The 244,226-nt window shown below is 47.2% G+C and overlaps 2 protein-coding genes and 1 long non-coding RNA gene across 9 annotated transcripts; 1 reads left to right on the top strand and 2 right to left on the bottom strand.

Annotated features, from left to right (window-relative positions):
- Nucleotides 1–5,912: 5,912 nt before the first annotated feature.
- ASPHD2 (aspartate beta-hydroxylase domain containing 2) lies at nt 5,913–18,583 on the bottom strand. Of its 2 annotated transcripts, XM_082699890.1 has the most exons (5): nt 18,374–18,552; nt 15,802–15,995; nt 13,380–14,484; nt 8,314–8,427; nt 5,913–7,771 (listed from the first exon to the last, which is right to left on the bottom strand). In XM_082699890.1, the coding sequence occupies exons 3-5, from the start codon at nt 14,185–14,187 to the stop codon at nt 7,662–7,664; spliced, it is 1,032 nt and encodes a 343-aa protein (XP_082556016.1). In that variant the 5' UTR covers nt 14,188–14,484; nt 15,802–15,995; nt 18,374–18,552; the 3' UTR covers nt 5,913–7,661. The 2 variants fall into 2 exon arrangements, with proteins under 2 accessions (XP_082556016.1, XP_082556015.1); XM_082699889.1 differs by lacking the exon at nt 15,802–15,995 and having other exon boundaries at nt 18,374–18,583.
- Nucleotides 18,584–50,499: 31,916 nt separating this feature from the next.
- On the bottom strand, nt 50,500–233,505 carry SEZ6L (seizure related 6 homolog like). Of its 5 annotated transcripts, none has more exons than XM_082699029.1 (17): nt 232,798–233,505; nt 118,693–119,409; nt 117,496–117,629; nt 115,071–115,263; nt 112,881–113,066; nt 108,604–108,769; nt 106,399–106,565; nt 105,800–105,994; nt 103,965–104,103; nt 80,719–80,915; nt 74,924–75,118; nt 71,913–72,104; nt 64,669–64,863; nt 59,416–59,448; nt 57,230–57,338; nt 54,895–54,997; nt 50,500–53,628 (listed from the first exon to the last, which is right to left on the bottom strand). In XM_082699029.1, exons 1-17 carry the CDS (start codon nt 232,889–232,891, stop codon nt 53,599–53,601), a joined length of 3,045 nt encoding a protein of 1,014 aa, XP_082555155.1. In that variant the 5' UTR covers nt 232,892–233,505; the 3' UTR covers nt 50,500–53,598. The 5 variants fall into 5 exon arrangements, with proteins under 5 accessions (XP_082555155.1, XP_082555154.1, XP_082555153.1 ...); XM_082699028.1 differs by having other exon boundaries at nt 57,230–57,341; XM_082699027.1 differs by having other exon boundaries at nt 57,230–57,344.
- Nucleotides 231,969–240,833, top strand: LOC309848038. Of its 2 annotated transcripts, none has more exons than XR_014302802.1 (3): nt 231,969–232,720; nt 237,945–238,104; nt 240,226–240,833. It is a non-coding gene; the product is annotated as an uncharacterized lncRNA (long non-coding RNA). The 2 variants fall into 2 exon arrangements; XR_014302803.1 differs by having other exon boundaries at nt 231,970–232,720; nt 240,252–240,833.
- The last annotated feature ends 3,393 nt before the right edge of the window (nt 240,834–244,226 follow it).

A 244,226-nucleotide genomic window follows, 5' to 3' on the forward strand; every position in this document is an offset into this window, starting at 1 on the left:
CACAGGCATGCGAGGGAGCCTACTTCCTCCAGCCCTGGTCAAGCCTTCAGATGAGTGCAGCCTTATGACAACCTGAACCAGGACTGTCAAACCAAGTTGCTTCTGAATTCCCATTATGTGACATAATCAGTGCGTGTGGTTCTGAGCCACCGTTTGGGGGTCATTTGTTACACAGTAAGAGCTCATTAAGACACTTGCGTGTGAATATCCCATCCACCAAACTAGGTTCCTTACAACTTTGGCACAGGGGACCCTTGAGCCAAATGCTAGACGAAGCTGCAGGCTCGGATCCCAGCTACTCCTTTCCCACTGGAGAGAGCAGTACTGGACAACAGCAAGATACTCTGAGTGCTCCCTCCGCTTTCTTCCTACAGCTTCCCGAGCCTGACATTAATGGCCAGCTTGGTTCCCCCTTCCTCTCCTCTGGGCACTGCCCTGGCCTCTCTTCTTATTCCAGCCTCGCAGGTGCCTCCATGCAGGTCGCCCTTCTCTGAAAGTAAACAACCAAATGGCCCCAAGCCCCCAGTCTTCCCGGCCCCACCCCAGCTTGCTTCTTGGGGAGGCCCACAGTGAGGTGCATGAAAACCCACAAAGCTTTCCGCTGGAGTTTGAGGAAACGCAGGCGGAGCTGGGGGATGAGCGGCAGTGTGGGGGAAGCTGAGACCGTCCCTCTGGACGCAGATTTCCTCAGTCCTAGGTTACATGTCCAAGAGCTGGGGGGTCACCTGGAGAGTGGCCTCCCCTGGTGTGCATTTCCACTGTTCCCGAAGCCTTGAACACCTCCCTGTCATCAGCCCAGCACTGGGCTCTCCCTGGGCGGCTTCGGCACATTGCCCTCTGGCTCCAACTTGCCTTCAGCCAGTGTCCCCCAGCACCAGAGCAGAGAAGACAGCTGCATACATTCATTTGTGCTGTGAACCTTCTGCTCTCCACCAAGATGGGACTTTAGCTCATCAACCCGGATTAATTCAGAAAAGCTGGAGTCCATAAACAGGCACAGGCATACCCCTTCCCTCTGCTTCTCTGGTCCCGTTTACTTTCTGCCATGGAGCTCAGCTCCATGACCTCAGTGGCAGCCTTGACACTGACCAGGGCCCAGAGGCCGCTGGAAGCACACTGCTCAACCCTCTGTCTTCCTGTTCAGTACTGCAGAAGTTCTGGTGGCTGTGAGGACGTCATTTCCTGACAGTCCCAGGCCCATATTCTGAAAATTAGCATCTGGACTCTGGGCTCCCCAGAGCAGGGACCCTCCTGCTAGTGTGAGCCCCATACCCCGGGCTGATGTGCCCCCAGGGAGGTGGCATTTGCAGGACAGACCCTTCCCTACCTTGGTTTACAGGTGACACCAGAGTGCCCCCATTCCCCCGGAAAACAGCCTCATGCCAGCAGGGAACATGGGATGGGGAGGAGGGTAAAGTTCTGTTTTGGGTCAGTCCATGCTGGCTTCAGGATCAAGTTCCCCTGGTGTGATTAATAGTGGCATTCAGACTGCTTCTGGGAAAGGGCCTCTGGTCCCTGGGCAGGGCGGTGGGATGGTGCTTTGAGCCTAATCAAGCTGCCTAGCGAGGCTGGAGAGGAGCATCCAGGCTCTCTGGGTCTTGTCACATTGACAGCAGTAGCACGTGGAGCCTGGCGGCCGCTCCACAATCTCTCAAGTGTTAATCCCATGGTGGTCCTCTCCGAAGTGGCTGACATGCCCTTCACACCCCCACCAATACCACTTTCCTAACACCCCACCCTGCAGTGAGTGGGGGGCCCCCAAAAGTACCACCTCCTCATTCCTGGCTGCTGTATTACCTCAGAAGCTAAAGATCCTGCTGGTGTGATTAAGAATCTGGAGGTGCATGGGGTGCCTGGGTAGCTCAGTTGGTTGAGTGGCTGCCTTTGGCTCACATCATGATCCTGGAGTCCTGGGATCAAGACCCACATCAGGCTCTCTGCTCAGCGGGGAGTCTACTTCTGCCTCTGACCTCTACCCTCTGTGCTCTCTCTCTCACTCTCTCTCTGATAAATGAATAAAATCTTAAAAAAAAAAAAAAAACCTGGAGATGCAGAGAATATTCTGGAATACCCCAGTGCCATCACAAGCCTGCTTAACAGAGAGGCAGAGGAAAATGACTCCTGTTGAGAGGAGGTGAGGCAGAGATGAGTGACACAGCCACAAGCCAGGGCCACCAGATGCCTAAGGAAGTGAGGGACGGATTCTGGCCTCGGGATAGCACCCACAGGAGACCAACACGCTCGCCTTGCAAGTGATTTGTGTGTCCTGGCAATTCCAAGCCCCTGGTGTCTGGACAGTGCGGTGCCACAGAGCACAGATGGGGCCCCACCACCTCCGCCACCCCCACCAAGAAGCTCTGCATGCTTACAGGGGTGCTGGGAATTTATCCTGGGCAGAGGAGAGCTTTGAAGCAGGGGAGTGACTGGATCGGACTCTCATGAGAAAGGTCACTGGCTCTTGAACAGATGAGAAGCAGGGTGATGGGAGGGGGAGTCCCTGTCCCCCCCAACCCCTGGGAACATCGTGAGGAGACTGGGGAGGACAGGGTGTACAATCAACACTTGTCAGCTGGTTGGAGGAGAAAAAAGATACTCTGGATCTTTTCTCAAGGTGTTTGTTGAATCTGGGAAGCTTAAGGTAAAGGTTCTCAGGGCTTTGTGAGACTGAAAAAGGACGTTTCCTCTCTGTTTACCTTTAACAAGTAAATTGGCTATCCTTCTGGGAATAAAATCCACAGTGCTCATGAATCGTGTTAGAGCCCAGAGGCCACTCCCTGAGTGCCCGTGTGTGTGTGCGTGTGTGTGTGTGCGCACGCGCAAGCGTGCACGCACGTGTTCCAAGCAGAGTGCCCCGGGGCAGGGCTGGAGGCCTGGATGTTGAAACCCCATGAGGCTCCCTAGGCAGGGGGGAGGGGGAGACAAGCAGCCCCACCTCCCATGCGCAGGCGAAAAGGCACTGTGTGTGTCTTCCCTCCAACCAGCCCTCAGGGGCTTCTGTGGGCCCTGGGCTCAGATCACATCTCTCTGACTTGCTGGGGCTCAGGGACTTGACTTCTTGGAACTTGGGTGTCTTCTCTGACATGGAGAGGAAAAGGTAATTATGTAAAGGCATGGCGTATTGTGGGGGCTCCCAGAACGTGGGGTTCGATGAATGTCCCAAGAGGACAAATGGCCTCTCCAAGAGGTCCCTGTGCCAGCCCTGGAGGTCTGAACGTGTGACTGGAGGTCAAGAGGCTGCCAGACAGCGTGCTTGGGGCCTGGCCTCTCATTCCAGCCTGGCCTCCAGCTGGCCACGTGGCTTTGGCCACAGGGACTGTTGCCATGAGCTAACTTTTTCTGCGTTACATGCACACAGCTGTCTCTGCTTCCCCCAGTGTGGGCCCCAAGGACTCATGGGATACTAATATAGGCAGAAGAATTTTCTAGAATGCACAGAGTTCTCTGTACCCAGGGGAGAAAGCACTCTCACCTTGGGTTTGGGGTGTCTAATGCATCAGACATGGGGAAATGTGGGAAAGGGTAGGTGATCAGAAGTTAGGACTGACGTGTGTGCCTGGGAAGGAGGCAGAAAGTAAATCCATCTCTGTGTGTGTTGCCGCCTGCCACCTAATGTTACAATCTGCTTGAGTATTTCCACTGCCATCTGTCAGCAGCCTGAAAATATATGGCCTTATTCTGTCCTGTCCCCTGTGTTTACATCTGGTTAGCAAGATTTAGCAGGGAGGTGTATCTTAGGGGGAAGTTGCTGGCAGCAGGGCCCAATGGTCCTCACAAATAGCATTTTGTACTGAGCCTTTGCTTTGATTACTTAACATTTAAAAAATATGTATGGAGCACTTCCTATCCACCCAGATTGTGACATACTGTTATCTTACTCAAAGCCCCCTTTAAGCCTGTGAAGGTGGGCATTTAGCCCATTTTATAGATGAACCTCACCGAGTGGGTCAGGACTTTTTGGTGGGAAGGACAGCAACTGCAGCTCAAATTTGGCTTCAGAATAAAAAGGGAGTTTATTGGCTTGTGGAAGTGGTAAGTCCGGTGGTAGCGCTGGTTCCAGGCAAAGCTAGATTAGGGACTCTGGTGACCTCCACACGGTGGCACCTGCTTTCCTCTGTGGATTTCACTGTCAGATTTTCTTAGATCCCCACCTCTACTGCATGAAAAGTAACTTTTTTTTCTCAATGATCTTAGCCAAAGGACAGGATTCTGTCAGCAGCCCTGACCTAATTCCCGAGTGCCGAAGAGTTTGGAAGGCTCTGATTGGTCAGGTCTGGATGGTGAACCCAGCCCTGCAGTTGGGGCAGACCAGATCCAAGAAACCCAAGAACTAAGAATGGGGATGCTACATCTTGCAAGGGGCTCAGCAGGGTACTGTCGGAGAATGTTACAAATAGTGGTTGTTCACTAGAGACCCAGGTTAGAAGTGGCCTGGGTGTCACACAGGAACACTGTCCAGACTTTAACCTGGAGCTGGCTGGTTTCAAAGGCCTTGTCATTCTTAATGGGCATTGACTCTTGTTTCCATTAAAATCAGGGCAGGAAACGAGTTAAAACAAATACGGAGATCTGGGTTCCACCCCTAGAACAAAGAAATGAGATGCTTTGGGGCGGGGGTGGGGGTGATGTGGGCATCACTATTTCTCAGAACACCCCAGGTGATTGTATTGTGCAAAGTCAAGAACCAGTGGATTAGATCACCTTTCCCCTCCCTGGCTATACGAAGCTATACACCGTAGGCCATTCAACATTACAAGTGTAACCTGGAATCCAGACAATCTGGGTGAGTGCAGTGGTAGGGGGTAGGGATAAGGAGCAGGTGCCTGGGAGTCCTAGGACATGACCTTGTGCGGTCTGGGCTTGAAGGTGGTTTGGGCTGTGTCAGGATGGAAGCAGGGCTTCTCATCTGAAGCTGGGCGGGCACGATGGCTCCCCTTTTTCACCTTGAGCACCCTTAGCTGTAACGCGTAAATTATTTTAGCAATTGCCTAGTTGGCAATGCACACTTCAGGAGAGCGAGAAACATCTCAGCCCCGGGCAAGTGGTGCTCCTCCCTTCTGCTTGTTGAGAGAGCCCAGCCAGGACTGTAGCTGGAAGCAAGCTTGCTGGGAAAACACCAGGCAGCCTGGCTGCTCCCCGAGCCCCAGGCCACCCGCATCACCTACCTCTTTTTTTTTTTTTTTTTAATATTTTATTTATTGACAGAGAGAGAGAGATCACAAGTAGGCAGAGAGGCAAGCAGAGAGAGAGGAGGAAGCAGGCTCTCTGCTGAGAAGAGAGCCTGATGCGGGGCTTGATCCCAGGACCCTGAGACCATGACCTGAGCCGAAGGCAGAGGCTTAACCCACTGAGCCACCCAGGCGCCCCACCTACCTCTTTTTAAAAGGAAAAATGTCAACTAAGGGACTTGCTTCGGAATTCCCCTGTACTGAGGCGGTGGGAAGGGGCCACTGGCTCCCCAGGCCACCTCCACCACTGATCAGAGGTGTTGATCTGCCTCTTTCTTACCTGTCCTGCCTCTCACCTGTCCCCCTGCACCTGCTCAGAACCACTATGGCAGAAAGGGGACCTCACTGCTGCTGTAGGGATGAGGCCATATCTGCAGCGGAGCACAGCGACGCTCCCAGAGGCTCCGTGACTTGCCCAAGGTTGGGCGGAAGCCAGCTCCTGGCACGGAGTCCTGAGTACCCCCCAACCCCTACCTTTCCTTGTTCTCTGCCTCGAGTGCCACTTAGAGTTCCATGGATCTGCTCCTGTTAGCCCACACCCATAACTGGAGAGCTGTGTTTTTGTCTCACTCACCATAGACAGTGGTGCCTGTGGGGCCCCACCCATCTCTGCGACGTGATCCAAACTCCTAGTGACTCCTGCCAAGTGCCCTCTTTTCCCCAACAGACCACTTTCACAGTTCACTCTGGTTTTCAGCAAGGTCCTTTATTTATCTCCTGTTCCCCAAGCACGGCACATGAGCTCCGGTGGCCGGTTACCCGTGTGGGCTGTGGACTTTGTAAACGGAGAGCAGTCAGTATGTATAGAAATCATGCACCTTGGTGATTCTTTGACAAGATACTTAATGAGTAAAAAGATTTCACGTATGTTGGAAACTGCTGCCCTGTCCGGCATTCCACTCACTGAAAAAGATCCATTGACTCCAATGGAAACAGGTTTTCTTTGCTCCCTTGCCAGTCACTGCCTAGGGCATCTCGGCCCAGGGTCACGTCTGACGGCCATTACTCCCGGAAGCTGCTGGTTCTGTTCCGAGAGAACCCTGGACCTGTACGGGTGACCAGCTGTACACCGCCCACTGTATACATTAAACACTGCCCATGATACATGATTCGAAAAAGGCATCTCTAGGACAGCTGAAGGCTACTCTTGCACACCTCGGTTCACAGGAGAATGTTTCTAGAATTTGTGCCCCCAGCTGGCCATATCCTTCACAGGAAACCAAAAAGCCAGCTCCACCGCTGTGGGTCTTTTGGGTTCGTAGGTCTCCACAAAGGCCCCGCTCACACCCCCTGGCTTAGGTCATCGTCACCCGGCATGCGCCCCTGCACAGAGACGAAGACATGGGGCCGACCCCTCCACTGTCTCAGAGTCCAGCACTTGGAACACTTATGTACAGACAAATAAATGGAAAATCATAGGCAACAGAACTCCAAAGCAAAACAGACACGTTTTTGGTCAGATCGACAATTCCAGTTTTGCCAGAGGAAGGTGCTGCTGGAATGTCACTGGAGGAGCACACAGTCTCACGCTGCCATAGTCCCTATCAGCCAAACGGCTGGTCTGAACGTTCATTGCCGCGGACTTGAAGCGGCTGCGCGGGGAGTGTTCCCGGCCCCATTTGGCAGGAGGGCTCCTGTGGGCAGTGAGGTAAGCGGATCACACATTCGGCAGCTGATCCGTGGGAGCTCCGACTTGGCTCTTGAGGACACCAGCCTCAGCTTGGAAGGAAAGCCGTGTTTACACAGGAGCCTCCAGTCCCACCAGCCAGATGCTCCCCGCTGTCGGGGACCTGAAGGGGTTTGGGAGTGAGGGGGGGCGACGGTGACAAGTCTGTTCAGGCCCAGCCGTGCATGCCGCCCCGACTAGGCCCGCCCTGCCCGTGAAGCCAGCCGGGTGTGGGAACTGCAGACTGTCCCCCTGCCCCGGTGGCTGAAGGGTCCCCTGTGTGACCGTGACGGCAACAGAGGCCAAGGTCTCTAACACTGGTTTGCAGTTTTTGTTTTGTTCGTTTTTCTTTCAGATGACCACAAGGAGTTTTTACGTGACTACATTCAGACAGATAACCACTTGGTTACTCTATTCCAGAGCACTGAAAAAACCAGGTACGTGACATGGCACAGACAACAGTCACACCGAAGGCACAGAGCCCCCAGTCACAGAGCAAAGTAACACGCTATTAGGCAGAAAGGAATCTCAGAAGCAAATGACTGAAAGGAAAAAAAGAAAAATCTAAGGCGATACAAGCTGAAAATTTCCCATTTACAATAACCAAAGGAAAGAGGGAGCCCACGTGATCTCAAAACCCCAAATAAGAACTTTCTGGTGAGGCAGGACTCAGAGCGTGGATTCACAGCACGGGTTGGGGCTGGACCGTACCCCAGTCTGCCCGGGCTGACCCGCGGCCATTGTCGCCGACTCCAGCACGGAAAAGGTTCTCATCGACCCGGAGCAAAGATGAAATCCAGGGCCTGACGTTCAGCTGCTGCCACATTGGGGTGCCACAAATCCACCATGAAAACCACCCGTGGGCCATCCTCTGCTGAACCTGGGAGGGGGTGTGAGAGAAGAGAGGTTCAAACCGTTCCAGAGCCAGGACCCATGCAGTGCTGGACCCCCAGAGTGAGCTTCCGGGCAGGGCCCATCCTGTCCCTTGGCTTGCACTGGAAGATCGCCTCCTCTCCGAACAGGAATGTTAGCACGGTTTCCTGAGGTTCTGGGTGGAGCGTGTGAAAGGAGAGGGGCAGAGGACGGAAGGAGTGAGTGAGGGCTAGCTGGAGCACAGAGGACTTTTTGGCCGGTGGAACCGTTCCCGTATGATCCTGTCAGGGTGGATCCGTGTCACTGCGCATTTGTCAAAACCCACAGAACACACAGCAACAAGAGTGAACCCGAAGGAGACTGGAGTTCAATTAATAATAACCTGTCACTCTATGTGTCGCTTGCAACAAATGTACCACACTAAAGTAAGATGGTAATGGAAGGGGCAATGGGGGGGGGCTTATATACTGTGCTCAGTTTTTCTGGAAACCTAACTGGGCTGAGAAATACAGCCTATAACTTAAAGAAAAGAGAAAGGCAGCCGCTCACCTTCATGGAATGCAGTGTGCAGGAAAGAGTCATCGAAGAGCAGGCAGCGTCCTTCTGCCCAACACTGGGGCTCCCCCCCGACCACCAGTTCACAGCCACTTGGGGTTTTGAGACCTTTGAGGGAAAAGCAGAGAAAAGAGAATGAAGGCAGGTGGGATGGGGGGATGGGCTGTTTTGGTACAAATTGTCAACTTTTGAAGTGTCCTGGCCTTCTGCCTCACCCCTCAGAGCCCTGTCTGGGGTGGGAGGTGCTTTGGCAGAGGAAATACAGGCTGTGGACCCCAACCGTCACCGAGCTCCCTGGAAAACCACATTCCTCCATTGGCTTCATCTGTTCTGGGTCATGGGTCACTCTGTCAAGTCTTGTGCTGCACTTTTGAGATCCCTGAAGCCCATCTGTGGGACCTCCTATTCTCCCAACCCCCATTTATTGAGGAAGACCAGGTTTATAACCCGCCTGGCTCAGTAAACTGTGTTTATTAGACCCCAATCTCTAGGACTCTTTTGGTTAAGATGAAACCAGGCCCTCCTCTTTGGGTTCCAAGCTTTAAATCCATGTCGGGGCCTGAGGATGGCATGTTCTTAGTCTAAGCTCCTCTGGTCGCCCTCCGTGACACTGAAGGTCACCCCTAAGGCCATGCCTGAGCTCCATGGGGAAAGAGGCCCACATCTTTGTAAGCCTCTATACATTCACAATGGCGAGCACATGAGGTGCCAAGCAGGGGTGCATAACCGTAGGGAGCGGGCCTAGCTGAAATGCTGTGTGCCCACTTTCACGTCCCCGCCTCCCACCCTAGGATCCGAGGAAACACCCGGGCCCTGTCACTGCCTGGACGTCTGTAAATGAAGGCACCACCACAGCCGTGGAACAGAGTCCCGAGGGGCTGGATGGGCCCCACAGCTCTCTCAGGAAGGATGCATCAGGAGGAAGCAGGGTCCTGCCAGAGGGGATGTGATCGTGGTGGTCTTGTTCGTCTTGGGGGACTACGGGCACAACCGTGAGGCAGGACCAGTCGGCCCTGCCCACCACACACCCCAGCTGACACCTTAGGATGAACATAAAAGAGAGTTCTTGCTAACAAAGCATTTTAATACGCCCCTTGAACCGGAAGCACGTGTGCAGGAGGAAGTCACAGAGGCCACACGGAGGAGCGGCAAGAACAGAAGACTTGGGGTTCGAGGGCCAGCTCTGACCCTTCACTGCCGCGGGACTCTGTGCAAGTCACTTCACCTCTCTGAGCCTATAAAGGGGGAACAGCAGCGTGCTTACCTGAGGGGCTATATGGCCACTGTCCTTGCCACAGGGAACATACAAACTGCCTGAGTGCAAGTCTGGGCTAAATCAGCATTTTTGACATCCCTTCAGCCCCTCTCCGGACGGAGCTGCTGAGATTCAGAGAAATGACGTGACCTGCCAGAAGTCTGCTATTCAGTCCTGGTGGGGACATGAGGTTTAAATCCAAACCACAGAATGGGCTCTAATGACACTGGACAGTATTTCAGCAGTGGTGGCACTAAAGTGCTTGTCCATTCTTGTAGTAAAGGCTTCCACTGTCAATCTCACTGAATCAGGCGAGAAGGGCCTTCCAACTCTGGAATCATCATCTCCCATCTCCTGCTACTGGTAACAACTGCTGGGGAGGGCGGTGGGGTTTAGGGCTGTGACCGGCCCGGAGGAGAGAACCCTCACTGACTGGACGAGGCCATTAGGACTTGATGGTTCTCTGCAGGGACCCTCCACCCTAGGGCTTCAGAAAGCAGCTCTCCTTTCTCTGGGCCACTAAATGATTCATCACCATGCACCACAGCACAGCAGAAAAATGGTCTGGCCTGCTGGCTTGACAGCCCCCTGCTTACTTTCTTCTGCCTTCCCCTTCATCATGCCCTGGCCTTCCAGTGCCCCCCACTCCATTCCTGCCTACTGCCCCCAAACCAGCTTGGTTGGCAGAGATGATCAATACTGTCCCAGAGAGAGTGATCAGGGGGCTCTTGGGGATGGAGCTAGACCCCACGTGCTCTGGCTGAGGGCTTGCTCTTTGTCCCTACCGACCATCCAACGAGGCAGGTCAAGGCTGCAAAAAGGGCTCAGCGCCCCCTCCCCCGACTTCAGGACACTGGAGGCTGGCACTCCGGGGAGCAAGGCAAACACAAGCTGATCTGCCAATTCCACCCAGCTAGTCGGCCCAGAAATCCAACACCATGCACGTGAAAAGGCAATGAGAGTCTAACTGTGCTTCTTGAGCAAGAATTTGCTGAATATGCTCGTGCATTTTCATCTGCCCTTTCCTGAGGGTTGGCCGTGTGGAAGGGCATCTGCCTCCCCAGTCAACGTGCCTTGTGAACGTCAGAGGTCACTTGCTGGAGGTCTGTGGCCATGTGGTCAGGACGTCCCAGCCCCACAGGCAGAGCTGTCCCACGGGTCTGGGGTCCAGACCAAGGGACGCCACCCCTAGAGCTAGCTCAGAGAGGTCTTTGGTGAATGAATGGACTGGGGGGAATGCACAGCCGTGGCCGGGCTTTCAGGTGTCTGTGGGGTCAGCTCCACGAGTCACAGCTCAGAGGGCAGGCAGCCAAAGGGGACAAAGGCTGGCAGTTCCAGAGCAGGGCTCAGAAATAGAGGGTGTCTCCTGCACTCCAGCCAGGTATTCTGGCCAAGGTGTGGTCACCAGGGACGTACCAGGTTCGCTCCCTCTCTGGCAACACCCAAGGTCGCAGGGATCGAACCCACCTTTGTTTCATTCCGTGGTGGATTCAAACGTGTGCATGACCGTGGAAAGGAGGAAATGCTGAGCAAATCTAACCAGGGAGCTTGCCCCGGCCTCAGGGAAGCGGCCACAGTCCAGCGGGACTCCTTCCAGGAGAACATGACACGGCCCAGTTTTTCTGGTGGCAAGAACTAGTAGGGTTGAGAAGGGAACGACAGGTCGTACGGAAGGCCTGTGGGGGTGTGGTTTACACTCACACACGCACCACGCAGGTGCACGACAGGCATTTGTGCACAGAAGGCAAAGCCTTGCTCTTCTGCCCCCCACCCTGCTGCCCTTGCCACTGAACACACCTGCCTGGAATTCTACCTCAGTCCACAGGCGCCCTTCCTGCGGGTCACTCTGAAGCTTTTGAAAAACAGCCAAAGAAAACCTTTGAAGAAAGCACAGTACTGTTCCCCATGGCCCCAGTCTCCATCTCAAAGCTGGGCATGGGGGGGCTCCTGCATGGCTCGCTCCCACCCAACCTGTCTGACCTCGGCCCCCCTTCCCCCGAGCCCTCAGCCACGTCTGGGGCTCAGGGGGAAGACTCCTCTGCTCCATCCTAGCGGGATGGAATGTGAGATCTGAGTGTGCCCTGGAGTCCTGTATGGTGACCTTACTGAGACCACTCAGATGGCCACCTTGCCCCCTTGATTAATCAGAGTGCCCTTTGCCTGACTGCCCTTTACTTGCCCGTAGTCTCCACATGCATCTTCTCATCCTCCAGAGAGCCCCCAGGCATAAACTGTCACCCTTGTGCGAGGCTCAGAGTTTCGGGGTCCCAGCCAAGATCACTCGGCAGCTGGGGCCGACAGAGCTGAGTCCGGGGGTGCTTGCTTCCGAAGCCTGATGGTTTCCCACTGTTTCCTGAGGGCCCAGGTTTTAGGGATCCTTTCTTAGACTGCCCAGCACAGGTTTCATTCCAGGGGACTAGCTACCCCCTCTCTCCCGGCCAAGCAGCCACAGAAAATACCACTTTATTTAACCCTGTCAGTGGTCCTGAAGTAAGCACTACTTCCCATTTTACAGATGAGGAAACTGAGGCACGGAGAGACTCCGTTCCTTGCCCAGAGTCCCAGAGCTGACCACGGAGCCAGGCTCCCTCTTCTGGCCCCTCTGCCCTGTCCTGCCTCTGCTCTGTAAACACTCAGAGTATCAACTGCTCGAATCTAGCTGTCTTTCAAAGTGGCAAAGCCCTCTGTCCACGTCCCATTCTGCTCAGGCTCCCTGCATGGGGCAGGGGAAGCAGAGGGCTCTGGGGAAAGCGGGGCTGGAGAGCCCAGGAGGCTGCCCTGTGGTTTGTCTATAGAACAGCATGAGGCCCCCCGCTCCAGCCCTGACTGGGGCTCCTCCACGTGGGCTTTTTCATCCTCTGTTCCGAAGCTAAGGCAGCTAGCGCTGAGAATTTCCTGAAGCCGACCTTACCCGGGCTCTGGGCGTGCCCCACAGTCTGGGATGCTAACTGGGGGTACCAACCTATTATCATGAGTCACTAGGAACAAGGCATTCGGGGGAGCGAACATCCCTGTGTGCTGAGCTATGGCGAAGCCCCCCTCACGGGTGAGTAAGCACTGCATGTCCGGCTCCATGCGCATAAACGCTTCATGACACGTGTTCTCAGCGGACCCTCCAAGTACCTCCATGGGAAGGAGCTCTTGACCTCTTCTCTCTATGTGAGGACATGGGAGGTGCAGGGAGGCAAAGTGACTTGCCGCAGCTGACACAGCCAGCAGCCTCTGGGGCCAGGACGCAAACATGGCCAAGCTGACTTCAACCCCATTCTTAGGGCCACTGTCGCGCATGGTACCAACTGCCCTCAAACCTGAATGAACTCGGCACTAACACCACGCACGCATGCCCCATCGACTTGGGAGGCACGAGGGCATGTTGTGTAGCAGCCCAGGCATCAGGATGAACCTGTGACGGTTACAACAGCCTCTGGGCTCTTGAGCTGTGCTGCCTGATATGGTAGCCACAGCCACGGGTGCCTCGCTAAGTGTAGACAGAACTCTGTCCCCTGCTGGCACCAGCTGCATTTCAAGCGCTCAGCGGTCACATGGTACTAGTGGCTACTGTACTGGGATGGTGCAGATAGAGGCCGTTCCCACCACTGCAGAGAGCTCCCCTGGACAGACCTTCTGTCAGATCCTACTGCTCGCAAGTTCCTTTTCTGACTCAATCTCTGCGGTCAAAACTCTGCACATAATGCATCGACCTTTGACAGATGTGCCCTGTGGAGTGCAGACAGGCATGATTCTGGTGGCCCAGGGTGGCTGTGTCGGGCAGGCTGTGCCCTGAGCCCCCGCCCCCACGACCTACCTAAGTGGCACCGGATGCGGATGTTGGTGGGGCCATAGTGCTCCGTGATCACAGTCCCCGGGCTCAGCACGGAGATGCACGCGTTCCCAAAAACATTGTTCCCAATACAGGTCCGAAGGCTTCCAAGCAAGCGGTACGTCCGTGGGCACTTCCTGCAGTTCCTGGGAACACAAACCCCCTGATTGACCAAGTAAAAGGTGACCCACTCCCCACTGGGAGTGCTGTTCATTTTCCATCCTTGCGGGAGGCTGCAGTTTGAGAAGGCTTTGTACAGGGTCTCAAACTCGCACAGGATGGTCTGGAAGTTGCGCTCCAGCAGCTCCACGTCGTGCTTCTGGGCGTCCCGTGGGAAGTAGGGTGTGGTGGGAAGATCGGGCAGGAAGAAGACCTCGGGCTTCTGGATGGAGGGCCGGCTGCTGAGGTAGCGGCCCTGCTCGCGGATACCCTTGTGGATGCGGCCCATGCCGGACCAGGAGTAGCGCTTGGCGTACTCCTGCAGGTTGTAGTACAGCTTCTGGTTGAGGCCCTCGTTGTGGGCGCAGCGCACGCACTCAGGTGACTGGCAGTATGCGTAGCCGTTCTGCAGCCCGGCGGCATCTGTGCCCTGCATCAGGGAGTTGACGGTTGCGTAGGGCCGGGGCGGCTCGCGACCCACGTGGTAACAGTACCACACGAACAGGACTAGCAGGCAGGCCACGCTGACCACAGCCGTGGTGTCGCAGTCCCGTACCGACTGGATGCCCGTGGCGATGCAGTCCCGCAGGCCGTCCAGCGACCAGTTCCAGGCCACCAGCCACTCAAGCGACATCTTGGGGGAGCTGACGTTGGGGGCAGGGGGCAGGGTGAAGCAAGGTCAGACAGTCAGTCCTCAGAGGTCCCAAGGGCACCCGCACCCTGCAGCTTAACATTAGGGGGAAGGGGTGGCTGGGGCCAGGGGAGGCATGGCTGCCATCACGGTTCCTCGGATCCTGCCAAGTGTGGCATTGACCCACATCTGGGCTCACCACTCCGCTCCCTGCAAAAAAGTCACTGCAAGCTGGGTGGAAGGAGCCGCTTTTGGTCAGGCCAGCAAGTGGGATCAGTCACCGTGAAACGATTTTCGAACCTGACAAGAGAAAAAAAAAGTAAACCAGCATAAATTTTTATACCTGGATATATCCTCAACTGAAATGTAAAATCACAGATCCTTCTGGAAGGTCCCTGTGGGTAGGGGACACACTTCTCAATCTTGTGTGTTCTCTCCCCATTTTGCCACACCCCCCCACCCCCCAATTTCCCAAGAGGCCAACGGTGCATAATTTGCAACCAGTACTAACGATTACCCAAGGCCCATCTACTCTGTGTCATTTGTAGGGGGTGCGATCAGCCCCATTTTACAGGTGGGGAAACTGTGGTCCTGAGAGATTATATACCTCACCCAAGTTCATGTGGCCAGGGCAGACACACACTCCCCGGAGGGCTGCATGATGATGTCTAGTCATGGTAGGCATTTCATAAATACTTGTTCTCCTTAAGTCTCTGTACCTTTACAGAGAGATCTGGATTCAAAAGCATCTTAAAAATGGCAAAGGAAGGGGGCACCTGGGTGGTTCAGCTCAGGTCATGATCCCTGGGTCCTGGGATCCAGGCCACATCAGGTTCACTGCTCAGTGGGAGGCCTGTTTCTCCCTCTCTCACTCCCTCTGCTTGTGTTCCCTCTCTTGCTGCCTCTGTCAAACAAATAAATAAAATCTTTTATAAAAAAAAAAATTGGCAAAGGAGGGGCACATGGCTGGCTTAGTCAGTGGGGTGCGCAACCCTCGATCTCGGGGTCAAGAGCTCGAGCCCCATGTTGAATACAGAAATGACTTAAAATAAATAAAAGATTCCTAAAAATGGCAAAGGAACCACAAAACTGCACGGTCCCCATTTTACTTTCTCTCTTATGGTGCTTCATCATTCTTGCTTAATCTCTCTTGCCCTGCTGACAAAGGCTGGGTTGCACTCAAGCTGGAAGGAGGGGTGGGCTCTTGGGTCATGGGTCACCCCCACAGCTGACACTGGGCCTTTCTGTCTAGCCAGTCCAGAGACTACTCCCTGGTCTCACCCGCAGGTTAGGAGAGGAAGTGATGGGGGAGAATGGAAACAGAAGTCCTCTCAGGTCTCTTGTCTCCGGAACAGACAGGAGCACTCTGCCAAGTAGCCCGCCAGTGGTTGGGGCCAGCGTCTGGCACGCCGTTTACCCTAATAACCTAAAAGTAAGATCAGAGCCCGGCAGTCACGGTGCCCGTGTCTACAAAAGCCTGGCCGTGTTTCCCAGCTGAGAGATGCTGTGTCCAGCCTGCTTTTTCCAGAACAGCCAGATCTACAATCTCCCACAAGCCTAATACATTCCCTCGGTGCAAGGGGCCGAGTAATTCACAAAAGTCGTTTTGTGTACTACCTTCTCTCTTGGGAACTGAAGGCAACTGAAAAACTGGGGAAGCTGTCCCCTTTCCTTTCTGTGGGGACATTTGGCTGGAAAATTCTTGCGAGATGGCAGAGAGGCCAAGAACCCAGACTGGAGGTGGGCTGGACTGTGGGCAGGACACTTCCCTCTCGGTTCCTTCATCTCTAAGACTGGGCCATGCTCATCTCCTGGGATGGAGGAAAGTGACAACAGATATAAAACACTTAGGATGTCACAACGAAAATTTAGTATGTGCTTAGACATGTGGCAGCCCGTGTTGGTCAGCCAACAAAACCAAGCCAGGGCATTGGGGACAGGTATCTTGGGATGAGGGACCCTAAAAGCAAATTCTGGACACTCTCGCTGCCACGTATCTGAGCTGACTTTTATTTATCTCCAGACTGGCAAGACTAAAAATGAAAGAGAAACCTTAGGTGCTCATTCACTGCCTGCCTGCATCTTCCCAGCTTAGGTTGAATTAAGAATCATTTGACTATCATGTTTAGCAAGTCAAAAACGCACATGCTAAATATTCATGGCCGTTTTTATGTTTCTAGGAAAAATACAAGAGTGGGGAGGCTAGCAGCTCAATTTTTTTTTTCTCACACGTTCTCAATTTCTTCACAGATCTGGGCCCCACTGGATGGAAACAGACCATTTGGTGCCCCTGGTTCTCTCTAGCCATACCGTAACTGGCACATGTTCCCTTGAAAGGGGAAGGGAAAGAAAATCTGGGATGATTCTCCCATGTTTTGTTTGCAAGCCTGTCTCCCAACCAGAACTCCAGGATTCCTGAAATTCAGTGTGAAACTGTCATCTGCGTGAAAAACAAGCACTTTTACTAAAAGGATTTCCCCCCTCCCTGAGCTCAACTTCTAATTGGAACTTTTAAACTCAGTCTCTCAGGAGAAGAGGTTTCTCTTCGTTGAGAAGTGAGATGGTGATAATTTAGCAAACACCTGTTAAGTGTCAGTCCCCATCAGCTCTGCTAATTGCTTAACTCCAGCACAATGAAAACCTGGAACACAGGGCGGATGAAGAACAGATCTCTTCATTGGACACCCCTGGAGCTCACCAGCCTCCTGGGGGAAGCCTCATTCTAGTCAACACCAGCCATGAGCGCTCCCTAGCCTGAACTATAAACAAAAGGCAGCAAAAGATCCTGATGCCCTGAGCCCAGCTTCAGATCCTGTTCTCATAACCAGCACGGAGAGCCAAAGTTAGGACTTTTCTTACCTGCCACTTCCTTTTAGTCAAAAGACACTGGCAGGCCCCTGAGCCCAGAGGTGAGTTTAAAAGCTCACGGCTGAAATGTGACACTAAAAAATCCTTTACATTTGCAGGGTGACTGGCAGCTTATTAAGTACTGATTCCAACATACAACACTCAGGGCACCCAGTGACAACCACGAAGGCGCCAGTGGAAATCCACGAAGGCATGGATTCTCTCCCCCTGTCCGGTTCTTGGCTCAGGGACCACAGTAATGTCCGGTTTCCTTCACATATCTCATCATTTGCATCTGCTTCATGTCTGTCCTCCTTAGGGACAGGGACCTGTCACTGCAGTTCTGCCCTTTAATAACTCCAATCGTAAAGGTCAGTCAGCCCTGGAGAATGCATGGCCAATTGGTCAGCAAGTCCAATGAAATATACCTTTTGATACGATGAACATATGGGGGATAGACTCAGCTCTAACTTGGCTAATGGGGTTCACCTTACAATCCAAGAAGCTGCCCAGTGCTAAAGAGCTTTTGGTCTTTCTCAGGGTGCGGCCAGGCTGCCCTAGAAGTACCCCCAAAGAGCAGGGCAAAGCAGGGCAAGGGGTATGATGCAGGTCACCCTCCCCACCCAGGACCCTGGGAACTGTCTTGGAACCAGCCTTCCCCCTTGGGCAACTGGAGACTTCTCTTCCTCACTTTCTGGGCCAGCTTTTTCAGCATCCGCCCACTCTGGAGAGTGGGGGAAAGGTGGGGGCAGCGGATGGGTTAACACAGATGGTGACCACCAGGAGGTCAGGGGAGGAGGGGGATGGGACCACGGAAAAGTGCATATTGACAGGAAAAGTGGGCAATCGGCTGAAGACTGGGGAAGGTGGCTTATGGTGATAGCTTATGGGACAGGGGAGGAGGGTCACCACGAGAAATATGGGAAGTGGGTGACGCTCAGGGTTGGGGGAAGGGGGAGAGATGGGAAGGAAAGGGAGCAGGGAGGAGGGTCATGGGGCGCCGCGGTGGGCACCGCGATGGGGCAGGGGCTACGAGGAGGGTGCTGCCCGCCGCCAACACAGCCCCGGCGGCGGCGCTCTGCACGTAGCGAGTGCCGGGCGGCGGGGCCCCTTGGCCGGGCCGGGATGCGGGGCACGGGGCGCGGGGCACGGGGGGGGGGAGCGCCGGCGTTCCCAAGCATCCCCAGCGGCCGCGCCGCCGCCAGCCGTGGGGACCGCGGGCCTGCAGCCGTCCGGCCCCCGCCTCCTCCCCCTCTCCCCGGGGGTGGGGTGGTGGCGGCCCGGCCGCGCCGTCTTCCCCCCCACCCCCCGCGCCCGGCAGCCCCCCGGAGACGCCGCTTACCTGCGCGCCGGCGCGCGAGCGGCGGGGGCGGATGCTGGGGCCGGGGGGGACGCCGCCGCCCGAGGGCGCGGACGCGCAGACGCCCCCTGCCCGCGCCGCGGGGCCACCGCCCGGCCCACGCCGCGGGAGCCCGAGCTGGAGCCGAGCCGGTGCCCCCACCGGTGCCGACGCCGCTCTGCGCTCCGCGGGGCCGCGCGGACCACAACTCCCACAATGCCGCGCGCGGCTGGCCGGCTGGAGGAGGGGGCGCGGGCGGCGGGCGGGGCGGGGCTGGCGTGGGGGCGGGGCGGGGCTCGGACCCCCGGCGCGCACGGCGCGGGGCCGCTGGGGAGGCTTTAAGGGAGTGGCGGTGGCGGAGACCCCGGGACGCTCTGCCCGGCGGGGCCGGGGGTGGAGTGCGCAGGCGGAGCGCGCGGGCGGGCGGGCGTTCATTCATTCGCTCTGCGTTCCTCCCTCTGTGCCCCTTCTGCTCCCCCGCCCCCGGTCTCTGTCCCCGCTCCGGCTCTCCCTCCTACAACTTCCTCCTTGCATTCTCTTTCACTTTCCTTCCCTCTTCTTTCCTCCCTCACTTTCTCGGGCCCTGAAACCCCTCTTCCCTTTATTTATAGATTCACAGCGCACTTAAATGGCCGCTCCGGCACTTGGAATGAAACTGTAAATCAGACAGGATCCCTAATGTCACGAAAAACTACTTGGTTCAGTAGGAGCGACTGTTGGGCAGCCTCCCTGTGCCTGGCCCTGTGCTCTTTGGGGAGCGGGGCACATGCGGGCCCTGCCCACAGGGAGCCACAGTCTGGCCTGGAGTCGAGGGTGCCCAAGTAATCACGCAGGTAAAGGCACCCTCACCTGGCTCCGCAGAGTAGTAGAAAGGGACAGGGCAGGGTGAGCCGAGTGGAGCAAGAGGGCATGTGATGGGGTGGAGGCCCCCCACCGGGGCCTCTGTAAGGAAGTGATGTTGGAGCTAAGGCCTGTGGGAAACAGATAAGCTAACAGCGGTCATAGGATGTACATGTTAAGGGCTCCGGGGCTCCATGCATGGGCGGGTTCTGGGAACTCAGGAGTAGGATGGCTGGCGCAGGATCCATGTGTTCGTCCCCAAATTGACTTGTTGCTATCCCAGCATCTACTTTGCCCCTGTCCCAGAACCTACTTCAATCATGTCTCAGAATCCACCTCTCACACCTGTCCTAGAACCCACCTGGTCCCTGACCTAAGAACTCAACCTCCACCATGTCCCAGAATTGTCCCTGCAGTGGAACCCACGTCTAAGGTGGCTCAGAATCCCCATCTGCGGTGGCCCAGAGCCCACCTCCACCATGACTTAAAATCCACTAGTCCTTACTCCAAAGGAGGAAGAACTCCCCCCGCCCCTTATTCTGCTAAAATAACCAAAATGCATGCATTGGGAAACAAAAAATGCATCCAGATTTGTTCAAACTGTGGGTAATCAACACAGTGATCCGATTTAGAAACAATAAACAAGATGTCTCTTTTCATTGCCAGCCTCCTGGTGGTTGAACCTGGGGAGGACTGAGAAGGTGGAAGGGCAATTGGTCCCTCTCAGGTTCAGGAAGTTGCTCAAACTCAGACTTCTCCGAAGGTGCTTATACAGTCAGAGCATCACACTGACAGGGTTGAGAAGGAAAACATTCTTCATATAGTTGTAAATGTGTGTTCCATTCCTGGATCATGCCATCTGTAGTGCATTACAAATTAATATTGTCTATAAATCCTGTCATTATCTTTGACCAGCGCAATTATACTACTCTGTGTTTGTTAAGAGTATTTACTGGTTCCATGGCGATATTACCCCTTTACACATTTTGCTAACCCTGCTTGCCACTTCTGCCGGTGGGAGACACTGGGATGGGGGGCGAGTTCTCCCAGAAAATGCGTATCCAGGCTTTCTTCCAGAGGGGGCTTTGGGATGAGAGCTCCAAATAAATTGTCATTGCACTAATGGAGGAGCCAAGATAAGGGCCAAGTGAGTCTAAATTGCCTGCCTCCTGCTTGGCTGCCACTGGCGCCCTCCTCCTCCCGCTGTCTCCTCACGGCAGGCCTCCCCGACCCACTCTGAAGCTGCACAACCTATCATTATGCTATCTCATCCACTCGTGGAGTCCACCCAACTCCCTCCGGCTGCAGATGGAGTCACTGGGGGTCCAGAGAGAAAACATGCCTTGCTCAATCAAGGTCACAGCAAGTCAGTAAAGGAATAAGAAAATGCTTGCTTGGTGCATTAGATCAGTGAGTATGGTCTCTTTAGAGAGAAATTTTATTTGTCAAAATGACAACAAATGTATATATCTTAAAAACAAACAATGTCACTACTCTATATCCATCCTAGAGAAATGCTAGAATCGATAAAGGAATAGAGATGTTTTTATATTGTATAATCCTGTGCAACAGTGTAAAAGGAAGAGCTTGATATATATGTGATGTTGTAAAGCTCCTAGGGGTGCCTGCCTGGCTGGCTCAGTCAGGAGAGCGTGGGACTTTTGATCACAAGGTTGTGAGTTTGAGCCCCACGTTGGGTGTAGAGAGTGCCTAAAAAAATAGAATCTTAAATATATATACATATATATATATATATATATATATATATTTACATATATACATATATAAACTTCATAAATATATGTAAAAGTAATAGAGCAAAAAATCAGAGTTATGCTTGTAGTCTGACTTCCTCTGCATAGCACATACACACAACACAAAATGTTACTCTGTAGTTTCTGTGGATATATATGTATATTTATAAAAAAGCAGGAGAAAAGGATTAGAAGAATACACTAGTATCTTTTTAAAAGTTAAAATATTACAATGTTGGCAAATGCAACGAATATCCCTCAGAGGACACACACCGAATTCATGAGTTGTAACTTCAGGGGCCATTAGGAAGGAAAAAGAAATTAGGCACAGTGGACAGAAGGAATCCAGCATTTTCTGGAATATTGTAATTTGACTCAGTATTTTAAAAACAATTTCTTTATTTTTTTTTAAGATTTTATTTATTTATTTGTCAGAGAGAGAGAGCGCACACAAACACAAGCAGGGGGAGCAGCAGGCAGAGGGAGAAGCGGGCTACTTCCTAAGCAGGGAACCTGATGCGGGGCTCTCGATCCAAAGACCCGGGATTGTGACCTGAGCTGAAGGCAGAGGCTTCATCAATCGACTGAGCCACCTAGGCGCCCCATTTTTAAAAGGATTTAGATACTCCTGGAATAAAATGCAAAAAGGACAAATCAGTTGCTAGGAGTACCGCTCTCCTTTATCCCTCAACTACCCGGTTCCCTATCCTTGAGATAATCATTAAAACCAGTTTCTCATGCATCCTTCCAGGAAAATGCGTGTTTGCAAATACCGTGCAGAAATATTTTAACTTTTGAAAATGAAATATTAGTATGCTATTAGTGATATTAAAAAAACATTTTTAAAGTAAAATTCAAAATTACATTAAAAAGTATTTTTTGAGAATTAAGAATTGCTCAACATGAGAAAAATCCTTTTTTTTAAAAAAAGATTTTATTTGTTTATTTGACAGAGAGAGTGAGAGAACATAAGCATGGGGAACAGCAGAGGGAGGGGGAGAAGCCGGCTCCCCGCTGAGTAGGGAGCCAGATTCGGAACTCTATCCCAGGACCCTAAGATCATGATCTGAGCAGAAGGCAGACACCCAACCATCTGAGCCACCCAAGCACCCGAGAAAAGTCTTTTGATAGAATTCACCACATTAACAAATTAAAGTCAAAGCACTACATAATGTTTCAGTAGATGCAGAAAAAGCAAAATTCAACATCCTTTCATGATTAAAGACTCATGGCAAAATAGGAAGAGAAGGGAATTCCATCAATCTGATAAAAGAGCATTTATGAATAATTTACAACCATCATTATAGTTGATACTAGAGACTGAATGCTTTCCCTCAAAGATCAGAGCTGAGACAAAGATGCTCGTCTTTGCCATTCCTATCCAACATCATATTGGATTTTCTACCAATGGAATAAGGCAAGAAAAAGAAATAGGAAGCATTTGAAAGAGTAATGGAAAAAATTCTCCATAATACCAACAAAACTGAAAAGACTTCAGGAAAGAATTGAACTAAAATGGGAAAGATGAAAAAAGTTGAAATAAAAAGTATTGAGAGGCAGGGTACAAATTGTGAATGATAACAATGTATGCAAAATTCATGGATATGAAGAGACAACATCACGAAGAGGTCAGATTCCCCTAATAATCTATAAAATTTAAACAATTTTTAGTGAAAATCTCAGTATTTTTAGTGCAACCAGATAAATTGGTCATAAAATTTATATAGAAAGACAGAGCCAAGAAAGCTAAAGACAAAATGAAACTACTTAATAAAAACTGTGTAAAGGGTATAAGCCGGCAATGCACACAAGAGGAAACACAATGGCTGATAAACACAGGGAAAGGTGCCTTTCACCACACTGCTCATCAGGGGAATAAAGAATAAAACCATAGAGATGCCATTTTGCATTCATCTTGTGGGCAGAAATTAAAAAGTCAATTGATGCCAAGTGTCAGTGAGTCTGTGGAATCCTAGGTACTCTTGCACACTACTGATGAGTATGAATCTACACAACTCTAGCCATCTTTAATAAAGTAGAAGGTGTGCACACACACACCCAATCCTGCCATCCCACTTCCTGGTCTTTGCTCTAGGGCTCTGGTTTTCAAACTGGGGGTCTCATTGATTGTTCCAAAAATAAAGTAAGTCATGACCACAAGTTAAGATAATGAAGCAGAATAAATTACAATAGAAATTATGAGATTATTTAAGTTTATTTCTCCCCCCCAAACACAGTGAGCTCTATGCCCAGGGTGGGGTTTGAACTCACGACCCTGAGATCAAGAGTCCCATGCTCCACCAACTAAGCCAGCCAGGTGCCCCAGGAGAGTATTTATGAATGTATCTTACACTTTCTGTTTGTCGGCATGTGTGCATTGCACGGGGTCCTGCTGTACAATGTGTACTTGGTGGCAGTCAGGTAAGTTTGAGAGTCTTTGTCCTAGAGAAGTTCTCAGAGTGGGACAAGAATATATATAGCGACATGTGCAAAACTGGAGCCAACAAACACTCAAAGAGGAAAATGCACACAAAAATTCAAACAAAGCAATATGAGACAGAAGTTATAGCATGAGCCAGGACTAAATGTACCGAGATGGGTAAATCTCCAAAATATAATATTGAGCTGGAAAAGGGAACCGTAGATTGATACACGAAGTATAATATTGTTATAAAGTGTGAACTCATATAAACAACACAGTATGCTGGTGAGGGACTATTGTATGTGTATATAAGATAGAACTATATGCTATACTACATATGCATGCATATGTACATGTATACATTTGGGGAAATACATTAATGTGTATTAATAAATGCATTAATACTAAAATCTTGCATGGTGATCATTAATACAACTTCAAGATAGTAATTATTTGGGGGAAGGGAGTGGAATGAAGGAGGAGCACATTGTACTATCTCATTCCTTTATAAAAACCAAAGGAATAAAGCAAAACATTAGGATTTGGTAAAGGTGAGTGGTCAGTATCTGAATGTGTGTCCTCTTATTCTCTAGGAATGTTTGCAATATGACACAATTGTAAATTATAAAAAGGCAATTAAAATTAATTAATTAATTAATTAGAGAGAGAGAGCAGGGGGGCGAGCAGAGGGAGAGGGACAAGCAGACTCCACACTGAACGCAGAGCCTGATGCAGGGCTTGATCTCACGACCTTGAGATCATGACCTGAGCTGAAATCAAGACTTGGACACTTAATGAACTGAGCCACCCAGGCACCCCAAAAGACAGTATGGGGAGGTTAGACAAACCAGTTTTAAACATTTGGGTTGTGGGTTTCCAACATGACTTGAGCTGTTTGAAGACGTTCAAGAACAGCTAACTGTGCTCCAACTCCATGGCTCCCAGTAGTAGTGTATTCCGGGAAAGCCAGAGAGCGGATGGGGAGAGGCAAAAGGAAGACACCTAGTTCACCCTTCAGGACATGGAGGGGGAAGAGAAGAAGGAGGGGCAGAAGAGAGTGGGGTGATATGCACATTCTCAGATGTTCTCTGTTGTTGCCTTCTAAGCAGATTGCCTTTTATTAGCTTTATATATTGCCCTTCTGTCTTAGGGTAATAGAAGATCCTAAGACTGGGTTTGTAAGCCCCTGCCCTGCGCGACCCCCAATAAAAGTTGGGGGTCTTTGCTTTGGGAAAGATCAGGATAAGCCTGAGCCAGAAATTCTATGGAGTAAGTTTATAAATTTACATAGATTTGTCACACTGAGTGATGAGCTTTGTTTGGTTAGCATATACAATGAGTGATTCCATCTGTCCAGAAAGCCAAACCACGCTCGCATGTTGTCAAATGCTGAATGTATTCCGGGAACAAATCTAAATCACCTTGAGCTGATCCAGTAAAGGGCTGCTAACATCTATTTAGTCTTGGAGCAGACATGCTTACTGTGCAAATAGGTAGAAACCGACATGAGCCTGCTGCTTGTGAGGCCTAGGAGATCTTGCTTCATAGAGTGGAAAAAACGAATTAATTAAAACGTCTTCCCCAAACCATCACCTGTTTCTAACCCTGCTTTCCACTGGGTCACCTTGAACTTGATCTGGCTCTTGACCTTCCTCTGCAGTCCACACTCTCTGGAAGCCTCAGAATATCTTTGGCTGGGCGTGGAAGGTCGGTGTGAGAACTGAGAATTCTCAGTGACGGAAAAACAGGCATGAGAAGCAAGGCCAGGTCCCTAAGATCTATGAGAATCAGCCCTCTACAAATCCTGGAATACATTTCAGCCACTAAATGAATTAAAATGTGTCATGACAACATGCTTCATGTCCCACCTCCAAGAGCCTTCCTTGGTGGTAAGAGACTGTGATCATATAGGTCTTCATTTTTCCACCAGTTGAGGTTATTAAATTATTGAGCAACAGGTACACCATGCCAACCACCATCAAAATGGATGCGGGCTAGGGATGCCTGGGTGGCTCTGTCTGTTAAGCATCCGGCTCTTGGTTTTGGCTCAGGTCACCTTCCCAGGGTCCTGGGATCTGGCTCTGTGTCGGGCTCCATGCCCAGCGCAGTCTTCATCTCCCTCTCCCTCTGCTCCTCCTCCCGTGTACTCTCTCTCTCTCTTTCTCAAAAGTACATAAATAAAATCTTAAAAAAAAAAAAAAGAATGAATGTGAACTACAAAATAGACAGGACCCTATCAATGAATACTGATCCACATCATATCAAGTGGTCTTGAAATCTAATCTGCATGAAATTTCATGGAGACTGTATCTTAGCCTCAGAGCGGATATACCTTGAAGCTCCCGGGTAAAATGCAGAAACTTCCTCTCATTTCGAACCCACTGTTTTTACATTCCCCAGGGACAGAAGGTGTACTGCTTGCAACTACTTCTAAACTCTGAGAAGTCAACTGGGAAGACTATTTATTGAGCATGTATTGTTGAACATATCCTATGTGTTATGCTCACAGAGTATACGGCCGTGAGGGAGTACAGACAGCTTCTGCATTAAATCCAGCACAAGAAGGGGTTCAGTGTGGCTTTCATGAGCCTTTTAAAATTGTCAGTATCTTGGGGCACATGGGTGGCTCAGTGGGTTAAGCCTCTGCCTTTGGCTCAGGTCATGGTCTCAGGGTCCTGGGATCGAGTCCCGCGTCGGGCTCTCTGCTCAGCGGGGAGCCTGCTTCCCTTCCTCTCTCTCTGCCTGCCTCTCTGCCTACTTGTGATCTCTCTCTGTCAAATAAATAAATAAAATCTTTAAAAAAAAAATAAAATTGTCAATATCTAAAGCTTAGAAGACACCATGGAAAATGCTGGTTGACCAGCTTCTCTTGAAAAGTGGAGATATCCGATCTGCAAACCAGCAAATTGGCTGGCAGGTGGTTTGCTATTGTCCGCACCCACTCCCTATTGTTTCCCAGCACCAAGGATGACTGTGACTTGCAACTGTGTCTAAAAAAGTAAGGAGATATTTCTCTGCTTCTGTGTCTCTGTCAAAAGTGGGGAAACAAAAGCCAGACCAGGAGGCCTGAATGGTTTATATTAGCCTTGGCCACGTGCTTCGTTTATGTTACCTGACATGTTCGGTAGGTGCTCCCAGAGCACAGTGATGCCAAAATATGAAAAAATTTAAAAAATGGAAATGTATGTCTGCCTCAGGGAACTTGCAGGAGGGAGGTTAAACTTGACAACTGTGAGAATCCTCCCCTCCTGCCCCTCCCCTACACTGAAGCCCTGAAAGCAGGTGGAGGGAAGGAAGGAACAGTGAGTACAAAGTTGGGTGAACAAGTTTCGCAGGCTTGGGAGAAGGTAAGAAGCCCACCTGGCTGGGGCAGAGGAAGAGGGAGCATGGCGGCAGAGGATAGGTTTGGAGAGCAGGTTCAGGTGTCTTCAGCCCTGGGAAGGAGCTTGAATTTTGTTCTAAGAGCTCGACACTGATACGGCAAAGGCCCATGATCAAGGCTCAGCTGTCCACGGTCCCGGTGCTGGCAGATGGGGGAGGTAGCAACAGCAGGGGAGGAGACAGGGAGGCAGGGCTTGCTTTCACCTAAATGATTAATTCACTCAGGTGCCCACAAGGCAGCGAGGGGGATCATTGGAGAGGGTTTTAATAAAGGGGTTGGGCCAAGTTTAAGGTGATCTCAAGGAGTATGCAGCACTCAGGGCTAGTAACAGGAGAAGCTGTTACCTGCCTAGGCTTGAAGGGGTAAGGAAGAGAGGGGTTCCCGGAATCTGGAGGTAGAGGTATTATTTAGAGGAGGTCTGTTCCCTCTCCTAAAAGACATAGACTAGGGGACCCCACAAAGAGGAAGCTGGGAATTCACCCTCCGCCTGCCTTTCTATCGCCCACTGGGGCTTCCCTTGGGACCTACCCAACTGGATGCCCAAGGAGAGGGAGCCCATTGATGGGGACCGTGCGGGCTAGCTTCCCTAGAGGCAGGAACAGGGAGGAGAAAGCCAGAGAGCGGATGGGGAGAGGCAAAAGGAAGACACGTAGTTCACCCTTCAGGACACGGAAAAAGAGAATCGCGTCCCTGCTTGGATTAGGGACCACGCACACATGTGGTGTCTACTGACAGTGGCTGTCATCCGACTCCACCACCTTCAGGGCAGAATAACCTCCTGGTTTCAAGGAAGCCCAGAGATCAAAGCAAGGAAAAAACTTCAGGATCTGGTTTTGCAGATAAGCCGTTCAGATACCGACTCAGAACTGCCAAGATGGAGCAGGCGGCACCTTGGATTGGTCGGGAGTCCCTTGAGAGATGTCCCTGCTCTGTTATTACTGGAATTTGCAACTCCTGTAAAAAGCTGACGGGGGCATGACTCACCGAGTTAAAATCCAAACCACTGCCTCCACAGCTCACCATCCTGTCCCCCGAGTCTCCTCCCTCTTTCCGCAGCTGCAGCCAGAGAGGCATTTGCTCCCTCCAGGGAGGGGCCCCGGGTCCTGGCCGGGCCAGCTGCTTCTCCACACTGCAGGTAGCCAGAGTTTCCTGGATTCCAGGGACACAAAAGTATGTCTGGAAGAGACCAGAGAGTCTAAGCGTTCTTGCGGCAGGGCATGTTCCTAGAGGGAGAAGGTGAGTGCCACCAAGCAGCACCTGGAAATCACCTGGATTGCTGTTACAAGCTCTGGCATCGTAAAGGAATTTAAGATAGCTTCAGGATGCAAAAGTCTTTTTTGCATTTCTCATTAATTAATTTGGTTCTATGCATCTGGGAATTTGCGACAGTCTGAACCAGATGCATTAGGGTTTAGTTTACCCTTTTTTTTTCTTTTTCTTTTTGCAAGCTTCCTTTTTACTGTATTTTTGTCTGCATTTTCCCATTGCTTTATACCTGTCTAAGGTGGTCATTTATCACCCCTGCCAGATTCTATCTAGCTGATGCGACAGTGGCGTGGTAGGGTGGTCAGGTCGCAACGTGATTGTCACAAACTCAACTCGCTGGTTGACACATACCCCCTACCTAGAACTGAAAGGCTGTGTACTCACTCAGAGCTCCTCTGAGTCTTTAACTGGCAAAGCCTTCTTGATTTCTCTTAACCTGAGATGCACTGTTCAGATTTTTTTTTTTTCTTTACAAACTCTCATTTCACTTGGAGGAAGAAAACAAGGAGCCTTAGATTCAGATCTAGGTTTGAATCCCAGCTCCATCCATCACTGGCCAGGTGGTCCTAGACATGAGCTACTCTGTGAGCCTCAGTTGTCCATCTGTGAAAATGGGCTTACTACCTACTTCACAATATTGTTGTAAGGATTAAATGGGATCACATAGGCAAATCACTAATATTAGAGGTGATCACAAATATTCATTTCCTCCAGTCCCCAGCCTCCTTCTGTACCAAAGCATACACATTTTAACCCTTTTCATCCAAGCTGCCAACTTGAGAATCTTTGCTTAACCATGAGAGGGGTTAGCACGATCATGAAGTTCATTGCTGTTCATGGAGTTTGCCATTCTTGTGGCTCCCTTCCCCCAGCCATCCTGGAACCTTAGCCGGTTTTGTGATATGGAGTGGGATGTTGGAAGTGGTATGTCGATTTGGGAAGGTGAACATTCAGAGCAAAAAACTAGAAGTGCAGGGGGGGTGTGTTGCCAGAGGGTCATAGAATATGAGGACATAGGGCGGTCTGGGGGGGCCAGGAAGGGGTGTGAAAATTGTAAAAAACTGCTGAGAATGGCCAAGAAGCAACCCTAATGAGGCTGGGCATGGGATGTTGGAGACATCTGCCTGGCATATGGCAATCCTCGGTGAGTATTAGGGAAGGAATGAATTTGGAGGATAAGGAAGGCAGTCTGGGGGATGGGCAAAGCAGCAGGGAATTTCAGGGGCTTGGAAGGATTGGATTTCTGCTCAGATGTCAATTATCAGAGAGGTCCCCCTTGACCTTGGATGTGCAACCGCATTCCATCAGTCCTCTTGAGAACCTCTGCCGCCTACCTTCCCAATGGTGCACCTCACCAGGATGCACATTAATTGTTTATTTATCTGTTTATCGTTGGTCTCCCCGTCTAGAAAGGCGGGGACTTTGTCTCCTTTGTAGTCCCCTGCATCCCTGGTGCTTAGAACAGAGCTTCGCACACAGTAAGAATCAGTAAATATATTTGAATAAATAATTGAACACAAGAGGGTGATTCCACAGATTGGTAGGGATGGAAGGGCTCGGGAGAAAGACTTGCAGTGGTTCTCAGATTTAGGATGCCTCAGCATCACCAGGGGCTGGGTCAAAATGCAGACTGTCTGGCCTTGGTCCTGACTAGGTGAATCAGAGTCTCAGGGTGGAACCTAGGGTTCTGCCTTTACCAGGAACTTGGGTGGTGCTGGTGCAGAGGTTTTGGCTTCCACTCTGAGAAACACTGGCCTTACCTTATAGAACCTGATGGGTCGCCTCAATCTTTTTGCTTCTGGAATGGACCTCTCCTCTTTGAATCACTTTGTAATTTCCAAACCCCCTATTTATCAGCTTTTCCCAACTTTATGTATCACCTTGGTGAAGCCCACTGAGAATAACTTGATGAAAGCTAGGAGAGGATGTTCTCCCAACTGTTCCAGCCCAAGATGGTACCCCTGGGCTCCCAAATACTTTTTGATTGTTTGCACACTATGCAAAGGCTAAATTTTTACCTGTAGCCTTTTACTGTATTTAATAATATCTAGTCCCTTAATTCTTTTTTTAATGGGAAATCAGATGACTTATATGTGTCTTATTCTTTTTTTTTTTAAAGCTTTTATTTATTTATTTGAGAGAGAGAGAGCGAGAGAGAGAGAGCACACAGCACAGGGGAGTAGCAGAGAGAGAGGAAGAAGCAGGCTCCAAGCTGAGCAGGGAGACCCACGTGGAGCTTAATCCCAGGACACTGAGATCAGCACCTGAGCTGAAGGCAGACCCTTAACTGCCTGGGCCCCGAGGTACGCCTCGTTTCTTAGTTCTAAGCGATGTGTTCAGAGTGCCCATTTTAGAGAGTGACCTTGGGAGACAGGGATTGCAACTTGGACCTCCCATCTTTCCTTACTGCCAGCTTATCCAAGAGATGTTCCACGAATGCTTTTAAACCACGGACCAATTCATAGCCACAGCTGGGCACTGAAACCATGTTTGGAATGTGAACATAACAATGATGGCAATAATAGTAACGGCTTGTTCCATAGGTAGCCTCCAAGTTTCCTCTTTTCCAGAAGCACAGTGAGTTGGTGTAAGGAAAGAGGAATTTTCCTATTGTCACATAACTTCCCCCCCTTTCTCTTCCCTCCTTTTTGGCTTGCTTTCCTGTCCCACAAAAACATTCATTGAGTCTCAAGAAGTATCTGCCCTCAGTATGAATGTTTAATTTAGGTGGACTTTTCAGGGAAAGTGAAGGAGTCGGGGGTCTGACATTTCCACTCACCTCACATTTAAATCATCAGTTGGCCAGACAGATGGCTCTTGTCCTCTGACTTTGTGGAAATGTTATGTAATGCCTGTGCTCATCCCTGATGAGAGATCAGTGGTGAAAAATGAAAATTAGAACCACCACACCTGGCTCTTGGGTATTGCTGTGGTGGAGTGTGTGTGTGTGTGTGTGTGTGTATGTGGCAGGAAAGAGTCTTGTCTTTATAAAAAGGCTTTTGACTCCCCAGCCCCAAACCAAAAACTTTTCCTGCCTTCCAGTTTCTGTTCCCAGCCTTCTCCCAGAGCTCCTGTTCTGATCACTAGAAGCCAACGTTGATCCCTTCCACTCCTGAGTGCTTTGCCTATCCAATAGACTCTGCCTCACCGATCTGTCCCACAGCCTCTCTTTCCCACTGTCTTTGCTGCTAGTGATTCTGAGCCCCGCCATTCCCATCGGGATCTCCCAATCCCCCATTCAAGCTATACATCAACCACAGTTAAAGCTTCTAAAGCAACCTCTTGGTTTCGAAAGCTCCCAAATCTCTCACAGAAAAGACATGTAGACTCATCAGCTTGGTTGCCAAGACCTTCCAAAAGAGAGCCCCAAACTACCCGGCCAAGTGTATCCCCTATACATTGGCATTTTCCTGCCTCTCTGCATCCAGGAATGCCTTCTTTGGCATCTTATGTCTGTGGAAATTTTGTTCACTATTTTATATCTCATAAAGTAACCATAATGGGGCCTCGGATTTAGCAAATCCTTATTGAGTGCTCTAGGCATGGTGCTAGGTATTGAAGATTACAGAAATGGGTTCCTTGACTGGAGAGGAGAGTGATGGGGGTTGGGTCATTGAGTAAACCCGAGGGCTTCAACAATGCAGATTTCTGTAGAAGGACAGAGAAGGGGTGTCTGGCTCAGACCTGTTGGTGGGGCAGGGATAGTGGGGAACTAGGGAAGTTGATGCAGAAGAAATAGTATTTGGGGAGGGGTCAGGTAAAGATTAGAGGATGGGGATAAGCCCACGAAGGAAGCAAAAGGAATGAATGTTCGGGGACCATGGAGAGGCACAGCCAGTTGCTTGGTCACATGGAATATCTCTGGACAGGCTGCAGAGAAACACTGAGCCTCAGCCCCGTTCACTGAAGAGAAAGAGAGAGAGAGAGAGAGAGAGGCTCTTGATACTCGTTGGCCCAAGCTGACCCATGGGGCAAGTCTGCACACTCACCCAGCCCTTTTGGGAAGCTGCTGGGGAGGCCAGATCCCAGGCCCTGTGAAGCAGGGCTTTATCCAAGTTTAAATGTGATGGGAGGAGCGGAGTCTGCAGGAGTCTGTTATGGTTGTGGACCTGAGGGCTACAGCTGCCAGAAATCCTGCCATGCCAAGTTGGATGGAGATTATGCCTGATCCCAACCTCACTCTGAAAGAGTCAAGGAAGCCAGCACCGAGGCATTGGAGGCTTTGGCTGTGGCAGTGTTGGCTGGGCTTTCCAAGAGGTAGAACATCGATTGTGACTGATACAATCCACCCTCTTGAACTTTTCAGCTATACTTATGCCTTATCATGATGTCTGGCTTCCATGCTATGCTATCTGGCCTCCATTTTTGGAAAACAAGTCTAATATTTGTAGGGTGGATTTAAAGAGGGCAAGTTCAGGAGCAGAGAGGTTAACTAGTAGCCTACTGCAAAGTCTTTGCAAGAGACGACAAGCATATCAACTAGGACAGTGGTGGTGGCAATGGAGAGGAGAAAAAAGCTCAATAAGAATTTGGAAGATGGGGGCACCTGGGTGGCTCAGTGGGTTAAGCCTCTGCCTTCGGCTCGGGTCATGATCCCAGGGTCCTGGGATCGAGCCCCACGTCGGGCTCTCTGCGCTGCAGGGAGCCTGCTTCCTCCTCTCTCTCTGCCTGCCTCTCTGCCTACTTGTGATCTCTGTCAGATAAATAAAGAAAAAAATCTTAAAAAAAAAAAAAAGAATTTGGAAGATGAAATGAACGAGATTTTGGTGATTGATGATTCCTGGGATGCTAGCAACTGAATTATGTTCCCCCCAAATACAGTGGAAACTTTAAGCTCCCCCAAGATAGTGTTTGGACACCAGGCCTTTGGGAGGCAATTAGATTTAAATGAGGTCACAAAGGTGGGACTCTCACAACAGGATTAGTGCCCTTCTATGAAGAGACACCAGAGAGCTTGCTGTCTCTCTTTCTTTTTCTCTCTGCTACGTGAGAACAGACCAAGAAAGCATCCATCTACAAGTCATGAAGAGGGCTTTCACCGGGACCCAGCCACGCCGGTGTCCTGATCTCAGACCTCTAGACTCCAGAACCAGCAGAAAATGCATTCCTGCTGTTTAAGCTACCCGCCTATGGCATTTGCCTGAGCTGACTGATCTAGCGGGCTTGGGGGAGAAAAAAGAGTCAAAGTGGCTTCTGGATTTCTACTTGAGTAACTGGAAGGACAAAAGGTAACTCCAATGTGTGAAGTGGAAAAGCTAGAAGTTTCCCACTAATGATTTGAATCAGAAGTAAAAGCGGGAGGAGAGAGCAGCACCTGGCCGGCTCAGTCCGGAGACTGTGAGACTATTAATTTCAACTTTGTGAGTTCAAGCCCCACGTTGGGTGTAGAGTTTACTTAAAACACAAAATCTTTAAAACAAAACAAAACACCAAGAGGATAAGGCCACACGTCTAATAGCCCAGACAAAAGTCAAAGGTCAGAATAGGAAGATGTGGCTGACAAGTTTTTTTTTTAATCATAATAGAGGGATTTTTAAAAATTCCAGTTTCTCAAATTATTTTTTGAACTTTTTTTTCCTTTTTTTTTTAATACATCGAGTATCTTCTCCGGGAGTTTAAAAGAAAATTTCGTCTTATGGCACGCCAATCTCACAGGTGTTAAAGGAAGACATTATCTTTTGTTCCGCATTACCGCCTCACAGAGTAGATTGAAAAAAATAGATATATAATCATCCGAGCTGAGAAGCTCTTTTTTAGCTCTGAGAGTAGGAGGCAGATCGGCATGCAAGAGATTCTGGGTTCATTTAGCAAGTGTCTTAAGAGTCCTATTGCTGTATTGTCCTGTCAAGATTGAAACTGTAAACCCCAAGTAGGCTCGTGGCCGCAACAAAATCGGGTCTGAAGTCAGGAGCCTTTGGGGCCATGCATACGCTTTCCCCCATATCTGCCTTGAGCTTATTTTTAAATGGACAGATTCTAGACAGTCTTTGGGGATCCACATATGGTGTCAAGCCGTTTTCACAGTCACGGCTCTTCCTTTGTCTTCTTTGCAAAGTTGTGCTATTGTTTCTCTTTCAGATCAGGTCTCAGAAAAATATACTGCAGGGAGAGTTTTGGACATCTTGACTTGAAATTTCCAGCGGCTCTCTCAGTAACTGCTTTTGTGTTTCCATGGAAACCAGCAGTGTTTTGAAGAGGCGGTGACAGGCTCGGTGCCTACCAGCTACCGTGGGGAGCACGTGTCAGTCTATGGGTGGAAGTCAAGGACAAAATTACCCCACCTGCTGAGGTTCTCTCTGACCTGGTCAACTTCACCTTCTAGAGAAAGGGAAGTAAAACCGGGCAGATGAAATCATTTTCAACATGCGCCGTCCCTCACCCCCCACCCCCCGCCTTCTGGGCCTGCCTAGCCAACTCATTCCCACTTGTCTTCAGCGGTCCCACTTTCAAGCCACCAGATGCGGTGGCTGCTGTGTGTGAACGTGTGATCACAGGGCGAGAACGAGCCTGCTCTGGCAAGGGGAGTTTATGTGCCCACCAGTTGGCGTTTCCTTCCTTGTGGAATTCATTCCTGGGAGCCCTGGCTTGTCTTGCTACGGAATCTCAGGTTGGGGTAGTTCTTTAAGAATTCATGAGGTTCACATACTGGTCTGTGGGGGTGAGAGCCGGGCATACATTTTTCACAACCCTGAGATTCTGCTAGATTTGGGGAGACATTCCCAGCAGGTGTGTGACCCACCTGCTAAAGTCTGATTACTGGTGGACTGGGGATGGGGGGCTGGCAGAGGAAAGCGGTGTGGACCCTCCTCTCCAGTTCCCTAAGGAGCTGGGGGTGGCGTAGTTTAAAAAAAAAAAAAAAAGAAAAGTAATCCTCTGTGAGATTCCACAAAAGACCTTGCTACTCCTACAGATGCAAATGGAGAAACCTGTGTTTATTTGGTCTGGATTTTACCTGCCATTTGGCCGCAAAAGAAAGACCTTTGTTTGTCTTGTTGTATACTCTGGCCTCGGAATCTGCAGTAGATGCCACGTGTCCTCATGGCCTTTACCACTTCTCCACACCTGTGTCCCTTGCCCTGGGGAATTTCTCCGGAGAGCCCCATCTGTTGGCGCAGGTGACAGGCTAGCCATGGCCGGGAGTTCACGCCCTCTGAGAGCAGTCCTAGCCCGATGACTGATGGGAGCTGAGGAGGAATTCTGTCTCAGCTCTTTCCCTGCTTGGCATGCACAGACTAAGGTGTGTGTCTACACTGGCTCCCGGGGTTCCCAGGTGGAAGAGAATGCCATTACACAAGCTATGCCCTTGTCTACTGTTCCTTTTATGGACAGCCTCCCTTTCCCTGCCTCATTTCCCTACTTACCTGTGGATATTTCCTGCATTGGTATTTTATATGTTTATTTTCATTCTATTTTCCTAAAATTTTTAAAATCAGGGTAAAATTCACATACTAACATAAAATTAACCACTTTATTTCATTAAAAACATTTTTTCTTAAGTAGGTTCCGTGCCCAGTGTGGAGCCCAACATGGGACTTGAACTCATGACCCTGAGCTCACGACATGAGCTGAGAACATGAGTCAGATGCTTAACTGACTGAGCCATGCAGGCGCCCCTGAAATTAACCATTTTGAAGTGAGTGATTCCACGGCACTTAATGCATTTGCTGTGTTGCATGACCCCATCTCTATCCAAATCCAAACCATTCTCATCAGTCCTAAAGAAAAGCCTACACCCATGAAGCAATTACTCTTCTTCCCCCTCTCTTAGCCCCTGGAAACTGCCAGTCTGCTTCCTGTCTCCATGGATTTGCCTATTCTGGATATTTCCATAAACAGAATAATCTAATATGGTACCTTTTGTGTTTGGCTTCTTTCACTTGGGATCATGTTTTCTAGGTTTATTCACTTTTTAGCCTGTGTCAGGACTTCATTCTCTTTCATGGCTGAGTAATAGTCCATGGTATGGGTATAACACAGTTTATTTAGCCATTTATCTATCAATAGACATTTGGGTTGTTTCCACCTTTTGGCTATTGTAAATAGTGCTGCTATGAACAGCCACATACAAGGATCTGTTTAATCTCCTGATTCCAATTCATCTGGGTGTATACCTAAGGGGGATTTACTATAGCCTATGAAGATTCACTATTTAGCTTTAAAGAATTGCCCAGTTGTTCCCTCTTCGGTTTTATGAGGGTTCTGGTTTCCCCACATCCTCGCCAACACTTACGATTTTCTGGGCTTTTAAACTCTGTTTATCCTTGCGGGAGTGAAGTAGTTGCTCATTAAGTGTCTTTTTCATGTGCTTATACCCACCATTTTTTTTTTAATTGGGAAAAATTTCAAAGACATTGAAAAGATGAAAAAAAGGGAAAAAGAACACAGAATGCCTATCTGTCATCGGTTTAGAGTCAATGTCTTTGATTCGTCTGAATAGTTCCTGGTGATATCACTGAACTTGTTTTTCTGTCTTGGGAATTTTCTGTGAACTGAAGTTCTATCTAGAGGCTTGAATAGAGTGTGGTGAAACGTGTCTACTTAGCATCTTTAGTATTATTATTTTAGATTTTGTTTATTTATTTGTCATAGAGAGAGAGCACGCACACAAGCAAGGGGAGGGGCAGGCAGAGGGAGAGGGAGAAGCAGGCTCCCACAGAGCAAGAAGCCAGATGGGGGACTCGATCCCAGAACCCTGAGATCATGACCTGAGCTGAAGGCAGACCCTTCATGACTGAGCTACCCAGGCACCCCAACTTAGCATCTTTAATAATAACAGGACACTAGAGTATGGGCGCTTACTAGGGGCCCCTGGTTTCATGCAAATACTCTCACCAAATCTCAGAATGACCCTGAGTGGAGGAGGCAGCAATGGTTTCTGCCTGCCCAGAACCCACAGACCTCTCTTCTGGTGGCAATACTCTGATTTTTCTCTCAGAAATGTCCCTCACTCTATTGGTCCACCTGGTTAGGTGCTGAGTGCTGAGTGCAATCTGTCACACCTGAGAGACTCCTGACTCTACAACCAGGTTTGCAGTGTTCTGCAACCAGGTTCTACAACCAGGGTTGGTTCTACAACCAGGGTTGCAGTGATTGGCCAGGGAGAGGCTTGTGATCCAGGTGGGGCCAATGAGAATCAGCCCCCAAGCTGCAGTAGTTCAGGGAATAGAAGGTTGCCTCTTTAATTGTAGGACTCCCTGTTCTTTTATGCACGCTAAAGACTGTGCTGCCAAGTAATTGCGAAAGGGCACCATTTGTAAGATACATCTTGATTTCAGACATGTTCAAGTGTGAAAAGAAAAAAATGCCTAGATTGTTGCCATCTTGCCCTCCCTGGAGAAGAGCCTAAGGGGTTGGCCGGGTTCTGGAGGAGAGTTGCTGACTCTCCACGCATGGTTGCCTCTCCTCTAGTGGCCAAGAAACAGTCACTGGGAGGCTGCTGGCTGGAGTTCTGGATGCTTCTGCAATAGACCAAGCCTCCCCAAAGCCTTGCTGAAAATGGTCTCTATTTGCATACTCATTCGCGAGTGTCTTTCCTGACAACCGGGGTCTTCTGCTTCCCTGACTTTGCGGGCACTGCACAGACTCCATTCCGCAGAAGAGGACAGCAGAATAAGGGCCTACTCCGTTCCCAGAGGCTGGTCTGTGATGGATGACACATTCCCTTGGGGACTAAGGTGGTGGTCAGTGTACCCTGAGGGAGGTCACCGGAACCACCATCCCATAAAGACCTCCAGGCTCAGGAATCTATTTGAAGGGTGACCATGTAGCTGTGTGACATTGGACCGGTTAGCCAGCCTTTCTGGGCTTCAGCTTCCTTATCAATAGTGGTTTGTTATTTTCAGAGTTGCTGGGAGGATTAAGTGAGATCATCTCTGCAGAGGTCATTGCAACACCAGGCACAATGTGAGGGCTCCAGGCTTGTTAGGGGTCTCCTGCCCAAGGTCATCCAGCCCTTACTTAGGCAGCCAGCCTTGATTCAGGGGACAGTCTGGCTCCTCTGCTGTGTTCTTAGCACCTCTCCAGGCTCTTTTCACAACCTTCCCCTGCTCTCCCACCCCTTGTCTCGTCACTCTCTTCAACTCTGGGCTTAATTGTGACAAAAGAGGGATTTGTGGCAAATGGCTCAGCAGGATTAGGAGGCAATTGCTGGGCACATCTGCTGCTCATGTTGACAGACTCCAGAAAACAAAATTGTCACCAGCACTAGCTCCCCACTCCCCCCTTACGGTGGTGGGGGAGCAACTGGAGGACCTCAGAGGCCTGCGCACACCCACAGGGCCATGTGTGTTTTAAAAGCACAAAGCTTAGGAATGAGGCTTTCTTTGGAGGTGCTGCATTTCCCTGAGAGTGTACTTCTGCTCTTTTTGTTGGAATCTCAAAGGTCAAAAGATTTTTTAACAGAGATGGACGCAGAAAAATCCAGCCACGAGAATGTGCATGGTAGGTTTCAAGGCAACTTACAACGTGAGCAGCCTGTCAACTGGGTGCCTGCAAGAGGAAACTGGCGCGGGGGTGCTCCGGTGGGGGCGGGATGCAGAGACCGGGAGAGAGACAGAGAGATAGAGACAGAGGGAAACAGAGACACAGAAACTGGGAGGAGAGGCAGTAAGAAAGGAGACCCAGAAACACAGCAAAAGGTGCGGAGAGAAACATAAAGACAAAGAAAGACAAGGAGAGACAGAACCGGAAGGACAGAGAGAAAGAGAAGACAGAGGAAAGGAAGACCAAGAAAGAATAAAGAACAGAACGGAAACAAAGGTGAAGAAATTAAAGGTGATGAGGACAGAGCCCCCCAGGGGATTGTCCTTTGATCGATGCCCAGCACAGAGTAGGGATTAAAATATTTGTTGACTTTAAAGAGAAAAAAAAGAGAGATCTGAGAACACAGAGGGGAAGAAATATGAAGGATGACTTGAGAATAGGCAGACAGGAGGGAGAAAGAGGCAAAAGGAAGAAAGAAAGGAGGCAGGGAGGAAGGGAGAGGGGTCTTCCATGGAGTCTGGCACTAGCACTGCCACCGGAACTTGTCTCCTGCATCAGTTATCCCCCCCCCCCCTACTCCGCTACACCCTGCCCGCAGGCTGAAGGTCGAGTGAGAGCAGTAATTCCTTGCCTCTGCAAGCCCAGGGCCCACGCTGACTTAGAGGCTTATGGATCTGGTTATGGGCAGCTTTCCTCCCACCAGTTTCTGCCCCAAAGGAGACCCCTCTTCTAGGCCCTCAATGCTTTTTCATAGGACATGACTTTGGATAGACTGTGAGAGATACCTATAGCCAGAAATGGGCATATCATTTGCAGGGCAAAATGAAAACACAGGTGCCTTTGTTAAAAATTATTAAAACTGTCAGGATGGTGGCTGTAGAGTATTAAGCCAAGCATGGGCTCTTCCAAGCACAAGGCACCCACCATCCTCATTTAGATACTGCTCAGTGAGCCAGAGAGGTGGAACCCTCAGTCCTCAGGGATGGTGAGAGGCGATGACGCTATAATGGGCTTCTCTGTTAATTTCATTCATCTGTTCATTCATTCAACCAGACAGAGGAGTTATTACCAGCCCCATTTTACAGATAGGAAGCCAAGGCAACTGGCCAGGGTTCCAGGGCTGTTAAGTGGTAGAACCTGGTCTGCTTGCCTAGAACCCTTGCTCTTGACCATCAGGCCATTCCTATTCTGTCCCTCTTCTAAATGAAACAGGAGACAGAAAGTCTCCTCCAAAGTACAGGAGAAAGGAAAAGGCTCACTGGGTTGGGGAGGAGCATCTGCTTCAGGGCTCCTTCTAGTGAGCAGGAAGAGCCATTGAATTGAAAGTGTAGGAGGGCTGTTTCACATAAACATTGGAGTTTCTGCACATCGAGGGGATAGGCAGAATTAGCAGGAAACAAGAAATCGTGTCCCCCAAAGCAAGCCTGCTTATGCCCTGGGAACACAGGCAAACATTTAGCATCTGATGAGTAATCACAGCATCTACCTCTCAGTTTCAAGAAACAGAAACCCAGCTCAGATTGGCTTCATGATTTGGTTTATGTGACTGCAAAGCAAAAGGTAGTAGTAGGTCTGAATTTTGACCCAGTTGGATGCCAGAAGCCCAACACCACAGGAATCTGTGTTTTGCCGTTACTGGGCTTTGGTTCCCTCCCCTCCCCACCTCTCTTCAAGATTTTATTTTTAAGTAATCGCTACACCCAACATGGGGCTCAAACTTACAACCCCAAGATCAGGAGTCCCATGCGCTGTGGACTGAGCCACCAGGCATCCCTCGATCTTATTTTCATTTACAGACTCATCCCCCGCGACTATAAGGTGGCTTTGGCAGGTGGAGGCACACCTGCCTAGCAGCCTGGCAACTCCCGCAGAGCAGGCCAGTTTCCTATTGGCCCAGAGTGGTTCACGTGACCATCTCTAGCACATGATGGAATCTGATTGGCCAGACTATGGTCAGGGGCTCATAGCACCGGAAAGTGAGATCCTCCATTGGGGCACATGGACTGATGGAGAGCCCTCTTTTGCTGGTTTCCCAAAAGAAAACTGGGGAACCATTACTAAGAGAAGAGGGCCTGGATTTTCTTTACAACCAACATGTGGAGTGCCTGGCATCTGAAAGGGTCCCTCCTTTTGGAAAATGTTGGGGGTCTAGGCCAAAACGTACCAGAGTCTTCCTAAAGAGACATGCAATTGCTTGGCTAGGCTAGGTTATTGGAATGAAAGTCCAGCTCTTTCAACGTAATTTGGTGAAATCATTTCATTTTGATTGATTTATTTATGTAAGCTCCAAGCCCACTGTGGGGCTTGAACTTGCAACCCTGAGGCCAAGAGTTGCATGCTTCACTGACTGAGCCAGCTGGGTGCCCCTGGTGAAATCATCTTAATTATATAAACCTCTCAGAGAATTCTCCAGTAGAAAGTAGTTGAAAGTCAGGAAGGAGGGACCGTAGGAGGGAGAGGGGTGGAACTGGGGAGGCAGAGTGAGGCTTAAAATATCCATTGTAAAGATGTGCAGGTAGAAAAAGTCTCCCTCCGGGTGGGATCCTCGAGCACCCTTGGTTCGCACTTGACTGCTAAGAAAAGAGGGATTCGAGAGCCAGTGGTAAAGCCTTTCGAGATAAATAAGCACAATGGTTCCCTACAGATTGTCCTATATTCCTTTCAGCTTCTTGTTACAACAGACTGCTGGGGTAAACAACCTTGTACAAAAATGCTTACCTCGGTGCCTTGTATTTCTGTGGGATAAATGGAATAAATTTTGATGGGCTATTCAGCTTTAGAGAAAAAAAAAAAAAAAAAGAATGAACCGGAGCTTTGTGTAATGACCTGGTGAGATGTCTGGAATAGATATGTCCTCTCTCCCTCTCCGCCTAGAAAGAGACACAGGTATAAATAGAGAGAGAGCTATATGGAGATAGATATACATAGATACAGGGATAGAGATATAAATATAGGGTTGGAGATGGAAATGCAGATAAATACATATCAAGTGGTGATGGTGAGGGGGCGCAAGGTGCATAATGATTTCTTTTAAGGCTAACAAAACCCCTCTCCTGTGTTTTTATGAGTAGAGGGGATGGTGTGGAAGGCTAGTGTCCAAAGTGTAGACAGTGATGTTTCAAGGGCGTGGACCTCCCAGGGCTTGAGCAAGGTTATTAGCTGGCTTACTAGCCCAGGATGGTGTTTGAATTGTTACCATCTGCACAGGACATTTCATACACGCCTCTATTTCACATGCACTCAAGCAAAAGCGGGCACCTGGGTGGCTCAGTTAAGCATCTGCCTTTGGCTCAGGTCTGCCTTTGGTCGTGATCCTGGAGTCCTGGGATCGAGCCCTGCATTTGGCTCCCTGCTCCATTTCTCCTTCTCCCTCTGCCTTTTCCCCAGCTCATGCACTCTCTCTCTCTCAAGTAAGTAAATAAAATCTTTTTTTTTTTAAATCAAAAATGTTACAAGGGAAATAAGTCGGTCACATCTGAGAACAACCTGGAGGACTCCACTCTACCCTTCCCACTACTCCAGACTGCTAGAAAGATTGAGAACCAAGGAAGTTGTGGCAGGTTGGGGGACTGGGAAATGAAAAGGTACACATTGCTTTTATTTAAGGAGGTAAGGTTGGTAGATAAAACACTCAGTTCAATTTGAATTTCACATAAAGGAGGAATACATTTTAGCAGAAGGCATATGAAAGCCTTGGGACAGCAGTGGGTACAGAGGATTGAAAGAAGTTTCCCTGGGTGCAGTGCCTCGTAATATGCCTCCCACTCAGCCCCTGTGAGAGAACATCAGTGCAATTACGATTTAAAAAAAATCTTTTGTGGCTTGGCCTGGTACTGTGGTTGAGGGAGACGCTGTATGAGCCCTGGGTCCAAGGGTGTGTGCCGTCAGTCACACTCTTGGCTTGAATTTTTGTTGTGGCCAAGGATGAGGTAACAATGATGCTGGTTTCTTTTTCTCTGGCCAGGATGAAGGGCAGCCTGCTCATTTTTGGTATCGAATTCTGTTGTATCAGTCGGTTGAGCATCTGCCTTCGACTCATGTCGTGATGCCGGAGTCCTGGGATTGAGTCCTACAATTGGCTCCCTGCTTAGAGGGTAGTCTGCTTCTCTCTCTGCCCCTCCACCTGCTTGTGCTCCCTCTGTCTCTCATTATCTCTCTCTCAAATAAGCAAAATCTTAAAAATAAAAAAAAGAATGCCTTTCATCAGATGATTTTGTCCAAAGAAAATACACCTTGTGAGCGAATGAAGGGTGACTGTTAGCTTTAGGATGCTGGAGGCCTTCGAGTACGCCTTGCTGAGGCTGCCATCTGGTGGTTCAAAGCAATCTAGCAGGCCAGGCACACTGACCACTCCTTGGAGAAGCTTCTCTGTTGGTTGACCGCCCTTCCTTCAACAAATGCTTGAGCGGCTGTTCACACTGTGTCGGGCAACAATATTGCAAGCGGTAGAAATGGCAAGCTTCCAGAATGGTTGTTTCTTAATTTGGTGCAAATATAGGTCTCTGAAATATTGAAGCCATGAAATTCATATTGAAACCAGTTTTTCTATCTTAGTCTGTCTTTTAGTGCAAAGGACTAGGAAATCTTGGACAGAGTCATAACAAGGGGGAAGAGAGAGGAGAAGGAGGAGGAGGAGAAGGGAAGGTGAGAAATTTGGAATGGGAGGTAGGAAAGGCATAAGATCTGAGAAGTTGGTAGAACTTTCTAGAAAGTGGCATCCATATCTTATCTTTGGTCTCAGGCCCCACTTTTTTTTTTTTTTTAAGATTTTATTTATTTATTTGAGAGAGAGGGTGAGAGAAAAAGAGAGAGAGAGAGAGCTATATCACAAGCAGTGGGGAGGGGTAAAGAGAGAAGCCGACTCCCCGCTGAGCAGGGAGCCCAATTCAGGGCTCGATCCCAGGACCCTGGGATCATGACCTGAGTCTAAGGCAGATGCTTAACTGACTGAGCCACCCAACTGCCCTTTTGGTTCCACTTTGATGAACTATTTTCTCTGTTTATACAGTTTCAGAGCATCTAGACACCATTACTTGTATTTCACAATTTATGGAGCTGGTTTCATTAACTAAGTTTTATGCTTGTGTCAGGTAGTAGGATGTTGGCAGCATCCATCGGAGGCCAGGGGTTTCTGCCCCCTTCCCCTATTCTTACTGTGTTGCTTTTGTTCTTATGCTGGATGGACATTTCTACTGCAAAATGACCATGGGAGTCATGGAGCATCACGACTGGGTTTAAGGTGTGAGGAAGGGGGGCTGGTGCCGCAGAAGCTGGTCTGTCTTTTTTTTTTTTTTTAAGAATTTATTTATTTATTTGACAGAGAGAAATCACAAGTAGATGGAGAGGCAGGCAGAGAGAGAGAGAGGGAAGCAGGCTCCCTGTTGAGCAGAGAGCCTGATGCGGGACTTGATCCCAGGACCCTGAGATCATGACTTGAGCCAAAGGCAGCGGCTTAACCCACTGAGCCACCCAGGCGCCCCTGGTCTGTCTTTTTTATCAGGAAAGGAGTTCCTTAGAGCATTTAAACACACACACACACACACACACACACACACACACACACACACACAAACACACAGCCCAAACCAACTTCTGCCAAGGCTCATTGATCAAAAGGGGCTAGAAGATCAACACTAGCAGCAAAGGAGGATGGGAAGATGATCAACAGATTGATCTTAATTGAAACTGTCCATGACCCATTGTTGGAGGATGGGTTCATTGTTGCTCTGAGCAAAACTGGGGTTCTTTTAGCAGAGACAGGGAAACCGATGTTGTCTGGGTTCCTTTCAGTGCTTGCCGCAACATCCTATCACATGCCAGACAGTCAGCAACATCCCGGGGCACTCCACAGCGAGGTAGCAAGTCTCCTCCACCTCCAACCCAATAAGCTGTTAATCAAGGATTGAGCCAAAATCCAAACCCAGAGTTCAGCTCTTAGCCACTACAGAACCCAGACAAACACCTCTTGGGATAAAAGCCAAACAAAGTAGAGTCCCTTTCCTCAGGGCATCCATAGGCTGAAAGAGCCCGCTTTGGTTCTGGGTGCCCTGGGAGGGAGGCAGCACTGTGGGGGCTGGGCTTCCATCCTTCCGGCCCTGGACCTCCATCGGAAGCCACACCTCCTAAGCCCCATTTCCTTGGTCCCGGCTGTGGGACTTAGGCAAGGGATGACCTCCCTGAGCCTCAGATGCCACATCTATGAAAGGAGAATAATAATAGAATCCTCACTCGAGGGAATGAATGAGATACTACAGTGCATCGGGTAACTGGGAAATTCTGAAACTATTCTAAAATGAGAAATGTATTTAAAATGTAGAAAATAAAACAGAAAGAACTAGCAAGTGGCCAGCCAATGCCAGCTACTATTGTTATTATTACTATTACTAGTATTTGTATTATTTCTGTATTATCTCGGCAGGGATTCCCTTGGTCATTTCTTTCTGGTTCTGCCTCCTGGCCCAGGGCTGTCCATCCCGCTGTGGGTCTGAAGCGTCTCTGCTAGTGAGGGTGGCTTCTGATCTCCAGGGAGGCTCTGTGTCTCCATCATTGTCTTCAATCTGTAGGGCAGTCAGCCCTGGGGAAAATGAATCTTGGTTCTGAAGTCGCCTTGGATATACTGTGACCTTTCTGTCTTCCTTCTTTCTGCCTGTCCTTCCTTGGGATCTCCATTCCAGAACGGAATGAGTGGCAGGTCCGTGAGCGACAGCCCCCTTCCAGTCCTTCCTGCCACCCCACACCCACTAAAGAAGCTTCTCCTGGGGCACCTTTCAAAAGCACACCCCTCTGTTTTATCATGGAAATGATGGAACACTTCGGGGAAGGGGCACTGGGACAACCATCAGGATGCTTCCCCATGACCTGCCTTCTCCATTGCTGTGAGTTGTCCTGAAGAGAAATGGCTCCAATCCTTGACGGAAGCCCAGCCCCCACAGTGCTGCCTCCCTCCCAGGGCACCCAGAACCAAAATCTTGGATCAGACCCCTCAGGTGGCCACCAGAGGGAGCACTAAACACAGAAGTCCAGTTGAGTCTTCCTTCTGCCTGCCTTGGAGATCTGCCCTGATCTGGCTTCCCAGGTCCTCTCCTGTCTTCAGCCCCCCCACAGCTGCACGGGCCATGCATCAAAGGGGCCAAGCTTTCATCGTCCTCCCTCCATGTGCTCCCTCTGCCTTGAAGCTTTTGCTAAACCTTCTTTTACTCCTCCATTCATCCTTTATTTTTTAAAAAATATTTTATTTATTTTAGAGAGAGAGCTAGCATGTAGGGGAAAGGGCAGAGGGGGAAGGAGAGGAAGAGGGGAAGAACCCCAAGCAGATTCCACGATAAACACGGAACCTGCTGTGGGCTTCGATCCCATGACCCCGAGATCATGACCTGAGCCGAAACCAAGAGTTGATCCTTCAACCAACTGAGCCACCCAGGCTCGCCTCTATTTATCCTTTAGATCTTAATTTAAAATCACCCCCTTGCCCACTTGGCCCCAATCACAAGTCCACCGGGAATATCCCTGTCCTTTTCATTCTTGGCATGTATCACTGCTCGTGTTCATATATTAATTTGTGTGGCTCGTCCATCCGGGTCTACCTTCCCTCTAGATTAGAAGGTCCAGGCGGGCAGGGATCATGTCCTAGTCTCCCCTGGCCGGAGACTGGTCACAGCAAAAATGAAGCGGGAGCTCGTCTGCAGTTACAAGCACGGCATCCTAGCAAACACCTGCAGAGCCCTTGTTAGGCACAGGAACTGGTCCGAGTCCTTCATGTATATTAACTCAATTCACTTTCAACAGCAGCCCCGTTGTCTTCATTTCATGGATGGGGGAGCGGGAGCACGAGGGGTCTCCACCACTTGCTCAAGGTCACACGGCTAGCAAGCATCAGAGGCTGCCTATGAACCCAGCCTCTTTGGCTCCAGAATTAGTGGACTCACCCGTCAGACCACACTGGCTTTCCTAGGATGGGTGCTTGCTCTCCCTCTCTCATCCTCTATGGAATATATATGGTAAACTTCTAGCAAGTCTTTCAACAATCTTATAATTGTTACTACAGCTCTCCCCACAAAGAGGACAGTCCTGCTGCGTTTCAGGTGTGTCTACAGCTCATGCAAAAAGGTCGACTGGCTAATCAAATCAGAATGTGACTCTGGTACAGTAAAGATACAATAGAATGGGAACAATTGATTCATCAGATTCTAATGTATGAGTTTTCTCTATATTTTTATTTATTTTATTTTTTAAAAAGGCTTTATTTATTTATTTGACAGAGAGAGATCACAAGTAGACAGAGAGGCAGGCAGGGAGAGAGAGGAGGAAGCAGGCTCCCTGCCAAGCAGAGAGCCCGATGTGGGACTTGATCCCAGAACCTGGATATCATGACCCGAGCCGAAGGTGGAGGCTTAACTCACTGAGCCACCCAGGCGCCCCTTCTCTCTATTTTTTAAAAAAGATTTTATTTATGTATTTGACACAGAGAGAGAGACAGAGCACAAATAGGCAAAGCGGCAGGCAGAGGGAGAGGGAGAAGCAGGTTTCCCACTGAACAGGGAGCCTGATGCCGGACTAGATCTCAGGACCCTGGGATCATGACCTGAGCCGAAGGCAGACGTTTAACTGCCTGAGCCACCCAGGTGCCCTGAGTTTTCTCTACTTGTTAAAATATTATCGTATCAATTATGATTCTTTTGAGCTTCAGTTTGAACAAACCCACTGCCGGGGAGACGTCAGCAGTTAAACTGAACAGATGATGTGGTGTTTGGAGTTTTAGAAGGACGTTCTTTTGAAGGGCACGTGGGATAGCAGGTGTTTCTATTTCCTACAGGGACTGCTTTCTTGGGGACGGAGGGTTGCCTCCAGCTCTCCTGTCCTGCTCCCAGACTCTGGCATGACCCACAAATTCCATGAAGATCCCATGGGCTGTATTTGAGGAGTGGGCACCAAATGGCTTTGTGGCTGGAGTTTCTTGGGATTCTTACCACAGCCACGTGCAGCCATTATTATTATTAATATTATTATTATTTAAACCAGTTGTTTGTCTCCTCATTCCTGCTCTGGTGGCTTTGCTCACATTCTGCCTGCCAGGGGTCCTCCCCCACCCCGCCTACTCTCAAATATTAAAACAGATGTGAACCTCTTCCATCCGAGGAAGGGCTCATCTCCTTCTGGAATTCCATTAATTTGGGTATTTTTGTAGTCCCTATTTTGGATTTTTTTAAGAAACTATGTTTATTTTAGCTTAACCAGCTTGTTCTCACTGTTAGGGTAGAAGCAACGATCCTTTGTACCTTTACGGTGTTTTTTTTTGTTTTTAACTTCCCCTCTTTTATTTATTTATTTATTTATTTAAGAAAGGGTCAGGGAGGGAGGAGCTGAGGGAGAGGGAAGGAGAGAGACAGAGGGCGAATCCTAAGCAGGCCTCCTGCCCAGGGTGGAGCCTGATATCGGGCTCAATCTCAAAACCCAGAGACCACGACCAGAGCTGAACTCAAGAGTCTGATGCTTAACCGACTGAGCCACCCAGGTGCCTCACTCATCCTTACAGCATCACTGGAAGGGAAACACAGCACTTGCTGATTTTTGAATGACTACATAGGATTCTGAGCCACTTGTGGGAGTTAGTCACCATCAGGCTCCAGATGGAGATTTGTACGTGTTGTTTTTTCCTGATCTCTCACAACCAATACAGTTACAAAACATAGTTGACTTTTCCTCTCTTTTTTGGGTGCTCGGTATTTTGTAGCATTTCAGGTCAGAGGCAAGACAGGTGATGGATAGAACTGTCTTCTTTCCCTTATTCCTCACCTTTTGACCCTCTACTCTGTAACTAGTGAGCAGGTTGAACTCAAAGGCTTCAGGGACAGCAATGCTGGACCCACATTTTGGTCAGATTGTCTTCTTTTGGCTCTGTTAATCTATTTCCCACCAGGATCTTTCTACTTTGGAAAAAGGAATGTGGAAGCCATTTTGGAGCTGAGAAATGGGTGGAAGCTGGAGGGGTTTTGAACTGCATCCTAGGGAAAGCCTACATTGCCTCCAAAAAGATGTGATTTAAGCTACAGATGGTCGAGGTAATTCTCATGAGGCCTCCGGAAGACACGAGGAACATGTTCTTGGAAACTGGAATGAAGGTGATCCTTGTGTTAAAGTGGCATAAAACTTGTCCGAACTGTGTTCTAGCATTTTCTAGGAAGGTACATCTCGGGAGCAACGCAAATGATCTTTAGCTGCGAAGATTTCAGAGCAAAGTGTTGGAGGAGAGGTTTGATTCCTCCTGAGCCTTGCGGTGCAAATGCACAAGGAGAGCGATGGATGGAAGAAGGATTGCTAAGCAAACAGGAGTGGGAATTTGAAGCTTTGGCAAATTCTCAGCTTTATTCACATTGCAAAGTGAGAAAGCTTGATCTGAAGGGAAGAGAAGGGGTGTGGCTGAACATCGGGGCTGATGAAGAGATCCTGGGTGAGACTCATGAATGACCCAGCCATCTCTGTGGGAGCCAGGAATACAGACAGGATGACACCAAATGGGACAGAGGAAATGGGAGAGAGTGAAGGCGGGGCTGTGGCATTTCTTGGATCCTACAGGATCTGACCACACAGCTACTCAGCTGTGGAGCTGCTGTTCTTCAAGGAGAGGGAAGAAGGATCTTGGAGGTGATTAAGAGGTCATGACAGCTGTTCCTCCCACCACTGGTCCAGGGACAAGGCTGTTTCAAAGGCTGGGGCTGTGTCTCTGGTTTCTGCCAGAATGACCCCACCCAGTGCCTCAGGGGATGGCACGGACCCCACTGCTCCCCAAATCCTTGGGGGTCATGCTCTCATCCCTGTGGGCCTGCAAGGCCGGTCACTGAATGACAAAGGATTATTCTAGAGCCTTTAAATCTAATGGAATTTGCCTTGCTAGATTTTGGATTTACTTGGGATCCAGCATCCCATTCTTCCCTCTGAAGTTTCCTTTTTGGAAAGGGAATGTCCATCCTATGCTTGTCCCATCACTGTGTGGAAGGACATAATGTGTTTAGTTTCATAGCTTACAGCTGGAGGAGAATTTGCCTTGGGATGACCCATGGCTGGTTTCAATGATATTTGTTATTTTTTCCAAGATTTATTTATTTATGTTAGAGAGAGAGAGAGAGAGAGAGAAAGAGAGAGAGTGCAAGCAGGGGAGGGGCAGAGGGAGAGAATTCCAAGCAGACTCCGCATTGAGCAGGGAGCCTGAAGTGGAGCTTGATCCCACAACCCTGAGATTATGACCTGAGCCCAAACCAAGAGTTGGACACTTAACCAACTGAGCCACCCAGGTGCACCTCAAGGATATTTAGGGAGACTTTGGACTTTTGATTTTATACCTGATGCTGGAATGAGTTAAGACTTTGGGGGTGTTGGGATGGAATGAGTCCATTTTGCATAAAAGAAGGACATGAATTTTGGGCGGCCAGAGGTGGAATGCTATGGGCTGAATTATGTCCCACCCCTAATTCATATATTGGAGTCCTAATCCCCATTGTGACTGTGTTTGGAGACAGGGCTTATAGGTGCTAATTAAGGGGAAATGAAGACATAAGAGCCTGAGTCCCATAGGAGTATGGCCTTAAAAGTAGAGGACAGAGGGAGAAGACCATCCACAGGCTAGGAGGAGAGCTTTCACCAGGAACTGAATGGCCACCCTGAACCTGGACTTCCAGCCTCCAAAACGGTGAGAAATAGCCCTGTGTTGTTTGAGCGTCCCGTCTTTGTCATGACGGCCTGAGCCGGGCGGAGGACAGCGGTGTGCCTGATGATGGCAGCTTTCTTGTCGTGTGCTGAACATTCCCTTGCTCCCCTCCCCCACCCCCACCAAGATGTTCCTGGAACCATTTTCAAGTTGGCAGCCTGTCTTGTCAATGAAAGCATCAGCCGATGTTACCCCAACCCAATCCCCAGACACCAGAAACAGTCCTCCCGGCCTTGATGCCATCCTGGAGTGTCTTTGCAACAAAAACCCCACAGCTTTGCCTCTTTTTCATTTGTTTTATTAGCATCAATATATACAAAGTGGAAAATGACTTAACTTCATTATTGTAGCTTAGAAAGTTTGTTCTGCTTTTTATTCTGTTTGGGGATAAAATGAAAATGAAAACGTCCCAGGAGAAAGCCTACCTTTGAGGGTGTTGAACAACTCCATGACATCTGACCTCACATGACTGCCCCCTTCCCGCTGTGACTTCTCAAGGGCATAGGAAAGTCATACCCTTTGGATTTACACCCCAAGAAATGTCATTTGTGCCCGAGGCTCATGCTCAGCCTAAATCTACCCATCTATTTGCCAACTCACTCCTGCTTATACAACCCGCCCTTATTATGTCTCCGCTTTACTTCCTGCTGGGCAGTTTGTCAGTTTCCAAAGCGATCAGCCTGAGTTACCAGAGGCTTTCCAAGGAGCTGGCTTCAAAAGATCATATTTAAAGCAGGTCTATGGAACTAAGGAGGGATGGCCCTCAAGTTGCGACCAGCATACTTATGTCGGCTTAATAATTCTACGCCCCCCCCCCCAAAAAAAGCAAAAAGACGAGCTCCAAGCTGAAGAGGATCGAGTGTGTGCATTTTTAAAGCACAGGGCGGTAGCTGACAGATACAGCTTATATGACTTAGCATGTAATACACACCATCACATGCATTCTTTGAAGCTCGAGATCTCTGTAAACGTATTTCCCCACTGTTTTAAAAAGAAAGAGTGGCTTGTAGGAAGGTTTGGTTGGCTCTCGAGTTGCTCAAGGTTGCATCCTGTTCAAAAATATTTAATCCCAAGGGCTTTTGACATTGATCTTATAAAAACAGACACGTATGAGCTGAAATGAGGTGCCCAGTACATTTTTGGCACGAATATTGTGTTTTTACCTTTACATATTACAAATACACATTCAGATATTCTAAAAAGAAAAACAGATGCCAACCTGTCTTTTCAATCACACTGTACATTACCAAGCTCACAGGATCCATCTTTAGGTGAAAATAAACTTTCAAAACATGGTCATAGGTGCTGTACTACGAAGACAAAACTAAGACATCAGTATCCCGAAACAAACAAACAAACAAACAAACAAACAAAACCTTTTCTATTCCTCCAACATCCAATCAGGACTCTTGGCCTGTGGCCTGGCCACTTTTAGGGAACACGGTTAGAATCAAGATTTCATATTCTGTCTGTCTTGACAAAAGGTGGATGTTTAGTTTGCACGTATCCAGAGTATGTTCTAAAATTAAATATCATTAATAGAGTTCTTCCTTCCAGATGACCCAGGGTTAGGGTTAGAGTAAGCATCAAATGGAAGTAAAAGCAAGGACTGGATTCTGCTTTAAAAAAAAAAAAAGTTTACTATTATTTGCATTGTTGGACCTTCTCCAAATACGATATTGCTTACTAATGGTCTGGAATGAGTCTACTCTTTTTTTTTTTTTTTTTTTTTTTTGCATAAAATGGGGTGGGTTTTGGGTGGCTGGAAAGCAGCCTTTCATTATCTCTTGCATGCCTTAAGGAGTATATAAGCAGGATTCTTTTCTGGCAGAAGGAAAGAACTGGGCCTCAGCTCCCCCAAGACTGAAGCCCAAGCTTCTAGCCAAGAGGAGACCATGTGTTTGTCAAAACCAGCCGCCCTACCCTGCTCCAGGGCTGCCCAGATGAGCTACCAAAATACGGACTCCCAGCCATTTTCTCAACAGCATGGCAGCCAGGAAGGGTTTCTTGTGTCAGGAAACCAGCTGATATAAAACATTTCTAGTGAGCGTGGGTGGGTGCCAAAGTGGGCACCCCAAGCACCAAGCCTGTTCCTCCGTGAGCCACCGGCCATCACCAGGGAGGTGATGGACCCCAGGGAGGCAAATCGACTTTACACATGCTATCCCTTCCTTGCGTCCTCAGCCACTGCTTTTTCTTTGCACCTGTATTATAGAATCTTTTTCCATGGTCACAGCCTGCGTACCCCCCTCCAACATCTGGGCAGAGATTTGGAGCGGAACAAAACAGTTTTTTGTTTTTTTTCCCTCGTAGGACCCTCACTTCTGAAATACTGGATTGCAAGTATATTCTGGCCCCTTTTGGAGAAACGGTGCATCTGAGTTGCCCTTCTTTGGAGGCCTCAGGGGTTTCAGTATTCCCGGAAATCAAACCGAGCCCATCTCTGGATTTCAGGACCTGGCATCGCCACAATTGTAACCCTTGTAACACCCCACCCCCCCACAATTGTAACCCTTGTAATTATGTGGCTGAAGCTTCCCAAAGGGTCCTAGATCACAGCTTGGGGTGGGGGTGGTGCTGCTGAACGAAAGGATTGGTTCTGGCACTCGTAGCATATGTTCCCTTCCCTTTCATTACTGGTGGAGTGTCAGAGGAAAGGACATTTTACTGACTCGATGTTCCCCCCACACCCACCTCGCACTCCATCTGAATTCTCAAATCTGTCATCCACTCTGCAATGTTTTCTGATTCTGCCAGCATCCAGGGAGGCCAGGCTGGCAGATGAAAATGCTCATGGTCACGCCGTGGGCGCCTTCAGGAGGATCATGGGAAGGAGAGGAGGTGGCGAGACCTTCTAGAAGCTGATAGAACATTTGGAAGAGCAGACTGGGATTTGTTTTGGAGCAGATCTATAACCTGAAGTCCGACCCAAGTTAATCCACCAAGAGATACCTTTCCCACCTAATCCTGAGACCGGGATTTGTCCTAAAAGCACCATGGGCATGGATCCCCAAATGCGTGCCATCTGATGCAGCCAGAGCAGCATGGCCACCGCTGATGGAGAAACCCAGCTGCTTTTTTTTTTTTTCCCTCCCGCCTTTGCTGCCATGTTGGTTATTTTTCAGGTCACCCCCCTGACTTTGGAAAGGAGATTGTCACGTGGATTTGGCCGCAGCTGTGACACCTCCAACCACACCAATTTCGACTTTAAATATAATAAATACAGTGAAGAAAACAGTGAATCTTCAAGAAAAAGTCTAAAGAAAAGACGGACAACATTCTGGGGTTTCAATCAAATGCCACGTGGTCTCTGGATGAATTTCTCGAGGAGGTTATAGTTGAGTTCTGATTTGTGAGCTCTCTTCTCAGGCATAGCTCTCCTTAAATGGAAACTTCATATTCCCTGGTTTCCTGCAAGAGAAGGAAGCACAGATCGGGGAAACTGCTGGGGGACGGGTCCATGGGCAGAGCGTGCCCTGAGAGCTTTTCGTCCTAGCCAAGGAGGTGAGGAACGGGGAGAGCAGAGCCGACTCAGCCGGCCAACCACCCACCTCTCCCAGCTGTGTGAGTGAGCACGGCTGAGCCAGGATGACCGCCCAGTGGCTGCTAGCTGAAAACACTGCCCCACAGACTGATGAGCAAATTAACATCACTTGCCTTGAGCTACTGAGCTTTGAGATTATTTGTTACTTGGCTTTATCATAGTCCTGGGGAGCAGATACACTCTATTAATAAGTATTGATACGATCTAGTTTCTGAAGTGCTCTTTCTTTGTTTTGTTATCAGCTTGACCTTCTTCTAGGATTTGGAAACAAGGTCTATAGAATGTGAAATAACCTATGACCTCTTCTTGGCAGAGCTATATGGAAAATGACCCCAACATGTGGGTGGCAACCACTCTGGTTTCTCCAATATTTATCAAGTGCATGTAATATACTCCAGGCTTCTGAGGCAGAAGAACTGGGAGGTTTAGGAAGTCAGAGGCTTGGCCCCAGAAAAGGTCATTGTCACATGCTTTCACGGATGTCTACTGTGTCTGCTGGGTCAACACAGATAAGCAAGTGCGTCTGTGGTAGATGGGAGTGTGGTGGGAAGGCTCCAAGCTGGGTCCCCTCACCTCCTGGTGGTCACGTTCTTACATGATCCCCTTTCCATAAGTGTGGGCAGGACTTGTGATTTGCTTCTAACCCATAGAACATAGTGAAAGTGCTAGGATGTCTTGGCCATATGTCATAGTGCCCTGACCAAATTTTTCACAGTCTCTAAAAATGATTTTCCACAATCAAGATACCCATTGGTATCTATTTGATTGTTTGAGGTTCAAGGGAGGCAGGATAATTAATGCAACAGTCTGAATTTGTATCTAAGCTGCAGGCTGTGCTTTTGGCTGTGTGCAAGCTTGGCCCAATCATTTGTTCGTCTCTCTGACCCTCAGGATCGTCATTGGTTCATCAGAGATAACTGCAGAGTGTACAACAGAGTTGCAGGGACTCGGGCAGCTTACGCATTTAAGGGGCCCAGCTCGTGGTACATATTTTTCTTCTTATTACCAAGCTCCATCTCCTTGGAAGGATTATAAGCTCATTAATGGCTGGACCGGGTCTGTTGGATTCACGACTGTGTCCCTAGTACCCAACACAAAGTCTGCCACCTAAAAGAGAAGAGAGACCAACTCACTCCTGTCTCGTAAATGGGGTTGTCAAACTCAGTTTCCACGGTGATCTGGCTGTAGGGGTGGGAGTACATCAGAGGCAGGCGGAGGTTGGAGTAATAACGACACCTGGAGAAGGGACAGCAAAGGAGAGAGGAGTTACTCCCAATAGTGGAGAAGAACAGCCGGCTGGGCCCCCATCCAGGGTCTCTCACGATGAGAATCCAAGTGGGTGAATGCTGAAATCATAACTGCTCTCAGCTTGTAAGCTGGTCACTGACAACAAAGCCTCGGTACTTTCCCTTACTGGGGAGGGCCGGAGCTCAGCTGGTTTTCCGCTGTAAGGTGATTAGAGCTCCTCTTTCATGCAGGGTGACAACAGCAACAACGAGCATTTACTGAGCACCTACTATATGCCATGTTGCCTCAGAGCAACCTTCTTTACCTATTTAAAAAGTGGTTCTTCTAGGGGTGCCTGGGTGGCTCAGTGGGTTAAACGTCTGCCTTCAGCTCAGGGCATGATCTCAAGGTCCTGGGATGGATTATCGATTATTATCGATAATAATAATAATTGATGGGCTCTCTGCTCAGTGGGGAGTCTGCCTCTCCCCACCCCGCTTCTCTCCCTACTTGTGCTCTCCCTCTCTGTCAAATAAATAAATAAAATCTTTTAAAAAGAGTGATTCTTCTATTACTACACACTATCTCTTTCCTTTCTTGTGTTCATCACGGCGTGTTATAGTTCGTGTATTTCTTCTCTCCCCCTTCAACCCTGTGGGCTCCACAGAAACAGAAAAAAATGATATTGGGCAGATCCCTGCCTCAGGGCCTTGACACGTGCTGTATATGTGCCCGGAATCCTCCTCTTCCAGATATTTGCATAGGTTACTCATTATTGCTTTCAAGTCCTTACTCCAACTGTCATGTCTCAGTTGGAAGTCCTAAAGTGCGATCACCACCTCCACCCTAGCTCCTTTTCACTCCCTTTCCACCTTTCTTCTCTCCCTGCATTTATCACCTCCTAATGTACACAGTTAGCCCTTGAACAACACAGGTTTGAACTGCCTGGGTCGACTTAGATGTGGATTTTTTTGATAAATATAGTACAGTCCTGCAAGTGTATCTTCTTTTCCTTAGGATTTTTTCCTTCTTTTTTTTTTTTTTGTTTTTAAGATTTTATTTATTTATTAGAAAGAGAGCACAAGTGGGGGGCAAGAGGCAGAGGAAGAGGGAGAATCAGGCTCCCTGCTGAGCCAAATGCAGATGCTTAACTGACTAAGCCACCCAGGGAACCCTCCCCCACACTTATGATTTTCTTAGTAATATTTTCTTTTCTCTAGCTCTTGTAGGAATATGGTATTAGGGGTGCCTAAATGGCCCAGTCATCTGAGTGTCCAACTCTTGATTTCAGCGTGGGTCATGATCTCAGGGTCAAGAGATCAAGCCCCACATCAGGTTCTGCCCTGGGCGTGGGGTCTGCTGGGGATTCTCTCACTTCCTCTCCCTCTCCCAGCCCTCATCTCCCATGTTCATACTCTCCCTCTCTCTCTCTCTCAAACAAACAAACAAACAAACAAACAAACAAACCCCCCCCCAAAAACCCCAAAACAGAACGCGGTATATGTTAATTGGTGGTTTATGTTATCAGTAAAGCTTCTGGTCAACAGTAGGCTATTGGTAGTTAGGTTTTCAGGGAGTCCCAAGGTATATATGCAGATTTTTGACTCATGGGGTGTCAGCACCCCTCACCCTCTTCACGTTGTTCAAGGGTCAACTGTATATACTTTCCTTGCTGTCTTCCTCCCATTAGAGCCTGGGCCCCACATACCAAAGATCTCCTTCTGTTTTGTCCACAGTGATGTTCCTAGATCTGCCCCCTGCCCCCAAACTGCCCAGCTCACAGTAGGTGCTCCATAGTTGTGAATTTGAAGGAATTCGTGAATATCCTCGCCATGGCTAAATATCTTCCTTCCTCATTGCAGGCAAGTTCTAGGATCCTCAACACACAGGACAATGTCTGGTACGTATTAGATAGTCAGCATATGTTTGTGGCCTAAATGAACGAATGAATGAATGAGTGCATTATGGGATCAGTGTCTGTGTGTCTATCTCTCCTGCTAAACCACAGCCTCTTAAGCTCAGGGTAGTGCCTGCTTATTTGCTGCTGCGTGGTCAGCCCTCTTGTCTCAGAGGGGTGGGAGGGGCTGAGCAGGTGTATTTCTCCCAGAGCTGAGTTGAATGACATCATCTCCAAGCACCCAAATGCCACCAGCGACGAGCTACTGATGGAGACCCTGTCCCCCAGTGCGCTGGTCCTTGAGTGGATGGCAGTCCCCCACGCCCTGTCCCGAAGCCCCCTACCTGGTGATGTAAATGTAGGCTCCTCCCAGCAGTAAGGAGATGATGAGCACTGGGATGAAGATAGCCAGCGCCATATTTCCCCCTTCCAGCGATGTCTCGGCTGCCGCTTCTGCTACTAAACACACAAGCCAGTGAAGCCCTCGGGTCTCACCACTCTCAGCCCCCCCGGGCACCTGGGTGCCAGGTGTGAGCCTGCCTTCCCAGTTCTGCACTCATTCAAAGAGCTGGCATCGCAGACCCTGAGCCGTTGGACCACCATCCCCAGGGGAAGAAGAGGCAGAAAGTAGAGCAAATAGGACTGGTTCTTTGCAAGGAAGGCCAGACCCATCCTTGGGTGGGGAGCTCATGGGGCTACCCAGAAGAATGACACTCTTTTAACCCCTGGTCATACCATGTCCACTTTGGGGGGGGGGATGGGTGGCTGCATTTGAAATCTGGTTAAAATCCAATTCAGGAGAAATCTGGAGTAAATCTCTTACGTGCTAACTGGGAAGGCAGATTTGCTCGACATTCCATGGGAAAGGGGAGCTTCTTGCGCCCAGACTGACAGGCGCCTCCCATGGCTGCTCTATCAGACCGTCCAGGAGAGGGCGCTGGGCAGCTGGGCCTGTTCTCAGTCTTACACTCCGGACCCCATGACACCCCAACTTCTAAGACCCAGTTTTGATTCTCAGAGGTCACGGTTGCACCCTCTTGGCCTCACTTGCCCCCCACCCCCACTGGTTTGTGGCAACTGTAAGGACTACGATGGCTATGGTGGGGGCCAGGGGCGTGTTCTCTGCACAGCCTGAAGGGAGACCCCACATCTCCGGACACCCGTCCTCAGGTTTTCGCTGCCACTTCTCCCCGGCCGCGACCCTCAGAGCTCGGCTGTACGCCAATCTATAATCCATTAACCGCCACTCCAGGGAGTCTGAAAAAATCGATGCTAACACCCATGACAGATGCATGAGCACAAAACATTACACAGACGCTCATAATCTCCGAGCAACCCAGGCCTCTGAGATGCTCTCATGGTTCATTGGTTGCGGAAAGGCAACGAAGGGGTGGCCTGAATGGAGGCTAACGACACGGAATGCCCTCTCTGTTCCCTGCAGAGTGACTCCCACACAGTCCACCTCTGCACTTAACACTTGAGCCGGACTCTGCCTGTTGGGATTAAAATGTCATCTGCCGCGAGGGACAGCAACTAATGACCCGTAATTCTCATAGGCCCATAGCCCCACATTCCAAGTGAATGATTTATTGTCAGAAAGCTAAGTGGTTCCAAAAACAATGATAAAAATGGCTTAATTGGTTATAACTTTTTTAAAAATAAAAATAACACGATATATACATACATATATATATGCACACACCTTATGACACCACAGCCCCAGTGAGTGGTTTGGTACTCAAATGAATGGAGGTCCTACAGAATGTAGACTGTTTTATGTGTGGGAGGGATTGTAAGGGAAGGGAACCACAAAATGAAAACCCAAACAAAATCCTAGCTAGCATTTACTATCTGTTCCCCATTAATAAATCTCACTTGGGAGGCACCTGGATGGCTCAGTGGGTTAAGCCTCTGCCTTCAGCTCAGGTAGTGATCTCAGGGTCCTGGGATCGAGCCCCACATCTGGCTTTCTGCTCAGCAGGGAGCCTGCTTACCCCTCTCTCTCTGCCTGCCTCTCTGCCTACTTGTGATCTGTCTCTGTCAAATAAATAAATAAAATCTTTAAAAAAAAACTCACTTGGTAATTCCTAAGAGGAGAAGAATAGAAAACAAGGAGGATACAGGGATAGATAATTTGAGGAAAATGGACCCCAGAGCATGCCCCATGCAGACAAGGGAGTGCTCGGCATGGAAGGCGAGGCATCATTGGATTTACTTTCCCCAAACAGCACTGTGGGTGCAAATTCAAATGGTTGGGTTGTGCCTCACTCAGGCATGTGGACCCTCAGATTTTCTTACCTCAAGAACAGAACTGATGAGAAATCCCTTTCAGGTCATAGTTAGGACTCTAGGCTGCAAACAATGGTTTGTGTCTTTTACAATGTCCTATTTTTGAAATGACCTTCAGCAGTGTGAAGATGGAATTTCTGCTTATTTTTTTAAGCACCTGGAGGAGGACATGCAAGGACCTGCCCTTGTTTTCTGTTATTAGCTTGATTTATTGGATTTTTTTTTTCATTATGGAACTCACCTTCTAATGCGTGTTCAAAGCTGTCTTGATTAACTGAAAGGGAAATTGGAAGCATTGGTTAATGTCGAGTGAATTCACTCTGCATAAAATGAAGCCAAAAATTTGGGAGCAAAAGCCTGTGCCAAGCTTTGCTGAAGTTAGTGCTCCGCTTTGATTTATCTTGGGCTCCTGGAATTAGAGGAAATGCCTGGACACATTTCTTTCCTAGGTTCCTGAGAGATCATGACATAGATATGAAAGAAACAAGGACAACAGTACTGCCTGTGATTAATTACGAAAACACTCACCGTATGTCAGATACCTTGCCAAGAGCTTTCTGTATGTATTTGCTCATTTACTCCCACACCAATCTCACTGCGTGGATACTATCATCATCCCCATTTTATGGATGAACAACAGAGGTTCAGAGAAGTGAAGCAATTTCTCTGATCTCACACAGCTTCCGAGGAATGAAGGCAGTCTTTAAACCCAGACTGCTTGATTTCTCCAGCCTCTGCTCTTACTTATGTCATGGTTCTGCTTGTTTTTCATTGTTCCCTATGTAGGACAAAGGCTGATGAACAGTGAGGCTTAAGATAAAGCCCTACATCCAAAATCCAGCCAGAGCTGAAACTGTTTTCCTGCTTTGAAATACATGTTTGTATGAACCTCTCTGATTTCACTTCTATTCGATATTTATGTGAATATTATTCTTATTCCCTGCAAAACAATTTCCATTCTCTACCATAGACTAGAACTCCCTAGAATTCACTCATTTCCCCCTAGTCCCCATAAAACTTCTCCAGAAGTTCAAGATGATAGGGACTGGCATTCCCAGGTTTTGGCACCAAAGACCTCATGGTAGTTGAGCACCAAAATATACCCACATGGATGGGTTTAAAAGAAGCAAACCCCAGAGCGAAGGGCTTAGATAAACAGACAACATTATACAGGGATGGCTGGGGATGGCCACCAAAGGCTTAGCTGTATTCACGCCCTAATACTGAAACTTCCTAATTTGTGCCTCATCAAAGTCACTCTTGGACGTTGGTCGTTACCATGTGATGCCAACAGAAGCAGTTGAAAAGCTAGCTTCCTAACAAACTGACTGCAGGTTATTTCTGGAGCTACAGCACCATTAGGAAAATGGAAAGACTGAGACAGACATACACTTTCTGCCCCAGACGTGGGCAGGACTTGGGTTGGGTGTGTCTGGGAGTGCAGGGACTCCTACTGTATCTCAGAGCTGGGAGGAGGCCTTGAATTCATGTCCCTGGGAGTGTGGTCACACATTAAAATGCAGCCTCCTGGGCCACGTCTTTTCCTTTTATTTTCCACAAAGGGAAACCAAGTTCAGGGACGGAGGGTGGCTTGCTCAAGGTCATGCAGGTGGTCCACAGCCCAGCCAGGAGGAAGCCCAGGGATTCTGAGGCCCAGGTGGCCTTACATTGGCGCTCAGTCACTTCACCAACTCTAGAACACAAAGCCACACATCCCACTTTTTCTGGGAACAGGAGGTGATTTGTCATAACCTTACAGAGTCGTGGGGTCTCAGGAGTGGAAACAGAGGGGAGAGAAAGATAGAAGCATCCCCCAAGATCCTCTCATGCCAGAAACTCTGTCATGCCTGAGGAAGAAAGGGAGGGGCAGGGGGCCACTCACCTGCTGGGCCTTCAAGGGCTTGCCTATCTCAGGGATGCAAAACTGAGTACCTTTTATCTTTTCTTGCATTTTTGTCATGTATTTTCGGATGGTAGTTCTATCTTCCCATCAGATGGGCAACGTCAAAAAACAAAAGAAAACAAAACAAAACAAAACAAAACCCTGATAATATCTAGTGCTGGCAAGGATGTGGGAAAAGGACATTATCACACATTACTGGAGGGAGAGGTGAAACACTACAGTGGCAGAAAAGAATCTGGCAAGATCCACAAAGTGTCAGCATCCACAGAACTTTGCCCACGCCATCAATCCCCCTTGAAGGAATCTGTCCTATTTCATGAGAAACGCCAGCACCCAAAGATTCATGAGCAAGCCGAATTCTGGGCAAAAAGAGACAAAACAAACAAGAAACCAGAAAAAAACTGGGAGACCCACGCACAGAGGAAGGACTGAATGCATCAGGAGACATCACAGTGTACAAAGCCACATGGCAATTAAAAGATAAGACAGGGCTCTATTTTTTCTTTTTTCCCTCTTGACAGATGTGTGTGATAAATGGGGGAATGGAAAACACAAAGTACGTATGGTATGAGGGATTTTTTTACTTGGCAACACACGAACACTCCCTGCCCACTCTTTGCAGTGTGTCTCTTTGTGTCCAGGAAACTGGGGAGACTGGACTTTCACTGGTGATCAGTACCAGCTTCCCCAGCGAACGAATGGAAGGGATGGAGAAAGGAAGGGAAAAACCGTTAATGCTTCATTGGCAACTTTGGTTTCTTCTATTTCTTGCATGAGATACTTTTGTAGCATATCCAAAACGGAACATACACAATCAGGGGGCAGATTACACGGAGAGTCAAAAACGGTCCTTCCATGGGGTTCTTACTTAGATTTTTTTTTTTTTTAAGATTTTATTTACTTATTTGACAGAGACAGCGAGAGAGGGAGCACACAAGCAAGGAGGAGTGGAAGAGGGAGAAGCAGGCTTCGCGCTGAGCAGGGAGTTGCTCTATCCCTGGACCCTGGGATTATGACCTGAGCCAAAGGCAGATGCTTATTGATTGAGCCACCCAGGCGCCCTCCTTAATTAGATTTCTTAAAAACAAACCCTATTAATTTCCTTCCACACAGAACACTTACCAACAATACCAGATCAACTCCTATGAATGTCCCTGTAGCAGTTAGAAGGTTTATAGACAATCTTTCCCCCAGGAAAACATCCCAGTGTTTCCCTCGACAAAGTGGATTTCTTGTGTCATCAAAAAGAAGTCAAGCACAGGGCTAGACTTTGTCAAAAATTATGGCAAAGAAGAGGAGGGAGGCAGTTGTCTTAAATCTCAGTTGCTGATCTCTTACTTTTTTTCTGCATTTCAATGGGATCTCTTGCCCTCTTATTAAGAACTGCTTCTATAAGGTCTTGGCTCTCACAGGATAGGCTCTGGCTTGATTCCAGGTGAGAATATGCAGCATCTCTAGGCCAGTGTTTCCCACACTTGCCTGAGGATAAGACTCACCGCTGCTGCTAGTGACCCTGGGCCCTGGTTCCTGCCCTAGGCCCAGTGACTTAGCATTTCCCCTTCAGGCATCTGTTTATATTCGTATCTTATGTTCAGAAACCATTGCCTTAAGTGTCTCAGATTCAAAGTGCATTGGAGCAACCAAGAGCTTGTTAAAATGCATATTACGGGGTCCTACCCCTCAGTGATTTGAATTTTGTAGAGCTGGAGTAGCAAATTCAAGAACGTGTTTCTCATAAGCAGGCTAGGTGATTTGAATGCTGAATGGGGGGTTGGAAGCCACCAGACTCACAGCCTTGAAGTCCACCCACCAGGCAGCTCACTGGGGAAGAGGCGGGGCTTCACAATCAGGAGATGTGGGTTCAAATCCCGGATTTGTCTTGTAATAGCTGTGTGTCTTTGGGAAAGTCACTTAACTTCTCTGAGCCTCTCTTTTTGTAACCGTACCATGGGTAAGAAGCCTCATCTATCTTAGAGTGTAGTCCCGAGGTTTAAATGAGGCCATTCAGGAAAAAAAAGTAAAAACATTAAAAAAAAATAGGTAAGGGTGCCTGGGTAGCTCAGTTGGTTAGGCAATTGCCTTCAGCTTGGGACATGATCCCTGGGTTCCGGGGTTGAGTCCTGCAATGGGCTCCCAGCTCTGCTTCTCCCTCTGACCCTCTCCCCATTCCTGCTCTCTTGCTGCCTCTCAAATAAACAGATAAAATCTTAAACAAAATAAAAAAAGAGATAAATTTCATATAACATAGGATTAATCAGTTTAAAGTGTGCTATTTGGTGGCATTTAGCACATTCACGATTTGGGGGAGCTACCACCTCTCTCTAGTTTGAGAACATTCTCATCAGCCCTAAAAGGCAACTTTGTACCAACTAAGTAGTTACTCTTCTCTCTCCACCCCAGTTCTGAGAGCCACCAATCTGCTTCCCTTCTCTATGGGTTTACCGATTTGAGATATTTCATATAAATGGAATCATAGGGTATGTAATCTTTTGTGTCTGGCTTCTTTCCCTTAGCATCATGTTTTCAAGGTCCATTCAGGCTGTGACAGGTGTCAGCCCTCCATTCTTCTTCATGGCTGAATAATATTCCACTATGGCTTGGCCACATTTTATTTGTTTGTTCCCCAGTAGATGGACATTAGGGTAGTTCCCATTTCTTGTGAGCAATGCTACTAGGAATATTCATGTACAAGGAAGTACTTGTTTGCAATTATTTTGTACATCTACCTAGGAGTAGAGATGCTGGTTGGGAAAACATTTGTAAGGCTTAATTAAGGCTGAAGTTCATCATAAAGCATCTGGGGATCTATTGAAGTTATGGGCTCCCAAGTAGAAATGTAAAACTCCATGATGCCTCTGTCCCTGCTGGGGAAAGAATTCAGAGCTTTCTGTCTCATTCTCAAAGGGGCATTAATGCCATAAAAGGCCAAGATCAGATTTAGGATATTGTTATTAATTGTATACCTCAAAGACTCCGATAAACAAATCCAAATCTCACTGGCTTTGTCAAAATTTAATTTTGGTGATGAGTGTTTACTGATTTTAAAACAAGTTTTCCCTCTTCACCATCTCTGGGATGGGGGTGTCTTGCAACCAATGGCATGTTAATTTGCTGCCACCAGGTGGCGCTCATAATGCCTGTGTGTGCGCCTTCGCCCATCACACCATCGTCAGCGTGTGGGGAGGGTGAGAGCGGCCGGGGAGACCACCCCAGGGGCAACCGGGGAGCCCTCGTAACCCCTGGGAACCAAGTGGTCGTGAAAACGGGATGCAGGAGGCAGGGAAAGCTTAAGCCGCGTAACCGAAGCAGGAGTTCAAAGCAGAATGGCTCTCCTTCATGATAAAAAATCTAAGCTCAAAACGGAGCTGTTAGTAAGTAGAGATGAAAATGCTAAGCCAGGAGAAGGCATTGTGCCAGCGTTTCATTGGCAGCACTTTTTTCTTTCTTTATTGGTGCAGAAAATAATGGCGATATCTTAGATGTCAGGAAATACAGTAGCTGGACTTTTGAGAGTGAATTGAGATTCATCGCAAGAAGCCAGACTGGACATCTCCTGCTCCCGGTCCCTGCGTGGTGAGTAGGTTTCTGTACCTTTACAAACGGGTAGGGGCCCATTCCAGTGGGATGGCTGTCCCAGGATGCATCGAATGGTCACTTCGCCCATGAGCTCAAAGCCTTCGTAGCACATGAAGGTGAGGGACTCTCCCGGCAGGTAGAGCCGCTTGTACAGGATCTGGTAGCCGTTTTCGGGCAAGCCAGGGTTGTCACATGCCAGGGACTCCTCGGCTGAAATGCAAGCCCGAAAGAGCTCTGATGAGATCATGCAAGTTCCAGGGGACTCCCACTCACAGGCTGCCTGGTCTGGCTTTCGCCACCCTCGCCAGTACCTTTCACCAGCATGGTCTCTCCGCATTTCCCTCACCTCCAATGTTTTTCCATTCCCCAAACTCACCTCCCCATCTCCTGCCCCTGGCCACCTATTATGCATGAGCACCATTGTACGTCCCAGGATGTGGAATCTGGCTTGAAATCTGGGTTCTACTACATGCTCGCTGTGTGACATCCAGCAAGGGCCACAGCCTCTCTGAGCCTCGATTTCTCTTATCAGTAAAATGGGAATACTCTCACAGAGGTTTGGAAGATTAAATAAGGTCATGAATATAAGGTGTTTAGCATATTCTTGGCAGGTCATAGGTGCTCAGTCAATGATGGATGGCTGTGTTGTCATGTTATGAAATGTTCTTCCTCCTCACCTTTCACCTTACCTGCCCACTCAGCTTGGATAAGTCTGATCTTTCAGTACTCAGTCCTCATTTCTCCACTTCCAAGGAGACTTTCCTGGGGCCCTCTATCCCTAATAGAGTCACTAATCTTCCTAGTTCTTCCTCTACCCCAGCACTGAACACTTTGCATTGTATTTAATTATTTAATATCACTTCTCCTCACTGGAGATGAACCTGTTAGGGTGTGCTTGAAGCTCAGGGCCTGCTCTATAAGGACTCTCATATATGATCCTATGCTATACAGTAGGAGCATCATAAATGATGCCTGGCAGCTTAAGACATACTAGAGAATTGAACCCATCCCTGATTTAACCTATTCCAGGCTCTGGACTCTAAGTTTCTTGCTTATTACATAAATGGACTGGTCAAGACCCCATCTTCAGCTGAAATGTGGCTGGGTGATGACATTCCCCTCCAAGGATGTACCCACACTTTGAAATAAGACCATCAAAGGCAGATTTTCTCAACCTTAGATGCTATTGACATTTTGGGATGGGTAATTCCTTGTGATAGGGCCATCTCTACCTTGTAGGATGTGGAGCCACTAGATCCTGACCTCTATCCACTTGTTCCTTGTTGTGACAACCAAACATGTCTCTAGGAATTGCCACTGACACATGTCTCCTGGGAGCAGAGTCACCCTGGCTGAGAATCACTGATCTTGGCTCTTCAACAATTCCGTGTGAACTCATTCTGTTCTTTCTCAGGAATACAACTGAGATGGGCTGGCAGTTTTGGAAACAGTCACAAACCCACCCTCATTTCTATATTCCTCCCATTTCTCCCCTCTCCTTAACTATAGGGGAAAAATGTACATTTTTGGGGAACACATTGGAACAAAATGTGAAAATCAGGTTCCCCAGGTATTGCTATGAATGGTTCGTAAAATACCCCACAAATAGCAAAGCACCAAATCTGTGTGATCATTAGTAACCAATGGTACCCAAGCCCTCGCTGTGGGCCACACACATGGTTACCAGCATCTGTATTTATGGTTGGCACGATCATCCTTTTTGATGAGGATGCTGGCTTGTTCAAAGTCGTTCAACCGGCAAGTGATGGACCTGGCGGGTTTGAAATCTGGTGCATTGAATGCCTCTGGGGTAGTGGAGATAGGAGGGGCCCTTCCTGTGCCAAGTCCCCTGGGCTGTCATGAATTCCTGAGCTATTGAGCATCATAAATGATGAGCTATTGCTTTCTCAGAGACAGGAATTTCTAAGAGAAATGGGGCACCCAAATGGAAGCCGGCATGGGAGTCAAGGTGAGGCCTCTGGGGATGATGCATCAGTGGAAACTTTTACTATGGCCTTGGTCTGGCCACACGGGCTCTGCCCCGGTCAGGAGATCCCCGTGTCTCCTATTTGTGGTGTTCCGAGGGCAGGGCGTGAAGAGCCAGAGCCTCCTGGGAATCCCTAAGCATCTCCCTGGGGAACTGCCCATAAAACCCTCACTGAATTTGTAGGCTCTTCATTACTTTTGGTGGTGTGGTTTTTATTTTCTGGATGGGAGCTTTGGGAGTCAGGTACCATCAAAGAAGGGAAGTTGCAACAAAGACTGCATTTAGTACTGCCAACAACATCAATGGCAGTAATAGTAGCAAGGAGTGTCGTTTCTTGAGCCTGCAAAAACCCACCTGGTAAGTGAATTATGTATTTGAGTCTATGAACAGGTAAAGAGATCATTTCAATAAACTGCTGCAAGTGCTGTGGTCAATGCAACTGTAGCAGCCATGGGAGCTTACGGGAAGAGAAACATGACCTAGCCTAGGCAGTCAGGGAGGCCTTCCTGGAGGAGGTTTTGCCGAGGAGTCATTGTTATTTCTTTCACAGACCTGGCTCTCCTCCTACCATCTCCAATAGCCCCAGACTCCCTGAGAATCTGGATCACGTCTGTTTAGACACAGCTGTATTTTTAGGGCTTTTGGACCACAGTCCCCAAACTGTGCTCTGAGGCACCCCAGGGTGCCAACACAAACAGCACCCCTGTGTGATTTTTCAAAACTTGGAGGAGACAAAGGAACATCTCCCAGATCCATGTGAATGGTGCCAACATTAGACAGAGCTACATTTCTTTTGATGATGCCCTGTCTTTGCAAAGCTGGGTTTTCTTCAGTGAGTGCACTAAAAAGCAAGAGCTCTGAGAAAATCACTGTGGAACAGAATGAAGGTGGCAGAGTCCAGTTGCCAAAGTCTGAGAAGTTTGTCAGAGCCCAAGAGACATCCACACCCCTGTAGCTGTGATTCTAGTTATTTAAGAATGCAATAAAAGTCATGGGGCACCTGGGGGCTCAGTCAGTTAAGCATCTGACTCTTGGTTTCAGCTCAGGTCATGACCTTGGGATCGAGGCTCACATCGGGCTCCCTGCTCAGTGGGGAGTCGGCTTGAAATTCTTTCCCTCTGCTCTCTCTCTTTCTCAAATAAATAAATAAAACCTTTAAACAATGCAATCAAAATCAAATCCTGTAATACGAGCATAACTTTTTCAAACGGCTACTAAGTTGTCAAGATAGAGCTACTTATTAAGTTGTTTGGAGCTAATTACTTAGCAGATAGAACTGTTAGGTATTTCAGACTAGGATATTTATCAAAATAATTCCTGAGACGCCAAGGGTACTATGAGGGGAGAAAGTCTGGACATGCCTGTGTCTGCATTCGGAGGCACTTTTTTTTTTTTTTAAGATTTTATTTATTTATTTGACAGAGAGAAATCACAAGTAGATGGAGAGGCAGGCAGAGAGAGAGAGAGAGGGAAGCAGGCTCCCCGCCGAGCAGAGAGCCCGATGCGGGACTTGATCCCAGGACCCTGAGACCATGACCTGAGCCGAAGGCAGTGGCCCAACCCACTGAGCCACCCAGGTGCCCCCGGAGGCACTTTTTGAATTATTGCATGGGTCACTTCCAACTGCCCTATCTGGTAGGGAGCAGCAATCCCTTTTCACAGCTGAGGGTTTTGAGGCCCAGAGAGGGCAAGCTACTTGCCCAAGGTCACCCAGCAGAGTTGGGCAGGCGGGTGTTTGGCTGTGAATTCCAGACACTTCCTTCTCCCCATGCTTGACCCGTCAGTTCTTGGAGGACTCAAAAGACATGGTTTGGAGTCCCTGCTGGACCAAACAATGGCCTTGGACAGGCCACCAGGAACAAAAACTATACACATTCAGAGCTTTACAACTGGCTCTGTCTGCTGCCTGAGCTTGTTGGTGGAAGATCGTTGTCAGGGGTAAAGCACCAGAGCTTTGCTCAGAAGCCGGGATTGCAGAGTGCTAAGGTGGGAAAATGCTGCTTTGGGTCTTAGTCAGTCTTCATTTGGAAGCCTGGCTTCTCCCCTTCCCTGGAAGCACCTCAGGAAAGCGGCTTACCCTCTCTGGGCCTCCTTTGCCTGTTTTTAAGTGAACACAGGTACCACCCATACAGTTTCATGAGTGTTCAGTGCACTAACGCTGGGGACGGGCTTGGCAAGGTGATGGGCAGAGGAGACATGTGAAAGCTGTAGATGTCTGACAAACTCATCCTTAGAAACACCCTCAGAACCCAGATACAGCCTGTCTCTCTCGCCAACCCCCCCCACAGCCCCCACTGCCAGAATTGACCATCCTCTTGCCTCCCATCTCCTGCCAGTCTCGCTTGCTGGTAATGAGGCTGGAAGCACGTGCCGGGCTGCTGTTTGGGCTTCTGGGAGGATCGCGTGTCTCCTGACACCCAGCCTGGCTCGTGACTCATTAGCGCGGGTGTCAGGGAAGCCGTCACAACTGAGATTCCAGGGGAAGGCAGCCTCAGAGGGAGGGAGGCTTGTGTCTCCAAAACCCAGCAGCCAGCACAGCCTAGAGGGACTTCGGAGGCTGTGCCTCGTTAGGGACGTGACTTCTTTCCTTCCTCCCTTCCCTCCCTTTCTTCCCTCCCTCCCTTTCTTCCTTCCTTTCTCTCTTTCTTTCTTAAATGATACCTCCACCTTTCAGTCCTTTTAAATAAGCTTTTATTTTTAACTTTTCATCTCTGGGTCTCTGCAGCTGGACCGGCTCAAGCGGCTGCTGATTCCCCTCACAGTCTCCTGGAGGGAATGGGAACTGCAGGGGTGTTCTGGGCTGCCTTAGCGATGTGCATCTGACGGGGCGGTGGGGGGGGGGCGCTTTGAATAACCGAATGCACTGTATCACAGCTCCGGAGGCTGGAAGTCCCAGGTCAAGGTGGCCTTCAAGGACCACACTCCCTCCGTCCGAGACCTAAGGGGAAGGATCCATCCTTGCTTCCTCCTAGCTTCCAGGGGTAGATGGCAATCCTTGGTGTTCCTAGACTTGCAAGCACAGAATGGCTTCTCCCTGGGTCTCCATGTTCAAATGTTCCTCCTCTTATGAGGACCCCGGTCACTGGGTTGGTGCCCAACCTAATCCTGTAGGGCCTTGCGTTAACTTGGTTACATCTGCGAAGACCGTTGTTCCAAAAAAAGTCCCCATTACAGTACTGGGGTTAGGATTTCAACATCTCCTCTTGGGAGATACAGATCTCCCTGTAATGTCCTGGGCAATTGGTCCAAAGGTCTGGGGATTGGGAGGGGATGTGCTTGTGGGTGAGGAGTTTGAGCCATAGGCTACAATTTTGCTGGGACATCCTTGCATGGCTTTGTCCCCAGTCACTCACGATGAAATATGTTGGGGCAAGGCTGATGGAAAGGGCCATGGGGTCCAAGACCAGAATCTCAGCTCTGCTCATGAAAAAGTGGTGTGATCTTAATCACATGTCCCTGTGAATCTCAGCCACCTTTAAACAAACCATACATGCATGCATGCACACAGAGGGAGAAAGAGAACCAGGCTCCCTGCTGAGCAGGGAGCCCAGTTCAGGGTTCGAACCCAGGACCCTGGGATCATAACCTGAGCCGAAGCCAGACTCTTAACCAACTTAGTCATCACGGCGTCCCAGCAATGTGTTTTACACATTCAACAAACAGTAACTATTGTTATCTCTTTTCCCTTCTGAGCTTTGGTTTTCTGAGTATATTTGTACACACACACACACACACACACACACAGACACTCTACACACATACATGCACTTACATTCACAAATGCATACAATCTGCTTAGTATGATGTCTTACACAATCAATAATTAACGACCATTATCTGTAAAAGGGAGCAGATGTGTCTTACGTCTGAATCATACTGTATTTTACCTCCGAGATGTCCTTAGGTCTGAAACTCTAGGACCTGGACTAAAGAGGCAGATGGAGACCCATGGTATGAAGTCCAAGGTTCCTCGTTGCAGGGAAACCCAGAATAAGAAAGTCCCCTTTTGCTGTGCAGAAGCTTTTAATTTTGATGTAGCCCTACCAGTAGCTTCTGGAACTTGAGCTGACTGAACCCTTAATAGAGCTGCTCATAACATGCTCGTATAAAATATTAGCGCAGCTGACGGTTTCTCAAGTCCACATTGTGTGAGGCTTTGCTCCTTCTGCGTCATCTCCTTATTCCTCTGAGCCATGGTTCTGATCTCTGGCTGCCCATCGAAACCCTGGGGGTGGGGTGGGGGAGCTTTGAAAAACCTCACTGCTTGAGCTACGCCCCAGACCAGGAGCATCAGAAACTCCAGCGAGTTTTAAAACGTCCCGAGTGATCCCGCGCACATTCAGACTAAGCACCCCTGAACCACTGCTCTCTACGCCCGCTCCCTGGCATGAATATTAATTCTTCCCTTGTCAGAGTGTCTGTGGAAGACTTTTCCTTTTTGACTCTTTATGAGTAAGAAAGCCCCAAAGGCTTTTCTTAACCAAACATCTGTGTTAGTGACTTCACATAGTTAAGAGCAAACAAGAGTTTAAATCCACCAATTTCATGTCCTGTGGATGGCTTGATTGTTGGGCAGAGTCAGGTAGCTCTGGGTTTGGCCGTGGCCTCCACTATTAATGGGCTGTGTGACCTGGGGCAATGATTTCACTACCTGAACCTTAGTATCCTCTTTTTTTTTTTTTTTTTTTTTAAATTAACGTATAGTGTATTATTTGCTTCAGGGGTACAGGTCTGTGAATCATCAGTCTTACACAATTCACAGCACTCACCATAGCACATACCTCCCCAATGTCCATCACCCAGCCACCCCATCCCTCCCCCTCCTCCCAGCAACCCTCAGTTTGTTTCCTGAGATGAGGAGTCTCTTCTAGTTTGTCTCCCTCCTAGGTCCCTTCTTGTTTCATTTTTCCCTCCCTTCCCTCCAGGATCCCCAGCCCTGTCTCTCAAATTCTTCATATCAGAAAGATCATATGATAATTGTCTTTCTCTGATGACTTATTTTGCTTAGCATAACACCCTCTAGTATCCTCTTCTTGCAACAGAGACAACAGTGCCTTGCTCACAAGGCAGAAGGGAGGGGCATTTGGTAAAGGACTTAGCCTAGTGCCCAATACATGTACCATAAATGTTCTAGTACATATGCCTTTGATCTGGACAGTAATAACAGTAAGCCCTCTCAAATGGTGGAATGCCTCCTCCTAGCATCCCAGTCCTCCGCCAGGATAAGAGGCAGCAAGTCCCCGTCTGCATCAAGCCAACAGATAGGACTCACAGACGCAGTGGGGCAGGCGTGACGTCCAGATGGGTGTGCCAGTCTCGCGGCTGTAGCAGGTCAGAAGAGAGCTCCCTTCCAGCACAAAACCTGGATTGCATGTGTATTGGATGGTGGTGCCCACCAGCAGCACAGGATCTGAAATTAAGCGGGTCGAGTGGTCCACTTCCCCAGGGTCAGTGCAGTACATAACTATGGATGAAATCAGACCAAGAGGGCGTTAGGATCCTTGATGATCACAGGTTTGCTGAGAACTACAGAATGATCTGGAAAGTTTCCCAACTTGGTTCTTCTCCTGTTTGGAAGCTGCGTCTGAGTTCATCACTCATTGAAGGTGGCTGGAGAAGAGGACGGGATGAAAGAGACCTGAATTTAATTCCACATATAGGAAGTAGCCCAAAGAAATGTTTGCATCTGGACCCAAAGACCTATGTACAAGGTTGTTCACTGCACAATTATTTGTAATGGTAAAAAACAAAACAGCAGCAACAACAACAACAACAACAACAACAACAAAACAGGAAAAAAAAGAATGCAGGGGAAGAATTAAATATGGGACAGCTGTTCTATGAAATTCTGAGCACCCACTGAAGACAGCAAAGTGAGGGGGACCTTCCCTGCTTTCTTTGTGGTACCTGAATCTAGTAAAACAGCATCCATTACTTTTCAATTAAAAAATCAATGCACATAAAGGGAAAACAGTAAGCCAATTAAAATTAAGCCAATTAAAAAAAGAATGAAGTATGCCACATGTGTGATATGAAAAAGTATCTGGGTTTCTGAGTTGAGAAAACAGCAGTGGTAAAATATTCTTACCTATGGCTGTTTCTGTATGAGTATCTCTATGTCTTTATATGCACAATTCGCACATACACATCGATGTGTGTATGTGTAACACACGATGCATTGCAGCAACACAGAATAAGCTTTTAAGAGTGGTGTCATTTCCGGAGAGGAAGATCATGAGGGATTTTCACGCTGTACTTCCTAATTTTACTGCTGCTTGAGTTCTGTAAGTAAACACCTGCGGCTTGTGTCATGGGAAGATATGTTTATGTACATCTTTTGACGTCAAGAGTGTCGTTGAATGAATCACTGGAATGAATGAATGAAAGGCATTGGTGACCCCCTGGGATTTCTGAGGGAGACCCCACTGGCCTCAGGATGTTCTGCTCTTCTTATTCCACTGGAAGAGAAGCCACTGAGGCAGGTTGATGGGTCTCTGTCTTAGATGCACAGCGACAGGTAACCAGCACGGGAACATAAACGCTGATATCCAGAAGGGGCCCAGTGCAAATTCACTTGCTCTAATTTGGGTCTTTTCCTGGCAAAGAGTGAAGCAGCTGAAGAGTTTCCCAGAGAGAGCTAGTTTATGTCCCCTCCAAGCTTTTAAAACTCATTACCGCAATGTATATCATCATTATTATTTTAAACACTTTAAAAATCACCATCATCATTATTCTTTTATTTACTTATTTTTTAAAGTAGGCTCTATGTTCAGCCTGGAGCCCAACAAGGGGCTTGAACTCACGATCCTGAGATCATGACCTGAGCTCAGATCAAGAGTTGGATGCTTAACCGACTGAGCCATCCAGGGGTCCCTCAAAAGATCATGATTATTAAAAATTTTGAAAAATCATTATTATTCAAAAGGTTTAAAAATCTTTCTTCAAAAAATTTAAAAGCCATTCTCATTCAAAAAATTTCAAAAGTCATTATTCGAAATATTTAAAAACCATTATTGTTCAAAAATTTAAAAGTCATTATGAAGACACGTATGTTTAAAACATTTTATAAGTAATGATGGGGCTCAGTTGGGTGAGCGCCTGACTTTTGGTTTCGACTCAGGTCGTGATCTCAGGGTAGTGAGATTGAACCCCACATCGGGCTCCGTGCTCCGTGTAGAGTCAGTGCTCAGTCTGTTTGCCCCTCTCCCTGTGTTCCTCCTGCTTGCACTCTCTTTCTCTCTATCTCTCTAAAATAAATAAATACAATCTTGGGGGGGAACAAAAAAGAAATGATGGTGTAGATCATGTTAATGCGTCTGCGATGGGTCTCACCACCCCATGGTGCTTCTCATTGTTGGTTTTTTTAAATTTTCCATCATTATAAACACACACACACACACACACATGAACATACACCACATCCTGTTATGGAACAAGCAGATGTTTTTGTAGCCAATTTTGAGGATTTTTCTTTTTCATGTTTCACCAATTATAATTAATTTTCTTTGCCATTGGAATATTTGTGACAGGGATTGACTATAACCCCCCCCCCCTTCCCCAATACCCTCTTTCTCTGCTGACACTTAATATTTCTTATCGTGCAGCCTGTCACTTGAGGCAGGCCAAGCAGGTCTGCCAAAATCCCCAAGGAGTCCCAGCAAGACAGATGCAGAATGGAGGCTTGCGTAGGAGGAGGTAGGAAGCAAATGGTTAGCAGGAAGAGGCCAGCCTCAAATTTAGCTCCTCTCCCACCTCTGCTAAGATTCAGTATAGAAACCAGAAGCACCTCCTTTTTCTGACACTGTTCAAGACACCAGATGGAGCTATAATGGGTGGTACCTGGTCTGCACGCCTGCGAGCAGCAGGCAGAAGGTGCCGGGAGGCTGGGATCCATACTCTCTGGGGGAAGCCGGTTACTTGTGATAGGGGTTTCTAACTAGGGCCCCAAAGTCCAACTTGGATTGGTCTTGAGTGGTAACTACGGGTGTTTCAATGATGAATTTGAATGATCTTTTCACACAGGCTTCACCGCATTCCCTATTGTCTCTCCCTCTGCCTAGTTCCCTCCTTAACATTAGCCGCCAGGCTTCTGGAGGCCCCTGAGTCTGACATCCCTGACCTAGAACTCCAAGAGGACATTTGTGAGCAGCTCCAACCAGCTGGTGGAATAGGAGGGAGGCCAGATTCTACATGAAGGGATTCCGTTGCATCTACATGAAAAATACTCCAAGGGAGGGATTTATCACCTGCTGACCCAGAAGAAGAAAACAAGATGACTCTTACTTTTCTCACAAAATGGGGGGTCGCTGCTCCAGCTGAGGTCCCACTGGCAGGTGAGGGTGTCGCTCCCCACTATGTCGTAGCCTGGGTCACACTGGTAGGTGATTCTGGCTCCTCTCACAAGCTCTGTGTGAGAAGTGGTTTTCCAGCCGTTCTGGATCTCTGGCAAGTCTGAGCAGGAATCATTCCTTGACACCTCTTTAAAACAAAAACATTGTCATTAGATGAGTGGGGGGGCCTTTCTGTGTGGGGTTCCCTTTACAGATGTCAGGGGAAGGAGCAAACAGAATAAAAACTCTCCAGAAATAAGTGACACACTTTGAAATCCCTTAAAGCCCAAGAGCTCTGATGTATGAGATTTTAGGATGAGCTCTTCCTGTGGGCCTCTGAACTTACCAGGTTTGGTCTGACAACATCAGTGCAGGATTTGGGGAGACACAGAATCCCAACCCTGCCACTTACTAGCACTGTGTCTTGGGGGACAAACCCTTCTCTCTGTCTCAGGTCCTCACCTGTCATGACGCCAACCCCACCCTGTTATTCTTCCTGGAATTCACATTCTCGTGTACTCCCTGCAAAGGGGCCAATGTATGCATATACACAATGAACAGGCTATTGAAGGAGCGATGGTGTGTGGCTCTGGAGGCCAGGCCGTAAGAGACATTGAGAGGCTCTCCTCTTGCTTTCTGGAGAGAGCAACTGCCACACTGTGAGGCTGTTCAGGCAGCCCTCTGGAGCAATCCACATGGAGAGAATCCAAGACCTCTTGCCAACAGCTGGCATTGACTTGTGAGCCACATGAGGAAGCCATTTTGGAAACAGAGGCTCCAGCCCCAGTCAAGCCCTCGAATGAACTCAACCCTGGCTGACATCATGACTGCAGAGTCATCATGACAAATGCGAAGTCAAAACCATCTGGCATGAGATCCTGAATTCCGGACCCACAGAAAGTGTGTGATCATAAATGTGCCTTGCAGGGCACCTGGTTGACTCAGTCGGTTAGGTGTCTGTCTTCAGCTGAGGTCATGATCTCTAAGTCCTGGGATCGAACCCCAAGTCAGGCTCCCTGCTCAGCGGCGAGTCTGCTTCTCCCTCTCCCCTGTCCCTCCGCCCTACCCCCCGCCTCTGCTCATGCGCTCTCTCTCCCAAATAAATAAATAAATAAAATCTTTAAAAAATGTGTGTTGCTAATTTGGGGGGGATATTTTGTTATGCAGCAATGGTAGCTAACACACTCAGCCTCATCCTAAGAATGTCTGAAAATTCATGGGTTTGATGAATTTGTAATATATGGTTTTGTGATACAGATTTAGACAAACACTCAATTGCTGAAATAAAAATAATTATTGGTGCATTCCTTAAATCATTTTGCATAACATCAGTGAACATTAACCACACTCCAAAATAAGTTACACACAGCTCAGTATCACAGATTGGAATAATCCTGCCTTCCTTCTTGCAAATCCTCATTACTAAGGAAACAATGCAAAGCCCACTATTACTATTCTTGCATCCAAGTGCCCACTGCACAGATTTTGAGAAGAGAGCTAATTAGGCTGTATAATTAATCTGCAGTTCTTATATGCTTCTGGGGAAAGCCAAGCACTTTCCCTGTCTACAGGAAAGTCATTCTGAGAAACAAGCAACGGCTTTTCCTGGGATTTCATCATGATTTTATTTGGGGAATGGAGATCTCAGGGGTGTCTACAAGAATAAGGGGAGAGGGAAATGGCTTCTGGAATTGCTTCATGGGGAAAAGGGACCTCTATTTTTAGGCCTTTGAAAAATCAGCCAAGCCCTGGATTTAGGACACGGCTGCAAATGCTCAAACTGTGGTTGAAAAGAGGAGAAACAGGGGTAGATACTGGGTATGGGGTCTGTCTTGTGCCAAATGCTTTGCTACTGAGAAAGGTCTGCTGGTCTGATTTTTCAGTCTGAGCCAGCGTGGTGACATTCTCCCGTGGGACCTCCCATCTCCTCTGTGACATTCCTCACATTCCTGATGATCGATTCGGGGACACCAGGACTCAGATCTTGGCCCTACTGTTTACTAATTCAGTGGCTTTGCCCGAGTTAGACAGCCTTCCTGTTCTTCAGCTCCTAGACTCTACCCTCAGAGACTCTGATTCAGGAGTCCGTGTGTTTAGCTAGCACCCTGGATGGAGGTTCTGGCATCATTGCCCTCGTGGGCCCTTAACTTTGTGAAGAATGAGAGAACTGGCCTAGGAGTTGGAGGACTTCCTTTCTGGTCATTGTTTTAGAAGCTGTGTGACTCCAGTCATGTTGATAAACATCTCTGAACCTCATTGTCCTCAGTCGTAGAACTGAGACAAGAGTCATGACCCTGTCTATCGCTGAGGGTAATGTGAAAACTAATTAATGTGCACTATATGACACTTAGGTGAGTTCTACACGGATTCATTCATTTGTTCAACTAACATTTTGTAAGAACTTACTGTATGTCAGGCCGTAGGAATATGGGGATCTGAAGTCATGTTCCCAGTCTCATGGTCAAGATTAGCACCACGGTCCAACTTTTGGGTAAAAAAACATACCTAAATGCACTGAGTACGTGCCACCATTTGCCAGTCTCATGGTCAAGATCGGCAACCTGGTCTAACTCTTGGGCAAAAGAAATACTCAAATGCACTGAGTACATGCTGCCATTTACTGGTCTTCTGCTCATGGCAGACATCATCCTAGGTACCACTGTCATTTGATTGGAGTTGACCTACAATATGGAGCTTACTTATTATCCTAGGATTAGAGAATAAGTACACGTGACTAATATCTCTTTGAAAAACACTGCTTACTCAGCTCTGCTTTTTTATTTCCTTGCCTCTATGCCCTTGGCCACAGACACTGATGAGGAGAATGGTTCTTTCCTTCTGTCTAGGTAAAGCAGAATTATGAAAGGTCAGAATGAGGTAATCCCAGAATGTTCCTGTGGAACGTTTACCAGCAGTCCTAATAGATTAGTCTTGGCCATGTTGCAGAGCTAGGTGCTGGCCTTGAGATCATTTTAGGAGCTTCTGAAATCTCCAGATGACCATAAAACCCCCGAACCTTCTATGTGATCCCTCTTCTCAATGAGAATTGCATCTACGTCTGGTTAGATCTAGACCTGGGATAGCAACTACCTCTCCCATGCCACAGCAGACATCACTGGTCAATCATGTCACTCTCCCTCCACAGACCTCAGGTGTGGACTCTTCAGAATTCTTTTCAACATGGTCTTCAACATGGATAGTCACAAGGAATTGATTGGCATCAGAATTAAATACAGAAGCCCACCTGCCTTCCCTGTGAAATTGAGTGTGTGTTTCTTTGACAGAAATAAGGCTATGTATCCCTGAAACCCTGAAACCACCTCCCCCACTTTCACCAGCCAGAGAAATAAAGGCAGGGAGAGTGGTCCATTCATGCCTGGCTCCTGGTGCCTAGTTCAGGGGCTGGCACATGTGCAGAGACTCTTGTGGACAAAACTCTGTAGAAAGTGGAGATAATGCATTTTTAAAATGAAAGAAAATAATATATGGAAGAGTTCCTGCTAATTTCAAATGGTCACACAAATCTTAACTTTCAGCTTCAATGAAGAGGAACCCCTTCTCTTCATGACAGCACCACACTGAACGTTGGCCAGATTTCCGGGTTAACCTAGGGTGGCCTTGGATAGGGTCAGATTTCCACCACTGAGCTGAATGGGGTTTCAGAAGACTGACTTGGACACCGGAGGAGACAAATAAAAAAAAGCTATGACCTCATTTCCCAACTGGGGAGTGGGGGGCAGGGGAATGAGGAGTAGAGAAGTTTAAGGAGAGAGACTGAAGCCAAGTCACTAAAAACTCTCCCTCCAAAGGCAGCTGAGTCTGGATGGTGCCTCACCTGGGCAGCCAGCACAAGCCGTCCCCCAGTGTCCAGAGCCCTGCCCAGTAAAGAGTGGGCAACCCACAGAAAGCAGCAGCAGTAGCACTCTGAAAACACTTAGCAGCACAATCAAGGGGGAAAAGGCCTCCAAGAAACCTGAAAAAGATCAACACTTGTGTCTGTCCCTCTGAGAGGTGTAGGCAGAGTGGGCAGGGATGAGAAACATCTAAGAGCTAGAAACAAACACACAAAAAAAGGCAGGGGACTTATTTTCAGATGCATCTGGCTCTTTGAGATAGCCCAAGGTCAGAGAGGGGGCTTGTGTTTTAGAGGCAAGAGGTGGGACACAGAGAATACTTCATAATAGAGATGGATGGGCAAATCTTCAAGCCGGGGGGAAGAAGGAGTCACAGACGGAGAATCTGGCCCAAACCAGATGGTTTTTGATGGTGGGCGTGATAGTGGGGAGACTTGGCAAAATGACACCCCCTCATTTCCCCCTTTTCCATCCTGGAAATCAAGATGTCTGCCTCGTTCCTGGGCAACTCAAGCAAGTTCTCGGATTGCTGTGTGAATCCTGCCCATTGAAATGCTCAGCGTGTAAAGATCCACCATCCTGGATGCCAAGAGGTGAGGTCTTAAGTACCCCCTTGTGTCTCCCAAGTTCTCTGCTGTTGCCAAGAATATCAGAGAAACACTAAGAACTGGGGGACCCAGGAAGCCCGGGTATGAGCCTCAGTGTCTGGCCCTGAGAAGCAAGACCTTTATCCTCGGTGGCCCAAGGCTTCTTCTGCTGTGACGTGACAGGATTGGAGCAGAAGCTCTGTCAGTTCAAATTCTTTCTGGGGCTGAGATTAGTGGAACTTCACAGCCATCCCTGGACTGCTGGCAGCAGAAGAAGTTGGGTGGTGGTGGGGTGTGGGGGTAGGGAGAGAAGGAGTTCTGTTTGGGCCATGTTAAATCTGAAATGCTGGTTAGACATGCAAGAAGGTAGCTAGCAGGGAGTTAGGTGGAAAGTTCATGGAAGAGGTCAAGGTTGGAAGTACAAATTAGGGGCAATAGAACACAGAGAGGCATCGCATTGAACCTCGGGACTGGATGACAGTGTATGGGGGATGAGTCTGGATGGACAGAGGACAGGGCTCAGTGTGGTGCTTGAGACCCTCCAGTGTTCTGAGGAGGGTGACAGAGCCAGCAATGAAGAAGAGGGGGTCACAGATGAGGAGTGAGGAGAGAAGGCTGTGGATGGAAGAAAATAGTAAGAAGAGGTGTTGGATGGCCAAGTGTAAACTTGGCTTGAACTTTATAGCAGCTTTTTTTGGGTTTTGTTTCTGCTTTAATGTGAGAGTGAGAGGAATGGTCTGGAAACCCCATTGAAGAGCAAGGAAGATACTTCTTGCCTCTCCGGGTCTTATAGTATAGGGGGTGGGAGAGAATGCATGGTCTCCCTTGGATGGGGCTGCAGAGGAAGAAGAGCCCTTAGGGAGAGCCCAGCTTCTGGTCAGGCAAGATGGTGGTGATGCTGTTTTGAGAAGTTGCAAATGCAGGAGAGTGTGCTGATGGTTTAGGATCCCTGCTGACTACAACGGAAACACCACGAATCTGAAAGTCACGAGGCATCATCTACTAGGTCCTGATATTGAGCCTCTGGAGCAGCTATCAGTTTTTTCCATTTTACAGATGACCAAAAGGAAGCGCAGAGAGGTCAAGTGACTTGCCTTAGATCACACAACCATTGACAGCAATACTAAAACTCAAACCCTGTTGTTTCCAACCTGAGAGCCCAAATGCCTAAAAGCTACACATATTTACTGTGCCAATATATTAAAAGATCCATGTAACACAGAACCCCCCAAAAAACATATCCAGAAGAAACCATCTAAACACTCACACACTCATGCACACACAAAAGGACTAGAGGAGACACTTACCTATGTAGTTCATGATAAATCCCTGGCCCTTCCCAAAGATGAGGCCAGCGGGGTCTGAGTGGAACTGGATAGTTAAGTCCGGTGTGGATGAGTACAGCTTCTGGGGACCACTGTTCCCAAGATACTGCCCCAAGATGTGAGGCATGACCTCATCGCCGTCATAGATAGTCAGGATGTCACTGTTGCTCAGGTTCAGGCTAGAGGAACAGGGCAGACAGAAGAGGAGGGGCCTTGTGAGACACAGTTATGGACATTTGACAAGCCTTTGATTTATTTTTTTCAGGCAACATACTCAGCGGCAAGCTCCAGACTAGGTAGGAACTGGGGGTGAGGTAGGCAGAGACCACAGGGGTGAGCAGGACAGGCTGATCTTGCCCGCGAGCACGCATGGTGCCTGGGTTTGGGGAGGGACTCACACGGGAGATGGTTCCCTGCAAGGAGCTCATCGCACAGTGGAATGCTGAGTTGTAAGAGACCTGCGTTCAGTGCCCGGGAAGCTGAGCGCCGGGCTCTGGCTATCTGCCGGGGCTGTGGCGTGGGTTTTCCATTCTCAGAAGCAGAACAAGTCGACTGCCTCCTAATTAGAACCTGCATCTCCATGTTGGGTGAAATGAGCCTTCCAATCATTATGTGGCAAAGTCCTCAAAATCAGACCTGGTATCTGTGATGTTCAGGGGATGGGGCAGAGGGCGGGACGGAGGCACTTTATTCCTGAAAGAGGCTCAAGCCTGGAATCAGTATTCATAGTGTGAATGCGGGAATGCAGGCAAGGACCTTGACACTAAACAACAGGATGGCAATACATAGTTAATAATCCAGAAAGTGCTTCTGTGTGCAGCGGACATATGTGTGATGGAAGGTGTGCTGGATAAAAATGGATCTCTGATTGAAAGAATGCTAGGTACATCAGCATTGGTTGCGGACAGGTAGTAACTCATGCCTCTTTTTCCTCCCAGTCTCCTCCTTAGCTTCTTTCTTACATCTCACTTTTTCTTGTGTCCATCTCCCTAATATTTTTGAACACCTATCTGCCAAGCTTGGGTCAGGGGACATAAGAGTCACAGAGCAGTAGTGGATTTAAACTAGGAAACCAGGGACTGTGGTGGCAGTCATGATCCAGGTAAGTGCAGAGAGAGGAGACTGGGTAGCATCCTGGAGGCTTCCCTGGAGGAGGTGATTGATGCTTGTTTCGGATCATCAGGAAAGTTTAGAGGACTATAAGGTTGATAAGCAGGGGATGGTGAGAAGGCAAAGCACAGGTAGAAGGAGTTAGGGAATGAGATCATGGCTCCTGAAGGAATTTGCCCAGTGGTCAGTGTTCTCTAGCTGTGGCTATAGACACAGAAGCCTGGAGGGCTGTAGCGGACAGACAGTGCCTGAAGAGAGGGGCATTCCAGGAAATGGTCCCCAGCAAAGTTCCTAGAAATGGATGCAGAGTACAGATAGCCCTCCCTCCTGACAGCATCACCCAGCACCCAAGGGCAGTATTCCTCTTCCACAGTCTGGGAGGCTGGAGGAGGGGTGGAAACCGCCCAAGCCAGTGCTTCCTTCTGGTAGTAAGAACAAAGCAACAGAAAGACAAGGAACCTTTGTGGAAGGGTGGCTCCCACAGGGCAGGGGATGAATTGTATTCACAGTGATGTCCTCCCCAGCACCTCTCACATTCCTCCTGTAAGGTCATCCCAAGGGCCAGCTTAGGGAGATTCCAATTGCCCCCAAGACCGCCATCAGCTTCCCTTGCACCACCCCCAAAACACTCTCTCGTAACAAAAGCTGTCCATGTGTGGCTTCCAGACAGAGCTGTAGAGTCATACCCTCTGCCAGTTTCCAGCGAGGGCTCCAGCCTATAAACCCTATTGCGCTGAAATTCTGAAGTTGCAACCTTCCCTTGCATGCCATTGGTGCTCCATAAATGCTTGGATATGAAAGAGCCTGCCAGAGAGTCTCTTTGATAGCAGAAACGGTGTGGTTGATGCCAGCTCTTGACCTGTGTTAGGGAAGAGCCTCTTAACTCTGAGAACTGTGAAAACATCAGTGGTTCACGAAAGCGCTGGATTAGGCTAGTGTGAAACATGGTAGATCGCCAATATTTATTCCTTAAACTGACTTCACAGCTGATATACTGTTAACAGTGAGTTCCAGAGAGTCTGCAACTTGGCTTTCCTCTATCACTCATTTCAATGATCTAAGTGTGGCAGAAGCATCTTCAAGGGGGCAAATACATTTCATTTGAAAATGCTAGCATGGTTCTTTGTGCTTTGTAAAGCAGGAAGCGGCAGAGTGCACTGCCTTGGAAAGCAGTATGCTTTGGTTAGTTTCTTGGCTCTGATACTTGCACGGAGGGCACCAGTTTCTCTGAAGTTCCTAGACTGTGAGTTTCCAGTCTATGTCATGGGCTGCCGGAGTGAGGTAAGGCATCCCAGAAATCTGGGATCAAACATCAAATGCACTGACAGCACCTGAAAAAATGCGGTCAAGTAATTTGAATGTGGCATCCTGTCACCGTGTCATTATGAATGTCACCATCATCACCAACATCTCCACTCCACCACCACTAAGCCACACTTGTTATGACCATCATCCTCACCAGCATCACTGTCATCATGGTCGCCAAGATCATGCTCCCTTTAGACAAATGTTTACCCCAAATGACATCAGATGACTTCCATTTGTGGTTTGCAACAGGGGTGGTTTTGTCCCCCAGGAGACAATGAGCAATGTCTAGAGATGCAGTTTTCCCAACTCGGTGGGGGGAGTGCCACTGGGGAGGCGATGACAGGGGTACTGTTAAACATCCGACATGACACAAGGTAGCCTCCCACAACCAAGAATTATCTTGTCGAAAATGTCAATTGCGCTAAGGTTGAGAAACATTAACTTATGTGAATGCCTTTTGTAAACTGTGTGCAACAGACCATTCATTGCAACATCTATTGTCCTGGGATTTCAGCAGAAGTCCCCTAAGCTAAGAATAAGCAAAGAGCATAAGAAGAAAGAAAGCATTCCTACTTTTTAAAAAAAGCTGTTGACTGAAATTGGGTCCTCCAAGAAGCTGAGCTGAGCAAAGAGGAGTGTCTCTTGGCATCTGGCAGATCTGGAAGGCCACCCCAGGCAGCATGGTGAGTAAGAGAGAGAGGATGAAACAAAAGAGCCAATGCGTAGTCATTGGTGGTAGACTTCCACTGCGGGCACTGGGCTCAATTCTGCAGGAATGGTGTAGAACATGCCTTGGGGGAGAGGGAACTGGGAATTTAGCTTCCACCTCCATCCCTCATTGGCTCTGAGGGGTACCAAGCCCTCAGAACTTCTGGGCTTCTCATGAGGTGCTTGCAGTAGGAAGGCATGGTGGGAACACAGTGACAGGTGCAGCAGGGCTCAGATAGGGCCCTGGGGACACCTGTTACCACATCAATGCATCTCTTTCAGTCTAAACCCATTCTCCCCTATCTCTAGCTTGCAGAAGGCAGAGAATTTATTGGGTCATGGAGGAGGCACGTAGGAAGGAGTGACCCAGAGACAGCATCACTTGGGAGGAGGAATGGGGGGAGAGGAAAAGTGTATTGCCCTCCCCTTAAGCCAGGTAAGGAGGGCTTCGAGGTCACTCTTGGTGGTATAGCAGGTGTCTCTGAGGTTTGGGGAACAGTGACTGCTTTTGATGCTCCCCAAGAGAAGAGTAATGACAAAAGTCAGTCCAGACATGTCTGCCTGCTTTGGGGCAGAGCCAAGAGAGAAAGAAGCATTGGAAGTCAGTTGCCTATTGTTGATAAGAATGGAGAGAATATTCACATTTTCTGGGACCAGATATGGACTTTGAAGACAGGAGCCACTATGGGTCTCCTTAAAAGTCTTCCCCATCCTGAAAGGATGATGGGGTCCAGCAGGAGGGAAAGCCAAGAGCAGCCAGATTCAGGAGGCTTTGTCTTCATCAAGTTCCCCATAACAGAGGAAACCCCCGGCATTCTGTATCTTCCATAGCAGAATGAGGCTGTCCGGTCAGGCTCTTTTTATTAGAAGGAAGCCCCTTCCCACCCCGCCCCATCCCACTGCAGAATTCCCAGCCCCAGGAGCCCTGTGGTGGGGGCAGGAAGTTTGAAAATGAATGGGGTTCAGGTGTTTTATGATGAGTAGACTAAGCCACACTTGTTATGACCAGAAGACCTAAAAAAATTGAAGCTTCTACCCTGAGAAGTGCCAAAAAACAAACACACAAACAAAGACCCCCCCCCCCCAAACAAAACAAAACAAAACAAAACAAATCCCAAACAAACCATGAATGAAGGAACAGTGTAAGAATAAGATTATCCTCTGCCGAATCCTTCTGGATCCACCTTTCTGATGGATGGGTTCCACCAATATATGCGAATCCTGCCCACCTCGAAAGACAAGCGTGCATTTCACCTGCTGTCCAGCCTATCTATACACCAGGGGCATCCAGGGTCCCTCTGCTGGACCATCCTCAGCAGCTGAGGTGAAAATGCAGACTTAGCAGCCCAGAGACTGGCCTGGGGCAGAGCAGGGGATTTCTACTGAGGACCTGAGTGATGTGTCAGCCAGAGACCATCCAGGGAGGTGCTGAGAAATCAGGATGTCAGCATGACTCCAGGACAAATGAGAGGAGGAGAGGTGCCCGCAGGTAGGCGGGTTCGATGGGACTGGAGTTTTTCTAGCAGGTGCCCCTCAGGGAAGATGCCACAGGGCCAGCCCTTGACTGCTCCAGCCCCTCTCTGCTGCCAGAGGGCAAGGCTTTCCTGGAGGTCCTACCAGGAGACCTCAGCTTCTGGGTCTCCTTCTCGCCCTGTTTCCTCAGCTGCCGCCTTTAGGTTCTCTCCATCCTTTTTCAGTTGAACTGTGGGACACCACCTCCTTGCCTGGCCCCAGTCCCTCTCCTCAGCAGCCAGATGAGTCTTTCCAAAACATAAATCTGGCCCCTGCATGGAGCAGATGAATGGAGAAACAAAATGCGGTGTATCCCTACAATGGCTATCGTTCAGCGGTGAATAGGAACAAAGCACGGACCTATGCTATATCAGGCGTGAACCTGACTTCCCGCCGAGTGAAAGAATCCTATCACAGAAGGCCCCAAGGTGCATGATTGCACTGTGAAGAAATGTCCAAAATAGGTAAAGTCATAGAGACAGAAAGCAGCTTGGTGGTTTCCAAGGACTGGGAGGAAGAGTCTGGGAGGAATGGAGACTGCTGGCTTAACAGGAGTGGGGTGTGTTTTGGGGAGGATGAGAGTGCTTTAAAACCAGACGGGGTGTTGATTGCACAATACTGTGAGGGTACTAAGTGCCACTGAGCTGTAGAAGTTAAATTGGTTAAGGGCACATTATACAAATTTTCAATTACAAAGACATTGCCCCTCATCTCAGGGTTAAGTGCAAACTTTTGGCCCTAGCTTCAGGGTTTCCCCTGTACCTATTAGCTGCATCCCCTTATCGCCCCACAGTTTCATTCCTCACTATCCCTTTCAACCCCGGTATTTTACACTCCAGCCAGAATCAATGATCCGTCAGTCTCTCCAAGGTATGCGGAAGCACCTGCAAGGCTTTCCACTATTGTCCCCTCTAGCCTGAATCCTAATTTAGCCTTGCTGCTGTAGACCTGGGTAACTCCTGCCCCCTCATCCCCATCATGGTCTTTTGTGATTTACTCCTGCACAGAGCCCCCATTGCCCCATCTGAGTCTAGGCTAGGGGCCCCTTCTGTGCTCACCCCTCCTAGGGAGCTCAGCACTCGGCACTCCAATGGTCTGGGGCATCCGCACCAGACCAGAAGCTCCCTGAAGCAGGGGCAGGTCTGTTCAGCTCCCTGCTCTCTGGATCCCCAGCTTGACACCATGCTGAGCATGTGTTGGATGAATCAGCATCAGCCCAGGGCAGGTGTCTGGAGCTGAGCCTCAGTTGGCACCCAGGGTGGGCTGTAGCTCTGATCCCATCTCTGCCTGGAATCTTGATCCCAAATGGACTTACTTGTATCAATCGTGGGAGGGGAACCCCTCTTGTTTTGGCTGCTTTCAACACTTGCCTCCATGGGTTAACTGGGAAGTTCTATATGATTGAAGCTGCCCCAAATGATTTCTGCTCCACCAACTCCCATGGCCCTGATTGCCTGCCCCCTCCTTTCTTTCCTGATCGTTGCCAGAATCAAGCTTGGCCCCATGACACCGCTACATTGCCTGATAAGCCACTCCAATGCCAGCCCATGACCTTGACTGGCTACGGTGTAGCTCCTTCTCCCTCCCCACTTTGACCCTGCTCCAGGCATAATCTGGAGCCCCTTCCAGGGTCTGAGCAGCCATCTGTGGGCACACTATCCAATGCTCCCACTTCTGGTATCCTCTGCCACCTCCTCCTTGTTTCTGGGCCAGATCTCTGAGAAAGATCTCCCAAGATCCTCAGTTAGCTTTTGAATAACAACAGAGTCTTAAGCACTCAAGCAACAACTTACACTCTAAGACTTAGGCTCATGCCCATTTTCTAGATCAGGAAACTGAGGCTCAACTGGGAGAAACAACTTGCCCAAGGTCACAAAAGAATCAGGTCCAGGACTCTAACCTGAGGTGTGTTGGATGCCAAAGCCTGAGATGGGAACCACTATTTTACATGATGTCCCGTGAAAGCCACATGTACATGTCTCCAAAAAGTGACGAAGGAACGCCTGGGTGGCTCAGTCGGTTGAGCATGGGACTCTTGATTTTGGCTCAGGTCACAATCTCAGGGTTGGGGGTTTGAGCCCAGCATCTGACTCTGCTCTCAGCGGGGAGCCCGCTTGCGGTTCGTTCCCTCCCTCGGCCCTTTCCCACTAAGTAAAGAAATAAAATATTAAAAAAAAAAAGTGTGACTCGCGCCAGTCAGAAAGTGTGAAAAACATTACAAACAGAATCTGCAGTATGAGGAGGCCCCACTTCATGGCCCCCGGCCTCCCGCTGTGCCTTACGCTCTCATGGCAACATCACTAAAGTCCACTCCATCAGACTCGTCATTTCAACTGTGGTTTCCCTGCCAAGGTAATATTTCTTCTTTACAGATCCCTGTGTTGAAAGACTGTCTCCTGGGCACCTGGGTGGCTCAGTGGGTTAAGCTGCTGCCTTCGGCTCAGGTCATGATCTCAGGGTCCTGAGATCGAGGCCCGCATCGGGCTCTCTGCTCAGCAGGAGCCTGCTTCCCTCTCTCTCTGCCTGCCTCTGTCTGCTTGTGATCTCTCTCTGTCAAATAAATAAATAAAATCTTTAAAAAAAAAAAAAAGACTGTCTCCTAAACATTTTACATTTCCTGGTAACAAATCTGCCTCGTTTTCTTGTCATTATTGATGGTGTATAATTGAGTATGTAATAAAACCAGCGTTAAACTGATGGCTTTAGTCTTGGGGGGGGCACTTTCTTTTGGTAGACAGAAAGTTTCTGCTACATTTTTTAGTATACTTCAAAAGAATCTGGGCACCCCGTGGCTCGGTTGATGGAACATGTGACTCTTGATCCCGGGTTTGTGAGTTCAAGCCTCACATTGGGTACAGAGATGACTTAAAAGTAAAATCTTGAAAAAAAAAACAAAAAAGAAGAGTCTGGGAAGGGTGCATAAGAAACTCTAGTCACCGTGGTTGCCTCTAGGGAGGGGCACAGGAGAGGAGGTTGTTGGCTGTGGAAACGAGGGAAACGTAATTTTCACAGTAGATTCTTCTGTACTTTTTGGCTTTTGAATCGTGTGAATATATTACCTCTTCAGAAAGGATAAATATAGCTCAAGAGATCCCCATTATTGTTTTCAGTAGGGTCTAGAGAGCCAAAGAGCTTAGGGTAGGATACAAATTTGATTCTGACACAGATTAGCAAACCCTTCTGGGCGGAGTCTTTCTTTTCATGGCCAGCAGAGGGCAGTGTGTGCCTAAGCATGGTGTACGCTGCCATTCGGGGGCTGCAGGTGCCCCCAAGGGGGAAGGTGGTAGGTGATCTTTGTAACTGCAGTTAATATTCTACAGAGGATGTAGAAAGAAATGATGAGCAAGCCACCTTGCTTTTCTTTATTCCTGTTTAAACAAATGGCTGACCCTTGCTTAGAAATCTTGCCTTTAAAAGGCTTTCCCCAGGGGCGTTCACGAGATGATTTTAGCTAGACAAACGTATTTGAAAATGTCTAATGGTTATGTATTTATTTAAATGTGAATTAGAAAATATATATAAATATACGGTCTGCACATCAAACTTCTAATTTCATGGACATTATTTTGCTTAGAGTAAGCCAAGTAAGAAAGCAAGCCAATTTATATGCAGTTTAAGGGGAAAAAAAATCAGAAGTCACCGGTGATAGAACAGGGCTGTGGAAAAAGCAAAATGAAGCCCACAGAATCAAGTCCAGTTTCTTAGCCTTCCTGGACTCCCGAGGGCCCACTGTGGGGGCCCCAGCCCGCTTCTGGTGTCTCCAACGTCTTCCTACACCAGACCCCTTGCAACTCCTAGACCTGCTCAGCATGTGCTGGTCCCTTCATCTGGAATAAAGGGGTCTCACCTCTCTGCTTGACAACATTTTATGAATCCCACGAGTTCCCTAGGTTCTCGCCACCCCACCCTGCATTTACAGCCATATGATAATGAGCCAAGTTTTCCATAAGGCTTCCGGCATGCCAGGAGCTCTACCAAGCACTTCACACACCACTTCTATCCTCAGACAAAGCCTGTAAGTACTACTATCTTCACCCATGTCACAGAGAAGCAAACTGAGGCACCCAGCAGTGGAGAAAATACTGCAGCTGGAACAGCGGGTCGTACAGAACAGCCAGAGTCCAAACCTATGGCAGAACCTGCCAGCTCTCACAACGGATTGCTCAAACTCCCTGAAACCACATGCTCTTTTATTTTCTTTTAAGGTTTTATTTATTTATTTGAGAGAGAAAGGGAGTGAGCAAGAGAGAAACAAGCAGATTCCCTGCGAACAGGGAACTGGATGCGGGGCTTGATTCCAGGACACTGGGATCATCACCTGAGCTGAAAGCAGATGCTTAACCGACTGAGCCACACAGCCACCCCCTCTCCATGCCTCTGCCGTATCCCCGGAGCCCAGCACAGGGCTTGGAGCAGGTGAGGTAAGTGTCATTTATGTGGATGAATTATGGTGACTTTTTCCTCCATTTTCCAGATAGGCAAACTGAGGCTCAGAGAGTTTAAGTGACTTTAAGAAGACATTGTGTTGCAATTAAGACAGGACCTCCATGGGACTGCAGAGATGCTAGTTAAATAAACCATAGGATTTAAATAAGGGGGTAGAGAGAGACCCCAGTACCCATAAATGCAGGGTTAGGTGCATTAAAATTTCTAAAAAGAACTGTTCAGAGTTCCTTTGTGTCCATTTCTCATCAGATCCCCTCAACCACAAAGCTATGTCATGAGTCCCATTTTACAGAGGAGTAAATGGAGTTTTGAAAGGCTCGGGTCCCAAGGCCTCTGAGCTCCTTCATGATGCTGCACGACCAGACTGACAGGCCTCAGCACTGTGGAGTTTCTGAGGATCCCTGTGGCCCAGTGCTCGTTTGGTTTCAATTAAATTTGATAAAATGGCAGAAAGAACAAGAAACCATGCCAGCTCCAGGGAGGACATAAAAAACCAATCTTTCTGCCTCCCTGAAAGGACACCTGAATGCATTAAAAAATGCACAGTTTTCTTATTGCCTTTTTTTGGTGCTTCCTCTCTCCCAAGACATTCACCAAGGCGTCCATCGAGGTCAGGTTTAGGACCCAGGCTTGGCCGGTGGGTCTCAGTTCTGGCTGCACATAACAGTCTCTGGGGAGATTTAAACCATCCACATGGTGGTTAGGCTGCACCTCCAGATCACTCAGACCCTCGGCATCTCGGGAGGTGGGCCCCAGGGTCAATGTCTCTCAAAATTCTCCAAGAGGCTGCACCAGCAGCCAGGACCCAAAGGGACTGCTATGCTGTGGTTTCAGTGTGGAGGAGCCTCAGACTCTGTTCTCCACCACCTTCCCTCTCTTCTCTGGTTTCTCCCCATCTCCACCAATTCCCCCTTTCCTCCCCAAAGAGAAAGAGAAGAATGAGACTCCTGTGCTGGACATGCTTTTCCTCTGCGACCACTCCTGGACTGAGCTGCTTCTCATTTCCACATCGTTGGCTGGGTGGCCCATCTCTGAATGCTGCACACAAAGCTTTGTCAAGGTCAATGACAAGACAATTCACACCCAGCCTCCTGAACCCGGAGAAAACCCACCAGCTCCTGGCTGTTTCATCTACGAAAAAAGTCAGTCCTTAACAAGCTTGGTGATCTTGCTCCATCTTGAGAGACAGAGCCAAGAGAATGGGCTCTGGTTCAAACCCTCGAAGTGCTGATTTCTAGCTGTGTGACCCGAGAAAGTGGCTTAACCTCCCGAGCTTCAGTGTCCTCCCCTGTAAGATGGGGATAATACAGTGGAGAGCAGTAAAGGAGGCCATGAGGGCCAGGAATTTGATTGAAAGGCCATCTTTGGCCTTTAAATGAATATTTGTAATGAATGATACAGTCCTGCAAAGGGATGAGGGAGAGAGGTAGGCTAGTGTGGCAGCAAAGCCCCGGTATCAGGAGATCGCTCCTAGAGCCACCCTCTCTGCGACTTCTCTGCTCTGTGACTATGGATGAGTCTCTTACCCAACCTGGGCCTCAGTTTCCCCAGGTGACAATCTCAGAATCCATGAACCGTAAAAAAAAAATATATATATTAACAATGGCCACGATCTCCTCGTGCCTCACGCTTTCATTTTGTTCGGAAGGCTGGACCCAACATTCCCCCCTTCCCCTTTCAGCAGCAAGAAGGCATCACAGTAGGGTTCAGGGACAGGTCTCAGACATAGGTTGGTGAAGCTTGGGCTTTTGGGGACCTAAGTGGGACCACGGACAGATCTGTGGCCCTGCCATGACTTTCCTGTGTGGAGATACCCACACCTCTTCCTCTTTCTGGATAGGAGTTTCTCCAAATATATGAAATTAGTGGGTGGGCTGTGAGGTCTTCTCCATTAGGACCTCTAAATCAGGGCCCAAGTGGTGACCCTGAGAGACCACCATTAAAGCATAATTAAAGCATAATTAGGGGTGGACTGCAATTTCTGGTGTGTGTGTTCATGTGTTTGAATGTGTGTTTGTCGTGTGTGTGTTTCTGTGTGTGTGTTTCTGTGTGGTGTGTATGTGTGGTGTGTGCATGGTACATGTGTGTAGAGTGTACATGGCATGTCTGTGGCATCTGTATGGTGTGTGTGATATGTATGTGGTGTGTGTGTGTGGTGTGTATATAGTGTGTGTGTATATGTGGTGTGTGTGTGCTGTGTGTGGTGTGTGTATGGTGTGTATATAGTGTGCAATGTGTATATGGTGTAAGTGGCATGTGTGTGGCATCTGTATGGTGTATGTGGTATGTATGTGGTATATGTGTGGTGTGTGTACAGTGTGTGTGTATATGTGGCGTGTGTGGTGTGTGTGTGGTGTGTGGGATGTGTGTGTGGTGTATGTGAATGTATATGGTGTATGTGTGCGTGGTGTATGGTGGTATATAGTATGCAGTGTGTATATGGTGTGTGTGATGTGTGTGGTGGGTGTGTGTGCAGTGTGTATGTAGTGTGTGTGGTTTGTGTATGGTGTGTACAGTGTGTGCACAGTGTGTATATGGTATGTGTGGTGTGTGTGTGGTGTGCGTTGTGTGTGTGAGTGTGTATGGTGTGTGTGTGGTGTGTGGGATGTGTATGTGGTATCTGTGTGTGTATGGTGTATGTGGTGTGTGTGGTGTATGCTGTGCAGTGTGTGTGTGCTTATAGTGTATGTGTGTGTGGTGTGCATGTTATGACACGCACATGAAGTGTGTGGTATACGCACTCAGGGCTGGCAGATGCCCGTGCACATGCGCACACACTCACACACAGACACACGGGTGGTAGGGGCCCGTGCTCTGCGTGGCCGGAGGAAGATGTTACCGAGCTATCCCAGCAGGAACTGACAGCTGCTGGACGTGTCCCTGTCATTCCGAATCCCTATCCCAGCACACACACAGAAGGCGTCACTCGCGGAGCCAGTGGTGGCCTGGCTGGGCTGTCACAGTGCCCCACGGAAGCCAGTGCAGGCGGGGGGGCGCGTGGGCCGTGCGCAGGAAGCCTCCTCCAAGACAAAACCCCGAGGGCTCACCTGAGCTCTCCTGGGAGGTGCCAGGCGGGCATCCAGTGGCTTCCCCTCGGCCATGGCCATCGGGGGACCATGGTCATGGCCACCGGCTGCACACACTGTCCATACTGCAGCACTGACCGTGCCACTGGCCCGCTCAGAACTCTCAAGGGCTGCCGGCTGCTGTCAGGATCATGTTGCTTCCATGCCGAGAAGGGGTGTGGCCCAACGGGCTCAGCGTCAGACAGCCCGGTCCCAACTCTGGAACCCCACGCCCAGCTGGCCAGCCTCCAAGAGCCCCTCTGAGCATCTCTGTCTTCCTCGGTGACATGGGGGACCTCATTGCTTGGACTCCTTGGTTGCTCTGAGATTTAAGTAAGCTGACCCAGGGACCCTGCCCACAGAGAGCCTGGCTTGAGGTAAGGGCTTGATCCGTGGAAGTTGTTATCGCCAGGCCTCAGGCCTTCGGTGATCTAGTGCCATAAGCAGCCCCACCGTGCGCCATCAATAAACCCCACGGAACAGTAAGTGTGCAAGGCCACCGCATGTCAGGGCTTCATAAAACAAGTGGCTGCATTCCCCAGGGTGTCAGATTTAATTGTATGCAAATGCCCTGAGCTCCTAGGCGTGCACCGGCAAGGCGCTCGGCCCAGCTCAGGACGGGGTGCGGGTCCACTCCCACAGCTTCTCTCACCAACACCAGGGCTGCGAAGAGTATGGAGGGGCTGAGGGGAAGGACACAGGCAGGTGGTGGGAAATGCCACCACTGACCATGTTCATCCCCGGAGAGGGGGAGCAATCAGGTGGACGCCTGCCTGGGTAGCACTTTTCCATGAACCCTCTTGATACCTCAATGTCACACCAAATGCCAAGCTCAGGGTCCATTAATCCTTATGAGTGCATGGGGGTGTGTGTGTGTTTGCATAACAGAGTTCAGTGTGTGTACCTGCCAGGAGAAAGGATTCACCATGATTATCCCCATCAGAGCTGCCAATTATGTCATTCACTGTGTGTAATGTACCAGCTTCTTGCCAAGGGTTTCAGCCTCTCAGTCTCAAAAAAGTGGGTACCATTATGATCCTCATTTTAAAGAATTTAGAGATTCTCTGAATTCTCTGAATTTTCAGAGATTCTCTGAATTTAGAGATTCAGAGAAGTAGAATGGCTTTTCCAAAGTCACACAGCCAGTAAGTGGAAGAGCGGGGACATGAACCCAAGAGTTCCTACCACAACCAAAGGCCTTTTCCTCTCTCCCACATGTTGGAGGCGTCATTTAGAGAATGAAACATTCTCAGAGCCTTCTAAATTCCAGGTACCTTGGGGCTGAGCCTGGGTGGCTCAGTTGGTTCAGCATCTGCCTTCAGCTCAGGTCATGATCCTGGGGTCCTGGGATCAATCCCTGTGTTGGGCTCCCTGCTTGTGGGGAGCCTGTTTCTCCCTCTCCTCCACACTCATGCCTCCCCCCTCCCTCCCACCCTCCCTCAAATAAATAAATAAAATCTTAAAAAAAAATAAATTCTAGGTACCAGGAGCTAAGTGCCAATCATATCTCCTTCACTTCCTAGGGGTGGGATCATAGGCCAGTTTCTCACCTCTCTGAGCTTTGGATTCCTTCTGTAAAATGGGGATGGTGAGGGCCACCCATAGGGCTGCTGTGCACAGTGATGTCATTAGGGGCTTTGAAAGAGGAACTGGGAGACCTGAGGTCTGACCCCCACTCTTCCCTGGCAGAGGCGGCTTGAGTGCAAACATGATTTCAAAGCTCTGTCCCTCCCTGTGTTCATGCTCTTTGCAGCAAGGCTTCAAGGCACCTGCTGTCAAGAGGTGGAGTGTTTCTCCACCCTCTGATGTGGGCTGACCCTTGCTCTGTGACTTGCCATAGCCAATTCCTAGGCTCAAGAGGTCTTGCATTCTGCTTCTCACCTTCTTGGAACCTGGGCTAACCACCAGGGGAAGAAGCCTGAGCTAGCTGTTGCAGGAAGGAGCAGGGGGCAGAGAAGCAATCCCTAGGCCTGCCCAGCCCTCTGCTGGCCAACCCACCCCAAACGCATAGGAAAGACAAGCCACAATTTACAGAACCACCTACCCAACCCATCATTGCTCGGAGATGCCCACAAAAGCCAGGCAAAAATAGAACCGCCTTGCTGACCTGTATACTCGTAAGATATGATACAAGCTTGCTGTTTGATGCTGCTGAGTTTGGGGGTCATTTGTTAGGCAGCAATAGCTGACTGACAGAGTAACCTTGGGACAGACTCTTCCCATTTCCAGGCCTCAGTTTCTTTATCTGCAACAGGATGGGATTTGGGCTCTGGGAACTTGGCTGTTCTTGGATTACTTACAACTTTTGGCCCTGAGGAAATCCCATCTCCCTCCACTAATGGACTGAAGGTTTTTATTTCTACTGGGGCCATTGCTCCCATGCTTTCTGCTGGACATCTGTGCTCCTGGGGTCAATGCTGCCCTTGACTGCTGACCCTTCTTTCTTGCCTGGATCTCAAGCTGAATTCTCGCAGCCCAAAGCAGCAACATCCCTATTTTAAGGACTGTAGTATCTGGATAAGGCACTTAATTTTTAGGGCTCGGAATTAACTTAGCACAGTACAGGTTGGCAGTAGCTGAAGAGAAATATTCCATGGCTATCAATCATACGGTTACTGGGCTTTGTTATTAGGTCCTTTTATTTTCTGGTTAGAGAACCGTGTTGGGCCCATAAACAGGGAGAGATTTGGGGCTTGGCTCTGGAGCAGAGTCAGAGAAAGCAAGCTGGATGGAGCAGGGTGACACTTTTTTCTTCCAGAGATATATGGTTGCAATAGGTCCCCAGAAATGGGGGTGGGTAGGGTGGGGGAAGCACCTCTCTGAGCCTCAGTTTCTTCTTCTGTAAGATGGGGCAAGGCATTTCTCCCTTATGGAGCACTCATTACTATTTACTGTGGGGTTATAACACTGGCTTTGGTCAAGGAGATTTGAGTTCAAGTACCCATTCCACCCCTCCCCAGCCGTGTCCTCAAGGAATTTTATCTCTCTCAGCCTTTGTTCCCTTATCAGTAAAAAAGGGATGACCATGGGGCACTTAGATGGCTCAGTCAGTTAAGCATCTGCCTTTGACTCAGGTCATGATCTCAGGGTCCTGTGATGGAGCCATGTGTTGGGCTCCCTGCTCAGCAGGAAGTCAGCTTGTCTATGTGCCCCTCCCCCAGCTCATACTCTCCCTTTCAAATAAATAAATAAAATCTTTAGAAAAAAAAAAAAAGTGGGGGGTGCTTGAGTGACTCAGTTAAGCAGCTGCCTTCAGCTCAGGTCATGATCCCAGAGCCCTGGGATTGAGCCCCTCATAGGGTTCCCTGCTCAGTAGGGAGCCTGCTTCTCCCTCTCCTTCTGCCACTCTCCCTGCTCATTCTTTCTTTCTCTTTCACTGTCTCTTTCACTCCTAAATAAATGAAATCTTGAAAGAAAGAAAGAAAGAAAGAAAGAAAGAAAGAAAGGAAGGAAGGATGGGGAAACCTCAGTGACATCACATAGCTGTCCTGGTAGGAGTGAAATGATTTAATATGGGGAAACAGGCAATTGGCTGGGTGAGTGTAAGACATTTTTCATATGGTGTCATCATCAATGAAATGATGCATGCCAAATACTGAGCACAAAATGTGGCACAGAGTAAGGGATGAAAGTGGGGTTGACTGTGGTTATTTGCTGAGTTTGTGTCAGAAGCTCATCATCTCATGCAACAGATGTCTGTTGAGCATCTTCTGTGTGCCAGGCGGGGAATAGCCACCTGCCATCACCTGACCGAGGCCACGGAGCTAGTGGGGGTAACAGAGACCCGATTTAAATGTACCCCTTTTGGACTCTAGCAGCTGTTCTGTCTCCCTGTCATGTGGCACTTTCAGGACTGTGACTGACTACTGTGCTCAGCATCTGCAGCCACGCTTAAGTTGTTTCTCAGGTCCCAGCTCTGACTTGCTGTGTGACGCTAGGCAGGTGACTTCCCCTCTCAGCTCTTCCATTCTACAATGGTTTCACCAATAAATACTCAATTCTTTTATTTTCCTTTCTATGCTTTATCTTGAGAGAGAGAGGGAGAAGGAGGAAGAAAAAGAGAGATTTCAGAAATTCTTAAGGTTTTAAAAGGCTCCTGCTCAGTGGTGTTTTAGGTAAGACGATGGAGCTGAGAGGTACATAGTGGGTTGGGGAATAGGCATTTGGAGTATGAAGGAGGTTTAGCCTGGGGGGGGTCCTGACTTGTTTTATGATTACACTCCCTCTTCCCCCCTCTAATTCCAATAATGCAAGGCAGACATTTCTAATTAATGATGCAATTCTGGGCATCCACTTGGGTCTAACGGTCCCTATTGTCACGGCTTGAGTGCCCTGCTCCCAGAGGATTCCTCCTGGAATGCCCTTCCTCCATTCCAGCGTGGCCACTGACACTCTTCAAGATTTGGCTTGGAGGTCACCTTCTCTGTGACAAAGAGCTAATGGGGCGTCCTGCTCCCTGCCTCCCCCTCACCCCTCCAGCCATACCACCTAGCCTGCATCTGGCCAAGACTGTCTTTTTATGGCATTACTTCCCTTCCTGAACTTTGAGTTTCTGGAGGTCCGGAAACCTCCCTGGTGCATCACGGAGACATAAGTCTGGTCCCCGGAAAGCCTGTTCAAGTCCCTAAAAATGGAGGCTATGGTGTGTTTGTGAACACTGGCTCAGTCCTCTGTTAGCCGTGTGACCCCAGAAAGCCACTTAACAAGTTCTCTATCATTTGCAAACCCAGGGTGTGGCGACCATCTATCTCATAAGGTCATACTATCTCATAAGGATTCCTGGTAATCAGAGTCTCTGTTGATGAATTTGCCAGCGACGAGTAGGACCCCACGCTCCCTGCTTTGCATACATTCTCTCTAATGCAGGTAACTTCCCTTCTGTAAGGCTCTCTACTCCTGTACCTCTAATTTATGCCTTTACGATCGCTGTATAATAATGCGTCCTAACGTTCATCGTGCTCTCTATGGCTCATTGGCTTCAAGCATGCAGCTGTGTGTGGGGGGGTCTGGCACACAGTAGGCCCTTCACAGATGCTGGCCCAATGGAGTAGAGAGGTGAGTGCCCATGGCACCAACAGACCCGCCCCATAAAAGAGGCAGAGAAAAGTCCCGTCCCGCCTGCCGCGCGTGGTTTACGTGGTTTACGTCCTCATGACTCAGCGGACTGTGCTCAACACCTACTAGGGGCCACCTACCCCGCTCAGCCAATGGCGCAAACTCCTTCTCTCTCACCAAAGCGATAAGTAACAATTGCAAGCACTTAGGCGGTGTGAGGGGCCCTGAGGACAGAATTATTTTTACTATCAAACTCAAATTGGTTTACTAAAACTGTCAGCGGAAACCAAGCAAGATAAATTAAACCCAGCAGCTCTCGGGCCTCACGTAACCGGGGTTGGTGAGATGCTATTTTCACTCCCTCCGTGGGAGGAAGGGGGTGCCAGGTCCAGATGCCACGCTGCCAGGCGCGTGCCAGAGTTTGCCGGGGAGAGCCCGAGGCGGCTGACCGCAGGACTCGGCTCCCCTCTGCAAAGCTTTAATCCCCTTTAACGGCTTAAAGCCCTTCCCCTGCTGCCCAGTTTGGGCGAGTGCAGACTTTCGACAGTGGCCTTCAAGGCCCCGCCTGATTCTGTCACCACCAGTAGGTCCCTCCTCATGGATGCCAGCCTCTTCCGCGTCCCTGAGCTCCAGATACACGGGGCTTCCTGTGGCTCCTTTCAAGGGCTGGTGGGGATTAGATGCCCGAGACACCCGGTTTCCTTCAAAGCCAAATGTACAACTAGGCCCGCGTCCAGACAGGGCTGTTTGCTGAGAAAGATGCTGCTTTCCCTGGAAAGCTTTCCTTCGCATCGTCTACCAGGCTCCCCCTCCTCACTCCGGGCTTCGAGGGCCTCTGTATTGGCTGCTATGTGCGCCATGCCCCCTAGCCCAGGGCCACACCCTTCCTGCTCCCTGCCCGGCCCAGTGGGAGCCGCCCGCCCCTCTGCAGCGGACACTCAAGAAATTCATGTAGAATCACACAGAACTTGCTCAATGAGAAAAATGACAGCATATCCATGATGACTGAAGCTGGACTGAATTGATTTTGATGTTGCTTCAAGACCTAAGGTGTTGGGATGATGCTGGCTGTGTGCCCATGTGGAAGGAGCCTCCCTCACAGCCCCCACTCAGAGCCCCACTGTCTGTGGTCCCACCATCACCTTCTGCTTGGCATAGCATCTGATCACCCAGAAGGACGGTCCAGCTTCCGCACACCCCACCCCACTTGGTCCCCAAACTCTACTGGTGGATTTGGCCACCACGGAGTTGGGGGTCCTCAGAAAACTCACTCTAGATTCTGTTTCTAAGTCTATGATGGCAAATCCTTTGATGCTATCATTCTATTAAACCTTCTTTTGGGGGTTTTCCCACTATTTTACTTGATAGCTTGTAACCAAAATCTTATTTCTTAACATTGCTGGTCATGTAATAAATGTAGACTTAGCAATAAAAGAAGGCCACATCTTGATGGTCTTTCCATATTTTTCCGAACTTTTCTCCCCTTCTTGTGCATTGGAGGCAGCTGGACATGAACTGGGGATCACATTCTGGCTTTGAAACCTCATGGCTGTATGGCCATGATAAGATGTCTTGACTTCATGGACCCTTATTTTATTGAGCACCTACTATGGGGCCAGGCCTTGGATCTACATACTAGTAGAGAATCAAATAGGAAAACAAATCCCTCTATTCTCATGGATGTGACATTGTTGGTGTAGGGGTGACAGGTTCAAAAATTTAACAATATGTGGTACGGTGGGTGGTACAAGGTGCTACCGGGAAATGGGAAGCAAGGTAAGACTATCAAGAATGACAAAGATGCTGGGGCACGTGGCTGGTTAAGTCAGTGGAGCATGTGACTCTTGATCTCAGGGCTTGTGAGTTTGGGCCTCATGTTGGGTGTCGAGGTTGCTGAAAAATAAAATCTTAAAAAAAAAAAAAGAATGAGAGAGAGGCTGATTTAGATCAGGGTATTGGGGGACATCTTAGTCCTCTGAGTAATTTGGGGGCAGAGACCTGCAAGAACTAGGGAGTGAGCTATGCAGGATATTCAGGGAAGAGCATCCTGGGGTTGGAGGAGGTAAGAAGAGACAGCCAGTGCAAAGGCCCTGGGTTATGTTTGTGGCACAACAAGGAGGACAGTGTGGCCAAATGGAGAGAACGAGGAGTGGAAAGCAGTGAAACACAAGACATGATGAGGGATAGGTCACATGGGATCTTTTGTAAGAACTCTGGATTTTGCTCTAGGTAAAAGCTAGAACTACTGTAGGCTTTGAAGCAGTGTGGTGAGACCTGCCTTGGGTTTTAACAGGATCACTTAGGGTGGTGGGTTACAAATAGCTCCAAAGGGGACAAAAGCAGGAGCAGTGAGACCAGGCAGGATGCTTCTGGAACAATCTTGGGAAGAGACATGGGCCATGATGGCAGTGGTGGGGAGGACACACACTTAGACTCTGGGCATCTTCTGGCTCTTGAAGTTTCTTGAATTCTAGAATCAGGAGGAGGTACTGAGGACTCGGCAGACAGGGAGTGTGAGAAAGAGAAGAACCCAATTCACAGTGAGTGTGCTGGGACCCACAGCTCACTCTGGCTCAGGAGTCAGTTGTTAAATGTCCGGGCATCTAGTGATCCTGTTGGCACTGTGTTAGTAGCTTGAAATGGGCCATGGTGGGAGTATTTATGCTGCAGAAATCAACAAATGCCATGAATCAGGGTGTTTCTCCCCACCCTGCTGCCAAGAAAGCCAGTTGTTGGACACGCACCCATTCTACTAGTCTAGAACAATCCTGAGTCTTTTTGTCCTGAGCAGCTGGCAGAAGGGGACTCCTTCCTGAGATGGGCTGGTGGGGTGAAATGGGTTTGCAGAAGGGAAATCAGGGGCTTAACTTCAGGTACCCTCTGTTCAGGAGGCCTTTTAGGCAACCAACTAAAGAGGTCAGTAGGCAGGGAATACGAGTTGAATAGAGTAGCTGTATTACCCCCACAGGACTACTCTGCGGAGGGAATAAATCTGTGTCTGTAAAAGCACTTTGCAAACAGGAAACACTCAGTGATGAAAATCGCTCTCTATATCATGGCAATGAGAAAGAACCTTTATCCCCTTCTAGACCAAGGCTTACAAACATGTGGCCCCTCGAGTTTGGACCCAAACAGCAGACACAATATTTTTTTGGGGGGGGGGGTTCAAGGCATTATTCTAAAAAAAAAAAAAAAAAGCAAATTTAAATGATTTGATGGGGGGATGCACTACCCCCTCCATCCCAGATCCCTCCCCTCCACATCACCCCACGCTGGCCCCAGTTCCCACTGTCCCTTACTCCCCTGGCCCTCCGTGAGTCTGAGTCTGCACTCTCTTAGTTCAAGGCAGCCCACTGCTTCACAGAGGAGGAACGTGAAGCCCAAAGAGGCTTGGTGCCGGATCTGGGCTGCTCAGGGATCCTTGGCATGGCACAGAGGAGGGAAGTAGAGCCTCCTCTCTCCCCAGCAACCCTCAGCCCTCATACCTGGGGTTGCCAGGATGATCAGAAGAGAGAACGTCTTCCCCCCATCCTGACAAGGGGTCCCTTCCTGATGCATGTGCCAGTGGCTGCCCAGCTTTGAGGAACCTAACTGCTCAGGACCGACGGTTCCATTGCGTGTTCTGCCATGCAAATAAACCCCCATCTAGTGTCAAGCAGAAGGTTAATTGAGTATTTGATGCCTAGAGAGAGTGAAAGCAAAGGCTCCCGTTTTCTTGTTTCCTCATCCAGCCCTGTGTCACCAAGGGGAGACATGGGCCATTTTCAGTGAAGCAGAACCATGCTCTGGGGGGCATGCGGCAAGAAGAAGGTCACAGAGTGCAGCAGAAGTGGGGAGCACAGACAATTTCTGGGAGCATGGGGCTGGGAGGACCTGCAAGAGAAGCTAGGATACCAGGAGTTGGTTTCTCCTTCTCCTGGCTGAAGATTGAAGTGGCTTGCTGGGGGCTTCTGGTGGAGAGGGGCTCATAAGCCAGGCCCATGTGATCATATTTACCATGAGGGCGGTAGGGAGCCACAGAAATCTTCCTAGAGGGAACAGCTTTAGAAAGGAGTGTTCTATTTGAAGCTTCACCTAAGAAGATGTCAGGTCTTGGACCCTTTCCCTCCATAAACCCTACCTAATCTCCATGCCCCAGCCACCTTAAACTTCTTTGAAGTCACTAAGCAGGCCACCCTCTCTCTCATTTCCAGGCTTTGCACATTCCGTTCTCACTGTCTGAGACACACCTCCCTTCCACTCATCATTGACTATATTCTCTTTCATCCCAGATAAGAAGTCCCTTCCTCCTTGAAGCCCTCCTTGATTTCACTCAGGCATCGTCCCTATCACTGCTTTCACCACACCGCATATAGTTTTATGTCTGCCTCACCCATTACACAGTGAGGACATAGATGGTTCTTTTTTTCTCACAACTGGACCACCAGAAACTAGCTTAGTGCTTGCACACAGTTGGCACATATGTATATATATTTTTTCCCTCAGAGCTAATAGAGATCATCCAACCAGCTCTGCTCCAATATAAACTTCACTGCCCAAGGGACAGCTGCCAGAGCCTTTCCAGTGCCTACGTCTGGGCTTGGCTCATAGTAGACAACTTAGATACTACATCTTGAGTAGTTGAATCTTGAATGAGTGCTTCATACCAGACTCTAGAAGTCAGAGGTGAGAGCAGAAGGAAAAAGTGAGCACCCACCAACGAGTGAGTTAGGGTAGGAATGAGCAAGGGATGCTTACAAGCTACCTCCAGCAGCCACAAAACATTGATATTCCAAGAGCTTCATCACCGATGAACAAAACCCAAACCAGAAAGAAGCCCAAAGGAAACAGCTGGGGAGAGATGGGGATGCGATTCTGACCCAGGTTGGCCTGGCCCCAAGTCCCGCAAGGGGCAACTGGAAAAGGTCTGTGAATCTTCGATTCATCTAGAGCAGAAGATCCTGGGACAGCCTCCAAGGACACCTCCCTAGGATCTAAGGGACAACTTCAAAATTTTAGCATAATTTTGCAGAAAACTCCTCTCTTGCAAGGCTCCTCTGCAGAGCAAGGCAGCCTGGGTCTTGCTTCCCAGCCCACTGGGTTTCTACTTCAGGCTAGAGGGGAATAACACCCTCCCCCACTCCCCAGGCCCTGGCTGCTTCCAGAGAAACCCTTCAGAACTTGGCATTCCCCCCCCTGCCCTCCACCGTCCAAGGCACAGTGTCTGGGTCTGCCTGGAAGCCTTTTCTTCTGCTTCTCTAGACATGACCATCTGTCTCTGTCTGCTTCTCCTCATCCCTGGGGATTTCAGCAGAGGGACAGTTCTGGATAGAGCATCTCATAGACACCCCCACTGAGTACAGCAAACAGCCACACAGACATGTAACACCATCCATTACAGCAGTTCATGCAGCATTGGTCTCCTGAGTGCCTACTCTGTGGCAAGCTCTATGTTAGATCCCAGGTGAGAGATAAATCAGAGAAAGCTCTGACTATAAGGACCTTCAGGTCTAGTTGAGAGGACAGATAAGAAAACAACCTGCTACAATATAGACGGCACATGTTATACTTCGCCCCTCTTCCCGACCACACTGGCTGTTCAGTCCTTTGTAAATACTGTACTTGCCACAGGGCCTTTGCATATTCTGTTCCTTTCAGATGTATTTACAGTAACACACTCGTTAGTTCCGAGTTTTAGCATCAGATCCTCAGGGAAGGCTTTTCTGACCTTCCTCTTTATATCACATCCCCACTATAGGATCTCATGGCACCATTCATGTATTCTTACATTGCTCACCAAATTTACGGTGTGCCATTGTGGGTGCATTTCTGCCTTTAATGTCTGCTTCCTTTGAAGACAGAATGTCTGGAGGCTAGGGACCCTGTCTCTGTGTGTGATGCTGTCGTTTCTCCCACTGCTGGGACTCCAGCTCTTTGCACACAGTCCCTGACAACTAGCTGATGCTTCATTAACACTGGCTCAAAGCAGGAGCTATCTGTTCCCCAGTTGGGCTGGACTGGAGGCCCCCCATCAGAAACACTCACAACTGGATATCTAAGAAGATCCGTTTCTCCTCCCCTACGTGAATCTTCCAGATACAATCTTCACCTTCCACATATGGCTCTGGCCAGTTTGGGGACAGCACCACCCCGGCCACGGCAGAGAGTTCCCCACCACACATGGCTGCAGAAGAGAGATACAAGCAGACAGAGACAGACGCATGTTATTCATACAGAAGCCAGTAGGGCATAGCGGTTAAGAGCTCGAGCTATGAAGTCAGACAGTCACAGCTCGCCATGTACCCAGAACAGGTGTCTGCCCCTCAGGCAGTCCGTGCATGTGTTTAGGATGACTAAGTTAGGGCAGGCTGCCTGCCTCCTTTAGCTGATGGTTGATGAAGGTGGGGCTAAGGGCGCTGTGCTTCTTTCAGGATCAAGGACAGAGCTCAACGTTCTGGGTGATTCCGCAGCAGCCTTATTCTTGGGCAGGGTGAGTAGTGGCTAACAGATGCTACATTCCATTCAGTGGATCTGGGTTTGAGCCTTGCCTCTGCCCCCACAGACTCAATGACAAGGCATGCAACTTTTTGGAGTTGCAGTTCCCTCCCTCCATAAAGCTCCAATAAGCTATAGTAACGCCACTGCTCACTGGCTCCACTGGGTTATTCTGGAGCTTGATTGAGCTCATGGGGGTTAAATACAGCCAAACACCTGACCCAAGGTAAAGGCTCAATACTTCTAAGTTAACATTACTGCCAGAGAGCCCAGCTCTGAGCTGGAAGTAGAGATGTGGCTGTGCCTGGAGCCTGGCTCTTTAAATTCCACTCTCTTTACCACTTTGGAAAGTTCTCAATGTGGCAGAGGCCAGAGCACCAATAAATTCCGCTCTGTTAAACCAGCACATTTAATACAGGGATCAATCCCTCACCACGATGAAGCTGTGATTTCATGCCAACCGCCATCCAGGCAGCGGCGGCCAGGAGCCAGGGCTCTCTTCATTACGCCACATGCTCCAAGTGCAGCCAGGCTCAAGGGGGCTCTGCGGCCTTGAATATGGGAAGAGAGACAAGGCAAGGCAAGGCAGTGGGATCTCGTGGAGATGAGAGTTCTGCCCAGCCAATGTTGTCCAGAGGGGCTCAGAACACAGGTCTCTGAGAACAGAGAGACCTGAGTTTCATTTCTACCTGTACCAGTTACCCTCTCTCCCCAGCAGCAGAAGTGGGGAGCACTTCTGAAAAACAATCTGAGGGGTTTGAAGTGGCGAGGGTGTGGGAGGTTGGGGTACCAGGTGGTGGGTATTATAGAGGGCATGGATTGCACAGAGCACTGGGTGTGGTGAAAAAATAATGAATACTGTTTTTCTGAAAAAAAAAAAAAAGAAAAAAAAAAAAGAAATATCACTTCACAGCTTCAGGTTTCTCACCTGTACATGGGTTCAGTACTATGTGCCTCACAGGGTCATAGTGAGGATTAAATCAGATAATGCAAATGCAGCCCTTGGTACCTGTTATTAATATCATTATCATTATTAATTAAACTCAGGGATGCCATGTTGGTTGGGTTGGTTGTGCACTGCACAAAAGTACATAGAAAGGGGGTATAGAGGAGCTGAAATCTATGCAGAGATCTTTTTACTAAGTTACGCACTATGGGGTCTGTGCTTGGACAAAAGGGCACCTTTAAAAATTTATCAATTTTGTAATTTTTCTCAAGGACAAGCAGCAAATCTGACCCAAAAGATATGAGCCCTGGAAAGGGTTCTAATGCTAAAATTGGTATGTAAATTGATCATATACTTCTAGACTGCACCTTCGGTCTTTTCATCTGAGGGGGTGGAGGTCCCTGTGTCACCTCGGAAAGAAGGCAGTGGGGCCACTCACCTCTGCACAAGGGCTCTGTGTCATTCCAGTACGGGTCCCGCACATTGATGCACTCAATAATGGCTGGACCCTGCTCCAGAGAGTGGCCAGGGTCGCACATGAACTCCACGATGGTCCCGATGTTGTAGGTTGGGTCGGATGTGGTGAAATTCCCATTTTGAATGTAGGGCTCATAACAGTGGCCTTTCTCAAAGGCTAGGGTGGGGATACAAAAGAGGGCTTTCAGTGCAGATGAGGCAGGGGCTCCTCATAGTGCTGGATCTCAGAAGATGGGACCCCTCCTGCTGTTTAGGGAAACTCCAAGGAAAATGGACACCAGCTCCCATGTTTCAATTCCAGCTGATCTGCGTAGGGCTCCCGGACCATTCACTTTGCTTTTTGGGACTCAATATTTTCTTCTCTAAAATGGGAATATAAACCCCTGCCCTCCCAACCCTGCAGAGTCTAACTTTGGAAGTCAAAGAGTCAGTCTGACCATTGGGTCTCCCTTGCCCTTAGCACATCAGATTTCTAGCTCCCAGGACCCAGCCCAGCTCTGTCATGCTTCTTCCTCACCCACGCCATCCCCTAGTATGGTGGAGGACCCCAGAGACCCTCACCCTCGAACCGGATGTTGAAAGCTGAGGCTGCTCGCGCCTGGTCAGATGTGAACTCAATGCGGATGCTGTTGCCCTCACTCAGCAGACCCTCAAAGGGGACATTCTCAGTTTGGAGGGAGTCATAGAGAAGAGCAGACTTGTTGATCAGGCCACTGTAGACCATCATCCTGGTGGGAGGAGCAGGGTGGGAAGAGGATAGGAGGATAGCTACACACCATGGCAACAGGAGGTATGTGCAATGAGCACCCCCTCTGGAGCCTCATTTCCAGACACAGATCCCGACTTTACCCCCTGACTTGTCTGGACAAGCTGCTCCACCTTATGCGACCTGTTTCCTTTTTTGTAGAATGCTTGTCCTAGACTCATGGATGGATTCTGAAATCACAGGAAAAATGATGTGTGTGATATAATGAACCAGACTAATTAATGTATACTAATTACTATTACTAATTGAGAAAAAGAGATCAATAAGCTGAAAGAGTGGTAGTCAGACAGCCAGAATCCCAAAGCTATAACCTTCCGAGCTGTGTGACTTTGGACATGGACACTTCACATCACTGAGCCTCTGTTTCTTCATCTGTAAAATGGATGCAATCACACCCATCCACATCAGCGTGTAAGATTTAGAAGCCATGTGCGTAACGTGCCCAGGAATGGGTAGGTATATGAGCCAAGTTTATTAAGCATTTGACTCCTAACAGGCTCTGTTTTTTATTCTAATATCCTAAAAGCCCTGTGTGCGGAATCAGGAGTCCTGATTTTTACTTCCCAATTCTCCACCAATTGGGTGTACGTAGGTCTCAGCACATCTTGGGCCTCAGTTTCCATAGCCGTGAAAGGAAGGATTATAACATCTCTCTTACCTATCTTGCAGGTTGAGAATATGACAGGATCAAGTGCCCTGACAAAGAAAATATGCTACACAAAACGTTGGTAATCATTTTTACTGTTATTAAACCATTTGATACTTGACACTTTGCTAGTCTTGGTATTTTTAAAGGAATTATGTAAAACTAGGGAGATAAATAGTATACAAATTAGACAAACTCCTTTTATGGAGTCATAAACAGGCATTTTTAATCCTGTGAGGTGTGTGTGTGTGTGTGTGTGTGCGCGCACGTCTGTGTTTACTTGGACTCATAAAAAGGGTTTCTCTTACGCTGCCTAGATGAATTTCTAATGTTACTAAAATGCATAAATGTTGAAGCACTAGTTTGTCCATTTTGCCATGTGTCCACTGTGGTTAGGATGACAAGGGCCTGGATTGCCAGTCAGCTCAACCAGCTCAAAGGGTGGTGGGCAGTGCTGGGGAGATAGTGTGTCCAGGAGTATCTCTCATCCAATGATGGCTGGGCAAGGGGGTCATGGCAAGTAAATACACCAGCTCCCTCATGCCTCCAAAAGGATCATGCTGAGGCATGTTTAATACAGTATCCCAGAGGCTCCCAGTAGATAGAGCCCCAGCTGCCCCCACAGTCACCTGCTCATCAACACACACACTGTGTTGACTCCTTTCCCTTCCCTGCCCACTGTCCCATGCCTCTACTACTGCTTTCCAGGTTTAGCTGCCAAATGAGTGACCTTCCCTAACATCATTGTCCCCATGTCCATTTCCAAGGGAACACAACCAAAGGCAACAAGTCTAAACAGCTAAGGTCTTACTTTTCTAGAACATTCAAGAATATTCTAGATAAAGTCATAGAATAAGAAAGCTTTAAGATTCTAGATTCCATAGATATAACTTAGAGTTTACAGACATGCTTTTTGTTAAGTATTGCCTTGTAACTTCTCCCTAGCTCCTTCCTGTGTACAACTATAGTGTTTCCACATCAATTTCCTATCAAACCGGAAACCATGTCTTGCTACTTCTCTCCAGTTCTCCATGGAGCTTAGTATGTGACTGGGTGCAGAGCAGGTGCTCAGCGAGTACTCCCTCATTGATAACTGCAAAAAAGGATGTGCAGGAGAAATAGGCCTCTTCCCCTATCCTGATGTATGCCCTGGGGCAAGTTGCTTTCCCTCTGTATGTCCAAGTTTCCTTACCTGTAAAAGGAGGAGGTCGAAGATGGTGTCTAATATCCTTGCCAACCTCCCCAGCCTTTCCTTTCTCGACCTTCATGAGCCATTTCAAGACTCTAGATCCCTCACCACATTCCAACACTCTGGGAAGGAAGGAGGCTGCTGGGTAAGCCCTCAGAGGCTTACCTGTCCTTCTCATGCAATGACAGCCTCTCAAAGTGCAGGTGTAGCTTCTGGCCCTCTGGAGCTTCAATTGTCCACACGCAGAACTGGCTCCCGTTGGTGTTTCCTGGGTAACTTGGGGAGAGGACCCGGCCAATGGTGGCGTTGTGTACAGCCCCTCCACAAGGGGCTGGGGGCAGAAAATAGGAGGGGATGACCATGAGAGGAGAGCAGAGAGGGACAGAGAGAGAGAGAGAGAGAGAGAGAGAGACATCCTCACCCCTACCCCTTAGTGGGAGGCAACATGATGGGAAGAGGGAGACACAGTAAAAGGCTTCTTGACTTGGACAAGATTCATCCTGCTTGGTAGGAAACCTCATCCCACACCTGGACCTTTGTGTGCCTCATGTTAAGGAACAACTGTGATTTAAGGATTCTTCCATGGTGCTGGCTGTGCCTGAATTCTTCACTATAAGATGGTAATCAAGGATGTAAATAGGCAGTCCACAAAAGAAGACATATGCTTTTAGTATTTAGTAAGCACTAAAAATGCAGACACACTCATAACAAAAGAAAGGCAAACGTAGATTGCTTTCTATTTTCATCCACCTGATTGGTCAAGGTAAAAAGCAGCCATAACTTGCCAATGGGAAAGGTGGCGGGAAATGGGCAGTCTCACTCATAACTGGTTAGAATGCAAATTGCTATGACCTTTCAGGAGAGCAATTTGGAGAAAAATCTAGAAAGTATGTTCCCAAACTCTGACCTAGTCATTAAAGTTCTGGGAATTTATGCTAAAAGGAAGATCTGGAAATTTTCACCAGGATTTATGAATGAATGTGTTCACTGCTGATGTGCTTCTAAGCAAAAAACGAGAAGCCACACACATATCCACTCACAGCTCTTCGGTAAAATAAATGCACTCCATTTACATGCTATTAAAAATCATGTTCTTAGGGGCACCTGGGGGGCTCAGTGGGTTAAGGCCTCTGCCTTCAGCTCAGGTCATGATCCCGGGGTTCTGGGATCGAGGCCTGCATAGGGCTCTCTGCTCAGCGGGGAGCCTGCTTCCCCCCTCTCTCTGCTTGCCTGTCTGCCTACTTGTGATCTCTGTCAAATAAATAAATAAAAATCTTAAAAAAAATCATGTTCTTAAAGAATATTTGGGAATATAGAATAATGCTTCATATATTTTAAGTGGGAAAAAAAAACAAGTTACAAAATGGTATGTCTACCTTACCTACTTCAATGAGCTATTTGCAAAAATCTATTGAGACCATAAATATGAAAGTAATTTGCTCCTATCTCTACAATTTTGAATTTCTTGTTTTTTTAAACCAGAATATATATTAGTTTTATCATAAAAATCTAACAAAGAAATATTAAAAAATAATTTGTGAACTGGAGGGAGATAGATAAACATGAAGTAGTTTGTTTCTTATTTTTAGGAGACACTTGGGTCTCATTAAATGTTTGTTGAATGACTGCATGACCAATAAGGACTTGCAGTAGGCGAAAAGGTAGATAGCTCTCTGCTCTGCTCCGGAGTGTGCTGATTTACACCAAAGACATTGCCCAGAAGCCCCTTCCCCACCCTGCTACCCCCACCACCTATATGCCTTTCAGCACCATGGACAGAGGTGTGTGGGTGTTTTTTTGGGGTGTGTGTGGGCACGTGCACAAGTCTGTCTGGGTCTCTGTGCATATGTCTGTCTCTCTCTCTCCCGACTGCCTTCCTGTCCTAAAGTGGAGGTTTAAACCCCACCTGTGCCACTCAACCTTCTGTGGATCTAGAACAAGTCACGGAAACTGTACCTCAAGTTCACTCTCAATGGGTGATACTGATTCCACCCTGCGTATAAGGCTATGGTGAGAAGTCAATGAAATGATGCACACAGAGGACCTGGCACTGTCCCTGGCACAGAATAGGTGCTCAAAATATAGCCAGCATTGTTGTCCTATGGCTCAGGAGCTGAGGAGACGGAGGACACAGACCCTGGTGGGGGGCACCGGCCATCTGTCCTCCCCAAGCTGCTGCTATTCTGTTGCCTCTCTGCTCCCCTTCCCTGCCTTATTAAGCCAACTGATGGCTCTGTTTGGCTTCAATTTGCCAGCCGCGGCTCTCCATCCATCTTTCTTAGCACAAATTGAGGCTTAATTCCTCTCTGATTTCACACATAGATAAAAATTAACGTGGGAGAGGCACAGAGCCCAACTGCCCTATGGTTTGGATAATTCCCTTTTGTTAAAAAGCAAAGAAGAAAAATTCCAAAGGGCCTTGGGGAAACAATACTGCAACAATCAAATCTCAGAATGTGTCAGCAGGCCCCATTTGCTTTCAGATTCCCCTGACTCTGAATGCCTGAAAGAAAGGAATAATTTATTATTATTCCCAGTATGCTCTTTTTCGTGGCTCAGGCCCTGGCACATAGTAGGTGCTCAGTTATTACAGGCGGCCTGTGCTTTCCTGACCACCACCGGAACTTCTGAGAATCTAAAATGGTTTTTCTCTCTTGATAGCTGAGGATAGACAAGGCTATGCCTAACAGTACAGGGTCACCCTGAGCCCCTTGATCCATAATGTGCATGCAAATCACACAAGGGCATGCTAAAATGGAGATTTTGATTCAGCTGGTCTTGTAGGAGGCCCAGAACTATGTGTCTGTAGTCCTCTTGCTGGTCTATAGACCATCCGTGCTTTGAGAAAAACAGCTCAGAGGAGAAGGGCTCTGAACTCATTTCAATTACTGTCTGTTGACTTTGGGCAAGTGACTTCACCTCCCTGAGCCTCTGTTTCCTCATCTGTAATGTGGAGGTAATGGCTGTCATGATGCTGCATTACTACATGAACATTTACGGCAGCCCTGGCAGTGTTTCAGTATCTACGGACTGGGTTCAAAGTGTGGCAGCAGGCATACCCAAAGTACAGCCACAGAAGAAAATAGATAAATTACACTTTGTCAGCATGAAAAGCTTTTCTGCATTAGAGCACAATAGCAAGAAGTGAAAAAACATGGGTCACCTGGGTGGTGCAGTCGGTTAAGCACCTGATTCTTGGTTTCAGCTCAGGGCATGATCTCAGGGTCCTGGGATCAAGCCCTGAGTGGAGCCGGGCTCCACATTCAGTGGGGAGTCTGCTTGTGGATTCTCTTTCTCCCTCTCCTTCTTCCCCTCCCCCCTGCTCTCTCTTTCTCTCAAATAAATAAGTAAATTAAAAAAAAAGAAGTAAAAAAGCAACCCACAGGGAGGGACAAAATATTTGCCAATCATATCCCTGACACGGATCTAATATTCAGAATATATGAAGGACAACAACAAAAAGACAAATAACAAAATTAAAAAAAACAAACAAACAGGCAAAGGATTTGAACAGACATCTCTCTAAGAAGATCTACAAATGGCCAAGAGGCATAGGAAAGCCACTCAGTATTGTTAGCCATCAGGGAAATGCAAATCAAAGCCACAATGAGAAAGCTTCCTGCCCACCAGGGTGGCTAAAATCATAAAAAGAAAACGTGTAACATAAGAAGTGCTGGCTAGGATGTGGAGAAAGAGGAACTCTCACACACAGTCAGGTGTGAAAGACAAACAGTGCAGCCTCTGCAGAAAATAGCTTGACAATTCCTTAAAAAGTTAACCAGAGAATTACCATAGGACCCAGGAGAAAAGAAAACATATGTCTACACAAAGATTGATATATAGATGTTCACAGCAGCGTTATTCATCATTGCCAAAGTGGGAAAAACTCCAGCATCCACCAATGAATACACCAATAAAACAGGGGAGAGTCACACACAGACATATGTTTCAGCCATGAAAAGGAACAAGGTACTGACCCACATTGCGACATGGGTCAACCTCAAACACATGATCCTGGGCAAAAGAAGCCAGTTGGAAAAGACCATGTATTGTAGGATCCCCTTTATATGAAATGTCCAGAAGAGGAAATCCATTGACACAGAAAGCATGTTGTTGGCTGTTAAGGTTTATGAGGGGAGGGGAAATTAGGGAGCGGGTGCCAATGGGTACAAGGTTTCCTTTTGGGAGCGATGGAGATGTTCTAGAAGTACAAAGTGGTGATGGTTGCACAAAGTTTCAGATCTGCTAAATGTGGCTAATGGTAAATTCTAGGTGATGTGTGCTTTTCCACAGACTAAAGATTTCAGTGGCTATGGTTGTCCAAGTTGGGGGCAGTCTCTTGCTCTGGGCTGGGCGCCTATCCCTAAGGTCAGTCTAATGCCCTGGGGTTGGTGTCTCACCTCTGAGGGAACTATCTCCGGTCTGGAGAGGGGGGAGCGTACCTGAACAGATGGGCTCCTGGCTGCTCCAGTGGGGCTTGGAGGCATTCATGCAAGTCAGCGTCTTGGCGCCCTGGAGCTCATAGCCCAGGTGGCAGTGGAAGTGGGCCGCCCCACCCGGGTGCAGGTCCATCACCGTGACATCCCCGAAGTCGGGCCGGCGAGGAAAATTGCAGCTCAGCATGAAGGCTGGGAGAAATGCAAAGGCAGATGGTCATCCCTTAGGAGCCGGGACAGGAAGAACGTGACCCACATACCAGGAGCCAATTTGTGCTGAGGAGAAAAGATAAGGCCCCTAGGGGCTCCAGAGCACTGGGTGGGGGCAGTATGTGTGTATTTTTGGAACTCTCATTGATCATAGGGTGAGGAGACCGCCAGATTGACACTTTTTCTGGGATCCAAGGTCCCCACCTTGTCTAATCAGAAATCACAGGTTTGGGGTGAAAAATAAGTTCCCACACCTCATGTGAACATCTCTTCCTGTGGATGTAGAGCTGCCTTCTCCTTGGGGAAAGGAGGGGCCGTGGGGCTCAGGTGGGTTTTGTCCTACCAGCACAAACAATTCTGGTGTTTGTTAAAAATGAGCACAAGCTTGGACCAGAACTCGAATAAGCAGCTCTTCAGGAAATGCCAAAGGATAGGACAGCTTGAAAATAACCATCCTGGCCCACACAGGCCTGGCCTGTGGAGGAGACCAATGTGAGTTTACATTCTTCCTCCATCCCTTAGAAACTGTGTGACCTTGAGAAAGGGACAGAGTGCCCCGAACTTGGTTCTCCTCATCTTGCCAGGGGAGTTGGCAATTGTCCCTGCCTCACCAGTGGCAGTAAGGATTAACTAGGAAACACCGAGGAAGAGCCTCCGTAGTCCAACATCTAGCTGGGGGCAGTAGAAGGCTCTAGAGGACTGTGCTGAGCTCCTTGATTCTCCTAAGAGGATGTGAAAACCTTCCTAACTGCTCCTTTTGGCTGTATGGTCTGACCACTCCCACTGCATGAGGTGTCGATGATCTCAGAACTCACTGGGAGGATTACATCCAACCCAAGGGCTCTACAAACTATTTCTTTGCCCCCATTCAGTAATGAACAAGACAACAGGGGGAGTCTTGGTCTTGGAAAGTGGTGATGAGGCAGGTATTCCCATAGACACGCATTCCCCTGTTTCAGAAATATCCGAGGGCAAAGTTTCAACAGAACTGTTTTTCCTGATGTTCATTCAGTTTGATGCCCAGGTAGAGGGTGCCCAAATATCCAGATGTGTGAGGGCAGACCCTACTCTCCACGCAGGTATCTGGCAAGGGCATAGAGGAGCTTCTGGTTCAGGGAAGTAACCTGAGGTCACGGGAAGGTCTCCAGAGGTAGAGAAAGGGGTTGAGAGCGAGAGAGAGGGTGCCGGCCAGAGGGAAGGAAGAGCGGAGGGAGGGAAAGAAAAGAGGGAGAGAAGGAAAGGATGAAGAGACAAGAAAAGAGGGAGGGGCCAAGAAGGAGGAAGGAAGGCAGGGAAAGAGAAGAGCAAGAGGAACAGAAAGCAAGAGGGGAGCCTCAGAGTCAGACAAAAAGGAAAGAAATCATCGCAGAAGAAAAGAGAGAGTCGGACCTCTGTGGGTTGGCCCTGGGAGTTGAGGCTTTTTATCCATGGACTTCCCTGAGGATTCATTTAGGAGATTCAGGAACTGTGGATCTATCTGAATGAGAAAAAGTGGCTTGCTGGTTTCCTATTTATCTTTAACTGAACAGTGGTATTTTCTTCAATCATGTAGATAAGCAACAGACTATGACCTATTTGTAGAACGTATGACTTCGTCACCAAAAGAAATACAGATATTTTCATATCATGGTAGATATCTTGACATATTTCTTATGATCCTCAGTACTTTGAAATTACAGTAATTACCAGAGCTGCTGGGGGAGATTATTATTTAATGTGTTAATAAAGAAGCACATGGATTATGACATTGCAGATTAAAATAATATTTTGACAACTGTAATTCAACCTGACTGGTTTCCTTCTTAGTCATGTAAGGTTTTATTTTACGCTTTCAAAAACATGGTTCTGAGAAGGGGTCCAGAGGTTTTAACAACCTGATGGAGGGATCCCTGGCACAAAAAGTTGGAGAATCCTTGGCTCCAGAGGGAAACTGAGGCAAACATCTACCCCCCCCCCCCACCACCATTAGCCTAGATGCGAGCTTACCCTGATAGTGCAGCTGGAAGGTTCCAAGGACATCGTCCTGGAAGGTCCGGAAGTAGACAGAGATGGTGTTGGTGGGACTTCGGATAACCTGTCCCTCTACCAGGAGAGTCTGGTTGGCCAGGACAGTCAAGGTGGGACCGTCCACCCCGCGGATGGAGAGCAGCTCACCGTCAGACAGGTTCACGCTCTTCACCTGCAGACAGACAGGGCCGGATGGAGAGAAACTCTGAGTTGTGCTTGAGACAGGGCCCTTGCAGCTGCCAGAGGACCCCAGACAATGCCAACACAGCAGCCCGCAGTCAGCCCCAAGTCAAGAGGACAGACAGGCCCCCTGGAAACATCTGGAGCCCTGGAAATATCTAGGTTCCCCTTATGAGGGACCAGACTGAAGCCAAGGTATAGGGCAAAGGTACTGCAAAAATCTGTAAGTGTCCATGGATGAGTCCTGTGAGAGAGCTTCCTCCATGCCGGCAGCTGAGGTAAGTTCTCCTGGGGATGGAGAGGGGAGGGCAAGAGCTTGATCCGCTGGTTCCTGAAGCCCAGACTCCAGGAGGGCAGAATAAGGCATTCCACCAGAATGCAAGCTCCATGAATGAAGGTGTTTTTGCCCCCGCCCCCCCATTTGTTCCTTGTCCCTAGTGCCCAGAAGAGTGCTTGGCACATAACAGGTGCTCAATAAATATTTATGTGGATTGAATTCATTCTTCCCCTTTCTGCATGAACTGGTAAGAGGGAGTGGGGTGCTCATTTCTAGGGCATTCTCAGGGCCACCCTCATGTGCTATAAAACAGCGGCTCTAACTCCATCAAGTATGCAAAGAACTACATACTTGATTTCCAAGTCCACTTTCCAGGTTTGGAGGAGAAAGAGGAGAGATACTTTAGTTGTACACAAAGACACTAAACAAATGGAGTGTGGCTGTGGGGGGGGGGGACCTTTAGTCAGATCCCAGTGCCCAATTTGGATTTTGATGCCTCTCCTAGGGGGCCTGGGATCCTAGGCCCTTTGCCTCTCAACAAAGCAGGGCTGGCCTCACCTACGAACCCTTCCTCTTGCAGATCATACATCTTACTCTTTTTTTCTTTTTGACAAACTCCTATTCATTCCCCAAAGCTTTACTAAAATTTCCCTTCTCTGTGAGACCTTCCCTGACTACCAAAGGGCTTTCCCATGCCTCCACTGGGATGTTACAACATCCCCTATAAGCACCCACTGAACACCTTTTCAAATGGCATTCTAATGTCTTCTAAGTATGTCTGTATCAATCATAGGACAGTGAACTCCTTTAGGGGAGGTACTGCATTAGTTTGCACACTCCCATATTCCCTAGAGTAAATAGCCATGATTGGTACCCAGTAGGTACTCAGTGAAGGAATTATGTGCCTGGTAAAGAGCCCCATGCAGTGTTTGACACCAAGTGGAAGGAAATGGACCATGGAGTGCCACATTCAGATGGACTGCAACTTTCCTCCAGCTCATTTTAATTCCATGAACATTTAGGAAGTATCTATTATGTGCCACACACTGTGCTAAGCTCTGGGGACTGCAAAGACCACAGCTCCTGGTGCTGAGGTGCTTAATTTTTATTCTTTCCATGAAAGTCTGAAAAACTTCCTTAAAATAAAGTTCTGGTTAGGTGACAACCAACCCAGCTAAAAAACTTTTGATGGTTTGTTATTGTTCATTAGAAAAAGGTATACATCCAGACCTCCAAACTTAGCCTGGGAGGGTCTGCCACCATGACTTGGTACCAGCTTTCTTTTTCTGTCCTCTCCTGTGAGGCAGTGAACTGGACAGTTCCCCACTCCCAGACACCCCTCCTTGTTCCATTTTTTAAAAATTGGGGGGTCAATTGGGGAAGGTCAGGAACTAGGATGAGGATAATTGGTAACATACACTGAGCTAGGCTCTCTGGATGAATGGTCTGTGCATTGTCATATTTGTACCATCCTGAGTATCTGTAAAATAGTAGTATTATCATCTCTATTTTACTAATGGAGAGACCAAGGCTCAGAGAGGTAAGATCCCTTGCCCAGAGTCACACAGCTTTCACTGGTAGAGCTGGGACTTAAATCCAGATGTTTGAGCACTATGCCACTCTCCTTTTCCATTCTTAGCTTACAGGCAAAAAAGTTTTGATACAAGGATATAATGTGTTTGATATAGGGTATAAGAGAACTTTCCTTCTGAGTATAATAACTCACAATTTATTAACAGTTCCCCCTCCTCCATGTATGCCTATTTCAGCTGTGCATTGAATCGGGAACTCCTATTCATTCAACAAAGCCCAGCTCAAATTGCCCTGCTTAAGGCAAAGAAGGAACCAAGGCAGTTAGGATGATAACAGTAAGCCTGAGTCAGACAACCCTCCAGAGACTTCCTGCTGGAAGAGGCAGGCACTGTCCAGGCAACTTTCTACAATTACCTGGAGCTCCACACCGTAGCCAGTGTAGACCGTCACGTTGTACGTACACTCCAGGAAGCCGCTGAGGGGCAGTGGTGGATAGTCACTGGAGTCAATGTACCCTTCGGGATCAGAGAAGCTCACACTGCAGGGAGCTGGAGGAAGGACTTTCATTAGGACACGAAGGACAGTTCAGATAGATGTCATGTCTCAGATGGGCTGCAGGGTGGCTCTGGGCTTCTGGGGCACCAGCATTTTTCTTTCCCGCTCCCTCCCACTGCTGCTAATCCTCCTTCAGTCCCCAGAATCAACATGATAATCCAAACTGTGGTAGCTGACACAGGCTGACTGCTTACTTCATTCCACTAGGCACAATCCTAACCACTGTACCGGCCCGACCCCATTCACCCTTGTAGGACCTGAAATTTCATCCCCATTTTAGAGATACGTAAACCGAAGCTCAGAGAGGGGTGGTGTCTGGGTCAACCTCACACAGAGAGCAGGATTCAAATCCAGAACTTATACTTTCTAAAGAGAGGCCATAATGCACTTGTCCCAAATCTACCTATGATCGACTGTTGGTGTCTGTCTTCTCTGTTTGAAAACAGAAAAGAAGATAGAAGACTGGGACACAGACGTGCATTTTATCAAGTCTGGAGAAGTAAATGCAACTGTCAAAGTAAAAGCACTCTGAGGGGCATCTGTGAGCACAGTGGTTGGGTGTCAGACTCTTGGTTTTGGCTTCAGTGGTGGTCTTGGAGTCCTGAGATCAAGACCCACATCAGTCTTCATTGTCAGTGAGGAATCAGCTTAAGATTCTGTCTCTCTCTCTGCCCTCCCCTCATGTGTGCTCTCTCTCAATAAATAAATAAATCTTAAAAAAAAAAAAGACTGAAAAGTCAAGGGCCTTCAGCAGGTTAAAGGATTCTATTCCAAGTTGAAAAAGGTTTGAATCCCACTCTTTAGCTGCGTGGCCTTGGGCAAACTGCTTGATGTCTCTGAGTCTCAGTTGTCTCATCTTTAAAATGGGGATAGTAATTCTGAGCCACGAGGTCAAGCTCAAGTCAGTGCTCAACAGGTGATAAGTGATGGTGGGACATGGGTCTCCCTGGCTCCCCTCCCGGGAGAGTGGGTGCGCAGAGTGGGTGCCTCCTGGTTGCGCAGAGTGGGTGCCTCCTGGTTGCAGCAGGAGGGCTTGAGGGTCTGCGGGCTGCTTACCGGGGGCCTGCTCAGTTGTGATGACCGTGGTGGTGATGATGGTGGATGTCGTGGTCTCCTGGCTCTCCTCTGAGGCTGACCCGGTCAGTTCATTCTCACCTTTGTCCATCAAGGTTATGGGACTGGCATCTTCGGGGGGAGCCTCAGGGGCGTCATCAGGCACCGCAGACTCCCCAGGGTCTGGCCTCTGGGGGAGGGTGTGGGCCACATAGGACTGTGAGGTGAAGGGGGAGATCTGCAGGGGTGCGGGTGTCGTGGGGACTGCACCTGCTTTCTGGTCCAGCCAGAGGGGCTCCTCGGAGGCAGCGGGCTCAGGGTCTCCCGGGGGGCGGGGCTTCTCAGTGGCGGAGGAAGAGAGGATGCCCAGGCCCAAGGAGGCAGGGGAGGACACTGTCCTCTGAACCGCTGCCGTGGAGGTGACTTTGGGCCGCAGCTGTTTCCTGGCAGAGTTCACCTGCTTGAGCGAAGGCAGCTTCTTCCCGGAGGGGAGGGTGTGCTTGGTGGCGGTCTCCTCCGGCAGCCTCGTGGAGAGGGCGGCTGAGGGGGCTTCCCCTTCCAGCCCTGGCTCTCGAAGATCTTCCCCCGACTGCACTGGATTCAGAGGGGCAGTAGTCACTCTCTCTTCAAGGCTCTCTTTGTTCAGACTGCTGCTCCCCAGAGCTCTGGAGGGTAGAAGGGAAGCACCCGAAGGGCCAATGTCTGCTTCCTGGGATGCATCTGTGGAAGAGGAGGAAAAACACCTGTTAGCTTGGGGCTGAGGGTGGAGGGTAGGTCCTCCACCTCCTGAACTGTGGGCCTAGGGTGGGCCTAACTTGCCAAGATGCCAGGACAAATATGGGAACTGCCTCCTTCCCTCTCTCCTGACCGTCTCTCCCTCTCCCTTTCTTTCTGTTTCATGCTCCCTTCTTTTCTTCCTTTTGCTGACCATACATACCATTGATCCTGCTAGGCCCCAGCTAAGCATTAGGGTTACAGAAACTAAGGGCACAAGTGTCTCATGTACCAGTTGTTTATGTAATGAAAGGGGTAATAGGAAAGGAGAAAAAATCATATTTGGTATGATAGATGCTTAGAAAGAGAGAAGCTCAGCATGCTAACAGGGCACAGAGAACAGTCCTCTAACTCAATCTGTGGGGCAGGACCACCATGTACAGTTGGGCAGGTTGTTTACTACACAAGCACATCACCCAAGGGATGAGTGGGGGTTGTAACAAGCCCACACTCCTTTCCAAGCTGTGTGCCCTGGCTCAGGGCTGTATTGTCCTAGGGTTGAGGGGGAGGCACTTTTTCTTTTCTTTCTTTCTGTTTCTTTTTTATTTTTTCTAAATAATTAAACTTGACCTTGTGGGAGACCCAGAAAGATTTGAAAATTCAGAATCATGAGATAGGTTCAGAACAGAGGGTTGCAGGAAGAGTGTGGAGCAAGAAGGAGAGCACAATAGAGGAATATGAGGGGAAGCAGATGGAGGGTGACTGGAGAGAAAGCCAGTGAGTCAGGGTGGTTGCCAGGCCAGGCCTTGGTGGGCACTCTATATCCTGCTAAGTGTGATTTATTTTTGCCTTGAATGTAAAACCACCTAGTAAATTTAAACAAGGGCTGGTCCTGGCAACTGTTTGGCAGACTCATGCCTGAGATCGCCTGCATTTAGTTGAGACCCACTTCCGTCAGTTGCAAGTTGGCATGTGGCTTTGACCTTCCTGAGCCTCAGTTTCCCCAGTTGTAAAGCAGGGTTATTGCACCCTGTTTCCTGGGTGCAATGGGTTGATGTGGGTAAAGCATACCTCTACCTATAGGTAGGTGCCTCACCCACAGTGAGTGCCTAGCACGCGCCAGCTGCTGTCACTGTCTTTACTATTGTCATTGTATCCGCACCCTTCTGTGGGAAGCCAGAGTGGTCAGAGCATCCCCAATGATGATCTTGAGATAGAGAGGAATTACATCGTGGGATAGAAGCCCTGGGACTGATAGCTGTCCTTGTCGATTTTCTGCAGACAGACACTCACTCAGCCGCAGTCTCTGGGCCCTTTGGCACTGTCATTTAAATTTATTTCTGCCGCTGTCGGAAAGGCTCATTTACTTTCATGGAGTCGGCGGCAGTGGCTTAATCTATATAGACTGCAACAGTTTGCAACTGGCATCGACAAATGTTCCTGTTGTGTCCCATTGATCACCAGCCGGCGTGCATTCCAGGCTCCCGGTCGCGCCAGGGCAGGAACCCGTCTGGGAGAGGACAGGGCACATGCATGACCCGAGGGCAGATCAAGGGCAGTTAGGGGCCAACCAAGCAGGTTTCCTGGTCCAAGGTGGGAAGCATCAAGGCTTTAGAATTGGATCCGGATTCAAATCCTGCCTTCCACAGTCCCCCAGCTGCATCAGACTGGGCAAATCCACGAAGCCTCTTGTGCATAACAGAGCCACCCCATCTACCTCACAGAATTAGATCAGACATGGGTCTGCTCAAGAGCTGTGCTTTTTGTGAGCACTGTCACTTTTGTTAAATGATTAATGCTGACCATCTCTGTAGACTGTGCAGTGAGAAAAAAGGGAAGGGGCCAAAAGAGAGGAAGGAGGGTGAGGGGTCAGGACACGTGGCTCCTGAGCACCAGCTGTGTTACAGTGCACAAAGCTTGGATGCCCCTGGGATTGAGGGACCCAGATGGTGCTCCAACCTTGACCACTGCTCCCTAGCATAACCGTGTGGGTTTCATGTTCTCTCTCTCCATCTTCTCTGTCTGGATCAGGTGGGCAGCCAGACTAGGTCACTCTAGTCAGGTCTTCCAGCTTAGACTGTGTTGATCTGGGGCGTGATCAGGTAATTGACAATTATTCTTCAAGCCCTTTGCTAATCTTGCTAGAGAGGGCAGAGTGAGTGGTTCGATCCTGACACTGCTTGTGAGTTTTGTGGGGTCCGGTGGCTGTATTAGCTTCTGCCAGTCCTTTTACAAAAATGTCCCCTTGATTACAAGTGAGGGAGGGGAAGGAGCAATGACAAAGGACATAAGGCTCATCGGCGTGCCCTTGGCCATAATAATAGCGATATTTATGACGTTTTATTTTTGATTGCTTTACTGAGTGCTGGGTATGTATCAGGCATCTGCTAAACACTTTTTTTTTAACCCATTACCTAATTTTATTGTTTCTCAAGGGAAAAATTATTCCTGTTGTACAGATGAGCAAAGTGAGGCTGTGGGACACTAAATTAACTTCCAAGGTCACACAAACCCATAAAACTGTGTTTTCAACCTCCATTTTCCTGATGCCAAAGACCATGCTAGCAGCTCTGTTAAATATCATGAGGTACTGTTATCACTGACAGCCTGTCCTTCTCAGCAGGAAGCAGGGGCCCCCTCAGACCTCCATTGTTTCGCTTCCCTGCTGGGTGGGCTATAGTGTTTTTTAAATCTCCCAAATGATACCCTTCACCCCTCCCTGGATTCCTCGTTAAAATACACATTTGTCACTCTCCCCTGTCAGACCCCTGACATCTGAATCTCCAGGGGTAGAGCTTGAAAGTGGGGGGCTGTTAAAGCCCCTGGGGTGACTCTTATCACCAGACTGATCAGAAGAGCTCCTTCTGGAACCTGTAATCTTGCCTTTCTACTCCTTGTTGGTTTTGCCTTCAAGTTGTTGTAAGTTGCAGGCTGCAGGAACCCAGGTGTAGATCTGGGCCACAGGTGTTGACACTTTCAAGGCCTGTGACCTCCCCTGGCCACCCCAGCCCGTCTAGATCCAACACAGCCCACAAGAGAAGGAGGGAATGCAAGAGAAAGGAGTCCATGATCAGCCTCCTCCCCACAGCCCCTGAGCCCAGCTCTGGGTTCCCCACGGTTACATGGGTGTTAACCATAGTGGCACTTCAGTCTTATAGGAAGTAGATCTGGCTGTACTGAGTCAGCTTTTTCCCACTGAAGACCTAACTGTCAAGGGGAGTTGCAGATCCACGAGGTAAATTTCCCTCCCCGCCACGATGTTGCCTCCTCCTCAGGATTCACCCGTGGGATCTTGGTGGCTGGCTCCAAACTCAAGGCCATGTTCAAGACAGATGAGAGTCTGTCTGTCGTCTGCAGTGTTTGCCACTGGAGGCCTCTTTCTCAGCCAGGATGCTGGCCATGCAAAACCAGATCCCAGCCGGAATGAGTCAGAGTGGGATTCCAGGGCCTTCGAGATCCAGAGACATAGGAGGCTTTTCCCAGGGGCTCAATGACCACCGGATTAAACGAACTCTTCTTTCTCAGAGCACTTACAATGTTCAGTCATCCTAGTCACATATGGGTGATTCTGCCTTTATCATGTGCATTCAATGCCCCAGTGTTGCCCATCAATTAATGAGTGACATTTCTCTGCTGGTTGATACTAGGACAAGAAAGTCAATGCTCTACGCACTTCCGGAAGACAGACCTACACCAATAACCAAACACGGATATCCAATGGAAGAGATGGGGCTCAAATTAAATACAGAGAGAGGCTGCTCTCCCTTCTCCAGACCGCATGCTGAAGACGACTGAGCGTTTGTTCTACCATCAAAGGTGAGGAGGAAGCACCTTTCCCTTTTTCCCTCTCTCACTTTGGTGGGAGAGATGGGGAGAGTAGACTGGGAAGCATCCCATTAAAGTCGGAAATGCACCATGCGCTCTGAAACTGCGGATTTGAATCGGAGCCGCTCGGCGGCAGCAGAGTGACTGATGACAGCCCATCCCCACGTGGACACACAGGGAAGGAGTGGGAAGCCCAGGAAGCCACAGCTGGGGAGTGCTTCTGCTGTAATGTGCAGTGAGAAGAGCAAGACGTAAAATTCTATGATGTGTATGAAAACAACGGGACCAACCACCTAAAACAAATTACGATGCAGAGCTGGTGTTTTGGTGGACTTTGTTTTACTGTAAGCTATATCAGACCTCATTTATTTTAATTTTTGAAGTTAATTTAAAAGTTTTTTAAACTAACATCCACTGTTCTCTTTGTTTCAGGTGTACCACATATTGATCTAACAAGTCTATACCTTCCTCGGGGCTCATCACGATATGGAGTCTCTATCTGTAATGTTGTTACCATATATATATTTAAGGGGGGGGCAGAAGGAGAGGGAGAGAGAATCTTTTTTTTAAACCTATTTGAGAAAAAGAGAGAGAAAGAGCACAAGGGGTAGGGAGGGGCAGGGAGAGAGGGAGAAGCAGACTCCCCATTAAGCAGGGAGCCTGATGCGGGACTCAATCCCGGGAACCTGAGATCATGACCAGAGCAGAAGGCAGGCATTTAACTGACTGAGCCACCCGGGTGCCCCTAGAGAAAGGATCTTTACCAGGCTCCATGCCTAGCTCAGGGCCCAGGATCTCATGTCCCTGAGATCATGACCTGAGCTGAATTCTCAACCCACCCCCCCTCAGGTGCCCCTACAACATTACTCTAAGAATGGCTCCAACAATGTGGCCCTGGCTTCCTCTGGATGGCATGGGTTTTCTTCCTTCTACTTTTTGGTGTTTTCCAAAATGTGTATAATAAATATTTAATACTGCCTTAAGTGAAAAAAAAAAATTACAGAACGAGCTGGGTTTAACTGTTGCCTTTAGTACCTAGTGATGGAAAGGCCAAGAGAACACACAGACACATTTGCTATCACAGAAGTACCTCATTCATTGAGTCATGGAACTCCTCTGGGTCTTCCAGTAGGGATGACGATAATTTTTCCCTCATCAAACTGTTCACGGGGAGGACTTTTAGGAGGCAGGCCTGGCTGGCGCTTCAGTGGGTGTATTTTTTTTGGTAAAAGGGGACTACGAAACTGTTGCTTCCTAGTCTAATCCTTATTAATAATGCTCCATTCAGTTGGTGGTTTCTCCTGCTTTTGCCCTCCTCAAGAAGAAATTGCCCAACAGGGACAAAGTCAATAATGAAATATTGCATCTTCAAGATTGGTGGTTACAAACTGCCCAGAAAGTGAACTTGAGGTTCAGAGAAGGGGAATGGGCTGCCAGGGTCACATGGCATGTTGGTAGCAAGAAGGAGTCCAGGCTATTTGAGGCTTGAAAAATCACACTGGAACACATCAAGTGCAGTCAGAAACAAAGCTAGGATCATCTGGATTGCCCCGAAGAACATTGGTTAGTCCTGTGCCTTTTGCATCTTTCTTTGTTGGGGGACAAGGGGCTACGCTGTGCACTGTAGGACATGCATAGAACAGCATCCCTGGCTTCCAGCCATTCGGTGCCAGGAGCAACATGCCTCCCCCCACTGCACTACCACCCCCTGGGAAAATCATGAGTGATTTCAGACATTGCCAAATGTCCCACCAGCAGAGACAAAATCGCCTCTGATCGATGACCACTGGCACTGCCCTTAGCACTGAGAAGACCTTCCCTCCCATTCGGGAGCTCATCAGCTTTGTTTTACTTGTATTACTTGCATTGACTTTTAGGTTGGAGAAGATCTTAGCCTAATTCCCATTTTATAGATTAAGGAAATTGAATTGAGTGAGGGCTGAGTTTCTTTCTCCCACTCACATTTGATCATTCATTTATACATTCATTCATTAATTCATTCATGCATTCGATGAGCACCTAGTATGTTCCAATGCTGGACTAGCCAACAGGCACTGGCACCCAGAGGTCCACCTTGGATAATAAACTGTTGGAACATTTTGGCTACAACCCATTCCTTGCAGCCAGGGAAGACCCAGTTTACTCTATCCTGCAGTATGAGGACCCTCGGGTAGACTTACAGGGCCATTCCCACCTGGGCTTGGCACAGACTTTCTGGGGCAGAAAGGGCAGAGGTGGGGGAGGTGTGCTTGAGGGCAGTGGATTTTCATCTTCTGCCACAGGGGCAGCCCTGTACCTGTGTGTCCGTGTGGACAATGCGGATAGCAAATGGTGAGTTACACTCCAGAAAGCATATTGCCTGCTGTCATTGCATTCTCTCTATGTCATTCTGTCACACTGGCATTTCCCATTTTATAGATTAAAAAAAAATCAACACATGGAGAGAGGATGTGACTTGTCTCAGATCATGGAGCAAACTGGGGTAAATTTGGATACTTTCTGACATTGTTTCCTGTGCTCGTTCCTCTTTCCACACCCTCAAATATTTTTTTCCCTTTAAAATAATTTTAAAAATTTAAGAATTCCTGAAAGGTATGGAATCAGAAGTGTTTAGTACTGCCCCTCCCCTGCCCTGTCCACTAATCCTGCCTTCTAAAGGGAATCAGTGTTGGTAGGGTTTTGTTTAATCTCCCAAGAAAATGTACTGATATAAAAATAATAAGGGTTTTTTTTTTAACTTTAAAAAGTGTGTTAGCACATTGGGGGTGTGGGGGTGAGGTCAGAATTGCTTGTGTTCCAGGAGAAGGAACAAGATGGCAGAGGAAGAGCACACCTAAATTTCCTTTGGTCCCAGGAGTTCATCTAGATAGCTATCAAACCATTCTGATGGTACAAACTCAACAGGAGATTGAAGAGAAGAGCAGAAATTCTAGGAACAGAAAAGCGACCACTTTCTGGAAGGTAGGTCGTGCAGAGAAGTGAATCTGAGGCAACACATGGGAAGACAGACCGTGGGGAGAAGGGGCCTGCTCCTGGCAAGTGATGGAGCTGTGGAGCATGAATCGGAACTTTTAGAAGTCTGTTCTGTGGAGGGTTTTTGCTCCAGAGGCTAAATGGGGGTGGAGCCCTCACAGGGACAGTGTGTTCTCAGGACTCACAACATTGCAGAAAGACTGGGGGTTCCTGAGGGCAGCAGAGCTCCCAGGTATCAGAGTAGGAAAGCCGGTTGCAGAGATGGAGCCAAGCACTGGGCTCTCAGCTTGGGGTTACCTTAAACCATGATCTGAGGCACAGTCAGGCTGCTGCTCTTTGAGCAGGGACACCACAAGTGGAAGATCTGAGGAGACTCACCTTCCTTCTCTGGGAGGAGCAGCGTGGGAATGCGTGGTAGGAATCTGGGTTTGGAGACTCTAAACGGAGCTGTGTGCCAGAGATAGAAATGCTATCACAGGCTGGGTGAGCTCAGAGCACAGCCAGAGGCCAGGGAGACAGGAATGATTGAGTGCTTTTCTCTGAGGGTGCAGTGAGGAGTGGGACCACTAGTCCTTGGCTCCTATGGGGCCAGAGATTGGGAAGCTGCCATTTTCATTCCCCTCCTCCAGATTTCTATGGAAAGCATTCAGGGAACAAAAGCTCCAGAGAGTAAACCTGAGCAGATTACTTAGCCAGGCCCATGGCAAGGGTGATGCAATTCCACCTCGGGCAAAGACATTTGAGAATCACTACAACAGGCCCCTTTCCCAGAAAATCAGCAAGAACATCCAGCCAAGACCAAGTTCACTGATCAATGAGAACTGCAGAACTCCAGAGCTTGGGGAATACAGCACCTAGAATTCATGGCTTTTCCCCCATGATCCTTTAGTCTTTCAAAGTTAAATTTTTTTAATTTTATTTTTTCTTATTCTATTAAAAAAAAGTTCATTTCCTATTTTAACTTTTTAAAACTATTTTCTCTTATCAATCCCTTTTTAAGAATTATGTTTTAATTTTCATTGTTATAGTCATATTCTATCCCTTCATTGTATTAACCCTATTATTTCTATACATATAGGTTTTTATTTCTTTAAAATTTTGGGAGACAGTTTCTTCTAACAGACCAAAATACACCCCAAATCAGTCAATATATATATATATATATATATATATATTCTTTTTTTGTTCTTCTCTCTCTCTCTTTCTCCTTTCTTCTCCCCCCAGTTTTGAATTTCTTCCAATTTGGTTAGTGTATATTTTTCTGGGGTCATTAATACCCATTTTGTATTTTGTTCTCTCATTGATCTATTCTCATCTGGATAAAATGACAACGTGGAAAAACTCACCCCCCCCCCCAAATAAGAGGAAATACCCATGGTTAGGGACCTAATCAAAAGGACATTAGTAAGATGTCAGAACTTGAGTTCAGAATGATGTTTATCAAGGAGCTAGCTGGACTTGAAAAAAGCATGGAAGAAATGAGAGAATCCCTTTCTGGAGAAATAAAATCCCCTTCTGGAGAAATAAAAGAACTAAAATCTAAACAAATTGAAATTTAAAAAGCTATTAATGAGGTGCTATAAAAAATGGAGATTCTTACTGCTAAGATAAATGAGGCAGAAGAGAGAATTAGTGATATAGAAGACCAAATGATGGAGAATAAAGAAGCTGAAGAAAAAGAGAGATAAACAACTACTGAACCATGAGGGGAGAATTTGAGAGATAAGTGATACCATAAAACGAAACAATATTAGGATAATTGGGATCTAAAAAGAAGAAGAAAGAGATGGAGGGGCAGAAGGTCTATTGGAACAAATTATAGTAAAGAATTTCCTTAATTTGGAGAAGGAAATAATCATCAAAATCTAGGAGGCACAGAGAACTCCCCTCAAAAATCAATAAAAATAGGTCAATACCCTATCATCTAATAGTAAAACTTACAAGTCTCAGTGACAAAGAGAAAATCCTGAAAGCATCTTGGGACAAGAGGTCTGTAACATACAATGGTAGAAATATTAGATTGGCAGAAGACCTATCCACAGAGACCTGGCAGGCCAGAAAGGCTGGCATGATATATTCAGACCACTAAACAAGAAAAATATGCAGCCAAGAATACTATATCCAGCCAGGTTGTCATTGAAAATAGAAGGAGAAATAAGTTTCCAGAACAAACAAAAACTAAAAGAATTTGCAAACACCAAACCAGCTCTGCTGGAAATATTGAAAGGGGTCCTCTAAGCAAAGAGAAAGATTAAAATAACAGACCAAAAAGGAACAGAGATAATATATAGTAACAATCACTTTTCAGACAACACAATGGCACTAAAATCATATCTTTCAATAGTTACCCTAAATGTAAATGGGCTAAATGCCCCAATCAAGAGACACAGGGTATCAGAATAGATAAAATACCAAGACCCATCAATATGCTGTCTGCAAGAAACTCATTTTAGACCCAAAGACACCTCCGGATTTAAAGGGAAAAGGTGAAAAACAACTTACCATGCTAACGGACATCAAAAGAAAGCTGGGATGGCAATGCTTATATCAGATCAATCAGATTTTAAGCCAAAGACTATAATAAGAGATGAGGAAGGACACTATATCATACTCAAAGGGTCTGTCCAACAAGAAGACCTAACAATTTTAAATATCTATGCTCCTAACATGGGAGCAGCTAACTGTATAAACCAATTAATAACAAAATCAAAGAAATATATTGACAATAATAAAATAACAATAGGGGACTTTAACACTCCCCTCACTGAAATGGACAGATCATCTAAGCAAAAGATCAACAAGGAAATAAAGGCTTAAAATGACACATTGGACCAGATGGACATCACAGATAATTCAGAACATTCCATCCCAAAGCAGCAGAATACACATTCTTCTCCAGTGCACATGCAACATTCTCCAGAATAGATCACATCCTGGGTTGCAAATCAGGTCTCAACTGGTATCAAAAGTTTGGGACCATTCCCTGCATATTGTCAGACCATGATGCTTCAAAACCAGAACTCAACCACAAGAGGAAAGTTGGAAAGAACTCAAATACATGGAGGCTAAAGAGCATTCTTCTAAAGAATCAATGTGTCAACCAGGAAATTAAAGAAGAATTTAAAAAAATTCATGGAAACAAATGAAAATGAAAACACAACTGTTCAAAATCTTTGGGACACAGGAAAGGCAGTCCTGAGAGGAAAATATATAGCAATACAAGTCTTTTTCAAAAAACAAGAAAGGGTGTCAAGTATACAACCTAACACCACACCTAATGGAGCTGGAGAAAGAACAACAAAGAAAGCCTAAACCCAGTAGGAGAAGATAAGTAATAAAGATCAGAGCGGCAATCAATGAAATAGAAACCAAAAGACCAGTAGAACAAATCAACTAAACTAGGAGCTGGTTCATTGAAAGAATGAATAAAATTGATAAACCTCAGCCAGATTTATCAAAAAGAGAAGAGAAAGGACCTAAATTAATAAAATCATGAGTGAAAGAAGAGAGATCACAACCAACACCAAGAAATACAAACAATGATAGGAACATATTATTAGAAACTATACACCAGCAAATTTGACAATCTGGAAGAAATAGGTGCATTCCTAGAGACATATAAACTACCAAAACTGAACCAGGAAGAAATAGAAAACCTGAGTGGACCCATAACCAGTAAGGAGATTGAAGCTGTCATCAAAAATCTCCCAAAAAACAAGAGCCCAGGGCCAGACGGCTTCCCAAGGAGAATTCTACCAAACATTTAAGGAAGAATTAATACTTATTCTCAAAAATGTTCCAAAAAATAGAAATGGAAGGAAAAGTTCCAAACTCATTTTATAAGGCTAGCATTCCCTTGATCCTAAAACCAGACAAAGGCCCCAATCAAAAAGGAGAATTACAGACCAATATCCCTGATGAACACAGGTGGAAAAATTCTCACCAAAATATTAGCCAATAGGATCCAACAGTACATTAAAAGGATTATTCACCACGACCAAGTGGGATTTATTCCAGGGCTGCAAGGTTGGTTCAACATCTGCAAATCAATCAATGTGGTACAATACATTAATAAAAGAAAGAACAAGAACCATATGATACTCTCAATAGATGCTGAGAAAGCAATTGACAAAGTACAGCATCCTTTCTTGATCAAAATCCTCCACAGTATAGTGATACAGGGTAAATATCAAAATAGCATCCTTTTTTTTTTTTTTAAAGAAATGGAACAAATAATCCTAAAATTTATATGGAACCAGAAAAGACCCCAAATAGCCAGAGGAATGCCAAAAAAGCAAACTGAAGATGGTGGATCACAATTCCAGATTTTAAGCTCTATTACAAAGCTATAATCATCAAGACAGTATGGTACTGGGACAAAAACAGACATATAGATCAATGAAACAGAATAGAGAGCCTAGAAATGGACCCTCAAATCTATGGTCAACTAATCTTCAACAAAGCAGGAAAGAATGTCCAATGGAAAAAAAGACAGTCTCTTCAGCAAATGGTGTTGGGAAAATTGGACAGCCACTTGCAGAAGAATGAAAATGGACCATTTCCTTAAGCCACATGCAATAATAGACTCAAAATGGATAAAAGACCTCAATATGAGACAGAATCCATCAAAATCCCTGTGGAGAACACAGGCAGCAACCTCTTCAACTTCAGCTGCAGCAACGTCTTCCTAAAAACATTGCCAAAGGCAAGGGAAGCAAAAGCAAAAATAAACTATTGGGACTTCATCAAGATCAAAAGCTTTTGCACAACAAAGGAAACAGTCAACAAAACCAAAAGACAACTGACAGAGTGGGAGAAGATATTTGCAAATGACATATCAGGTAAAGGGCTGGTATCCAAAATCTATAAAGAACTCATCAAACTCAACACCCAAAGGACAAATAACCCAATCAAGAAATGGACAGAAGACAGGAACAGACATTTCTGCAAAGAAGACATCTAAGTGGCCAACAGACACATGAAAAAGTATTCAACCTCGGTCAGCATCAGAGAAATAAAAATCAAAACCACATGAGATACCACTTCACATCAGTCAGAATGGCTAAAATTAACAAGTCAGGAAATGACAGATGTTGGCGAGGATGTGGAGAAAGGGAACCCTCCTACATTGTGGTAGAATGAAAGCTGGTACAGCCACTCTGGAAAACAGAACGGAGGTTCCTCAAAAAGTTGAAAATAGAGCTACTCTACGACCCAGCAATTGCACTACTGGGTATTTACCCCACAGATACAAATGTAATGATCCGAAGGGGCATGTGCACCCGAATGTTTATAGTAGCAATGTCCACAATAGCCAAACTATGGAAAGAGCCTATATGTCCATCAACAGAAGAATGGATAAAGAAGATGTGATACACACACACACACACACACACACACACACACACACACACACGAATATTATACAGCTATCAAAAATTGAAATCTTGCCATTTGCAGTGATGTGGTTGGAGCTAGAGGACATTGTGCTAAGTGAATAAGTTAATCTGAGAAAGACAATTATCATATGATCTCTCTGATATGAGGAATTTGAGAGACAGGGCGGGGGGTCATGGGAAGAAGGGCAGGAATAAAATGAAACAAGATGGGACTGGGGAGGGAGACAAACCATAAGAGACTCTTAATCTCAGGAAACAAACTGAGGGTTGCTGGGGGTGGGAGGTGAGGGATAGGGTGGCTGGGTTATGGACATTGGGGAGGGTATGTGTTATGGTGTGTGCTGTGAATTGTATAAGACTGATGATTCACAGAACTGTACCCCTGAAGCAATTAATACATTATGTGTTAATAAAAAAAAATTTTAGAAACCTTGGTAAAGTGGTCTTTGTCTTTTCTCAGGTAATAGGAGATATATATTTACCAGTGTACAAATACACTCTGATCATTGCTTATCCTGGGTTATAATTTTACATACTTTTATCATTTCAGTTTCTACTGACATTGTGTAAATGGATTTTTAAAAATAAATAAAAGACCTATGTAAGACACTAATAAAAAAAAATTGCTTGTGTTCCAGGCTCAGTATGCTGCTCATTGCCCATGAGATCCTGGAGTCATTTCCCTTCTCTGGACCTCACTGTTCTCGTCTGTAAGGTGGGATTATACCAGTCTTATCCTTTAGTGGTGTTGGAGAGTGAAATGAAATCACAGGGATAAAGCACACCTTGCAGAACAGCCTGACAGCCCTCATGAGCCCAGCTGTCACTTTCTATCTGAGCATTCTCAGAGTTATTACATTGTATATATTGCTCTGTCACTTACTAAGAAATGCGTTTTGAAATATTCTAGTCACTCAAAAAGAGTTAAAGACTAAGGCAACAAATATCCATCTGTATACACCTTTTGCTTAAGAAATAGAATTCAAGAAGTATGTCAAAGCCTCTGCTTCCCTTCCTACCACATGCTCCTTCCTCTTCTTCACCCCTAACTACTGTCCTGAATGTCACCTTCAGCATAATTATTTATTATGTGCATTATTATCACCTTATAATTATTTATTATTGGTGTCTATTTATTCCATGTCAATTTCTCTGAATATGTGGCATGTTTTAAAACTTTATATAAATGCAGTGATCCCTAGTGAATCCTTCAACACCCTGCTCTTTTTTCCTGCTAAACACTTTATGAGGGGCATCTGTGTTGATAACTGTAGTTTTTTTTTTTTTTAATTAATTTTTTATTTTCAGCATAACAGTATTCATTATTTTTCACCACACCCAGTGCTCCATGCAATTCGTGCCCTTAATAATACCCACCACCTAGTACCCCAACCTCCCACCCCCCACCCCTTCAAAACCCTCAGATTGTTTTTCAGAGTCCATAGTCTCTCATGGTTCACCTCCCCTTCCAATTTCCCCCAACTCCCTTCTCCTCTCTAACTGTAGTTTTGATCAATTCATTTTTACTGCTGTATAGTATTCCTTTGCATTATTTTTCCCCCCACCCCACCCGTCTTTCACTTAACATCCATCATGGTTATCTTTTCATGTCAACACCTACATTGTTATTTCTTTTTTTTTTAAATTTTATTTATTTGACAGAGAGATCACAAGTAGTCAGAGAGGCAGGCAGAGAGAGAGAGAGAGGAGGAAGCAGGCCCCCTGCTGAGCAGGGAGCCCGATGCTGGGCTTGATCCCAGGACCCTGGGATCATGACCTGAGCCGAAGGCAGAGGCTTTAACCAACTGAGCCACCCAGGAGCCCCTGTTATTTCATTTTTTAATGTCTACATTAAAATATAAACACATGTTATTATTATCTTTTTCATAGGCTCTGTGCCCAACACGGAGCTTAAAATCATGACACCAAGATCAAGCGTTGTGCGCTCCGCTGACAAGCCAGCTAGGTGTCCCTAAACATATATGTTATTGAACTAAGCTCTTATTGATTAATATTTAGGTTGTTGCCATTCTCCCAAATAACACTGCAGTATCTTTGGTGACAGTATCCAGCTTAATCTTTAGGAGAGTGTCTTAGAAGTTGTTTAAATATAAGCAATGTATATATTTAAAATTTTGATTGACACTAAAAAAGTACCTTTTAGAATAACCTGAACTTATGTACCCTGCTGCTAACTCAACCTGAGAGTGCTCTTGCTCTCCAGCTTTATCAATATTTTGCTTTCGATGACTTTCAACTCAACCATCTAAGTTAGAATGCGGGGCAGCGGGACCCATGCACAGTGTGCTTCTAACATGCCCCCGGGGTGGTTCAAGGTGCTCTCTGGCTTTCCCTAGTTGCTACTGAAGCCCACTAAGCAAGGAGGTTGATGCGGGACTCAATCCCAGGACCCTGGGACTATGACCAGAGCTGAAGGCAGATGTTTAGCCCACTGAGCCACTCAGGTGACCCCAGGAAGCCCACTTTAGGGTGCTTCACTGATCCACCTTGCAACGGCTAGAGTTTAGGTAACAGATTAGGCCAGTGATCGGTGACCAATGAGGGCTAGGAAGAGCGTGTGGTTGCAAAGCGTTCAAAGCAAAAAAGGCTCATCTAAACTGCTACAGATTTCTAGGTCAATGGGCTGTGTGGTCACGTCCCAAAGCAGAGGGACAGCTACAGTCCTGACATCCATTGGGATGGTACAGAGTGTTCATGACACAAAGTCCTGTTGGAAAGAGCAAAAGTCTGGAGATGATGCATGTGTCCATCTCTGGGCGGTGGGTTACATGATTGTAGAAATCCACAATCAAATCCACGCAGGGTTCAAAGGAATGAGATGAAGTCACTGGAGAGTACCACAGAGAATAGCCCGGCAAGAATGTTCACAATTATAAGTAACATCTCTCCTTTGACTTGACAAACTCACTTCGGGGAATTTATCCCGCAGAGAGATGTCTGCCCACGAGCAAAATGACATCCGTGCGAGGCCCAGCAACGCCAGGCTGTTTGTGGTAGCAAAAGACACCGAGGCAAATCAAATACCTCCACGAAGGTTAATTATGGGTCATCGATTATGGAACATCTGGGCAGAGTGCAGTGTCATGGCAAGAGGAGAACGGGGAAGCTCCCTGTGGCCCAAAGAGGAGAGGTAGCCAGTTTGTGTTCTGTTAAAAAGGAATGTGGGTGGAGTTTGCTACCTTTTGTGTAAAAACAGGGAGAGAAAGAAGGTTTTTATGTCTGCCTTTGCTACTGTGTGCATAAAGAAACTTGGAAAGGAGGCCCAAGGGACAAATTATGCTGGTGATAGGGGAGATGGGACATTGGAAATGGTATGGGGCATAAGGGCAAGAAGGAAAATTTTCATTCTATACCTTTTCACAGATACATATCTGTGTATATATGTGTGTGTGTGCATGTGTGTCTACAGAAATAAAACATTACCTGTTCAAAAACCATGTAGCTGAAAAAATAACAAAAAAGAATGGCAGAGCTGTGTGCCGACACAATTCAGCATTAAGTGAAAAAGGAATCAAGAGAGAATAGTGGATATAATAGGTCTCGTGTGAGTGGGAGGGATACATTTGAACAAGGGGATGAGACTGCCTCCGCAGAGCAGGACGGGGGCTTGGGGCTGAAGAGGGAATCACATTTTATTGTGCATCATTTTATATAGTTTGATGAATTTGCAAGGTGCATGCTATTTTTGTAGCAGGAATAATTAGTAATAATAGTTAATAATAATGATGAACTCCTGAGTTTTGTCACCCCAGGCTCAGAGGAGGCAGAGAACAAGCCCCAGCCTTTCTCAGGGTTTCTAATGGCTCTTGTACTTCCACAGAGGTGGGGAAGCTGGCCTCGTAGGAGCAGGGAGTCCCCAAGGGACAATAAGCAGTCTTTGGCTCCCCCTCCCTCCCTTGCTTCCCAGGGAAATGAGGGACCATCTGATTTGAGGCATTAGGGAAGGAGGTATTAGGGATATCACTGATATCTGTTGTGTCCTATTTCCAGGGCAGAGCTGCTGGACTGAGAAGCTGGCAATGGGGTCCTCTCCCTCTCTCCAGACTTCTCCACTTGTCAACTTGAGCCAGGGAACCCCAAGTCAAAGTCACCTGGGGAGGACAGACTATAGGTGTCCAGCTGTGGTCTGCAGCTCAGCTTCACCAGGAATTAAGCTTGTTCCTTCTGGCTCTTTGTGTCTATTTGCCAGTTGGTTAAAATCAGAGGAGAAAATCAAGGAGGTAGGTGACCATTCCTCCCTCCTCTCTGCCTCCTGCTGACTAATTAGAGTCCAGAGTCTCAGGAGAACTTTCTACTATGTCTCTCTGTCTTGTTTATTTTACTCAGGTTAAGCACAGGTAACCTGGACCTCACCTAGCCCATCGTGCCCCTCTAGGGAGTATTGCCTTCTTAGTTACATCAGACAGTCCCTGGCCATCCTCTACCTTTGGCAAAAAAGCTGAGAATCTTCTGATATGCGTAGGCCATTAACTACAGATTTCCTGCCATATCTCCAAGACTCAATTCCCAATCAGGATTTGCACCAGATAAGCCCTTGGAAATGATCACATGATCAGATTTTGGAAAAAGAAAAGATTTTATTTATCTATTTGAGAGAGAGAAAGCAAGCAGAGGGAGGGGCAGGAGCAGAGGGAGAGGCAGAGAATCTTAACTAGACTGTGTGGAGTGAGGAGCCCGAAGTGGGGCTGGATCTCACGACCCTGAGATCATGACCTGAGCAGAAATCAAGAGTTGGACACTTAACTGACTGAGCCACCCAGGCACCTCTCAAATGATCAGCTTTTGCGTTTTAAGTTGGCAGTAAATCATTGGGGGGAGGGGATGGGTAGTACTTTAAAGATGTAAAAATCAGGTCATGAAATCACTGCCTAAAACACACCAATAGCTTCCCACCATCCTGGGAATAATATCAAAATTCCCTTCAATGAGCTACAAGACCTTTTGGATTCTGACTTTGGACCTCCTTCTCCAAACCACCTGTTACCACCCGCCCCCAACTACAGTATGACTACAAACACTTTTTTCTCCTGCTCTTAAACCTTCTGAATTCTTCCTGTGTCTCAGGGCCTTTGCACATGCTCTTCCCTCTGCCTCAAATTCTCTTGTGTGTTATCTTTGTTTGGCTGGCTGCCTCTGGTCATTCAGGTCTCAGCTCATCTTCTCTAAGACACCCTGCCCCCCCCCCCATCACTTTCTATCTCAATCTCCTCAGAGTGCTTGCTGCAAAATGAACTACTCCTGATGATGTGTTTCCTCGTTCATTGTCTGTCTCCATGAGATGGTCCACACCCAGGGAACAGGAACAAAGTTGGGACAAGAAATACATCCTTAATCTTGGGATTCTTACACTGCCCATTTGGTAGCCAATGAATATTAAAGGGAGGGAACAAGAGAAAGAACGTCTTGGGGCAAGTGCTTAGGATCTGATGAAGTTTCCTTCAAATCCAGAAATTCTAGAACTCTGGATGTGGCTGTTTGTGGGTGGTGGGGAGAAGAGTGCAGACATGACTGGCAGAAGTTAAGTGACCAGGGGTCATCCTGGTAAGGGCTACTATGGTCCATTCCTCAGTGTTCTTATGGATCAGCTGTCTTAAGCTCCTTCCTTTTCACCCAATTTTATGCTCAAGACAAATATGGACAGATTTTTATTCCTGTTCTCCTTCCACCTGGACAAGGATTAACTGGAAGAAAAGTGGGTGGCGGGAAAGAGGGTGGGAGACTGGGATCATTGACTAACCATCTGTGACTCAACCCCTCCATCATGAGGGCCCAGGAAAAACCCAAGACTCCTAGAAGACAGTGGCAGGATGGGAAACTGAGTCCCCAAAGCCAAGCCCTACTGCATTCTCCCCTAGGCAATTTACCCTCTGTGGGAGGGAAGGCAGGAGATTCCTCCCAATATGGGGTCAACCTAACCAGGATCTAGCAACCCTCTCCATCAGCCTCAGACCTCCATCACTCTGAAAAAAACTTATCAAAGGTGATTACTTACAGGGTGTTGCATTTTCACAGACAGCTCAGAAAATGTATAAGGCTGGCCAGACCCCACAAGCAACCAGGCACCAGGGTTGAATGGGGAGTTGCACGAGTTCCGTTTTTCATTTTTACAATGCACCAAAGAACCACAGTCCCACCATGAGAGAAGTAAAGACGGCAAGTTGTAGCTTAAAAAGACATTTTTAGGTATCCCTTTATTCCCAAAGCCATGGTTATGAAAACCTGCTTCTCTCCCGGACTTTGCTTTGTAACTGCAGCCCATTCTCTCCTCAGTGGCCAGAGGGATCTTTCCAAATCAACCCCCCTTCCCGGGTGGGATGGGTGGTCCTCCCTGCATTTATTCTTCTTCCCTTGACTCCTAACACTGCGGAAGAGATAAGTCATAGCATTAATCACACTCTCATACTGGTCTGGCTTCTTTTTTGTCTCCCCCACTGGAAGTAAGTTTCCAGAGGAGAGCAAACACCTCCGCCTTGCTCATTACTCCCTCCCTGGGAACTATCCCATGGCCATGGACCTGACACACAGTAGGTCCTCCACAAATATCTCTCCTGGTTGAGAACAGACTCGATGTGTTAGAGAAGTCCACGTCTTTAAGAGACACGGAGGACTAGAAGACTACATGACTGACTAGCACAAAAGTGAATCCATGGTGAACTTAATCCTTGATAAACATGCTTTGGTTTGCAATATTGTGTCTGGAGAGAAGTTTTAGGTGAACGTACACACCTAGTTCTAATTGCAAAATGTGATTCTGTTTCCATAAGCAGAGAGCCCGAGGGTAGCCAGACCCCATAAATCCCATAGTTGGCTCCAGCCAACGGGAGGACAGATGGAAGCCCAACTGGTGAGTTGCTTGCTGCTGTCTTCATTCTGGCCCTGCCCACTGGGACCCCAGGGGACTTGCAGCAAATGTTGAAAGAGCCAGCTTGTATAGGCAAGAAAAGAATCTTTCAGAGTCTTGGCTACTAGAGTAATTATCTGATAATTGTCCTCTGTGAGCTGGCTTCTTCCCCTCACGAATGAGCCTCCTTTGTAACCCGTATCTGGTTCAGAAAGCCTTGAAAATTCTTTTATGTCCAGTTACCTCTCATCAGAGCAGTGGCTGGGCAGTGCAGTCCTTTCCCCTTGTGAATGAGCCTGGGGAGCTATTGGCACAGGGGTGCCATCCTGCCTTTGTACCTTTAAAAATCTGACTAACTGCGGCTGACACCAGTGCCAAGTGATGAGCATCCAAACACTTCTCTCCCTTCCCACCTCCATTCCCCACCCACCAAACTCCATTCATGTCTCAGAATGCTGACTTTGTGATTTCTTGCCGGTGGTAGTCAGGAGGAGGAGAGATATAGGGTGCGATTTACTTGCGAATTCTTTTCTTTCTACAGGAAAATCAGTGAGTCACTGGGAGCAGGCAGGGCTGGGAGACAGAGGCACGAAACAGCTCAGAGAGGAACTCCAGGGTGGGAAATCTGTCTTGAGTCAATTACCTATCTACTCACAGAGACAAATATAATACTTGGGAATGAATCCTGATGGTCCACAGTTGAGTTTAAAAGACATCATGAGTAAGTTTGCAATGTCTCTTCACCTGTTTGCTCAGATTCTCAGACAAGAATAAAGAACAGAACGGCCATCCAAGCATGCTTATGGGGATGGACTTGGAAGCGGGAAAAATGGGAAGATGGGCACATGCGCGCTCAGGCACTGGTCTCACCACCAGATGCTATGTGGCCTTGAACAAATTCCATCTCTCAAAGCCTTGGTTGCTGGCTTAAAGAGAGAAAAATTGAGGAGATTGACAGGGAAGAGCTAGGTGTACGACAGAGTTCTGAGGTGCTTAAAGCACTTTTTACAACTTGAAGACAAATCACTTTGCTTCTTTTAAGAGATAAGGCTGCTTCTCTCATCAGACAGAACCTGGACAACAGTGGCTTTATTCACTGAGGCCAAATAAAACATGCTCATGGCTTGACCTGTGTCATTGAAATTTTTCTTTTCCTGAGAAGTGTCTATTTTTATCTTCATTTTAGTGATGAGGAAATGCTGGTGAGTGACAAAGCTGGGATTTGAACCAGGGCTGTCTGACCCCCAAACCCATACTCCATTGAGGTGGAGAATGGGCTGCATGTCTCTTCCACCTGGCCCCTGAATCCTGGCCTGGTTGCTTCCAGAGAATGCCAAGTGCAACAAACAGACTAGCACAAGATCTGCTCCAGCTATGAGGTCCCCAAAGGCAAAGGAGGACACCCACCATGTCCCACAGGTAGCAGAGGGTCAGGTGCTCCTCCTGAGGACTGGATAGTAGAGAAAAGTGAGAGAATAACCTTTTCAAAGGCAGAACACAAACGTAAGGGAGCTGGCTTAGCATACCCATTTTAGAGACAGGCAAACCAAGGCCTGAGGTGCAAAGGGGAAAGTTCTGAATCAAGAAGGTGAGGATTCCTCGCTGACTCGCTTTAGGCACTTTGATCAAAGTGTGTTCTCATCTCTGGGGCTCAGTTTTATCCACTGTTAGAATAGGATAGTTTCTTCAAATAAAAGCTTAATGCAATGATATTCTCTAAATAGGCATTAAAGGATTAACTCGTAGGTTGGGACTGTCCACACTCTGCACATTTTAAAGAAAGATTTGGCCCTTGCCCCCCTCCTAGGAGGGAAATTCAAAACCTTTGGAATTATCCTGCCTGATGGGAGGGTCTTCCTTTAGGTGGAGGTATTGGACCCCGCCTGGTACTCTACACTAAACAGTGTGATTTATGGGTGGCGACCTTGGACTTGGCATCCGTTTGACCTCTAGGGGAACTAGAGACTAACATCAGCTGCGTGGGTGGTCGGTCATGTATGTGTGGTCAAGCCCCAGTGGAGACCCTGGACACCAATGCAGGAGAGATTTCCTGGTTAACCATACTCCGTGGATGGTACACAGCACCTCATGCTGACAGTAGGGGCTGTCCGCAGGACTCCGCCAGAGGATGACCACTGGGAATATACGCTCGACCTCTCCCAGACTCTGCTGTCTGTGCCTCTGCCCTTTGCTAATTTTAGTCTGGGTGTTGTCACTGTAATAGACCAGAACCCTGGGTTTGATGGCTTTTCTGAGTTCCATGAGTCCTTCCAGCAAATTACGGAACCTGGCAGTGTTAGTTTTTAGGAGCACTGAACCTCCAAATCAACCACAAATGTGACCATATGGATTGAATCAGGATGGGGACTGAATCAGGATGAGTCTGAGAGCTGCCTTCTGAAGCTTTTCCTTTCCTGAACAGCCTTTGATGAAGATCATTATGGTGGTGGTGGTGGTGATGATGGGGACTAATGGTGGTTGAGTGCATGCTACATGCCAGCTTCCATAGTAAATGCTTTTACACAGATTATTTCATTTACTCTTCTCAACACCCTTGGGAAGTGGGTCATATTATTACTCTCATTTTACAGATGAGGACACTCAGAACCAAAGAAGTTTGGTTACTTGCCCAAAGCAACACAACTAGTGGCTGGTGGTAAGTGTCAGGGGAACATAATTTTTAAAAATTATTTATTTATTATTACTTTTTTATAAACATATAATGTATTTTTTATCCCCAGGGGTGCAGGTCTGTGAATCACCAGGTTTACACACTTCACAACACTCACCATAGTACATACCCTCCTCAATGTCCATAACCCCACCTCCCCTCCTGACCCCTCGACCCCCAGAAACCCTCAGTTCGTTTTGTGAGATTAAGAAGTCACTTATGGTTTGTCTCCCTCCCGATCCCATCTTGTTTCATTTATTCTTCTCCTACCCCCCAAACCCCCCATGTTGCATCTCCACTCCCTCATATCAGGGAGATCATATGATAGTTGTCTTTCTCCGATTGACTTGTTTCACTAAGCATGATACCCTCTAGTTCCATCCATGTCGTTGCAAGTGGCAAGGATTTCATTTCTTTTGATGGCTGCATAGTATTCCATTGTATATATATATACCACATCTTTATCCATTCATCTGTTGATGGACATCGAGGTTATTTCCATAGTTTGGCTATTGTAGACATTGCTTCTATAAACACTCAGGTGCACATGCCTCTTCGGATCACTATGTTTGTATCTTTAGGGTAAATACCCAGTAGTGCAATTGCTGGGTCATAGGGTAGTTCTATTTTCGACTTTTTGAGGAAGCTCCATGCTGTTTTCCAGAGTGGCTGCACCAGCTTGCATTCCCACCAACAGTGTAGGAAAAGGGGAACATAATTTTTAAAGCATTGGGCAAGATGGTCTCTCATGTTCCCTTCAGATCTGATGTTTCATGGACACATGTTTCTAAAGGATAATTTATCTTTGGAGACCATGGCTGAGAATTCTGGAGCTTGGAGGGAGGAAGAAATTGTTTCTGCTTATCCTCATTTCTCTGCTCTCTCAGATGATTTTTTTCATGCCAGGGGCACACCTGCTACCTTCCGGGCCAGCTTCAAGGGAAACTTGGGTGCCCAATAGGAGAAATCATTTTATTCTATTCCACCCATCCTTTTCCAACTTATCCCATCCCATCCCATCCCATCCCATGCCACCTATCCCATCCATCCCATCCTATTCTATCCCATTCCATCCTATATGTACCATCTCACCCATCCCGTCCCATCCCATCCCATCCCATCCCATCCCATCCCATCCCATCCCATCCCATCCCATCATGTATTGAGCACGTGCTGTGTTGGGAGGATAAAAAGATGCACAACATGTAATCTCTACCCTCAGCCTCCACAGGTCAAGGTTCTCACCAGGCAGATAAGCTCAGTGCATCCTGGGGAGCAGGCTGGCACCACAGAATGCCAAGCCTCAGGCTGCTCCATTCTTTAACTCCTGGTCCTTGATGTCTGCCTCTTGGAGTCCAGCCAGCCTCTGCCCAGAGCCTAACGAGCTCTTGCAGCCAACAAGAACAACGTCTCGGGTGTGTGTGGGCCTGTGGCTGAGACAGCACACAGAGCATCCCTTCACTCCCAGGCCTGCCTGGTGGGCAGGTGGTGGGTGTGGGTCTTGGGGGAAGTGCCAGAGGGAGCAGATTTAACGGTCCTCAGAGTGGCCATTTTCAGCGCCCCCCCCCACCCAGCCGAGACTACACAGAGCGCCTCAGTATCCCGGCGCCCACCTGGCCCCCTTTGCAGGCACTGTGCCTGCACACCCTGGCACTGGGCCATCTCCCTGGGGTGGGGAAAGGATGTCCTTTGATTTACTCAGCAGGCAACGCTGCCAAGGTTGGCTCAGCACACGTGGGGCTTGAGATGCAGAGAAAGAGACAGACACAGAGAGATGAAGAAGGAAAGACAGTCATCTCCCTTATGAGCCAGAACCTCAGCTTCACTCACAATGCCACTGGTAAGTTTTACATAATGACAGCAACAGTTACCCATTTGAACCCCATAATATGCTAAGCTATTCATATGTGCCATCTCATTGAAGCCCCAGAAACACTCTGTGATACAGGGACTGTTTTCCCATTTCACAGATGGGAAAACTGAGGCTCAGGGAGGGAAATCCAAGAACAGAATGGAAGGGGGTGGTGGAACTCGCATTCAAACTCCAGCCTGTCTGACATAGGAGTCCCTGAATGTCTCACCCTACTGCATTTCAGGTTTTGTTCAACACATTCTAAATACAAGATCTTTAAAAATAAAAAAAAAATTAATTAATGAATTAATCAGTTTTCTGGGTCAGGGGAGGGACAGAGGGAGAAGGAGAGAGAGAGAATCTTCATGCAGACTCACTGTTGAGCATGGAGCCCAATGTGGGGCTTGATCTCACGACCCTAAGATCATGATCTGGGCCAAAACCAAGAGTTGGATGCTCAACTGACTGCACCACCCAGGCGCCCCAATACACGATCTTATTTAATTTTCTCAATAGCAATTCACTAATTCATTCACACCATACAGTCACTCAACAACTACTCACTGGGAACCTGTGGTGGGGCCCGTCACTGTGCAAGCAACGTGGAAGGAGATATAAAATATGAGGCAACAATCCCTGTTCTCACAGTGGGTGGCCATGAAAGGGAAGAGAGTGAGCTCCAGAGCCCCGTTATTTATCTCCCAGGCACAAACCCCTGTCTGAGGCTGTGGGATCAGGGGCAAGGGGTGCCCTAAGACTTGTCCTTTACCTCCGCCGGGAGAGTCTGAGGTTTCTACTTGGCATAAGACAACCATAAGCAGTCTGGCTAAGTGATTAGACCACAGGGCAAGAACTCGGGTCTCTTGTGTGCAACCCCCAAAGTGGGGAATATCATGGAGACCATACTCGGAGTCTCTTGGTCCCAAACATACCTTTTAAAACCTCCTAAGCTTTGATTGGAGTGTGATACACGGATAGACAAGTCCACTCAATTGTAAGTGTACAATTCAATGAACGTTCTCAAACTAGGCACAAACATAGAACCAGCAACCAGAATCAGTTAGCAAAACATGGCAAGCTTATCCTCTCTGCCTTCTGGTCACACACTCCTCCAGGAGATCTTTATTTTGCTTTCTATTGTTTGAGGCTTCATGTTGGCTGTTGATGAATTCACTGGATAATTACGCAGCATGTTCTCTCTTGTATCTGGTTTCTTTCACTCATTATATTTGTGAGATTTATCTGTGCTGTTCCACGTAGTGATGGTACGTTCCCTTCTTTATTCCATGTCATGACCATACCGCAATTTCCCCATCCTATTGCTTAAGGGCATCTGACCAGCTTCCAGTGTGGGATTATTATGAACAGTACAACACATGTATACCTACTCCCGTTGGCTATATTCCCAGCCGAGTGCTGGCCACCCAGCATGGCGTGTTCATCTTTAAAAGACCCTGCCAGAGATTTAGCATGAATCTTCCAATTGTGATGATAAATCTATCCAGCTGCTTTCCTACAATGCAGTAACTATAGGACTCACAGAGACCTAATGTTGTTTATATAAATACTAATAATAATTACTATTTTTACTGTTGTTCTGTTGTTCTTATCCTCCGAGGACTTGGGAATGAAGGCACGTGCTAAGCACCAAATGAAGGGTTTGGATAAAAACCTGAACCAAGTGAACATGCAACAAGGCCAATCAGACAATATACCAATACCAATTTCCGTTTTCCAAGGCTTGACCGGCTACGTTTCATCCTCATTTTGGTATCCGGATCATTAGTGGACACTTCATTACATCCTTGAATGGGGATTGCCTCTTTAACTGAATGTGAAATGAATCCAGGGGGCTGGTGTGGTCTGTAATGAAGTTTCAAGGTGGCTTGCCCATGGATACCAGCAGGAAAGTGGGTGGGGGCAGGGAGTCCGGACATGGGGAGGAGCCATAAATATCTGGGATACCCCAGCGAGATCTTTTCCCATGACAGCCAGCCTCCAGCAATGAGCACGCCCTGTGCACCATCTTGACCTCCACTTGGGGGAAGAATAGCTGAAGGAGTGATCCCAAGATGACATTGTATCCAATCTCCAAGAGGTCTGACTCCACATCATTGCTCTGCAGGGCACTGGAAACATATACAGCTTCTATTCTTCAAACTGGCCCTCTTACTTTTTTTGCTTTGCTGTGTCTTCCGCCGTGATTTCCAGTCCTTCCCTCCCTGACACACAGACACACGCACACGGGACCAGGAACTGGGGTTAGCCCTCTACCGGGCATTGTCTGATTTCATTCCTTGGTGTCAAGTGCCATGTTTATGTCCATCTGATGGATAGGTAAACTGAGGTTCAAAAAATGAAATGATTATCCCAAAGCTTCTGAAAGCAGGTGTAGCCTATGCTGAGATCTGCCCGAGTCTAGGGCAAGTGTCTTTAACCACTTCTTGCATTCTTGGCCCTCTGGTACCTTCCCTGTTTTCTTCTTCCTGAGAAACGTTCTTTTCCTTCTTGGATGGCTTCTCTTCCCTCTTCTCCCATGCCTCTCCCTTTATGCTCTAGGCTTCTAACACGACAATGACAACTCATTGGCCACAACTGGAACAACACTGGTGGGCGAGATAATACAATATTGATCTTCCCACAGCAGACTCTATTCCTTGTAGTGAGTGGAAGGGAGATTAATGCTGGGCCCTGGCGGATAGCAAACAGCATCTGTAAGGCAGCTTCTGTGACAGGAAGGATACCATGCTTTATTAGCCTTATGACAAGACAATGTTTTACCATAATTTTTGATCAGAGACTGGGTGATGTTAGCATCAAAATACATTTGGGAGGCAGTCACGCCGGGTAAGTAGCAGATGAAAAATACAGTCAGTTGTGAGGGCTGGTAGATCAGAGGGTGAGGTTAACCTCCGCTTTCCAAAGGGATACAGAAAATCCAATGAATGCTCAGACCTCCAAGCTATGAGGACAGGGTTCCAATGCTGCCTCTGGGATGACATTGGCAACACCTCCTCATGCCCCAGGTTTTTGCATGCATTTAGGTTCCTGATCCAGAAAGCCTTGGCTATCACCTCCCCCCAGACCAGTGTTTCTCAAAAGACCACTCACAGCAGAATCTTCTGGACTGACTTTTTAAATGATCTCCCGGGCTTCATCCCAGACCCAGTAAATTAGAATGTGGAGCAGGGGTGGGAGCAAGGAGTCTGCACTTTTATCAAGTACCCCCGATGAATCCCGTGCCCACTGATGTTTGAGAACGACTCTGTTTGAGAGCACCAAGCATGGAGAAAATGACATCGCATAATGTCCCTGCCACCATGTCATTACACTCATAAAGCCTCACTGAACTGAATTATAGTTAATCATGTAATGTTTTTATAGCGCTTCAGTAAGTACACTGCACAATCACATCCATTGCCCTAGAACAAACACCCTTGTGGAAGAGAAATGAAAGCTACCCTGCCCATTTGATAGAGGAGGATATTGAGGCTGGGTGAGGTCAGCGATCACACCAAAGACCTCTTCACCAGCAAACATGGCAGTCAGCATTGATTCCTGAGCCTTCCCCCAAACACATCCTGCTCTCTCGGATTCTTCCTAGGCTAGGGATTCTCAGCTCAGGGGGTAGGGGTGACTTTGTCACCTGGGGGACATTTAGCAAAGTCTGGAGACATTTTTGGCTGTCCCAACTGGGGTGGGGAGGGGGTGCTCCCAACATGTAGTGGTTGGAAGCCAGGGGTGCTGTTCAACACCCAAAATGCATAGGACCACTCGGTCACAAAGACCCACCAGCCTAAATGTCAGTAGTACCAAGGTGGAGAAATTCTAACCTATGCACCTGGATCTATCTCACACCCAGGTTTTATTCTAAATTCACTGGGATGCTTCTGTTCTTAGCACAAGGAGTTAATGATCAGATGAAGGTACTAAGTCCCTCTAGCTGGGAACTGTCAAGAAGACTAAGTAAATGTTGGAAGACTCATTTAGGAAGCTAATTTAGTCATGGCATGACCTTGGCCAGGCCACCACTCCCCGCTGAGCCTCAGTTTCCTCTTAGGTAGGTTGGGGATGTAGGGATGCCACTAAATGGGATTCCTCCTGTTACTTTAAAACTGTTCTATGATCTAATTCTGACTAATTTTCCATTAATGCTGGTGACCTCCTTTGGAAGGCGAGATAAGATCTGAGAGGCTGGCCCTCTGAAAGTCATTGTGCATTTTGGCCCATCCATCTTCCCGCCTCATCAGCCAGATTTGCTCCACGTTAAAAAGGAACTCCCAAGGCAGAGAATGTTTTGGAAGGAAATTGGATTGGAATTTAATTGATGATCTGGGCGATATGCCACAGCTATTAAATTACCCTGAAAAGCCAGCCCATTGTTCTATACAGAAGCAACATGGCTTTGTTTGGATAATGCCATGTGTGTGAATTCACTTTCTTTCCCACTGGACCCACTGTGAGTAGAAGCGTCTCTTGGATGCCAGTGGGCCAGATGCAAGCCAGCCCGCATGATAGCCTTCATGCACATCCTGGCTGGAATGGTCTTGATTTCACCAGTGCCTCCAAATCTAACTGTGCCTCTTACTCTTTTTGACCACCCTCCTTGTGGTCCTGGTGATGCCCCCTTTAATCTGATCATTCCACCTCCTGCCTTAAAACCTCTCCATGGGTCTCTATCATCTATGCTGGCAATTACCAAATTCACTAGTTTGGGGGCTACTGAAAGATGGGCCACAAAAAACAAGTCTGGATATATGTCCTCCTCTTGGATAATTACAATGCTCACCTTCATGGTAAAGGCACTGATAAGTCCTACAGCAAAGAAAAAATGCACCCTGCTGGGTTGAAACCACATTTCCCTAATCATCTGTACATGAATTCCCTTTCTACTATTCTGTTCATCCACAGCTCACTTATTTATGTCTTGTAAAATAGGCTTCCATAGAACTCCAGTCTGGGAAACAGTGACCTGTACAAGGAAGTACAAAATCTTTGGCCTGACATTCAAGGCTCTCCATGGAAAGGTTCTGGACGCCATGGCCAGCTTCATGTCATTTGCTCTATGGCCATTTCAAACTCTTTTGACATTTTCCAAATCCCATGTTTTGTAAGGGAAGGCAGTAAAACACAGCGGTTACAACCAAGCCTGGAGCTACTAAATCACTGAATCATATTTGTGCCACTTCCTAGCAGTATGAACTTCAAGAGTGAACAACCATGACCTCAGTCTCTTTACCCATGAAAAGGGTATAAGAGTACCACCCTCATAGGGTAGTTGTAAGAATTCAATGACCAGACATACATAAGGAACCTAGAACATAGTCGACACTCAGTAGATGTTAGCTCTTAATTTAATTTTATGGTTATAACTTTGTACATATGATTGCCTCTTTTGGAGATACCTGCAGTCTTCTTGGCCATCTAATCAACCTCTAGTCATTCCCAAATGTCTCGGCCCTGACCTCAGTCCTCTGTGGAGTCTTCTACACAACCTTTTGGAAGAGAAAGACACTCTTTCCAAGTTCTCCTGCAGCACCTTGCCTTCCTTCCTTGATTCATTCCATTTAACTGAGTCCCTACTCCGTGACTGCCACTCAAGGCATTGAGAACACAGTGGAAATGAGATTGACTTGGTCTCTGACCTCCTGAAGCTGAAAGTCTAGAAAGGAAGGCAGACAAGAAATAAAGAATGGCACAGGGAATTAGCTGCATGCAGCTAGAGGACAGCCACAGAAGCACTTGATAGGGCCCTGGTTTCTTGTTCTTAGTATCTTACATTTTAATGACTTGAATTTTTTTTAAAGGTTTATTTATTTATTGGGGGGGTAGGCTGAGGGAAAGGGAGAGAGAATCTCCAGCAGGCTCCCCATTGAGGGAGAAACCCAGCGTGGGACTTGATCCCATGACCCTGAGATAATGACCTGAGCCAAAATCAAGAATTGGAGACTTAACCTAATCAGCTACCAGGCACCCCAGCAATTTGTTTTCAGGCACATCTTTCCCACTGGAGAGGGAGGTCCTTGGGGGAGCCGGAGTGAGTGCCTGGAGCACAGAAGTCACATCTGAAATGTTTACTGAATGGGGGGAGGGCCTGGGAGCAGCCAACCTTGGGAACAACCCTCATGTCTCTGTCCCCCTTGACCAAACACACCTGCCAGCTACTGGGACATCTACTACCTGGAGCCAACACTAAACCAAATCCCTTAAGAAAGGGAAGAGAGAATGGCCTGGTTTATTCTATTTGAAGAGCTCAGAGTTCCCAGTGCCCTGGGTGCCTCTCAGAACTCCATTTTTGTTTCTTAAAGAAAAATAATAAAGCAGGTTAGTGCTAAAGAAGATGAATAGGAACGGAGGCAGGCTAACTGGCGGTATGCCGCTCTCAGAGGTGCTTTCCTTGTCAGTTCCAGTGAGAGGGAGAGAGAAAAGACACGATTCTTCAAATAGCTCTTCTCTTTTTGGGGAATATGTAATCGTCTCAATTAAAACACAGACCAGAATATTTAATGGCACGGAAATTGATTTTGATGCTATTTAAATAATTCCCCCCTAGAGAAAACGGGTATTACTTGGCCTAATTTTAATGGAAGCATTCATTTCCTTCCCAGCTCAGACCTTGCGAGCATGAGGTCTGTTCACACTAAACAGATCCGAATTTGTGTCAGGCTCAGAGGACACTTCCAGGGGACTGGAAAGGGAAGGAGACTATGTGAAGGCCACTTGGGGCAACTGGAGAGGTGCACAGGGTGCAGGTTTAAAACTTGCTCCAAGGACACCATCCTCAGCAACTCCCAGAGTGTTTCCATAGGAATGCTGTCCATGATGTCATTAAGAGTGGGGGCTAAGAGTAGGAGGGCTCAGGGATGTGTGGCCTCATACAGGGATGTAGGATTCTCCCATCCCTAAAACATACCTATGCAAAACAATTGCTCCACACCCTGTAGGAAATACACGTGTTGATTCTCTCTACGCAGCCTTTCTTGGGAGAGGACACCAGAAAAGAAATGAGACTGCATTTGCTACTCACTAGATGCTCTGCTAAGCTAATCCATAACAATCCTACATCAAATCCCTTGATAAATGAAAATTCATGGGTTGAAAGCAAAGGTTGGCAAACTATAGTACATGAGCCAAATCTGGCCCACCATCTGTTATTGTAAATAAAGTTTTATTGGTACACAGTCATATTTTTTCCTTTACATGTAGTCGCTGGCTGCTTTTATGCTGCAATGGCAGAGTTAAATACTTGTCTCAGAGATTCAATGGCCAGCAAAGTCCAAAATATTTGCCATCTGGCCTTTTACAGAAAAAGTTTGCCAACTTCTGGTTTGAAGAATGGATATATGAAATTATAATTTAAGTAATGAAAAGGAAAAAAATTGACAATTTCACAGGGTTTAATCTAATGCCCCATTTTGGTATTAAGCCCCCGAGGTTATACAGCTCATCTCATTAATCTTCTTCATTTGTATTCACTTGGTAAACAGAACTAAAGCTCAGAGACATTAAGTGACCTGCCCAAGGTCATGCAGCTGGAGACTGACAAGATCAGGATACATATTCAGGAGCCCAATTCCAAGATACCTGCTCTTCTGACAACATTTATGCCCTGTTGCCCTCAAAGTCACCAAATACCAACACCTCCCCTGCAGTGCTTGCCCTAGCAAATGCAGCCTCAGAGTCTGCCAAGAATCCAGAGTTGGAATGACCTTGAGTTTGTGTTGCTAACAGTGAATTTTGTGATTGGAATCCTTGATTTGAGAGATGGCCAAAGATCATCAGAGCTGACCCCTGTTGAAGGGGCTGGAGTTATCTCAAGAGCAGTGGTGGGGGGGGTGGTTTAAACACACGGAAGAAGTGACACAATTAGATTGGCCAAGATCACTTTGCTTTGTGGTTGGAGCTTGAATAGGGGCCAGGGGTGGAAGCAAAAAGACCAACGCAGATGAGATATGGTGAGGCTTGGCTAGCAATGGAGATGGAAAATAAGATTTGGAAAAATCTGCTTGGAGTCCAAAGGTCTTGGCACTGGACTGAATATGGTGTGGGAAGAGGTTGAAGGAGAGCAAGGTGTAAGGATGATGCCCCGGTTTCTGCCTGAGCAACCAGGTGGATAGTGGAGGCTTTCCTGAGATGGGAAATGCTGAGCAAGGACTAGTTTTGGGAGGAAGATCAGATTTATCATGCAGGTCACTGTAGAAAGGAGAAACTCTTTATCTTAGTTGGCTGTTGGGAAGAAGAAATGAAATAACATTTGTTCAGAGCCAAGCATATATCTATGTTCCTTAAAGGCGTGGTTAAAGAAGGTGGAAGGATATCAACAAAGGCAAAGGAATGTGCCTGCTGGTGTCAGAGAGACCTGGGTTCAAATCCAGGGTCTGTCACTTAGTCACCACTTGACTTTGGATTCCTTATTTGACTTATTTGAGTCTTGGTTCCTCATCGGATGGCATGGAGATGTGGAGGAGCAGGCACTGTGCTAAGTGGTTGACATGCACATCCCCATTAACCCTCACACATGGCAAGCGGGGACAACTCCTACAAGCCCTGTGTTCCAGATAAGGACAATGGGGAAGAGAGGAGAATGCACCTGCCTGGGTTACATAGTAAGCAGATGGAGGTGGACTTGGACTCCAAGCTGGTGAACTCTGCAGCAATTCTGGTATCCTGGTAATGACCGGTTTCCTCAGTGGCTATGAGAATGAGACAAGGGGAGGGCTACTGTGGCATCTGGTACCAGCAGACCATGGGACAGCTGAATGGTACCAAGATTCCCTTCCAAAGGCATTTAAAAGGAACCAGGGCCTTGTACTCCAGGAGGCTTCCTGGAGGAGGTGGCATTAGATCTGAAACTGAAAAGCAATCAGTCAAGCAGTGGAAGACTATGGGAAGAAGTGTAGGTGGGTGTGGAAGCTCTGAAATACAAGGTTAGTCATTTGGTAGACTTCAGGGGAACCATTGTTCTAAGTCTTGTGTTCAAACCATTCTCTCTTCCTTTTGATTGATTTGGGGTCCTAGTCACCCCTACTGGTCTCTCTTTAGGGACTTAGCTTTTTCATGATAATAATAAAAAAATATAAAAATAAAATATAAATATAATGTGGGTTTTATATCTTGGGCTTTCAGCTGCCCCCTATCAAACCATGCACATGGTGGTCTCCCTTGTCTCCACCTGCTACCCTTTCTCATTCAGATTTTAGGATCTTGGCTTAAACACCTCTGTAGCATTCTGGACTAGGTCAGTCCCCATGACATTCTCCCTGAGCTCCTCGTGCTCTAATTATTTGCTCAACATCTGTCTTGTCCCCTAGGAAAGAAGCCCGAGGGTAAGAGATCTGGTGTTACAAGTCTAGTACCAGCAGCTCTGGATAAATTTGGACACTGTACCCTAGCTCCTTCGCTTCATCTGGGTTAACGCCTTTCCCTTCCTTCCCCGGGTACTCCTACACCTTGCCACGAGCAGGTGCATGGCTGAGTGTCATCTCTACTCCCCATGTACCTCCTCTCTCTCAGAAGAGTTGTGGATCCCTTTTTTAAAAAATTTAAATGTCTCCCATTTAACTCCTGATCACCAGGTTACTATGCCTGGACTTCCTCTTTCCTCTTTTCTCCTCCTATAACCCAGCTTTCCTACCCCTGGAGATAAGAGAAAATCCAAAGGGGACTCTGGGATCATTTAGGCTTGCTCTTAAGAGCCCATCCCAGTCCAAGTCGACCTCTCTAGAACACCCAGAGCCCTTTTGTCCGAACCACTTTTTTTTTTTTAAAGATTTTATTTATTTATTTGACACACACACACACACAGAAAGATCACAAGTAGACAGAGAGGCAGGCAGTGGGGGGCGGGGAAGGGGAGGAGCAGAAAACCTGTGCGGGTCTTGATCCCAGGACCCTCAGATCATGACCCGAGCCGAAGGCAGAGGCTTAACCCACTGAGCCACCCAGGCGCCCCGCCTGAACCACTTTCGTGGGGGATATTTTATCCTTGTTTCATCTGTGTAGACCACACTGTCTCTACTATAATTCTTTGAAAGTAGAGGCCTTATTTTGGCTAGCTTTGTATTCTGGTAGCACCTAGTGCCCTATACTTAGTAGGCACAGGCTACCTGTTTATAATCACTTGATCCAGGGCTGTCTTCCCCATTCAATTGTAGATTTCATGAGGGCAGGGCCCTGATGCATCTCCACAGCCCCTAAACTTCCCCATCCCTTGCTTTGCCAGCCAAGAAGGAAAGCGAGTGAGAGCAGGGTAGCCTTGCAGTGGTGACCCTATGGGGTCCTCACCATGACCTGCTCCCCAGATTGCCTTTCAAGGCAAAACTCTATTTTGAACATCATTACTGTAGAATGGGATATTTGCCCCCAATTCTGTCCGAGATTGTCAAGGACGGAAGGAGTCACCAGCAATCACTATCTTACCTCTCTTGGCGCCAGCTCATTTCATCCTCATATTCTAAACCTGACCTTAATCCAAAGTCTTTTCTTCCTTGCGCTTGGGACAGAAATATCATTTGCTTCTCACTTCAGCCACTGTGGTCCCATCTCAAGCCAGAAATCTGGAAGTGTTCTGTTTCTGCCCCTCCATATGCCGTCAATGACAAGTTCACTTTCTTGACTTCACGGCTTCCTCCACCAGCTCATGCCCAACTGGCCCAAGTCACCCACATCTCTTGCCCGGCTGATTCTGACAGCCTCCTCTCTGTCTGTCCTCATTCCAATCTCTCCCTCCTGAAAGACCCTCCTTCCATGGCAGTTCCTTTAAAATTCAAATATGACTATATTACTCCTTTGCTTAAAATGTTTCAGAGTCTACCCTCAGAATCTGGTTTGACTCCTCTGAACATGGAGGATGAAGTCCTTTAGTCCAGGTTTGCATATATGGCCTTGACTCCCTCATTCCCCTCCCTATCCCGAACCTTCAGAATCCAACCGTCCAATTCTACAGACTCACATATAATTTTCCAGATAGGTGCAGTAGAAGCATAGAGTTTAGGAATACGGGTCCAATACGGGTCAGACTGCCTGGCTTTGGAACCAGTTCTGCAATTTGCTAGCTGTATGTAATGTCCTTATGCCCAAATTTCCTCATTTTAAAATAGGGGAAAAAAAAAAGATATTGTAGTGCCTCCTTCAGAAGGCGGTTGTAGCATAAATAAGATGCTTCACACACAGGTCTTAACACAGTGCCTCTTTCCTTGCCATGAAATGGGTTGCGCTATCTGCTTTGGTTCACCCTCGTACTTTGCCTACTTCTTCACCTGTTAATTGCTAATGCCTTCTTTTCAGTTCCCAGTTCAGGGGGCATCTCTTCTGGAAAGGCTTTTTGGGTTCTTGGGGGCTGGGTCAATGACTCCCTGATCCCTGCTCACTTTTCCCACCATCCGGGAACCATTCGTGTCTCTGCTACATGTCACGTGAATTAAGAAATGCAGCTCTCTCTATCCTCGGCGCCTGGCATGGTGCCTGGCATAGAGGGTCATGGTTAGGCAGCAGCTGTTGAATGAGTGGATATATAAGCATCTTTTCCCCTTTGAGCCTGTGTGTATTTCAAAGTAAAGGTGACACCTTCTTTCCTGGTCCCCCCCACTCTACAGCTCTCCATCCAGACCTGGGCAGAGTGGATGCCTTTTAACTCGACTGAATTGGAAATGACAGACTCATTCTGGGAGCCCTCGCGTGGCCATCTTGATGGGGGGAGAGGGCAGCAGGCTGGCAGGAGTGTGCTGATAAAGGCAGCCAGAGTTGGTATAAGCCATTTATTCTCCTGAAAGAACTCAAGCTAATCTTTCATGAGCAGTCTGGGCGGATTCTCGTTTCTAATACAGATGCTATCAGGGTCTTAGATGTGATAAACTCCCTGGGGTTTCTATAAGACTCTGAGCGCTGCCTTCGAGTTAAATGCCTGTTCTCTTCCCAGTTCTAGCAGCTGCCCCCAGATCTGTGAGCTGCAGACACCTGACTGCAGGGAAAAGCCAGTCTCCTCGCAGGCTGGAGTCAGCAAGCCGGGAGATGCTGGGCATCACCTGCTCCCTCTCTGCACAGCTGCCCCTCGTCAAGCTACAGATGGAGCATAAACATTGCATCCCCAGAAGGACCTTTCACAGCCACCTTGGGTTAAGGAAGTCTTTATCATTTCCCCCATGTCCCTGTTGATAGTGATAGTGAGCTCCCTGAGGGCAGGACCCACCTGCATCCAGTCTACCTTTCTAACTTTGGTGCCGACATCGTACCCTATATAGGATTACCTCAGCAAATATTTACGGGACGAGCTGCTGGATGGCAAGTAGGAGCGCCATGAGTCTCTGGGTAATCACTTCTGTTTTCCGGCTTGCTTCCTCTCCTGGAAAGTGCAAAAGTTGAATGCGATTCTGTCAAGTTCCTTCTGGGTCCATTGTCTATGTATTTATGGGGACGAGACGAAGAAGGAGGCATTTCAGAGTGGGGGCTGCTCTTCTAAGGCTTGCTAGGTGCATTCACCCAGGTCTGGACTTCTCAGCCTGGAAGCTGTTGTCATTTGGGCTGAATAATTCTTCCTGGGGGAGGCTGTCTCCTTCCTTGCATATGTCCTTTGGGGAGCAAACCCCATCCCCATTGGGAACCCCTGGCCTAGACCGAGGGGGCCTGGAGAATCATGTTAAGGGAGGACGGGGTCCTTCTTTGCATTTAACCAGAACCTTCCCTGCAACGATTCCCCTTGAAGGACTCTCAGCCAGTGACAAACTCCTTCCACCGCAGCAAGTCTCAGACTCGAGCCAGCGTCAGAATCATCTGGGAGGATTTCTTAAATCATAGACTGTTGGTCCTACCCTAGAGCTTCTGATTCAGCAGTCTGGGGAGGAGCCAACATTCTGCATTTCTAGCAAAGCCCGGGTGATGCCAGGGCTGCTGGTCCAGGCACCAGATGACAGGAACCAGTGCTCTGTGGTCACGGCTCCCAGTCCTGGAAGTGCCTGAGAGCCCCTGTGCCCAGGCCACACTCCAGGACATCGGCATGTCTGGGGTGGAACCCAGCATTTGCCTTTCTAAAGTACCCAGGGGATTCCACTGTGCAGACAAGCCCTCTGCCCCATGGCCCAGAGCCAGCCCGGAGCATTTCTTCCACATTTTCTACATTCTATTCATTCCAACGAATCCTTCATACCATTTTGGCCCTGGGGAAATGCTGGAATGGAGGAAACCTGCTTTTTCCTAAATTGCCTTGGTTCACTCATTCTTCCATGCATCTCCTCCAGCCATCAATACCCTATCCCCTCACCTGCTTTCCACCCTTCACCTCGTGTCTCAAATGTTTCCCTTTTTCTATATCTGCGTGCTCGTTCTCCTCCCCATTTTTATCTTAGCTCATTTATCTTCCTGTCTTGCTTTGTGAGCAGGGAGGGCAGGAGAAGGATGACAAAGACAATAGGCGTTTGCATGGGGAACTTTCTCACGCTCTTAACAACACCACAGATCTCACAGATGGAATTCTACAAGGGTTTTTAAGTTACACGGTTCTTATTTGTCTGTGTTCCTGGATTACGGGCTTCATGAGGGACAGGGGTCCTGTTTCTTTTGCTCTTGTTGGGTCCCAGGTCACAAGGTCCTACTCCTGCATTGAATGAACACAGAAAGAGAGCTCCGACATCTGCCACGTGTCACCACCCCCTCCAGCTGCCTCTGGCCAGGTCCTTTGTACCAGTAACTGATGGACATGGGAGCAGCGGCCAATCCCAGGACTCTTTTCTCAGCAACTGTGGACCCAGATGGGTTGTGCTTACCTAGAAAAGACAGGAACAGCCCTAATCCTTACTATCTTGGCAAAAGTTATTCTCAAGGGTCAAGAGATCTCTTGGGCTGGCCACAAATGCTGCATCTCAACCCAGCCTTACGAAACCCACAGTAAGTCCTTCTCTTCCTTCTACTGGGGGGCAGGAGGTTGGTTTTGGCCATCTTCTTCAGTAGGGGCACCCCTTGGGCTTCCAGATCCCAGACCATCTGACATTTGCTCATCAGAGGGGATTCTCATCTCTCTCCCAGACACTGTGGCCCCTGCAGGTGGGAAAGCTTCAGGGGATGGACACTGACATCCTCAAGCATGCGTCAGGCTCAGAGGGGAGCAACGGGCAAGGGTGTAAATGCAGATGCCTGAGCTTTAAGAGCAGAGTGCCTCACATGCCTTCACACCCCTCGGCCGGGGAAAACAGGCAGTGGGAGAGAATTCTCGAGTGTTTTTTAGAACTGGTCTGCACCGTGTACCCCAGGCGGGCTGCACAGGAAAACTCTCAACCAACTCAGATTTGCAGCAGGAACCAGAAGCTCTTGCTTTCTCACCAGCAATGAACAGGGAGGACCACGTAATAGAATTCTGAGGACAGGAGCTAGCCCACGAACACATGGCTGGAGACACCCACCCGCTCACAAGGAGCCTTGTAGGATGTCCCCCTGAGCTGGTAGCTGCCCACTATCTTAGCTCACTGGGCTCCTATTCCAGACTTCCTGCAGTATGACCCCTACTCCTAACCCTCCCTTACAAAGCCCCCCGAGACAGTTCAGAAGCTCAATTCTTCCTATCTACCTCCAGTTGGGAGGGGAGATTAGTGGAGAGATCACTGTCTTTGGAGAGTTCACTGTGTACTCAGCCCTATTACGTGTTTCATCACATGTGTGGGTTTTATTGGATGGATCCCCTTCCCTCCCTTCCCCCCTCCCTCCTTCCTTCTCCTCCTCCTCTTCTTCTTCTTCTTCTTCTTTTTTTTAATTCCTAGCCACAGCCAATGAGCCTCCTTATGCATACAACTTTTGCTGTGATTAAATCTATTCCCAAGCACAAATTCCCTGGAATGAAATTCTCTGGTCAAAGGGCATGAAGATTTTTACAGCTCTCGCTGAGCAGAATTGCCATATTGCTTTCCTAAGGGGTCCTACCAATTACAAGACATCCAAGCTTACCAATGTTACAGTAACCTTGCCAGCATCCAGTGTTATTGGTTTAAGTGTTTTAAGCTAATTTAGTCTGTGTAATATGGTCCCTCCAGGACACTTTCAGGTGCATTTACTTGACCTCTGTGAAGAATGAACATTCCCCGTAAACTTTCCACCTGGTGGTTCATGTTGCTGGATTTTTAAATTATGTACTGTGTCCATTTGTGTTTTGTGGTCCAGCTCTCTCAATGATAACTTTGAACAAATGTTTCAGAGTTTTCATTATTGCTTATCCTAGCAGCCTTTTAATATAATTTTCCTGTAAAAATTTAATCCCACAGAGATACTATGTATCTCTCTCTAGGGACTGTATGTAGATCTGCCCTTTACACATACACAGCAATCCAAGAACCAATTTTTGTCCCCTTGAGGAAAACGTTGTGCCCGTTGATAAGGTGTACAAAGAATGAAATTCAACTGCATGGTTCCACTAAGATGTAATGAACTAATGATCACAAATTAATAATTCAGCTAAATAAACAAATGAAATTCAACAAATATTTTCTGGGCACCTATCATGTATGAGCAACGAGCTAGTCACTGTAGCTTCAGAAATGGAGAAGTCAAGGACTCTACTGACATTTTATTTATTTATTTATTTATTTGCCAGGGAGTAGGGGAAGGGGGGAGGAAGAGGGAGACACAGAACAGAATCTCTCTCCCTCCCTCCCTCTCTCTTTTCTTTTCCTTTTTTGACACAGAATCTTAAGCAGCCTCCATGCCCAGCACAGGGCGTGTCTGGGGGTTTCACAACCCCCAGATCATGTCCTCCTGGTAGAGAAGTCTGGGCAACCTGGTAGTCAAAGAGAGGCTGAGGTACAGAAGAAGCTGCTTCTAACCCCAGCTAGTAATTTACTTGCCAGAAATTACAGCCAGCCATGTGATCTGGGCCAGCCATGTGAGCTGAGATTCCAAATCTGGAAAATGGGGCAGATAGTAAGACCCATCCCTCCAGGTAGGTATAAGGATTAAATGAGGCAGTGCTCCCTAAATTCCCAATTGGGTGCCTGGCCCAGAGTTCAGGCTCTAAGACTGTTGTTGGCTATTATTATTAATATCACTCTGTTAATTTTGAGAACATTGTCCACAGACCATTAGATATTTGGGACAAAGAATGGCTCTGCCACAAGGTTTCTTAAGGGTCTAAGGGAAAATGTGACCCTCAGATGCAAAACCAAAAATAAGGACATACCTCACTAAAATGCTCAGTTATCCCCTTTCCAAGGTCCTTTTCTCATTTTTATTCTCAACCTAGTGTTCTTTAAACTTCAGTGTGTCCATGAGTCACTTGGGGATTTTGCTGAAATGCTGATTCTGATTCAGTAGGTCTGGGATGGGGTCCAAGAGTCTGTATTTCTAACTCATTCCCAAGGGCTTCTGCTGGCCTGCAGATCATTCCCAGAGCGACACTGCTCCCGTGGGTTTTGCTGAGGGTGGGTGATCTCAGGACACTCAAGGCATCCCAGAAGAAGAAGAGAGAGATTGACAGAAGATCCCAAATTGCCACCAGGGGCACAAGTGTCTGCACACAAGCATCCCCTTTTGCTAGAGCAGGCAAGATCTGAATGTGTATTTCACATTCTGGCTGGAGGCTGCAAGTATCCCTGGGCCTGGGGTGAGGCTTTCTGCTCCACAAACACCACTGAGCAGTCCACCTAATGACAGCCCCTCTTCAGGGGACACTGACTTTCTGCAGATACTTTGCTGCCTTAGCCAGGATTGACCCAGTAGTCCTGAGATAAACCAGCAGGTGTCAGACCCCAATGTTACAGTGGAGGAAATGGAGTCTCAGAAATATGAAGGGTGTGGGTCCAACGTCTAACTGGTACAAGACGCAGAGATGGGATTTGATTACAGAGCTGACTCCAAGCCTCTCCTCACCCCGACCCCAAACTTGGAAACCGGTGATCCCTGACTCTCAGTGACTGGGCCTGACTGCTGAGGACTGCCCTAGGATCTTCGTGAGCCCTGGGATATTCTCTGAGGATGCAGCACTAAGAAGTGCGTGGCAGTGATGGGGGATTGCAGACCACTTAGTAGGGGCAGCTCTGAGTAGCAAGCTTCTGCCTCCGGGTTCTTTGCAAACATGCAGCAGGATCCATCCTGTCGGGCTCCTGGCCTTAAAACCAGATTCTCACCAGCACCAAAGGAGCAAAACAGGGTTGGCATTTCATGCAACATGACCTGAAACTTTGGTTTCCAACTCCGAAAACCCCACCCCAGCTCCCACCATCCCGTCTCCTTGGCAGAACCAGGAGGCAAATTGCTTTTTCAGAGGGGCCTGAGATGCATGAGCCAGAGTCAGACCTGTCCCACATCCAGGTCCCAGATCAAGTGTCTGCTGGCTGTGCAACCTTGGATGAGTTACTTTATCTCTCTGTGCTTTGCCTGCTCCACTTTGAAAAAGAAAGAATGGCAGCAATCTAAATACCAAGAGTTGTTAGCCCTTCAGTTGACCCTCACCCTGATTCTAGGAGGCGGGAACATCACTATCCCCATTTTACAGATGGAGGTAGCAGAGTGATGTCATCAGGGCCTCCATCTAGCTACTACGGCTTGGCCTTGTCCATTCACTGAGTCCTGCAAATGCATAGGGAACTCTGTCTGGGTTGGTGTTCTGGGACAGAGGCACAGAGAGAGCTCTGGTTTTCTCGGTCAGAGTCAGGTGCCTAGGCGTGCTGGTCCAGAGGCCATTTGTATGCCTGGCCCCATTCTAGGAGCTCTGCTTAGATCATCTCTCTGAGGCCTCCTAGTCATAAGTCCGATTGGTACTGTATTTTCCCCATTTTATGCGAAACTGAAGCCTAGAGAATGCGTCTTGGCTTCCTGTGGCTACTGTAATAATCTGCCACCAATTGAGTGGTTTAGAAGAACAGAAGTTTATTCTCCTGATATTCTAGAGGCCGGAATTCCAAACTCCAGGTGTCTGCAGGGCCATGCTCCTCCTGAAGCATGGGCTCCAGGCAAGACCCTTCCTCGTCTCTGCAGTTTCTGATTGTGCCAGGCAAACCTTGTCATTCCTTGGCTTGCAGCTGCTTGGTTCTGGTCCCTGCTCTGTTGCCACGGGAACTTTCTTCCCTCAGGGCATCTCCTAGATCTTCACATCCTCCTTATGAGGACACCAGTCTTTAGGGCCCACCCTAATCCACTAGGACCTTGTCTTCACCAATTACCTCTCCAAAGACCTGATTTCCAAAACGAGGTCATGTTCTGAGGCTCCAGGTGGACATGAATTTGTGAGGAAGGCAGATGATGGAGACAGGAGAGGGAAGTGGGGACTTGTTTGAGGGAGTTGCAGAGCTCAGACTTGAACACAAATTTGGTGCTCTTCACTAGTCCACTAATAACATCATTGGGACCTCTCTGTGTTCCCCTACAAATGCCCTTATACACGTGGGTCTCATGCCCGCCGGGTCCAGGCAAAAAAGCACATGGCCAGGCCGTCACTGCACAGCATGTCCTGAGCCTCTGGGCCCTTCCTCTAGCTGTGACAGAGAGATCCCCACCTCTCTTCCCTGACTACATAACCCAGCACACTCTCGATGCTTATAAAACCCTCTGGAGTTTGGAAAGCACGTTTGCACAGGACACCGGGTGAGCTGCCTTCCAACGATTGCACATGGTTCCCATGACCACCCCCATTTGTCTGACGGGAAAATTGAGACCCAGATGGCATTCTGAGGAAAAGCATGGGAAAATGGGTTGCAAGTTCTGAAGTGCTGTGCTAATGGAGAGGGTTATTAATAATTCTAATTAACAGTAGCAACAATAAGGCTAACAGTCTCTACCCATTATGGATTCAATTCCGTGCAATCAACATTTGCAGGCGCGGTGTTAAGTACTCAACAAATATTATCTCATTTAATTCAATTATCGGCAACAGCCCAGGAGAAATGTTATGGGATTAATTGGCTCTGTTGTGAGGAGGAACACTAGCAGGTTTGAAACTTTGTTGGATGCTCTTGTGTCCTAGAAATACTTTTGTCTCTTTTTAGTGAGTAAAAGGGAAGAGAAAGACTGGAGCCAGCGTGGGAAAACTGGCCTTTCCTCTAGAGAGATATAAGACGATCTGCTTCTACCTTGTACTTGTCCAGATTAATGAGTGGCAGGTGTTGGGCTCAGAAGGCAACATGACCCTCTCTCCTCCCTCTTTCTTATTTCCTATAAAGGGGAGTGTTTGCTATGTGCCAAACACCCAGGCTGGGTTGTTGGGGTAGGGTTAGGAATATAATGGGAGCTACCTGGACCGAGGGTGTGTGCTTTTCTACACAAGGAGGACCCCTGGATTATAAAGGGCTGATTTGCAATAGAATTTTCAAGTCCTTTGGGAAGAAAAGGGTGCAGAACGCAGACCTGGTGTAGGAACTGAGATAGGAGACTTTTGGGTCAATTATTAGACTAAGGGAAATGAGCACTTAAGGGATTACTGTGCTATAAGAGGTCTTACACCCTCAAGCAATTTCTTCTTGATGTATGTGTAATATAGTATGTAATTTCCATTAACAATTTTCATCTAACTATGTCTCAAGCAAGAGAGCTAGAAGGGTAGTGCATTGTCTGCCTCAGTAAAAGGGTTTCATGTTCTCAACTAAGTGGAGTATTTGCAGGACTCATTATCTTCGCCCTTTGCATCAGGGATCAATGGTATAGGGGTTATAATAAGAATACTAATAACAGCAGGACTAGCAATAATAACGGTAGCAGCGGCAACAAAATAACAATAATCAGAGTGAAGAACTAGCAGGCATGGGAAAGTTGCCACGTCCCCATATGGCACATAAAGATAGAGAAGGGAAGTGACTCTCTCAAGGTCACATGCCAGCCAGTGACCAGTCTGTGAGGAGGAGCCGGTGTCCTGGCAACCAGGCCAGCATTCCTTACTAACGCCAAAGGAAAACAGCAACCACTGGCATTCACCTGTCTCCCCCAGAGCCGGTCCTTTTGCAGGGAGCTCAGCCAACAGTATTATAAGTCCAATGAGGACCCTAAAAGGAGGCAAAGGAAGCCCCTTTTCCAGGTGGCCTGAGTCCCCCGCCACCCCTGGTGTAAGAAGCCACCCAGAGGGGAAGGGCGGGCTCAGGAGTGTCCAGGCCCCAGAACAGGTGAAAGAATCCTGCAGGAAGCCAGGACTGGGGCATTTCAAGCCTGACTGGGAACCCACACTCCAATTCCAGCAACAGCTTTGCCTCTAGCCTCTTACTCTCCCCCTTCCAACCCTACAGCGGCTCAGTTTTTCTAACGTCAGGCTTCAGGGTCCGTGGGAATGGTGCCTGGAGAATTTGCAGAGCTACGTCTTCTATGGGCAAGCAAAGGTTGCCATGGAAACCCTTCATCCCTTTCCAGACCTGCAGCCTGTTCTCCCTCCCCAGGCACTCCAGCCCCCATCTCCCGCTACAATGGGGCAGAGCTGACCAGGCAGGGTGCAGCCACACATTCTCATTTGGGGAGCAAACCCGTTTTTTCGAATCCATCCCATACATGTTGTCCAAATGATTACCTCCTGTCTGGTTCAATACGTTATTCCCTTGCTTAAAACCCACCATGGCTCCCCAGTGCTGGAAGGACTGAGCCCCAGCTGGGATGGTATTTAAGTTTTTTCTTTTTTCCACAATATGTAACTGCACCCAAGCATTAAAGTCCCACCCATTCATGGGCTCCAAGAGGCGCCAGGACTGTCTTGTTCATCATTGCCTTTCCTGGTGCCTGGCACAGTTCCTGGCTCACACTAGACATGCAGGAAGGAAAAAAAAAAACCAAAAACAAAAGAGGGAAGAGTGGAAAGTGCCAACTTCTACACTCAGTGTACACTCTGCTTCCACCACTGATAAGGCAAATTGAAGTTCAACATCTTTCAAGGTTCCTCCTCCAAGACCAGGCAGGTCCACACTGCAACTCCTTCTGCCCAAATCCCACCCATACTTGGAAGGCTCAGATCAGCCACCACCTCCCCCGATACTTCCCAGATGTCCCATTTTAGAATGACTGCTTCTTTATCCTAGAGCTTACCTTGATGAACTGCCTGTGCCTAGAGAAAATTTCCCCTCTCCTCACTAAATGCTTTGAGTTTTGGGACCCTGCTTTCTTGGGACCCTTGGCCACCTGTGGCCAGAACTTAACATCACAAAATCAAGCTCATCTGCATCAAAGCCCACTGTGGATCCTCATCCCTGCTCTTCACCAGACAAGGCTAAGAGTTTCAACACTCATGAACTTGGGTAAGGGGATGCTCCCATGATTTTTCTTCTCTGGGGGGTTTGATGGGTTGAGCAGACCAAGTCCTTTGTTGAAGTTTAGTGCTCCCCCCTCTTCTTTTAGTTGCTCTGTTCCCATATAATCTGTTCTCCACACACCAGCTCATGATCCTTATAAACACTAACCCATGACAGGGTGAAGCCATCATGCAAAACCCTCCAGTGGCTTCCTTCTCATTCCCTTCCTTGGTCTCTAAGACAATAGATTGCCTTATCTGGCAGATTTGGGCAAGTGACTCCCCTTCTCTGAGCCCTGATGACATCTGTGAAGGCATCTGTAATCCTCATTTTCCCACAACCACCCCCACAAAGAAGTCAGTTTTCCATGAGCCTCTTAGGTATGTATGATGTGTGTATGCGTGATGGTTGGTATCAGCGTGCTCTAAACCCAACCCTTAACACACAATCAATTGTGGCCTCTCACTTTCAATAACCTCAAGGATGCCAGGCTCATTCCCTGTGCTGGGACACATGGCATTTGAGTGTGTGACGTCGACAGAGAGTAATGCCAGCCCATGGCAGGAGGCAGAGGGGTTCCTCTTCAAATAAGATGGGAGCCTGAAAGCCCATAAAGCTATTTTAAGAGAGTTCTAGAAGTGTTTGTTTTTAAAATATCATGAAATGGTTATTACCAACCTTTTTTTTTTTTTCTCTCTTGCCGTCTTTCCAAACAGGTGCAGTGAGATTAGTGGTAATTTAAAAAGCAGGATTGCCTCTGTGTCAATTTCTCGCTAATGAGCAAAACACGCCATGTAATTGCTATGTATTGAAGGAGGCAACAATGCATTTTCAGCGGCTGTTTAATATGCCGGGGCTCGGTTGAGCAGATGTTCTGAGACACGCTTTCCAAGACAGAGGATTCAAGCCCAGAACAAGAAGGTGACGCTTCCCTTTCCCTCTCTTCCATCCAGGGCAGGGCCCCTTGGAGGGCATAAGGCAAAGCCGGGTGCCCGTGCTGTCATCCGTGCTAGCTTCCTGGAGGCAGAGCGGGTGGTGGGGCTTGGAAATGGCTGGGGCTGCGATGGGAGGGTGGAGAGTCCCCTTCTCTTTATCATATGAGGACTGTAACAAGGTTTTATATTTTGCTTGGACTTGCAGTGAGCCAGGGGTATCCCCGCTGGCTCTCTGCTCCTCACACGTGACCTCAGCCTCTCTGAAGGTCAGTATCATCATCTCTCAAATGCAGATCATAATTCCCACACATCCCATGGGGGATACAATGAAGGAATGAACAGGCTTGGATGCTTTTCTCTAAAGTGTCCACACAAGGGGCGCCTGGGGGTCTCAGTTGTTTAAACACTTGACTCTGACTCCTGATTTTGGCTCAGGTGATGATCTTGAGGTCATGAGATCGAGCCCCATGTCAGGCTCCCCACTCAGGGGGCAGCCTGCCTGAGATTGGCACGCTCTCTCTCTTAAGTAAATACATAAATAAAATCTTTACAAAAACATGAAGTGTACACACAGCTGGCTCCCTTGCAGGGGCACATGGTCACCTGTTTCAGATCTCCCTCCCCTCTCTGGATCTAATAAGGTCATTTATGCCAAGGAATTGGTGACAAGGATGTCAAATACCACCATCTCCATGAAGCCTTCCATGACCAACTCCGATTTCCATGAGAGCAAGAATTCACAGTCTGTATTTTTCTTTCACTGCCTAGGGCCGTGCCAGACACATAATAAGTGTTCAATTATTGTTGAATGAATGACGTATATCGGATACTTAACCTAGTGCCCATAACACAGCAGTTGTGCAGTAAATGGTAGCATATAAATTATTATTTAAATTGCTCTAAGTGAAGTGTTTTCACATTGAATAAACTATCGGCTGTCTGCCCCCTGGCAGAGGACCAGATGCTTTTTTTTTAAGCGTTATACTTTCTCAGTTCTCCCAACAGCTAATTAAGGTGGGTCCTACTGTCATTTCCACTAGATGGAGCTCCAGGAGGCTAGGTGAGGGAGTTTTAAAGTTGGGGAAGGGAGAAAGGAATGGCTTCCCACTTGGATCTGCATGTAACAACCCAAGGTCATGGCAGCAGGTTTGGGATGCATTTTGCTGGTGGGGGATGGGGAGTGATAAGAGAGAAGCTTTTACCTGCCCAATAGCCTCACAGAGTCAGAACATCTCAGTGGTTCCATGTGGATAAGGCACCAGAGAGGGAAAATTGGACTTTTGGATTTGAAGAAGAGGCAGCTTGTGGGGCTAGAGGGATTTGGGGTCTGAGGTCTGGACATCACGTTGAATAGGTCCCCTGGGTTGGGGGAGGGGGAGCTCTAAAGCCCAGAGGAATAAATGGAGCTTCAGAGTCCTGGCGGATTGGGTTCAAGTCTGGACCCCACTGCTCATGAGGCTATTTCCTCCCTACAAAACAAGGATCACTGCAATCTCTCTGAAGGGTCTTGATGGATAAAATGATGATTTGTGAACAACATGGAAGAAACAGGGCAGAAGCCTGGCTGATCGTGCTCAGAAAGGCTCTGAACGGACTTGTGGGTCACCCAGCCAGTGCACACTGGTCGACCACCTACTGTGGGCTGGGGATGGGGGGCCTGGGGAATCCCACTTGAGAAATCCCACTGGACTTTCTGTAGTTCTCGCCCAACAGTTAGAACATCATGTGTATCACTTAGAACACAGGCAAAGCATTCCCTGGTGGTTAGCAACCTTGCCCGGTTTAACTCTTGATTCCTTCTTGAAGGCATGGGCTTCAGCCAAGCGACCAACCCCTCTCAAAGCTTCAGGCTGGCATTCTGCAAACCGAGGATAAAATTGGACCTCTCTCTTTGAGCTACTGTTGAGAATTACATGAAATGATTTATGTGTCCATGTCAGTGCCCAATAAACATCCGGTACTCCTATTTTTGTATTATTATTATTCTCATTGTTTATGCACTTTCTTGATCTTGCTTTTCACGCTGCTGCGTTGGGAAGCAGGTCCTGCCTTTTATTCCTCTCTGGTGTCTGCAAATAGTCAGTAGGAGGTCTGGCTCAGGGTAGGTGCTAATCCACAATTCAAAGTAAAGAGGGTTGCTTGAATGAATGCCATCTCGCCATGGAGTGGTCTTTATAAACACAGTTCCCCAACTTTTCGATTTTTCCAGACGGAACTGGTATTGTTGTTGTTGGGCTTTAAGATTTATTTATGTATTTGAGAGAAGAAGAAGAGAGAGAGAGAGAATGCACAAGCGGGAGGAGGAGTAGAGGGAGAGGGAAAAGCAGACTCCCCACTGAACACAGAGCCTGATGCAGGGCTCGATCCCAGGACCCTGAGATCATGACCAGAGCCAAAAGCACATTCAGTTGGTTAACTGAGCCATCCAGGGGCCCCCAGCACTGGTGTTTTGAGCATTTTCACTCCCTCTTTGTTTCCTCTCTCAAGTGCTTTGCGGGATGGGAGCTCACAGTGCCTGCTGGTTACTTCGGGCTACATTGTGTCAAAGATACAACCTGTACATCCACAACCAGAGCCAGCCCTGCCTCTCTGACTGAGGCCCTTCCCTACAACTGATCAAGGGGACAGAATCTGCTTAAGCCCCCTTCTCGGTGCATCCCCCACTGGGGAGTATCAGAAAGACCCCAGCCTTTCCGCCTCCTCCCACTCACTTGGGCTCAGCAGCAACTCCATCAAGAATAATCCCAGGCTGTAGGCCTGATGGCGGAAAATGAATATTCTGGCCGCTTTTCAGTTTCCAGATTGATTGGGGACAAACGGGAACTCAGCCCCCTCAACCAATCATCGAAGGCAGTCAGCTGTAACTAGGTGTATGCTTAAACAGCCGGTGTGTGAAATATCGTGGCCGCACTCTGCTGATTAAAAAAAAATTCCAAATCGTTATTTCCCACAGTCACCAGCTTTGAGGCCCGGGAGAGGGTGCGGGTGGGGGTGGGGGGTGCAGATGGGGCCGCTTCAGTGGCCACAGCTGATTCATCATTAATAGCTCTCCCCTGTGACTGTACACTCTGGAATGTGTTTTGTCTTCCACACTGCTGTAGAGAATTAATAAATCATTCAGTTCCCCAGTTTTATGAATCAAATAATAAGAGTATCGCTTAAGTAGTGTTTGCTTTGTGCCAAACACAAGTTAACTATTATCAGCTATTATTAACTAGCTTACAAAGTTGGTACCATCATGATACCCATTTTACAAATGGGGACACAGAGGCACAGAGAAGCGAAAGGACTTGCCTCAGTTCCCCTGGCTGGTCAGTGGCTATGGCTCCCACTCTAATGTCTTTGGACCCCTCTGTGCAAATGTAACTGGAGGTCTCCTATTTGTGAGGCGTTGAACCAGACCCTGAGATAAGGCACCAAAGACCTGGTCCCTGAACACTCAGGGGAGATGGATGTAGAGATGATGATGTGGTAGCTAATGTTACGTGGACTATCTCAGAGGCAGATCAGTGCTGAGAGCCCATACAATGACCATTGCTTTGGATCCTCACAAAATTCCTGAGATAGGAACTTTGTTATCCTTGCTTGACATGTGGGGAAACTGAGGCTCAGGGAAGTGAAGTCATACATTCAGTGGCTGAGCAGAGATTTGAACTCTGGTAACTTAAGATACCACCACTTAGGGGTCCTGGGGGTACAGATTAGGGATAGCCTGAACCATCCATGGCAGCTTCTGGGTGAGGGATGGTGAGCTGGGGACTGGGTGGGGCAGAAGAGGGGAGGAAGAGAAAGGTCCTCACTGAGGCCTGGATGTGAGAGAGGCTGGCATGTATGGGGATAGATGTAATGGGGGACACATATGATCTATCCCTATCTATCCACACCTATCCCCATACACACCAGTCCCCCATCATATGGGGGCCCTTTTGAAATAAACGTCACAACAGGAATTAGTCAAGCCCATGGGCTCAAATGGTCTGACCACCTCCCACTCCCATTTCTATCCCCACTATTTAATAAATTCCCTTTCCAGACAGATCAACTGAATATATAGATACATCGTATTTAAAAAAATAAAATCTTATCTGTTTTGGAGAGCGGTAGGAAATACCTGAGCCGCACTGGGGAGATCATACATCCTTCAGACATGGGGAAGTTTCAGTAACACCAAATTTCTCAAATAATTAGAGGGTCAGCCTCTCCGTTCAGTTCTGTAGACCTAATGGGTTGGCAGTTGCATATCTTGGGAGATGAGCCATATTCTGCCCCCCCCAATTTGTCTTCAAACTCCAAATGCAGTCAGGGGTTCAGTGACAGGTAGATCACACGCTTTCCCTTGTGTCAACCTGAGAATCCAGTGGACAGGAAGGAGGACTTTGCGAGGGACGAAGGAGATGGGAAGGAGATGGGAAGGAGACGAAGCCATGGGTGATGGTGGTTGGGGTTGGCATTAGGCCCAGGGTCTCCTCTGCGACGAGAAACTGGAGGGTGAGCCACAGGGCACCAGTTCCAGCAGGCAGGTCTGCAGGGATGAGAACATCACCCAAGCCAACAACTCATGCCGTGTTAGGGAGCCTCTCTGTTACCTTGCAGCTAGAGAGTTTTCCTCTTGCTTGCTCTGATCGTATCCCTTCTTTCCCTGCTTCCTATCTGCCAATGACTCCTACACGGTCTTTCGAGATAAAGGCTTTCTATTCCACTCCTCTAGCCACCGTGGAGATCTATGCTCTGCACATGCAGCTTTAAAATGCTTCTCCCCCTTTCCCCTGGCTAATTTCTATTTATCTGTAAGATTCAGTACAGGTGTTACCTCTTCCAGGAAGCCTTCCTGGATTCCATCCATCTGTCCACTGCCCGCTGCGCTTGTTGCCCAGCCTCTGTGATCCTCAGCTATAACTCATTGGTTTTCCTCTTTTCCTCTCTGGCCTGGCCTCCCTGAGGGCAGTGTCCATGGCTGTGTCTCACACATCCTTATGTACCTAATGCCTACCAAAATGCCCAGCCTGCGGTAAGTGATCAGTAAATGCTTGTTGAATGCGCGACGAATGAGAAATTTCATGAATAAATGAATGAATGCATGGATATTCTATGATGGTGGTTCTCAACCAAGTGTGATTTCTGCCTCCAGGGGACATCTGGCAATATCTGGAGACTTTTTGTTTGTTTGCCACGACTTGCAGGGAGGAAGAGGAGAGACACTCCTGGCCTCTAGTGGTGGAGGAACCAGGGATGCTTATAAATATCCTGTAACACACAGGATGCATACTCACTCCCACCCTCTTGCCCCAAACAAAGAATCATCCAACTCCAAATGCCAACACTGCCAAGGTTGAGGAATCCTGCTCTGTGTGTCAGGGCCTGGGTCTGTTGCTACAGGCAACAGAGGAGAAAACAAAGACATGATCCCCACCCCTAGTGAATTTATGATCTGGCAAAGCACATATGAGTGACCCCTGAGAAACCACTGGGAATCTGAATAGGACAGGGACATTTACTGCACACCCCCAAGAATTAGTCACTGGTAGTAGCTCTACCCAGCTGAATTCCTACTCTTCCTTTAAAACCACTTTGAATGTCACTTCCTCGGGGCGCCTGGGTGGCTCAGTCAGTTAAGTGTTTGCCTTTGGCTTGGGTCATGATCTCAGGGTCCTGGGATCCAGCCCCATGTCTGGGTTTCCTGCTCAGCGAGAAGTCTGCTTTTCCGTCTGCCTCCTCCCCACTGCTCATGCTCCCTCTCTCTCTCAAATGAATAAATAAAAATATTTTAAAATAGATAAATGAATAAATATCACTTCCTTCACGCAGCCTACCCTGATGCCCCAACCCATACGCAGTTTGCCCTTTCTCTCTGCCGCTGCAGACAACACACTGTCCCATAATTCTGTGTGTATGTGACCGTCGCCTCTCCAGCCTGAGGACAAGTGCTGTGTCCTAGTTGTGGTTTTCTCCTGTGTTTAGAGAATAGAGAGCGGTTTACTAAATGTTTGGGGAAATGAACACCAGAAACAGGACTGTCACAGACATCAAGCCAACAGTGGGGTTTCCCCACGTTCCAGAACCCAGGGGAACGTCTGTATGAGGGCCGCTATTGCTGAGAAGCCCAGAGATGCCGATGAGCTCCCAATCCCAGTCATGAGTTGACACAGAGGAAGAAGGCTGTTCTGGGTCGTCAGTATTTTGTCATTGACTTTGCCAAACCAGAGAGCAAGACGTTCTCCCAATGAGCATGTCAACTAACGAGCTATAAATTAAAAGGCAGGGGAAAAAAAAAGGTCTGCTAATTCCAACCCACTCTATTTTTTGCTCACAGCTGCTTGGGAGGGAATGCACTGTGCCTTTCAGATGGAACATTTCTTTGGCTAAGCTCCCCTCTCTCTGCCTGCCCTGTCATTTCCCTCCACCAGGATCCCTCCTAGTTGGAGCCTGAGGAGCCTCGGCTTTGGGGGTCACACAGACCTGGGTGCAAATTCCAGCTCGGCCACTTCTTAACCATGTCTGTCTGAGCTCCGGTTTCTTCACCTGCAGAATCTCAGCTTCTGAGCAGGCCTGGGAAACACCTAGACTTCTGGAGTGAGAGGTTCGCCAGTGTCCCTGGAGGATTGTAGATCACCCCCAGGATGCCTGGTTCAAGGGGGAGGCAGGGCTTCTGGTCCTTGGAAAGGAGCCTCCACATTCCCAGCTCTCACCTGTCCAGGATCCCCTAAACATCCTTTAGCCATGCAAAACCCCACTGCACACACAAGGAAACGGAGTCTCAGAGAGTGGAAGTCAGCTTAGACGGGCTTCACAGAGATGGGTGCAGAGGCACTGGACCCCCATCCCTCATTCACTGCTATATATTCTCCTACATAGTAATAACAGTGGCATCTGCTATTTATTAAGTGCTTACTAACGCACCAGGCGCGGAATGATCTTCACACCCTCTGAGGAGCAAAAAAACCCATAAAAGGAAAATTTGCTTAAATTGAACCTCATTAAAACCAAGAACGTCTGCTTTTTGAAAGACGATGTTAAGAAAAGGAAGACAAGCCACAAATGGGGAGAAACTATTTGTAAATCTCCTATCTGGTAAAGAATTGCACCCCATAATATAGAAATAATTCTCTAAACTCAATAGTAACCGGGGGCTTGGGTGACACAGTCAGTTAAGTGTCCGACTCTTGGTTTGGGCTTGGGTCATGATCTCAGGGTCCTGGGATAGAGCCCCACATTGGGCTCTGCATTCAGCATGGAGTCTGCACATCTCTCTTCTTCTACTCTTCCCCCCCCACTACCCCTCCCTGTCCACTCTCTCTCAAATAAATAAATAAAAGCTTAAAAAAAACCCAAAACAAAGTTAAACCTATACCAGCCATATGATCCAGCAATTTCACTCCTAGGTGTTTACCTAAGAGAAGGGAGACCAGATGTCCATGTGAAGACATGTTCACATGTCCACAAAGGATCTATTCACAAACTAGAAACAACCCAAATGTCCATCAATGGGTAAACAGACTGTGATACATTCAGATGATGGACTATTGACCACTTAGCAAGGAAAAGGGATGAACTATTGATACCCATAATAATACCCATAATAACAGAGATGAATCTCAAATAACATTACACCGAGGGAAAGATTTAAAAAAAAAAAAAAGAAGAGTATGTAGGACATGATTCTGTTTGTAGACAATTCTAGAAAATACAAACTAATATATTGTGAGAGTGCTAGCCTGGGGGAGGTGGGGGGAGTGGGAAGGGATGAGCCAAAGGAACTTTTATCAAAGGGCATGAAAGCATTTTAGGGGAAATGCATGTGTTCATTATCTCGATTGTGGGGAGGGTTTCACGGGTGTGTATACATATCTCAAAACTTCTCAAATTGTACATTTAAATGTGCGGTGTATTGAACACTAATTACACCTCAATGAGGCTGACAAAAACCAAAACCTCTAATGATAAAACCTGAGAAAACAAATAGTGTTTCACTCCTGTTTTATAGAAGGATAAACTCAGAGATAAGCTCAGAGAGGTTAGGTCCACTTAGAAAGGGTTACCCAGCTAATACGTGGTGGATCTAGGACTCAGGATAGGAGAGGGTGATTTTTTTTTTTTAAGATTTTATTTTAAGTCATCTTTTCACCCAGCACGGGACTCAAACTCACAACTCTGAAAGCAAGAGTCACACGTTCTGCCGACTGAGCCAGACAGGCGCCCCTAGGAGAGGGTGTATCATAAGCCCCACTTCTCAGTTGCTGGGCACTCTGCACTCAGCTCCCAGTGCTTGTCCTGTCTTGGGCTAAGTCCTGAACTCCGGCAACACTGAAGAGAGCACCCGCCCCTCCCACACTGTCCCTCCTGCTGCTACTGCGTAGCTTCTCTTCCTTCTGGCTGATCAGCGACTGGGGGGCTCTGCTCTCCTGTGCCCAGACTGACCAATGTCAAAACTGATCCCTTCGAGTTTCCCATGGCACTTAGATTCCATGCCAATGTCTCACTGGGGCAGCTTGTCCTCTCTGGTCCTGTCCCATCTCTCTCCTCCTCTGCCCTCCCCAACTCCATTAGGGCCAACCTGTCTTTCCTCCAGGCTGTAGGAGGGAACTAGCCTGATGCTTCGGGGAGGGCTTCCCTGTCCCTGCTCTTGGGTCCTGATGCTCCAGTCTCCACAAGCCGTCAGAGGGGTCCCTAAAAGTGGCAAATGATAGACTCACATCCTCCCCCTATTACACTAAGATCAAACCTCTACACTGGCTTCAGGTGCCCTTGGGGACTGGCTCCTCCGGCCACCTGGCTTAGCCTTTTCCATGCCTGTCTGCATTCCCAAGCCTGCTCCTCCTTCCTGGAACCCTCTTCTCCCATATCCCTGCACAGCTGGCTTCTCCTCCCTGCCCAGCTCAAATGTCACCTTCTAACTGGGTCCCCTGGCCACCTCTGTAAGGAATACGTTTAGCCCTGGCCCCCCGACATTCATAATTACTCTCCTTATACAGTAGTGGACACAATATGAAATCCCCTTGCTTAGCTATGGGTTTACTTGTCATCTGTACCCCATGTTTAGATCAGAGCCTTGTCTCTACTAAATGCCCAATGAATACATATAGGTATCTGTAGGAACAGGTGTCTGACTGGCACATTCACCCTGAACTTGGAGAATCAGGACTGTGGGAAAGCTGTGTGACACTGGTCCAAGCACTTAACTTCTCTGAGCCTCAGATCCCCCATCTGTAAAATGGGTATAGTCTGCTTCCCTTCCGCATGGTGGTGTTGGAGGGCAAGGGACCCTGCACACAGAATGTCACTAGAACATGCCAGTCCTATTATTATTATTATTATTTCCTCCTCGAGTGTGAAGGATAACATTTGGACTTGGGGAAGCCACTACAAGGCCCTTCTCCATCACCAATCCTGGACTGGCATCTGTCTTCCACGGGTGAGGATGTGCCTGGGAGAAATCAGCCGACACATGACAAGACGATGCAGCTCCCAGAAGAGGCCTCAGCTAAAGAAAGAGCAAAGCGCCCCTGACGAGACAAGGGGAGGTTTCAGACAATATCTAATTGGTATTCTCCGAGCGATGCAAAAGGACACTGCATCTCTAAAAAGGGAACAATCGGAGATTAGGGAAGATCGCTGTGAGAGAAAAGCTTGTTTAAATCTATTACTGAACAAAAATGGTCTGTGGGTTTTGAATGGAAAATTTGTGTTCCTGCTCCCATCTCAGATTAACCCGTGGCAGGGCACCGCTGAGCACGCGAGGGGGTGCACATAGGAGGAGGGGGAGAGGGTCCCCTGGCTGACATTTGCACAGTATTCCCACACCCCGGTGCTGAGTGCTAACCCACAGGATCCCTCGGAGCCCCAGATCACTCTCGGACACAGTCCTCCCCATTTTACGGAGGAGGGGACTGAGGCTCAGTGAGTGGCTTGTATAAAATACACAGCCAGGGTAGGTAAGGCTGAGATTTGAACTCATGTCTCCCTGTGTCCAGAGTCTGAGCTCTTAGGATATGCACAAGTGTGAGTGTGTGTGTGACTCACTGACTTTTAGGGCAAGAGGGACCTCAGAACTCAGCTCCTCTGACCATTTCCTTTCACAGATGGCGAAACTGGGATTCATGTATGGGAAGGAATTTTCCTTGGGCCTTGCCCAACTGACAGTATGAGGATGTTGCAAATTCTGATGGGATGAACACTCACGGGGTGCCGGACACAATGCTAAGCCTTCACATTTGTCTCCTCATCCACCCCACAAGGGGAGGAAGGCACTGTGGGCCCGTTTTATAGCTATGGAAACTGAGGCTCAGAGAGCAAAATCATGGCTCAGGTGGACAAAGCTGAAGACCCAAGCCAGTTCTGTCCCCATGCCTTGTGGAGTGCTGTTTGGGGACCCCTCTGTACATACATGTGTCCCCCCGCATCACAGGACACCATGGTGGTTCTCCAGCATCTTCCAGATCCCCAGCCTGTGCTCAGGTGCCAGCTAAGGCCCAAAGCTGGGGTTACAATGCATTTTGACCAGCGGCCACTTGTGTATCCCCAAGGGGGCCAGGTGGGAGTCCTGTACCATGGGCCTGGGATACAGATGCAGAATGGTTCCTGACACCTCCCAGGTGCTGTACGAGATGACGGCAGGATGGGAAATGAATGGCCTGGCTCTTGAGCCTAGAAGGAGCATCCAGGGGGCAAGCAGGCCAACGGGAGCACCGCGTTTACTTCCAGGGCATTCTTGCGTGGAGTAGAAATTCTGCCTTCTGGTGCAACTCACTGCTGGACAGTGTCTGGTGGTCGGACAGAGGGCTCTCTTGCGACAGAAGTCCTGCCTGGCCCTCCCGAGGTGCTGAGGATAAAATAACCCCCAGGCTGGTCTGTGGGTCATTGGCCTCCACTTCCCCTCACTGCCCTGGGTGACAACCGTGCTCTCCATCGCCTCCTTCACCTTCCCTGCCTGGCCTTCTTTTGCTTCCTGGAACACTTCACACTGGTCCCCTCCTTAGGACTTCTGTGTTCCCGGCTCCCATTCCCTGGAACATTCTCTCTAGTTCTTTCTAGGCTCCCTCCCTCCCTTACTCAGGCCTTTGCTCTCTGAAGCTTCATCTGGACACTCTGGTCACTGGTCACTGGTGGTCAGACTCCACTTCATTTCCCTGAAGGACCTTTCTCCAAGTCCTTGTTCCAGCTGCATTTTTTATTCCTCCAGTTGTGTGTTTCGTCTTTACTATCTGGTTTATCCCATTAGAACATAAAGGGTTTAGGGGTGCCTGGGTGCCTCAGTTGGTTCAGCGTCTGCCTCTTGGTTTCAGCTCAGGTCACGATCTCATGGATCATGGGATCGAGCCACATGGCTGGCTCTGTGCTCACCGGAGAGTCTGCTTGGAATTCTTTCTCTCGCTCTCTCCCTGCATCTTCCCCTGCTCACGTTCTCTCTCTCTCTCAAATAAATAAATAAATCTTTAAAAAAAAAGAATATAAGGTGTTTCTTGTATGATGTCAAGATATCTTGCCTATCTTGCTCACTGCATAATCCCAGCAATCAGCCCTGTGCCCCCACAGATTTCGTGCTCATTAAATATTTGTTGAATGAGTGAATGACCTGTCTAAGGTCCCAGGGCACATGAGAGATGGGTGCAATCAGGGCAGGCTGCATGGAGGAGAAACCCTTTTCTGATTCTTGTACTTTTACAATCAAGGAATAACCCTCAAGTGCTTACCTTTCTCCTCCCTCAGTTTTCCGACCTATAAGCAGGGGGTTAGTAAAACTCTTCTCATGGACCCACCAGCTCTGACCCTGGATTCTATGAAATGCCAGTTTCTTCTTCTCTCAGTCATCCGTGGCCCGGCTGCTCATCTGCTGGAGCTGGGGGAAGGCCTGTTCCAGGGATGCCGAGGCCAGGGCCACGTCTCGACCTCTCTCTCTTAACAGAGCAGACATCTTTGTGGCCATTGGGGTTTGTTCAGGGTGTGTCACGGACTGTGCCCCACGATGCTGTGTGTGGTAAGAACAAATCCAAGGCAGAGAGAAAGGGCTTAATCCAGCAAGAGTGTTGGGGCCTTTGTCTCCTTCCAGAACATCTGTGGGACCTGATCTGCCTTTCCTGGCATTTAGTATCACTTGTACCTGGCTTTGTGCACCCCAGGCAAGTGTCCATGAAAGGGCTTCTCAGCCCAGTGGTTCTCTGCACATTCGAATCACTCATGAGACTTCCTCATTCTCTACTCCCAGAGACGCTGTCTCACCTGATCGGGGGTGAGACCCAGGCCCTGGTGTTCTCTAAAATCTCCCCAGGTGATACAGAGGTACAGCTAGGGTGAGAGGACACAGGTCACATGAATCGGGGCGGCCGAATCAGGTTCACCAGGAACATGTCTGTTGAATCACAGACCCATTGAGCCAAAAATATCTGCAGCCAGTGGGTGGGGTCCAACCATCCCTGCCTTCTAAGGAACAGCCTGGGGGGATGGTTATGCACATTAACTCTTCTGATCGCTTTCTGAAAAAGAGCTTTCTTGAAGTGTAACTGGAAAACAACACCCTCCATATTTAGAGTTGGGTAACTTTTGACATGCTTGTGCCCATGAAACCGTCCATCACTTTGGTCAAGATAGAGGACATCTCCATCACCCCCATGGGCTTCCTCATAAGCACCTCGAACTTGAACTTGACTGGCTTAGAATAAAAGCCCATGCAGGTGAGCACAGTAATCCAGAGGCCAACCTTTGGCTTCAGTCAAGGGTCGGGTCCCTATGCCGGTGCTTCGCTGTGCCAGCTGTGGGACTCAGGGTGGTGGCTTCACTGTGACAGTTCCAAACTCTGCAGCATTATTGAGTAGTGAAAGAGTTGTTTGGAGAGCACCATGCTGAAAGGAGGACCCCCATTGGCAGCAATGATCACGAATATCAGATCCACTATCATCTCCATGACCCTCATGGCAGCAGGACTGGGAAGGAGAGAGTTGCTTGGGGAGGGCGAGCATCTTGTCTTCCTGTCTGTTGGGTGTCCACTGCCCAGCACCATGCTAGCTTCTACTCAGCTTCTGGTAAAAATGGGTGGAATGACACATGACAGACTATCCCGCACATGTAGGACACTGGGTAGGGGTGGGGTGTTGTAGAGCCTTTGCTCCCCCGCCAAACCTCATGGACTCCAGCCCTACCTTCCTTTGCCTTCTCTCCTGACTGCATGTGCCCTGCTGTGATTGGGGTCACACGCCTGCAGCCTGGCCCTCCATCTTCCCAGACTGTCATTCCTGAGAGCACAGCTATTTCCTGGGAGACACCTACATTATTTATTTCCTAGCTCATTCGTTTCTGTTCGGAAGTTTATATGTTTGCACATTGGCTCGTTTCGTCCATTGTTCAGGCAGGCAAGAAGTTTCGTGGAATCACTTGGGCACCTTGGTCGGACAGTGCCTGTCTTACCTTGGCACTTGGCTCTGGAGCAGTGTGTGGATAAGTGTTTGGTAACTAGCCCAATGGAGAGGAAGCAAGGCTTTCTGTCCCTGCACTGCTCCCATGGACAAATTCATCATTGCATGTGATTTTTTCCCCCTGCTCTCAATGGCTATTAAGTCTGGGGTCTGTGCTCCTCCTGTGGTCATAGACACATTTTCCCTGAGAGGCACTGCAAGTTCGCCGTGCACTTGTGCAAATCTTTTCTCACCAGCTGAGCTGCTAAATCCTGGAGGGCAGAGGCAGACCTTCAGCTGTAACAACCTCTCATAGAGCTTAGTACACTGTGCTCAGAGTGGCAGTTGGAGGCAACAGAGACAGTCACTCACAATCATAACGGCAACAGCTACCTTTTACTAAGTTCCTAGACAAGATCTGGCATTCTCTACACCTCTCCTCATTAGACCCTCCAAATAGCCTGCTGCTGTTGTTGTTTTTATTGGCCTGATTTTACATTTGAGGAAATCAGGGCTCAGAGAGGTCAAGTGGACACACAGCCTTCACCGACAGAGCAGGAGTTAGAGCCTAGATCTGGTTAGGACTCCAAATACAGTGCTCTCTCCATCCACTCATTCAAAGGATATTCGTGGAACATGTGCCCTGTGCCAGACACCATGCTGGAGATATATGTGGAGCAAAAATAGATGTGGTTCACATTCTTCTGGAACCTGCCTTGTTAGACACTCATGGAATAAGATATAAGTCCTATAGAATCTTACCCATTAACTCAGGAGCTGCCAGTAACGCAGAATCCCAATCCAGCGGCCGGAAGATGTCAGTGGTAAGTGAACCAGGGACAACTGGGCCACGTAACCATGGCAACAAAGGTGTCAGCTCCTCCTCCTTCTGCTTTGCCATCCCTGTGTGGCTTCACTTCATGGTAGAAAAACATTGACCACACCATTCTTCATGGTTTTTATATTCAGAGAGGAACAAAGGGAAGAGAGAGTGAAAAGCCCATCCCAGTTACACCTGCCCTCTTTCAACGATCTTTCCCAGAAATGTCCATTCAGCACCTTCTGCCTTCATCTTGCTGGCCAGACAATGTCACATGGGCATTCCCAGCTTCAAGGAAGGCCAGGCATTCAACCACAGTAGAAGAAGCACAGGGAGGATGGGGATGGTCTTGGGTGTTCAATAAATTCAACCACAGTTCAGCCAAAGAGCTCCCTGGGGAGACAGGTTTCAACAGAATCATCACAGAGAGCTGAAGGCACAGTGACCAGCTGGGATAAGGAGTCTGAAGGAAAGAGATAGGATTCTCTGGGTATATTTATGTTTCTGGTCTCTGGTGCATTGGTGGCTGTGGGCGAAGGACAGCTGATGCTTGAGCTGGGATGGAAAGAATGGGTGATCTTGGTGGAAGTTGGAGGGAAGAAAGTTTCGGGCAGATTAACAGCTTGTGCAGTGGTGAGAGGTGGGCAGACATCCAACCATGCTGGGAACAGCAGATCATATTCATAATTTTGGTCCTTATTCCAAAAGCCATGGGGAGCCAGCAGAAGGGTCTTCAAACGGGGAGGTGGCGTTGGCAGATCCATGTGTTGAAAAGATGATCCGAGGGAGGCAGAGCTAGAAGCCAGGAGGCTGATGAGGGGACCATTGCAGTTGGCCACGTGAAGGCTGATGGTGGCAGAGACCAAGCTGATGGCCCCGGGGAAAAGGGAAAAGTGAGCTGCTCTGAGAAATATTTAGGAGGAAAATTAACAGCACTTAGAGAGAACTGGATAAAGGGAGTGAGGGAGAGCAAGGAAGAATGGATGATTTCCAAGTGTTTGTCTTGCTCAAGCATACATACGGCATCACAGTTCACCAAGCCAGCGAACATGGCAGAGAGGGAGGACCAGGTCTGTTGCGTGGCGGGAGCCTTGAGCTGCAGCATGCTAGCCAAGTGAGGGTTTGCCACAGTGTGGAATTAGAAGGCATTCTTCTTTTTGCAAAGCCCATTCTTCACCTTCAGACAGCTACCATCGGCTGTGCTTGTTGCTAAATACACCTGCTTTGGGTTTCTGCTTGAGTCTCTTTTAGTTATTTCCCACCCACATTGCAAATGGCCATTTGGGATGGCAACAATTTACCTCGATCCTATTCCTAATCCTTCTTTTTCCATACAAGACATGACGCATTACCCGCACAAGGCTCAAAACATCATCTTGTTCGTTCTTGGAGCCATCTAATTCCTCAGCCATGGATGCTGGGCCAGGAGCACTGGCTATTTTCCCTCCTACATGTTCATCTTGTCCTTGAAAAGACCCCCCACTGTCCTTCTCAAAATCAGCCAGCCCCAGAGTCTAATGGCTTCTGACAGACTGACTGATTCTGATGCTCAAAACTAGTAATGGAGGAGCAGGCATGGCTTGGCGGTGGTTGTGATTCTTAGTGCTTTGTGGATGGCATCGATTAGGCGGAGGCAAGCCAATCTCTCTGACTGAGTCAGCTTCCTGACCAGTGACAGGCTCGTCCTGTGTTTGGCATGACAAGCTATCTGCCTGACAAAGTTCCCGCTAGCTGCGCAAAGCTAATCAGAAAACTGAAATTGCTTGAGCCCAGGATAAATTGGAACGTACTCCTCTCTCTCAATGCTCTGAGTTGTGGGATGGCTGGGACCATCCTGTCACAGATTCGTCAAACCATGGATTTGTCCATTTGCTTAGAGTAGCTTAATTTTTTTTTCTTTTTTAGATCCACAGGAAAAGATGTTTGTTAAAGAACTTTTGTAATAATAGCGAATGGCAGGTCTAAAACAAATTTTTTCATTTGAGCCCAGCTGATTTTCAGATGAGGACAGACTCATGCCTTTGCAGTTCTAACTACTTGGGAGGATTTGGGGTTATTTGTTATGCAACTTTATCATGGCAGGAGCTGACTGTTACAGGTATTGACGTCCATCTAGCTATTTAAGCTCTATGAGGGGAGACATCATTGGGTGCCTCCTATCTCTCTTACTCTCCACATCCAATCCCCAGGCACCTCTTGCCAACTTGACATTTTAAACCTACCTCGTATCTACATGAGCTCTCTATCACCCCCCTAGGTCAAGTGTCTATAAACTTTTTTTTTTTTTTTAAGATTTTACTTATTTATTTGGGAGAGAGGGATCACAAGCAGGCAGAGAGAAGGGGAAGCAGCCTCCTTGCTGAGCAGAGAGCCCAATGTGGGGCTCGATCCCAGGACCCTGAGATCATGACCCAAACCAAAGGCAGAGACTTTACCCACTGAGCCACCCAGGTGCCCCTAGCCTCTATAAACTTTTATCCAAATGACTCCAGTTACTTCCTAGGTCTGTTCTCTAGCCAGTGGCCAGTGTGAGTTCTAGACCAACATATTAAATCCCTCCCTGCTCAAAACCCAACAGAGACTTCCCATTTCACTTAGAAATAACCCAATCTCTGTCACGGCTTTAAAATCGTCAGATAATCTGTCCTTAACGGCCTCTCTGCTACCACACCTTATAGAGAACAGATGCTAGGGTGGGACCTGCCATCACGACCTGGACCTGGTCCAGTCCAATTTTCCTGCTACATAGAGTGAACCCCTTTGGGGTAACAAGTGTCCTCAAGTCTCCCTGACTCTTCCCTGGTTACAGAACCGCTGATTCCGAAAAGCCTGGCAGAGCTGGGATAAATTGAATTCTTCCTTGTTTCCATTCCCACCTTAGTTTCTGCCTCCAAAGCTCTCTCATAATTTACAGTCTCCTTAGATTAATTGTCAACAACAGCCAGTGTCATTAGGGATTTTGCAACTGGATTCAGGATGGTGCATTAATTCAGGTCTTTTTTTTTTTTCCTTCCTCGAGACATTTTACTCAATGATAACTCACTGGGTCTGCCACCTATCCCTTGATGCTCAATAATAAGGCCACTTTAATAGTAATTAATTCCAATATTAAATATATTTTCATTAAAAGCAGAATGACAGGTCGGATTTAGTAAGTTATGAATCATCAGAGCCGGACTGTACCAGCTTCGCTTTACAAATGTTAAGTATTCCCCAAACTCTCAATTTTCCATCTTTCTCCCTATCCTGGGGTCTTAATTATGATGACAATGATGACAATGCTAATAATTATCACTGTCAACATGTACTGAGTGTTTTCTGAGTACCAGACACCATACTGAGCACTTTATGTGCATTATTTGAGTTAAAACTCAATCTTTTCTAGTAGGATCTATTATTATCTCCATGTTACAGGTGAGGAAACAGAGTCTGGGAGAAAAGAAGGAATTTCCCCAAGATCACACAGCTAATAATCAGCAGGGGAAGATTCAAACTCAGGCTGCCCATAAAATCAGCATTCTTGATCCCTAAGCGATTAATTTCCTCCCGCTGAAGGGGAGGCTGAGGAACAGAAACTCTACCCCATGGACTATACTCAAAAATAAACCCGGGAAACCCGACTTACTCTACAATGTAAGTAAAAACAGAGCGTGTCTGATGCCAATGAAAGTTAATGGCTTATGCTGCAAAATCTGGCTTAGTGGCCTTTCATCTCTAAGGCAAGACACTGGCACTGGAAATACCAGGAACTTTGGAAGCTGAGAAGCGTCTCAGCTGTGCTTGATCTTGGACAGGAGACATCATTCATGTATAACCTGTTCTGTTTTTCCCCACCCACCTCATTTCACACCACCCTCAGGTACCCATTTTGTGGATGGAAGATGTAAGAGCTAAAGGAAAATTCATGTGGTGGTCAAGCGCGGGGGTGGGGGAGCTGGGAGAACCTGCCCTTATACTGCCTCCTAGTGGTGGAGATGGCCACAAACCCCATCCCAACAAAAGTCAGCCCTTTGCCTCTCACAGACCAGGATTTTTCAATCTCAGCGCTATTGACATTCTTTGGGGTGAGGGCTGCCCTCTGCATTGTGGGCTGTTTGGCAGCATCTTTCTAGAGCACAGTATTCTGTTTACACGAATAAAAAAAGATATACTTCTCATCTTAAGCCATTTAAAAATCATTTTCTTCACATATATGATGAATGGTCTACTCCCAGTTTTCCTCTTTAATACTGGGATTTGTCTTATATACCAGCGGGTTTTGTTTCTGAGAAAATATGATAGTTTCATTCTCTCCTTCCACGTTCTTTCACTAAAATGATGATACCTAGCTCTTAGAATTGCTGGGAGTGGAGGGGGTGCCCTATGTCAGTGGCCTGGTATACAGTAAGGGCTCCATAAATGCTAACTGCCTTGTAGAGCCAGCATGGACTCCTATGAAAAGAGGTCAGTGGTACAACGGAGAAAAGCCAGCAGGGCAATGAGACTGGAGCCCTTGGTTTGTGTCCTAGGCCTGTCACTGCCTTACTGTGTGGCCTTGCATATATCACTTACCCTCTCTGGTCCTATGTCAAGTGCTGGATACACAGTAAGGACTCCATAAATGCTCATTTCCTTTTCACCCCTGTAGAGCCAGCAAAGGCAGTGAGAAAGTTGGGCTAGAAGCTCTTAAGGGCCCTCCAGCACTGCATGGTAGGTTTCTTGCAAGGCTACACATGGTAGTAGTTCCCTAAGTATGCACTAGAATCATCTAAGGAACTGGTTAACATGCAGACTCCCAGGCCCTAAGCCGAAGAGTTTCTGATTTAGTAAGTCTCAGCTGGATCCTAGGAATCTTCATTTTAACCAAGTCCCAACCCCACCTCCAGATGATTGCTATGGAAGGGGTCCTGGGACCAGGCTCTGGGGAGCTGTACCCCCAGGAGAATCAGAGGCCCCACAAGCTTGTTGAGAACAGGCACTGACATTGATATTTCATTCCTTTCTGGTTTCTGCAATAAACTCTGAAAATTGAACATTGAAAACAGATTTTTGAAAAGTTGGCCTGGGTAAGGTTGCTAGCAAATCAAATCTCACTGGACGTACAGGTTTAGAAATGAGGCTCTGTGGACTGGGGTCCAAGTAGGTATCAACCAAGAAGCATTCTGAATACCTGGTCCTATGCTAGGCATGCACATGCTTGCGTGTGTGCATGTGTGCATGTGTGCATGTGTGTTCTGGGGAAGAGAGGTGGAAGCTGTCTCTTACAGCCTCACCATTTTGTTGGGTGGAACAGACATTTGCAGGTCAAACTATAATGATCATAATGGTAGCAACTACTCCATGCAAATGCTTGCTATGCACTGGGCCCCTCCTTACACACTTTCTCATAGGGAGTCTAACTAACACCTCCACGAGGCAATGAAAGTGTCTCTATTTCACACATGGGGTAGCAGAGCCTCCAGGAGTTGGAGTAACTTGTGCTTTGTTAGGAAGTGGCAGAGCCAAAATCCCTGCAGCCAGTCTTCCTACAGAGCTGTGATTTTACCACACTGCCCCATGCTGGTGAATGCGATGGTTATTTTCAATCACGGGAAGTGAGAGTTTGTAACCAGGATGCTAATTGGCAGGTAGACAAAGGGAACATTGCAAGATTAGAAAGAAATACCAGTCCCTGTGGGTTGGAACAGAGAGCAGAGGCAAGATTTAATCAGTCCTTGAAGGCTGTGGGGAAAGTCAGATGGGCAAGGGCAGGGGCAAGCTGTGGGAGTGAAAAATGGATTTAAGTTGCATTTCATTCTTTATTTGTTCAAAATCCGTTGGCTCTTCCAAAGGACGTTTGCCTGTTCCTCCCTCTCTCCAGTCTATTCCTTTCATTTTCCCTCCCACTTATCTTTCTTCTTTTATCCATCCATCCACCTATCTGTCCATCCATTCATTCACCCACTCATCCATTCCTTCATCTATCCATCCATCCATATATCCAACCACCCATGTATCCATCCATCCTCTCATCCATTCAACCATCCATCTATCTATCCACACATCATCCATCCATCTATCCATACACATATCTGTCCTTCCATCTACCATCCACCCGTCCATCCATCCATTCATCTATCTAACCATCCATCTATCCACCCACCCACCTGTCCATCCATCTGTCCATCCAACCATTCATTCATCTATCCATCCATCTGTCCATCTATCCACACATCATCCATCTATTCATCCACCTGTCTGTTCATCAATCTACCATCCGTCCATCCATCCATTCATTCAGCCACTCATCCACCCGTCATCCATCTATCTATCTATCTGTCCATCCATTTACCATCCATCCAGCTATCCAGCCATTCATTCATCCATTCTATATTTATTGTATAAGCCAGAAATTCCCTTTCTCTACCCCTCTTCTTTCCTTCTCTCTCTCTCCTCTTCCTTTCCCTCCTTCCTCATTCATCCATTCTTCTATTCAACATGTATTCCCTGAGAGCTTACCCAGTGATAGATTCTATGCTAAACCCTGGGGATATATGGCCCCTTCCCTGGAAGAGCTCACAACATAATCAGGGAGAAGTAGGCAGAGGATTATAGGACTACATGGCAACTGGCATGGCAGATCCTGCAGGTGCTATCAATGGTGGCTTCAGGGGGATGAATTTCAGACTGAGAACGATGCCTGTGCCATACCCATCCCGTGATCTCACTTGGCAATAAGATCTGGTTCATCCAAGGCAGGTGGTAGAGTGGGAAGAGCTAGCCTGTGACCTGATGCTGGGTGTCCTCATCTGTACAGTGGGAATACAATAGCTGCCCTGTCTGCCTCAAAGGGATGTGGGGAGATTAAGGAGGATAGGGCCAGTGGCGGGTTCATCATTATTACTGTGTCTGACTTACAACTCTGCAAATTTCAGCTTCACTGGTGGTTTATCAGTCTCATTCACTGCTACTGCCTCAGGGTCTAAAACAGTGCCTGCTACATAGCAGGTGATCAGTAACTATTTGTTGAATGAATGAATAAACATATGATGATTTCCATTTTTTAGATATGGCATAAGTGGCCCAGAAAGGTAGAGCCACTTGCCCATGGTCCCACTCCAAGAAGATGACACACCCAGGGTTTTAAGCAGAGCTGTCACACTCCAGTTCATGAGCTTTCCACTTCCAGCGAGGCTTAATTCTGCCATCAAAGCTCACTGGTAGGGGCACTTGGGTGGCTCAGTGGGTTAAGCCTCTGTCTTCAGCTCAGGTCATGATCTCAGGGTCTTGGGATCGAGCCCCGCATCAGGCTCTCTGCTTAGCAGGAAGCCTGCTTCTTCCTCTCTCTTTGCCTGCCCCTCTGCCTACTTGTGGTCTCTATCTGTCAAATAAATAAATAAAATCTTTAAAAAAATTTTTAAAAAGCTCACTGGTAATCACCACGCCCCCGCCCAGCCACCTCCTTACCCACCTGGTGCCCTGGCAGACAAACACTGTTCTTTTTATTGTTATAATTGCTGTCACCAGGTACTGCATGTCCCTCTTTGTTGCTGAGGCCAAGTGTGCCCTATTCACATAGCCAGAAGCTTTAATGAGTTCTCCTTGGGCTTCCACTTGGTTGTTTTTATTGGTTTTCCTCATGGCATGAGATTAAGAAAAATGTCTTTAGAAAGTAGCAAATTACTGGCTTACGTAGATTCCCTGGGCTCAGAGGAGATGGATTCACATATGGAAGGTACTCAGCATCCGAGACAACCGTCCATATGGAAAATAAAGTAGCAAGTCATTTGCTCAATGACAAGTTCTAATTTTCTTAATTCTCCCAAACAGTCCATATATAGAACAGATTTTGTCAAAAAGGCACACAGGGCTCCATTGATCTTGTTTATGTTCCCATTGTGGGAGTACTCCTGTCCCACCTGCTTTCCTACTGATGTTTGCTAGGAGCAAGGAACACGTACATTTTTTTTTTTCCTGCATCTTCTATGGAAAGGAACTGGGAATAATCACAAAATTTGTTTTACTTAAACGTGAAAACCACCATGTGAGGGAGGTAATTCCATCCCTACTCTGCCAGCTCAGGGGACAGAGGCTGGGAGATGTCATGTGTTAATTGGTGTCAGAGTGAGGACTCAACCCAGGACTTTCCAATATTAGAGCATGTCGCCCTCCTCAAGGGCCAGGAGAATTCTGGCTGTAGCCAGGCGATAGATTTTGCAAAGAAACCTCACTGCTCTTCATGGGGACACGTCACCTCTTTTGCCTCAAATATTGCATCTGTGAAATGGGGATATGACCAGCACTTCAGGGTGCTTTGGCTGGGACTAAAAAGGGATCATGAAATGTCATTTATAAAATGCCTCGCATCAGCCTGAAACATAACATGCCCTTGGCAAATGGAAGACATGGTTTCCATTTCTCGCTACCTGAGGCATCTGCTTCCCTACTCAGCTGTGCATTCCTACGAGGCAGGGAGCCTGTCTAATTTGCCACTGCTCCCCAGCATCCAGGAGGCTGGCTGGACAGGGAACGGTCTTCAGGAAACCTTTGAAGAAGGAACGAAGGACTGTGTTCATTTCTTGTTGGCACTGGCCTGAGAATGCCTTCCAAATTCAGATTCAATTCACCTCTTACGAGTAAAGCCAGGCATGTGGCTTTCCATCACAGGAAGTGGCAAGGGGGTTTTAAAAGCTTTTCCATGGCAGGACTAAGTGCAAATCCCTTAGGGAGGAGAATTCCCATTGAGACACGAAGACTGCCTTATATTTCTAGGCCCACTTCGGGCCCCAGAGCCCATTTGAGATGTGCCCTGGGGTCTTGTCATCCATTTTACAGGTTAGGAGAGTGAGGTCCAGACTAGGAAGGAGATTGGTTCATGGCCACACAGACAGGACATGGAAGAATGGGGACATAACTATGTATATAGTTAAATAGTCATATCATGAATGTGGGGTCACAAAAGGATGCTTACCCCCAGAGGAAGAGAGAGGGAGCTCTCTGCAGAAGTGACACTTAGGGGCGCCTGGGTGGCTCAGTGGGTTAAAGCCTCTGCCTTCTGCTCAGGTCATGATCTCAGGATCCTGGGATCGAGCCCTGCATCGGGCACTCTGCTCCTCATAGAGCCTGTTTCCTCCTCTCTCTCTGCCTGCCTTTCTGCCTACTTGCAATCTCTGGCTGCCAAATAAATAAATAAAATCTTTAAAAAAAAAAAAAAAAGAAGTGACACTTAAACTGAGTTCTGCAGGGGAAGTAGAAGTTAGAGAGGCCAAAACATGTGTCAAGACCCTTTGGTTGGAGGAGTGACAAGGAGGCCAGCATGGCCCAAGGCACGAGGGACAAAAGGCCGTCGGCAATGCAAATGGGCTGGATTGTGCTTGCCTTATAAGTCCTGAGGTCAAGTGTGGGTTTGGTTTTAAGGGTGGTTGGACTGTGGGCAGTGGGCTGACATAATCAGGTTGGTTTTGACATATTGCTGTGGTGACTGGGAATGGAAGGAGCAGGAGGTTTTGAGTCCAAGCTATGCTATTTACTAGCAGTGTGACCCTGGGTGAGTGTGGGTCGTCAGGCCAGTTCACTGGGCTGTTGGGGAGAGTAAGGAGATAATGATTATTGAGTTACTATCTCATTATTGAGTTATTAACATCATCATTAGTTAGAAGAGTAATGGGCTTAGAGTCAGGAGTACTAGATTCAAGTCCTTGGTCTGCCCATTTACTCCTTTGGGCAGGCAGGAAAGCCCAGTGGTTAAGAGCTCTGACTCTGACACCAGACATGGGGTGTAGGGGTGGGGGCAGGCCACACATGACCATGCACCTGCTGGTGGTGTGGCCTTGAGCAAGGGACTTTCCTTCTCTAAGCCAACTGCAATGGGGACTACCACATGGGGTGACTGTATGAATTTAATGAAAATTAATAGCATAGTGCCTGTAAGTCATGACTGTTATTATTACTGTGGTCAGGTTGGTTTTATTTGCATGAAGGACAATGCCACTGTCTTTTTTTTTTTTAAGATTTCATTTATTTGACAGATAGAGATCACAAGTAGGCAGAGAGGCAGGCAGAGAGAGAGGGGGAAGCAGGCTCCCTGCAGCGCAGAGAGCCCGACGTGGGGCTCGATCCCAGGACCCTGGGATCATGACCCGAGCCGAAGGCAGAGGCTTAACCCACTGAGCCACCCAGGTGCCCCCATCTTCCAAATTCTTATTGAGCTGAGTAGAGAGCCCAATGAGGGGCTCGATCCCAGGACCCTGGGATCATGACCTGAACCAAAGGCAGAGGTTTTAACCCACTGAGCTACCCAGGTGCCCCAACAATGCCACTGTCTTCTGCTTCATGCTTGAGGACCAGAAATCAACATCCATCACCTTGGGGATGGTTCAGCTGTAGTCTCGGTGGTTGAGCGATTTCCCTGGAAAAATTCTAAGGCAAAATTCTTCATGGAAAGACTGACATAGACAAAAGAACTGAGTCCATTTCCAGCCCCTCCACCAACCCACTGACCAACCGACCATGAGTCCTTGGCAAGGCCCCAGGTCTCCCCCCGGTTTTTGTCTCCTCCTCTCTGGGCATCGTTCCCGACCAGAGCTGTCCCTTTAACTTGGTGGATGATCAGGACACTTTAGGTTGGGGGTGGGGAGGAAGGAGGATAGGAATCACTCAAATCCAATTTCTGTGGCTTCACCAAGTGCTCCTATCACTTGATAAGGAGCAGCCGGGACCTCAGCTTTGCCTCTGTCAGGGAGAAGTCGGGATGGTTCAGTGCCTCGCAAAGCTCGCTTATCGCATTAGACCGTTCACTCGGCTCCGCAGATAAGACCCAGCTAATCAGACAAGATGCCCTCCACCTCTCCTCAGATCCCTGCTCACTGAATGGCCCTGCTTCCCAGAGGTGAACGCATTTAAAATGATCCCTGACAAGGCATTGGAATTGAAAATTTGATCCAAAGCCTAGTATAAGCTGCTGATATGCAAGTTTCAGGCTGAGAAATAAAGGCCTGGGGGATTCTTCTTATTCATTCATTTACTGCTTTGTGGGGTTTCTTTTTGGTTCTTTTTTTCCCCTCCTCTGAAACTATCAAACGGTTGCTCTCCAACTTCCTTTTTGGATTTTTTTTTTCTCTTCTTTTCCTCCATCTCTTCCAATAAGGGTCCAGTTTTCTTTTGAGAACAGGAAGAACTGCCTCTGCCATTTTGGTTTGCCATTCCAAGATGGCGGGTGTAGTCCATGGAGAGAGCTCCCCCAGCAAGGGAAAAGAAAACCTGGGCCTCACCAAAAGAACACAAAACTATTCCTTAGGCCAGAAGCAAACTGTACAACTACCCAATTTAACATTACACATTTAAAAAATAAATTTAGAAAATTATGACAGATATTTAAAAGACCTATAATTCAGTTCTCCCTTCTAACTAAGTACCTCCTGTACAAAAATTGGTGAAAGTTCAGTTTGGAGAAACATTTTTCTTGAACTGTATTTCTCTCCTCCTTTAAAAAATACGTATTATCTGATAACCATGTCTTTAGTTCAATCATCTCTTGTTTAGTGCCTAACTAATACATTGAGCACTAGTTATATGCCAGGCATTTTGCTGATTCTCATGCACAGGTTGATTTATATTTAGATACATTTTAGTAAATGTAAAATAAAAAAATAAAATATTTTATGATTTTAAAAAATAGAAGATTTTCTTTTTAAGTAATCTCCACACCCAACGTGGGGCTCGAACTCACAACCCTGAGATCAAGAGTCACATGCTCTACTGACTGAGCCCACCAGGCACCCCAGACACATTTTAAATCTCTGAATGAGATGCCTTTTCTGCAACCCGGATGCACAGTATGTCAGTCTTTTTTTTTTTTTTTTTTTAAGATTTTATTTATTTGTCAGAGAGAGGGAGAGAGAGCGAGCACAGGCAAAAGAATGGCAGGCAGAGGCAGAGGGATAAGCAGGCTCCCTGCTGAGCAAGGAGCCCGATGTGGGACTCGATCCCAAGACGCTGGGATCACGACCTGAGCCGAAGGCAGCTGCTCAACCAACTGAGCCACCCAGGCATCCCCTTATTGGCAGCATATTTTTCTGGCTTCATGATCCATAAAATGTCAGGTGTCTTATAGTTAATGCCGTTTTAGAGTTGATCAACTCTTTTACTTTTAGATTGTTAGAACTAGTCTTGTCTAGATGGCTAGGCTAGCCAGCAAAATAATCTCATAGGTGACCTAATTTAAAAAACCCTTCGTCTTCCGATGGAAGTCCAAGAAGAGAAATGACTAGCCAAAGGGCACACAGCAAGAGAGAAGAGAATTGGATCCAGGACCCAGGCTCATGACCTCCAGGCATATGAAGTTCATCAGTGTTAACACCCCTCCCCGACATCCTGTCTGTCCCCCAAATGTGATGCTATGGTCTACATTTTCTCTCCTTTGGGTCACTTTCTAACCACAGGCTACCCACCCCTTTCCCTCCAAGTCTGGGCCGACTGGTTCCAAGCGTCTTTGCGGAGACTTGTTGAAAACAGGTACTGTTTCCTGTTCACACCTTTTCTTTGGGCAAGCTGCTTCCTTCCTGGAGTTCCACCTGAGCCACAGCCAGCGAATTCTCACATATAATAACCCACACAATATCCCTTGCTTTGTACAGCTTCTCCAGGACTTTAAGTTCCGATTCCTCCCTTTTTTCCACTAGGGAATTCGTAACCTTGAATCCAAAGTTCTGCAACCTATCTGGGGAGATCTGTGTAGACGGGAATAGCTAAGAATATCTAACATTTATTGGTTCTTCCCCAAGTGCCAGGCCCCATACTAAGCGCTTCACACACATCATCAGCACATTTAATCCTCAGCACATCTCTGTGAGACAGGCGTTATTGTTGCTTCTGTTTTTCGGATGAAGAAACCGGGCTCAAAGAGGTGAAGTGGTCTGCCTAAGGATGCACAGCTAGGTTTCAAATAAAGTTTACCCCAAAGCCCCTCTCTTAATTTAAGTGAAAATTCCTTCAATGCTCTGCTTAATCACTGAACCCCCATGGTCATCACTGTCTCTTGCAGTGTCATTTTTGGTCCTTAATGTTACGGTGAGCACAATTGGATCCAAGCAAAGTGTAGATAGAGACCATTATCCCGGAGCCCCTGCACTGTCTCTGTGACTTGTACAGTGTCGGGTTGACTCCACAGGACTATAACAGCTTTACATTTTTCTTAGGATAAAGGCTGGGTCCCACGCTATCATCTAAAGGGCCCCACATGGCTGGAAACCTCCCCATTCCCCATTTTACCTCAGCCCACTGACCTGCTTCTAATTCTGTGTGTGACTCACGAGCCCTCCTGTCCCAGGGCCCTTGAGTCTGCTGTCCTTTTTCTCTGACAGACGCTCTGTCTGCTCTCCTACCTCCTCAGTTTGGCTTTGTCCCTCAGATTTTATGATTTCACCGGGAAGTCCTTCTCAGCCACCAAGTCCAGGCTGGGATCCCTGGGACACAAGGGCATGGCCCCATGCCCTTTTCTCGCTTCCGGCTGACTTCCTTTGTGAGGGCATGGATGCTGTGTCTGCTTTTGCTCACCATTTTCTGCCTGTCACAAAGCAGCTTTGGATAAATATTTGATGAATGCAACAGGGAGCTCAAACGGCAGCCCCCTCTCCCCCCAGGCTCACCATCCACTTTTCCAATTTCCATCAGATCCTGATAGAAAAACCTCTGGACCAAATCACTTTTATGGCATTTTTTCTGAGCCTGAAGCTTTATAGAAGTATGGTTGCTGCTCTAGCCTGTGTGGCCCACACCAGCAGTATCTGCCAGGTAGACAGGGCCGGTCTTCTTCCTTCAGACTTTATCCTCTGGGCTCTGGATCTAGGACAGGAAGGGGTTGGGTTACCTTCATGCACATAGCCTTGTCCAGATGGTATTATTCTTCAGGAAAATGGTAGAGTTTGGCCAGTGCCACTAAGAGCTCAATTTCATTCCAACAGACTCTATCAACTAGATGTCTTGGCAGGGTTACAAGTTGACGGTAGCAAAACCTCTTGAATGAAAAAAACATGTCTTGAACCCGTCCTTCTATCCATCTATGGGATAGAAATTTCCAATACAACAGTACAGATCTGGCTGGCTTCTGCGGTTTTCTTGAAATGGAGAGACCCAGGCAAGTCTATGGGGGAGGACAGGGCTTGTGGGAATCTAAGAGTTACAGGCAGGATTAGTGAGATCAGATGCCCATGGAAATGGTCAGAAACTGGAAATGAGTGAAGTGGACTAGGTAGGGCCATGGCATGCCAGGAAACCCTGATCAGGGAACCCAGATCAGACTAGGGGACATACTCTGGTACTGCACACCAGCCAACTGCTAAGACTGTGGGAATGTGAGTCCTGTGTTGTCAACCCTTCTGATTTTTCGAGAGATGCCTGAACTTGGGATTTTCATGCAAAGATCATCCATGTTGAGTGTTGGGATAATTAACTTAAAATATTGTAAAATAATCCATGCCAAGCTCCAAAATGCATGTGGGTTTATGGACGCTCCCTTCGGATTAGGAGTTTAGAAAAATTTCCAGTGTCTTTTGTTTCCCCAGGAGTCCTTTGGAGTGGAATCAGAAAACCACTGTGGGAAAGGGGATGGGAAGAGAGGAACCGTGTGTGAGGGTGCTGGGCTGGTGTCTGAGTGCACGCACACCCACTCTCCCAGGGAAGGCACAAAAGCAACCGCCTCCAGGCAAGCTGACTAGACCATCATGGCGCGTCGCTGACATTGGAATTACATTAAATTATCACCACAAGAGTGCCTTCCGCTCTTGTTTGTGTTCCAAAATGTCCCAATGAATTCTAAAAGCAGTGCCATGTTCCCTTAGAAGAAAAAAAAAACCTAATGTTCTGTCCTTTATCGGAGCCCACTCAGGAAAACGAGCTCTCTGAATGGAAGCCTTCCCTCCTTCTCTCCAGGGGACAGAAGGAAACAGGGAGCAGTGATTAAAGCTTTTGATTAGTTCACGGGAATGTTTCTTTTCTTTTATTGTTGCTTTATCTTTACTCAAAAAGAAGTTGGCCTGATAGATCTCAGATGAGAACCAAGGTAGAAGATGTAGGGTATGCACTGGGGTGCAGGGCAAGGGAAGGATAATGGTTTATATTTCCTGAGTGGTTCTCCAGGTGGTAGGACTTATGTTACCCTCCACTTTGTCACCTTGGTTCACGGACAAGTGATATCTTTTGCTAACATAGGCTTTTGGTCCCTGTGGTTTCATTGGATGTGTATTACCACTGACCTTCCTTCCTCCTCTTTCCTTCCTTTTTTCTGTCCTCATTTCCTTCCTTCTTTCCTTCCTGTCCCTCCCTTCTCGTCCTTTCTTTCTCCTCCTCCTTTCCTTCCTGCTCCTCCTTCCTCCATTTCTTTAGTCAGTAAATACCTACTTGAGCATCCTTTACCTCTCAGGCACCGTGTTAGGCAGAACGGATAAGATGCACCTAGTTGACTCCCATCAGATGCATATTTAAGTTATATGGATTCACTACACAAGCTCAGATAAGGGAAAAAAGAAAGTTAAATAATTTGGGCGATTTGCCTTAACATTCTCCACATGAGTATCTACCAAGCAACTGGCCACAAGTAATTGCTGCTTCCTTAGTCAGTCTGTGTCCTCTCATATGTCTCAAAGTGTGCTCATTTTACTCCACTGAGGGAATTTATTTTTATTTATTTTTATTTTTAAAAGATTTTATTTTCTTATTTGACAGACAGAGACAGCCAGAGAGGGAACACAAGCAGGGGAGTGGAAGAGGGGGAAGCAGGCTTCCTGCTGATCAGGGAGCCCAATGCATGGCTCAATCAGGACTCTGGGATCATGACCTAAGCCGAAGGTGGATGCTTAATCCCCTGAGCCACCCAGGAGCCCCCCTCCCCCCAGTGAGGAAATTAAGATCATGGTGTAAGACAACTGTGGTGAAGAATTTTGGGTATTCATTATTTCCTTTTCCTCCTGTGCACAGAGACAGCCTACATATCCCAGCCTCTCTGGCAATGATGTACACACTGAATTCTGTCCATTACTATGCCACTTTTAGGCCCAAACCATGATAGGTCCTCATGTAATCCTCCATATTTGCTCTTTGCTTATCTTCCACATGGATAATGAGCACACATCAGAGAACTCCAGGGCCCAAAGCTCTTGGTAGGGTCTCCATGGAGAAAGGCTTTATTTGTCTGAATGGCTATGAGGAAGGTTGCCTGTTGCATGGGAATGTCTGTAGTAGACATTTTATGAGCAAGATATGAATTTTACTGCTCTAAGTCATTGTGATTTGGGGTTTATTTGTTACAGCAGCTAGTGTTACTAACCCTAACTAATATATCAGTTATTTTACGAAATGAAGAAAAGGTCATCTGTTATAAGACTGGGCTAAAATCTGGCCCATATTAGACTGATAGAGAAGGGGTGTGTGGTTCTCCACAATAGTTCCATGCTATATGATTTTTACCTTATAAGCTGACTTCAGCGTCTCAACCATGGATCAAAGATCTGAGTTCTCTATATGGAGCATCCTCTGGGATAGTTCACAGACAAGGAAATTCAAAATGAGCCAATAATATGGTCAAATGAGGAAGTGGACAGTTCAACTCCCATCCTCCCAAAACACAGGACCCATAACAATTTCCATTACTTGGGCCATTTCTGCACACATGGCATGTTTATTTGGCCTTCACTGACAAAGTGATTATAATAAAGAATGCCCAGGCATCTTTTCAGAAAACCCATTCAGTCCTGCCCTGGATCAGGCTGGAACTCAGTTCACCCAAATTTCCAGCCTAGGTGGCTTTACTCATCTCTCTCTCTCTCTCTCTCATACACACACACACACACACACACACACACACACACACAAACACACCCTGTTATCATGCCTGGTGTACAGTACTCTTCTTTGAATTTTATAAAACCAGACTCAGATACCAAGAATGTTTCTTCAGAGATAAAAAATTATAAATGCTTCAAGAAAGTAATAATAGGGGCTCCTGGGTGGCTCAGTTGGTTAAGCGTCTGCCTTTGGCTTAGATCATGATCTTAGGACCCTGGGATTGAGCCCCATATCTGGACTCCCAGCTCAGCAGGGAGCCTGCTTTTCCCTCTCCTACTCCACCTGCTTGTGCTCTCTCTGTCAAATACATAAATAAAATCTTTTTTTAAAAAAAGAATGTAATAATCTGATGATAATGGATGGTTCTGACTCTTCTATAGATAACAGCTCTTAACTCCAAAGGTTTTGGAAGGGGAACAAAAATAGGCAGACTTTGTGAAACAGTCAAAACTTTTAAGAAGTGAATGGCATGGGATGAAGTATTTGTTTTTGTGGTTTTTAGCTTTAGAGCAGGCTGAAGTCTTCCTGGGGTAGCCAAAAAGCTAAGAGAAACTCATAGTCTCTCTGGTTAGAAGAATTAGGAGACAACGTTTGGAACTATCATGGCAGCTAAAAAGTAAGGAAAAATCCATGAAAGGAAATAGACAAGAGTCCCAAATTATTAACTGCCCAAATCATTATCTGATCTTTGAATTTCACAAATATGATATAAACTTCATATGTAGTACAATATACAGTTCAGCTAAAGACAGAACTGAACTGAGATTTGAATTTTCATACAAAATACAGAGTTTGGTTTGAGTCCAACCAAATCACCAACTAAAATAAAAACATGAGTACTCTTCAGGGGAAGTTAACCAAATCCAAAGTTTCCATAATGTACTAGCATCCAGGATATAGCCTCAAATACCTGGACATATAAGCAGAAAAATCTGGCACAGGCTCAGGAAAATAAAAAACAATCAACTTAGACTCTCTACAAGGTGACTTTGACATTGAAATTAAGAGACATGGATTTCAAGGCAGCTGTTGTGTGTCATAATCCCTATAATAATAAAAATAAATGCAATGATACACAGCGAGAACACCAATAAATAAATTAAATATAATTGTAAAAAAATTAAACTAATTCAAAAGAATGCAGGAAAAGAGGGAGAGAAGAATAAAAAACATAGAGACAAACAACAAAACTAAGATGGAAGCTTTAAATCCACCCATATCAACACATATATTAAATGTTAATATGATGATAACTACCATTTACCAAGAACCTAATACATGCTAGGTACCTTCCCTGCATTATTTCCTCTGATCTTAATAACAACTTTGTGAGATAAATTTTCAATTTCATTGTGATGAAGAAATTGAGGACTATGGAGATTAAGTGTATTGCCTACAGTGATGAAGTTAATAATTGATAGAAACAAGATTTTAGGTTGGACTGCAAAGCTTATAATAATTCTACAGAATTTTGCCTCTAGGGTGGTTTCCAATGTTTGTAGTGTTATAGCAAGAGGAATAGAGTACTATGTTGCCCCCTTGTCTCCATTATCTCATGACAATTATAGGGTGCAATTACCTTGAAAAAACAATGGGAAAAGGGCACCATAATAGAAAATACCTACCCTACAATCTACCTTCAGCAAGAATGACCCCATATGCCAAACTCCTTACACAGCTAATATTGAAGTTTGTTCTTTTATACTGAAATGAAATTTTAGATGCATTAAGAAGGAAATGAGGGTAGTCAGAGTTCAAAAAATGCTGGATTATTCCAGAGATCCCTCTTAAGAATAAGTTGTCCCTGGGGTTTTCAAAATAAATTACTGTGGCTTCATAAGGCATAGAAGATTAGTTTTAAGTCCAATGCTTCAATGCCATTTTCAATTTTCCGTTTGCAAAGAGATGGCTTGGTTTCTCTGGGTTCTTCCACCTTTTTCTGATAGCTTAGATTAAAATGAATTTCTCTAGGTTATGTGACAGGACCTCAAAAGGGTGTTGTTCTCTATATCCTAGAATACTCTGATTATCCCCATTTACCATATAGATAATACAATATTCAGTATGGACGGCTGGACCATCTCAGTGTCTTAACACCTACAGTAGTCAGCCTGTCCTTTCTAGGTTTTTGAGTTTTTGCATGTTATTGGTGGCAGCTTAGTGTTAGTCAGATGGTTACAGTTCTGCATTTAGTCTACATCTTATCAGCTGTATAATCTTGGACTTTACTTTTTTGAGTTTTAGTTTCCTTATTTTTAAAATGAGAGGTAACAGTGGTACCTTTTACTAAGATTTTTGGAAGGTTAGGTATGATAATGTATGTAAAGTACACAAATTATCTGGCATATAGAGAGCAGTCAATTAAATGTTTTAAATGACACACTACATGCTATGCAGGACTCTATTGGAAAGAGCTACAATCTCTGCCTTAGGGTAAGAATTTAGGGAAAAGAAGATGATTCTGGAGATTTTCTCAGAGGAGGAACACTTTGGTTTCTAAAGGGTGAATAATAGTTTAATACACAGGCAGGGCTACCCCAGATAGTAGTAACAGAATTTGACAAGACTTACGTGGGAACATTGGCTGGAATGATGGTGGAAATAAAGCTGGAAATTCATCCCACGTCCAAGCTGCAAGGGGTCATATTTGTGTAGGGGAGGGTTAGAGAGCTCATCCTATAGGAGAGATCATAGCAGAGAGTGATACATCACAGGCTCTTTTGTGAGATAACACTCAAGCAGAATAGTGCAGGATGCACTCCAGAAGCAGAGACTGGAAGCCTGAGGAATTTGAAAGTTCTGTATGATAATCCCCACGAGCAAAGACAGTGGCCTGGACAGGGTAATGACTGTGGGGTTGCAGAAGATAGGCTAGAGTCTCAAATCATCCCAGAGAGTACTAACCAGTCACTGACAAATGCTTGAAAATAAAGAAGGCTTGATTCATTCTCTCGAGGAGGACGAAATTCTCCTAAATTGATTTCTGAAAGGACTCTCAGGAGAATTAAAATTAATTCAAGAAGAAAGCTATTTGGTTAGAGCAGCGGTTCTTAAACATCAGTGTGATTGGTTTAAAAGAGTGGTTGAAATGCCAATTCCAGCTCTCTCCCACCCCACCAGCCCTCAGAGGTTGATGCAGAGAGATTAGGTGAGGAACCAGAAGCCATATTTTTAGTGGAAGCCCCAGGTGATTCTAATGCAGGACTCACACTTCGAGAAGAAGTGGTTTAGGGAAAGAAGGATTACAGCAGGCTGTAGCCGGAAAGCGATGTAAGAGTGAATCGAATCAACAGTTTTGTGGGGTAAGTGATCAGGGAGGACTTCAGGAAGAAAGTCAAGTGGGAGTTACATCTTTAAAGGGGGGTAGTGGAGTAGGGAATACATCTCAGGTGAGAAATTCCACACAGGTAACAACCGGTGCCTATTTACCAGCAACAAGAAGACCATGCTGGTGGGTAGAAATCATTGAAGATGACCTTTAAGGACAAAGAGCAACCAGACTTCAAGGGGTTTTGAATGCCAGGTAAGCAGTGGTAGGTAGTGTTTAAGTGGACGGTATGTGTCAAAGAAATCCATGAAATAAACGGAGTCCCACCTCTCTTTGGACCTGACATTGAGAATGTTTTGTCAATTATATCAATGGAAAGGATCATGAGGAGGGAAACGAGGGTGAAAGGGAATCAATTCTCCTGGTCCTCAGGTATCTCCTGGTTATAGAACATGGGTCTTTCCTCTTGGCGAGCCCAGTGGGTTGCCGGTTGTCATGTGTCATGCCGATTTGAAGTAGGGTCTTTCATCAGAAAGAGGGGGATGGAGCTGGGCAGTGGCAGTGCACAGAACCACAGCACGGATTTCTCTGAAGCTTTCTTGAGAAAGTGATTGGAATATCCAGAAAATGGGTCCAGATGGTAGACCTTGGAAACCACAGCTCATTAGAGCTTCTCTGTACCCGTCTCTGGCATAGTTGTGCCTCATTCTGCCCGGAACCTTCTCATAGACTGTTCCCTCTGGCAGAACACTCTTCTCCCTGCTCTCCACTTACTAAACTGATTCACATCTTCCACTTTCCCCAAGGAAGCCTTTCCCAACTACCAGAGTGGATCAAATGCTATTTTAGATGCCCTCAAAGCAATACACCCAGGTGGTTAAGAACATAGGCTCTGGAGCCAGCCTGCCTGGATTTAGGTTACGTCACTTAGCAGCTGTGTGACCTTGGTTAAATTCCTTAACCACTGATAGCCTCAGTTTCCCCATCTGCACAATGAGGATGATATAAATATAAGCTACTTCATAACTTAATGTGACTGTTAATTTAGTCAGTGCATGTAAAAATGCTTAGAACAGATATGAGAGTCCTCTGTCTTGTTCTTTCTAAGCACTGTGTTCTTGTCACAGTGGTAGTTAATGATTATGTGCGTGATCATACACATCACAGCTGACTCCCCATGCAGATCAAAGGTGCCAGGAGGGACCATGTCTGTATTGTGGCCTGCTGTGAGTCCAGTATGTGCACACAACAGATATTCTACAAATATGTATTGAATGAATTTATCTAATCAAATCTTCATGCTGCAGATGGAAAAGCAATGAGAAGCAGGGCTGCAAATATTCCCCCAAGGTCACAGAGGGGGTGGGTATAAGGATTTGCAGAGAAGGTTCTAGAATGAAGGTGCCTTAACATTTGAAACATTTGGAAAGGCACTTTGGAATTTTTTTTTCCCCATTCAAAGCCTGGCAGAAACACCCTTCTTGCCAAATAATCAGAAAGAGAAGTTGAAATATCATTTTATGCTTTCTCTCTCTACACTTCTACTCCTTTTCAGCCCTTAGAGTCTACATCATGCAAGATAGATTAGTCTCGCCTTCACTCGAGGTAGGGCAGGCAAGATGCCATGAGGTCCTGAGCTCTTGAGTGAAACACACCCGGGTTCTAATCCTGGCTAGCTGCAGGGCACTGGTCAAGTTTCCATACCTCTACAGACTTCAGTTTTCCTATTAAAGCATGCGGATCATAAAGTATCCATATCCCAGTATTGCTGTAAAGTTTAAATGGTAAAGTGCTGCCTGGCATATAATATGTGTTTAGTAAGTGTTCCTGTGATTATTATATCCTTGTTTTACTTAGGGGCACTAGTCCCAGAGAGGGAAGAGATGTGACAGAGGACAAAAATAAGTGGTTTGACTCATCTGTGCAAGAGACTGTACCAACACCTTCTCCATGTCTACTGCTTGTCAAAGAGATGAACAGGAAACAGCCCTCACCTCAAGGGGCTTGGGCACTGGTGGGAAGGATGGACATAAAAGCCAGCAAACACAGCATTCATCATCGCTGCTATCCATGAAGGGAAATATCTGAGACTGAGGGGGCATAAAGGTCTCACCTAACTGGATCTGGAAGGTTCTGGAGAAGGCCTCCCAGAGATGTAAGGACAAGACACCCAGGTGAAGATGCACGATTTGGAAAGGCATTCCAGGCAAAGGTGCATGATAGTGAGATGAGAGAGAGCAAATTGTGATGGCCAGCTTCATTTACGTCTTCAGCAAATGTCTGTGCGGGAATGCTTTTGTATCCTTACAGGGTTGTAGGTCCTTGGGGAATGATCAAGACATTGACATCTTGACTATTCATAAACCAATCAACCACAAAGAGAGTGTGTCGAGAGCTGCAGACACAGTTTTGATGCCCAGCTGTTTCTGACCAGGGCAACTCTAGGAAGACCAGGGCTCTGCAAGGGGGAGCGGTAGTGATCATCTTATTTGGGATAGAAACACAAAAGTGCTACATAAAGAAACTTTGCTACAAACTTGAGAATTACATAGTGCTGTACAAGTATTATAACCAAGGAAAATTATTGTAGCCCAGTGTTTATTTTTTAATTATTTCTATTAAATGTGAATTAACGATGATTAATGATGTGTCACATGCAGGCTCCATAACACGGTTAGTGAGGAATATTCTAAGTCATCCAGGGCCTGATCATTCATCTAAAGGTCTGCTCTATTTTTGTGTGGCTGTGATTGAAAAGCAGATCTGCCCTTCCACCCACACCATCATTAAACTCTCCCTCTCCTCCACCACTAACCTCATCAGAAAAAAGTAAGACATAAAATTGATGAATTGTTTTCTGGCAGAAGAATATCAGGGTTAACCTCTGTCACCTCCTTGTCCCTCTGGCTCAGGATTCTGTGTCTGACAGTGGCCTTGAGGGAGTACTGGGGAGGAGGCTGGGCGGCTTTCTCATCCATCAATCTCAAAGGTTAGGAACATTCCTGAGACAGCTCATGCCTCCTTCACTGCCTGTTAGAGAATGTGCCATCATGAATTTATGGAAACCTGCGAAGACCTCTGTGCCTGTTCCGCTGTACCACACTGGCTAAGGAAGTTGGGGGAGTGACTTTTCCATTCTCTTAATGGGATCATCTAGCAGTAGATTCTGTTTGTACCTGAATCAGAAATTTAACTGTTTCAAGGGATACATGTGGATATAGACACAGGTATGAGGGAAGAGAGAAGATTGGGTTTTTGAAGAAGAGGAGGAAGAAGGAGAAGGGGAAGAGGAAGAGGAAGAAGGAAAAAAAGAAAAAAAGAGGAAGAAGGAGGGGAGGAGAAAAAGAAGGAGGAGAAGAAAGCGACGAAGGAGGAGGAGACAAAGAAGAAGAAGGAGGAGGAGGAAAGAGGAGGAGGAAGGAGCAGGGGGAGGGAAAAAAGAAAAAGAAAGAGAGGAAGAAGAAGAAGAAGGGGAAGAAGAAGGAGAAGGAAAAGGAGGAAAAACAGTTGGAACCATTTATTGAGCTCCTCCTCTGAACCAGGCTGGTGAAAATCCTTGGATGCATTAGCTCATTTAACCATTGTCAACGGTCCTATGGGGCAGACAGATACCGTTATCCCCATGATGGAGATGAAGAAACTGAGACTCAGACATTTAGGTAGCTGCCACAAATAAATGGTGGTGGAATGGGCTTTAAATATAGGCAATCAGGGCCAAAGCCTGTGTGTTTAAACATTAGGCTCCATTGCCACCTCCAGAGACATTGTGCTAACTTGTATTAAGTTCCTACTGTGTGTCAGGCACCTTGTCAGGGGCTTGGGTTCACGACTGAATCAAACACACTCTCATCTCTGGAAGAGCTTCCAGGTCAGCAGGGTTAAAAGACAAGCCTGCAAGGGAGTGAAACCCAGGTGAGGTATAATAAATGGCTCAAGAAGCCATAGGCTTCATGGAGGTCTTGGCACATGCTGAGTCCAGAGGAGATTTGGCAGCACCTGGACTGGGCTCGGATTCTGGGTGGGGTCTTGACTGGAAGCTTTTGGTGCAGGTAAGCTGGGGTGAGGGTCCAGCTTGAAAAAAGGCTGGGAGGTAGGAAGTGTGTTGGGAGACAGTGAGCCATCCAGTTTGATTCAAACACAGAGAGGTTATAAACATGGGCCAAGCTGGCTTTCAAAGTCATGTGAACAGAGCTCAAATGTGCTGTACCTGTGGCATCACATTGCCTTCCTCTTCTCCCTCCATCCCTTCTCAAACAGTACACTCAAGTGGTCCATGCACAGTGAGATCTGGCCAAGGAAGGTGACTGCACAAGGCGATGGGGACAGCACAAGCCCTGACCACTGACCTGTGATGGGGGAGAAGAGGGAGGAACTTTCCTCCCATTAGGCAGGGAGCCCTAGGAAGGCAGAGGCTGTGTGTCCAGCACCAAGCACCAAACCTGGCTCATAGAATTCAAAAAACATTATTGAAAGGATGGATCAGTGTGTGTGCGCGCACAGGCACACATAGACACATACACACATACAAACACACACATATATTCAAATTTTTAACACTAGAAAAAAAGGAGTTTAAAGGAATTTATACTTTAGGAGGAGGAGGTGGTTTGAGGCAGGGAGAAGAAGGAGAGGGAGTCAGCAAGTCTTGGGGACCTGCTGTGTTCCAGTCTCAGCCTACCACTTCCTGTAGGTACTAGGGTTTTTTTTTGTTGAGTAATTTTGCTAAAGAACTTAACTGCAGAGTTCAGTTCCCCATCTGTAAAATGGGAACAGAAATACCAGTCCCAATCTCACAGCACTGCTATGGGATTTCAAGGAGTCCATCCATGTCAAGTGCTTGGCCGGGACGAGACTTAGGTTAAGTACAGATGAAAGGTGGGAACGTATGGAAAGAAGCAAGTTCAACAGGCCATAAGAGATGCTCTAGAGATGCCAAGCCCTCTTCCTTCTCTTCGTTGGTTCAGTTAAGTCTAAAGACCCATGGGGCTGAAGCTACGACAGCTTCTGGTCTTGGCATGCTAAAAGAAAGCTCTACGCATTTGCTGAGAGAACAAATTAGCAAAAGGGAATTCACCAAACTGCTAAAAAGCTGGACTGACAGTTTGGAATTAATCCTTGCCTCAGGCCCTTGGATGTACCTCTCTTTGCTTAAGTTTTGCCGCATAAATATGTTTTGGAAACAGCCGGAGGAAGTGAGACTGCATAAGTGAAAGCATCGATTAAATTAACCTCTCCCCAAAACCATCAGGTAGATGAATCAAACCAATGTAATTAAAGAGATTGCTTTTGTCTCTCCTTAAGTTATTGTCCGACGTCATCCAACTGTGGGTTTCCTCTTGGATGAATAGACAAGAGTTAAATCCCCTCCCAGATGTCCCCCTCCTTCCCAGGGTGTCTGTTCTGGAGCGAGTGGACTTGAGATTAGCCCAGAAGGGGAACACGAGCAGAATGTCCGGTGCTATGTGCCATCCCTGCTCAGCACCAGACCGTGGGGAAATTGAGAGCTGGGTGTGGTCCTGTGTCTTCATTTAAAAGAAAATTATTTATTTGTTTGTTTATTTGAGAGAGAGAGAGCACGTGAGCAGGAGAGGCAGAGGGAGGGGGAGAAATAATGTCAAGTGGACTCTTTGCTGAGCACAGAGCCCGATGTGGAGTTCTACCCCACAAGCCTGAGATCACAACCTGAGCCAAAACCAAGAGCCAGGTGCCCAACTGACTACGTCACCCAGGCGCCCCTGTATCTTCATTTTTGTATCACAGTCATTGGTGCCGAAGGTTGGTTGTTGCTTGGCAACGGGTTGATTTTCTCCACTGCTAGTGTGCCAGTGAGTTACACTAATACTTTCTAGTCTTGAAGAGTCAATCTTCTCCTCTTCCCAATGGTCAGACAAGCTTTATTATAAGGCCTATCTTGAGCTGACAACCTCTAACTTGTGCTTGGTAGCTTAGACTTGCCATGGCATTCTTCCATGTCTTCTCTCCAATTTCCCCCTTATCCCCATGTATTTGTGAATAACTTCCCTAGGACCTAAGAAGCTGAGATTGCAAATTGCCCCCAAGAGACTCTCCTCTTTCTTTCCTTTCATAATAAAATCTCCATGTTTAGTCAGAGACATGGCCACCTGGGACATACTACAATTCTCAGCCAATTGTGGCCATGTGGGTATGTTCTGGCTGCTGGGAAGTGATGGACATGACTCCCTTGGAATGCCCTTAGAAAGAAGCACCTACCACTTCTCTTTACCCTTTCTCATTGGCTGCAAGGTGGTTAGGATGCCTGGAGCTGGACATGCTTGCATGCTTGCTTGATATGAAGGAAGCCACATATTGAGGACGTCAGAGCGATGAGTTAGAAGCAGCCAGGAGTCCCCGATGGTTCCAAATCTGGCTTGTTAGTTCTGACTATCCACAATGGCAGAGAAATGGACTTCCATCTTGGTTAAGCCACAATTATATTTTGATCTGCCTGTTGCGGTGACTGACCCAGTATTATGAATAGCTAACACTACCTGCAAAAGTGAGTCTTGCTTTGCCCCATAATAAGATTCTGGAGACATGGGACCACATGGAATTATTGTGCTTTAAATCACATCTTCAATGTGCCTGGGGAAGCCATCTGTTAGGATATTTAAGGGTGGGATTTTGGAGCTAGAATTGAGGTCCTACTCCGCAACTACCTGTGTGGCCTTGGGCAAGTTACTTAGCTTCTCTGAGCCTGTTTTCTTCTTTTATAAAGTGAAGGTGATTGCATTCATCTCACAAGATTCTTGTGAAGATGAATTGAGATACCAAAGGCAAAGTCCTTAGTAGGGTGCCTGGCATGTAGTAAAGAGTTCCATAAATATTCTATGGAGTCATCTGGAAAGTTAAAAAATAAATGTTTCATAATCCACCAGCACGGATTCTGGCTCCACTGGTCCAGAGTTGAAATCTTGGCATCTCCACATTTTAAAGTTTTCCCAGTTCTTGAGTAGTTGAGAAGTACTGCCTTCAAGCCATCTAGTGGGAGGTCTTTCCAGAAACCATTTCCTGATTTGCCCTCTTGTCATGCAAATTCAGTCACACCTTTGTGATAAGTTGCCCTCCGCCTTGTGATCCCTTTCTGATTTTATTTTGTCCCCCCCCCCCCCATCATCTCTGTATACATTTGTGCTCTGGCCTTCAGGGTCCTCACCATGACCTTTCTGTGAGACGTCCTGAAGCTAAGTTATAGGTTCAGCATAGTTCATAGGCTTTCTGGAGCACTTTCATATATGTGATCTCACTTGATCTTGTCCACAGCCCTGTAAAGCACTTAGGACTGGTTTTATCATCATCATCATCATCATCATCATCGTCATCATCATTATCATCTCCATTTTACAGAGGAGAAAACTGAGGCTCAGAGTGGGTAAGTAATCTGAAACTCAGACTTCAACTAAGTTCTGTCTGGCTTCAAAGCTTGTGATTCACACCTGAACCCCTTGCTTCTCTGAAACTGCATGGTGATTTTTGAATGAATCATGTATTCATTTATTTGACCCACATTTTTAGTCTCAAAGACCAAGGAGATGGATAGTTCCATGAGCTAATGAAACCTCAGGTAGACCAGTAGCTTCTTCCTCTTAACCCAAATCCAGCTCTAAGTTTGGTCAAATCTTTAGGGAGGTCTGATGTCACCAATGCCCTCAGGAGAATCCACAGAGGAAGATGGGTCTGTGCCAGAGTTCCCCAGGAATTCCATGTGAGTAAAGAATTACAGAGATCACCCTTTGATCCCTCTGTCCAAATTCATCCCTCTTTGGATGAAGGCATTCTCTTTGGTCAGGGCTGCTTGAAAGCTATCTCAAGGCCATCCTCATGTTTCACTCACCCAAGTCAACTGGAGATCAGAAACATCAAATGAAAAGCCCCTGTCCCCTGGAAAGCCTATGTTCCATTTGCAAAAAAAAAAAAAGAAAAAGAAAAAGTGTTTCTCTTACATATTATATAACTCTGGGGAGGCAGTTGCTTAGCAACTGAGCCCAGTTGGCTGGGCTGGGAGTAGTTATTAACTCTTCCTGCAGTCAATTGACATTGTCAAGTCTTCCTGGAAGGCCACCAACCACCCCATTTCCATAACAGAAAGCTCATGACATTCATTTGTCCCAGGACCCTTCCTGGCTCTCTCCTCACCACAACTGCTGTGCTGTCCTCCTGGGAAGAAGGACAGCAAAAGAGGCTGTGTGCAGCTTGCCTAGTAAGACCAGCCTCAGGCCTTCCCTAACCCATTGAGAGAACCTACTGAGAATCTATTAGGCCACCTAAGTAACGTGAAATGGGACCCCTTGGCAAATGACAGAAGTTAAATGCACACATCACAGGAGTGGGCTGTCTGGCTGGCTTAATTGGTAGAGCGTGCAACTCTTGATCTGGGGTCATGAGTTCAAGCCCTACGTTGGGTGTAGATCTTACTTAAAAAAACACACACACATCGCCATGTCCACACTTACAGTTTCGACAGGACTAGTATGGAGCACCTACTATGTGCCAGAGCCAGCAGCAGGCACTGGGAATCGACAGTAAACAAGAGTCAAATGTCCCTCCCTCACCAACCTTTCATTCTAGTTGGGGAGCTAGATGGTACCCACAAAAAGAAGTAAACAAGATAATTCTGTTTGTCATACGTGCTTTGAAGGAAATAAAATAAAGGGATGTAATAGAGCCTGAGTCGATGTGTGGGAAGAGGTGTTTCTATACCTACAGCTATCTCAATGCACCCATCTAAATATATCAGTATAAAAATGCATCCATATGCTGGGGACACTGTGTTGCTGCTGATAGATACATTTCCATTCAATGTTGGTGTGGCAGGAGCCCTAGAGCTAATCTCAGTTCCGTCTCCAAAATCTTTCCCATCTCAGTAAATGGTACCACCTGATTGAACCAATCACTCAAGCAGTAACCTGGGGGACATCCTTAATTTTCTTTTCTCTCTTTTATGCATCAACATATCTATTGACTTTAATTTCAAAATAGACCTTGAACCTGCCCCTGGATGACTATAACAGCTTCCCCCGCTTCTCTTTCCTGATGGTTCATTCTCCACCCTGTAGCCAAAGTGAGATTTCAGAAAAGGAACTCACTCTCTCCTCTGCTTAACACTTCTCAATGGCTTCCCTCTTGCTGATCTCAGATTGCCTCCAAACATTTACTGCAAGGCCCAGTGTGTTCCAGAACCTGGCTACTTCTCTCATTCCATTTCTGACCATGCCTTCCCTCATTTACCATGTTCCAGCCACCAAGGCCTTGGTTTTGACTCAAACAGGACATGCTCTTTTTTTTTTTTTTTTGCCTCAGGGCCTTTGCACATGCTATTTCCTTTGTTCCTAGCCTGACAAACCCCCACTCATAGACCTTAGCTGAAAGTCATTTTTTTAAAAGATTTTATTTATTTATTTGACATACAGAGATCACAAGTAGGCAGAGAGGAAGGCAAAGAAAGAGGAAGGGAAGTAGGCTCCCTGCTGAGCAGAGAGCCCAATGTGGGGCTCGATCCCAGGACCCTGGGACCATAACCTGAGCCTAAGGCAGAGGCTTTAACCCACCGAGCTACCCAGCCTCCCCGAAAGTCATTGTTTTAAAGAGGTTCTCCCTCACTACCCAATTCCCTGATCCCAGCACCCTGGTTGATGCATTCACAGAACTTTTATCCCTATTTGTAATTATATATATACATATGTATAATATATAGGATACATATATATATACATATGTAATATATAACACATATATGTATATATTATACAATAATGTATAAATATAATGTATAATATATATTAATGACATCCATATGTATATATACATATATAAATACATTTTTAACTTGCTTGTCTTTCTCCATTGAAATGCTGAGTTTCATGAGGGTAGAGAATACCCCAACTATTTGTTCTCAACTGTGTCTCCAGCATACATCCAGGGGCATGGTTTATATAGACGATATCAGATATTTTTTTCCCTACATGAATGAACAAATAAACATCATAAAATAGCTAGAATTTACTGAGTGTTTTCTACATCCCAAGTGCGGTACCAAACACTCAGCACATCACGATCCCCATTTCATCTTCACGATGACCCAGTTAGGGAGGGTATGACTACTCCCATTTTAGAAATGAGTGAGCTGAGGTTCAGAGAGGGGAGCTGTGAGGACCAAGGTCACACTGCTAGGCAGGGGCTGTGCTGAAACTGGAACTAAGCTCACTCCAATTCTCCAAACTGGGCTTTTCAATCACTGTATAATTCCTAATACTTGTGGAGTTTGATAACACTTTTTCACCTCTCCTGGCTTTATCGTATGAGAGATAGTTCTCTCATAGGCAGAGGTGGATCAGCGAGAGCTTGAGAGTTTGAGGTGGCACGGCGATGAGCTCCATCTGGCTGGTCCTGCAAAGTCAGGCAAAGTTCAGTTATCTGAACAACCAGAGCCTAGCAGACAAAGGGTGAACCAAAATAACTCCCCAGACTGAGTCATTCCTGATCACGCCTGGGAGGCTTTGCAGGACATCTGAGGAACTCTGCTGCAGCATAGAACATCTCCCTCTCACTTTATGCCCAGCACAAGCCTTTATTGAAAAGAATGTGTCAGGGGAAAGAGCTGGCCCTAAACAACTCTGAAACTTGGTTTGAATTAAAACAAGAGAACACAAATAGCTACCAGTTCTTGGGCACTGAGGATGCACCAGGCACTCAATCGAGACCTTTACACGCATTTTTCCCCACACAAAATCACTCCAGGTGGGAACTATGTCTACCTCCATTTTACAGGTGAGGAGACAGAGATGTGGTCATTTGTTCATGTTACACAACCTGGAAATGGTAGAGCTGGGATACAAATTGAAGGGGGGTAAAGGTCCCAGGTACAGCCTCTTAACAATTTTGTTCTATTTCCTATACCACTAGGAGTACCCTATCCCATAACCCTCTAGTGCTTTTCTAAGAATCTATTGTGCCGCCCAATGGTCAGCTCACAGGCAGACTCCAAGTATCCTTAGCTTGGCCAAGGATGAAACTGTTCTTGTGGATCACAGACCATTGGTGTGTGGTCCAGTCTTGCCAACTAGTGAGTGCAAGGCAAGGTTTTCTGAATCCGGGGCTGTGGGCAGAGATTCACAGGCAGGGATGATCCACATCTCCATTGTTTCAGGAGGTATTACTGATGACAAAGATCTGTAGGATCATCATCTTGGACAATACTGTTGGCTTCTGTAACAGCCAAGAAGAACAGCAGAGTGAGCTAGCCTGTGTAATACCACCATAGCCTCAAAGAGGCCTTGATTTCTGCCTCTGTGAAACAGGAATTCTGGGAGTATGAACTAGTTATATCTGAGGTTGCTTTTAGCCCCCCGTTCTTGCCTCCAACTTCTTAATGTGCTCTTCTCAGAGCCTGCAGTGCCCTTCTGTCTCCCATTTTTAGTTGGCTAAGTTTTATTCATCATTTGGGACTCAGCTCAGGAAGCATCTCCTCCAGGAAGCCTTCCTTAAGCTCTGGTCTGGGTCAAATACATCCCTGGAATTCTGTGGCTTAGTCCTATCACAGGACACTTCGCTATTTGTCAGATTTGTCTGCCTATACATCCAGCCTCCCCATCAGCCTCTGAGTCTCTTGGGGTGCAGGGAGCCTGTCCTAGATAATTTCTTTTCTTCAACAACCAGCATAGCCCCTGATACTCAAAAGACGCCCAACATGGGTGCACATAGCACCATGATCTCCAGCATGGTAATTTTTCCTGGAAGAATTTGACCCAAACAGCTCCAGGGAATTGAACAAAATTGAATGCAGTGGAAAGTCTGAACATCACAGAGACTCAAGAAGCATATAAAACATAAAGAGAAAATTGCTTTTCAAAACTGTAACAAAGGGAAGAAAAGATTCGCATTGGCTGTTAATACAGGCTCTGTGGATGCAATGGGGTGGGGATGGGATAATTAACTTTCTCGGCACACCTCCCAAATGTTCAGTAATGTCAAATAGAGAAAAAAATCAAGTTGTAAAAGAAGTACCTTTTTTCTTCATGCACTTCCCACTCTTGCAGGACAACACGGCACAATATGATAGAAGAAAAGCATCGAGCTCTCGGCCTTGACATGAACTTGCTTTGTGATCTTGGATAAGATACCTCTCTTCCCTGATTTGTACATAGTTCATCTTTAAGTAAGGGAGGCAGGCTGGGATATTCACCAAGGGCTCTGGTTCATATGTATTCCTCAGGCATCGAGCCATGTTGTTCTCACATGGATTTTTTGGTGACAAATTGAGGGTTTTTTCCCCTGGGGAACTCTCTCATTTTTTTCCCGTGTTCAAAGACACACAAACTGTTCACAATTCCCCGCTGTTTTAAGAGCAATTTGCTTTCATTATCCTAAACCTTTCAGCATTTCTTGAAACCTCTTTTTGTAGGAAGAAAAAATGTTCCCAATGTGATCACAGGAGATAAATCTGCCATTTCACATTTCAAAAAGTAATCAAAATGCACCCTACTAGAGTAGGTACTCATTACAATTTATGACGAGTGCTTGAAATTGCCTTTATCTTTCTTCTCCTCTGTCCAGAATTATTGTTTCTATTTAGGACGGGAATGCCTATAGGGGTGGTGGGTGGACATGAGGAATCTCTTTGGTGTGATGCTGTTATTTCATGTTGTTTCCTGAAAGCCTCATATTAGCATGGGTTGACCAGATAGCTTGTTTGCATGACTTCCCTCTTTTTATTTGACCTGGAGCCAAGACCTGTTGGAAGGGTGGTAAAGGACTTGGGGAGATGGGCCTATTTTACTCATTAAGGCCTAAGGCCAACAAGCTTTTTAGGAGCCCATGAAAATGTCTGAGAGCTAAAAACAATATATTGGCTCCAAAATAGAAAAAGAAAACAGTGCAACCAGAATTAATAAAGGCTTAAATTAAATGGGCTTCATAACCTACCATCATGTCAACCTTAGTATTTCTGAAATTTAGTGTTCATAAAAGTTCCATTATATTTGAAAAGAGTTGATGGGTTAGAATCTCATTTCACAAGAATTCCAGAGTATTCTTGATGATTTGTCAAGAAATCACAGATAAATGTAAATCGAGAACGTTACCGTGGTAACAAAATAATTCCAAAAGCTGACTTTCATATTTCCTTTAAACTGTGTCAATAAAAATGCATTTAATTTGTATGAAATGATGTGAGTTTGGGGCTCAAAAATAAGGTTACTTAGGGCAAACTAAAGTCTTAAAGTGGCTTTATGTAGGATGAGCTGATGAATAAACAGGTTAATGGATAGATAGGTAAAAGAATGTATGTATGGATATATGGAAGGATGGACGTATGTACAGATACATATAAGGATAGATGAACAGGTGGGTAGATGGGTGGATGGATACATGTATGGACTGATGGACAGGGATGGATGGTGTGGATGGATAGATAGGTGAACAAGTGGATGCATGGATGGATAAGTAGATAGACAAAGAGATGGATAGGTAAAATTACTGATTCAGTATCACTCAGTGAGGTAGCAAGGACCCCTGACTCCTCACTTTCAAGCTGGCATTAAAACCATTTAAATGTAGTCAAAACCTTGAGCACAAGGACTGGAAAGTATCCCAAGAGACCCTCTAGGACAACATTGTTCCTCTTACAGATGAAAACACTGAGGGTCAGAGAAGAAAGGGACACAACTGATGGCACATTTTCTTTACTCTCATCAAACAGGAGGCTGCTGCTTAAATGTTTGCCTCTTGAAAAGACATGGCACATGCCTATTTCTCAGGCGCTCTACATATTTATAGGATAGTGTTTCACAATTGATGACAGCTTTCTGCTAAACTGACAGGTCTCAGTCTTGCCAAGCCTCAGGATCTTTCCTGCACACTTTCCTTGCTGTCTCCCAAAGGAGGCAGGCTAGTGAATGGCAGTGCTTGGTCTGGGGCGAAACTACTCTGCAGACCCAGTGGAGGAGAAACATATGTGGTTTAATTCACGCTCACTTTATCTTATTTTAGCACATCTTCAGTCCCTTTCTGAGTCTTTCAGCCATCAGTTGAGACATGGTAGGGGGAAAAAAAGCCCTCTGTTCCCCCACGTATTGGACTTCCTTGTGGCTTTTCACTTGGTGACAGCATTTGGATTTTCCTTCAGGAAACCAGCATCCCTCACCTCAACCCTGGAGAGTCCAGGACTGGCCAGTCAGGTCCTACATCACTCCAGCTTCAGTGATTGATTCAAAGATGAACATAGGTACCAAGTCTGACTACATGTTACATATATTAGCCCGCTTAATCTTCTTCGCAATCCTGTGAGATAGGTACTATTCTAAATTTCTTTAAAAGATGAAGGAACTGGGGTGCCTGGGTGGCTCAGTGGGTTAAAGCCTCTGCCTTCGGCTCAGGTTATGATCCCAGGGTCCCGGGATTGAGCCCCACATTGGGCTCTCTGTTCAGCAGGGAGCCTGCTTCCTCCTCTCTCTCTCTGCCTGCCTCTCTACCTACTTGTAATCGCTGTCTGTCAAATAAATAAATAAAATGAGGGACCTGAGGCACAGATAGGTTAAATAACTTACCTAAGATTGTATAACTGATAAGTGGCAGAGGTGAGGTTTGAACCCAGGTGGCATGATTTAAAGTTAGCACACTTAACACTGCAATATCCCACCTTTTAGTACCTGATGTATATATAGTGTGTCCTCCTAAAGTACCAGTGGATAAGTTTTATCAGAAAAACACTGAAAAAATACATATATATATTTGTTCCCATTAAGTACTTAATCAAAACTTCAACATGACTTAATCCCTGGGAGAACTGGACTTAATGGCCTCAAGTAACTTTAATTTTTTTTAATCATTTTTTTTTATTGTCAGTCACCATAGAGTACATCATTAGTTTTTGATGTAGTGTTCAATGATTCATTATTTGGATATAACTTTAAAAAATTTTTTTATTAACATAAAATGTATTATTAGCCCTGGGGTACAGGTCTGTGAATCTCTAGGTTTACACACTTCACAGCACTCACCATAGCACATACCCTCCCCAATGTCCATAACCCCACCACCCTCTCCCTACTCCCCTCCCCCTGGCCACCCTCAGTTTGTTTTGTGAGATTAAGAGTCTCTTATGGTTTGTCTTCCTCCCAATCCCATCTTGTTTCATTTATTCTTTTCCTACCCCCACAAGCCCCCCACACTGCATCTCCACTTCCTCATATCAGGGAGATCATATGCAGTTGTCTTTCTCCAATTGACGTATTTCACTAAGCATAATACCCTCTAGTTCCATCCACGTCATCGCAAATGGCAAGATTTCATCTCTTTTGATGGCTGCATAGTATTCCACTGTGCATGTAACTCTTTTTATAAAGATTTCTATTTATTTATTTGAGGGTGGAAGGATGGAGGGAGAGGGAGAGAATCCCAAGCAGACTCCCTGCTGAGTGCAGATCCTGACATGGGGCTTGATCCCACGACCCTGAGATCATGATCTGAGCAGAAACCAACAGTTGGACAGTCAACCAACTGAGCCACCCAGGAGCCCTGACCTTGTGTAACTTTATACATAGAATGACTCGCTTTTCTGGAAATTTATTTTCTGGTCACCTTAGCTATGTGGAAGTTACCAAGAACTATGAGGAGGTGAAGAATGCAATCATCCAAGGTCAAAAATGCTGTCTAGGGTCAGCTCTAAAGTGGGTGGGAGTTATTCATGGGAGAGTCCCTCACTTTGAACTTGCACACTATTTTTGCACAATTATTATCTGTTTTCTCAGATCAAAGGAATTTAGAAATGGTAACCTGGAAGAAATTCTGTGTAGCATCGAGAAAAGAGTCATTAACTCAGGAGCTGGATTGATCTAGAAGTGAATTCCAGTCATAAAACTGACAAGTGAAGGACTTTGCCTCTCTCGGCCTTAGTTGCCTTATCTGTAGTATGCTGGCAATAATAGTACCTACCTCATGCTATTGCTTTGAGATGGAAGTTAAAACTGTTGGTATAAGGTGTCCAGCACTTAGTAGGTCCTTGCTAAATTATATCCATTAGGATTGACAAATGATGAGTTCTTCATCCCTTCTCAGGGTCCGTACCCTCGTTTACAAACTATGGTTTATAACAAGAGTCCTCTTGGGGAATTTTACAAGGTTGTTGGACAGAGTAGTAAGGTAATGGAAATAAAAATGCTTTTTAAATGGCTAAAAGCCGCTTAAGTGCAAGGCAGTATTACAGTTATTACTACTATAGCTGTAAGAATTATACTATTGTTAATACTTACTACTATTTGTCATCGTTATGACCACTGCTATAAATGAATATAATATTAGTCCTTAGGTTGCTGCAATATTTCACAATAATCTCCGGGTGAAGAGTGACCACACTGGAAATGAACATCCAGAACTGTGCATCTCTACCAAACCTGAATCAATAGCGATAACACCTCCTTTGTACCTGAAATGAATTAGACAAGCATCTCTTTGTACAAGGAGACACAGGCACAAACTGACTAGTGAGTACAAAGTGGCGAGTACCTCACATAGCATCTACCAAACACATGGTAAATTCTATATTAGGAATATAGTAAATTCTACATTAGGACTAGAGTAAATTCTTTATTAGGAATCACTACAAAAGACGTAGATTAAGGATGGCTGCTCAAGTCTCTGCCACTCACACCCAGAGGGGGGCTATTTCCCTTCCCTTTGAATCTGAGCTGGCCTCCTGACTTGTTTTGACCAACAAAATGCAATGCACAACTTCTGAAGCTGTCCCTTAAGACATCTTTCCCCCTTGCTCTCCCCCCGCTGCCATACTGGGAGAAGCCCCAGCCTCACATGGGAGCCACATGAGAGGAAACGGAGATGCTTTGGGGGTAAGCAGCTCAAGCCACTGAATGTGTGGCTGAGCCTCTTGGCATTTTCAGAGCAGTCAAGCCACATGATGACTGTGGCTCTGACCAATACCATGTGGACCAGAACAATCACCAAGCTGAGCCCAGCTGAACTGCAAAATCAAAGGAGATAATAAGTCGATTGTTTTTATTCAAAGCTACTATGTTTTGGGGGTGGTTTGCCAGGCAGCAATAGCTAATTGAAATGAAATGGATATGAATGCTCCAATAAGATGCTCCTGACCCCATAGAGAGGGGCAGGGAAGGCTCTCTGGAAGAGAGAGCATGTGGAAGTCATATGAGGTTTGTGGGTTAAGCAGGAGCACAAGGATCCTAGCTCTCACTCACGAGTCAACCCTCTTCTCCACTTGATGTTTTGGAGTCCAAGTCAGGTTAGTGATAAGAAAAAAAATTATAAAATCTTCTCTCACCCGGATAATTGTTTCTCCTCTTTAGGGATCAGCCCCACTTCCCCAGTTCTAAATCAAAATGACAGGGCCTCCAAATTGGTTCAGGTGCTCATGCATTTGTAAAAATGTCTTTCGCTGGAAAAGGCCTGGTATGTCTAATTTCTGCCCCGAGCACATTTTTATAGTTAAGCTATATTATAAATGGCGTTTAATTTACCCAGCAATGTCAGGCCTACATTCAAACGAGAGCCAGCGATAATATATATAAGATCCTTTTGTACAGTCTGATCAGAGCTTGGGAGGAGGGGAGAGGTGGGTTTAGCCATCTTTGTCCGAATTTATATTCTTTTCTTCTCTCTGCTGCTGTTTCTATGTTCCAGCCACCAAGAGGAGGACAGTGAAAGCCTTTCAAAGCACCAGGCCAAGTTTGAGGAGGCAAGTGTGTGGATGAGTCGAGGTTTTAAACACAGTCGAAGGGTCAAGGGTCAGGAGCCCTGAGGACTTCTGAGCATGCTCAGTGCGTTGGCCTCCCACTGTGGCTGGAGAGAGATGGTGCCAGGAGCTGTGGGCGGACAGAAACAAACTCAGATAATTCCAGATCTTAGCTGGGAGGCAGGGGACAGGTGAGCCTACCTCCTGGTGAGGAGCCAGGGGGTGGGATTCCTCCTTCCAATCCTGTCAGCAAGGGCCTCTTCCCTAACCCCCTTCCATTCATAGAAGCTTTTTCAAAGCAGGATAGGCCACTCCCCTGCCTACAGTGAGCTTCTCAGAGCAAGAGAATAAATTTTCAGCAGGCTCCCTGCCCTACCAGGTGTGGCCCACCCACCTCTTTTCTTCATTTTGCCCACTTCCTTCCCCGCCCTTGATCCCCCATCCACAACATCTTTTTTGTTAGTTCTTCAAATGCCCTGAGCTCTGGCGACTCATCCAAGGCCAAGCCAAAGGTTGCATTCTGAGTGCTAAGGCATCCCTGACTCAGCCTGTCCCCAAGTGGAGAAGCAGAGAAGAGGGCTGATGGTAGCAATAATTCATGTCAGGGAGGCCATCCTCACACCCAAAAGCCTGGCCCTGGTTCTCGGGAAGTTGGGTGTGATCGATCATGCATGGGGCACATTTATTTGGCTCATTACTAGGTTTTCAGGGAAGAGAGGAACCAGGAGACCAGGACTGTCTGGGGGAGAAAACACGGTGGGCTAAAAGTAGACTCCCACCCCACCTCTATACCACAGAAAGGAGTGAATTCTTTCCGAGTTGGGTATATATCCCAGCTCTGGCTGAGCCTCCGAGGGCAGTGTGAGGGATTCCCACTCAGCTCATGCTCTTGGGGGGTGGGGGGGGTCGTTACAGATGCTCTCAGAGTCCCAGGTGGTCTTTTTAACCACTTCAAGTTCATAGTGCCCATGAGAATGTCTGATGTTCTTTGGAAACTTTACCTTGTGCACTATCACAGATGAACACATCAAACCCCTTCTCTGTCATTGCAAGGTAGGCCATCATTTTACCCCATGATGCAAATACTTAATGATCAGCATACATGGGATGCGGCACAGCAATGGACGATTAACCCATATGCATTGAAGAAATGAATGAGTGATCATGCTGAATCAGTGAATAAATGAAAGATCACAGAGAGTGTAAGTTCCTTGAGGGCTGACATTGCACATATACACATTGAATATTTGCTGTTTGTGGTTGAGTCAGTGAATCAGGCCCTGAAATGCCCAGAGCCTAGTGGGAGAAACAGGGGTATAAGAAAAGTAAGAATAGTGCAGTATTCTGATGGGGGTGCCTGCCTTGGGCCAGGGAAGCATGGACAAGGGAGAGGGAGGGTAGAGGGGAAGCTCTGGGAAGGGATCGCAGAAGGGAATACAGGCTTTGGGAGACTGAGGAGGGAGAAAGGGAGCCAGTGAAGACAGCATGACTTGGGGGAACTTGGGGCCTTAGTCCAATCACAGAAAAGAGACCCAAGAATGAGAAAGGCAAGTTACAGACCAATATAGATGACATGGTACCATTCTGTAAGAATTCAAAGTGTTTGTACCCAAATTGAGGGCCATTCTACAAAATAAGCAGTTTGTATTCTTCAAAAACACCAACGTCAGGAAACACGAAGACCAAGGAATCATTCCATCATGGAGTCTCTTTGGCCCTCAGTTTCTTCATCTGAAAAATAGAATTAATTTTCTCTATCACCGGCCTCTCAAAATTGTTTGCAACCACCTAACCCAATAAGGGGTTTCCTCTGCCACATGCAGAGAATAAATGACTATTTTTATTACTACTTAAAATAAAATTACCCCAGGACTTGAAGGAATTAATTTGTTTTCGGCCAAACCTCATTAACGTATTGTCCAAGTTAATGCATTAAGGAAATAATGGGCATATAATTTATGCACATACACATGCTTGGCTACCTCTTGGCAACTTTGCTCAGAATGCATTTTTCCCACATGTGCAAGAGAACAAAGAACCAACATACTGTTACCATAAATGAAGTCAATAACATTACCCTCAGTGGGGTTTCCTGGGATTCTGGCCTCTGTTTCTACAAAATCTGGAATGGTTATAGAAGGTTCTCTTCAAGTGTACATTGACTTGGCCCATGAAAGAGCATCACCTAGAAAAGTTTTTTTTTAAAGAGATGATTGGGTCAGACCATGTCACCTCACTACAGGTAGATATCAACTAGGACTAGCGACTCTGTGAATGCACTGTTCCCAGTTCAGGTCCTTCAGAAATCATTGCCCTCTGCCTGGATGTCATCAGGCCAACACAAGAGAGAGAGAGGAGAGGAGAGACAGAACTTGCACATCTGAGTCATACCTGAGTTGGCAGAATAATTGCATGTTAGGTTCTCTGAGGGCAAGGTACGCCTTACTTACTTCTCCATCTCTAGCGCCTACCAAGTGCTTGTTACAGAGCAGAAGGTCTTGAAGGAACAGAAACTTGATCTTGAATGAATGAAGGAATCCTTATCCACCAGTGCTTAGTCATCTGAGCCCCGGCTTCCTTATCTATAATCAAATGGCTATCAGAGTCACCCTAGAACGCTCTGCTAGTATTAAGCAAGCATCTATAAATGAAGCCATGGCGGAGATTCCATGAATTATGGGAATATTTTTTCCTTTGCAGCCTTTCCAGGGATCTGCTGTTTTCTTTGGAAACAGGGAAAGTGGAGGCAGAATAGAGAGACACAACAGATAAGACTCAAACATTGCCTTCTAGGACCTCCTGAATGCCAAGAGGACTCAGGGAGGACCAAGTTATGTCCACGTTCCTTGTCTGGGGTTTGGGGGCTGATCTAAGATGAGCCTTGATCATTAAACAGCAGCCAGTGAGTGATGGGTTCACTCAATCGGATCCCTGCTTTTTGCTTAGAACCTCGATTTTATTAACCAAGGTAATAAAATACCTTGAAATGAGAAGCAGAGACTAGATGTGTTGCTCTAACACCAGTGCTCCTGTCTGAACATCTTATCTGTAGGGCATTTGTAAATTCTGTTCCAGCTGAGAATGATACACCAAATTTCTCTTCCTCTCTCAAGACTCTTGGGAAAGGTTGCTCATTCATTTACTCATGGTAATATCTACACAAAGTATCCAATTTCTTTTTTTTTTTAAGGTTTTATTTATTTATTTGAGACACAGAGAGAGAAAGCACGGACGGAGGGGCAGAAGAAGAGGGAGAAGCAGACTCTCCGCTGAGCAGGGAGCTGGGCACAGGGCTTGATCCCAGGACCCCACGTTCACAACTTGAGTCAAAGGCAGATACTTAAGGGACTGAGCCACCCAGGCGCTCCCCGAGTATCCAATTTCTATCAGGCACCGTCTTAAACTATTGATGGAAAATTCCCTTTTTGTCTCATACAACTAGATGGAAAAGGTACAGTTCTTTCCCCTCCTATACTGTTTCCATAAAGCAGACAGGTTATAAAGCTGAGAGTTATACAGCTCGTAAGTGACAAAGCTGAGATCCACACTCAGGCATCTCAGTTCCTAACTTCTGAGCCCATCCACTGCCATATGCCCAGTGACCACCTGCCGACTGCTCAATGCGCCATGCTCTGAGTTACATGTTGGGGACACAGACACGAGGTTTTCTTAGTCTGGGAGGGCGACAACCATGCGTTAGCTGCATGCTAATAATAAGCACTGCCCGCATGCTAATTAAGAATGATTACACTTCAACATTCATTCATTACACAGCTCTGCATTTGCTGAGCTTCTGTTTTCTGGGAGATGGGCTGCTTATTGAGAGGGAGATGCAACACATCCCCTGCCTTGGAGGACCTCATTGCTAGAAGTGGGGAGAAAGGCTTTCCAATTCTTGCATCTGTGGGGAAGTGGTTGAGAGTGATTGTAATCAGTTCATGGAGGCATCCTCTGGCTGGACACCCGCTCTGCTCCAGGAGGAGTCCAAGTTCTGGGCTTGTAATACCTCTAGGTGGGTACACAGCGAGACGGCATCCTTTTGTTTTTTCCATGACGTCAACTGGAGGACATGATACGTATTGAATGAATGTATGATCATGATATCATAAATATTATCTAATATTATATATTTTATTATAAGTATTGAATTCCTACTGGGTACAAACCACTATTCTATGCATTTTACAGGGTCAGCTCATGAGTTCTCACAGCATTCTTGATGTGGGTCCACTGATCATTGTCATTTCATAGCTGAAGAAATGGAGTACCAGAAAGTTCAGGACCTGCTTGAGCTTACACATTCAGATTAATAAGAGTGGCCTGAGGCTTTCTTTAGAAACAACAATAAAGTGTTGCTTTTAACCCCAATTGAAGTAAATGTATGCAAATGAGCCCCAGCACATCATTTTTTATTTATGCCATAAATTAGGCAAATTCCCTTCTTGAAGCCCTGGAAAACTAGAACTGATTCCACATATTTTGCATTAATTTCCAAGGTAGTTGGCCCCAAATTAACTTTACAACTTGGTAAACCTGCCTTAGAGGGGTCATGGAGGTAGAGGTCTGATCAAAAGTCTATAGGGAATGAAGAGTCAGAGGAGCTTTGTCCATCTGTCACCTTTTGCTCACCGCTTTACAATTTAGTGGTGCACTGCCACACCCAGGGCTGCCATGTACAGCTGCAAAGGTTGTGCACTGCTTAACTTCAGGGGTGAGGGACCACTCACCTACACTGCTGGAGATAGGAAGGGAGGTGACATAAGCATTGCAATCTCACAGTCCACCCTATGGGAGAGGCACAGGAAGAATTACATTCTCTTTTTGCAGATGCAAACTGAGGTTGAGTTGATCACACCCCTTCCTCCAGCATCACACAACACAGAAATGCCAGGGTTGAGATCCACGTCCAGCCCTCTCTCAGTCCTATGCTAGTGATGAGTCCACCACTCTCAGAAAGTGTACTCTGAGTACATTCTTTAAAACACCTCCTCCCTCTGTTTCCATAATATTAAAGCTTTGAAGAAATCACAATATTATATAATAGCTGCATTACTAAAACCATGCAGAGAACAACATGTTTGAAAAAGCACATTCTGTTTTCCCACTAACCTCCACCATTGCTCCTAAGTGCATTGTTCTCATTCCAGGTGAAACTTCTCATGAGGAGGGGGAGGGCTCCTGGGGCCCTGTCTTGAAGCTTCTCTTCATTTTCCATCCTAGCCAGATTTGCAGAGAATGGACCCCCTTGAAATGCCCAATTACACCAGTTTATAAGAACCAGCTCTCATAAATGTCCACCTCAAATGATCTTTTCCTAAGCTTACCTAAATGTTGGGAAGATTGTGCATTTTCTGCAAATGCCTTTTTAAAAAAGATTATTTATTTAGAGAGCATGGGGGAGGGGCAGAGGGAGAGGGAGACAGAGAGAACCCCAACCAGACTCTCTACTGAGGGAGGAGCCTGATGTGGGGCTCAATCCCATGCCCTTGAGATCGCGACCTGAGCCAAAATCAAGAGTCAGATGCTCAAGTGACTGAGCCACCTAGGCACCCATCTGCAAATGCTTTTGTGCCCTATGCTGTAGTCATTAGTGTCCAAAGAATGCCTTTCTTTCTTTTGTTTCCTTCCTTCCTCCCTTCCTTCCTCTTTCTCTCTTCCTTCCTTCCTTTCTCCCTTTGTCTTTCTTTCTTTCTCTCCTTCCTTCCTTTTTCTTTCTTTTTCCCTCCCTCACTCTCTTTCTTCCTTCCTCCCTCCCTCCCTCCCTCTTTCTCCTTCTTCCTCTTTCTTTCTTTCCTTCCTCCCTCCCTCCCTCCCTCTTCCTTCCTTCCTTCCTTCCTTCCTTCCTTCCTTCCTTTCCTTTCTTCTTCCCTCCCTTCTTCCCTCCTTCCCTCTCTCTCTGCCTCCCTCCCTCCCTCCCTTCCTGTCTTTCTTTCTTTCACCCATTCAACCAATAGCTGTGAGTAAAGAGGTAGTAAGAGACAACCCCTGACTCCAAGGACCTCACAGTCCAGTGAGGAAGGGAGATGAGTCAGCAGACACATTTGTGATCTTTCCCAGTTCTTAGATATATTTACTAGTAAGGCCACAGCTTGATGACTGTGGATGAAGAGTTCCAAAGCAACATCGTGGCAATTGGAAGGGTTGAGAAAGCAACTATGGAGGTCAGAGCAAGAATGTTACCCTACCCGAAGTATGGATGGAACTAGCCCTGTGTTATGACATGCTTACCACACTAGCCACAGATGTTTGGATTAAACATGAACTGTCAATTTCTTGCCCCAGTAGGACAAGCCATATTCCTCAGGAATCTGAGCAGGGAAACATGAGGAAGTTGAGTGTTAGGGGCTGTATGTGGACTGCCATGGCCTAGAGCAGTACTGTCCAATAGATCTTTCTACCAAGCCAAAAATGTTCTCTCCCCAACATGGCAGCCACTAGCCACACATGACTACATGACTACTGAGTACCTGAAATGTGCTAGTGGGACTGAGGAATTTTAATTTCAATGTAATTTCATTTTAATGAATTCACATTTAAAACCAAATAGCCACATGTGGCTAGTGCCCACCATATCAGGTGGTGCACATGTAGAGTTTGAGCCGGAGAAGCCATGAAAGCCCACGTGTAAGGAGAGGTGGTGAGGGAGATCACTGGTTAGTGAGTAGAATGAGGCTGGTGAGAGAGAGAGAAAAAGGGGGGGGGTGGGGAGAGTCAGAAGCAATGAATGCAGGGAGAAGCAGATGCCATGGAAGAGAGAAATGAAGGAAAGGAGCCCATCCCTGGAACATCCTTGGTTCAATATTCGAGGTAACTTCTTAGTCTTGATCTATCCTGAATGATGCTTCGCTCTGTAAAGCCAAAAGGAAGACTGGTTCCTTTCTTGGAAGCCAGCACCAATCTGAGAATCTGAGACTCAGCTTAGATTCAACAAATCATTGCCATCATCTTCATCACTACCCCACCCCACCTCAATCATCTGAGTTAAGTGACTTGTCTAAGATCACACTGTTAGGTTGGAACCACTATCTGTCACTCCAGAGTCTGGACTCTTTATTGTACTATAATGCCTTTACAGGCTCCTAGTCCTAAGTCAGTACTCCATTTCAGAATCCCAACTCACTCATTTATGATACAAAACCTTCGCACATACCTACTCCCCAACTGGGATTGGGTGATATCAAACAAGGAAACTATCAATCACTGGCTCATACCCACCCTTCTTCCCTGTAAGACTTGTCCCAAGCTCCAGACTCTACACTCCAGGTTCTTACTTCCAGCCCTTGGGTCATCCTTGCTGCCCAGCCAAGGCTGACCCTGACCACACCTTCTATGCCTTAAGCAAACCTTCCCCAGCTCTCTACACCCCACACTGCCACTGGGTTTCTCAATGAGCCACTCTCTGTGGTCCACGGTGAGAGCAGAGAGGCACAGGGGGGCACCTGACCTGGGACCTGCACCTCCCTGAGCCTCCATGCTTTATTCTTGCTCGCCTGACTTGAGCCATCTGCTTGGATGGCACCATTCCCAGGTGTGAGCTGGTCCGCCAGTGCCTCAAAGATTCAAGTGCCAAGTCAGCACGGGAGGGAGCTCTGGCTGGATTTCAGTTTCTGCTAACGCTTCTTTTATGCAGTCATTCTGCCGTGGCCTCACAATGTAAATATCCGATTTGGGTAATGGATGCCATTGGTTTCATGGAGACAGATGTCTTAAGGCTCTCCGTGGGTCTCCGAACATACACTACAGGAAAGCAGGGATCCCACTGTTCGTAAAAGACAGATAAAGTCCCTTAAAGGAAGCCAGAAAATAAGAGTCAGAGGTTCGAGTCCTGGGCTAGACCTTGAGTGAGTAAGTTCTTTCTTGCCTTTTGGGTCTCTTTCCTCAAAAAAATGAAATTACCAGGGAATGGACTGAGGCAGGTTGAGAGCCTGATGCTAAGACCTGCTGAATATGACAGACCCCAAGAAGGTACCTTGCTAGCTTTTTCTACAGAGCATGTCAATACCAGGTCCCCCTTCATTACATCATCCCTGGGAAATTAGCAGAGCACAGACAATGTGGGGCCCACCGATGGCTCGGGGCGACCAAGCTGCTCATCTGGAGTCATGCATCTCACAGAAAACAACTCTAAGCATGGATTTTTATTTCCTTTACTATTTTCTGCAGCTGCCAGGGACCTGAGAGAAGGCAGAGTCTAAAGCCCCAGTGTCATGCCCAGAAAGTTTCTATTTTGAAATGAGCTAAGCCACAGGGTAAACAATTGCAGCCAACATGCCCTTTGGAAAGAGACATGGCTCCGGCAGGGGCCCACTGAGTGGTGCCTGCCTTGTGGCTGTGTGTTTGCACAAAGGTTGTTTCTATTCTTCACCAAGTGTCTCTCCTTCCTCATCCTATTCCTCTTTCTCATCTTCCTTCCTGTAGAATTCGTCGGTCATTTCACATCTATGAGCTCACTGATTTTCCTCAGAGAAATTCCTCAAGGTAAGATGCTCTTGCCATTTCCCAGTTTTCAGGTGAGGAGCCAAGCCTTGGAGAGACCACACAGGTGTAGAAGAAAGATTCAGGATGGGATTCAGACCTTTGCATGGATGCTACCTCCCCACAACCGGTAGTGCAGTTCAACAATTGGGTAGAGCCTTACACTGGGTGAGATACATAAGAGACATATGGATGAGGAAGCTTCGGCTGAGGGTTTTGATGGAGATATGCGAAGTGGTAACTCATGCATTGTGAGTACATGAGCTAACTATAATAGAGGGATAAAATGTGATGGGGGGGCAGAGTATGACTCATAACTGGCACAGAGAAGAGAGAGAGGCAAGGGAAGTTCTTATAGAAAAAGACAATTAGGGACTGGGTTTTGCAAGATGAATAGAAGTTCACCAGGTAACTATTGATAGCAATAATGTTAACTTTATTGAGTGCTTACTCTGGGCTACACATATCTATCCACTTTGACTATCTGTAACCATCTTGCAAGGGAGACAGGACCCAGATCTTACATATCAGGCCCAAAGGGGGTCAGAGCACTGAAGGACATAGTTCAAGGTCATGCCGCTCAAGTCAGCCAGCTGGGCATTTCATCTTCAGGTATATGGCTCTTAGAATGAGTCTCTAGTCATTCTGGTCCTGAATGAAGGACCAGAAGGATGCTTCACCTAGGAACCATCAGAGAGGTTGGGAGGAACAGCTTCTCCTCTTGGCGAGCTGACTTGAGACACCTGGCATTTGCCCCTGGGTGAGAAAACACCTCCGCTCCCGGAGTCCAGCCAAACTGTCCTAATTTCTGGGCTAGTGTCTGCTCTCCATTTGGCCATGGCTATGTGATACCTCATACCCTAGCCTCTAGAACAAACTGGGCTTTGGAATTAAATAGTCCTGGGTTTAAATCACAATCGCATCATTCATTGCTTATAACACCTGGCAACTGCCAATACCGTTAAAAGACTCAGTTTCCTCATTTGTATTATCTACTTAGGGACATCACTTGATGTGGTGCTGAGGATGGATGAGGTGGGTGAGGATAACAGGAGTGAATATATAGAGTAAGCACAAGGACAGCCCTCTGGCATAGGGTAGACCCATGCTAAATGGCTATATTTTGCCATTCTTTCATAACACGCCCAGGAAGAAATAAATGCACAGGAGTGCTTAGGGTCTTGAGCCTTCCACACCAACACCCAGCTCCCTGAAGCTTGACCTTCTGGTATGCATAAAGTATAAAGCCTCTTAATTTCCATGTCTCATCCCAGCCCTGTGAAGACAGCTTTGCATATGTGGTCGTAGTTACCGTAAGCCACATTACAAATAGGAAAACTGAGACTCATGGCTAGGAGGTCATTGAATTTAGGTTCCTGAACTTAAGAGCTTACAGAAACCAATTTCCCACACTTTAAGTTCTCCATTAATGGTTGAGTGGCCTGGGAACAGGAGAAATTACAAACAGCCAGAATTGTCAAAGTCAGCCAACAAACCACCCATTCTGCTCACTCTCTTTAGTGTAGTCTCCTTGGCTGGGAAGAGAATACTCTTTTCCTTTTGTCTTTTTCTCTTTCTCTCCTTCTTTCAGAGATATTAGGGGTTTGGAAAAATCCTAGTTGACATGTGTCTCTGTCCCACCAGGTTTTGGAGTTTGGAGAGCCAGTGTTCAGACCCACCCAGCCTGACCACACACCGATGGTGAAGGCATCTCGTACACACATTTCATTGAGAAATACAGCAGGACCCACCTTGGAAGACGCTGTACCCAGCACTCAAGCTGCCATGCTCAGTGTCTGACTATCTGGATTCAAATCTTACCTCTGCCACTTCCTAGCTGTCGACCTTGAGCTTCCTGAACTGTCTCTCTAAGCCTTGGTTTCTTATGTATGAAATGGAGAGGAATTGTGGAGATTAAATAAGATAACCTACACAAGTGTCTGACGTGTATTCAGTAACCATTAGATATGACAAAGATGAACGAACCACCCACACATATATTGTAACCTGTTCGACTTTATGACTCACTTTGATTCAACCAGTTTTATTTGAGTGCTTACTATACACCAGGAACAGTGGTGGGCAGAGAGTACCCATCCAACATGCCTCTGACAAGTGTGTATGGGCCCCTGTCTATGTATCAGCAAAATCTGCCCACGAGCTTGGGGAATGCAGAATATGACAGGCATTAGAAAAATGATGCCAGATTGCAGCACTTCTTGTGACTCCCGACACACTGCTGGACCTCTCTGTGCCTCCACTTTCCCATTCTATAAAATGGGGGTAATAATAATTGGATCTATTGGGGCCATTGTGAGTGCTCTCTGAACGAATCTATACAAACCACTTATCACGGGACTTGGAACAAAATCGACACTCGACGAATGCTCTTTGCATTATGGAAACACGGTTCCAGCTTTGTTGTAGGAAATTACTTCAGGAGGGTCCATGAGAATCAGCCCATTCTCTTTGGAACACCCTCACTCCCACCGCTTCACCAACACCCAAAGGCTGCTGGTGAAGAACTACAGTAACCAGAGGATTATGCAAATATGCAAATTCCATGGGGCAGCCTTTACCCTGCGCTGCTGCTGCTGCTGTTGGTACTCAGCAGCTAGGACTGGCTGTCTTCAGAGAGGATTCCTTTGGTGTCATCACAACCTCTAGTGGACAACAGTGAGCACAGCGAACACCGCGCTTCATGGGCCTTTGTTTCAGCCTTCCTCTGCTGAGCCCAGGAAGTCCAGAGCAGAGCAGGGAGGATGGGCAGGTCTGATGATTTCTTTCACGTGTCAGGCTGGGTACCCACCAGCCTGTCCTTTCCACTCACTATTTCCCTCTCTCTAATTCCACTGGTGGGCGATGTGCTCCGAAAGTGAAACCTGCTTTCACTACTGTCACTACTTCACTGTAGAAATCCTGCCCCCTCACCCCACACCCTGCAACCCACCCCTAGCGGCTGGTCTCTGTCACATCCCTGCAGGGCCAGCTCAAATGCTACCTGCTCAGGCAGGGAAGCCTTTCCTAACTAGGTCTGGCGAGAATGGACCACACCCCCCTGGAAGACCCCACAGCACTCTGATAATCCCCTCCTGAAGCACGGATCACAGGGCATGGATGCTGGTGGTTTTCTTCTGATCTCTCTTGCTAGGTTGTCATTGCTAGGGCAGGGACCTCATCATATGACCCTGTGTCTCCTGCACTCTACGTGGGGTTGCTGCCTGCATAGAAAGTACTCAGTAAATGTTAAATGAATGAATGAGTTAATGTTTCTTCAAAAAGATTCTCTCCTTCTATCTCCTTTCCAACCATTACACTGCCAACTGCATCTCTGGTACCATGGACTCTACTTGCTGATGGTAATAGTGAGGTGCAAATAGTTACAGTATCAGACTTTGGGAAGAAAGGACACCTGCAACAGGTGAAAAAAAAATTCTCACCTGCCACAGGTAGCCTATAGTTACCTGGGGCTACTCATATCCCAACTCCAACTCCTCCTACACTGGCCTAAATTAGCTTATTTATGCCAACATCTGCTTCACACCAGCTTCAAGAACTCACTCTCTGGGTGCCTACTAACGGGGCAACTTGCATTTTTGGAAAACAGAGAAGAAAACAGAGGAACATTACTTGAACATCTACTATGTGCCAGCTGTTTTACAAGGAAGTGTTACACAATCATTGCTACCATCCTTCCAGACGGAGACAATTCTGTACCCCTGCCCCCATTCTGCAGGTGGTAAAATGGAAGCGCAGAGAAGAGAGCTCTGCTGAAGGTCACACATTCATAACCAGGGGAGATGGACCTGGACCCAGGTTTTCAAAGCCGCAGTATTTCTTTTCCAGAACGCTATAAATCTAATACCAGTGACCAGCTCAAATTCTCCAGAACAACCGCCTTACCCTGGCCTCTTTGGCGTTTTGCATTTCGGCTCCATGAAGGAAACCACAGCCTGGTAGGAAAAAGGGCAGCTGGACTCTGCATTCTGAAACTGCCTTTTGTGGAGCATTCTCCTTGCCTTCTTATCATCTTTCTTTACTCTTTTTCACAGCATGTCAAGTGTCATCAATAATTTCCCTGAGAAATAGGAATCAATTGTAGGAAGCAGAAAGGGGCATGGGTAGAGATGGAAGTGATGCCATCTTTAGACCTCTACTCTGCTGACCTTTGGCATTGCCCGCACTTGCTGGTTGCAAAGGTCAGAATTGGCCCCTTCTGCCCTAAGCCACCAACTACAGCTTTGAGCGCCCCTAGTGGAGGTCTGCAGCACGCCCTGTGGACCAAACAGGAGGACAGGTAAATTGAGCCCTTTTGAATAGCTTTTTGAATAGCAGGAATATACTTGTGAGCAAAACCACAAAACAAGCCACTCTAATCAGGAAGCATCCTCTTGCCTTGGAAGAGGGAGGAAGGAATATAACATTATTTTCCTAATGTCTAACTAAGCCTTGTGAACACAAGAAGAATCCTTCAAGCTTAGATAAGGTGGCCCCTGGCAGGAGCAGCCAGAACTCCATGGAAAAGAATGGCAATCCATAATGAAAATAGTTGTTAAGTGAATTTAACAACAACGCACATTAGAGACTAGAGGAGGCAGCAAATCTGAGTCTTATTGAGCAATATTGAATTTCCTTTATTAATTCGAGAGAAAAAGAAAAGAAGTGACACTCAGGCTCTGCAGTCTTAGCACGTAGCTACAATTATTCCCCATGTGCATATCTTAGACAATAAGAAGCCTCTTCAAAAACAAGTTATACTTTATACTTATTCATGCCTTACAGCAAAATGGCCCAGAGAATCATGTGACCTGCATAAGAATGTAGCAACAAGTCCTTTTCAAGTATTTACAAATTGCAGGCAAGCAGGACTAGCGTGCAACACTGTATTAGATGTACCTCTCTCCTGACATTAGTGGAAGTTGGGCTTCAGGTTAAAAATAGAATTTATTGTGAAAGGTCAATTGTTTCCAAATGCACCATGAGAATTGGCAGTGCTCCTTGGCTATCCTCACTCCTTCCTTACCACTCAAGAGTCTTGAAGTCAGAAGCACACGGTTATTAATGAGCCTTCTGAAGTATTACATCAGTTGACTTTAATTTGGCAGTGAGGGGCACCTGGGTGGTTCAGTGGGTTAAAGCCTCTGCCTTCGGCTCAGGTTATGATCCCAGGGTCCTGGGATGGAACCCCACATCAGGCTTTCTTCTCAGCAGGGAGCCTGCTTCCCCCTCCCTCTCTCTCTGCCTGCCTCTCTGCCTACTTGTGATCTCTGTCTGTCAAATAAATAAATAAATAAAATCTTAAATATATATATATATGTATATATACATATATATATATATATATATATACACACATATACATATATGGGCTAGTTGTAGTGTCAAACAGTTGGAAAAATAATATGAAATGTCTTAAAAATTAACACACACACATTTTGTGTTTGAAGCCAGTGAAGGAAGCAGGATATGAAATCCTTGTCTTGGATGACGATTCAGTATGTGCCATTAAGACATTTTTCCTGGAGGGCAGTGTATTGGAGAGCGGGGTCCTCAAAGGTAGAATCACTTTAGAAAAGCCAGGAAGATGCTGAGTAACTTTGGGTTCTTTCTGTGTGTTTGTCACAACACAGATTCAAAGGATGAGGGAGGGAGATGTGGACTCTGTTCAAGGCCACCAAGCCATTGTTGGAAAGACAGCTAATTAAGAAAGGGCATGCTGTGGTGGAAAGGATTTATGTAAACCAGTTCTCTTCCCCCATCTTTCCCAGAGAAATTGTCCAGACCTGATGTAAATTGTGAATATTATTGCTTCATAAAAGGGGGGTTCTTTAATGATATGCTTTGTTAAACAAAAGGTGATGAATTATTTCCTTTGCTTTGCACCCCGGGGCTCCACAGTTAAAGAGAAGGGGGTAGGGGATAAAATGCCTGATTTATGCTGAGGAGGGCACTCCAGGCCATGGGGAAGAGTTGGAGGGAAAGGGACCCAGAGCTGGGACCCACGGAGCTAAGAGCTGTCCGCGGCCTTTGGTGCTGAAGCAGGTGTGCCGGCCAGGGGTCCAGAACTCCCTAGGGAGAAAGGGTACCGCCTGTGCTCCAGCTCCAGGTCAAGACGGTCCAAACAGACATCGAGGCTCCAGATGGGGAGGGTGTGCGCCCTCCAACTGTCTTCAGACTGGGCAGACCCTGCAGCTGCCTGCTTATTTACCGCGTAAGGAGCGCTTTTCTGGAAGCGGGAGCTGGACCTTTCAGAGAAGGCTAGGTTGAGTGGTTACCAATGCTCTCCTCCACTTTGGGGTCTCCTACTGACTGATTAAATTCTCAAAGCTCTTGGGTTTAGCTCTGGATTAATGACGTGTCCAACCCCCAACACACAACTTTTCCTGGGGGACCTCAGCGGGGTGGAGAAGAGGGTGTGATTCTGGGTCTGGGAAGGAGGAGCAACTACCCTTCGCTAAACTTGGACCCCCTTTCCAAACCGGCAAGCACGTGGTGGGTGAAACTAGCACCCCTACTTCCCCAATTCATAATAGTGTTGAGACACTAGGCTGTCCGGTGCGCGTGGGAGGAAAAGTGTCCGCTCGGGTTCCCGATGGTGACCTGACATCTTCCCTCCCTCCCCCGCCAAGTTCCGAGAACCCTAAGGACCCCCGACTGGCCTCCAAACGAAAGCCACACCCAGTCCGGCATCCAGACACCTGGTTGGGATCCGTCCAGGGACCCGGTCTTACAGGACAGCCTGAACCAAAAGGAGGCAAGGGGTCCTAGAGTGGGAGGGCGCGGCACTACGAAGCCCCCAGATGCACAGTTCAAGTCTAGTCCTCAGTTAAAGGGCGGGTCAGCTGCCCCCCTTCTCGTCCTCTCCCTGAAAGGGTGAGAATTATCTGGCACCCAGCCCCGGGTGCGGTTGCAGAGAGCTCCGGGTATCTGAGGTTTGGAGGCGACCCCACTGCAAGGAGATTGTCTGGGGCTGCAAAGGGAAGTCAGCCCTACAGCCGGGCACACTGAAAGGGAGTCCGCAGCCGAAGCAAGGAAGCGCCGGAGTCCTTCAGACACATCCCCGCCTCCACACTCCCATCAGCCCGGGCCGAGGGGACGCGGTTCCCAGCCCCGAATTTGGGCGACCGCCCCCGCTTTCCAACCCGGCGGGCGGCGCTACAGAAGCTCAGGTCGGCCGCGACCCCCTGCTGCCCCGCACTAGCCGCAACTTTGCCCCTTCCCCCGCCCCGCCCCTCCAGGCGCTTACCTCCTGCCAGAGCTGCCGCGGGGCTCCCCAGGAGCAGGGCGAGGAGCAGCGAGGTCCCGCCGAGTCCCGCGGCGGGCGGCCGGGCCGCGGGCATCGTGGCTGCGGGGGGCTCGGGGCCGCGGGCTGCGGGCAGGCGGACGGCACGGGAGCCGGGAAGCGGGGAGGCGGCAAGCGCGCCGGGCAGGCGGGGCGAGGGAGGGGGCCGGGGGCCGGGGCAGCCGCCGGAGCCCCCCGGGCGGACGCGCGCTCAGCCCCGCGATCGCTCTGGCCGAGCTGCGCCGGGCGCGGGCGGGCGAGTGAGGAGGAGCCGGCGAGCGAGCGAGCAAGCGAGCTAGCGGGGAGCGAGCGGGAGGAGGGAGGGGGCTGGGGCCGAGTCTGTGCCGAGCGAGTGCGACGAGGGAGGGAGGGGGCGGGCGGGCCGCAGGGAGAGGGGCCGCCGCGCCCCAGGGCCAACCTCCTTCTCCAGCAGCGGCCCGTGTGCCCCGCGAAGTTTAACGCCAATTCCCCTGGTGCCCTGTGGGCCGAGCGTTTCCTCCCGGCGGATGCTCACAGCAGTCCGGTGCTGCCAGGCGAGGCCGTAGAGCTTCCTGACCATTTTCCAGACGGGGAGGTGGAGGCCTCAAAACCCAGCGCAGCCTTCAGGCTGCGTTCGAGCAGTCTAGAGCTTTCCATCGTTAGGCCTCCAGGAGAGGTACCAGTCCCAGTTCTCTCAGCTGTATGGCAGCCCTTCCAGGGCCTTTTGGGCCCCAACCAGCCGTCTGCTCTGACAGTATCCTGTGTTTCCAACGTGAGTCCTGTAACCTAGAAAGTCTTCAACTCTGGGGATTCGATGAGAGCTGTCAGTCTCCCTAGAACAATACAAATGGCCATGAAATTGTGCATCTAATACATGGTGGGGGGCGGGGTGCTCCAGGCCTGTGAAAACCCAACTAGGGGCTATAAATTAAAATTTATCTATGTTCTAATCAGAGTTTCCTCTTTCACATCCCCGTTGTCAACCGGGCGCCAGAGCTAGCCAAGGCTTCCTCTGAGCTCAGCCCCTTAGCTCTGCTATATTTACGCCCTTCCCCCATCTGAGTTCAAGACCCACCCTCCATGTTGTGCTCTTGCCCAGCCCTGATTTCCAGCATCTTGTCTTTTCTCCACAAATGGAGGTGGTGAGGGACAGTAGATGTGGGAGACAGGCAAATGCCTGGGAACAGCCATGGCCAAGGGCTACATGAGGGACAGGCTTGTAAGCACTCCCAGAGACTCAGACGGACTGTGTGGGCTACCTTTGCAGAACTGCCAGCTTCCCAGGCCTGTCACCCCAATTTAGAAGCCCTCCCTCGCCCTCCCCCTATTCCACCTTGCCACACTATCTCCACATTGCAGCCTGAGCAGGCAGAGGGAGCAGATGGAGAGAAGGTTGCAGACAGCACGGGAGGAATATGTCTTTAGCTGAGAGGTGGAGCTGGGAGTCCCTACAAAGAATAGGTGGGGGAGGTGAGCGCAGGGTGGAAGAGGGCTGGAGGGGAAAGGGAGCACTATGGCCTAGGGGATCAAAAGACCCCTACACCCAAAGCTTTCCCATTCATTCATGCATTCAGTGTTTTTTATAGGGCACTCACTACAGATGCACAGACAAAGAGTCCCTAGGAAAACCCATTCCTTGCCTGCAAGAAGTTTCCATTCCTGCTATTTACCTGGTGGTTTTTATAAAGAGGGAGGCTGAGACAGAGGGTACAGAACACCTGATTTCTCCATTGGGGAAGATGAAGCCTCCCATTGTTTTGCTGTATTAGCCCCAAAGCTCTGTAGGGGGTGACTTTGCCCCGTTCTCATCCATCATCATACACTTAGGGCCTGCACAGTACTGGTGTGCAGTAGGCACATGGGCATTCTTGTTGAATGGAACATAGACAAGCAAAGAAACTGAGGAAAACAGAAAGGGAGAAGGTGAGTGAAAGAAAAACAAAGTGACAGGCCAGTTCCTCACTTGGCGGCAAGGAAACAGGTGCTTGCAAGCATCTCCTGTTTGCCAGGGGCTCTTACCACACTGTACATAGCAGCTCATGTCAATTTCATCATAATCCTTCACCGTGAGACATGATTGACTCCATTTGACAGATAAGCACCTGAGTCCTCGAGAAGGTCACAACCTAGCTGAGGTCACGTGGCTAGGAAGCGACAGCACAAGGTAGATTCCAGATCAGGTCTGAGTCCAGAGCCAGAAACCATCCCCTCTCAGGAATTGTATGGCTGTCTCCATGCTATGACTGTGTGGATGTCCCTGGTGTTTTGACAGCTCCTTGTTACTAGTCATTCTTCAATGACTAAAAGTTCATCATCAGGATCACTCTTTTGGTAAAGGCATCTAGAAGATCATTACTTGCATGCGAGTATATTATATGGGAGAAGTGCTACTGTGAAATTAATTAAGCCATTGAATAACACAGGATTTGCTCATTTTGTTGGCCAGCTGATTTACTTTCCCTTGCCTGGAGAATAGTTCTGAGACAATCAGACATAGACCTTGCAATCTGAGATTATGATGGTGGGAAGGCTCTCTCTCTTTATTTAAGATCCCTTCCCCAATAAGAAGAAATGCTGTGATGAGAATAACATTTATGAGAAGAGCAGCTTGCAGATGAAACTATCCCCCATTGCATTTTTGATACTCACATTACAGGTGAGGAAACTGAGCCTCAGGGAGACGGTGACTTGCTCAAAATCATACACTTGGTCTACTTTTTGTCAGGCTCATGCTCTGTTACTACAGGACACCTGTATCTTTGGTTCTGGTATCAATGCAGACTTCTTGCTACCCACAGCTGCCCAGGGCAAGAATCCTAGCATCTGTGCAGGTGTGTGTGTCTACAATTCTGTCTACATGTTGCCACTGGATAAATCAGCTCTTAGGCAATTAAAATTGGTTAGGAGACAAGGGATTAGATCTTGTCCTCACCTCTTTCTGCTGGGTAAGAAGGGCAAGTTATTTAACCTCTCTGAGCCTTATTTTCCTCTTCTGAGGAGAAGAGATAAGAATAACACTTACCATGGGGGCTGATTGACCCAAGTGGATAACAATATCCCTGCGACATGAGGGGATACAATAACATTTATTTCATAGGGTTAGAGACAAGTTCCCATGAGCTGATAAACTAAATCACTGAGCCCAGTTCAGACTGTAAGGAAAACACTCAGCTTCATTCTCAAAAATTTCATGTTGTATGAGACAACAGCCATTTAGGAATTCCTGATTTTGATCTCTCCCCTGATAAATTGTTGTGTAATCCTAGGTAAGTCACCAGCCCGTCTATTCATCCACCTATCCATCCATCCACGCATCTGCCCATTCAATTGCCCACGGCACTCACTCATCCATCTACCTACAAACACTACTTGAACATCTACTATTTTTTGAGTAGCCACTGGGTGCCAAATTCTTACAAGATGCTGTGGGTGCTGAAGACTCCATCCATTGCTCTCTAGGGCTAGAGTCTAGTGGAGTCTGGAGACATGATTGCCAAATCCTTTCCAGGATTGATGTTCTATGCCAAGGGAAACAGTGTAGCAAAGTGGTTAAAGCAGGCTTCAAAACCTGGCAGATCTAAATTTGAATTGTTTCTCTCCTGCTAACAGCTGTGTGATATTGAACGACTGACCTAACTTTTTTGAAACTGTTTCAGTGAAGACCTGTGACTTAGATTAAATGAGACAATTGTGGGGCTCCTTGGTGGCTCAGTCCTTAAGCATCTTCCTTCAGCTCAGGTCATGATCCCAGGGTCCTGAGATCAAGCCCTGCCTCTAGTTCCTTGTTCAGTGGGGAGACTACTTCTCCCTCTCCCATTCCCCCTGCTTGTGTTCCCTCTCTCACTGTATCTCTCTCTGTCAAATAAATAAAATCTTTTAAAAAATAAATGAGACAATTATTAGAAAGCATTTAGGGTAGTACACATAGCATACAGTAAACTCTCCATCCATCTGTCCAACCATTCATCCACCCATCCCACCAACAATTCTTTTTTTTTTTTTTTTTTTTTTTTGAGCATCTATCAGGTGCCAGGAACTGGAACTGTTCTAGGAATGAAGGATGAACAGGAACTGTTCTAGGAACAAAGGATGCAGCAGTTAATGAGTTAAAGGATGCAGCAGTTAACAAAGGATGCAGCAGTTAACGAGATAAACCCAGTTAACGGTAAGCTCTCTGGAGCTTACCTGGTATAGGTGAGAGATGGACAGTAAATCCTTTACTAATTTAGAATTTCCAAATGCTCCAGGTTCTATGAGGAAGAATAATGGGGTGATTTGAGAGTGAAGGAGGCAAGCTCTTTTTTGAGCGATGGGGAATGGCCTCCCAGGACCAGAAGGCATTCAAGCAGAGAAGTGATTAGTAAGAAGAAGCTACCAGGCCAAGATCTGGGGAGGAACATGGTCCGGGCAGGGGACACAGAAAGCACAGGATATGACGCTGAAATAGGGTCATTGCAATAAATGGTGGCCATTGCCAGGATACTTCTGTTTAGTCATTTCTCTATCCACACAGATCACAGTGCACCAGGGCTTGATTTTGAGATCTGTATACTCAGTTTGACTTTCTCCATGAACTACCATGTCAAGTGTTTCAAAGTTATCCACACTCCTGCCCAATCCAAACCCAGCACCACATTTCACCCCAGGAACACCTGCTGTTAGGAAGGGCTTTGCTAAGGTGGGAGGGCGCGGGGTTTGGATATAACTTCTGTCTTGGAGTAAAAGTGAAATGCAAAAAGAGACATCTTGAGAGAGAGGGAGAGAGTTTGAAACAACAAAACAGCCATAGTAGTAGCCCAGGAGACAAATTCATTCTGGGTCTTTGAAGGGCAGCCTGAGCATCCAACCAGCCTCCCCTCCAGTGCTCTCAATAAGGTCTTCCTACCTTCCCATGAGCCCATGAAGCCCCTTGCCAAGCAAAGTGGCTGTCACATCACTTTCTCCAGATGCTAACAAGGGAACGGTCAGTGGTGAAACAGCCAGCCTCCTCCAGCTTGGAAATGCTTGATCTGTCTATACCACCTGCCCTGGCTCTGGAGAAATGTCCATGCACAGGGAAACAGTGCCTTTATGTCAAGCTGAAAGTTTACAGAATACAAAGTGAGCCTACAAACTGGATTTGCTTTCTCTAGAAGCTTGTCTGGCCAGATGAGATGGAAAACCAGTGTACTTTGGAGACGTGAAGGAGGCTGAAGGAAAGGAACAAACATAGGATGTGATAAGACCCCACAGCCAAGTTCCTGCAAACCCAGCCAGGAGACATCCCTGGGTTTATGCTTTTGGGCCTCAAAGGTGAGGGAAAAAAAATCAATTAAAGATACTGTGTATATTTATATACTCTGTTGGCATTATAAACTGTAACATGTACATTTTTCAGACCATGAAGAACAGCCTAATTCTGCAAAGAGGCACATGCCTATGGACTCTTCTCAGACTTTTATGTTTGGTGACCTGAGGAACACCTGTGTCCTTGGGGATCAGCAGGTGTATTTGGCCTCAGATGTGCCTCAGTTTCCTTCTCCAAGTGTCAGCGTGAGACCTGTTTTCTTGTCTGTATTAAGTAAGAGATATCAGTGATGATTTCCTAGGGGTTTTGTAATGGTAAGAGAGAGGATGCAATGTTGAACCAAGTGTCCATCCTGCAGTAGGCACTCAATAAAAGAGAGTAATTACATTGTAGCATACAGACCGTAAGGGAGAAACACAGCCCAAATGCCACAAACTGCTCTTCTCTGATAGGATTTCTTAAGTGTTTTTATATATGTCTAGACCCAGAAGAAGGTTCAGCTGGGGCTAAGGGTACAGAAGAAGTAAAACTCCTAAGCCCATCAGGGGACTCGGCCAATCTAACACATTCTCTGTGTGACTCACCTCACTCAAATTGAATGGAGGTGGCACCGTTCTGTTTGAACGCAGACACATCCTCCAACCCTTCGCCTTCCTTGCCAACGTCACCATGTTCATCCATATGCAGTACCAAAAAGGTCCCTGCTACCAGGCATCCTGCCCTTCTTCCCAGCTTACTGCCCAAAGCCCAGCCTTTGTCCCCAGGAAGTCAGAGGAGGGTGGGGAGGGAAGACGACTAATGTCTGAGGCTCAGAGGGTCTGAGTTTTTCCATTACCTTCATGCTGTACTCCAGAAGGAAGCACTACCCAGCAACAGTAGGAACGGAGGCCAAGAAATATCCCCCTGGAGATCAGAAACCCAAGGAACAGTGGGTGGGAGCTGGAGAGCCAGGAGGCCACCCCACTAAATCCCGTGTGCTGTCTGTAGGTCCCTTGTCTTCACTGATTCTTACTTCATCCACATGAGAAAGGAAAATAATTACGAAAAGTGATCACTCAAACCTTCCCTGAGTGGCTCCATCTTGGGCCTGTGGTTTTCTTTTCTTTTTTTAATTTAATTATTTTTTTTCAGTGTTCCAAGATTCATTGTTTATGCACCACACCCAGTGGTTTTCATTTTTTTAACAGTGGTATCCACTTCCACCCCTGAGAGATGCTCTATTCCACTGCAAACTCTCCAGATGAGAATCAAAGCTGATGTTATAATGTATCTGCTTAGAGTTTACCACTTGATATCTCATTTAATGCATATGGCCACCACAGGAAGTTGTATTATTATAACCCAAACTCCTACTCTAGCCTGTAGGGCCCCCCAGATCCAGCCCCCCCTCCTCTCTGACTTTGTGGTTCCTTCAGGGACGTCGTCCAATTGCAAATAATCCTTTTTTAAAAATTGTAAAATTCAATTAATTACTATGTAGTGTATTATTAGTTTCAGATGTAGAGTTCAGTGCATCTGAACTCGTTACATCATGTGGTCCTTAATAAATATCATGTGCTCATTACATCATGTGCCCTGCTTAATGCCCATCACCCAGTTACCCCATCCCTCCACCCCCTCCCATCCAGCAACCCTCGGTTTGTTTCCTATGATTAAGAGTCTCTTATGGTTTGTCTCCCTCTCTGGTTTTCTCAGATTTCTCCCTCTTGTTTTATTTTTCCTTTCCTTCCCCCATGATCCTCTGCTTTGTTTCTTAAATTCCACATATGAGTGAGATCATATGATAATTGTCTTTCTCTGATTGATTTATTTCACTTAGCACAATACCCTCTAGTTCCTTCCATGTCATTGCAAATGGCAAGAATTCATTTCTTTGATGGCTGACTAGTATTCCATTATATATATATATATCCTAATCCAAATGTGCCTCTCAGGATTTGGTTCTCGCTGTCCCCCTATCTGGAAGTCTCTTCCTCCTGATAGACACATGGCTGGCTGGCTCTTTCTCATCCTTCCATGGTCAGCTAGAATGGCATCTCCTCAGGGAACACTTGCCCAGTTTTAAATTTTCCTGAGCAAGTATCACCACCTAAAATCATCTTTCTTATTTACTGACATGTTTGCAGGGGTATTATCTGTGTTCTCCCACTAGATTCTAAAATCTGTGAGATCCGTGAGCTCAAGAAATTTTCCAGCTCAAAGTACATAGGGAGGTTTCCAAGGAAGTCTCATTCAATATTGAATGAAGAAATGAAGGAATGAAGGAATGAACCTCCACTTTGCAGGGGAGTAAAAAGAGACTCAGAGGGATGAGGGAATTTGCCCAGCAGCCACCAGGCAGGAAGTGTGGAAGAACCGGGCTCAAACCTAGGACGGTCTGACCTCCAGTTCAAGTTTATAACCATTTCACCACACCGCCTCTGGGATCTGGGAACAGGTGATGCTTCCCAGCAGCGAGACTCTAAACCAGCAGGGGTTCCCAGCCGGAGACATGATCTAAGTGCCAACGTCTGAATGTCTGTGAGCATTTCGAGTCGTTTGGAGAAAAGGCAACGTTAGCGGTACCATTATGGCCTGCTGTTCTCCATGCCATCACCGCCATCCCCACCTATTAAAATAATGGTATGAAAAATAAACAGCCTTTATGGACAATTTTATACAACCCATGCATTGTTTGTTTCTCTCACCGTTACCATGGCAGTGATGTTCTCCTGATAACTTCTGAGTTTCTACATGATGGAAGGGAATGAAATAAAGTTGCTTGGGAGAAAATTGCCAAACAAAGGGTTTTTTTTCCTCTGGATGCTGCACACACCCTCACCACCACCCCCGCCCCAGCACTCAACTGCAGCTGCACCCTGAATTCTTAGGCACAGAATAAAGGCTCCCCAGTGCCTGTAATGGGAAGGCCAGGGGTCTCTGTGGGGCGCTAAGGCCTCTGCTATGTGGCTTCTGCTCCTACCCTTTATCTTGTCACACACACCTTGCTGTAGGTGATCCCTTTCCTCCTATGTCCCTCCCCGCCTTGATGTTTCCCACCTCCACACATTTGCTTACGCTGCTTCAGTTTACCTGAGCTATACATCTTCCTTCCACATCTCTGCCAGGCCACCGCTATTCATTTTTTCAAGTTGAAGTTTTGGTGTGACACAGCAAGCCCCCTCCTTTCCCACCCATCCCCCAATCTGGATGAGATTCCTTTCCTCCCAGATCCCTGGACCCCTTCAAGCCTAGCATTTCTCCATCGATCATACAGTCACCCAGCCAGCAAGCTACTCAAGGACAGGCACAGTGTTTTATTCAGGGTCTAACACTATGCCAGGAACATGGTTGATTTTCTACAACTTCTTGTTAACCCCAGTTAGAAGAAAAAAAAAATCAGATGATCTGAGAGGCTGCCTAAGGGCATGATGTCTAAGAGTAGCTCCTGCGTTGGGAATAAATGTAGAGGGACTGAGATCAAAGCCCTGGGCCAAAGCAATGCTTCTCAACCTTGGCTGCTCCTTGGAATCACCTGGAAGACTTTAGAAACTCCTGTGCTGCCAGGATGCAATACAAGTTAATAATATCAGACTCCTGGGAGTGAACCCAGGCATATGTTTCCTTTAAAGTTCCCCAGGGGAGGGCGCCTGGGTGGCTCAGCTGGTTAAAGCCTCTGCCTTTGGCTTAGGTCGTGATCCCAGGGTTTCAGGATCAAGCTCTGCATCAGGTTCTCTGCTCAGCGGGAGCCTGCTTCCCCCTCTTCTGCCTGCCTCTCTGCATACTTGTAATCTCTGCCAAATACATAAGATTTTTTTTTAAAGTTCCCCAGGGGACCCCAGTATGGAGGGGGGCTGAGAACCTCTGGCTCAAGGTTCCCATGCCCAGCCCTAACCACACAATCTATGGGACCAGGGTCTCCTGGGGGCTGAGGCCAAATATCCAGAGCCAGGACTGAACGAAGATATGCTCACATTATGCTCGACAGGTGCTTTCTGTGTATCACAACATAATTCTAACCTTAGTCTACAACATCAGCATCCTGAGGCTGAGGTTCAGAAGATGGGGGGATTGGCTGTGTTTGCATACCCAGGCATGATTGGAACCCAGGTCTGCCTCTCTCCAGAATCCATGCCCTTGAACATTTGTTGAAGGTAGATAAACGGGGTAGCTAGGAATGGGAGATGTGAGAAACACCTGCGCACTGGGATAAGTGTTGCTACCTAGGAGTTCCATTTGTCTTAGGCTTGGCTTATACCATTTCCCTCCCTCTTGGTGCCCTGTTTCCTTCCCACACCCCCAAGTTCTTCCACTGGGTGTAAGGTGCAGCAGGACCAGCCAGCATCTGAGTTGGGGGGAGGAGGTCTGGTCATTGCAAACCATCCTAAGAAGCCAAAGCTTCAACAGTTTCCAGGGCCTGAAAGGAAGAGGGGCTTTGCCAGTGGTCCCAGTGTGATGGTTCAGCATGAAAAGGTGAGTGCTGCATTTCCCACACCCTCAGTGCTGACTTGGCATCCAAATACCTTCTTTGAACTTGTTTTCCAGCAGATGTTTATTGTGTACTTTTTAAGTGTCAGGTTCTGTCCCCACAACAGCCCTCTAAACCAAGTCACCTTCAAAAAAGCAAGAACAAGAGAATACACGATTCTATTTTCCAGGTTTTGCACAAATCTTAGTGAAGTCTTCCCTGACTAATGGGTTTAAAATTACAACCCCTCTTTATCTTGCCCCCCTACACCACACGCGCCTGACCTCCTGTCTGGCTTCATTTCTTCCCACAGCAGTTCTGAGCATCTGAGTCTTCTGTATTTTCATTTATGTGTTATTTATGCCTGCCTCCTCCAACTGGGATGTCAGGCTCCTGAGGGCAGGGATTTGGGTCTCTTCTGTTTACTCTTGTATCCCTAGCACTTAGATGGGCATTTGGACATGATTGATACAGTACCTTTGTTGAATGAATGAGTCCACATTTTACTTACACTCTGGGTTATATTTTCTTAGCATGTCAAACATAAAATGTGTCCTAAACTTAGAATAATTGGGCAATAAGTTCCAGCCAGAATGCAGCACGTGAAAGAGGCTTTGTCGATATTGGATGGAATTCATTACTATGTATTACTTAGGGCTCTTTGATGAAAAGAGGCTGATGCTGGCTAAATTCAGCCCAGAAAAGGTGGAAGGGCTTTGTTAGAAGTACAAGAGGAGCTCACAGACCAAAGAAGAACTGAAAAAGCAATTCTGAGGACAGGACCACAGGAGCTCTGAGGATCTAGGAAGCAGGGACCACCCACCATACCTTGAAGAGGCTGCACTTGGTATGAGTCTCTACCTGGGTTAGGTCATGTGGTTACTTCTTGGGCAGAGGAGGAGAAAGCTTTTTGGTTGACAAGCCCACCCAGTAAATGGTTCTCAAAAACAAAACAAAACAAAACAAAACCCCAAAACAACAACAAAAACACCCACAGTTCTGATGCCAAAATAAAGACAGGTGTGGATTCTGGTTGGGAGGAAAAAAAGAGATGTCCATGATAGTTGACATATCAATTTCATTGGGCAGCCCAGTATGTGCAGAGGGCTATGTGGCTATGAGTAAACCATGTAAGGACCCTGATGTTTTGGGATTTCCATGTTTCTCCTCCAGCCATCTGAGCCATCTGAACAGTAAAGGATCAGATGCACATTACACTGAGGGGCACGAATCTCTGAGCTCAGAAGTTCCAATTCCCCACCAGTTTACCCAAAATCCATTCTGGAAGAAAGTTCATCAGTTTGTGAAAGGCCAATAGCCAACAAGCCATTAGTGTATTCAGAACAAGGGGCACAAACTAGAAAGCAGACTTGATTGCTGAGAGAAATCACTGTAGCAATCTGTATAGGTTAAGTCATGCTGCTGTAAGAGCCTTCAAACCCTCAACAGCTCCATGCAGCAACTGTTTATTCTTCACAGAATAAACTTTCTGTGCAGTTTCAGCTGCCCTTCAGGACAGCCATCCTCCCTGCAGTGGCTTGATGATCTAGGCCACTTCCAGCTTGCTCTTTTTCTATCTCTACATGCAGTTTCCTGGTAAATAGAAGTGATGTATTTCTGCTCCTATCTAGTGGTCAGAAGGAGTCACATGGCCTCACTCTAAGTGAAATGGAGGCTGGG

Source organism: Mustela nivalis (assembly GCF_964662115.1).
Source record: "Mustela nivalis genome assembly, chromosome: 14".
Taxonomy (NCBI): Eukaryota; Metazoa; Chordata; class Mammalia; order Carnivora; family Mustelidae; genus Mustela; species Mustela nivalis.

What these genes read in the sequence shown, in the direction of transcription:
- SEZ6L (XM_082699027.1), bottom strand. Translation starts at nt 232,891, where the DNA reads ATGCCCGCGGCCCGGCCGCCCGCCGCGGGACTCGGCGGGACCTCGCTG. An exon ending in TTTCAACATCCGGTTCGAGG is followed by an intron (nt 105,995 to 106,398) that starts GTGAGGGTCTCT and finishes TCCCCACCCTAG; the next exon opens with CCTTTGAGAAAGGCCACTGT. An exon ending in ACGCCTGCCCCACTGCGTCT is followed by an intron (nt 64,864 to 71,912) that starts GTGAGTCCTATC and finishes CTTGCATTTCAG; the next exon opens with CCGAGGAGTCCCTGGCATGT.
- ASPHD2 (XM_082699889.1), bottom strand. Translation starts at nt 14,187, where the DNA reads ATGTCGCTTGAGTGGCTGGTGGCCTGGAACTGGTCGCTGGACGGCCTG. An exon ending in CCGCATCCGGTGCCACTTAG is followed by an intron (nt 8,428 to 13,379) that starts GTAGGTCGTGGG and finishes TTTCCCTCAAAG; the next exon opens with GTCTCAAAACCCCAAGTGGC. An exon ending in GCACACTGCATTCCATGAAG is followed by an intron (nt 7,772 to 8,313) that starts GTGAGCGGCTGC and finishes ACCCCCTCCCAG; the next exon opens with GTTCAGCAGAGGATGGCCCA.